General features: G+C 39.1%; 2 protein-coding genes across 5 annotated transcripts; one reads left to right on the top strand and one right to left on the bottom strand.

Moving 5' to 3' along the window:
• Window positions 1–83,639: 83,639 nt before the first annotated feature.
• On the bottom strand, window positions 83,640–196,033 carry gabrb3 (gamma-aminobutyric acid type A receptor subunit beta3). Of its 4 annotated transcripts, XM_052140704.1 has the most exons (11): window positions 195,573–196,033; window positions 155,725–155,772; window positions 152,391–152,482; window positions 152,183–152,250; window positions 125,710–125,930; window positions 121,111–121,193; window positions 120,127–120,264; window positions 112,233–112,385; window positions 95,609–95,853; window positions 93,964–94,044; window positions 83,640–85,806 (listed from the first exon to the last, which is right to left on the bottom strand). In XM_052140704.1, exons 1-11 carry the CDS (start codon window positions 195,665–195,667, stop codon window positions 85,456–85,458), a joined length of 1,575 nt encoding a protein of 524 aa, XP_051996664.1. In that variant the 5' UTR covers window positions 195,668–196,033; the 3' UTR covers window positions 83,640–85,455. The 4 variants fall into 4 exon arrangements, with proteins under 4 accessions (XP_051996664.1, XP_051996667.1, XP_051996666.1 ...); XM_052140707.1 differs by lacking the exon at window positions 93,964–94,044; XM_052140706.1 differs by lacking the exons at window positions 155,725–155,772; window positions 195,573–196,033 and adding an exon at window positions 152,572–153,656.
• Window positions 157,898–208,097, top strand: gabra5 (gamma-aminobutyric acid type A receptor subunit alpha5). The gene is made up of 10 exons (XM_052140709.1): window positions 157,898–158,045; window positions 158,775–158,859; window positions 159,077–159,201; window positions 160,613–160,680; window positions 162,092–162,312; window positions 170,769–170,851; window positions 193,719–193,862; window positions 197,269–197,421; window positions 199,730–199,941; window positions 206,159–208,097. Exons 2-10 carry the CDS (start codon window positions 158,777–158,779, stop codon window positions 206,450–206,452), a joined length of 1,383 nt encoding a protein of 460 aa, XP_051996669.1. The 5' UTR covers window positions 157,898–158,045; window positions 158,775–158,776; the 3' UTR covers window positions 206,453–208,097.
• Window positions 208,098–208,457: the final 360 nt, after the last annotated feature.

Raw genomic sequence — 208,457 nt, 5'->3', positions numbered from 1 at the left:
ATCATTTTTGCAATAAAACATCTTTGTCTTACAATTACTTATTTCATAGCTAATATTTTCTGTATTCTAGGCAGTGGCAAATTCTCAGGGCCAGCAAAGCCTTCTCTTTTTGCCTATGTATTTTTAATCACTTTCCACTCTTAATTAATCTACAAACAAATAGAGAAAAACAAATAGTTTATCCCAAGGCGGCAGCAGCCGATTTTGCCGGGGCTTCAGCCCCGAATGTTTTGAGTGTAGCCCCGAATGTATTTTGAAAAGTTGACTGACAAATATGAAACCGGACAAAAGCCTATGTAAACCTCCGAAATCATAAGTTGCCTTATTTCATTGTGCTTTGGCTTTGCCCATACTGCATACAGCCTGTAAAAATAGACATAGGCATAATCTAGCCTATAGAATAAGTTCCTTTGCTGTCGGTAGCCTATGGGCGACTCTGTTTCTTCCTCTCTGTTGAATATGCAGCAGGTAGGGGAGGAGCTTGCACAGTCGTTGACATCAACTAACGTTACTTAGTGGCGAGTTAACAGCAGTTAGCAGGAAAGACAGCAAAAATTAAGCAAATGAGGCTTTGGGGATTTTTCCGAAAGAAGTCAGTGGGTAAGAATTCACATTTGTTTTTGTCCTTAAAGTCTGAAAATCATCATCTGGCTGGCTTTCACCCACAGTAGGCTAAACCTCAAGAGGTCCACTACCGACTGTCATCACATGTTGTAGCCTCCAGCCTCCTTGACCCGATTGACGCAACTTGTTAGCTCCTTGTTAGCGCATTCGCCTCTCATGCCGGAGACCATGGTTTGAGTTCCGTTCGGAGTGTGCTTTTCTTGTTTATCAGGTGTTGTTTTCGCTAAGGATAACCAATAAGCATTAGCATAAAATGTATGTGTGACTTGTTTTGTGATATTAGTTTGTAGTAAATATACACCTTGATTTGATTAAATGGTTTTGTAGAGTGTAGCAAAGATGAGCTACAGACTGAGGAGCCAGCAGCAGCAGCTGCACCAGAATCAGGCATGAAACTGGTAACAATTAATCAGTCACTTTACTTTAGAGAAAGTTAAAAGTGAAACATTGTTTATCCCAATGATCCTAATGAAAGGATTTTGACAGATGAATTATTCTCATAGAGATGATGAGAATTATATATAGTTCGATGCCATAGTGTGTCAATGAACTTAGACTAAAGTCATTTATGTATTGCTTTAACTTAGGATCTTATACATCATTTTGACTATTTATGTCAAAAAATATAAATTATTTATATTCAGTATTTTTTTTACCTCACTTTACTCACTATAATATAACTCTTTTGTGATGACTTTATGGTAATGTACATGAAAATTGAAGAATCATGATAGATCTTAGGGCAATCCCACTGATCTGCTCTTCCTAATACATTTTCTTCAATGGTATTGGTCTACAATTTGACATATGTAGCACTTGATGAATTAGTTGTTTGAAGCTGATTTGCAATAAGTTATGTGCTGTATCTGTTCTTCTGCATCACAGATGATTCAGGGAGGAGAGAGGATGTTGAGGATAGTACTAGAGTGGAAGATTTAGGAACTGTAGAAACAGGCCCAGCCAGAGCAAAACTCAAAGAATACCCTCTCACCAGCTTTGGACTACAGAGAAGTGGTTGCTAGTGTGAAAATAAAATTATCTGGGCTAAGCCCCAGAGGTCCTTCAATACTGGAAACGCCTCTGGTTTATCCAGTCAGAATTTATTCCTTGATGCTTACAAGCAAAGTGTGACAGCTGTTTCACAAATCGCATGCTGAAAGCAGCGGGTGAGTCTGAGCTCCAACCCATCGGGCCTTCAGAATTTCCACAAAATTCCTCAACAGTGCAAATGAATGGGCAACTAAAGTCAGATTGTCAGATTAATCAGCCAATCAGATTTATTTATTTGTTCTTGGTGGGTGTGATCTTTAGGATGTGTCCCGGTCGAGGCCTTCTAGCTGGCCTTGAGTGACGCAATCATGCTATACGTAATTTGAAAGCGAAGATTACGAGATCTTGTTGACCAGTAGGCTGTCACACCCACATCACCCCTGAAAAAGAGGTCTTTGTGGATTTAAAAAAAGGAGATGTGCGGCATGACCGTGTGACTGCTTAATTTATTAAAAAAGGAAAGGAGGACTGATTTACATTTCAAGCAAATTTATAAGTGTATTTTGCATTGTTATTAAGATTAAAATTCAACTGTATTGTCATTGTGCTGAGTACAGAGCCAATGAAATGCAGTTGTTTTCACATATCCTAACTAAGCTGGGGCAGAGCACAGGGTCAGCCATGAAACAATGCCTCTGGAGCAGACAGGGTGAAGGGCCCAAGAGTGGTATCTTGGTGGTGCTGGGGCTTGAACTCCCAACCTTTCGGTCAGTAAACCAGAGCCTTAACTGCAGAGCATTCAGTGTCGGATCAAGTTTTGAAAAGTAGTGCTGCATTCCATTCAACTCAGAAAGTCGGATTTTACAAGTTCCTACTAGGAAAAGTGCAATGAAATGCATCTTGAAGTCAGAATTACAATTTCAGATGAGGATGGAGAGGCCTTGGCAGAATGGGCATCCAACATTGATCTCGCTCTGACCCATGATACATTTGGCAAGATTGAAAAGGGACTATTCACCAGACTTGTGTTGGCTCACATCGAGCGGTGACCACCCCCAGCCAGCAAGCCAGATGGTGTTGGGAGACTTCCCTCATAGCCAGCACAGACCATTGCTCATCCACATTGGACTCCAACTGCCGATTATCCACGGCTCGGCCAAGAAGTGCTGGAACCTCCATAAAGCCAACTGGGATCTGTACAGTAGCAAGCTGGAGAGAAGTGTTGTAATCATTCCTTCTCGCTGTATCCCAATTGAGGAAGCTTACCAATGCATCCAAGGAGCAATTTTCAGTGCTGCTACTGCAGTCATCCCCTGTGGCTGTAGGCCAGTGTACACACCGTGCTTGGATGTTGAATGCCAAGCTCTCCTCGAGGAGTACGAAGGGTCTGGAAACCCTGACATTGCCAACCACCTAATTGAATCCCTGGATGTTGCCAAACAAAGCCGATGGGAAGAATCAGTGGAAAAACTCAACTTCACCCACTCCAGTCGGAAAAGTTGGAGCCTGATTCGTCGACTGGGTGCCTCTCCAAGACAACCAGTACAGTCCAGACCAGCTATCAGTCCAAATGCCATTGCCAGTCACCTTCTCCAGGTGGCAAAAGCTCCACTGTCGAAACCACACCAACAATCTGTGCGCCACAAGTGGTGGCAGTATTGACGCTTGAAGACAGTCAGACTGCAGGGTGACTGCCCGGAGGAATTCACAGAGTCAGAACTGGATGTGGTGCTCCGCACAGTGAAGGACGGCTCGGCCATAGGATACAACAACATCCTGTCAGAATTTCTGAAGCATCTTGGACCCAAGGCGAAATCATGTCTTGCTTCATTCTACACGTGGATAACTCGAGAAAAAGGATGCCACAAGCCTGGCGCCAGGCAAAAGTCATCGCCATCCCGAAACCTGGCAAGCACCCAAACCTCGCAGCCAGCTACCGCCCAATATCCTTGCTATCCGTGTGTTTCAAGCTACTCGAATGTTTGATCCTTCACAGAATCAGCCCAGTCTGAAGAAAACCATCACAGTTGAGCAGGCAGGGTTCAGGCAAGGACGTAGCACCAGTGACCAAGTTCTTGCCCTGATGACATACATCGAAAACAGATTCCAGCTAAACAAGAAAACTGGAACCATCTTCCTTGACTTAACCGCGGCTTATGACACGGTCTGGCATGCTGGCCTCCTGTTGAAACTATCGGTAAATTTTACCGCATTGGGTAGTAGAGGTCATAGAACTCTTCCTCCATGATAGATGTTTCCGAGTACACCAGGCAGACAAAAACAGCTCTTGGAGGAAACAAGGAAACAGACTCCCGCAGGGGTCTGTCCTGTCTCCAAGTCTCTTCAACATCAATATTAATGATCTTCCAGCAACACAGTCCTGCAAATTCATCTACGCAGATGACATTTGCCTTGGGACCCAACATCGGACATTTAATGAGGTCGACTTCCTCAATAGGGGACGGCTCCAGCCCAGTGCATCAAAGTCAATATCCAGTATCTTCCACCTGCACAATGCACAAGCCAAACAGGAGCTAAATATCAACCTCAAGGGCCAGTGGATCAAATATGAACTAAATCCGATGTACCTCGGTGTTACTATGGACCGACCATTAACATATCATACCAAAGTTAGCTCTCGGAATAATCTACTCAAACTGGCCAGCACAAGCTAGGGTGTAAGTGGCCAGACACTCAAGACCACTGCACTTGCTCTGTGTTACTCAACAGCAGAATACTGTCCTCCGGTCTGGTCCAGATCATCCCACACCAAGCTAGTTGACGTTCAGTTAAACACGTCTATGCGCAGAATCCCTGGAACCCTACGTCCTACACCACTACCATGGCTGCCAGTTCTCAGCAACATACCACCACCACATCTCCGATGACAGGAGGCCACTGCCAAGCTGCTGACTAAAGTCACAGTGAATGACAACTTGTCAATGTATTTCTATTATTGCATTTTTGTTTGTTTTGTTTTTCCTCAAAAGCATTCAGGCTCAACCCTTAGAAAAGGTTTGTAGTATTAAAACTTGGATCTGTGTTTAAACTGCTGTCATTGAGTTTAAAGCTTATTTATATTCTGTGACTATTAAACCAAATAAAGAGATTTGATATCTTATTTACTATAGGACATTATTTAATAGGAGTACAGTAGGTTTACTGAGGGTTGCATCCCCACAAATATTTTAAGACTTAGACCACATCAAAAATATGGATATTTCAGTGTAATCTACGCCCTTGTTTGGTTGTGTTTCATGTGCCATAACACTTTTAACCATTTGCTATGTTTATACTCCCTCCACAAATAAGTTGATCAGCTTCACTGCGACTCAGAAGCATGCAATGAGGTGAAAGCAATTGAGCTGCCTGCACAGTTTGTTAAACTCCCTGATATGTTTATTCTTTGTTATCTTTAGGTTGAAAAAGAACATCTGTCTTAAGTATGGATTAAACAAGTTTGTGATAACAGTTTAAATTGCCAAATACACTGCAAAATATAATTTTCTTTGTCTTGTTTTCCATGGAAAATGGTCTAAACATCCTCAAAACAAGATACATTAAGGTAAGATTTAAGATACATTACAAGTAAACTTGTGTAAGACAAAAAAATGTTTTTAGAAAATAATTAAGTAACCGCATCAGCAATTATTTATTTATTTATTTTAAGCATAAACATCAATTAATTTAGTTTGCTTTATGTGTAAAACAAGAAAAAAATCATATATGGCAATGGAGTGTGAAAAATACTCAATTCAAAATATATTCACAAAATCATGTCTTAAAGGGATAGTTCACACCAAAATGAAAAAATACTATCTTTTATTCAGCCTCATGCTGTTCCAATCCAAACTGGTATTACTTTCTTTCCTAAAAGGAGATGATTCACAGAGTCTTAGCCTCACTACTCACTAAAACAGAACAGTGACTAAGGCTAACATTGTTCTTAACATCTCCATTTATGTTCCTCAGATGAAAGAAAGCAATATGGGTTTGGAACAACATGAGGGTTAAGAGTTTAGAGTTAAGAGTTTTACTGGTAAATACATATTAAGTAAAGGACCTTTTGCAATATATGCTGAGCAGTTTGAGGAATTTGCTGAAAATGCATACCAGACAGAGAATTATAGTAACAGTAAGGGTTGCTATAACTGTATCATTTTGGTGAACATATTGTATGGTTGCCATTGCTGTAATTGTGTAAATAGAGATGACGTTGGCACAGCTTTATAACAGTAACAAGTGCATGGGCTAATGGTACAAACTGCACCATGAACAGGAAGAACTGGTTCAAATTTCATTCAGAACATTTCTTCTCTCTCTCTCTGATGCTGTCATGCCCTTGAGCAAGGAACAAAGCAAGTTTTCCTCTGACATACAGTATGTCTGTGGCATATGCCAGCTGTTGGATAAAGAGCTTGTTATCTATAAAATGTAGGGATAAACCAACACAAAAAGGTAAGATTCAATCTTAAAAATAAATAAATAAATAAATAACTATGGATCAGGTGGGGGGAATTATTATATATTTTTTTAAATGACTGTTCCAGATACATTTGTGTACTTTTACTCTCTTTTTTCTTCTTAAAGGTAGCTTTGTTCTTTGAAAATGCTGAGCATGGCTCATTTTTTTCACTCTCTCTTCTCTCTAATACCAGCTGGTGTAAATGAAGAATATATTTATGCGGGAATTGTTCTCCATGGTGATTTATGTGTCTGCAAGACCACAAAGTCATGGATTTTAGACTTCTATTTATCTTAAGGGCATTTCATTGTACCATGGTTTGCCATTTTAAATTCAGCTCAGGGTGTTTTATATACTCTTTTGTATGTGAAAAAAAAATGCATTTGATTTGGAATAACTCCGAAATGTATTTCTTGTTATAAATATAAAGCTGGCTAGCATCAGATTTGTTTTTTTGTTGTTGTTTTTTTTTTTAACATAAGATAAGCCTTTTTCATCCAGCTTCTATCAATGCCAATTAAGTTAAAGCTTGCATTGCTGACCTTGATTAAAACATTTATGAATTTTACTATGTGAATTGCTCGCAAAAGTCTTGTGTTAACTTGTTTTAATAAAGATGCAAGAACTATCATTTAATATGTGGAAATAACTAGATTAAACTCTATTCAAATTGTCATAAATTGGAAGGCCAACTTCATCAACACATGCTTTCTTCAAGTGGTAGTCCACGTGAATCAGCTGATTTCATTGCATAAACACAGTTACTCTGAACCTTGTGCAAGTTCTTGTGAAACTTGTTTAAAAGTCTAATTAAATTAGATACAGATAATCGTTCCCCTGTGTTTTTGGAGAGAGACATCACATGGCTCTCTTTCACTTGAAAAAAACATCACTGCAGAGACTTCTGACAGTCAGCTCTAATGCATGGAAATGCTGTCTTGAAACTGTTTTTCAAGTATCTGGTCAGAAGCAGTATGCTGCAGTGTCTCAGGTCCGGCACTCTTTGACCATCCATCACAGGGAAATTGAATGGTTCCCTAATGCCAAAATGCCACAGAGTCCAATCAGCCATTATTTTTTCCCAAACCCAACAGCTGGATGCTAGTGCTGCAAATCAAGTACGACAGTGGGCTGGATTGGGCCCTGATTGATCTCCTCCTGCCCTGTGAGCTCAGGGCTAAATGACCCGACACTCGCAAATCTGCTGAGATCTGGAGCTTTGGATAGATGCAGCCTCCACTTTCAATAAACCTGGAGAGTGTCTGTGCCTGCCTGCTTTGAAACCTGATTCAGCATTTGCCACGTTTTCGTCGCACTAAATCATTGTGCTTAGCAAGTAGATTAAGTATCCTCACTTTAGCACATATAATGAATCTTGCTTGAATGTGTGAACTAAGGACTATGCTCAAATTAGACCATTTAGCCATTGGTGGTTTTATGGGGTTATGTCCTAAGAAGCTGCCCCCTTGTGGTACAGCTGGTCATGTTGGTCTTTACATAGTAGTTGTAGTGTAGTTGAAGGAGTGTTGGGAGAAGGTTTGCTCCTGCTAATAAGGCTTATGATGTCTTCAATGGAAAATTTTGTTTGTACAATTTACTTTATTTAAATTTATGTATGATACATTATACAGTAATATCATACATCAATGGTATGTGAGCAGGCCAATTAAATTGAGTAGCAAATGATTCATTTGATTCATCTAACTGTGTAATGTAATCATAAATGAATGCATTTCAATTACAATAATCACATGAATTCATGTTGAAAGTAAAAACCTTTAAGATAATTAGCATTAGTTAGGCTTTACATTACGCATAAGGTACGTCATATTTAATACATTTATAAAATGTATAAAATAAAATAGTTAATAAATTAATAGTTTGATAATCACTTGTGTTCTTTTAGGATTATCTGAGTGGAAAAGATTCAGTAGTAAACATTAATCTTGTTTATTCACAACAAATTTACCAAGAATACAATTTTCCTCCAAATTAACCAGCAATATATATTTGCAATTCTCCCGGCAAACATGCTATCATTCACATTTGATGAATTTCCTTCATCATTATTTGCTTTTATAATTGTATTATAGCAGCCATTGCAATGAATCACTAAGCCATAATGTATGTAAGTGCTTAAAACATTTCCAGGTTTCACAGAAGAATGCACTAGATATTCTTCAGGAGAGATGCAAAGGGACTTCCTGGAATTTGTATATACTTGGGAACTGATGAAATAAGTTTTGGAATATTGACATGTTAGTTGACAAATGGCATTATTTCAGCAAAGTCCAATTGATGTAATAAAAAGAGTAGCATTAGTGCTATTGTTGTAAAAATATAAGCGTTTATTGCATGCTTATATTTTTACAAGTGAAAGTACAGATAAATAAATATATAAATGTTATTACACACACACACACACACACACACACACACACACACACACACACACACACACACACACACACACACACACACACACACAGCACACGCACACACACACACCACACATTTATTCCTGCTAGGTGAGGAGCTGATGACTTTCTGATGAGTCCTGAATACAGAACTGCTGGTGAGACAAAGGTCTACCTTATTGCATGTGTAGCAGAACTTCAAAAATTGCGTCGCACATATAATTCAGCTCTATTTTGGCCTTTCATATACAGATCACAATATAAGCACAAGTAATGAATCTGCAGTGGAGACAATGGATTTCATTCCTTCTTTTTGTTTCCTGTTTTATGTCAGAGTTTGCCAATTCAGCTAATAAAAAAGGAGGACAAAGGACAAGAAAAGGAGGACAAAGGACAAGTGCTGCAGAAGTGCCATTTTGATAAACAACCGCACAAACACAATAATTTTTGTGTCTTGAGTGCAGATGTAGTTTTTGTTCATTTGTCTGTGACCATGCAGTAATGAGTATTAGGGCAGGCAGTGTTGATAGCAGGACATTCACAATTTCAATCTCTCCCATTCTTTTACAAGCAGAGCTCAAAAACACTAGAATGTGCTTTGTGAGGCAATCTCAAGAGGATGCGGCAGTATTTGTTAAAGATGAGTTATCGAGGAGCAGTCAGAAGGGTAGAAACAGTGTGTGAGAGAGACTGAAGAGGAGAAAGGAGAGAGACACTGAGGTTTGATCTAGAAAAGAAGAGGGCTGATTACCTCAAAACTGATTACCTTGAATAAATAAATAATATTAATAGTAATCATAATAATAAGCAATACATTCTGCACCAAAATCATTATGAGAAGGGATTAACATTACTGATTAAAATATATACAAATATATTACTTTCAATATGTTACGTAAAAAAAAAAAAAAATCTTAATGTTCAAATGTTTGAATAATTATAAAAAAAAGACTTTCCTAGATACATGTGGTATGTTAATAATTGTATTCTTCTGGTTTATCTTATCATATTTTGTTCGTGTTCTCTTGCTTAGTGAATTCATGTGGAGCTCGTTTGAGTTTTGCTGCAGTCTTGTGAAAATGACAAGTCAATCACACACACAGATATATAACTAACCAGCAGAGGGAGCTAGACTCCATCCAGTACACTAGCCACAATGCGCTGCCTCTGTAGTAGTGTTTGGCTATGTTGAGAATGGAACGCTAGCGTTCTGTTAACTGCATACAGTGAAACAGTAGGCTATGCATTATCCAATGATAACCATTTCAGACAACAGTATGCAACTTTGTTGTCGCCTGACATAATTACATGCAGGGTTAGTTCACTCAAAAATGAAAATCCTCTCATCATTTACTCACCCTTATGCCATCCCAGACGTGTATGACTTTCTTTCTTCAGCAGAACACAAATTAAGATTTTTAGAAGCATATCTCAGCTCTGTAGGTCTATACAATGCAAGTGGATGGTAATCAGCACTTTAAAGCTCCAAAAGCACAGACAGTCATGGTAAAAGTAATCCATACAAATACAGTGGTTAAATTAACATCTATTAAAGTGATACAATCGCTTTGGGTCACAAATAGATCAATTTTTAAGTCCTTTTCACTATAATTGATTACTTCCGGTCCCTCTGTAATACGGGTCCATGAAGGGAATCAGTTCACACTGCCTCTCGCGTTGGCAACCAGAAGTGCAGCTCGATCTGTTTACAATAGAATGCTGTTCAAATGCTTAATTGGTTTTGATTTTGATTTGAACAACCCAGCATGCTTTGTGTCTGTTCTGCTGAAAAAGAAAGTCATACATATCTGGGATGGCACGAGGGTGAGTAAATTATGAGAGAGTTTAACATTTTGGGTGAACTATCCTTTTAATTTAGTAAAAAGTGTCTTATTCTATTCTCTCAAATAAAAATGGTTATTTTACAATTTTAATGCAATTTTAGTGTAATCAAATATCTTCAAGCTCAAATATGTAATTTAGTTTATGTTCAAATACTTTCTCCTATCCGAGCTAAATATGCAGATACAACTTTAAGTAAGACATTTGTCGGTTAATTCCCCCAAGTGTAAACAATGTGTTAAATTATTAATATAGATTTTAACTCTTGGAAGTCCCACAGGGCACGAGTTGAGGGGAGATGTGAGGAGATGTGCGGTGAGCATTCCCCTTGTCAAACCGCCATCCCTCCCTACAAGCCCCTTTAGATCAATTGTTTCATGTATTACTTAAAACTAATCATGCAATAAAATATTTCAGTTCTCTATGTTTGATAAATAAGAATTTAAATAATGGTGATTAGAATTAGAATGGCAATGAGGCAATACCCCAATCAGACCTTTATACTTGCACAGTTGGAAATATTCTGCCAGTGTTATGCATTAGTTGCGCAATCTGGCATGTTAGCACTCGCCACTGCAAAAAAGGCACCTATGTTCCGAAAACAACGGTAAACACTGATAGGTTGATGTGTCCTTCCAAGTGTTCACATTAAAGTCACACAACTGAAGGTAATGCACGTTTTTAACAGTTTCGTGCACCTTCATATATGGCCAAGAAAACTGTTCAAGGAAATCTTTTGAATTTCTGTAAAAAGAAGAGAATAGAATGGAAGGTGCTTTGTGTAGTGCACACTTAAAACCATTTTTAGGTTTTCACCCATAAACCGCTTTTTTTGTGTATACAGTAAGAACTTGATCATACCACTGTTTTAGCATCCTACATAGAAACAGCCCAAACTTCCGTTTGATGCCTGTGTGTGAATGTGACGAACGATCAAGAGAAAATCTTTTTTATGATCTTGACATTGATTTTTTTCACATAATTCAACATAAAATACAATGACAGAAGGTAATAGGTGCATAGTATGGTCACGTATAAGTATTAGCGCAATTCATCTTTGCTATGAATATAGAGTGTAAACATTACAAATTACACTTAATCTACAGTATATAAACTTTCATTTCATTTCATTCTCTTTATCGAACAAAGGCTGTGTGTGTTAAAATTGTAACCTCTTCGTTGTTTTTGTCTCACTCATTCACTGCAGACCATTTTGCTGCAGTGAGGAAAACAAGGTTATTTTGAACCCATCTGCACCATACAGTGTTAAACTGCAAGGCATCACATTTCAAACACCTTGACCACTCATTCCTTTTCCTGCTCTCAGAATCAACAAGGCATTGTAGGAGTACTACTGAGAACAAGCAATGCTAGGTAAAAGCCAATTGTAATAGCCGGAAACAAGACAAGATCTTATGATATTAGTAGGTTAATCTAGTAGGGAGAATTTATGAGGAACACAAAGTTCACATTCCAGCAATAGTCCTGTCAGACACCTTACAACGGCTCTGAACGGTTAGATAACATCCTCCTAAATCTGGTCTTGGTTGCCTGGAGACAGGAGTATGATTTGGATGGTGTTGATATGGGAGACTAAGTGCCACTCTCTGCCTGCATGGAGAAGCTCTAATATCATCCGAGGGTGCTTGAAAATGCCCTTTAAACTAATAAAATTATAAAATGTACTAATGGCATGGGAAAATCACATTTCTATTTCTTATCTTGCAAATATCAAGCATACATCTATTTATAGAGATGTCAAACCCCAAACAACTCAACAGTGCACAGAAAATCAGGTTGCTTGAATCAATGAGTTAATTCACTGGTTCTCAACAGGTGTTGCATGAAGAACCAGATTTTACATTGGGCGACTCAAGTGATGACCACACAAAGTACCAAAATGATTTATCATACAAAGGTAAAAAAAAATTCTTATAATCAAACTTTCAAATGTACAGATATGATATAATTAATATAAAATTAAATAATCGCGGCAGTATATAAGTCAATGTACAAAACACAGTTTTGTTTTGTCCTTGGTATGTCTCGCAACCTGTCCATTTTGGCATTTACCTTATTTTGCTAGGCTCTACCAAGTGGCAGATTACTTTGCAACAAAATAGAAGCAAAGAGTTTGACTGGACACATATTCTTTGATGTCAACCAAAAAAATTGACATCTTTTAAAAGGGATTTTTTTTACTCCCTTTTTAAAGTTGATAAACCTATTTATTTTACCATACTGTGTGGTTAGTAGCATTATATCATTTGCATTTAGCATTGCTTTTTCCGCTGTCCACAATCCTACCAGAACAGAACCGCAACACATTTTTGTGTCCCTACCCACCAGTTGCAAACTACTGATTTCAAAGTAAAAAAAATACAAATAAAAATCTGGTATCTAATCGTACAACATATCTTTTTAGAATTACCAAGGCAGTACTGAGGAGTAATAAAAATACAATTATCAGGACAACACTCTCTACTCATCAGCCCACACAGCCATCTGCAGATATTTGATGGCATCACAAGGCTCACCCAAAGCAATTCAGTACCAAATGCAATTAACATCATCCAAAGCCAGTTGGAAGTAATGTCAAGAAGAGTTTTTGCACTCGGGAAAGCAGTTCATATTTCTCATACATCACTCTGCAGGGTGCTAGCTAATGACTTTCATGTGACCGTCACTCTGTATCTGATCAGTTGTGTTGATTTCCATTTCTAAAAAGCTGCTGAAGAGATTGTGTACTATACATCAGTCACTATTAGACAAATTTATAATATAATTATATTTCACTTTTGATGGTGTCCTCAACTCCCAATAGTTTAACACCAAGTGGAATAAGGAACATTAAAAGGGATAGTTCATCCCCATATAAAAAAGTTGTCATCATTGTCTCACTCTGTTGTTGTTCCAAACCTTCTCTACCATAGAAGAAAGATCAATATGAGGGTGAGTAAATGAAGACAGAATCTTAATGTTTTGGTGAACTATGCCTTTAAGTACGAACAGTTTTCAGTTTGTTTACAACAAGCTGCTGGACTTATGTTGCCTTAACATTCTATCGGAATTAGTGTAAAAATGAGTTTCCAACTTGGAAGTTGAACATGATTCCCCTCAAGTTGTAATTTCGACTGGGAGACTCTGAGCTAAATTTAATACCCAAGTTTCTGAGTTAAGAGAAGACATAAACATTCAAGATGGCAGATGTCTATACATTTATACATCAATAGTGAATAATAGTCTTATTAATTGTTCTAAATTCTGTCATGTATATTTACATAAATCAGGAATTAATTGATGCTTATTGTAAATTTTGTCACAGAGAAAATAGTGTTTGACTAAAATTCCATTATCACAAGCCAGTTGGCTAGAATCAGAGCCATATAGAGAGAGAGTTGCGACAACTCCATTGACTCCAATGGAACGTTTTTTTTACAGCAATGGCGGCTCGTGGAGCCTCTCAATAGTTCCCGGAAGTAGCAGCAAACACATGCCAGCCATAGAACAAACCGTTTGCGACACACTTTTAAAAGGTGAGACGTTTAAAGAATAATATTATCTTATTCTGTATATTATCAGTACATCTAAATAAAAATAACTTGTAAATTAAAACCTTATAGTTGAGTATTACTCATTAAATTAGGAGATAAGGGATGTTATCGGATAACTAACAGATTAGGCAAGGATTGGAGCTGGATAAAGTTAGTAACTGAACACCCTATTAATTGTAAAATCTGTTCTCTTGATTCAGTTTCATCCATCGTTTTAAAAAAAAAGTAATATCAGTAATATATTATTACAATTTAAAATAACTGTTTTCTATTTTAATGTATTTTAAAATGTAATTTACTCCTGTGATGCCAAGCTGAATTTTCAGCCTCATTACTTTTGAGCGGCAGTTTATATATGAGTATGCTTAAGTTGTTTTAAAGCTGAATATATTGTGTATATGAATAAGTATTGTAAGAATTATACATTAGATATATAATATTTATAATACATAAATAATTATATTACTATATATAGAATTGTAAGAATTGTAAACAATAAGCTTCATTTCACTAAATTTAACATTTACGTAACTGCTGCTAATAGTTAATATTTCATTGACCCATTGTGCGGTGCGAGCTGGATATCACCTGTCACCAGCCTGTCTCTGTACTATCTGAAAAGTCCTAAATATGACATTAGTTACCATGAGATTAGTGAAAACAATGAACATGAGGTAACATAAAAAGGCAACAGAAACCCTAGCCTGAAATAAGTTGAGGCAAATAACAGTAAGCGAACACTAATCCTCAAATATTAGCTGATTTGATCTTTAAAAAACAACATCGCTGTAACAACATACTCATGCTACATACATATGTCGGTGTGTTACATAAATATATAAAAATAAATGCATTTATTGACTACTAATTACCAGAAATCGCAGTTCTGTCACTCTACCTAACAGTTTGAAATGCCCGCCAACGCACTTCCTGGAACTATCTGAAGTCTACGTGAATCACGTGACGATCAAGCATTTAGAACTTCCGTTGTCGCAACTCTCTCTCTATATGGCTCTGGTTAGAATGTATTACGGTGTCAAAATAAGAGTCACGGTATTCTCACATCCACATTCTTGGGAGGGCGCATATGTACGCGCATTCAGCGGGATATGCTGATGTAAACAAAGAGAGTGTGCACAACGCCAAACCCGTCCATGTACCGCATGGTCATCGAGTGATAACGTTGCCTTCTTAGATACCTTGTAACGCCTAAATTATAAAGCAGCATCACATGCATCATTTATGGATAAGGTAAACTCAGAATATATTGCAACAAGCTCAGTGCAAAAAAATAAACAAATAAATAAATAACACTTCCAAGATGGCAGAAATGCATATTATAAATATACATATACTGTATATTATGAAATACTGCAGGTTTACAAATGTTACATTTAATATATTCGAATGTGTTGTGAATCGTGCTTATTATCACTTCATTAGCTTTGAAACATGTGCTAATTGGAAACTTTATTAGAATCAATTAAAAGAATTAGTTGAGTTTCTTATGTGCTTCACGCAAGTTACACAGTTTGTGTGGCGTGTTCAAGTGACCATTATCAGGATCAGTTACTTATATTGCCACACCCAGTCATGCTGAAAAATAAGGTGAATAGGATAGCTTTCAGGTTAGCTAATGTTTATTAATTGTTGGTAGCTTAGCATAGTGTTTCCCAACCTTTTTTCTGCCACAGCACACTTTTTACGACTAAAAGATTTGACGGCACACCACTATCCCACATAGGCTAACCATTGTACATTTTTATCCTTTTCTAGAACTTGTCCATGTTTTCTGTCCATCTTAGTTGTGTGTTTACTTAAAATGTTTGAAATTCTGCTATGCAAAAAAAAAAGAAAAAGAAAAAAAAAAAGGTCAAATACAGTGCTTGCGTTAGACTTTTAGACAGACAGGGTCGTAAAAATTCCATCACAATCTATTATTACCAGTCATTTTAATTTTCATATTTGATAAGACAAATGATACGACAAATAAAAGCTTTTATTTTAGATCACATTTTCATTTTAAATCATGAACTTACAGGAAGAGCATATAGCACATTATGCAGTTATTTATTTATAAAGAGAACAGGGGCCGTTGCAGCAGCAGTTCGTAAGTTCAAACTTAGCCTAGTTGTTGCGTAAATGGGCACTATGTCACAATTTATCCACTACTAAATATTTAAGCATTGCACCATTAAACTTATGTAGGACGTAACCTTACGTATAAACTAAATATTTACTGTAGCCTTAGCCCGTGAATAACGAATGCATGGAATGAGATGGCAGCCAGATTAGAGTACGTCATTGAGATTATCATTGATAATGAAGATAATGAACCGCAAATTTGTCGAGAATTTTACGAGACAGACGTCATCATTTGGATATTTATGATGATGTGGACATATATGCTCGTTTGCTGTTTAACAGAGAGGGAATAATGCGGATAACTGATTTTATATTGATATATTACTTTTTAGATTGTACGTCTTTGTGTTGACAGTTCATGCAAGGCAGCAGCTTGAAATGATGCGAGCGGTTCCAGTTTACAAATTTGAAGGCTGTTGATTGGATTACAAAAGAATACGTCATTCTGTGCGACTACACATCACTTTATGGAGAGCTTACTAGTTAAATTCTGCCTTAAGAACAGGTGGTGCAACTGAATAAGCACTGACTTAGTTAAAAACGAACTAGTAGTTACGAAACCCTTAGTGTGAGCTTTACATCCTAACTTACGTGAGAACTTACGCACAGCTGGTGCAACCCTAGCCAAATGAAAAACAGAGACACCGTGGATTAATGTTTTTTCCCCCCGCAGTGACAGCGGAGGCCTTTAAAATATGAACAATACAATATTACAAAAAACAAATAGGCCTACGATTAAAATATTAACAAAACACGTCAGCTGTTTTGTTAATATTACATTGGGTATTCGCCTGTGCTTAATCAAACGCATGCTGAGGCAATTATCATTCGATTTTGTGTCTTTGCCTCGGACAGACAACTTCTCATGGCAGTTTTAATTTGGTTATGGTGGTTGAACCCAGCGTCAAGCATCACATTTCCCTCCACATGACAAGATTTGCAGAAAGTGTCACGTAAAAAAGTGTGGTGTGCACAAAAAACATTGAAAACATGTATAAGAGAAAAAAAAGAAGCATGCAGTTGCTTTGATAGCAGAAAGTAATAAAAGGACTCGTTTATGTTTAGGTCTAAGCGTTTTCTTGGTGAATTTAAATTAGTTCAATAACTGGGGTCTCGGATATTCGTAAAAGATAAGGTAATATTTAATTAAAAGAAATTATGAGACATTCAATGTCTCTTCACAAATATGGACAGTTTTTAAATATATCTTGTTGCTTAATACTCTCAAAGATATTGTTTGTGAAGCAAAAACGTGTGTGTGAAAAACACTTTGGTGTTTTTTTATCTTCTTCTGTTAAACCTACTCTCTGTAATCTAGGTGTCTCTATGAGCCAGGCTTTGAGTCTTGATCAGCATGAAATATTTTTGGTTTGCTCCTGTTTTTACCAGCTGAGGAATACTGCTAAACTCAGGCAAGTTGTGTCCATAGCTGAGATGGAGATGATTATTCATGCATTTATCTCCTCCCGCCATGACTATTTTAATTCCCCCTTCACCTGTCTTAGCAATACATCATTGAACTGCTTACAAGTGGTCCAAAATGCTGCCGCTAATCTTCTGACCAAGTCATCTAGAAGGTCTCATGTAACACCAATCCTGACCTCTTTACACTGGCTTCCAGTTTAAGATTCTTGTGATTACGTTTAGAACATTGCATAGTGCACCTGCCTATATTAAAGAGCTACTGCAGACATACAATAACATTAGGAATCATGATCATGTTTTGCTGCTTGTTCCTCACTCTAGGCTCAAGACAAAAGGAGACTGAGCTTTTGAGGTTGTAGCTCCTAAACGTTGAAACTCTCTCCCATTGGACTTAAGATCAGTGGACACTTTTAAAAGGCAACTAAAGACCCACTTGTTTAGACTTTTATTGTTTGTCTTGTTTCATGTTTTCTCTCGTTGTCTCAAAATGAAAAAGCATCTAAAATATTAATCACATGTACAGTATAGTGTAATGCAGTATACAATTAAACAGTATGGTGCAATGTAAAATGTATGTGCATGTAGAAAAACAACAACATGTAAATTGATATTTAGACATGCTACCTACAAACCCATGTAGTCAAAATGGAAAAAAAAATCACTATTTTTACATTTTATTTTTCATATTTATACTACTACCTCTACAAACCCATGCCCGTTTGAACACAATTTCCTTTGCACACTCCTGTATTAAAACTCCTAGATATGCTATTCATCTTATCCTGTAATTATATGTCTTGCAGTTGTACTTTGCGGTTTGGGAGGTTTACGAGGCCACAAACTGGTAATTACCATATTTATGTACTATTCTATATTTACATGGTGCTTCAAAGTTATTCAAAGAATACCATGGTACTATCAATGTAATTTGATATATGGTTACCATTTTCATATACAGTAAACTTGAATTTAAATAATGATTGAAGTTAATTCAAAGAATACCATGGTACCACTATGGTACATCAATATATGATTTCTGTAATTTATTCATATATAATTGTCTTAACATGGTGCCCCAAGGTAATAGTACATGTCCAAAAAGCAATAATGCAACAGCATTATCTTCATTTTCCATATTTAAAAATATTTTGGCAAGTGAGAGCGCAACACCAAATGATTTAGCAGCATGCACGTGAGCATTCTGAATCATTCAGATTGAATTACGAAACGATTCAGATCTCTTTGCTATCACGTGTGACCAATTCATTGTAAAGAACCTACTCAGATGAGCGATTCATTTTTAAGTCTGACATCTTTAGTTCTGATTCAAAACTGCCGATAGTAAACACCAGTGTGATGTATGATGTAGCGGTGCAGCTTTGGTCAAAACTACCTAATCTAAAATATAGCTTTGCCACTGAAAAGCTACTTGATTTAAAAACTAGCAAAGCTACCACCTCAATAATAATAGCTCTGCTATTTTCAGTGAAGATACTGCCCATCACTACATAAAATGCATGTGAATGGGTGCCAAAATGTTGAGGCTCCAAAAATCACATAAATCAGAAAAAAATAATCCCTAATACTCCAGTGGTTAAATCAATTTCTTCTGAAGCTACACTCACCTAAAGGATTATTAGGAACACCTGTTCAATTTCTCATTAATGCAATTATCTAATCAACCAATCACATGGCAGTTGCTTCAATACATTTAGGGGCGTGGTCCTGGTCAAGACAATCTCCTGAACTCCAAACTGAATGTCAGAATGGGAAAGAAAGGTGATTTAAGCAATTTTGAGCGTGGCATGGTTGTTGGTGCCAGACGGGCCGGTCTGAGTATTTCACAATCTGCTCAGTTACTGGGATTTTCACGCACAACCATTTCTAGGGTTTACAAAGAATGGTGTGAAAAGGGAAAAACATCCAGTATGCGGCAGTCCTGTGGGCGAAAATGCCTTGTTGATGCTAGAGGTCTGAGGAGAATGGGCCCACTGATTCAAGCTGATAGAAGAGCAACTTTGACTGAAATAACCACTCGTTACAACCGAGGTATGCAGCAAAGTATTTGTGAAGCCACAACACGCACAACCTTGAGGCGGATGGGCTACAACAGCAGAAGACCCCACCTGGTACCACTCATCTCCACTACAAATAGGAAAAAGAGACTACAATTTGCAAGAGCTCACCAAAACTGGACAGTTGAAGACTGGAAAAATGTTGCCTGGTCTGATGAGTCTCGATTTCTGTTGAGACATTCAGATGGTAGTGTCAGAATTTGGCATAAACAGAATGAGAACATGGATCCATCATGCCTTGTTACCACTGTGCAGGCTGGTGGTGGTGGTGTAATGGTGTGGGGGATGTTTTATTGGCACACTTTAGGCCCCTTAGTGCCAATTGGGCATCGTTTAAATGCCACGGCCTACCTAAGCATTGTTTCTGACCATGTCCATCCCTTTATGGCCACCATGTACCCATCCTCTGATGGCTACTTCCAGCAGGATAATGCACCATGTCACAAAGCTCAAATCATTTCAAATTGGTTTCTTGAACATGACAATGAGTTCACTGAACTAAAATGGCCCCCACAGTCACCAGATCTCAACCCAATAGAGCATCTTTGGGATGTGGTGGAACGGGAGCTTCGTGCCCTGGATGTGCATCCCACAAATCTCAATCAACTGCAAGATGCTATCCTATCAATATGGGCCAACATTTCTAAAGAATGCTTTCAGCACCTTGTTGAATCAATGCCACGTAGAATTAAGGCAGTTCTGAAGGTGAAAGGGGGGTCAAACACAGTATTAGTATGGTGTTCCTAATAATCCTTTAGGTGAGTGTATATGATGTATATGGTGTGGGTGAGAAACAGATCAACATTTAAGTTCTTTTTTTTACTGAAAATTCTCCTCCCTGCTCAGTCAATGTCCATTTTAACTTTCACATTCTTCTTCTTATGTTTTTGGCGATTCACATTCTTCAAGAATATCACCCCTTACTGGGCAGGGAAAAGAATTCCTAGCAAAAAAAAAGAACTTTTCTCACCCAGACTCATCATATCACTTCTGAAGGTATGGATTAAAACATTGAAGTCGTATGGATTACTTTTATGCTGCCTTCATGTGCTTTTTGGAGCATCAGACTTTTGGCATCCATTTACTTGCATCGTATGGACCTACAGAGCTGAAATATTTTTCTAAATAGCTTAATTTGTGTTCCGCAGAAGAAAGACAGTCAGGCATACACTGGGATGGCATGAGGATGAGTAAATTATGAGAGAATCTTCATATTTGGTTTAACTATCCCTTTAAAAAGTAGACAGTGACGCAGCTCACTAGTTATTGAACAAAGCCGCTAAAACTACAGTAAACATTGCCACGGTACTAACTTATATCTGGTAGAGTAAAGTGTCACATTTGCAATTCATGCTGCTCAAAGTCTGAGAGGCAGCAAGCTAGTTTTTCATAGAAGGAGGGAAATAAATGAAGAGAGAGCGAGAGAGAGAGAGAGAGAGAGAGAGTAAGTTAGAGGAGAACATGAGCTGGAAGGGACTGTGCTTAGGGTTAAGAAAAAAATAAAGTGCGAGAGTGAGAGAAACAGAATCTTAGACCCCAAGAAACAGAGGAGAGTGGGCCGCAGCAGATGATTAGCTGTGTGTGGGAGTCTGAGGCACCACACTGCCACAAATATTAAAACAATATTTCTCTAACCAATCAGAGAGAAGATTTCAGAAACAGGACAACAGCCTCGAGACTGATTAGCACCACTGTTGCACTTGTGCTCATGCTTATTAGCTCTCCTACCAATAAGCTCCATTCAGAGAGGGGTAATCATTCAGGAGGAGTAATGTGGAGTAAGGGGAGGGCCATGAGCTGTGGGGTTCAGATAAACTGGTCTCAAGATGACAAGCATATGTAGGTCATCAGTGTTGTCAGGAACTTGGCTCGGTGGTGAGAAAGTCTTGAAACTTTTCAAAAAATTATATATTTCAGTTTTTAATGTGTGATTTTATACAGTATGTGCAGTCTAAGGCCAGGAACGTACAAGTTTGAAAATGCAATGCAGGGGTGTCATGCACCTGATGTTTTTGAGGGGGCAACAGTTACCTCCCAGGACGTAATTGATGCCCTAGGCAAGATAACATGCAACATAACTACCTATTTTATGCAGGAAAACTTTTATTATATTAAGAATTGTTCTTAGGGGGTCTGGGTAGCTCAGCGAGTATTGAAGCTGACTATCACCCCTGGAATTGCGAGTTCAAATCCAGGGTGTGCTAAGTGACTCCAGCCAGGTCTCCTAAGCAAACAAATTGGCCCGGTTGCTAGGGAGAGTCACATGGGGTAATGGTAAGTTGTGAGTGGATCGCAGAGAGTAGCATGAGCCTCCACATGTGGAGTCTCTGCAGTGTCACGCACAACGAGCCACGTGATAAGATGTGCGGATTGACGTCTCAGAAGCGGAGGTAACTGAGACTTGTCCTCCGCCATCCGGATTGAGGTGAGTAACCGTGCCTCCAAAAGGACCTACTAATTAGAGGGAATTGGGCATTCCAAATTGGGAGAAAAAGTCTTAATAGTCAAACTTTGTGAAACTTTGACTGTATGATTTCAGTTGGACTAAAGTGATTACATGATATTTTGAAAAGACACATTTTATTTTTAAAGTTCACGTTAATATACGGAGTATGACTTTTAAACAAAATATCCACAGAATGTTTATCACGATATGACCAAAATTGGACTTTATTGACCAAAATTAAGACAAGCAAAGGCGTAATTTCTGTTTACAGCATTTTAGATAAAACACTATCCCCTACAATACATAATTATCAATTAAAGTTACAAATATTTAACAAACGACTTTTGTTGGCTGGCAAATCTGAGGGATTATCTTCAAATGTCTGTGCTGTTGTAAATATGTTGACTGTTCCTGTACCATAAGAGATTTTCTGAAAGAGAAAACCAACAAGACAGCTTACACTAATACATGCTATAGTGTCCCTTATGGCAAATGTAATCACAGCGCATACTTGACCACTGACATGTTTTAGAGTGGAATGAATTGTGGAATTGAGATTGCATTGCTAGCATATGTGTTTACGTACGCTACTTGCATTGAGTATGCTTTGGGCATAAGACAGCAATAAAGTATTAATTTAAAACTGAAAGTTAAATAAATAAATGATTGAAGTGAATAAAATATTAGAGGCACAATTGGGCTATAGTTTAATTGTAGTTTCCTTTATGTAATATTGTTTTCTTGCAATTTTGCTTAAAGTAGATCCTAATTAGGGACTGTACATAACAAACACATAAATTAAAAACAACAGTAACAACAAACACATAATGAACAGATCACTACAAGTAATTGAAAACATTAAGCAAGGGTATGAATTCTTTGAGATCACAAGGACTCCACTTCAAGTTTGATTGTAATATGGGACAAGACAGCCTTACTGATGGAATTTCAGAGTCCATTAAAGCAGAACTGATGGGAGGAACAGATCAGACATTAACTGATCCAAATCCACAATGGAGAGACCGTATCAGCCACATCTGTTAAGAGCATTATTAGATTAGAACAATATGGTGGTAGAGGCATACCGGCAAAGTGGAGATCAATCAATACAGGTGGATTTTTTTCCAAGCAAGTGCTTGGACATGCAGTGGTCTGCTTTCTGTTCTATTACACTGTGTCCATCCCTCCACCCACTCTCTCTTGCAGACACATCCATCTGTGAGACCGCTCCACCCATCTTTACACTTTCTTTTTACCAGCTCTCTTGGAGAGTGGCTGCCTCTAATATGGAGAGAAACAGGAGACACTTTCCATGTTATCATTGCTACTGTGTATTCCAGCCACTGTCGGCGTAATCTAGATTGATTCATCCCTGATTTATGGCCAGTGTTTATCAAATGCAGCTTGACAAAAAAATGCATCACCACATGGATTCTTGCCTCCTAGAAGCCACGTTGAAGATTTGACTTTAACATAACCTTGATTCTCAGAAGCTGCATAGCATCTACAATGTTGCTTTTAATCTTTTAAATGTTCCATAGTTTGTCATTAGGGCATTTTACACTTGTTGGAAATTGTTAACCCCTGGTCATACTTAACTCAGGCAAACAAAATCCATGGTTATCTTGTTCCATGATTCACACTGATAGTTACTTTGTCCTGGTTAAACACTGATGCATTATATATTGGTTGTCTGTTGCTAAACATCTTTCTCTAATTTTGTAGCACCCAATCATTTCACAATGTATACCTTATAACCCACAATGCAGGTTTATAACCCAATGTTGAATGCAGAGCTAACCTCTTTCATAAAGTTCTTTTCATGCCATATCACTTAGAACATTCCTTAAAACCAGGAGATTACTAACAATCATATAGTATCCAGTATGTCTGGCTGTCAAAAGGAGGTTGATGAAAACAGCATGATTGGGACATTGAAACAATAGACAAGGAATAGATGGTTTGGATTTATTTATGGGAAATGCAAAACTGAAAGGTTAGGAAAGGTTTATGGAAAGGTCTGGCAAATCATAAAATAAATAATTAAATAACAGTCGAAATGGGAGCTTCTTTCATTTGAATGTCCAGTACATTGCTACCCCGGCAGAGTCCCTGGATAAGCATGAAACTCCAAACAGCATTTGAATAGAGTGGCAAGTGATTTATGAGAATGATGGCCAAGTGATTAATGATTTATGAGAGAGAGAGAGAGAGAGAGAGAGAGAGAGAGAGAGAGAGGCAAAAAGGATTTGTGGGGGTAAAGACAAAAAGGAGGTGATAGTAAATGAGGGAGGGGAGTCATTTTATTGAAAGTGTGAGACTAACTTGATCAAGCCAGAGTCTTTCTGCAGAGGTCAACAGCAGACCTCTAATGCCTTCTGCCTGCCTTTAACCTCTTCCACTCTCCAGGCAGCCTCTACAACGAGAGCAGTGCTGAAGCCTGCAAGTAAAATTGGTATTTAATGAGCGAGTGAATTGGCTGATCAATTCAGCCACCCAAGAGTTTATGACGTAACCATTGGTCCGCTTAATTAAAGAACTTTCAGCCCATTTAGATTTAGAAGGAAATTATCATCTTGGCTTTGGCTCCAAACTGCATTAAACGGAAGTGCATTTTCTAATGCCAGGCCAGAGAGTAGCAGGAGATTATATATCAGCACCAATAGAAAGAGTAAAGAGAGCAAGGACGAGAGAGAAAAAAAAGCAAGGAGGGGATGTGTTTGTGTATTCTGCGGCGTGTTACAGATTGCCGAGTGCTTAGGTGACATTAGGTTGGTGTTGTGTATCACAATCATGATGCTGGCACCTGGAGTGAGGAAGCGCTGTCTAATGCTCTCCCTCTCCTCATCACTCCAGTGTACGCTAGTGTGGCTCAACACTGCTGAGATAGAATCTTGTTTCTTTAATCTATTACAGGCTCACATTACCCACACAACACAAATACATCTCAGTTTGCCATGGCCTGCTGCTTGGAAATAAAAGTGCCTCATTTGATCAGCTCATTATTTTCCCCAAAGACCCCTCACACTCTGATTTTTCAGGTTCCTGTGTGTGCCAACTCACACAAAACTCACACAGCACTAGAGGGACTGTTATTCTTTGAAGACAAATGATTTCGGAAGAAGCCCAGAATATCTGTTCTTTACTTTGTAACTTTTATTTGATTCCATTTCCTTGTCTTGTACACAAGTAACACTTCATTTAAAAATCAATATTAAAGGGGATAGTTCCCCCCAAAGAGTGTCTATGTTTATAGACACAATTGTCTGGTGGAACCACAGAAATATACGACAAACTAACCAATAGATGTCACTGCAGTGGTGTATGGTGTAAAGACGGTGTGTGAATGTGTACTATTGTCCTAGTGATTGTGGTTCGAATCCACGATTTGTCCTGCTCTTTCCCCTCCAATTTGCTGTTTTCACTCTTAATATTTCCTTAAATACTACTTAAAATAATGGATAAAAATGAATATAAAGGTTTATTTTATCGCAGTGATTTGATCATGGTGAATATTGAGCTTGAGGAGTGCAGAGAAGGGTTTGATCTGGAGTTGGGTTCTGTCGATCGCACTCGTTCCAGTGACTCGGCATCGCTTGTCTGTACATTGCTTCACTGTTAGTATCTAGCATTATTTGCACCAGGGTTGTGGTGCAAATAATATCTACAACTATTTGCATTGTGGTGTAAATAGAATATACCATTATTTGCACCAGGGCTCAAATAGCATCTGCCAAATAAAAATTATCTTATAATTTACTCACCCTCATGCCATCCCAGATGTGCATGACTTTCTTCTGTAGAACACAAATGTGGCAGACAAGACTCTTGATCGGTGGGGAAAGGAGGAAGCAGGAACCGGATTAACAATCACAAGACTTTTAATAAAACACTGACAAAGACATAAACAATGATGCACACACACACACGGCTATCTGGGGCAAGATGGCTTTGCCGCTGAGTTTTTTTAGATGTTATGCTACAGAATTGGCTCCACTTTTGCTATAATTTATGCAGAATCATTAAAGAATGGAAAGCTTCCGCCAACCACGATGCAAGCCCGGATCAGTCTGATTCTTAAAAAAGACAAAAATACAAGCAAGTGTAAGAGTTGCCGTCCAATTTCCCTGATCCAGCTAGACGTTAAAATATTGTAAAAAATTTTGGCTAACCGGTTGAGTAAAGTTATTACATCTCTTATACATATAGTCCAGGTGGGGTTTATTCGGGCCGTAACTCTTCTGATAACATTAGGTGTTTCATTAATGTCATGTGGGCAGTGGCGAACGATCAGTCGATCGATGGTCGGTGCCATCTCATTTGATGCCTAAAAGGCGTTTGATATGGTAGAATGAGATTATCTTTTTAAGATTTTGGAAATGTATGGGTTCGGGAATACTTTTATCGGGTGGGTTAAGTTACTTTATAGACACCCACTAGTGGCGGTTCAAATGGACGTATTAATTTCAGATTATTTTACTCTGGATAGGGGCACCCGGCAAGGTTGCCCTCTTTCCCCCTTATTGTTCTGTCTTGCCCTGGAATCATTAGCAGTCGCGATAAGTATTGAGAATTATTTTCCAGGGCTGGTGGCGAGAGGTGTGGTGCATAAGCTTTTGCTTTATGCAGATGGTATTTTATTATTTGTCTCTGACCCCATTAGATCTATGCCTTGCCTCCACAGAATTATTAATTCCTTTTCAAGATACAGAGTGAATTGGTCTAAATCCAAAGCTTTGGCTCTGACAGCGTACTGCCCAGTAACAGCTTTTCAGCCAGGCGCCTTCCAGTGACCCAAACAGGGCATTAAGTATTAGGGTATTTTATTCCCAGCAAAATTGTGTGTATTAGTTAGTTAATTTTGACCCTTTAATAAAAAGGTTTGTAAAAAGGGTTGTAATAAAAAATGTAAGGGCAGGTGAGCTTCATTACATTTATCTATAACTGGGAAGGTTAATGTAATTAAAATGAATTGTATTCCAAAATTCAACTACCTGCTACAATCTCTCCCTATAGATGTTCCCCTCCCTTATTTCAAGCAATTTGATAGTATAGCGAAGTCCTTGATTTGGAGTGGGAAACGTCCCAGATTACATTTTAGTAAATTACATAGGCAGATTGACAAAGATTTAGTTTTTTTTATTATGCATTGTATCTCAGGCATTTGGTTCATTGGTCACTCCCACCTGAGAGAGCCCCTCCCTGGTTTTGTATTGAACAGGAAGTTCTTGCCCCTATTTTGCCATTACAATGCCTTTCCATCAAACTAACCGGAGAAGTTAAGTTACACCCCGTAATCTCGCATTTGCACTCAGTATGGACAAAGATGTCCAGTGTGTTTAATTCAGACAGTTATTTAAATGTAGCCTCAAGCATATGGCTGAACCCAAAATGATGTATTAATAAGTGTCACGAACCCTGCTCCCTCGCTCCGCCCCCTCGAGCTTCCACGCTCGTTCCGCCCCCTTGAGCTCGCACGCTCGTTTTGCTCCCTCGAGCTTTCACGCTCGTTTTGCTCCTACGAGCTCTCATGCTCGTAGCAGGTCTCCCTCCTCGGGCTCACATGCCCGCTCCCAATGGCCAGAACATTATGACCACCTGCACTCGTCTCAATCACCCCTTTATTCGTTTCACCTGCACTCGTCTCATCACCTTTCATTGTTTACACCTGCACCGTCCCCTATAAATACCACAGCACATCCGTTTCACGGGTGTTGGTTATTGTATTTAGTTTCCCGTGTCTTTGCCCCGCTAGTCTCGTCTAGTTTTGATCCCTCTTGAACTCCTCTTGATTACCCCCTTAGCTTGCCAGCTCCTCGTTCCCCTAGTACCCCTGTCTACTCCCTTTGTTAGTTTACCGCCTCTCGATCCTGTTTACCCGGCTTTGACCCTCGCTCCCTCGACTACTCTCCCGGATTTGCCCCTTTACTCTCTTTGATTCCCGGCTTTTGACCCTACGCTTCCCTCGACAACTCTTCACTGGATTTGCCCGTTTGTACTTTTGCCCGCTTTTATTGTTAACAATAAAAGCAGTTTTTGACTTACATTGTGACTGTCTCATCTTGTGTGTGTGTGTGTCCGGGTTACAATAAGTCCCCTTTCTCCTGGACAGAGTGGATTGTGATTAAAGTTAATACTCTCTGGGTTATAATTTTATATAATTTGATTTCACATTTTCTGTTATGTTTATTTAAGTTGTTGTATGGTATCAATATAAATTGTTAATAAAAAAGGGCAAGTGAGACAAATTAATTAATAATGGGCAAATAAGGAGGCGTGGTATATCGCCAGACTGAGAGACATGCGGCAATACAGAAACAAAACAATGAAATGTGCTCTCACAGAACACAATCTCCTAAATGGCATGAGTGCACATCACCAAGACAACAGCTTGTTTGCACATGATGTCACGCCACTGCAATGGTGAAACTATTCCAATTCCATTCAGTCAATGGAAAACAAAGTCCAGATGCCAGTGAATTTTTTTTACATTAATTTTCTAGCTGATAACTAGACAATAATCAGGGCTCCAGATTGTGACTAAAATAGTTTCAAATGCGACAAATAAATAAATAATTTCAGCAATAATTAAAAAACTTGTTGCCATTGGCGACAATGTTGACTTAATTTGCGGTTTCATTAGATATTATCTTGTGAGTTATTGCATTACATCTTTTGGGCATTAATGAGCTCACTACACACATCAACATACACAGTGTAAACCATGATGTCCGAAAAGATTAATGAAACGGGTTTGAACCATACCTGTCAACATTTGTGTACCAAAATCTGGGAGAGTTCTGAGCTTGGGTGCTGGATGGCAGAGGAAGGCTAAAAACATACAAATTGTGCCGTTGTGATTTAACGTGCTGAGTAACGTAATTTTTCCCACTGTGTCCGATATTAAAATCAGTACGAAACACTTTGCAAAAGGCGTGGGCATTGTCGATATGGCTTCGAGATATGTAATTAAATTCTTCCGTCCAGCTGTTGTTAAATTTACATAAATATTTTGTTTTTTTCGCCAGAGCACCACCTGAGTCTTCTTCTCCCATCTACCAGCGATGCTCGATTTAACATCCTGCGTCTACTGCCTGCGTAGATATCAACAGAGCAACTGGGTTGTTGTAGGTTGCCAGGTTGAGGTCACAAATAGGTTGAAATGTGTATGATGTGTCCATTGTGTGAGTAGGATTCGTTTCATACAAGATCTGGCAAATGGACAACCTTGGAATAAAATATTGATGTGATTATTCTTATGATGAGGTTTGGGCCATACAAATTACAGGAGTATCCTGGGAGAAATAACAAAACGGGAGATGTGAAATACGGGAGACTTTCAGGAAAAACGGGAGTGTTGACATGTATGGTTTGAACATAGGAGCTCAGGTTATCAGTTTGAATCAGAGATTCACTTTCTCAGAGAATCATACATTGAATCATCTCATTTGTTCACAAAAGATTACCAGAATACTGCACATTTGCACTTTTATTACATGCGATTGTTGATGATCTTCTGTTGATGAATTGCAGATTGTTTTGTTAGAATCATAGAGTTATATTATAATACATTGTAAACAAGTGTAAGAGTGCACATTTTGTTTCCCTTATTTGTCATGGAAGGGCACACATTTCAAAATAAGCGTCCCCAGTATTTCAAGCATGTTTATAATTAAAAACCCCACTTCATGTTAGGGATGCACCGATCCGATACCTGGATCATTATCAGCTCTGATACTGAGCTTTTAGATGGATCAGGTATCGGTCTGACGAGCCCAATCGAAATGCGATACTGTGTGTTAGTCATGTTCGTTACTGTCAAGCTCCAAAAATGACATAAAAGAACCATAAAAACATAATTAAAGTATTTCATTTGACTTGTGCATTTTATTTAAATACGCTTGAAAACGTGTGAAAGCTCTGTGAATCACAAAACGCTGTGTTTTATAAGTAAATATATAAAATGCATGTGCAGCTCCAGCACGTCAGTGAATGGTGCTGCTCTGTTTACGCACACACACTCGCGGCTATTTTTAGCCTTCACAGTGCACAATATTTGAGCACTACTCACGAACATCTCAGATGTAGATGCACAATAGTGCGGTTCACTTATAATATGCATTTAGAACGGCACCGGAGGTGCATTTTACCAGAATTTGAAAAGAAGCAAATTCACTACTGTGCACTTGCCTAAAAACAGACACATACAGGACCTCCCTGGAGAGTTCAGAATGTCAAAATAAAAGCGTGACGGTTTAAAAGTTAAAGGTGCACGATTGAGAATTACTATTATAATATATTATTATTTGTTTACAAATTATAATAATATTGAAGTTGAATAAGTTCCAAAAAAATATCTGTGTGAATGAAAAGTGGACTAATGTCTTGAACAAAAAAGAGATCTGAAGTCCAGATAATTTTAATTTTGCTGCTACATTATACATTATACTAGTTAATGACAAAGTGTTTCATAATAAGCTATACATTTATATTGAAAAAACGGTATCTACCGATAATGATATCGGAATCGGAAGAGAAAAAGCGGTATCGGTGCATCCCTAATTCATGTACAAAATCTTGTTATTTTATTCTGTTTAATATTGGTATTTTAGTAGTACAATAAAGTACATCTGGGATTTGATTCAATTTAGACTCTTGTAGCCTTTGTGTTTAGGTGGCTCTGCCACAGTGAGGAAAGACTAAGAATATTTTTTATCACAATAAAATCAGTATTCGGTTTGAAGCTGTCTTTCTTTTCTTCTGCTTTTTAAAATGCTTCTGAACTACCAAACAAATCGGCAATTTGTAATTGCAACCAAAATCAGTGTTTTAGAATTGAAGCTAATAGCTCAGAAATATATTTTTTATATAACCTGGAGCCCTGATGATGATAATTACCACGACTTTTCGATGGCTTTCCATTATTGGATACATTTCCATGACTTTTTCCAGCCTGGAAATAAAATATTTTTAAATCCCTGAAAATAAGCAAAGGGGTGGAGAAAGACAAGATGGGTGTAAAGAGGTTAAAGACAAACTTGAAAGCAACTTCTGTCTCTCACTTGCTCTCTGTGCTCCTTCCTTGTTTACCTTCCTGCTGTTAAATATTTCCCGCTGTTTCTGGTATAGACGAAAAATGATAACATCAAGAGGAGACATGACTGTGAACTGAAAGCCAGCACTCTGATATGCTTCGCTTGATGGATGGCTAAATGAAAAAGCTGTATTATCCCAAAAGGGGGAAACAGGGAGCAACGGCAGTGATACAATATTGCTGTAGATTCTCCATTGGATGGATTAGCTCATTATGCCCCTCTCTTACACTTATAATATTATAATATTATATTGTAAGTGGCTAATTGTATCGTGGTGCTCTCCCTAGCAATAATCTTTTCGTAATTAAATTTATTCTTTCATTTATCTCACTCTAAGGTCATATACATGTTTTCTCTCATTACAATTAAAGCATCCCCTTAATGCCAAAGAGGGTTTTGTTTTTGTTTAATTTACCAAACCATTTTTGTTCTTGCTTGGGGGAAAGAGAAATGCACATCAGACAATAAATCACGATACAACAAATGCATGTAACAGGAGCGAATGTGGGTTGTCGGTGTGCGCCCCTCATTAAAAAGTCTGTACTTTTAAATTATTCATACTCCTGTTTTGTTTTAACTGTTGATCCATAGCAATTGAAAAGCACCAAACAGTCTGTGGGTTTGTGCATGATCTGTTTATTAAAAAGAAGTTAGCTCTGAAGAAATAATACAATTCCGTAGCTCCCGAAGCAGGAAACCCAAATAAATCATATTCTTTAACGCTGTAATTGATTGAATTACTTTTCATGCACAAAATAGAAAGCATTTTTTTATATTTCCCAGAGGTTGGAGGAAAGGATGGAGGCAGAGCTTGGGTGCATATGGCAAAGATTCAGTGCATAAACAGTTTGGCCAGAGGGTAAGTCGGTAAGTCGCTCTTTAATTACACCACAGAAGCTGCAAGCCATAAAGCAATCCCTTAATCAGGCCAGCGGAAATGGTAGCACACCGTACAAGCTACAATGTCTCAGTATGGAAACAAAACTCACAGACACCCTTACAGCTTAAATAGTAAATGAAAAGAGTAACCTAAGGAGCCAAAAACAATTCAACCCCCAAAGAGAGAGAGAGAGAGAGAGGAAACAGGACAATTTAGACTGTGAAAGAATGCAGAATAATAAAGACTTGAAAATACAGTGGTAGGCAAACTGTATTGAAAATGACAATGATGGGTGATACCACTTTTTTTTTAAATGATACTAGTTAATATCAAGGTCAATGTTTGATATTGATATCAACAATGCTAGTAAAGTGTTTGTGATTTTTGATGGTATAATGGGCAAGAAAGCCATTTTCATTCTTCTTATTATTATATTAAATAGGCTTCTTTAGGATTTAACAATTGTTGAACACGATCAACCTTTTAACAACTTCTATATTTTAAAGATATAGCCAACACTACAAAAAACTATTGCAATTTAATAAAAGTTACACCTGGCTTGACCATTATTTAATAAAGTGAAATACTTCAACACTATACCCTGCTAGCTGCAACCCATTCTCATAGAATCATGTTACTATACCTACATTTTTGCAAAATGAGTTGTACATGGCTCATTGTACTTATTGCAGCAGTTATCTGGTCAAATGAAGAGTAGATTAAACAACAATTACATTTATTCACTTTCCCATAAATCAGGAGTAAAACTACATTACCATTTACTTTTTGCCCAGTTCCTTACACTATTTTGTCGTATGACATCAAAACACTTTAACTATAGTGCATGACTTGTTGGGTGATACATTTTAACATTTACATTACACAAACAATTACTTTGCAAGCTTGCTCAAATGTAATTAAGTTGCATGGTAGAATTGATAAAGCATTGCACTTGATGCAAATATGTGTGACAAAGTATGACATTTAAGAGCACACAGGTTGACATGTCGAGACTTTGAGTTGAGACATGGTTGCTTTAGCAATTGCATTTTTCATGTCACTTTTGTTTTTTATGACACTCGGTTAGGTTTAAGATTAATGGTAGGGAGATAGGTTTTGTTGATTTAAACGTCTTTGACCATTGTGCCATGTCTTGCATATTTTTCACCATCTCATGCAGGAGTGCTGCATTTTTCGATGCTGTGTCAAGGAAGAAAAACTTATTTTAAAAATGCATCATGGGACACAGTGCATTATGATAAAGTGATAGTTAACCCCAAAATGTAAATTCTCTCATCATTTACTCACCCTCATGCCATACCAGATGTGTATGACTTTCTTTCTTCTGTAGAACACAAATTAAGATTTTTAGAAGAATATTTTAGCTCTGTAGGTCCATACAATGCAAATGAATGGGTGCCAACTTTTTTAAGCTCCAAAAACACATAAAGTTATCATAAAAATAATCCATATTATGCCAGTGGTATAATCCATATATTCAGAAGTGATATGATAGGTGTGGGTGAGAAACGTTTTTTTGCTAGAAACTTTTTTCAATTGCTATTGAATTTATTCATTCAATAATTGAATGAATAAATGAAAGAATGTGAATCAACAAAAACAGGAGAAGAAGAATGTGAAAGTGTTCTGTTTCTCACCCACACTTATCATATATCTTCTGAAGACATTGATTTAACCACTTGAGTCTTATGGATTACTTCTATGCTGACTTATGTGATTTCTTTTAGCTTCAATTCTTTTGCACCCATTCACTTGCATTGTTGGAACCAAAAGAGCTGAGAAATTCTTCAAAAAACATCTGACAATGTTGCTCGGGGTTCCGACCAACCCGCTGTAGGATGGCCTGCTTCAGATCCACGTACTCCAGTAGGTTAGCCACGGGCAATTGTTGGGCTGTGAGCTGAGTCTCCCAGACAAAGCGGCAAAAGGTGGACTGCCCACTGTGTCTGTGGTCAGCCAGACCCTGCAGCGTCCTACTCAAACAGCTGAATGAAGGCTTCGTGGTCATCATGGGGACCTATCTTGGACAGAGTGATCTGAGGTGGGTATCCCACGGCCGGTGTCACTGCTGGAGTACCACACGGCAGCAAACTCTGGAACACCCTCCGGTCCTCTGCCTGGGCTTGCAGGAGCGCCTCAAAACATTGCTCCTGTTCCACTCAAATCTCCAAGAGGGTCTGGTGTTAAGTTTGGTGAATGAGAGTGACAGTCTTGATGGTGTCCGCCAACAGCTAGGACTCCATGACGAAGTATCTCCCTCAATTCTAGGTTTCAGCACCAGCTTAATGAAGATCCTGAGGTTCAGGGAATGAGGAAGCGGGAGACGGCAATTCCATCACAATAATGTCCTTTTATTTGACACAAAATACATGTTCGCTTCAAGCACAATGGTATAGCTTCAACATAAAAATAAACAGCAGTGGCCAAAACACACATAGCTACTCAGCTGGGATCTATCTCTCCACTGCCACTGTCTCCTGTCCTTAAAAGCTCCAATCTCTCCTCACTGAAACACAAGACAGGTGTTAAACACAGGTGGAAATCATTCACCAGTCATCTCCCCTGCTTCACTCTCCACAACACAGCGCTAGGCCACGCCTCCGCCTCCAAAATATTTTTCTTCAATGCATTTTATGTTGATCCATTTAACACATTCTGTCTCTATTTAGTGTGCTTGTTCAAAAATATTTCAAGTTTATTATGCTTCACCCTAGTCTGTTGCGTACGCTGATAGAGGCTGCATATTCGAGAGTGGGGGGTTGTAGGTCGGTTGTGTAGAAGATGTTTGTTTCCCCCATTAAGAAATACGTGCATTTATTTTTCCACACTAACACAATTAGATTTAGGTCAAAGTTTAGCATCTTTAAAGATGACCTGCAGTCCAGGGTATGAAGAAGGTAACTTGTCCCAGTTGTCATTCGATTTTTATAAAATGTATAAAATATATTTGATATAATCTTTAATCTTAAATTCTTAAATTTTCTTTTGTCATCTAATGTAAAACGCGAAACCAAATATTCCATGTTATTATGTATTTTTTCACAATTAAGTTGATAAAATACATACATAACTAATGACAGACAAATCATTATCAGTAAAATTGATTCATCTGAAAGAAAAATATTATTCTATGAATTACATACAGGCATATTAATAATCCATATTTAGACACCCATGTATTTTTTTTTTTTAAATGTATAAAATACATGGCCGTGTGGCATGATTGCGACATTCCACTGCATGTGAGTTCTTTTTTCCAGGTTTAATGTCCAAAGAGGGGGCGCCAAAAGCGAGTTGTGAGCAGAGGCGGAGCCAGAGGGGTGTCCGGGGTGGCACTGGAGACCTGATTGGCCACCCCGGATGCCACCCCAACTTTTTATTAGCTACTGACAGTTGCTGATGCTGATTGACATCTCATTTAACCTCTTGTCAAAAGAAGATTTTTTTTAATTTTTTTTTACGTTCGCCGGCAGCTCACGCAGTTTTTAAACGGACAACGAGCCGAGGAGGAGAGAATATAGTTTCAAGATACAGAAGAATAAGAAAACGTCATATTTGAAGTAAGTTAAGGTTTAGCATCATGTTTGTTTGCTGAATACATTTTATGAGACTCTGTGTGAGTTAATAAGGCTCCAATAGGCTACCAGTTAATCAGATTAGAGAGATAATTTCGCAATTTAGCATAACAATCCTTAATCTTACATCTGCGCTATAATACATGCATATATCGCGCAGTATGAAAGTTACAGTATACAAATGTTTAGCTAATGTGGGGAAGTAGGATACAGCTTCAGTGAGTGAACATTTAGCAGTTTGAAATCGATTAGCTAGTTCAGTTACTTCAGTTCAGAGTAGGGCTAGCAACGATCAAACTGTTAATTTAGACTGGAAGTTGATTTTAATGTACAGTTATGAAAATGATGATTTGTAATTAAGATTAAAATGTTGGTAACTGGACGATTAGATGTAACCATAGGCTGTCATATTTTGATCAATTAAACATGAAAAGAAAGGGAGAGATATCAGAGTTCTTTTTAAAGAAGCACACACAGGCAGATCAGGTACAAACAGACCCCAGCCCTTGCATCACAACTGGACCCCAGAGCAGCTCCCTAGCTGAGGCTAGTCAGAGTCAGAGTGGTCAGACTTCAGGACCACCAGCAGGTCAGAGCATCTACCAGCCACAGACAGTCAGTCACATGCCAAGTTCAGGAATTTACATTGTGATGATTTTGTCTGATTAAAAGGATAGTTCACCCAAAATTGAAATTTCAGTCATCATTTACTCACCCTCATGCCATTCCAAACCTGTATGACCTTCTTCTGCAGAACACAAAAGAAGATATTTTGAAGCATGTTGGTAAACAAATAGTTTTGGGTTCCCGTCGACTTCAATTGTATTTTCTTTTTCTATACTATGGAAGTTGATGGGAACCAAAACTGTTTGGTTACCAGCATTCTTCAAAATATAATATTTTGTGTTCAGCAGAAGAAAGTCAGTCATACAGTTTTGGAAGTTTAAAATGTTGGTTCATTTGTGTTCTTGTTGTTGATGGCGGTGGCATTTATATTGTGATATATGCACTAATGGTTCTTGTGTTGTAAATAGATGTAGGGCTGGGCTATAAAACGATATCGATCTATATCACGATAAAGTAAATCCGCGATAAGCTTTTGAGGAATTTTCGATATTTACTGTGTGTCGCTAAAACACAAGCAGTTCAGCTTTCTCAGGCTGCGTTTCCACTGGGGCGGACGACATACGCTCAAAGGCGCTCACAGCGCTAGGAGAGAGCTACGATCCTACGATCCACCTTACGAGCATGAAGCTCGTCTTTCATAGGAATTAACTGAAAACCCTCTCAGCTTCGCTCACAACGTGCCAGTGGTAACGTAGGGTCAGACTAGATGAACTTGCTAATGCTAGGTGCCTTGCTAACAATTAGGTTACGTCGGACACTGGATTGATTCCATCCGCACCGCAAGACTTCATGACCTCTCATCGTTTCTAGTGAAGAGCGTGACAGAACAACAGTGATGTGGACAACAGCTCTGATCTTTCTGCGCTGTAATCTTGAATATTGTTCTCTAGCAACAAACATGCATCATTTCTGCCCTGTCCCGCTCCACACGCATTGCCTCTTTTCCCTACATGTGTGTAGACATGAAGCACCGCATGAGTTAACGTGGTTTCAAAGCACCTTTTAGACCATAACGTTTTTCCCTTCTAAATGTATCTTTATTAATCAGCATGTTACGAGCCTTTAATAATAAACAAATCGATTTCTGTTCTAATTTTGTGAAAATGAATTAGATGTCTGGAATGGATAAGGAAAGACTAAAATGACTAGTTGGTAGACTAGTCTCTCACTTTAATGAAAATATACAAATGTTTTTAAAAACGTTTTAAAAATTTTCTCTCGGGACACCCCTGAACCCACATTCAGCATCATTCCACAGTCACAAGTGCTTCTACCCCATACTTGGGTATCTGAATCTAAAGAAATATAAAAAATATTTAATTTTAATGTAAAAATATTCCAACCAATACTGGACTGCTGTCACTTTGCTTCAGAACAAACAGATGATTTTTTAACATTCATTTTCAATTGATAAACGGTAAAATTGGTAAAAGATCCCGCAGACCCCACTGCTTTGGTCTCTAAACCCCCTGTGCAGTTTTGTAGAGACTATTTTGACTGTTTAGAATTAATTTTAATTTTTTCTTCTTTTCTTCGTCAACTTTGAAATAAAAAAAGAAAGTGCAATGTGTAAATGTATATCGTGATAAATATCGATATCGAACAATATGAAAAAGATTATTGCGATAACAATTTTGGCCATATCGCCCAGCCCTAGATAGATGTATCAAGGGATGACACAGAGACCTCTTGTTCTGAGAAATACAGTGAGCCAGAGCTGCCAGGAGATGTTCAACACTTATAAACACTTATAAATTCGTTCCTCTCTGTAAGTAGTGTGTGAAATTCTTTTAGGTATTTTTTTGTAAATGTGAGGTTTTTGTAAATAAACTCAGCGTTTAATGTAAAAGACACATGCTACTGTATCTTGTCTCCTTGGTACTTAAGCTTTATTTTCTGAAAATATTTAGGATGTTCAACACTTGTAGAAACAAACCGAGTGACCCAATACTTTCCTCTATGTGAGTACTGTGTGAGTGTGTGTGTGTGTGTGTGTGTGTGTGTGTGTGTGTGTGTTATTACTATCAATACCAGAAAAACAGCTTATAAATCATAGATACCACATTGTTTTTACATTTAAATATTTAGGTGAAGGATTGGTTTAGGGGATAGAAAATACAGTTTGTACAGTATAAATATCATTATGGAAATTCCCATAAAACATGGAAAACCAACATTGTGTGTGTGTGTGTGTGTGTGTGTGTGTGTGTGTGTGTGTGTGTGTGTGTGTGTGTGTGTGTGTGCAAGTAGCAGTGGCCACCCCCTGGCCACCCCAAATATACAAGAGTCTGAGCTCTTGGGGAAGTCCCCTTACACCTGGAACTTGATTCTGTTCTAGCTTTTTTAGTTTAAGGACTCATTCTTTCTTTACAACCCATGTGACTGCATGTGCTTTTCAGCATTTCTACTTATGTAGCGGAAGAAGAAATAGTTTCTATCCTAAACAACTATTTGCAAACAAAGTTTCCCTTAGAATCTGGTTTGTGTTCATGCTAAATAAATAAAATAATTAGTATTAAAAAAATACTTAGGATCAATATTTTTAGGTGAGGGTCGATCCTTTTGATACAACATTTCAGTATTGGAAGTATTGATATTTCAAGATCGATCCGCCAATCCCAGAAATGTGAAGAGAGACTGTCTATACTGGCCTTTATCTGAACATGTGTAGCGGTGTGTGCTGGTGTATGAGTATGGTAGTGTATGTTTGTTTTTGTTTCTGTCAGTTCAGATTATGATCAGTAGCGGAAGTGTGACCACAGATTCACTGACCTCAGGCTCAATCCCAGGAGTACATGCTACAGATTACTATCCACTTTTCAGATGACTCCGCTGTTCAGACATCCCACTCTCCTGAGACACACACATAAAAATAATGTTCTCTCAGGGCTTGACTCACAATAGCAGCCAGTGTGTTTACTCAACTGCTGTTTCTTTTGTCCAGTGTCCTTGAGAAGAAATATAACAGCGTGTTGACATTTTGAAAAGCAGAACATGTTCATCCTGTCTTATGTACTTACATTTTTTAAATGGAAAACAAGTTTTTCTGTGTTTATGTGTGTGTGTGTGTGTGTGTGTGTGTGTGTGTAGAGAGAGAGAGAGAGAGAGAGAGAGAGAGAGAATGCGAGAGTCTTCAGAGAGAAAGCTTTAAGATGACCCCAATAAGAACATGGTATGGAAATAATTGGTGGAGAGCACAGCAGAAATGAATGTACATATATCATGAAATGTAATATGTAATTTCAAATGAACTGCTTTTCTATTGATTGATCATAGATCAAAGCCATCCAGAGATATTGCAGTGCATTTGTTGAAACTGATTTTCCCCAGGGTAAATCCCATTGTTTTTGGGACTTTGCAGGAATATTTGTGTGAAGTGAGAGTAATTCTCCCATCTGCTGAGGGACATTTTGTGGGTAAATATTTTTAAACAACTTTCACTTTTTCACTTCTCCCCCTCTCTTTCTTTTTACCCCCTTATCACTCCTCTCCAACATTGATAAATGGTCATTCCCAGGGGTTATTCTACCACCTGGCATTCAATCATCCTCTCATTAATCACTTAAATAATTAGTCAAATGTTCCATTGCTCTATTGATTGGTTGACTGAACCTTAAATAAAGATTTCCATTTTCCTTTAAGTTTGGTGGAACTCACACAGTTAAATTTACCTCTTGCTTACTGTATCTGAAGCCTAGTGAGCTGCCTCCGTAGATAGCAGTTTGATGCGCTCCAGATGCAACATGATTTTGGGACGTCTACCAGGTTACAGACAAGTGCCATCATCCATCAGATATTTTACATCCATTCATATATGCTTACCTTTTCCTGTGGTGCAACTGATGTACATTCAATGAACAGCCTCAGAAATATGGATTCTGGTCCCATGGAAACTAGGAAGTAACCATGTTCACAAAATTAATAAGCATGATAGCTTGCAATTTCCCTCCAAGATTACATGTTTACTCCACTGATGATTAAGTTTAGGTTTGGGGTTAGTGCATATGGTAAATAAAATATGCATTCCTGTTGACCATATTACATAATTTACAACTCGATTTTCTACTCTTTTGGTGCCGCTCTGTGAATTTCTTTTCCTGAAAACTGGAGCTCACACTTTCAGCTTTGGCCACCAGGGCCAGTGGTTTGAATTTCGGTAAGCACAGACCAATTTCAGTTGATGAACTTTTGACCTACTGCTGCCAAATTCATATTGAGATCAGTCTGTCAGACGTGAAGGCTGTTCCAAAAGGCATGCAACTTATTAGGCTACCTCCTAAGGTACATCGTTTTGCCAATTTCTACAGCAGCATCACATGTATCCTCTGCACACTTCAAATTAATTCAATACTGGATATTATTAGTAAAAATAGTTTTAAATTTAGTTGTTGTTTAAATTTGTGTGTGATATGAATATTTATGTCTATTATAGAATTGCTCCTCATATTCTGTATGCTTTGTATGTGGAGCGCTAATTGTATGACACCTGGAAGTCCTGCCTAGATGGTTGCAAATGAGTCACTTATGAGGTTCTATTTCATGATACTACCCTGTGATGTTGTCTATATATGCTATAGTAGCAAGGCAATTCACTATAGGTCTTGAAATAGAGCTCATAGCTTGTGTGTGTTACTCAAAAAAGGTAGTACAGAACGACAATTCTCGAGGTTACATCCATTGTGCTTATTCAGAAAGTTTCTATACCAGACTGTGAAATAGATAACAGGAGAATAAGACTTTGTCATTAACATCATCTTAGGGTGTCAAGTTCACAACATTGTGTTTTGCCATTGGCATTTTAGTTAGATTATTTTCTAATGTATAAGGGTTAAGAGGTAGGCACAAAAGCACTACAGGTATACAAACAACCTTCATAAGAAAAAAAAAAGATGTAAGAACACTGTACATCGATTACTCACTATAATGCCAATGTAGCGATATGTTACTTGAAGGATTCACTCAAGAGATTCTATAGAATCACATAATTCCCTTAATGTGGGAATTGATCGTGTATAAAATCTGCACATACACTTCACCTGAGGCTTGACCGTTATGCTTTTCACAAAAGTCAGGTATTTTCATTGAGGACTTTAGTAGGGGTTCCCCCATGACCCAGTTCAGTACGTCGAGGGAAATGTACACATATTCACATATCCTGACCTACTTTTTAGGAAGAGAGTTCATCTTTCACAGCAACATTGCACTTGCAAACACTGTTTAAATATATGAGTTTATGTTCTGGCTCCATCAATCACAATGCAATTTGGTTTTAGTGTTTGAAACTCAAAAACTGTTGAAAATAACCCCCAAAATACTTGTGAAAGAAGATGCTAAGTCTGAAGTTGGGCTATTCTAGTCTAAAATATTTCCAGCCCATCACGCAACATCTTGTGGAGGCTGATTGAAGGCAGAATCGGCCTCCGACCAAACACAGTGTTTTTTTTTTTCTTTGAAAAGAGAGGCTGCATCAAAAATCAAGTTGGAGTAAAAATCTATTCAGTGTCACAAAGAGAGACTTTAATGAGCTAGCCGCCCGCTTGCTCTCTTTCACAACAACTCTTGAACTGAGATAAACTGTGTCAATCTGGCAGAAATAAATCACAGGGAATTTTATTCTGTGCAAATTTTCGAAGTAGCACATCTTTATTTCACATGCACACCATGGATCCCATTCTGAATCCTGCTGTCAGCTCTCTCAACACTCTGAACACTATAACTCTAGGATTGTGATAATTGCCCAGCATAAGAAAGCAGCATTAACGGATACCATTGCCCATCAATCCTCATGTTATGTGCTTTACAAAAGTATATAATAAGTCATTGTAAACATATATATTACATGTTGAGGGAACATAGAAGAAAGCTAAGAATGTTTAACACAGTTTCCTTTTTGATGGTAACGCTCAAATGAGCGTTTATGAGCTAGTGCTCAGTGATAATGAGGATGGATGGCAGTGCTGAGAGAAGTAGTTTGTTTACACTCACTGGCTGTAACTAATGACTGAAAAATACCTGCCCTGATCTTAGGTCAGTGGATGAATACTAAAGGGTGACAAAGGCAATCAATCAGACTCTATCATGTACTTATCAGATTACTGGTCCATTTGATTCCCCCATCTGTAAAAGCAGAGAGTTTTTTTTTCATGACTTGTAGTTCCTAAACAAATCTCAAAGTAGCAATTAATTCCCTGGTGGACAATAAAATGGGCGAAAAACCACCCAAAAAACACATAACACCCTAGCATTGAGCCAGCAATCTTTGCATAGCTGAATCTGATCAATTAATCATTTTTCGTGAACTGTCTGAATCAAAATGTAGTTCTCTTTCATCATCTCGTGTTCGAGATCCACCTATGGGAAGGGCATCCGTAACAGACAGCAGGGCCTGTCCCTCATTTTGATAGCACCCTGGTGGCCCAAAGCACCGTGGCTGGCAGAGATAATTCCTCTTCTGCATGCCCAACCATGGCCCCTCTCTCTACGCACAGACCTCAGGTGAACGGGGAGATATATCACCCACACCGCCTCTTTGGGGCGACCGTTCCCTTAACTGGCTTGCAAGACCTCACTGTGAGTGTATTGTGCAATCGGGGAGCTGTTAATGTCTCCAATAGGTGGATCTCGAACACGAGATGATGAAAGAGAACAATAGGTTACACACATAACCCCGGTTCTCTGAAACATCGAGTGGAGAGATCCATCAAGCTTGCCCTGCTTGCTGCACGAGAAGCGAATATACTTACTGAGCAGCAGCAGCGTATGCAGGTCGTTATATGCTCTTAGGTAAGGGGGTGGGTCCTTACAGAGCATAGGTCACGCACTTCTGTCTGTCTAGCCAGACTTGGTGCAGTTGGATGCTTCTGCAGAGGTCAAGTATGGATGCCCTTCCCATAGGTGGATCTCTCCACTCTATGTTTCAGAGAACCGGGGTTACGTGAGTAACCTATTGATTTTTTTTTCCTGGCTGCCCCAATGGTGCTACCGATGTCTGTTGTCTGTTGTGTGTGCAATCTCAGAGACATGGATTCTACAACTATGGAAACCATAAAGTCATCAAGTTCACTCTGAGATATGAGTTCTGGACCCATAAAAAAACCCAGGACATTATCACATTAAAAAAAAGAAAATGGTGAGCATGATTCAGAGGTTGCATTTTTGCTCTAAAATTAAATTTTTACTCCACTGATGGAAAGGTTTATGGTTGGGGTTAGAGAGTGGCTTCAGTAAAATATTAATTCCTGTTTACTGTATTGTGTCATTTATAACTAAAGATACAACTCACTTTTGGTGCCACCCTGTGGACATTTAACCTCAGTGTGTGGTTTCCACACAGTGGTTTAGAATTTTGGTAAGCACAGACAATTTAAGTAACTGAACCTTCAAAGTGTGGTCAGTCTGTCCAAAAAAGTTACACTGTAACTCTGTTCCAAAACCTAGTGAGCTATCTTGCTATCTACTTCCCAGATAGGCAGCATGCTAACCAAAACAGAACCTCATATGTAGTGGATTTAAAAACCCTGAGATGCTATTCATAGGCAGCAAGCTCATTAACAGCCACTTTAATGTCATGCAAACAATGTTGTATATGTGACACATGCAAGAGACTGTCACATTTGATTCTGATTTTAGTACGTAGCTGGTCACACTAATGAGTCAGTTCTTGCTGTAAAGTAATACAATCTTTAAAGAGCTGGAACCGATTCTGATCATCACTTTTCAGTACTGAATAAATATGTAGGCTACTCCCTCCAACAAATTGGATGAAAAATCTTCTCTTTTGCAAAGCATTGTGGGATTGCCTTATCCAAAAAAGTTACATGCAGTGCTGCTTCAAATTTGCAGAAATTAGGTATCATCAGGACCTAGCAATTTGAGACAGCCTTCACCATGGGAGCATGCCTATGATACCTAAAAATGATGTCTATATATGTATGCAGCATTCTTGGTTTTGAGACAGATTCTTTAAAAAAATGCTGACTATGACTGTGTTAATGCTCTCCGTTGTTGCATCTCCCTGGTGTGAGTTCCTTATGATGTAACTAGCAAGCTTATGGAACAGCTGAATGGGTGTGAATATGAATGACAAGGATACAGACAGACAAGTATTTCTGCCTTGAGGCTCTGTGGTCAGGATTGCTCTGATACATCAGTAAGACTAGCTGAGCTCGCAAGCAGAAAACAAGCTACTAATGCACCAAATTCCATCGCCAAGGCAACAGAGCAGCTGACAAGGTATAGCTCCTGTGTAATATGCAATGTTGAAATATCTCTAAATATATCTTTTTACTTGGGAATAAAGTGGGAATAAAAAGGCAGTGGAAGATAATGTTGTTGTGTGTGTGTGTGTGTGTGTGTGTGTGTGTGTGTGTGTGTGTGTGTGTGTGTGTGTGTGTGTGTGTGTGTGTGTGTGTGGAGCTGGGTCTGGGTGGTTAATGAGAAAACATTTGTAAGTTACAAACTTTTAATTACAAGAATATTATACTATAAATGTGGTTTATGAGGACATTTCTAGTGTTCCCATAATTCAAACATAAAAAACATATTAAACAATGTTTTTTTTTAAATGTAAAAATGCATAAAGTTTTTTTAGAGTTAGATTAAGGGGTAGGACTGGACTGGTAATCTGGCATACCAGGAATTTTCCCGGTGGGCCGACTCACTTTTGGGCCGTTCAGGGGCGTAATGGCCATCGGGAGAACTGAGCGGGCCAGTGGTCTGGCCGCGAAACATGCCGAATGCGCCGCGTTATGCAGAACGGACCACAAAACGACACCGCGATATGCAGAAAAGGACCGCGAAAACCCATGTAAAATCCCGGGCTGATTTCTCTTCCCAGTCCAGCACTTGGTAGGGTTAGGGGATAGAATCTACAGTATAGTTAGTACAGTATAAAAATCATTATGTCTGTGGACAGGGTTGGGAGGGTTACTTTTGAAATGTATTCCACTACAGATTACTGAATATATGCTGTAAATGTAATTTGTAACGTATTCCGTTAGATTACTCAAGGTCAGTTACGTATTCTAAATACTTTGGATTACTTCTTCAGCACTGGTATATTTTTTTACTTGTTTTGACTATAAAACCTCTGCCAGTACAGGAGACAAAATACACATGTTAAAAATACATTCTCTAAAAAACCTTAATATCTTATGCAGTGTTGTTTCTAAAGCAAAATACATAAAATTTTATCTTGTTTTATGAATTTTGTGATATTTTTACAGGAAAATAATAAAAAAAAAATATTATCAAGAATATGATTTTTGCCCTAATATCCAAGGTCTTACTAGAAATTATGATTCAACGTGAATTTTCTTGATAAAAATTATGATCGTGTCTGGTAACATGTGCATGTAAAATGGCTAGAAATTGCATTTTAGCTTAGCGTAATGTTGACAATATACATAAGGTATATTTCTACTTCCTCTGCTCCAAACTTACTTCAAACTTACTTCTCTGTCTGCTTGCATTAACGTGGCACATCATAAGAAAGTGTTTCACCGCTGTTCAAATGCACTTTGGATCACATCTTTTATATGTATAAATGTTTTCCATCTGAAAGGACTAAATATTAAATGAAACAAATGACAATAAAATGCAAAGTAATCTCTTCAGTAATCAAAATACTTTTTGAATGTAACTGTATTCTACTTACCAATGATTTAAATTGTAACTGTAGTGGAATACAGTTACTTGTATTTTGTATTTTAAATATGTAATCCTGTTACATGAATTCCGTTACTCCCCAACCCTGTCTATGGAGAGTCCTCATAAGGATAGCCACACCAATGTTGTGTGTGTGTGTGTGTGTGTGTGTGTGTGTAGTGTGGTGAGGAGGACACCAGTGAACATTATAACCCAGCTGAGATTCCCAAGCTGTAAGGGTCGAGAAAGTTGTGAGGTGAGAAAGCCTCAGGGGATGTAGCTTTATTCATCTGAAAATTATGAGTCACAGAGGCATGAACCACTACTCACACACTCTCATACACACACTTGTACAGTCAGGGAGAGATATATGGGGCCCAAAATATGGCCTTACATCATAGACTTTCTGAAAAAGATTGATGTGATAGTTTCACAGGAGAGTTTTCACTAGTGCTGGCCTTTCATGCAGGATGCCTTTATCTGGCCTTCTGGATCAGAACAAATCTTTCACACAAGTTTAAAATTCTGTGTGGCATGGGGACGTGGTCATGTGTCAGTTTGTGGGAGAGAGAGAGTGATAAGGCTTGTCACCTGGTTCATAATTACCCTTAACCAGGTGTTATATCTCTCATTATAGTGATGCAGAGGTCAATATGGTGGCATTCCCTGGAGGCGGCGAAGCAGTATCTTCTCTCTCTTCTCTCTCTCCACCCCCTGTGTCTTATGTTCCCTCCCCTCCCCCGTTCCCCTCACTCCTGCCCAGTTCCGGCTCCTAAGAGTTGGGGAGGTCCGCCCATACTCAGGCCCTAGTCCAGAGGACCCTTTCCCTTGTCTGTCTCTCCCACCCCCTGTCTCTCTCCGCTATCCCACCCAGGTTGGCGAGACCGCCCCCACGAGTGCGAAAGGAAGACCTGGGCCAGTCTGCTGGAGCTGAGGGGAAACTGGACACAGCCAGAAGCGGTGTCCAGTGATGGAGGTGGGGACACTGGTTCAGATCCCCGACGCTCCACAGGCTGCCCCCGATCGGGCAGGGATGTATTGTATACTGGTAAGGGTAAAGGGGATACATATCAAGTTTTGGTGAATACAGGTTGTTCTCAAACCTTGATCCACCAACGTTTGGTGCAAGGTGGGGCATTGGATAAAAATAAACTGGTGTGTGCATGGTGACATTCACAAGTATCCAGTGGTTACGTTGAGATACGATTCAGGGGAAAAAGGCATAGAGTCGAGGCCACGGTTAATTCCCGCCTCACCCATCCACTAATTCTGGGAACCGATTGGTCCGGGTTATAAAAATCTAAGGGTAACGTGTGGATGCCTGGCAAAGTAGTGGCGTGGTGTGTGACGTGCGATACTATGGCTGAGGAGGCGATGCCAGGGCCGTCAACGTTGGCATTGATGAGAGAATTCCCATTCTCAGAGACTTCCCTGAGGGGGACTTCCCTCTGGAGCAGTCATGGGCACAACATTTATGTCACTTACAGTTCGCGAACTTTATGAATTATTAGGCATTAAGATGATGCGCACCAGCGTTTATGACCCAGAAACGAACTGGTCGAACGATTTAATAAGACCTTAAAAAACATTATTCGTAAGGTCGTACATGAAGATGCTAAGCACTGGGATAAGTGGCTCGAACCCCTGATGTTTGCAGTACGAGAGGTCCCACAAGCCACCACCGGCTTTTTCCCGTTTGAGCTACTGTATGGGCGCCAGCCACGCGCCGTCATATGGGAAGCTTGGGAGGAAGGACCTTCGAATAGTAAAAATCAAATTCAATACGTTCTTGACCTTAGAGCAAAACTCCACACTTTGGGTCAGGTAACACAGGAGAATTTGCTCCAAGCACAAGAACGTCAATGCTGACTGTACGACAGGGGCACTTGACCATGGGAATTCGCACATGGAGATAAAGTGCTTGTATTTCTGCTCACCTCGACCTCCAAATTACTCGCCAAGTGTTTAGGACCCTTTGAGGACACACGACGAGTTGGAGATCTCGATTATGAGGTTAAGCGAACAGATAGCAGAGTGGCACGTCAAACCTACCATCTTAACCTCCTCAAACCATGGAGGGAGGTGGTACCTGTAGCCTTGAGCTCGGGCCGGAGGTATCTACCAAAATAATTTAATTCACCCCGGTCCCTTGCGGAGACCACCTCTCACTGTCGCAGATGACAGATGTTGCCAGGTTGCAAGCAGAATTTGCAGATGTGTTTTCTCACCTGCCCGGTCGCACTAACCTCATAGAGCAACATATCGAGACACACCCTTGGTGTGGTAATTCGTAGCCACCCCTATCATGTTCCTGAACACAAGAAAAAGATTGTTAAGGAAGAATTAGAGACAATGCTCGAAATGGGCGTAATACAATAGTCGCACAGCGAAAGGCAGTTTTTTGGGCTGGCTACTACTGAAGGTTTGTGCCAAGTTATTTTGATGTCACCAGCCCGCTGATTGACCTTACTAAAAAGGGGGCTCCCGATCCGGTCCAGTGGACAGAGTCATGCCAACAGGCCTTCCTTAGGTATAAGGTAAAGTGCGCACTGTGTGGGGGGCCCCTTTTACATGCACCTGATTTCTCTCTCCCCTTTATTTTGCAGACTGATGCATCTGACAGTGGGCTGGGTGCGGTGCTCTCGCTGGAGGTTGGAGGGGAGGAATGGCCAGTGCTATTTATTAGTCACAAGCTCTCCTTCAGGGAGACAAAATATAGTTCCATCGAGAAGGAGTGTCTTGAGATGAAGTGGGCTGTTCTGACACTCCGCTACTACCTGCTGGGGCGGGCCTTCACCCTCTGTTCTGATCACGGTCCTCTGCAGTGGCTCCACCGCATGGAGGATACTAATGCGTGGATCACCCATTGGTATCTGGCTCTCCAGCCCTTTAAATTCAAGGTGGTCCACAGACCGGTGGCGCAGATGATTGTGGCTGACTTTCTCTCCAGAAATGGCGGGGGGGAGTAGGCAGGCCGGATGTTGCCCCGGCCTGAGTCAGCAGTGGGGGCATGTTGCATGGGGACGTGATCATATGTCGGTCTGCGGGAGAAAGTGTTAAGGCTTGTAACCTGGTTCATAATTACCCCTAACACCTGTCTCTCATTATAGTAATGCAGAGGGAGATATAAAAGGCACGCCAGAGTGTCCAAAGAATGGGGGGAGGGAGTATCCAGAGAGCTACAAACAGACAGAACGTCTGACAGTATTATTTTATGTTCACAACGCCGGTTGTGTGTGTGTGTGTGTGTGTTTGTGTTTGTGTGTGTGTGTAACAAATCATTCAAATTAAAGAACTGACCTTGACCCTCCATTACCCGAACAGAGCTTTTCTACATTCTGATTTAAATAAAATATAAATTTGAAATCACCAGAACCAACCTCTGAGGAATAAAAGAATAAGAAATGATGCTCTTTGTTTTGTCTATATCTATTAAGTTTTTCAGAAATACATAAAAATTAAATGTACGCAAAACAATTACTTGAATACACCTCTACTATGATGAACAAATGAAATAAGTGGTGTAACCGTCCGGAGATAGATAAAATAAATACATAAAAAGCATCATTAAAAGCTGAAATAAAGGAACTGTTGGCATAAGAAGTCTGGAATGGTCTTTTATTATTATTTCTTAAGAAATAAATAATTAAACATTTAAAAACATATATTATTATATTTGAAAAACTTTTTTTTCCAACAAATCGATTTCAGGTGATGAAACCATCATGCAGGCAGCCATTCTGCATTCATGTCACAAATATAATATTAAATATTAGTCCCTTGTGACTGTGAAGTTTATTATCAGATATTTTGCTAGTTTTATGGAAAGGCACATTTTGTAGCTCAGTGCTTATTTTAATACCTCTCCAAAATTCCTTTCTGCAAACTCCTGTCCTGAAATGCCCACTGACATTTGAGTGTCCATGCTAAAATATACAGAATGCTGCTAAATGCACACCCTACACAACATTTGGCTCTCTCCAGTTTGAAAGTGCTCTGAGCATTCATGTGTCTCCGTACACTGCTCATGTCATGGTTTAGCGTGATTTGAATTGGAAGTGCAAGGTCTGTGCATTATGTAGAGGCGTAGAGAGACGCAATGACTCGTCATGAATAAGTGTTCTCTATTATGCTGAGGGGTTTCTGGGAATCACGCCAGGCTTGACAGGACAATGATACTATGATACTGCACAACATTTAGAGATACCGGAGTCCACCCACCATTACAAGGGAGGTCAGACGAATGTGGTTGTAAGGGAACAAGAGGTTTCAGAATAATTTTGTCCTTAATGCTGTGCTTGCGGTTGCATATTGTACTCTATTTGTCTTTTTCCAAAATAGATTGTATTTTTTTACAAACTGTATTGCCTTTAGGAATATAGCTACACCAAATACTTAGGGGAGACATGCTATGTATGCCAAGACAGAGAAAATATACATTTTAGAATTTTAGCAAATTAAACAAACATAATATTGAATCTTATTAAACATAAGAATTGCATTTTGAATATCCACATGGTGTTTGATTGACAGTTCAATATGCATGCTGTTTGGGGTTCAGACTTCTTGTTTTACTTCATTACCTGCAAAACTTTCATCCAGACCACAGAGATGAGAACAGTCTGTATTCAAGGTGACTGAGACTTTCAATGATGGTGCAGGCCTTGCTGTAATAAATGTTTCCTATGCCATCTTCTCTTAAAATGTTGTACAATGGTAAAAGTTTAAGGATTTACTCTTGAATTTACCCCTGAATTTGTAACGTCTGCAGGAACGAGGCTCTATGTGCAGGATTTTAATAAAAACTAAAATAAATAAATAAAGAACTCAAAACAAGACTACAAACAAACCGTTACATCCATGGAAGGTTAACAACTGACAAAGACAGAGAGCAGGAGGGCAATATATACACACAAGAACTAACAAGAGTAACAAGACATAGCTGGGATGACAATCAGGGAAGGAATCAGGAACAGAGACACAAGAAGGAAAACACAGAACTTCAAAGTAAAATTATTAGTTCTCCTAACAACCTCTAGTGGCCGCTAGGGCAAATGTCCCAAGTGTTACAGAGTACAGTACCCCCCCCCCCACAAGGAGCGGCTCATGTCACTCCAGAAAACAAAACACAAAAATATATACTTCATGGTGGAGCCGGTGGAGGGCCCAGAGAAAGGCGTAGACCAGGGGACTGAGGGAGCGAGGTCTGGCAGCCAGAGTAGGAGGAGACTGAGGGGGTGGAGCCGCAGGTAAGAGACTGGACAGCGGTTACTGGACAGGGGTCATACTGGAAGTAGGTGGCCACTGGACACTGAACAGACTGGTAGCTTGTAGCTGACATGTGCTGACCACTGGATTGAGAAACAAACTGATCACCGGCTAGAGACTGGACAGGCTCGTCGACAGCCTCGGGGAACTGGACAGGCTTGTCGAGAACTTGGCCGTTAGTGCAGGCTGCGACTGGAGAGCAGAGGGCCTTCTCCTCTTCCGGAGAGCCGGGAGCACTGCTTTGGGAACAGGCTCCGTGGCTCTGGATGGTGGCTCTGGGACAGAAAAAGCTTCAGGCGCTGGCTCTGGGATGGACAAGGCTTCAGGCGCTGGCTCTGGGATGGCAAGGCTTCAGGTGCTGGCTCTGGGACGGACAAGGCTTCAGGCTCTGGCTCTGGGATGTACAAGGCTTCAGGCTCTGGCTCTGGGACGTACAAGACTTCAGGCGCTGGCTCTGGGACGTACAAGGCTTCAGGCGCTGGCTCTGGGATGGACAAGGCTTCAGGCGCTGGCTCTGGGACGGACAAGGCTTCAGGTGCTGGCTCTGGGATGGACAAGGCTTCAGGCGCTGGCTCTGGGATGGCAAGGCTTCAGGTGCTGGCTCTGGGACGGACAAGGCTTCAGGCTCTGGCTCTGGGACGTACAAGGCTTCAGGCTCTGGCTCTGGGACGTACAAGGCTTCAGGCGCTGGCTCTGGGACGTACAAGGCTTCAGGCGCTGGCTCTGGGATGGACAAGGCTTCAGGTACTGGCTCTGGGACGGACGAGGCTTCAGGCGCTGGCTCTGGGACGGACAAGGCTTCAGGTGCTGGCTCTGGGATGGACAAGGCTTCAGGCTACAAGGCTACCCCCCCCCCCCCCATTTCTGGAGAGAAAGTCAGCCACAACCATCTGTGACATCGGTCTATGGACCACCTTGAATTTAAAGGGCTGGAGAGCCAGATACCAACGGGTGATCCATGCATTAGTATCCTCCAAGCGGTGGAGCCACAGCAGAGTGAAGGCCCGCCCCAGCAGGTAGTAGCGGAGTGTCAGAACAGCCCACTTAATCTCAAGGCTAACAGTAGCACGGGATTACTGCAATGCCCCCCACTGTAAGGGGAGAATTTGAGCCTCATGGTCAATGAACTCAACCAAGGAAAGTTCACATCTGCCTCCTGGCAGACAGGATTTCACAGGCTTATTAAGTCCTTGAGACAAATATCTCCCCAATTGAAATCCTGGGCGAGACTGTAGAATTGCTCTGTATACTGCTTGATGCTATAATTTCCTTGTCTGAGAGAAAACAATTGCTCAGCTGCTTCATCAATAGTTTGGTCAGTTGTGCTGTAATGTCTGCAGGAACGAGGTGAGAGAAGAAGGATCTATGTGCATGCTTTTAATAAAAAAATCAGAGAAATATAAATAAAGAACTCAAAACAAAGACAGAGAGAACATGAGGGCAATATATACACAATAACTAACAAGAGTAACACAGCTGGGATAACAATCAGGTAAGGAATCAAGAACAGAGACACAAGAAGGAAAACACAGAACTTCAAACTAAAAGTCTCAGTTCTCCTAGCGGCCTCTAGTGGCCACTAGGGCAAATGTTCCTAGTGTTACAGAAGTGCTAAGTCAACATTTCCCCTTTTCCTTAGATGGAGTAAAGAGCTGTTGTTTTCTAATTCATAATGAATTTGTCTTGATCTCGAAAATTTACACGGAAAAGGATATACGTTTCTGACTACCAAGAAATTCATGAGTGCAGCTATATACTGTAGTAAGCTCCCATATGAGTGGTGGTGGCGTAGGAATGGTGGTGGCGTAGTGGCTAAAGCACAGGGCTGTTAATCAGAAGGTCACAGGTTCTAACCTCACGGCCACCACCATTGTGTCCTTGAGCAAGGCACTTAACTCCAGGTTGTTCTGGGGGGATTGTCCCTGTAATAATTGCGCTGTAAGTTGCTTTGGATAAAAGCGTCTGCCAAATGCATAAATGTAAATGTAAATATACCATATCAGTATGTACTACAGTTAAAAGGTATGTAAAAGAATATACCAGGTTAAATACAACTTAAGTGTGATGTGTTATTTGTGCAGCAAATGCAGGCATTACCAAGTTCATGACCTGGTCCCTGAAAGGGGTCATGGGAACCTTGGGCACATAGCCCAGTCGGGGTCTCAGGATAACGTGAGAAAGTGCTGGACCGAACTCCAGACATGGGTCACTGACAGAGAACGCTTGCAGGTCTCCAACTCTCTTGGATCAGGAGGGCCGTCTTTAGGGAGAAGGCCTTGAGCTCAACTGAATCAAGTGGCTCAAATGGGGGTCTCTGAAGGCCTGTGAGGACCACTGAGAGATCCCAAGAGGGAAACAGGCTAGGCCGGGGAGGATTGAGTCTCTGGGTGCCTTTCAGGAACCTGATAACCAAGTCGTGCTTACCAAGGGACTTGTCATCTACTGCGTCGTGGTGGGCTGCGATGGCAGCTACATACACCTTCAAGGTGGATGTAGCTCCAGCCTCTCCTGCAGGAATAGAAGCACTGATCGGAACTGCACATCTCTGCGGGTCTTCATCTCAGGAAGAACACCAGTTCACGAACAAGCGCCACTTTAGGGCAAAAAGTTGTCTGGTTGAGGGAGCTCTGGCTTGATTGAACGTGTCTACAACAGCAGGTGGTAGATCTACTAGATCTTCCACATCCCGTCCAGGGGCCAGACATGGAGGTTCCAGAGGTAGAAAGAAGGTCCTTCCTCAGGGGATTTTCCAGGGAGGAGCTGTCATGAGGAGCGTGAGATCGGAAAACAAGGTGCGGGTGGGCCAGTAGGGGGCCACCAAGATAACCTGTTCCTCGTCCTCCCTGATCTTGCATAGCACCGATGCAAGAAGGCTCACTGGGGGAAAAGCGTACTTGCGCAGCCCCTGGGTCCAGCTGTGTGCCTCTCGAGAGGAGCATCCGTTAGGGAATACCAGAGCGGTCAATGGGAGTTGTCTTGGGAAGCAAAGAGGTCTACCTGTGCCTTGCCGAATAGGTCCCAAATGAGCTGGACTACCCGGGGGTGGAGCCTCCACTCTCCGCTGGGCGAAACCTGTCGCGACAGCGCGTCCGCTGTCATGTTGCGGTTGCCAGGGATGTGAGTGGCGAGCAGCGACTTGAGTCACGGCTGACTCCAAAGGAGGAGATGGCGGGCGAGTTGAGACATATGACGAGAGCACACGCCGCCTTGGCGATTTATGTACGCTACCGTCGCGGTGCTGTCTGAACGGATCAGAAAGTGCTTGCCTCGGATTAGTGAAACAAACCTCCATAGGGCAAGAAGTACGGCCATCAACTCAAGAGAACATGAGGGCAATATATACACAAGAACTGACAAGAGTAACACAGCTGGGATGACAATCAGGTAAGGAATCAGGAACAGAGACACAAGAAGGAAAACACAGAACTTCAAACTAAAAGTCTCAGTTCTCCTAGCGGCCTCTAGTGGCTTGATGTGCCAGTGCTGCTGGGGTCCTCTCCAGGTGCCCGCGACAGCATGCCCGTTGCAAACAGCGCCCCAACCCTTTTGAGAGGCGTCTGTGGTTACCACGACACGTATGGACACCTGCTGCAAGGGGACTCAGGCCCACAGAAAGCATAGGTCTGTCCAAGGGTTGAAAGTCTGACGGCAAGCGAGGGTGATTAACACACGATGCGTGTGTGGGTGCCAGGCTCGAAGTGAGCGAGGCACCTGAGCACTGACCGGGCCTGCTCGTTGGTGAGTCGCGCTGTCATTGAGACTGAGTCTAACTCCATGCCGAGAAAAGAGATGCTCTGAACCGGGGCAAGCTTGCTCTTTTCCCAGTTGACCTGAAGCCCTAGACGGCAGAGGTGCCTGAACACCTGTAGAAACTGGCTGGAGGGACATGATATATTGCGTCCTTGAGGAGCAGAGTGGAAATCTCTGCTCGTAAGGCACTGGCTTGTTGGCTGCGCACTATAGTGGTTGAAACGAGGCGGGAGCCGGGCGAACTGAATCGCTTAGCCGAGTCGGATGGTCCTGGTCAACCAGCGTGACGGATTGAGGAGTGATAACCACACATCCAAACTCCGTACAAGGGGGACTAATGGGACGATCATGTCTGACATACCAGGAGGGGCTTCATGGCGGGGGGAGCAGGTAACAATGCGTCGGGAGGTAAAAGAGCCTCCCGAGGCTGGGGTGCTGAGAAAAGACTCAAAGCACTTACCTTGTTCCGTGCACCCAGCAGGGGGCAGGTTAGAGACTGAGGAAGAGGTCCTGAGAAGGTGTCTTCAGAACTCGTCAGCGCTGGTCTGCCGGGGCTGGACAGTCGCGGGGCCGGAGGCGAGAAAGCTGCGTCCGGGAACCCGGGACTGGAGAGTTGTAGGGCCGGGGTGCCGTGAGAACGGCGCGCCTCAGCTGGATGACCCAGGGAGTGGGGAAATCGCTCTTTTATTGAGTATTTCGGTACTCCCAAATGAATGAAAAAAAGGAAAATTAACATTCTCCTCCCGGCCCTCCACCGGGGGACAGAGTTGTCTTGAAACCATCTCCAGAGCGAACATCCAACTGCCTGGGCTGTCCGTCTCTGGAGCGTTTCGGAGCCACCTGCGAGGTGCTCGACGCTGGGGCTGAGAGCTGGGCCCAGGTTGCGTTCATTATCTGGTCGCAGGGGGACGCCCTCGGTGAGCAGGTGGGGCGCGCTGGATGGATGGCGCCGCGGCATGATGTGCGAAATTGTCTCCGTCTGCTTCCTCATCGCTGAGAACTGCTGGGCAAAGTCGTCAACGGTGTCGCCGAAGAGGCCGAGCTGGTAGACCGGGGCGTTGAGAAACGTAGTTTTGTCAATGTCGCGCATCTCAGCCATGTTCAGTCATAGGTGGCGCTCCTGGACCACGAGGGTGGCCATCGCCCGCCCGAGTCCAAAGATAAAGATAATCATTAATTATTTAAATTAATGGAACATTTATTAGAATTAACACTAGCTTATTGATCCTTCAAATTCAACAATCAAAGATAATTGTTAATTTTCAAAATCAATAAAATATTAATAAGGATTAATATCGACGGGGCACCACCCTGGAATCATTATAACAGTCTCAATATTAGATTGTTCTCTTAGGAAAATCGATGTCTGTAGATCATCAAAATTCAAAAGGAAACAACAAAGGTTTGAATTCGAGCACTGGCATCCCCTGCCAGCCTTTGACCCATATGTATGCAAAACAAACCAAAACACTTCTCTTTGAAATATAACAAAGTTTATTGATGCAGTAATATCAATTAATAATCAATACAATGCAGTCAATAAACTTCCGACTTACAACTACAAACTAAACAGTGACGTGATTAGATATGTAACCAAAATAAGCCTATAACACATGAGGATGGTATGTGTGTGTGTGTGTGTGTGTGTGTGTGTAAGGAGTGATGTGCACAAAATGGCGGACATGACTCTCATGGAGAGTACGTCACGTGAGATTTCCAGCCAGAGAGTATGGCCGCGAATGTGGGCGGAGAGAAGCCAGTTAATGGTGTCTGCCCGTTTACCGCGTGTCTCAGCTTGTACGATAACTTGGGGACAAAGCTGAGCTTTATCACAAAGTTATCTACTAGCCAAATGTTTGTGAGGGGTCGCATGCATGTGTGTGTGTGGTTAGTACAGAGAGAGAGACAGAGAGAGAATAAAGTGGCGGCGCTGAAGCCGGTTTCACGATCGTGGGAGAGAAGGCAACTATTAGTATATCACTCAGAGACGCGGTGAACGACTGGTAAACCGTTCTGCGGTCTTTGGTCCTTTAATGATAAACACACTGTGTCGGTCTCATCTGCGATGGTGTAAATACACAACAGTCCAACGTGGTTGGATTACAACACAGCAAACTCTCATTTGTGATAACAGTATGTTACTGTGGAGCGGAGGGGGGCGGGGCCGTGTCGGAATATCGCGCACCCGGTCCCCAATCGGCCTGATGAGGCGCGCGAGGGATAAAGACGGCCGGTGACGATGGTTCGAGAGAGGGAGAATTACGGGCATGTCCGTCATGTGTGTTTATGTCTGTGCTTTTGTTTTAAGTTTCTCATTAAAATATCATTTATGTTGACAAGCCGGTTCTTGCCTCCTCTTTGCCCATCCTTTAACTGTTTTACATTGGTGCTGAAACCCGGGAAGGAGGAGGGATGCCCGTCGTAGAGTTCTCGACACTGCCGTCCACCCAGGTGAGCGCCGCTGCCATCTGCCGGGTGACGGAGTAGCCCGACCGCCCGGATGCGGGGTACGGCCGTCGTCCGCGGGGCAAGTGGGGACTGGATACCCGACCGCCTGGAGAGAGGGAGCCGCTGCCGGGGCGGAGGAGTGCCCTGCCGTCCCCAGAGACGCGGAGGGGTCGAGGGAAGACCGCCGTCCGCGAAGGGAGGAGGGAAGAAACTCTCCGACCGCCCGGAGCGGTAGAGCCGCTGCCAGGGGCGGAGGAGTGTCCCCATTTGCCGCCAGAAAAGCTGAGGCGCGTTCTACCCGCTGGGGGTCGACGGTTTCCCTCCGGTTCGCCCGGGGTTGGAGCGGCTGTTGTCCGCCTGAGTGTGGAGGTGTGTTCGAGGACTACGCAACAGTACATCAGAGAACCGGTGAGTGAGCTTTTCTCTCTCTCCTCTCTCTCTCCCTTTCGCACCGTGTTGGCTTTTCCCTTGCCTATTTTTATTTTATTTTTTCCCTCCTGTCTCCTCCCAGGGCGAGGAAGGCGGGGATGACCACGCGGGATGCAAGATACACCCCGCCCCAGGGATAGGGGGGGTGTACGTCATGCCGGTGGCACCCCGGCCTGAGATAACACTCCATAGGAGTGTGGAGCGGAGGGGGGCAGGGCCGGGTCGGAATATCGCGCGCCTGGTCCCCAATCGGCCTGATGAGGCGTGCGAGGGATAAAGGCGGCCGGTGACGATGGTTCGAGAGAGAGAGAATTACGGGCATGTCCGTCATGTGTGTTTATGTTTGTGCTTTTGGTTTAAGTTCTCATTAAAATATCATTTATGTTGACAAGCCGGTTCTCACCTCCTCCTTGCCCATCCTTTAACTGTTTTACAGTTACATTAATACCTTGAGTATTATTAGCAACAATGAGCGGACTTGGTGGTCCGTAAACTGTACAAACAATAAACTTTATCCACAAGAATAACACACCTAAATATTCTATCTCTGCCCAGACGTTAACCTCTTACTTGGATCGAGTGAGGACGCATGTAGAACGTGTTCATCCGTCGCTTGTCTCCGACTCGGTTTCTTGAGGCTCGGGTGATGACAGGAGGACGTTTCCTGTCGGCGAGCGGTATGGCTGCTGATTCTCGGTGGGCTGGCAGAGAAATCAGCGACGTCAACTTGATTGAAGAGGGAAGGGGATTCTTCTTTCTTCACTTCTGCAGGCAAACGGATGAAGATGCGGATTGCTCGGCGGTCTCCTTCGGATCCGTTAAAGTGTTCGGTGGAACACAGAGTAATCTCAACTTGTCCAGCAAGATGGAAATTGTATGGCCGCAGTTTCAAGTCGTACGTTACTTCCTTGTGCAACGAGGCAACACCTGAGAGCAGCGATGACTGCGTCTATGCACAGCAAGCAAAGTCACTGGAAGCAAGGTACAGAATGATTTCCAAGGTATTTCTACTCCAGATGACATCATAGTAGAGGTGTGTTCTGATGAGTGCCTTATCCAATAGGAGTTGAGAGTTCGATCCTTTGGAATTCGCACAGTTGTAAAGTGAGCAAGGCTTCTTGGGATTTGTAGTCGGCTTTGTACTCAATTTGTTTGGTTTTGGCGCGGTTTTTATCAGTAAGATTTATGACTTTGTTTTTGTGGGCCTCAGTCAGGCTTTACGACTGTGTTAGGCCTGCCTTTGTCTTGTATCTGAATACATAAGGCCCAACAGTGGTAATCAACAGCATGCCATAGATGCTGCTGACAGAGCTTAAGTTGTATTTAACCCAGAATATTCCTTCCAATAAACCGTTCTCATCCCTGTGAGTATAACAGGCTGTTTTTCATGTGCCTGCCTGCAGAGAAGCATGCTGACTTATTAGAGGGTTAGCGCTGTGGCACATCTGTTAATAAAAGCTTGTTAGGAGCGTTTGATTGCTGCATATCAGCTGTGTGGTCATTGATGAGCCCTAGCACTGACATAACTGATTTCCTGCCTTGCTTGGCTTAGATTAATTGTGCTGTCTTTTGCTTTTGGGTGTGGAGGTCAGTCGTGGGAGATGGCAAATGAGAATTTACTCCACATACTCCTATTTCTTATTGGAGAAAACTAATCACAGGCACTTCACCTCCTGCTACCACTTCTGAACACAGCCCACACACACAGAGCCAATAAAGAGATCTTGGTTCTCCCAGTTTTGAATGTTCTCTGTTTCCATCTGTGTATCTTTCTGTTTAATACATAATAATGAGCACAAGCTTTAGTAGGTGTAAGAATAGGTGATATCTTCATGGTTAAGACAGGAAATACAAGAAATCCAGGTCTGGAAATAGAGTTATCACCCATCCAGGATTTTCCTGGATCATCTCAGTTTTTGGCCATCCGTCCTGGACAAATTCAATTCAATTCTGGAATGCAAAATGTCCCTAAATTTAAATATTGTTATGCAGTGTGAGAAAGGTGCCCAGAGTTAAGTAGCCTGACAGGAACAATTGAAGGTACCTTTTTTACAATGGGCATATTTTTACGACATGTTCATACATATGAACCCTTGTTTATAAGCACATTATGCAAGCAGAATTAAACACATTCATAAGAAATTCTGAATTAAATTGTAGTAACCGGTTTGTTCACTAAACTATTTTAAAGATTTAAGCATTCCAGTTTCATGACAAATCTTAACTTGAATTGTGTAATCTTTTAACTAAATTAAATTAAGAAAACTTATATCTAAGATTATTATTATAATTTTTTTACTTAAAGGGTTAGTTCAACCAAAAATAAAAATCCCAGGTGGGTATGACTGTTTTATTTCAGCAGAACACATCTGAAGAAAAATAGAAACATTTCTTAGCTCACTAAAATGCAGGTGGATGGTGATCAGACTTTTGAAGCACCAAATAGAAAAGACAGTCAGCATAAACTTCATCCATCGACTCCAGCAGTTAAATTAACGTCTTCTAAAGCGACACGATTGTTTTTGGTACGAAAAAGATCAATATCTGAGAACTTTTTAACTATAAAGCATAGCTTTCTGTCAGCAGCTGTATGCAGTGACATAATCACATCGGCATGTGACACACGGGAGAACTGACACATGTGTGACACATGTGGAAGAGCAGCGCTGTTTACAACTGAGTAGAAAAACCCTGAACAGAAGCTACGTTGATTTTGGTTTAGATTTGTATTTGTACCTGTATGTTTACTTACAATGGTGTGTTTGTGTGGTTATCCTGGATGTCTCAACTGAGAGAGTTGAGATTAGGTCATATTTATTCATATTTTTCACACCACAAATGATCGTATCGCTTTAGAAGACATTAATTTTGCCACTGGAGTGGTAGATGATGTTTATGCTGGCTGTCTGTGATTTTTGGAGCTTCAAAAGTCTGATCACCATCCACATGCATTTTAAAGACCTACTGAGCTAAGATGTTTTTCTTCAAAAGTGTTCTGCTGAAGAAAGAAATCATACACATCTGGGATAGCATAAGGGTGAGTAAATCATGAGAGAATTTTCTTTTTTGGGTGAACTATCCCTTACATTTTTGTTAAAGATTACTCAATTCAATTTCAATTTTTTGTAAATGTATTTAATTTTCCTGGTTTAAATGTTTAAAAAAAGTTTTTTCTGTTTTTAAAATTTTATACAGACCTTCATTCTTCATTCATACTGGATGTGAATTTTCAACAGGCTCCCATCCACCAGAGGGAGCCCTCAACTGAATATTTAACTCAGTCACTTCCTGTTCCTCACACATCAGTTCTTGTTTGGTCATTCACAATGTATATAAGCCATGTGCTCACAGTATCATGATGCAAAGTATTGCCAGTTCCACTGCCTTACCAAGCATTTTTCTCCATGTGTAGACCTCCTGTTATGTACTTTGCTTACATTTTCTGAACTTATATTTTTGGATTACTTTTTTGGATTTGGTTGCCCGTGGACCTATTTCTATGTGTTTTGTCTAAAGCCTGTGACCCGACGACGATTGATGTTTATGACTTGGAGTATTTGAATAAAGACCTGCAAATTGAATCCTCTCAGCCTAACTCATCCTTACAGAATACTTTGCCTGGCTCGGATCCAGTGGATGTCTCTCAACTCTGTCTTTCAACCATTGGGTATCAGAAAGAGGTGCTCAAAGGTTTTCAACACCAGCTGCTAATACTACAAGCCACCATTGACCATTTAACACAATATATTCGGTCTCTTCTGCACCACGCCATGATCCTAAAAGATTTGCTCTACTGTTAATTGTACGGGTTTCCTACGACAGTGATACTACTTCTCAAACCAACCTGAAGTTTTTAACCAGGATTTGTTGAAATGTTCAAACAATCTTAGTCATTTTATTGATTTGGGATGTTTTTCAATATCCTGTGGAAGGCATGGACGCAGCTTCTCCGCTCACTCAACTCCATCAAGGCAATAAATCTGCTTCCGATCATGCCATACAGTTTCATACTCTTGCTGCATAGAGCAAATTTAATGACATTGCTTAAAAAACATTTTTTGTTCTAGTCTGTCAGCTAAACTCCAGGATGAATTATTATGCAGAGATGACTCCCTCAACTTCTCTCAGTACATTACCCTCACTATCAGACTAGACAATCTCTTATTGAAACCATGTTTCAATACCTCCCTACCAAGTCATGTACCTACAACCTCTGTTCAAGTAACAAGTCAGCAGCAACCTACAGAGGCTATGCAAATAGGACAAACTTGTGTGTGTCTCAAGAAGAACGTAGAGGACGATTACTCCATAACCTACTGTGGTGAACCAGGTCATCACTGTTCCAACTGCCCCATCAATCATGCTACCACCTCTTCACAATGTTATCGAGTGAGTCAAATCTTTAATACTTTAACAATCAGTCAAGGCTTGTCACTACACATTGTTTTGTCTATCGCTAAACAAGAATATAATTTCTCAGCATTAACTGACTCAGGAGCTGCTGCTAATGTGATACATCAGGACTTAGTGAAGCAATTGAATATCCCCATGAACAAGCGTGAACCACCTATTCCTAGAACTGCTTTTAATGATGGTCCCATGGTTAAAGGTCATTTCACTAATCAAACTCTTCCTATAAAACTCCAAGTCGGTCTGCTTCACATTGAAGAAATCACTCTGTACATCATTTCATCACCCAATCATCACAAAACCAAGTGATTCTTGGATGACTTTGGTTATCTGCTCACAATCCCTATTTTTCATGGAAGAACAAGTACTTAATCCGTTGGACTCCTCACTGTCATCTTCACTGTCTGGAACTGCCACCCAAGTTTACAGTCTGCACAACTCATCTCACCGAGAACCTCCCTTTATTGCCGAACAATGTCCCCAATATGAATACTGACTTGGCAGAGGTTTTTATTAAAGAGAAGGCCACCCTGTTACATCCTCAATGATATTGAGACTGTGCTATCGACATTCCTCCTATCACTTCTCCACCCAAGAGCCGTGTTTACCCACTGTCCATCCCAGAGCCTTGGTGTCCATGGAAGAGTACATTAACGAGGCCCTGTCTTATGGATTTATTAGACCCTCTACTTCTCCAGCTGCATCCAGATTCTTCTTTGCTGACAAGAAAGATGGTGGCTTAAGACCTTGTATTGACACTCAATGCAATTACTGTTTAAGAACCACCATCCACTACCACTTATTCCTTCTTCCCTGGAACAATTACGAGATACTTCACTAAATTGTACCTCAGATCTGCTTACAACCTCAACACCCGAGAGGGTGATGAATGGAAAACAGCATTTCTCACCACCATGGGGCACTACAAATACTTGGTAATGCCATACAGGCTCTTCAACTCACCTTCCATTTTCCAATCTTTCATCATTGAAGTCTTCAAGGATCTCCTGAATCAATATGTGATAGTCTACATAGCCGACATCTTGATCTATTCACGGTCGATGGAAGGAACATATCTACCATGTAAGAAAGGTCTTGTCATGCTTACTCCAGAATAATCTTTTCGTCAAAGCCGAGAAGTGTGAATTTCATGTAATTTCCACCATGTTCTTGGGTATAATATTAGTCACTTCGGAGTAGAGATGGATCTCACCAAAGTAAAAGCCGTCATTGACTGTCCCACACCCACCACAGTAAATTAATTACAATGATTTCAAGGCTTCACTAATTTCTACCACAGATTAATCCGTAACTACACTAACATTGCTGCACCCATCACCACCCTTCTTAAAGGAAAACCCAAGAAGTTGGCATGGACAGAGGCAGCAACATCCACCCTCAATAGACTCAATGCCAGTTTTACCTCAGCCCCTATTCTCAAGCATTCCGACCCTCAACTTCCCTTCATCGTAGAGGTCGACACCTCTGATACTGGAATTGGTGCTGTTCTTTCCCAACATCATGGAAACCGAGACAAACTACACCCCTGTACATTTTTCTCCTGGAAATTAACCTCAGCAGAGCGCAATTACGACATCGGTAACAAAGAATTACTGTCTATCAAAGCTGCTCTAGAAGAGAGGCGACACTGGCTAGAAGGCGTACTTCATCCATTTCAAGTCATCACAGATCATAAAAATTAAATATATCAAGGAAGCCAAGAGATTGAATCCTCGCCTGGCCAGATGTGCACTCTTCTTCACTCGGTTCAATTTCACAGTCACAACTCATCCAGGAAGTATGAATAGTAAAGCAGATGCTTTGACACCTATCTATGAATCTGTTGAGACACATATCAGTCCAGAGAAAGCCACCTCTGGCTATCATCCACAAGCTAATGGCCATGTAAAATGGCTTAATCAAGAGATCGGTAGATACCTACAATCATACTGCAGCAAGGAACAGTGGAAGTGGAGCATCTTCCTCCCATGGGCAGAATATGCTCAAAATTCCCTCACACACTCCTCTACAGGGCATCCGTAACATTTAAACAGGTATTTGAATGTAGACCCGCAAATGGAATCCTCTCAGCCTACCTCATCCTCACACTGTACATATTTATACATTTTAAAACATTTAAATGTTCAGTGTGAACCATAAACTCAAGAGAACTGCTTAGGGCCAGAATAAGTAAATAAAATGTTAAACCTGTACACACACACACACACACACAGACATGCACACGCGCACACACACACACACACATTTTGATTAGTTGTGCAGTGTAAATGGAATAACAGAGCACATGCTCAAATAAGCATATGAGCAGTCGTATGTCAGTAAGACAGGTGTCGTTACATATTTTTTATTTTAGTACCAACTTGGAACCGAAGTACCGGTACTTTTGACATCACTAGTAGTTAGCTACACTGCTTGGCCAAAAAAAAGTCACAGTTTGCATTTAAGGCAGTGTTATGATCTGGGGTTGATTCAATTGTTCAGATCAACTTTATGCAGCAATACAATATCAGCTGACTACCTGAATGTACTGAAAAACCAGATTATCCCATCAATTGTTTTTTTTCCTGATGGCATGGGCATATTCCAGGATGATTTTTTGGCTCAAATTGTGAAAGAGGGGTTTAGGGAGCATGAGGAATCATTTTGACACATGAATTGGACACCACAGAGTCCTGACCTTAAACCCATTGAAAGACTTTGGGATGTGCTGGAGAAGATGTTACGGAATGGTTTGAGTCTCCTGTCATCAATACAAGATTTCGGCCAAAACTTAATGCAGTTCAGGATGGAAATAAATGTTGTGACGTTACATAAGGTTGTCAAAACAATGCCATGATTAATACGCACTGTAATCAAAGCTAAAGGCAGACAAACTAAATATTACATTTACATTTATGCATTTTGCAGACGCTTTTATCCAAAGCGACAGTGCACTTATTACAGGGACAATCCCCCTGGAGCAACCTGGAGTTAAGTGTCTTGCACAAGGACACAATGGTGGTGGCCGTGAGGTTCGATCAGCGACCTTCTGATTAACAGTTTAGTGCTTTTAGCCCACTACGCCACCACCACGCCATATTAGAGTATGCAACTTTTTTTTGGGGCCAGGCAATGAACATTAGTAGCTTAGTGTAGCTAATTATTTTTTAAAAGGGCAGCTTGACAGTAGACAGCGTGTAGCTGAACAAGCCACAGTTTCAAAGTAGCTTCCAAGTACAAGTTCATGCTTATATATCTTAAACACACACATGCGCGCAAACACACAGCAACAAGAACTCGTAGTGCATGCAATCAAGAAATGCAACCTGCATGTGTGTTAATGATTCTATCATTAACACTGATTGACGGTGTGCAGTAAGATAATGGATGCAGAGGAATTTTGCAGTCTGTGGTTGCCAAATATAGCACATGGATGCATAATGATGTCCCTAAAGGAATGTTAGAGGAAAAACACCCACCAGTTAAACTGAGGAAACGAATAATAAAGAAAATCAAGATATATATCCATGTTTACAAAAATGTTCATTTTTATATATAAAAAAAGAGAAAATTGGTGACAAAAAACAAACAGTATAGTATGAGGATGGCAATTCAGTGTCCCATACTGAAACAAATACTAAAAATTAAATCATCAATGTTTTGATAGTGCCTGGGAGGCTCAGTGTTTATACTTTTGGGGGAGGTAAACCCACGAATGGCTTACTTATTGTTGTCAATGAACAATATACTGGTAGTGTATTTTGACATAAAAAATGTTAGACACTTCACCTTTAAGGATTAGTTTATCCAAAACTTTAAATAATTTTATTGTTTATTGACTCTCATGCCGTTCTCAATCCACATGACTTTCTTCCTTCCGTGGAATAAGAAAGAAGTCATTTTGAATACTGTAATGTGTTGATTGATTTAAGTTGTTCATATGGCAATTTCTTCAATGATACAGTTCACAAAACATTTCTGAATTATTTGTTCTTTAATCGGACTGATCCATTCTTATTATTTCTCTAAGATTACCAGTGAATAATGACAAATATTGAAGAGTTGAGATGAATATAGTCCAGCAGTCATATGGTGCAATTTTATAACACTTTTTACCAGAATATTCCACAAAACCTGCCTAAATGTTTATAGTACAGATTAGTCATGTGGCCAGTGCATTTATAACCTGAATCAATATACAGAACATTTAATATATTGTATATAATATGCTCTCTAGTTTCAGCTGTAGTTTTTAGTCAAATCTAGCATTGACCTTAATCACAAGATCACTGCATGTGCAATGCACACTTTCCTTGTTTCGTCACATCCACTTGCAAGCTTCTATATGCACTATCAGCAAGTTCCAAGATGCTTGTCATTGGTTAGTTTTGGAGGCAAGTTTTTTTTAAGTGCACTTAGTTGCTTACAATGCTTTTTCTCAGTCTGAGAGCAATGTGAGTTGATAGGAATTTTAAAGAGCATGCAAACTAACATTTCTCTGCATTTAAAGTGCTTATAAGCTCAAGAGTTTACGAGAACTGTTTGGACCCACTTACTTTAATTTTCCCCATGAGAAGTTTTTATTTCCCATAAAAGAGATATTTTGTTCACAGTGTTCACGCTGCTCTTGTCCAGGTAACAAAAGCATATAGTGACCAGGGGCTGTCAAGCTCTAAAAAAGAGAAAAAGTACAATAATAGTTGTCTATACTGTGCCATACAAAGTCTTCTAAAGTTGTTAATCAATAAAGATGAATAAAGAGGTGAGGCATAACTCTAAAAAATGGATGAGGTACTGGGGGTATGCATTAAAGGGTTTTGTTTACTTCTTTATACAATGCATTTTTTTTAACCGGCAAAATAAGGACCTTTCAAAGGTATGAATACCACAGCCAAATGGTATTCCAGAATCCTTTACTGGTTTTGGCAATATAGTTTCAGCAACACCAGTGCACTGGATTGAGCTGCAGCACCGCCATAGGAAGCGTGACCAAAAGCTCATACTGTATCTTTTTGGTCTGTCAGTTATCTTCTTCTTTTTTTCCTTCAGAAAGAAATAATCTGTAAAAAACTTTGGGCTGTCAACGGGTATATGTTTGTGCCTGGTGCAAATAGGTCCATAGAAATCCATTGTTTCTGTTCAAAATCTATTTTAGTATTGGTGTGAATTGGCCTTTAGACAAGGAAATGGCAGTCCATCAAATCAGTCTTGCATATGCAGCATAGGCACATGAGTTTGGCTTTGTCTCAAGAGGAAAACCATCTTAAATTCATTCAGAGACTCTGACCTCAGAGTGTAAAGTAAGGAATAGCATATTTGCCACTTCCTGAAATAAAGATGAAACATTTATGACTACAAGGCAGGAGGTGAGATTGAGTGTGTGAGAGAAAAACAAGAAGGGCAATTATTTGTGAGCACTTTGTCTTCAACATATTACGGCCATGTGTGGAATTACACACCTCAGCCATATAAATGAAGTAATCTAGTTAAATAGTTTATGATTTATCCATGCCAACAGTGAGGAAACACAGTGTTCTAATTGTAAGGAGTCTGTGGCAGCGAGGGCGTTGTCGAGCATTCGTCCGGAGAGAAAGCGGTAAGTGCACACACCTGAGCACTATAATATCTAACACCTGTTTCTGATTGCAGTAAGCACTGGGGAGAGTGATAAAAAGAGGGATCATGCCAGAGACGAGGAGAGAGAGTCGAGTGTGTTTAAAGAACTGTTCTGCTGAAAAGCAATTTGTTTGTTTGAGTGTATAAATAAACCTACCATTTGAGTTTGAAGTTCCCCGTCCTCCGGTTCCTCCTTCTAAGGGTGAAAAAGACCCATTACTGGGTCGTTCAAAAGAAGAAAAAATGCAGCACAATGAATAGAACAGGTTTATCAATGTGCCTTTTTAAATGTTGAAGTTCTTTTTAATTTGACATGACATCTAAAATTGTGGCACTCCTGCACCAGATGCTAAAAAATATGAGAAGAAGGGATGTCCGGGGATGTCCGATACCATGATATTGTGTCCTATACCTTGCTCATGTACTGGTACTTGTACTCGTAAAAATGCTCTGATACCAAAAACCGATACCAACTGACATATGTCATTATTTAAATATTCAGCTCACAAATTAAAATCAAGTTTTGTCTCAGTGAGATTATTGAACTGCAAATGCAGTGATTCAATGAGATAAATACTGTGTATAGTTTGCATGTAATTTCAATGTGAATGCTTGTGAATGTGTGGAGACGGTGTTGTGCTGATGCCGGCTTCTCCTACCTTTTAAATCTCCTCCTGACTCATACAGGGAAAACATCATCATGAGCATTGCACGCTCTGTTTGTAGCAGATAACAGTAAACACAGTGCAAATTTAAATTGTAGAACAAGGCACATACTGAGTACACACTTATTTAAAAGGTAAATGGTCTGCACTTATATGGGGGGGGGTGTAGAATTTCTCAGGATTCCATCACAAGTGTGGAGACCAGATGATATTTTTAAGAGTTATTGCTTGTTCCAGAATGTTCTGCTTGATGGATTCGAGTTGAGGCTGTCATTAACATCACTGTTTAGCCCCCAAACTGCATTTGGAGCTGACTGGTTAAGAAGGTCTCCTTTATTCCCTATATGTCACTGATTCATTGCGGTTCAGTGAAGGCTGTTTTGTAGTCTGCCTCCTCCATGGCTTCATATCTAAGGGGTGGCTTCTCTTGAAAGATACCTATTTATCATTCTGGCAGTTGGACTGATCAATTGGGCAGTGATTCAGTCTGTTTGTTCAGGAGATGAATGGAGGAGGTGACTGAATGCTTGACTCCAGGCCACCTTCAAAACACAGGATTACTGGTTGACATCTAAGATGATATATAATAATTAAAATCCTGCAAGATTACTTTACTGATAAGAAATCAGAATTCACCTTAAAGGGAAAATTTAAGTGAAAATTACATCAATATTTTCTCTTATAATATTCTCACCCTCATGTCGTTCCAAACCTTCCATTGAGCACAAAAGGAGATGTTTGTTTTGTTTTTCAATAATAATAAAAAAATAATCTTGGTTTCTGTTAAAGGTGCAGTAAGTTTGATTTGTATTTTTTTTTTTTTGTTAAACCACACATAAAACGTCCCTATTTCCCAACAGATGTTCCTGAAATAGATGTTTTGAACCTTACATTCTGTGTACTGCACCTAGGCAGTGATCAGAGTCTTCTGTAAATATTTAGTTTAGATGTGGGGTTATTTATTGGGTGCAACTCACACACACTAGCAATGCATAAGTTACCTTAAGTAACATCTAGGTTAGGGATGTAACCTCCGTTCCCTTATGGAGGGGACGAGACGTTGTGTCGAAGAAGCAACACTAGGAGTCTCTCTTGAGCGCCGAATATACCTCTGATCAGTAAGAGGCAGCTTCATACACACTCAAGGTGGACGGGGACAGCCTCCCCTCCAACCTCTCCTGCAGAAATGAGAGCACTGACCTGACTGCGCAGCTTTGTGGGTCTTCGGCCTGAGAAGAACACCAATTCGCGAACAAGCGCCACTTTAGGGTGTAAAGTTGTCTGGTAGAAGGGGCTCTGGCTTGGTTGATCATGTCTACGACAGCAGGTGGTAGATCAGCTAGATCTTATGCATCCCGTTCCGGGGCCAGACGTGGAGGTTCCAGAGGTCTGGTTGCGAATGCCAGAGCGTGCCCCGTCCCTGAAAAAGAAGGGAATTTGCCAGGGAGGGGCTGTCGCGAGGAGTACGAGGTCCGAGAACCAAGCCCGGGTGGGCCAATAGGGAGCCACTAGAGTGACTTGTTCCTTGTTCCTTTCCAACGGCCAGCGGCTGCGTGCCCGTTGCACACAGTGCCCCAACCCAATTTGGAGGCGTCGGGCGTGACCAGGACGCGTCGGTACACCTGCTGCAAGAGGTCTGAAAGCAGAGGTCTGTCCAGGGTTTGAATGTTTGGCGGCAGGTGGGGGTGACCATCACTGGGTGCATGCCACGGTGCCTTGCTCATCTCGGGACTCGAGTCTGGAGCCAGTGCTGAAGCGGTCTCATATGCATCATGAAACGTGAAACGTAGAAAGGGTCGATGTCAAGGCAATATTGAGACGTGGAAGTACACGTCCTTCAGGTCTACCGCTGCGAGCCACTCTAGCTGCTGGATGCAATTAAGATGTGTTTTTGCGTGAGTATTTTGAACAGGACTTTGTGCAAAGCCTGGTTGAAAACTTGCAAGTCCAAGATTGGTCGTAAACCGCCGCCTTTCTTGGGTACGATGAATTAAGGGCTGTAGAAACCTTCTTCATCTCGGTTGGAGGGACAGGCTCTATTGCGTCTTTGAGTAAGAGGGTCACAATTTCTGCACGCAGGGAACTGGCATGTTCGCCGTGTACTGCGGTAAAGTGGAAGGGGGGGCCTGGCAAATTGAATTGCATAACCGAGTCGAATGGTCCTGGCCAGTCAGAAGTGAGAGCCACGCACCCAAATTCCAAGCTAGGGGCACTAAGGGGATGGTTATTTTTGACATACCCTGGGCGGAGCAGGTAGTATGGCGTCGGGAGGCAAAGGTGCGTCCCGAGGCTATGGTGCTGAGAAAAGACTCAAAGCACTTACCTTGCTCCGCACACCCGGCATGGGGTGGGTTAGTGACTGAGAAGGAGGTCCGGTGGTGGCGTCCTCTAGCTCGTCAGAACTGGCCGGCCGGGGAACAGTCGTGGCAGGCTGGTTGTGAGACGAGCCGCTGTTGCCTCGAGCCCGGACGGAAGTCAACAAGTATGCCGGGGGGCGGGTGGTTTTCGGGGGTGTACCCGGTGAAAATGAGCCCGCTGCCATCCCCAGATCGCCTCCATCACCAGCCGCATCATGCTCAATCCCGTGGAAAGAAGGAGCGACGCGGGGGGGTGGCTGGAGTGAGAGAAAGCCGCGACCGCAGCGTTGCCATGGTCATGTTCTCGCAGTGAGAACATGAACCATCCACAAATGCTGCCTCTGTGATTGCAACCCAGACACACGAGACAGCACCTGTGGCCATCTGAAGCGGAGAGCACTCTACCGCGGAAAAGCATCTTTATAAAGACGCGTCCTGAAAAGGACGTTCAACGCTGCTGTTTATGGCTCTTTTAGAGATAAAAAATACTCTTTTAGAGAAAATCACTCTTTTAACAAGCAACTCTTTTAGTTTGTGCTGTCGAAGCACTCAGGGGCAAACTGCACTGCCGTGCAGAGAAGGAGAAAGCCGTGTTGTGTGATTCGCAGCTCGCTGCATACACGACCATCTGCTCCGAAGAAAATTTCTGAATGAAACAGACGTATTTCCCCGCCTTTATACCAGTATGTCCGGGGGCGAATTCATGCAATTTCTCATTGACCTTTTTTCATAGATCAGAGTTATTTTCGGCGCTCAAGAGAGACCCCTAGTGTCGCTTCTTCGACACAATGTCGAAGTGAGCGACGGGGGGGGGGGACTTAGTCCCAATTGATGCTACACCTAGGCTAGGCTGTTATGCAAAACTGGTGCAATTGCTTTTATATTCTCTCAAATGTCCTGTTTACTCATTCAATATTTATGTTTGTTCTGTACTATCAGTGTGTATTTTACATCCAATTCCTTGGTGAGAAATAGCTTGAGCAGTGTTGAATAAACCTAATTGAGCACATAATACTTTGATTTACATTTTAATGAATTAAACATACAGTGACCTAGCTGTCAGACTCCTCAAATAATTCAGATTGCACACTACCTGCCAAGTTTTGCATAAACATCCATAATTCACATCTCATCACAATGGTTTTTGTTATTATTATTTTGATTTATGCAGGCATTTTATGAAATACCCCACCACACACACACACAAACACACACGCACACTTAGATTCACGCCTAAATATGGTTTATTGAAAAGACAGTCACTATTCATGGCTACTTATTGGAATTTGACCCTGTTTTGAAATGAATTTCCTGAAATTAGCTCTACCTATAAAGGTGATTCTCCAAATGTTTTTTGTGTGGGTTGCATTCATGTTAGCCACTCTGCGTTTGTCTCGAGAACTCAAATTTGAAGGAGTGCCTGGTTGATGCGCTCGCACGGATCCTGTCAATGGAGCTCACATTTCGTGGGAAGCCCACGCCGCACAGATAGCAGAGCACAGTTTGGTTTCAAAGACCCCCCGCACATCCCACATGAAAAGCATATTTAGTGCTCATAAAGTCAAATGAATGTAATTTGGTTGCTTCATAACCTAGCGGAAATGCGTATGGATGTGGCTGACATGAGAGTATTAAAATAAAGGCACATCTTAAAAATTAATTATATCGGATTTACATGTAGTATCGATAACATTGTTCGTCATTGGATAATTGCATCGATCCAGATAGATGGTTCATTACACCTCTAATGGATAACTCTTAGCTTCTTGACTTTTTTGGAGGGAAGCTGTATCTGATTTAGAGAGAAACCCACCCCCTTCTGACATAGTGGTCAACCATATTATTTTTGTTTATTATAAAATATCCTGTTTCTGTTAAAGGTGCAGTAAGTTTTCTTTGTTTTGTTTGGTTTGGTTTTATTTTGTTTTGTTTGGTCCAGATCACAACACTAAAAAATGCTGCAATTTTGCAAACATGTCATTTCAGTTTATAGTGACCAGTGACATTGTGTTTCAGTGTGTGTGTGTGTGTGTGTGTGTGTGTGTGTGTGTGTCTGTGTGAATGTTGGCTTTTCCCAAAATGTTTTTGTTAATGATGTGTTACAAACTTATGTGTGCTTCACTAAAGCAAATATTTTGTATTGTTGATTTTTGTTTTACTTTGTTTTCTTTTAAGTTCCATAAAAATCATCCTGTTTATGTTAAAGGTGCAATAAGTTTGTTTTGTTTGTCTGTCATAAAAAATATTCTTGTTTCTGTTAAAGGTGTAGTGAGTTTGTGTTGTGTTGTTTACCATAAAAGTTCATCCTGTTCCTGTTAAAAATGCATTAAGTTTTTTTTTTTTTGTTTACAATAAAATATAATCCTGTTTCTGTTAAAGGTGCAGTAAGTTTGTTTTGTTTTGTTTGCAATAAAATACCACCCTGTTCCCCATCTGTCGCTCACTTTTGAGGGGTCTCTCTTGAGAGCCTCGCGTATCTCTGAACTTGAGAAAAGGCCAATGAGAAATTGGCAGACAGAATTTGCATGTCCCACCCCCGGACATATGGGTATAAAGGGAGGGAAATTAGTCTGTCCATTCAGATTTTTCCTTTGGAGCCAAGCGGTTGTGTGATCACAGCGGCATTGAACGTCCTTTTCAGGATGCGTCTTTATAAAGATGCCCTTCTGCCCCTCTGTAGTTACTGGATGCGGTCGAGTTCTCTCCACACCAAATGGTCACAGATGCTGCCTCGTGTGTCTGAATTCTGCCCGGTCTCGGGGTGACAGCGGCTCAGAGTGTTCCGGCGTCTGACACGGAAGACTCGATTGGGCTGCCACCTATGGGTCAGCAGTCTGAGGCTGATGCCCAGATGGCCAAAATGCTTGCCCGGGCCGCCGTCAGCGTGGGGTTGGACTGTGCACGCCCCCTGTCTCTCGAACATCCTCGAGGACCCGGAAGGCTCCCAAGCGTTCCTGAGATGGACGACCCAGGGAACGAGATGTTTGCTCCGGAGCTGGTAAGCAGACCACTCTGTCCCCCGGTGGAGGGCCGGGAGGACAATCCTCAGTTCAGTTTGTTTTCTTTGCCGCACCCCCTTTGGGCTGCGGTACCTACAATCAAAATAAAAGACCAATTTCCTCTTTCTCTGGGTCACCTGGCCCGCAAATGCCATTCTCACGACAACCCGGTGCCACACCTCAACAGTACTGACCCCCGCCTCCGGACTCACGACTGCTGCCCCCTGGCCGGCCGGATCTGACGAGTCCAGAGGATGCCTACACAGGACCTACTCCTCAGTCACTAACCCGCCCCCTGCCGGGTGTGAGGAGCAAGGTAAGAGCTTTGAGTCTTCTTTCAGCACCAGAGCCTCAGGACACGCTTCTGCCTCCTGACGCCACATTGCCGGCTCCGCCCCGCTGTGAAGCCTCGCCAGGTACATCAATAATGCTTGTCCCCTTAATGCCCCTCGCACAGAGCTTGGACGCGCAGCTTTCACTTACCAACCCGTCGAGCTAGTTGGCCAGGACCAACCGACTTGGCTACACGATTCAGTTCGTCAGGCCCCCACCCCCTTTCGCCGGCATCCGCTTTTACTCTGTGCACGGCGAAGATGCCAACACCCCGCATGTGGAGATCGCGACACTTCTACTCAAAGCCGATCTTGGACTTGTGAGTTTTCAACCGGGCCCTGCACAAACTCCTGTTCAAAATGCTCACACAAAGACACATTCTAACGCGTCCGGCAACAACATTGGTTCACAGCGGAAGACCTGAAGGACGCATACTTCCACGTCTCTATCTTGCCTCGACACCAACCCTTTCTACGGTTTGCGTTCGACGGCCAGGCGTATCAGTACAAGGTACTCCCCTTTCGGCATGTCCCTGTCCCCTCGCGTCTTCACGAAGGTCGCAGAGGCAGCTCTTGCCCCACTAAGGGAAGTGGGCATCCCATACTCAACTAAGTCGATGACTGGCTCATCCTGGTCCACTAGAGTTACTATTCGCCCACAGGGACCAGGTGATTCAGGTCAACAGGGAAAGAGCAAGCTTGACCCCTTTCAGAGCATCTCTGCATGGAGTTAGACTCAGTTTCAATGACAACGTGCCTCACCAATGAGTGCGTGCAGTCAGTGCTGAAATGCCTCACCTTATTCAAGCCAGGCATGGCGGTTCCTCTAAAACATTTTCCACACTCGACGAGAAGTGTGGCATCCTCGTGGGGACCTCCCTAGCAGACATCTGCAGAGCAGCGGGCTGGGGAACACCCAACACCTTTGCGAGATTCTACAATCTCAGGGTTGAGTCGGTCTCGTCCCGTGTTTTGTCAGGTCCGAGTCGGTAGAACTCGGTAATACAGAACAGCCAACGGGTGTTCCGCTTGCACCTAGCGCCCTTCACCAAGTTGATCCAGTGTGCTATCTCTCCCAGTTTAGCCACTAAGCTCTCGCTTCCTGGACGTTCTTCCTCCCTAGCCTTCTTGCCTGCAAATTCACCGGAGGAATTTGCGACCAGACCCACTACAAGTCGCAAGTACCCTGTATTGGTCTAGGGCTCCACAGGCTTAATTCTCTCTTCAGGCAACTTCCTGTGATGTATTTTCCATGGTACGGTCCCCGTTGTCAGCGGACCCGCGTCTCCCTTGGGCATGCCCTCTGTCCCCGTCGCCATGTTTGTAGAGCTCCTCCCTCATCAGGTAGGACCTGCCACTCCCACTTATGGCTTGACAACCCATGTGGTATATTGGCCACATACCACCTTCCACTAGTCTGGGCAGGATGTGGTCTCCACAGAAATTGTATTTCCCCCTGAAATAATAGGATTGGGAAAAATCGCCATCCCCGACACTCGCATAGCCGCTTTATGCGAGAAACATAGAGGGAGAAAAAGCTGCGGCTGGCTGGCTTGCTCCCATTATGGTTATGTATGTGTCCCCTTTGCCACGACACTAGACCTACCACTGTAAATGGCCGTACCTTATTCTCAGCTCCTCAGTGCAAAAACCTGACTGACAGATGCACTCCCGCTTCCCTTTATACCCGTATGTCCAGGGGCAGGACATGCAAATTCTGTCTGCCAATGTCTCATTGGCCTTTTCTCAAGTTCAGAGGTACGTGATGCTCTCAAGAAAGACCCCTTGTGTCACTACATTCGACACAATGACTCATTCCCTTCATCAGGGAACGGAGGTTACAACAGTAACCATGACGTTTCTGTTAAAGGTGCAGTAAGTTTGTTTTGTATCTTGTTTTGTTAAACCACACATAAAACGTCCCTATTTCCTGACAGATTTTCCTGAAATAGATGTTTTGAACTTTATGTTCTGTAAACAGTAAAAACAAAAGTCAGGAGAAACCTTTTTTAGCTAATCAGGAAACAGCCATTCAAAAATGCTCTCTGCTTGTCAATTATTTTACACATTAATGTTTGCTTTGGAGGGCAGGGTTTTGAAGATTGGGCTTGTGGACGAAGGGATGCGATTTGTTTATACAGGTTTATTATCAGGTGATGTATTATGATATTTAATAAGACTTTATTTCTTGGTGTAAGTGCGTCAACAAAACATGTCAGCATTTCCAGGGGGCTGTGTCTTGGTGGCATTTAAAATGCTTTAAAAGAGCAAGCGGGCAAAGCTTTCTACTTGAACCCTGTTTGTGATTAATGACCTTATTTAATTAATGACCTGCCTCTGTTGTGGTGCATCCATGTTCCCTCAGGCCTCATTTTAAATTCCCCTCCACCAGTTTCTCTATTTCCACTCTCTAACATTGCTAATTTAGATTAATTACACATCCCTCATTGCAAATATTCATGCAGTGCCTGTTATTAAGTCCAAAATATACATTATTGGTATCCCTACAGATATCCTCGCATTGCCTATTACCTACAGGCGCAGCACAAGCCAATCAAACTTAATATGGTCTTCTTTTTCTTCCTTCGATTACCCAGAGGTGTGATCTTTGTGTGTGTGTCTGTGTGTGTGTATGACGGAGAGAGAGAGAAGAGAGAGAGAGAGAGAGAGAAAGAGAGCAAGTGAGTGAAAACAGAAATACACATATTTTCATGCAGTACTCTGTTATATAATCAACAATCCACTCCTTGCAGATAGCCCTCTAGTATATTAGTTTGTCATCAGAGCATACTCTAAGTTATGGGAATGGCAAATAACAGTGTTTAACATCCAGACATTTTTAAATAGCGTGTCAGAGCTCTGTGTCCTTTCATGTGGGCACTCTACTTCCACAGGGGTTCTGCTTTTCCAGGAGGAAACTGCTTTGCATGGCATGATTCCCTGTGTAGAGCACACCAATTGCTGCCTCATATCAGAACCCTTGTTTATATGTCAATTACTGAACAAATTAATACAGCGCAGTGAAAAATAATTCTGGTGAAGACATCAGTAGTGCCTGTTTGCTTACTCATTTATGTTTTACTCCAAATAAACTAATAATAGATTTAGACCTTTTAGAGCATTCTTTGCAGCTGAAGGGCCAACAATTGAAAATTCTTTTTAATTAATCATGGATGGTAATTATGCTTCCTATGGCATTTGCCACTACATCCATTGCAGCTAAGAGAGACATATGGAGCATATGTTTTCGGAGGAATCCACTGTGCTTAGGGGTGCATTATGAAATTCACAAATATACACCATGCAGAGATTTTTCTAAAAAGGTTCTGTCACTTTGAATTGAGCCTGTATTGGTTATTTTCAAATGTTTTTCTTCAGTTTTGACATGTCCATGTTGTTTTGATATTATGGTACAATCTGGAAAAACATTTATTTAAGCAATAAGATAAGAAAGTCTGTGCTATATGGTGAATATAATCATAGTTACTGCATTGCAATATTTATAATATCATTCATTAAAAGAATAGTTCACCCAAAAATTCTAACAATGTTTTATTCACCCTGTTGTTGTTTGTTTCAAAATCGTATGACTGTCTTTCTTCCAATTGAACACAAAAGGAGATGCTACATATATGTAGGCAGCATGTCAGTCTCAGTCGCCATTCAGTGAGAGTGAATGCTGACTTAGAATGTTAATATCTTTCAAAAAAATTATTGTAATGGCAAGTAACTGAAACTTTGAGTATTAGACAATAATAAGACTCCTGTTCAAGCATGAAACCTATCAAGCGGTTGGACAGATTTTCTCTTGTTCAGAAAACCTAAGATTTAATGTGAACACTTTACAATATGATTCAATTAGTTAACATTACAAAATGCTTAGGCTTCATGAACAAACAATGAACAATATATATATATATATATATAGATCATTTATATATCTGTCACAAACGCTTTCGAGAGCACCTCACGATCGCCACGAGATCTGATTCACCTGAGTTCTAATCACCCATGCACCCACATACCGGGCTTGATTAAATTTACAGCTGATTCCCATCCCTGGTCCCGCTATTTAAGCTTCACGCAGTTACACACTCAGGGCGAAGTCTTGTTTGTTCCGGATACTCTACTGAGCGTTCTACGACCATTCTTGTTTGATTATTTGCCTACCGACCTTGCTTTGCCTATTGACTACGGTTGAACACTGCCTACCTACCTAAACCTTGCCTGTCTCCTCGTGACTACCCTTTGCTGCCTGCCCTGACATCCTGCTTCACTCACTACGCTCCTGCTCTGCCTACGTTTGCCCTGATACCCCCATTGCCTGACCATTGCCTGCCTATATCTGTGAGTTTCAATAAAACACTGCTTATGGATCCCAACCTACCTGAGTCTTTGTTACAATATCATAAGGGAACCTAGGTTACATACGTAACTGAGACGTTCCCTTAAGATTCAGTTCACTTGACATTGCATCACTAAGCTAACACTATAGGGTCCCATCATGCTGCATTACATGACAAAACCCTCCTAGAGAGGAAGCATGACCATCATGAGTATCCCACAATTGAATGACTCTCATAGTGAGCCAAGAGGGGAACACTTAGAATGGATATATGAACTATAGTCATATAATATGAATTAACCCCTTCGTTAATAATAACATTTGTTGTGTAAAATGACGGGTGCCCATAAGAGGGGCATAAGTATATTTTTGTCCAACGAACTAGCGAGCGCTCTAGACATCGAGGATGTTCTTAGGTTTCCCATCGGCGCTGGGCTTGCACTGAGGTGGCTGCCTTTGTTTGGGCCACAGTTTGCATGGCTTTATTGGTGACAACTTTTACAGGCTTGGGGTTTGGCCCGAAACAGAGCAGGAGTGAGCCAGTTGTGATGAAGGATTGCTCCGTTTTGGCATAAAATGTCTCATAGCCTGCGAGTGTTGATGAGTCGTAATGTAGTGCTCAGCAAACCTATCTAAAGGGCTGCCGAATAGGCCGGCTGGAGACACCGTAGCATCAAAGAGAGCGTCTTTTTCCACGTAACTCATTTCTGTGAGATCCAGCCAGAAGTGATTATCCAAAACCATCAGGTTGCCCACTGACTTGCCAATGGCCTGTGCAGTAACTTAGTGGCTCAAAGCGCCAAGTCAGTAGCTGTGGGGAGCTCTTTGAACATCTTTGGATCGGTTGTGCATTACTGCAGGGGAGCAACAAATTGTTTAACGCAACAAATTTATTTTAACGGTGTAATCGTGTAATATGACCCTTTGTATAAACCGTAGAAGCAGGTAAATTTGCGCAAATGGCACTAATGTCACATGCATTGACCGTCGGGAAAACAGATGGTGGAAGACTTTATGCTAATACCTACAGTACGCCAAGCATTTCATCAATGTAGCAAAGCAGAAGAACATGCCCACAAAGCACAGATAGTGCTCGGAACATTGTAACATGATTGCAGCGGCAAGACAACTGCCATTTGAACACCTGCCTTGCATTGTGAGGTGCGGTATGAGCGCGAGGCTAAAGTTGCGAGGCGAGCATGAAGCAAATGTTGCAGGGTGCAGTGCTAACGCAACTTGAAAGTGTGAGCGCAAGGCTGGTGTGTCTGGTATCTGGTGCCCCCCTAGGTAGTTGGTGTCCTACACAGACTGCGTAATATGCGTATAGAGAGTGGCGGTACTGATTACCGGCTAACGGAAACCCTACTGCTCTCTCCAAAGTTCTGTCACAGTGTCTCTGTTTAGTGCACTAGCCAATGCAGAAGTTTGAGACATTGCTGGAACCCTGTAGGTAATCTACACCCCACCAGTTACAATTGTGACCGGGCTTTAAAATGAGTTCTATTATATATTTTGCACAAAGTTGTCAATTGTAAATGACTGTGCAGACTTTTTTGTATGTCTGTCAAAACTCCACAAAATAGCAATAAAGGATACTCAGGCCGAAGCTCTGTGTGGAGCAGGTGTGTCGCTAAAGCGAGGACCCGTTCACCAACGAGTCCTCGTGAGGTGTAGAATGTCTGCCGGAACACTGCAGGGGAGCGGAGAGTCTTCTAAGCTTGCAAAGATTCCATCCAGTAGCTCGTGTATTTTGATGGTGACAAATGTAGAGGGCTTCTAAAATGAGAGATGATTCGCTGTGTTGAAGGAAGAAAATTCTGTTAGTGTTAGTGCGCCCGCATTTATACCAGACAGCTTTGCACATAAAAGTGCGGGGCTTAAATACCATAGCCAATTTTAGAAATGCCATTATTGTAGAAGGTTTTCAACTAGAACATGTAGAAGAACGCTCCCCAAAGCATCAGTTTAGTGACGCATGTCAAGTGAACTGAATCGTAAGGCAAATCCCCAGAGGTTTCACACCTGTACTTCATAGTTCATTACCTTTAATTAGAATTAAAGCAGTCCTAGGGACACCAGTCTTAAATGCACTCTTTAGTAAAGTAAATGCCACAAAGCTTTAGTTCTTTTTAAGGAATGACGAGTATGTCATATTTGGGGGATATGTCATGTTTTTTTTTCACCTCATTTTGATTTATCACTTACCATAGTTGCCATTTAACAAATGTTTTTCATTAAGCAATGTACATTATTCTAACTACATGAGCAGGCCCCTTGGAGCACCTTGGCATAAGTGTCTTGCTCGAGAGAAACTAACCAACCAGTTTCTGGGTCACATCATGGAGACCTGTATTACTGGCTCCTTAAATATTAAGCTCCAATTAGCCTATTGTGTAATTTTGACTAATAAAACAATTGTATTGATTATTTCACAGCTGGACTTCATTGATCCAGGTACAGGGTATACATTTTTTTGTGTGGCTACCACATGTTTCAGTGCCTCAAAGCTGATTTGCGCCAGTCTAAATGGAGAGCAGGGTTGGCCATTTGTCACAATTAATAATCTCAAAAAGATTATCATTAGGCAAGAAAAGAATCAATGGCCCAGTGTCTACTGCCCAATGCTGATCGTGTCATTTTTGATCAAGATAAAATGATACTCCTCAAACATCCTGTTTTATATTCCCGTTAGTTAGGTGGCAGGGGGAAGATCAGATTAAGAATCTATTAGAATCCAACTCGTGGGACTCATTAGGGGAGAAATTGTTCCGCTTACAAGTGCATTTTCTGCTTTAATTAGTAATACCTGCCAAAATTAAGTTATCACCCCCTTTTCAAAGTAGACATGGGAATAAACCAAGGTCTATGTGCATGTGTCTGGGTCTCTCTGTGTGTGCATACATGTTAACATGCTCATATTCTCATTTAATGCAATACATTTTACTGGTGTCAGAGTGTGTATGTGGGAGTTGTGTATGCAGCAATTTGAGCATAATTATGTATTTATGTATTTTTTATTTTATTTTCTCATGTCAGCTTTGTTGACATAGCATCAGCACTATCATAAAAGATATCTGCAAAAAGAAAGAATATTTTCAAAGAGAAGAAGATACGTTTTTTAATCAAATTCAAATGCTAACAAAGAACTACATTTCAATTACAAAGGCAGTTGCACAGATGAGTCATATGATGTGGATTTATAATTAGCAGAGTGTGTCTGTTATACAAGAGGTATAGCAATTAGCACTTTGATATGTGAGATTTTATCAGTGAGGTCTAATATTCATTGAGAAAGAGCAATCCGTTATCATTCCTATTAGTCTAAATGACAGTTTCTAGGCTGGTGCATGCAACCTTGGAAGTATGCAATTTGAATTCTTCCTTTTTTTTCTTTTTTTAAATATGCTGTAGCAGCAGGAAAATATCATCATGACAGTGCTGATTTACTGATGACACCAAAAGTGCATAAAAATTGTAAATCAGTTCCACACTTTTAAGAGCCCTCCAAACAAATCGGTCACTGGCAAAGAAACATTTACAATGTTGCTTGAAAAGCATTTTATTTTTTCAGAATATACAGCACAATTGAATTGATGGCACTGATTGATGGCTGTCAGAAGCTAACTATTCAAATCCTGACCCTTTGGATATGGAATATTGTCACAGGAAATGACATGTTTCTACCAAATATTCTGGTACCCTGACATTGTTCCCATCTCCCATCAGATATTTTTTAATCAATAAATTTTTACCTTTTCTGTGTTGCTCCTGATGGCGCATTGCACGAGCAACCTCAGAAACAAGTTTTCTGGTCCCATGTGGAACCAGAAGTCATTTTGTTCACATAATCATAAAGTGTGATTCAGAGGTTGCATTTTCCTACTTAGATTACATTTTATTCCACTGACAGTAAGGTTTATGGTTGGGTTAGGGTGTAAAGTTAATAAAATAGTAAGTCCTGTTGACTCTAGTACATAAATTAAAAATAATAATTATAAAATAATTCAATTAAAAACAACTTTTTGGCCATTCTGTAAACATTTCACCCAGAAACTGGCGCTCAAACAAGTCTATACATTCAACAAAACTTCCAGCTTCACCCACTGGGGGCAGAGGTTTGAATTTCGGTAAGTTCAGACCAATTTCAGCAACAGAACTTTCGAACTGCTGTCGCCGAATTCACAGTGAGGTCCGTCTGGGATTTTATGGCAACATGAGAAAACCATAAGAGGTCTATAGAGGTCAGATAGAAGGTTCTTAGAAGGTATTAATAAGAAAAACAGGATTATTGTATCTTGGCTTATAAAATAAAATAAACCACATTTAGATCTTATTTTATGAGGCCAGTGTTACAGAGGACCTTTGGATCTTGCAGAAAATAAAAAAAAAATCAACCATTAAGGACACTCTCTGGTTAAATATTTAGGAACAGTGGAGCTGTGGAGGTATATTGCAGGCGTGGCATTCACGTAAATGGATATATACGTATATGTGTGTGTGTGTGTGTGTGTGCTTTGCTGCACACATACAAACCACATACACATAGGTACAACATCCTTCAAATGACTGATGGGGAATTAATGAATCACGGCTGTTAATGAAGTGTTCATATGCATTCGCAGTGTATGATTTTAACAGCATCACCCCTACTACAACGCAGCCACTGATTAAGACACCATCTATTAAATCACCATCTATGTTTATGATGCCTAACCCATTATGGTAAATGTGGCCTGCATTAGACAGAAACATTACAGGTGGGGGAGGGTTTCTGGTATTTACAGCATGACATCTGAAATTAGATGTTTTTATTTGCAATGTTTGAGAAATGCAATGTTTATTTTGTTCCTCTAAACATATTCAATTTCTTACTGTTCTAGTCACAAACATTGGATCTATTCCTAACACTGCTCGAACACAAGAAAGTGGGTCAAAGTGTGTATTTAAAGGCGTAGTTCACCCCAAAATGAAAATTCAATGATTATTTACTTACTTGCATGTTGGTCGAAACCAGTATGGTCATAGGGATTAACTGCCTTAGTAATTATTCACTTTCATTGCATCTTCTTTCCATACAATGAAAGTGATAGCAATGTTATGATAGCAATCACAAGATGTTTAAGACACGAACACCTGAGTTTTAAAAAAGAAGGCATAACCACTTAATTGAAAGAGTAAAGTTTATTAAATTTCCTCATATTGTCCTCTGGACATTCACCCCTCATTTATCGAATTATTGAAACATATTCCATAAATAGCGATCTGGTGATTTGTGGGGTGGACTGTATAGCACAAAATCTCAAAACAGAAAATTAGAAAAAGAAAAAGAAGCGAAAGAAATGAGTCACACATCTGGATTGTGGGTTATATATGTACAACATACAATAGAAGATGCAAGAGAAGCGAGTAAAGTATTAATGAGCATCTACTGACACAATGTAACTGCAAAGCAACCTGTTAAAATGACATGTTAACAGCACACACAGAATATTATAAAGAGATATATAAATATATTTAGATGGTATGCAAGCATGAGTTGAATATACAACATTACTCTCTAATCAGACAGCAAGGTTTTCGGCCCTGAAAATTGGAAAGTGCTTATAAAGACTGCATGGTGGTAAAGAAGTCTTCAAAACAAAATTTAATACAATCAGTGTAGATCCTTTAAATGCAAACAATATCATGCTCTCTCAATATCAAGAAAAATCTGCTATTCAATCATTGTTGCTGTACACAAGGATATACTACAAATTATTTCAACAAATATGATGTGAATGCTGACAATCAGAAAAATACGAAATGCGGATCTATTTTTATGTTGTAAAGGGAGAACCTGAGACAAGTTGTTTATTGATGTCAACGTACAATTATATTTCATTCATCTTCATCTAAAATAACCCTCCCAAAAATGCATTCAGCCAAACAAGCATTGCAAATGGGCCATACGATGTTTGCATAAGGCCAACAATAATATCTTAATAAAATAATGACTGAAGCATTCTTAAAAAAAACAACAACAAACAAAAAAAAAAAAAAACAGGGAGAAACACATCTAAACCTTGCAATGAGTAATAATGAAAATCTACTATCTACATCCACAAAAAAAAAGAAAAAAAAGAAAAACAAAGCAACAAATCTGAAACAAAATATCAGAAATATTTGTCAATTTATGTTTTTATGTTTGATGATAGTATCTCATAATACTTATGCCAACATCATGGAAATCCTTTGCAGGGCCTGATTGAAATATTCCACATTTCTAATGTTTATTTATTTATTTTCTTGTTTTAATATAATTAAAATATGATGAGTGTACAATTATTTTCTTACCTTTATAAATGTACTGAAGCACTTTACATGATGATTGCAAAAGGTGGCATATAATCATATCAACCCAAGGCAGATGGAAATCAAGTTCCAAAAGCATATCATTACATGATTACATGATACAAACTTTGTCTAAATAAGATCATAACAGCAGAGTGTAAAGTTTAGTACAGCTTGTGTATAAGAAGCAAGCTCTGAAACAAAAGATGTAATTTGTACTACAGCCCTCATTATGTTGCATTTCCACAATATAATGCCCAATCAATAATAATCTCCCGTGCTCCGACAATAAAGATTTATTGGCATGAAACATTTGCAAATAGCATCTCTCAATATGAATAAGCAATACATAACTTTATATCCAGATTGTACAAATTAAAAACAGGTCTGAGTGCATCATGCGGAAGTCCTGTGGCTTCAAAAATTCAACAAATGTCTTGTTTGAGTACAATGTTTGAGTACACATGTGTGGGCATGGTCATTTGAGACAGCTAGTTTTAGTGCAGGTAGCATTCCATTGGATCCCTTGAGAACACTGCAAGGGATAACATTTATAAAATCCTTAATACTGTACATATGATGCACAAGTGTGTCCCTTAGAGCAAAAAGAAGTCTTATTTTTCCACTTGGCAACATGAAAAATGATTGTGAAGTGGGAAAAACCCATTGACATCTGAGGTCTAATTGATATAATACAGCCAGTAGATCAAGTTGAAAAGAGAAAAAGCAGCGGGAAATATTATCCGTGACCATCGATCAATGGAATTCACATCTGTGAGGTCGGGGATTTTGATTTTGAGCTGAGAGGAACGCCTGCGTAGCCGCGGTTTCTTGGACTGCGTGTTCCTGTCCAGACTGTGGCGGCCCATCTCAGGCCGTGCTGTGCTCTGCTTCCGATACTGGATCCCTGAGTTATCGAACACCATCGAAGTGGAATTTCGGGCCTCACTGATGCTAGTGGTGATCTCGTTCCCAGCCACCTCATTGTGAATCTCCAGGGTGGTCAGAAGGATATTTCCCTGGGAGTCCACCTGGAAGAAGAGGAAATCCTGGTTACCATATATGTCTTTTACAGATTACAAGATTTTTTTTTTAAGTCAAGTCAAGTCAATTTTATTTGTATAGCGCCTTTCACAACACACATCATTTCAAAGCAGCTTTACAGAAGATCAGCATTAACAGACAATAAAACTGTAATGTCTATAAAGTCGATGAATCATCATTGTGTAATTAGATAAAATACGATTCTTAACCGTATTCTTTTGGTCAGGGTGATACCATTGCATATTTTTAAGTACATTACCATGTAAATACCATGGTATATGAATATGGTAATCATTATATACCATGGTATATATTAAGTACTATCAGATACCATCATTTTACCACTGTATGGCCACAGTACTGTTTTTTTTATCATAAAAGAGAAGACATAGTGGTTATGAATATAAATTGGGATTCAAAATACACTTGTAAAAGTGTTTTTATCTGATTTAGTACAAATACAAATGAATACAAATTACATTATCAGCTTAACAACGTGAGAGAATTTTTTAATTGAAAAACCTACAAATATTTTTACAGGTTTAAATTACATTTTGAATCCCATATTTTCAATGTGGACTTTTGAACTGCACTATTTATAGAAAGTCTCCCACAGTGGGACTGGTGGTTAGATGAGCTATAATGGATGGGCTCACATGAAATACAGAAGTAATGTGGCTGAATGTGGCAACATGTAACCACTGCATTACAATCTTTACTGTAAGTCTTACAACAGAAATTAAAAATGAAATTTACAGTTTATAATAGACAGGGTTGTGTAGTAATGGAATACATGTAACATGATAACGTATTTAAAATACAAAATACAAGTAACTGTATTCCACTACAGTTACAAATTAAATCATTGGTAATTAGAATACAGTTACATTAAAAAAGTATTTTGATTACTAAAGAAATTACTTTGCATTTTATTGTCATTTGTTTAATTTAATATTTAGTGCTTTCAGATGGAAAACATTTAAACATATAAATGATGCGATCGAAAATGCATTTGAACAGCGGTGAAACACTTTCTTATGATGATACATTCATACGAGCAGACAGAGAAGTAAGTTTGAAGTTTGGAGCAGAAGAAATAGAAATAAGCCTTGTGTAAATTGTCAGCTTTACGCTAAGCTACAATGCTATTTCTAACCATTTACATGCACATGATACCAGTCACGATCCAATTTTTTTATCAAGAAAATTCTAATTGATCATAATTTCTTTTTTTCTATTAAGACCTTTGATATTTGGGCAAAAATCATATTTTTGATAATACTTTTTGTATTGTTTTCCTGTAAAAATATAAAAAAAAATCCTTAAAACAAGATCAATTAAATTGAAATCAACACTGCATAAGATATGTAGGTTTTTCAGGGAATGTATTTTTAACATGTGTAACATCAGTCTATTTAATAGAGCATATAGAAGTGAACAGTGCTAATTTTAAATTTCTAGTAAAAAAACAACTGATAAAATATATTTCCATCAATTCTAATCAGGGGTGTAAAGCAACAAATTCCAAAGACTCAAGTTCCTGTAATTGAGTAATTTTTCACAGGAAGTGTACTTTAAGTAGATAAAACAGTGGTAAAACACCCGAACATCCACTGCCACACCTAAAAGGCTTTTCGCACTGAAGAATACTAATTGCTTGACCGTTTCATATGAGTTTAGCCTGCTCAAGCCAGTCAAGAAATCAACATTAATTCTACCTCTAATTTGAAGAAACGAGGTAAAATTAATGTACCTGAATTTGGCCTGAATGTACCTAATTGGGCTGCTGTGAGAGATTTATGCAATATTAGCAATAGGGCTGGTCAATGAAATCTTGATATTGATAGAAAAAAGAAACTCTCAAAATCGAAAATACAATTTTGAGTAATTTTCTTTCCCCGTCTGTCGCTTACTCAACGTTGTGTCGAATGAAGCGACACTAGGGGGCTTTCTTGAAGGCCTCGGTTACCTCAGAACTTGAGAAAAGGCCAATGAGAAATTTGCAGATAGAATTTGCATGTCCCTCCCCCGGACATACGGGTAAAAAAGGAGGGAATCGTGTGTCTGTCCATTCAGAATTTTTCTTCGGAGCCGAGCAGTTGGTTGTTTGTTCAGCAAGCTAGTGTACCACTACTGTTCCACTTGCCTCTAAGAGCATTGTTGTTGGATCCATTACCAGTGGCTTTCTCCCTTCTCTGCATGCCAGTGCAGTCCACGCCCCTGAGCACTTTGACAGTGTAACCTTAAAGAGCAAATAGACCTGTAAAAGAGTATATTTCCTCTAAAAGAGTATACTCATTGGCGTTGAACGTCTTTTATAAAGTCAGGATGCTCTCTACAGTGCTGGTGTAGAACCGTATAAGGATGTGGTTGTTTATTCCAAACTTCCTCAGCCGTCTCAGGAAGAAGAGGCACTGGTGAGCCTTCTTCACAATGGCCTCAGTGTGGACGGACCATGTGAGTTCCACAGTGATGTGAACATGAAGCTGCTGACTCTCTCCACCGGTGCTCCACTAATGGTGATGGGGCTGTGTTCACAGTCTTTCTTCCTGAAGTCCACTACAAGCTCCTTGATCTTACTGACATTGAGGGAGAGGTTGTTCTCCTGACACCAGCATGTCAAAGTGTGCACCTCCTCTCTGTAGGCCGTTTCATCATTGTCAGTGATCAGACCTACCACCGTCGTATTGTCAGCAAACTTAATGCTGGCATTGGAGCTATGTGTTGCCACACAGTCATGTGTGTACAGGGAATACAGGAGTGGGCTGAGAACACAGCCATGCGGGGCTCCAGTGTTGTGGGTCAGTGATGAGGAGCTGTTGCTGCCCATTCTAACCACCTGACGTCTGCCTGACAGGAAGTCCATGATCCAGCGGAATAGTGAGCTGTTTAAGCCCAGTGCCCAGAGTTTCACGTTACGCTTGGAGGGCACTATGGTGTTGAATGCAGAGCTGTAGTCTACAAACAGCATTCTCACATATGTGTTCCTTTTTTCCAGGTGGGAGAGAGCAGTTTTTATTGTAGATGCAATGGCATCATCAGTGGAGCGGTTGTTGCGGTAAGCAAACTGCAGTGGGTGGGCAGCACAGTGAGGTGGGCAGCACAGAGCAGATGTAATCTCTGATTAGCCTCTTAAAGCATTTGCTGATGATGGGGGTCAGAGCAATAGGACGCCAGACATTTAAACAAGTGATTTTTGATTGCTTTGGTACAGGAACAGCGGTAGACTTATGAGACCGCTTCAGCACTGGCTTCAGACTCGAGTTCCGAGAGGGGCATGATGCTGCGGCACATACCATCTGTTCATCACCTCTTTCTGCCACCAGACATTCAACCCTTAGACAGACCTCTGTTTTTTGCGGACAGTCCGCCTACAGCAGGTGTCCAGACGCGTCGTGGTCACCACAGTGCATGTGCAACGGGCACGCAGCTGCTGGCTCCTGGACAGGACCGTGCCTACGTTGGAATGTCAACTGCCTAGAGTTGTTGGCTGTACTTCCGCTGATCCAGCCCGCTCTGGTACTCCCTAATGGAGGCTTCCCTTGGGACAAATGCGCTGGCACACAGCTGGCCCCGGGGGGCTGCGCAAAAGTGCATTTCCCCCAGTGAGCCTTCTTGCACAGGTGCTGTGCAAGGCCAGGGAGGATGAGGAACAAGTTACCCTAGTGGCCCCCTACTGGCCCACTCGGACTTGGTTCTCGGATCTTACGCTCCTCGAGACAGCACCGCCCTGGCAAATTCCCCTGAGAAGGGACCTTCTTTCTCAGGGACGGTGCACCACCTGACATCCACGTCCAGACCTCTGGAACCTCCATGTCTGGCCGCTGTCGTAGACATGATCAACCAAGCCAGAGCTCCCTCTACCAGGCAGTTTTACGCCCGAAGTGCTGCTTGTTCGTGAATTGGTGTTCTTCCTGATCTGAAGACCCGCAGAGATGTGCAGTCAGGTCAGTGCTCTCATGTCTGCAAAAGAGGCTGGAGGGGAGACTGTCCCTCTCCACCTTGAAAGTTTATGTAGCCGCTATGTCGGCTCACCACAATGCAGTGGACTGCAAGTTCTTAGGGAAGGTTCCTCAGAGGCGCCCAGAGGCTGAACCTTCCCAGGCCATGCCTGTTCCCCTCATGGGATCTCTCCATGGTCCTTTCGGTCCTTCAGAGAACTCCCTTCGAGCTGCTAGAGTCAGTCGAGCTTAGAGCCCTCTCCTTGAAAACGGCCCTCCTGATTGCGCTAGCATCCATCAAGAGGGTTGGGGACCTGCGAGCATTCTCTGCCAGCGACCCTTGCCTGGAGTCCGGTCCGGCAGATGCTCACATCATCCTAAGACCTCGACCAGGCTACACGCCCAAGGTTCCTATGACTCCCTCAGAGGTAGTGACCCTGCAAGCGAAGCTGCCCCAAGAGGAGGCAGACCCAGCCTTATTGTTGCTGTGTCCAGTACGTGCTTTGCGTACCTATGTGGACCGCACACAGTGCTTTAGATGTTCTGAGCAGCTCTTGGTTTGCTGTGGCAGGCCGTGTCTGCCCCCTTGCGAGTTCAAGCACACTCTACGAGCAGTGTAGCATTCTTGTGGGCACTGGCCAATGGCACCTCCCTAGCAGACATCTGCGGAGCGGTGGGCAGGGCAACACCCAATACCTTTATGAGATTCTACAATCTCAGGGTTGAGTTAGTCTCGTCCCGTATTTTCTCAGGTCTGAGCACGTAGAACTCAGTAATGCGAATGGCTGACCGGGTGTTCCGCTTGCACATAGCGCCCTCCCCCCCCCCCACTGAGGCGATCACGTGGGCTCTTTCTCCCAGGAGAGTCCACTAGGCTCGCGCTCCATGGATGTCTTTCCTCCCTAGCCCTCTGGTCCACAAAATCAGCGGAGGAATTCCCGACCATACCCACTACGGGTACTAACTACTCTGTACTGGAATAGGTACTCAACAGGGTTTGGCCATCACGGATTAATCCCCCTTTTCCGTGGTTCTGTCCACATGCCGGCGGACCCGCGTCTCCCTTGGGCAGTCCCCTCTGCCCCCCGGTCGCTGTGTTTTTAGCAACTCCTCCCTTGGTAGGTAGGATCTACCACTGCGCCACTTCCACATGTGGCCTGAAAACCAACCTGCCTGAGCAGGATGTGGTCTCCACGGGGTCTTTTCCCCCTGAAAGAATAGGAGTTGGAAAAGAATGCCTTCCCCAATGCGTGTTATAGTGTTAAATGGCCCCAGCCACTTTAACTCTATGCGAGATACATAGAGATAGAAAAGGTGTGGCTGGCATGGCCTGCTCCCATGCTTTACATGTCGTTTGTCCCCCCTCCTTTGGGGATGCCGGGAACCTAAAAAGTTTACGACGTTTTTATGGGGCGCTAGGGAAGGGTACTTGCAGTCTGACGCAGCCTGCTGCTTTGGCACGCAACTGCCTGCCTGCACCTGCATCAGCAGTTCACGTACACGGTTCAACGCATGGCGTGATGGAATAGGGACCCCTAGTGTCACTTCATTCGACACAACGTCGAGTGAGCAACAGACGGGGAACGTCTAGGTTACTATTGTAACCCCCGTTCCCTGATGGAGGGAAGGAGACGTTGTGTCCCCACTGTAATGGCCGAACCTCATTCTCGGCTCCTCAGTGCAAAACCTCAATGGACAGACGCACAATTCCCTCCTTTTATACCCGTATGTCCGGGGGAGGGACATTCAAATTCTGTCTGCCAATTTCTCATTGGCCTTTTCTCAAGTTCAGAGGTAACCGAGGCCTTCAAAAAAGACCCCTAGTGTGGCTTCATTCGACACAATATCTTGTTCCTCCATCAGGGAACGGAGGTTACAATAATAACCTAGACTATATTTAGCCTATGTTCTACATCTAGACTAAGATTGCTCATTACATTGGTCGCAATGGCAAGATGGTTACTGGTTTGACTGGCAGGCAGCCTATGTATGTGCACTGCGCTTTATGCGTGTGTGCTCCGCTAATGTGCATATGTGACTAAACATAAAATATACTTAAAAAACGTCACCAGTCAGATATGTCTGTCTAAAGTGAACATAAACAGTGGGACAAAATTAAGTGGATTTGTATCAAAATATCGAACTTGAAGTGTAACTGCAACCCAACAGACCTGCCATTGTTTAGAATGCCATTACTAGGCTATTAATCAAACAAAAATAAAAAATAAAATACTCAATGATCTTGGCTGAATAACATTAGTAGCTTTAAAATGTACACATGTATTACAATAAAACTGTATATTTTATTAATAATATTCTAACATTTTTATTTGTATTGGAGGAGGTTACCCCATGTGACTCTACCCTCCCTAGCAATCGGGCCAATTGGTTGCTTAAGAGACCTGGCTGGAGTCACTAAATGCGGAACAATGTATCCCCCCCATGTGTTACTTAAAGCCCAATGTGGCCCCTGTATCAAAAAACGTTGCCTTTCCCTGCTCTAGTACCTCCTCTATTGTGAGGGACTCAACATGCCATGTCTTTTCTGCTTTTTAAGCATTTTTTGCATTAAGGGCAATTAGACCCTACACATAAACTGATTTTAATGTAATTGCGTCATACATTATGATTTAAAATGGTGATCATTGTTTTCAAAATAAAATGTTCATCTTTTCATCTCTTTTATTATGTCTCCCTGTTACTTTTTGGAACCAGACACATGTAGTTTTCTTCATTACAGAAAAGGCTAGGCTATATTTTTCATTCTTTTTGACAAACCTTAAAATGGGATATTAAATATTTTGAACATTTTGAAATTGCAGCATACAGTGTTTATTATAACGAAACATAGATTTTGCATCTCAATCGTCAACACTAATTATAACTACTTTAAATGAGCTACTCTTTTATTCTTACTTGAGTGGTTTTTAGGACAGGTACTCAACTCACACAAAAAGTTTTGGGAAGTAACAGTACTTTTACTTGAGTACGATTTTTCAGTACTCTTTACACCCCGATGCTAAAGCATGAACGTAGTAACAGTTTTATGGTCGAAACAATACATTAAAGTTGTCCAATTGTTATTGTCTCAAATTGTTGGGCTGTAAACTTTTAGATTGCTGAGGATGCAAATTATATTTAGGTTATACTGTAAATGTCTTTGTTTCGTTAATGAGCTTACTTATGGCCACTGTAAATAAGAATAGGCAAGTTGGTAACTACATAAGGATCATTTTATGCATGCTTGTAAAAAGATAATTCTACATGGTGGTACTGGAGATGCAAAACTGTAATTGTGAGTGACATGTGAACATAAACTAAGCAATACATTTCTTATGTTCTTATTTTTATCAATCCAAAGAAAGATCTAAACACAGTGTGTGAATGATAAGGCACAAACACAAAACACATTTTTTTGTGGCAACAGAAAAAATAACTGTCATTTTAAACTGTTTATTTAAATAAAACGAAACTGTTTATTTACTATTGTACTAAAAATTAATCAAATTAGAATATGTACCATGACACAAGGGGGCTACTAGGGGCTACTTTTTTTTTTTTTTTACAGATTCCTTAAAACAAACATATTGAAATAATCAGTTTGGAAAAAGTAAAAGTAAAAAAAAATAAAAAATAAGAATGCTAATTGACAGAATAACCGTTATTGGTATTCCTCTGAACAATATCAACAAGATTATTTCTCAAGAGGAGGCCCCTCCATAAGATTAATTGTTTATTTAATATCACCTCTGAGTCTCTGCAGTAATAAACAATTCAGAAATGCATTCTATCAGAAATATCATTAAAGCTCAAGCGTATTATAATCTTGATCAGTGTTTGTGATGTCAGATGAGAGAACAACAATAGAACACGAGCATGGTATAGTATGGTATGAGATAATTGGCTAGTGTATTGAACCAGTATGTCTGACAGGCATGTAAGTATATGGAATTATGATAATATTGCTGATCTTTTAACTGGATCAGAAATCACATATCGCATACTGAGAAAATAGTAGGAAGGTACAAATGCATTATGGGACAAGGCAACTCCATCACCAATACACAAAATGTATGGCAAGACAGGCTTGAGCATGTATTCTATACTAAATAAGAGGGAAAGTATTTATCGGAAAAGTGGCTGGAGAAGATCTGGAGGAAGCTTGAAAATGTTGACACAACAGTCAGCAATAAATACACTCACCCCTCGTGAGTGACGGTGGCCTTGTACCTGATTGGACTGTTTAACGGATGATGGCTTGCAATTGCCTCCTTCCTGAACAGACTGGTCAGAAAAACACAAACAAAAGTTTCTCTTCATCTGAGCTTCAACTCAAAGATTTTACCTCAGAATAAATCTCAACTTTAGCCTAAAAGTGTACCGAATATGCATTCAACAAAACATCTAATTACAGAACATTATTTTTATTGATTAATTATTCACATACAAATGTGGCCATATTTCTAACACAATATTCCTGGGTTAAGCACATGAGGGAAAACAGTGTGACCCCAGAGACTTCAAATCTTTTATAGTATGTCTATCGACATTCATTAGGACAGGGAGAGCAATAGCGAGAAATAATGGTATCTTTGCTGCATTTTATTTGTTTAAGAAACATCCTTATTATTATCTGACTGTAAATTCTAAGTATCACCTACATAACTTAATAGCTCTTGTCTTAATATTTAAGAGCTTTGTTCTCCCACAATTAGGTAGTGTCTGCAAGAAATACATTTTATCTTAAGTTAATTTTATAATTTAATCTATGATGATCCAAGGCAGCTACAGTGGCTCTGGGCGGTTAACCGCAATATTTGCATTAGCGAAAGACATAACACATCATTAACAAAAACCTTTCGGGAAAAGCCACAATTCTGAAAACAGTTACACACTTAGCACACCAAAACACAATGTGATTGGTCAACAAAAAAGCACCATAAACTGAAATTACATACAGTACACACAGAACCACACGGAAATGGCAACATTCAAAAGAATGAAAACAAAAACAAAACAAACCACCCCCACCCCCCACCCACCAAAAAAATAAATAAAAACAAATAAACAAAAACACAGAAATCTTTATATTTAGACTTTTAAAAATAGTACTTATAGATATATTTTTCATTAAAACTAGTCTGTTGCGTGTAAATAAAATTAATCATTTTATTTTTTGTTTCATATATTTATGCCAAACATTCTTGCAGTTGCTTTTTAATTTTAATTGTACTGTTTGCTAAAAGACAAGAATAAAGTGTTTTCTAAAAGATATGAATCTTTAGAATCTTGCATTATAGCTGCCGATTTCTGCCAAATGGACAAACATTATTATAGAGAGCTTTAAAATTCTTAACATTAAGAATGTTATTAATATATGATCCCAAAAAAAACTTGTTTTTATTTTTTCATTTTTTCAAGTTAGGGATAATTTGTAATGGTGTGGTGCAGTGTCAGCAGGTTTCTAATTCTTGGCTTATGTTTAATTTTGCCAGTTGTAAACCAAACCAATTCCACACTGTATCTCCCCTAATTGCCTAGATCACTTCTCTTACTAAATTCTGTATTTCAGCACATTTCTTTAATGCTATTGTGTTTTCAGCAAATGCTGTTACTTATTTTTGAGGAATGTATGCATTTCATTTTGTATTCAACATTTTCATAAATGTTTAACTTTAGTTAATATTCCTATAGTTGTCTAACAGTGTCAAGCCTCCAAAGGACCACTGTAACAATATTTTCTGTGCAACTGTAAATACGAACATAAAAAAACACACATACTAATTTTTTAGATCACAATAGAGCTATTTACTGCAGTGACACTATAATAGATAAAAAAATCCTTTACCTTGTTGCCGTCGTATTTGTTGCGGTCGTTGTTTACTTTCTCAGCTTTCTCAGCCAATTTCTTCTGCATCTGAGGGCCTCGTCCAAAGAAAATGTAGTTGACAAAAGCATATTCCAGCAAAGCCAAGAAGACAAAGACGAAGCAGCCCATCAGATACATGTCTATGGCTTTGACATATGGGATCTTCGGAAGTGTTTCTCTCAAATGGGTGTTGATGGTGGTCATGGTCAGCACAGTTGTGATACCTGTGGAATTTAAGCAATTGTTTTTCATTTAAATTTCATGCAGATCAACTGTGGCACTTGAATCATGGCTATGCAAATTGAATTTAAGCTGTCCAATGCCAACATCTATCTGTACAATGAAAGTCTTTGCCTTCCCAAGAATGAACATACTGTTAGAATTTACTCACGTCTTTTCTAACCAGAATTACTTTCTTTCTTCCATGGAACACAATAGAAAAGTAAATGAAAACTCCATGCTCTTTTTTTATACAATTAAAATGAATGTGGACTGAAGTTTTAAAGCTTCAAAAAGGACAAAAAAGCATCATAAAGGCATCATAAAAGTGGTCCTTACAACTCCACAACGTGCACAATGTGCTTTATTCCAAGGCTTCTGAATCCATACTGTAATGTATGTTAGCTTTGTGTGAGGAAAGGCCAAAATTTAAGTCATTATTCACCATTAATTGTTATCTCTGTTAACCACTGTGGAAGGATCATTGTGTTCATCTGAACTAAAGAACCGAATCAGTTCTAGTTAAGAATGATTCAATCAGACCAGTTTTGAAAACCAAAGATTTGACTCGTTCACGATTCAGACATTGCTACTTCTCTCATGAACTCTTGTGAACATGCTAAGGAGAGCTAAGGGGGACAAAACTGTCAGTAAATACTAACTTAAAATTTGGTCTGTATGATCATACAGCTTCAGAAGACTTGGAATGAAATGCACAAGATGTATGGACCCCTTTTTATGGTGCTTTTGTATCCTTTTTAAGCTTCATTGATGTTGTATGGAAAACAAATAAGATCATTTGGGGTTTGGAACAACATGTAAATGATTACATAATGTTCATGTTTGCGTGAACTATTCCTTTAAGTTTACACAGAAAGTTGGTCTGAAAGTATAAGCTCTTGGAAGGGAGAACATATAGAGACTGAAATTTCAGACAAGGACTCAGCCAGGAAGAAACTGCTCTCTTCTGACACCTCTGTTCTAACGCCCACCATGAATCTGGACTCTGAGAATGGGTGCTACAGATTGAATGCTGTCACAATGTTTAAAATGCCAGATCAGAGCCCTGCTTAGTAAACGGAATTACACAACCACAGCACCGTCAAATCTAGTCAGGAATAATCCACTTATGATGGCAGAAACACAGTTAACTTCATAATTCAATTAAATATTAAATATAATGCTGTTTTTTCCCCATAGCTGATAGCCCCAAGAACTTTAATTGGAACCTTACTGCACCCTTTTGTATATTACGCATTATGCGAGCACTGACCTAATTAGCTGATTATATTGGATTCATTTGTTCTGAGGCCAGATCTGAGAAAGTGGGAATAACATACAGTATATAAAACAGCATGGCTGATCAACAAACTTGGCTACAGCTGAAGAGAACACCCCAGCACTGTTTTCCCATCTATCCTGCTGCTTCCCCTAATGCTCATTATCTCCCCCAAATGTTATTCATTTTAAATTATTAGAATGTCTTTTCTTTATAGTTTAAATTATATAAACTGTATGCTTGAAAAAAAAAAAATGTATAATAATTTTTATGAATTTAGATATTTGATTCTATGCTCTGATCCTCTATTCTGTTTATACTGTGAGTCAATCCGAGTCAGTGGCACTGAGAGTTCAAAGAGAAGCAATACTCCAACTACTCGAACACCCACTCTGAAATGTACAAACACACACACAAAAACACACACTCACAGAAAATAACACAATCATACTGCTCAAACACCCACTCTATAAGATGTCTCCATTCTTTCTTTGTAGACATTGAAGGAAGACATTGGGCGACATCTTGATGTTTTTTTTTATCACTGCTTTCAAGAGATTTCCTCAAGAATTAAAAAAAATCACTATCAGTATGCGAAAAATATGAAATCCAATGTTAGACATTACATTTAGCATGTTTTGACAGTTTAATTTGAGGTTGCCATAACCATATATGGTTCAACCATTCAGTTCATTGTGAATAATTTTCTTGTTTTGCCCTGCTTGTTTAGTATTTCTTCCTTTCTGCAAAATTTTGAGTGAGGAACAAAGTCACTGTTTTTGACTGACCGGACTGTGGCATCATCGTCCCATGTCTGTCTTGTGTTTCTGTGTCTGTCTTTGTGTGAGCACACAATTTCGGTTGTATTCCCTGCTGTGCACTCTTTGGTCCATCTTATTTCATGTCTGGAGTATGGTGTCTGGGTTCCGACTTCATGTCTGGTTTTGTTTCAGTCTGTGTCGGGATCCGGACATTCGTGCTCCATGTCTGTCTGTTATTGACATGGGTGCATCGCGCTTATGTCATTTTGGCAGCATGTACTTGCGTCAATAGTTTATGTCTGTCTCTCACGAACACGGCTGCGCCTCGTGTCACGCTCACGTCACATGCTGTCTTCTCGTTGTGCTTAGGTTCATTAATTTTGGTCTAATATTTTGGGTTTGTGTGTGGCCGAACTCTCGCACAGGTGTCCTGTCTTGTTTTTGTCGCCTGTTGCATGCATCGCGTGGCGTTTGCCTCTCAATGTACGCACAGGTTTCGTTTAGTGTGAGAATGCGTAGCATCGTTTTGTTTGCCATTGCTACGCATTCTCTTGTCTTGTTTGTCGGTTGACATGGCCGTATATTGCCTTATTGTCTTGGCAATGTGTGCTCATGCCATTCGCTGTTTTGTTGTCTTATGAGAGCACATGGCTTTGTTTTGTTTCCATATCTCCGCATGTCACTCTACGTAATACCCCGCCACCTTGATTGCTCATTATTAGTTTATTAGTCACACCTGTCCTGTCTTGTTAACCTGTTGATTTCTCTCCCTATTTTAGTCTCCTCGTGTTTGCTGTTCAGAGCCAGTTCGTCTTGTTTTCCAGTCGGTCTAGTTGGTTGGTCATGTTTATTGTATGTTTGGTCCTCTTCACGATCACTGCCCTGTTTGGTACGGTCGTTCTGGATGTCCTGTTTCCCCTGCACCAGCCTGGATTACTTTTTTCACGTTTATTGTCTTTCCCCATTGTGGGAGTTTGTGTTTGTATTTGGGTCCTGCCTCTGCTTCCCGTGACAGAATATAGTTTGAGTTATGGGTAAACCATTACTCCAATTGTAGCTTTGCATATAGCATGGTAAATCTATTGGATTTATAAAAATTTTTTGTAGTATGTTGGCTTTTCGTAGAAATAACAATGGTATATGAATATGGCAATCATTCAGTTCCATGGTATATCTACAATTACCATAGTATTACCATCTGATACCATACAGAATCTCTAAGATCAGTCATATTTGTGAACGAATCATTCAGGGGTGCATTTCCCAAAAGCATCGTTAGCCAACTATGGTCACCATTTTTACCATCATAGTTACCATCAACGATTTGGAGTTTCCAAATCAAAAGCTAGTGTGAGGTTGGAACTACAGCTCTTTACCCATGGTTAGAAGAATGGTTCCTTATTAATTTGCTGTGTGGACATCATTTCACATCATTGAGTCTTCTATATCTTTCATTCCAGATATATCTATTTTGTCAGGACATTGACCACGTTTGCATGCATTTAAGAAAATACAATTTTCTAGGGTTTTGCAGAGAGTGGCTGTAACAAGGTTTAAAATGGGCGAGTCCTCCGACCACTGGTGGATGGAACGCCCCTCTGTCTTCTGGTGGCCGGTAGCGAGTCCCTCCGCCCCTGGCAGCGGCTCCACTACTCCAGGTGGCCGGCAGCGAGCCCCTCCTCCCATAGTTGTGATTAGCTAGTTAGTTTCTACAATGACGCATCATACTACACTCACCTAAAGGATTATTAGGAACACCTGTTCAATTTCTCATTAATGCAATTATCTAATCAACCAATCACATGGTAGTTGCTTCAATACAATTAGGGGTGTGGTCCTGGTCAAGACAATTTCCTGAACTCCAAACTGAATGTCAGAATGGGAAAGAGAGGTGATTTAAGCAATTTTGAGCGTGGCATGGTTGTTGGTGCCAGACGGGCCGGTCTGAGTATTTCACAATCTGCTCAGTTACTGGGATTTTCACGCACAATCATTTCTAGGGTTTACAAAGAATGGTGTGAAAAGGGAAAAACATCCAGTATGCGGCAGTCCTGTGGGTGAAAATGCCTTGTTGATGCTAGAGGTCAGAGGAGAATGGGCCGACTGATTCAAGCTGATAGAAGAGCGACTTTGCCTGAAATAACCACTCGTTACAACCGAGGTATGCAGCAAAGCATTTGTGAAGCCACAACACACACGACCTTGAGGCGGATGGGCTACAACAGCAGAAGACCCCACCGGGTACCACTCATCTCCACTACAAATAGGAAAAAGAGGCTACAATTTGCAAGAGCTCACCAAAATTGGACAGTTGAAGACTGGAAAAATTTTGCCTGGTCTGATGAGTCTCAATTTCTGTTGAGACATTCAGATGGTAGAGTCAGAATTTGACGTAAACAGAATGAGAACATGGATCCATCATGCCTTGTTACCACTGTGCAGGCTGGTGGTGGTGGTGTAATGGTGTGGGGGATGTTTTCTTGGCACACTTTAGGCCCCTTAGTGCCAATTGGGCATCGTTTAAATGTCACGGCCTACCTGAGCATTGTTTCTGACCATGTCCATCCCTTTATGGCCACCATGTACCCATCCTCTGATGGCTACTTCCAGCAGGATAATGCACCATGTCACAAAGCTCGAATCATTTCAAATTGGTTTCTTGAACATGACAATGAGTTCACTGTACTAAAATGGCCCCCACAGTCACCAGATCTCAACCCAATAGAGCATCTTTGGGATGTGGTGGAACGGGAGCTTCGTGCCCTGGATGTGCATCCCACAAATCTCCATCAACTGCAAGATGCTATCCTATCAATATGGGCCAACATTTCTAAAGAATGCTTTCGGCACCTTGTTGAATGAATGCCACGTAGAATTAAGGCAGTTCTGAAGGCGAAAGGGGGTCAAACACAGTATTAGTATGGTGTTCCTAATAATCCTTTAGGTGAGTGTATGTTGCTTATGCAGTGAGTTACGTCATTGAATGGGAAACGCGCCCCAGATTGGTTTTGTGAATGGATGACTTAAACATTTGACTTATACACATAATAACATATAATAGTCTTTATAATAATTTATTCTATGTCTGACACAATGCCATCGCATGGCTTCAGAGTCTTAGAATTTGTATTGTTGCTTTTGGATCCTTTTGAAGTTTCACCGTAATTGTAGGGAAAAGAGCATGAAAAGCAGTTTTCAGATGTAATAATTTTGTATTTTATTTAATAAAGAAAGTCATATGGGTTAGGATGAAATAATGACAAAATCATCTATTCATCTTCTGCATTACAAGCATCAGCTCTTGATTAACACTTCTTGAAACAGCAGGTTTGTTGCTGACTCTGCTGTAACTGTTGTAGGACATATACGTGCCTATTCCTGACTGGAGCAAGAAAACAAAGCAGTCAACATTGCTTTTGCTCTGCAATGAACTGACCTCTTTTAAACAAACTCAGACCCAAGGGTAAATCAGATATGAGTTAATTTCTCAAATGAACAGCCAACTTCCTCCTCAAATCACATCTCACACCTATAAGAGCTCTCAGAAGATTAAAAGAGGTGATGAGCATACACCCTGACAATGTTATGACAAGCCTGATCTTAGCTCAGATCTTGGGCATTAGAGTTGCAGTCTGTTACTTTGGGCTTTTCCACTAATTAAAGTGTAATAAGTGCAGGGCAGCGTGCTTTACAGGTGACCATGTCTCCATCACATTCACACTCCCTAAGGAAAGTGATTACCTCATTAACGAGAAAGAGGACTTGTCTACTGCCTGCAAAGCAGGCATGTCCTAGTTTCTACCCTGAGCAGCTGCACATTAACATTTAAAGTTACATTTAGCAAAATGATTGGAATTACAATCCATGAACTTTGCAACCATGACTTTGACTCTCCAGAACATGTCAGACAGTGGATTTTTAAAAGAATTTATATGTTTTTCATTTTGTCCCTCCACTCCTGGCTATTTAAATGGCTTTAATAATTCAGAGCGGGTGTTCAACCTAATGCTGCAGTGAGCAGGTTTCAACGCTGAACAAAGTGATTTCAGTGCAAGATTATGATGTGAATTTTCTACTTCCTCGATTTTGGCTGACATACAGTCATGCATATTTCATAATAAGTTTTCAATTATTTTATTTATGGACTTTTTGCTTAGGATGGTTTAGAGTTTGCACATAGTTTTTTTTTCCCATGTGAAAAGATTTAATTGAAATTGTTTCCAATTCTGTCATAATTTGTTCACCCTAATGTTGTTCTAAATTTGTATGACTTTCTTCTTTGATGGAGCACAAATAGAGAAGTTAGGCAGAATGTTAGCGACTGACAACCCCAGTCACCATTCATGTTCATTGTGTGGGAAAAAGAGAAATGTCAACATTGTATCCTCTTGCGGTCCATGAAGAAAGAAAATCATACAGGTTTGGAACAATATGAGGGTGAGTAAATGACAGAATAAAAAGATATTGTGACCTATACCTTTAAATATCAATTTTGTCTCAAATGTTTCTCTTAAAATTATTTCAAATAAATATAAGGACACAAATTAGAAGAATTTTGACACCAAACAAGTAGCAATAAAATGCATGTAGCCAGCATAGACCAAATAACTTGGTTATTGTCAAATTTTGATGTTTGATTGAAGAATCTGGTGTCTTGGCAACCTGAACCTTTGAGTCATTATTAAGATCTCTTATGAAACTCTAGAGTAACATAAGAATACAGTTTTTTTTTCTTACTTTTTTTTCTTGTATTTCTCAAGGTAAAAATAAAAAAAAAGTAATGGAGGCTTGAGACAAAACTCCCCATTTCCTCTCCATTACTGTCTAGGAGAGACAATAGAGATAATAAAGAGATCTCTAAAAAAGGTTAAACTGAAAACTAGTAAATGTATGCAATCTTGGAATTAAGCTTACATAAAGTAGCATCAGCAGCTCTAGAAATGGAATCATAGAAATACACAATATTTTTCAAAGACCTTTTTTTTCTCACAAGCTATTTTTGGAGTATAATATCAGAATGTAGAACAGACTGTAACAACCATAGAGATCAAAGGAAACGGTCTTGTCACTTTACTCCTACAGTGTTTTCACTAGAAAGGTCTGAGTCCCCAGAGTGAGAGAGGACATGTGTGGGCAGATGGATGCCTGTCCTAGCTTACATAAACTCAGAAGCAGTGTTCTGGTGTGAAGAAGAGGGATGCACATGGAGCGCACTGCATCGATTTGAGCATGACCAGGACACAGCAAGGGAGGATCAAACTCTTCAGCACAGCGAGTTCAGCGCAGTGGAGTTACCTAACCAGAACAAACATCTACATTTACACAGACCTGTCGGCAGTGTGTATTGTGGGATGTAAGTTCTTTTGAGTTCGATTTTGAAAATTGGCAAGCACTCAAGTTCTATTTCAGAGTGCTTTCAGGCACCTTGACCAGAAATTATGTGTATAGACCACTTTTAAAGAATTTCTAGTAAGTTGCTGTGTTAGATGGCAAATGTAGCTCATTTTCAATATGCTCTCCAGTCTTTAGATTACAATAATCAAGTGTTGGGGATTAATGAAAGGAGCAATGCTACTAGCTTAAACGTATATTCCAGGTTCAATACAAGTTAAGCTCAGTCGACAGCATTTGTGGCATAATGTTGATTACCACAAAAACATATTTCGACTTGTCCCTCATTTTCTTTAAAAAAAGCAACAATTAAGGTCACAGTGATGCACTTACAATAGAAGTGAATGTGGCCAATTTTTGGAGGATTTAAATACAGAAATGTGAAGTTTATAATTTCCAGCATAATTAATATAATTAATCCTGTAGACATATCACCCTGTAGCTCAAGACCAGTGGCTAAGCTAAGCTTAGGCAGAAGCTAAGCAGGGTTGATCCTGGTCAGTACCTGGATAAGAGACGTCCTGGGGAAAACTACGTTTGCTGCTGGAAGAGGTATTATGGAGGCCATCAGGGGGTGCTCACCCTGTGTGGGTCCTAATGCCCCAGCATAGTGACGAGGACACTGTACTGTAAAAAGGCACCGTCCTTCAGATGAGATTTTAAACCGAGGTCCTGACTCTCTGTGGTCAGTAAAAATCCCAGGGCACTTCTTGTAAAGAGTAGGGGTGTTACCCTACTGGCCTAATTCCCCCCATTGGCCCTTCTCAATTTATGGCCTCCTAATAATCCCCATCCATTCACTGAATCTATAACTCTACTCTCTCCTCTCCACCAATAGCTGGTGTGTGGTGAGTGTACTGATGCACTGTGGCTGCCATCTCATCACACATGCTGCACACTGGTGGGGGTTGAGGAGAGTCCCCAGTTCACTGTGTAAAGTGCTTTGAGTGCAGTGTCAGAACGTTCATTAATTAATTCATTCATTCATTCATAAAAGCACTTCCAATAACTCTTCTGTTAGAACTCAGATTATTTGAGCTGTAAAGTTTAAATAGTCATTTTTACAGTTAAAGTTATTTTAGGGTTTTACAGTCAATTTTACATCTTCATTGCCATGACGATGTAAAATTGGCTATAACTTTACACAGAAAAGGTTAGTAAGTGATTTTATCAAACTAAAATCATGTTTACACATAATATGTATGTCTTGTGACTATACTTTTGGAAAAGGTTTTTATTTTACATTTAAAAAATGCATTCACTTCATAATCTAAATACTGCTGTATTATTTTTATGTATTTATTTATTTGTTTTTAATTATGTAATATGGTGGAAATGCTTTTTTGGGGGGTTGAATGCTGTCAGCTATCTCCCTAATTGAGTTCATCCATTCAAAAACCTCTTTGTTCCAGGAAAATATGGCTCTGATTAAATGACAAAATTATTTTGAGATTTCATTGGTTACAATTAACAACATTTCATCATTGAAGGAGTACATAAAAAGAAAAATCCATGTTCAAACCCCTGCACTTGTCTTATCCCGATTCACTATGGTAAGACTACAATAATGATATTTCTTTTTTGAGCTGTCAGTCAGATTTGTTGCGAAATCACAAGCATACGTCATTCATCATTCGTCCATGTGCGTTTACTTCATGTCCGAACGTTTGGAGAGAAGTTCCAGCTGTGGCGTGACTCCAGTGAGTGTCAGGAAAGAGGTAAGCGAGTGCAACAGCTGTTAAGCTACAGCATGAAATCACTCTTCTAATTTATATTTTACTGTTTTTAAATGTTTGGCAAAGTTGTTTACCTGCTATTATGCTTAGATACGTTTTCTCGTAGGGTTGTTGAAGCTTATATTGGTTGTCATGCTTTAATGAATCAAACGTCTCTCATGTGTTTAATGATCACAATATGTTCACAAGCTTCTTTTTTCAGATGAAGTTAAAGTAACAAATTTTCATGACTTCTGAGTATTTTATAACAGTTACGAGGTTCCCTAAGTATGTGTGTTCCTTAGTGCATGTGTGCCACTGTCACAGAAATGCACAAGTTGTTTTCACTTTCCATTGTCCTTTTATAGTCTGTTTAAAGAGAGCAGATATTTTAAAAATGCATCTAAAATCCACTATAGGCACAAGGTTGTTCCCCATGAATGTATGCTCATCTCAAGTTTGTAGTGTGTAACCATTTCTCTATTATAAGTTTACTGCCAAAGAAACAATTTAATGTTTATTTTTGTAATTGTCATATTGCTTATTGCTGCTTCTTATTTTCATGGTCAATAAAGTTTATTTCATTCTCATAAGTATTGAAGGCATGTTTTACATTTTTTATATTATAGTCTTATTGTTGGAAGTACACAGACCTACTACTGTAGTATTCAGCAGCGTTCACAGTAGCCAGCTACTGGCGACTGCATGTCACCAGTGGCTGGCGGTTAGGTCGCTAGTGGTGTGTTTGGAGAGTCTAAACAGCACTGTTTCTTTACAATTAATATTATTATTAAAATATTAGGATCACGTGATCTCTACCATCTTCTCTCATATTGGCTGTCGCTCCTGAAAGTCGCTCTTCATTTGCATAAAGTTAAACATTTCTCCACTTTGTTGCATCACTGGACAAGCCCACATCCAGTCGCCAACGGTCGCCGTCGCACTTGTTGCCGGAAGTCGCCAGCTCTCATTGAAAATGAATGAGATGAGATTATTTTGTCTCTGCGTGTCGCTGGCAGTGTGAACGCAGCTTTACAGTGCACTTGCATTGTCCACTGAGGCTGTAGATTGTAATATAAATAAAGTGTCTTCAATTGAACTAATATCATCCATTTCACGAGTTTCGCCTTTTAAATTAAAATGTGTAGTACAATATAAACATTAATGTGTAGTGGATTAAACATTTGAATAATCCTATTAAAATATGTAATAAAGAGTGTTGTTCATCTTCCCAAAATTAATATCTTGGTTCTAAATGTTTAAACGAATAACATAATATCATGAAAATCATGAATATCAACATGAAAATAGCATGTCATGACACCTGCTCTGCATTTAAATATCTCAGAGTCCTCAAAATAAGATTTATCCACACAGAAGAACAGCGCAGAATTATCACTCACATAAAATGTTCCTCCACAAGTTTCTTGCAATTTTAGGTTTTAACCACAGTTGTCACTACTGAGTACAAAATTCCGTAGTGCAGCTTTAAAGGATAGTTATGTTATGTGTTTATTTGTTGTTCCATGTGGAATTGAACTGGAGTCTGAGAATTGATTGTTTGATTATTTGATTATGATCACCTGAAGATTTGTAGAGTGTTCTTTCTATATAACTATATATAACAAGTTCATTGTTACACTGACGAAGGCAGACAGCCGAAACTTTTTACTATTTTTTATCTCCTGTTTGAACTTAAAAGTATTTTTAGACTGCAGAACTTTTTGCATTTTCATAGTTATGTGTTTGAAAATATATTGCTGTCTTAAATAGTTTTAATTTTGTTGTTTTTAGTAACTTGTAGTGCAGGTAACTACTTTATAAAAAGTGTATCTTAAATATAGTGTAACTACTATTACAAGTACCTTGTATATTGCCAAGTTATAGTTTAAAGGGGTCATATAATGCCATTTTTGTACAAGTTAATATGAATCTTTAGGGTCTAAATGAAAACTTTGTAATATACTTTTATTAAAAATTCTCATTACTATTTTAAGAAAACACTAATTTTACCTTCTCAAAAACAGCTCTGTTTTCAGCACACTGTTTCAGAGCATATGACTTTAAATGATAATGAGCTTTGGTCACCCCGCCCCTCCGTTCTGGAGTTATTCTCCGTATAACTGTTTTTTTGACATTACTTCTTAATAACATACAAGTAAACCAGGTGTAACTTAGTGTTACCATGTTAACTGTAACACCTGCGTACACAGTTTTTAATAACACAATAACCATAACGCGTTGTTCATTATAAACGTGGGATTATGAATTATATTGAGAACGTCGTAACGTTATGGAAAACATGCCGTAATGTACCCTGAGTGTAAACATTAGCCACATTCATTGTGAAGCGTGCAAGCGATTTGCAAAGATTAATATAAAGGTTAATAAAACGTTACACTTACTTCTTCTGGAGGTGCAGAGGGAATATAAATAGTTGGTACCGAATCTTTTTCAGCAGCAGCTTCTTAGCAAAACCAGCTTTATACTGACCCTCGTTTATAAAGCAGTCTGGTGAAAAATGATTTGCGCAAACATGAACGCATTGACGTTGCTCGTGGGGAATATTCCCATCGTAAACAAAACTCAGCCACTGCGTCTTCAGCGGTTCAGATTTAGGAACATCAAAATGACTGCTGTGTTCGTTATTACACCGAAGAACAGAACACCACAATCGCTTAGGCGCCATTCTGCTCCAGTGTATCAACAATGATGACGGACTATGATTGACAGCTCGCTCACGAGCGAGGGCGGGTCTGTGTTGAAACACTGCTGTCAATCAACAATCCTGGGAGGGGCGTCCGACCGTGTGACATCACACGGTCGAGCGGCTCAATTTGAGGCAGGGGAAAATATATAAGGAGATTAAAACAAAAACACTGGATGGATTTTTATCATAATAGGATGGTTGTGTACAGGCACAGCCAACACACATTTCAGTACAATCAACTTGAAAAAGTGCATGTACCATTATATGACCCCTTTAAAAATAGCTTTCCCAACATGGCAATAACCTCCTGTGAAAAGATCTACACGTTCGACCACGTCAGCAAAACAATACAATCGGAAGAGGCATCAAGGAAACATCATCTACATCATTCAATATGCTTGCTTCTTGCATCATTTAATAACTTCCTTTCTGAAATAACTCAAGTCTTTAAGTGTGCTGCAGTAATGCAGTGCAAGATATAAGGCCTGGGCCGGATGTGGCTGCAGAGAATGATGGAGTCAGCGAGGCAGTGAGAGGCAGCGAGACAGAGGCATTTAAAACAGAGATTCATCTGTGCTGCAGCATGCCCTGGGATTGGAATGGAAGTTAAATGTAATTGTTTTCTAGCTGCATTGATCCCTTTTTTCAGTTGGCTGCCTAGCTGTGGGAGGACAGCGGAAAAATACAAATAAAGTAAAAAGGAATAAAAAAGTGAGAGGGGGGAGGGGGGTGCACAGAGGCAGGTGAGATGGGTGGTGTGTGTGTGTGGGGGGGTCTCCCTCCCTTTGAAAAGTATTCTCATTTCTCTGCTTAACATGGTTAATGAGGACAGTTTCCCTAATGCAGGCCCACGTCCAACATATTATATCCATCTCAGAGAGTTCTCTCTGCACCTGGGTGCATACACAATCTCACAAACATTAAACATGTGATTAAAAAAATATTGCACTCTGGTCTGTGATCAATGACTAACAAAAATGCCCAGATGCTAATACTGTACATGCACATCAGACACTCTCCTGTACAAGCTTTTGTAAAGATGAGCTCATGCACACTCACGGGTGTCCACAAAGACAATGAGTGGGTTTGAGGCAGTGATGCTGAAATTATCTTTAAAAGTGTCCGCTCTCAATAGCTTGGTTCCAAAACCTAGTAGGCTGCCTTTCTGTCAACTGTCTAAATAGACAGAATCCTAACTGAAATAAGCATGCTCACACAGAATCTGCACTAAGAAAAGCCACTAAAAGATCTGCATAATATGGAATGCTTGTCAGTCGTAAAGTTCTGCCCCTTGTTTGTTTATTAACCCTCATGCTGTTAATTTCTGACATGTTCAAGAGTTAAAAATTGTGAAAACTATGTGTTTGTTCAAATGCCTTTGAATGTTCTACAACAATGAATAAATTAATAAGTACAAAATATATTAAACTTTTCTTTATCCAATTGAAGGGTATTTGGGGTGGTTACAGGGTGCTGCTAGGGTTTGCTAGGTGGTTGCTATGACATTATTAAACATTTGCTAGGTGTTTTTGGTAATCTGGCATACCGGGCATTTTCCCGGTGGGCCGACGCACTTTAGGGCCAATTAGGGGTCGGACTGGCCATCGGGAGAACCGAGCAGGGGTCGGCCGTGAAACGGTCCGAATGGGCCACGATAAGCTAAAATCAGTTGCCGCATTATGCAGCATGGACCACACAATACGGCGCCAAGATATGCAGAAACGGACAGTGAACACCATGCATTTAAACTATGTTATTAGGTGAGAATCTCTGATAAACCTGTTGGAGTTAATTTGGTTAAATTGAGTGTCTGATTGCTCATTATCCCACTTATTGCATGACTACTTGCCAAATAAATAACTGAACAAAGAAATTGTGTTTTTTACATTGTAGTTGAAATTATTTTATTAGCTTTCTTGAAGAGATTGCAGAGTAATACAAAAAGTAGGAAAGATGATTCGCAATATCTGGATGACTGGTGAAATATCACTTTATCATCAAATATGGAGTGGTGGTGGCGTAGTGGGCTAAGCGCATAACTTGTAATCAGAAGGTTGCTGGTTCGATCCCCACAGCCACCACCATTGTGTCCTTGAGCAAGGCACTTAACTCCAGGTTGCTTCAGGGGGATTGTCCCTGTAATAAGGGCTCTGTAAGTCGCTTTGGATAAAAGCGTCTGTCAAATGCATAAATGTAAATGTAAATGTGTGGTCATTTTTCAGAAATATCAGACTTGATGGCACAACTGAACAATCAGATTTGAGTATTTCAGAGAGCTCTGTAATACAAGTATACTGTATATTACACATTTCTAGTCTAACTTCTTGGATGATTCTTTTCCCCACAGAGCTCTTTTTGCAATGCATTTAGGGATTTTCTTCTCAGAGAAGGATACATGAGATGTTGTATTTATATTTGGACAAAACAAGGAATCTTAGAAGGAACTGCCTCTGGAACATAATTCACATCAGGATGCAACTACTTTGCTTTTTAAAAAACTGTCTAGGTAGGCAGCTCACTACTGTACTGAAGGTTTTAGAACAGAGTTTGTGTCCTGCTACTCACTGCAGCTGGAGATACTGTGGTACTCATTCTACCCACATTAGAAAAACACACATAGCGAACAGTCTCTCTCTGTGAGAAGTCTGTCTGTATGGGGTTTGTGGCTACCTCAGAGCAATGGGCCTACCCTGTTCCTTGTTAAATGATGCATGTGCCCCAACAATATCTGTCTGTGTATGTGTGTGCATGCATGTGTGTTTGTGTTTGTCTAGAGGCAAGATCCAAGAAAATGTAAACCAAAGGGAGGGAGAGGACTCGGCGGAGGCCTGCTGTGCATACAGAAAAGTTACAATTCAAACAGAATATTGAATGTTGGCATTCAAGTTACTGGAACATCCAACAATGTACTGTTCAATAAGGCATGCACTTCCACGGTGGAAGTGAAAGAGGACATACATGAGAAGAAAGTGAGATCTCTCCATGGAAATCTGTCAGATGTACACTACAGGTCAAAAGTTTTGAAACACTTGACTGAAATGTTTCTCATGATCTTAAAATACTTTGATCTGAAGGTGAATTCTTAAATGTTTGAAATTATTTTTAAAATAACGAAAAATGTAATGGTGCCAACATATTCATTTATTTAATTATAAAACATCTAGGTTACTGTTGTAACCTCCGTTCCCTGATGGAGGGAACGAGACATTGTGTCGAATGAAGCAACACTAGGGGACTTCTTTGAAGGCCTCGGTTACCTATGAACTTGAGAATAGGCCAATGAGAAATTGGCAGACAGAATTTGCATGTCCCTCTCCAGGACATATGGGTATAAAAGGAGGGAATCATGCATCTGTCGATTCAGGTTTTGCACCGAGGAACCGAGAGTAAGTTCCGGCCATAGCAGTGGCTTGGTTCAGCATCGTGGCCAGGGGGACACAACATCTCGTTCCCTCCATCAGGTAACAGAGGTTACAACAGTAACCTAGACGTTCCCCTTCTGTCACTCACTTTGGCGTTGTGTCGAATGAAGTGACACTAGGGGTCCCTATCCAATCATGCCATGCGCTGAACCATGTGTGTGTGTGTGTGTGCTGCTGACGCAGATGCAGGCAGGCAGTTGCATGCCAAAGCAACAGTCTGAGTCAGACTGCACGTACCCTTCCCCAACGCTCCATAAAAATCATCATAAACTTTTTAGGTTCCTGGCACCCTGAAGGGGGGAACAAAGCAATGTGCCAAGCATGGGAGCAGGCAACACCAGCCATGCCTTTTCTCTTCTCTATGTTTCTTGCATAGAGTTCAAGCGGCTAGGGCCATCTTAACGCTATCACATGCATCGGGGAAGGCGTTCTTTTCCAACTCATATTCTTTCAGGGAAAAGACCCCGCTGAATTCGCAGACCAGAAGGCTAGGGAGGAAGGACATCCAGGGAGCGTGAATCTAGTGGACTCTCCTGCGGGAGAGAGCACTCATGATCACCTCAGTGGAGGGGAAAGGTGCTATGTGCAAGCGGAACACTCAAGTTTTCTCAAGTTCAGAGGTAACCAAGGCCTTCAAAGGAGTCCCCTAGTGTTGCTTCATTCAACTCAACGTCGAAGTGAGCGACAGACTGGGAACGAACATTTTATTTAAAAAAATGTTTTTGAAATGGATGACTTGGTCCAAATAATAAAGACAAGCAGCCAATAAGTGCCCAGCAAATAGATGGTAACACCATCAATACTGTTTAAAAAGCATCCCAGGGTGATACCTCAAGAAGTTGTTTGAGAGAATGTCAAGAGTACATCTGGGACAAAATCTAGGCAAAGGGTGAATATAAGGGTTTTGATTTATTTTGGATTTTGTTTAGTCACAACATAATTCCCATAGTTACATTTATGTTATTCCATAGTTTTGATGACTTTACTATTATTCTAAAGTGTGAAAAAAATTTAATAAATTTGAATAAAGAATGAGTAAGTGTTTCAAACATTTTGACAGGTAGTGTACACAGGATAGCCCATGCAGAGTGTTCTATAGAGCGTACCTAATGCCACTCTGGCTGCTGAAGCATCATAGTTGATCCAGAATGATACCCAAGACAGGATGGTGATCAGGATTGAGGGCATGTAGGTCTGCAGGATGAAATATCCGATGTTTCTCTTTAGCTTGAAGCTCAAAGACAGTCGAGGATAGGCACCTATTCAATAAACAACAGAGAAAGAGAGAGCATGTAAGACAATCATACCAGTAAAGATTTGTTGTTGACTTTGATTGAAAGAGAAGCATAGATTGCAAGAAAAAGTACAGAGTGAGAGAAAATGAGAGAGAGAGAGAGAGAGAGAGAGAGAGAGAGAGAGAGAGAGAGAGAGAGAGAGAAGTAACACTGGTAACACAGCTTTAGTTTCTATGGCAACAGGCAAACATGGACTAAAAAAAAAACTGTGATTTATTGTAGCTTAGCCTTGAGCAACAAACACCAAGAGGAGAAAAGAAAAGGCAATGAGATAATGAGTAAACAATAAATGTTAAAATGGCATGAATATATGTGACACATATGCAATATGCACTCACAGATTTTTTGTTTCTGTAGAAAATGTAAGTGGTGCTCAAAGGCACATGCTAGAGTGTTGTGGGTGGTTGCCAAGATGTTGCTATGTGGTTGCTAAGGTGTTCTGGGTGGGTTTTAGGCATTTTTCATTGGGGTTGTTATGGTGTTCTGGATTGTTACTTGGTGCCAAAAGAGCCCACAACCAAGTCTCTATGACAGGATGATCACTGGGTATGGCTCTACCTCTTCTTCAAACTAAGTCTATGATATATGTTCACCTGTGTAATGCTAACTGACTACTAATTACCAATTTTAAAATGGCTTGTCAATTTAGACAACTTTGTCATCAGTCCAATGAACAGAAGGAGTTTGTCTTTAAGTCACAACCAAACGATACTGACATGATGCAAAAATACATGATTTGACACTGAAATATGCATCTTATGTGAAGAGAAATCTGTTCTTAGTTATTTATGGTGGTGAAAAAATATGACTAACAAGCATTCAGCCTAGATACACACACAACCTATGAATAAATCACACATCCTACACACATATAACACAACCTACAGATGCACATTATGCAACCTGTACACACACACACCACACAATCTATAAAAACGTGCTACGTAACATACATGATGAACTTACGCTACCTACACATACTTCATACTAATTACTTATACACCTCACACAACATTCCTACACACATCACACAAGCCAAACTAACATAATATACACATTATATGCACATTCCACACCACCAGTACTGCATGCAATAGTAAACATGTCACACAGCCACAAATACACACATCTATGTCTGATACATACACATTAATTCACAGTATCTTAAAGGTTCACCCAATATTTTTTTTCCTAATTTAAAAAGTTTTACTTCTAAATAAATTAATAGTAATTTTGAAACATATGTATAAAATCATGATCACTCATGTGAGAAGAAGAGTTCAGTTATATCAGAAACCTTATAAAAGCTCTATTATTCTACATGGGACAGGGATGCCTCATGGGGCACCCATTTTAGGAACACATTGATCAGCTGAATATTGCTTGCTTAATATCAGTAACTGCCATTTTATCCATCTTTTTCCTGACTTCTCCATGGGCTTCTCTTGGATGCTCTGCTTAGTTGTTGTTATTGGACAGTACGCTAGAGCTAGAGAAACGTTACTGGTGATGCCGACCATCGGAGGCTCTTGAGGAATATGTGCTGTTAAGAGGATGTTATAACAACTACAGCTTAAAAAATTACTGGAAAATGAATGTTACAACAATAAACCCACCCAATAAGCAGAGGTTGCATTAACATAATTCTCCATCATTTGCCTATTATTTTAAAACACTGATGGATAATTCCAAATGATATGTCCCTCAAATCTGCTGATTTTTAAATAAAACCTAGGGAGACCATACATCCTCTTTTCATGTTCATGTCCTATATTTTTGGACCTTAAAAAGCATTCGTTCGGATTCAGATTCCCAGATTTGCCTGTTTTCATTTCAGATTACTTTCTATCATCATCAACAAGAACCCAGTGAAATCTAGCACATCACAAATGTGAATTCTCTCTCTTTTACACACACACACACACACACACACACACACACACACACACACACACACACACACACACACACTGCACACACACAATGAATAGTGAATTTCTACAATGGCATTGGTAACTGAAAACTACTGTGCTTTAATGATGCAGCATGTCAGTGAAGCCAGTGTAAGCCACTTCAACATAGTTCAAAAAATTACTGAGTGCACCTTTAATCAAACAATAAGCCATAAGATGCTGTACTTCACAGTAATTCTACCACAGGTATGACATGAAGCAAGATTTTATTTATTTATTTAATTTTTATATACAGTGCATCCAGAAAGTATTCACAGCGCTTCATTTTTTCCAAATTTTGTTATGTTACAGCCTTATTCCAAAATTTATTAAATTCATTATTTTCCTCAAAATTCTACAAACAATACCCCATAATGACAACGTGAAAGAAGTTTGTTTGAATTCTTTGTAAATTTACAAAAAATTAAAAACGAAAAAAAAAAAAAAAAAAAATCACATGTACATAAGTATTCACAGCCTTTGCCAAGACACTCAAAATTGAGCTCAGGTGCATCCTGTTTCCACTGATCATCCTTGAGATGTTTCTACAACATGATTGGAGTCCACCTGTGGTAAATTCAGTTGATTGGACATGATTTAGAAAGGCACACACCTGTCTATATAAGATCCCACAGTTAACAGTGCATGTCAGAGCACAAACCAAGCCATGAAGTCCAAGGAATTGTCTGTAGACCTCCGAGATAGGAATGTATCGAGGCACAGATCTGGGGAAGGGTACAGAAAAATTTATGCAGCATTGAAGGTCCCAGCGAACACTCCATCATTCGTAAATGGAAGAAGTTTGGAACCACAAGGACTCTTCTTAGAGCTGGCCGCCCGGCCAAACTGAGCGATCGGGGGAGAAGGGCCTTAGTCAGGGAGGTGACCAAGAACCCGATGGTCACTCTGACAGAGCTCCAGCATTTCTCTGTGGAGAGAGGAGAACCTTCCAGAAGAACAACCATCTCTGCAGCACTCCACCAATCAGGCCTGTATGGTAGAGTGGCAAGACGGAAGCCACTCCTCAGTAAAAGGCACATGACAGCCCGCCTGGAGTTTTCCAAAAGGCACCTGAAGGACTCTCAGACCATGAGAAACAAAGATTGAACTCTTTGGCAGAATGGCAAGCGTTATGTCTGGTGGAAACCAGGCACCGCTAATCACCTGGCCAATACCATCCCAGCAGTGAAGCATGGTGGTGGCAGCATCACCCTATGGGGATATTTTTCAGTGACAGAAACTGGGAGACTGGTCAGGATCGAGGGAAAGATGAATGCAGCAATGTACAAACACATCCTTGATGAAAACCTGCTCCAGAGCGCTCTGGACCTCAGACTGCGGTGAAGGTTCATCTTCCAACAGGACAATGACCCTAAGTACACAGCCAAGATAACAAAGTAGTGGCTATGGGACAACTCTGTGAATGTCCTTGAGTGGCCCAGCCAGAGCCCAGACTTGAACCCGATTGAACATCTCTAGAGAGATCTGAAAATGGCTGTGCACCAACACTCCCCATCCAACCTGATGGAACTTGAGAGGGACTGCAAAGAAGAATGGGAGAAACTGCCCCAAAATAGGTGTGCCAAGCTTGTAGCATCATACTAAAAAAGACTTGAGGCTGTAATTAGTGCCAAAGGGAGCGGCGCCCTGACCCGAGGTACCAATCGTCAAGCCGTGAAGGCTGTGGAGAGGACGGAGTGTTCCAGTCCAAGCCCACGCTTACGGCAGCCCGGGCAAGCATGTCAGCCATCTGCGCGTCGGCCTCAGACTGGGCGGCAGCCCAGTCGAGTCCTCTGAGTCAGATGCTTGAATGCTCTCCGATGCAGTGGCGACGTCATCATCATTCAATTCGGGGGGCTCGAGGGAGAACTTTAAAAAGACGCGTCCTGAAAATGACGTTCAACGCCTGCTTATGTATTGCTCTTTGTTTAAACTCTTTTAGAGAAAACAAAACTCTTTAAGGAGGAAACACTCTTTTAGAGAGAAGCGCTGTCGAAGCGCCCAGGGGCATGTAATGCAAAGCCGCTGGTGATGCGCCGTAGATCCAACAGCAGTTCTTCGCCAACAGAGGTGAGTGGAACAGTAGTGGGATTCAGCTTGCTGCTGCACAACCGCTCGGCTCCGAAGGAAAAATCTGACTGACAGATGCACACCCGCTTCCCTTTATACCTGTATGTCCGGTTGCAGGACATACAAATTCTGTCTGCCAATTTCTCATTGGCCTTTTCTCAAGTTCAGAGGTATGCGAGGCTCTCAAGAAAGACCCCTTGTGTCACTACATTCAACACAATGTAGAGTGAGTGACAGAAGGGGAATGGTTCTTTTCTTCTGTGCCAAAAGAACACTGAAGTGCCAGAGCTGAGTGTTTGTTTGTAAACAGTAACTTTATATATACGTAGATGTGTGATCACAGGTGTGTATTTAAAGTAATTTTAAAATGGATTAGAACATGGCTCATGCAATCAGAATTTAGAGTCTGAACTATAAATGTAATAATGTGATTTAATTTTGAACTATGCAGGTAAATTCATTAGTTCTTTCAGAAAAAGCTCATCATGGCATCAGCAGCCACATCCTCCTCATCTCTAAGTCTATGATTCCAATCATCATTTTCACTATGTCTAGAAGATAGTCTTTCTATATGTCAATAATTCAGGATGGGATCTATGAATGCCTCAGTTTTAGAAGAGAATAATTTATGCAATGGGTCTTCTAGCTCATGAATATGTGATGGTTTGCATCAAGTGCCTTTTTTTTCCTCTCTGACTGCATCTCTCACTTTCTCGCCTCTACCATCTCTTCTTTTCTCTTTGGCAGCTTGAAGAAATAGAGTGGTAATTGCTCTTCCATTATTTCTGGTCAGTTCTGTCATGAGTAGGAAAAGCATCTCATGCACAAACCCCAATTAGGAAGCTTTTCAAATATGTGGTAAACAGGAATATCAGTCTTGTGAGAGAATGAGCTGAATACAGGACAACCTGAAAAAACTTCACTAAAGAGCCATCATCTGTATTGCTTTTCTGTGCTGTGAAGTCACTGGTCGAAAACAAGACTTTCAGATGTTTAAAATGTAATTTGTTACAATACGTAATTGTATTAAAGGCTTGATCAGATCTTTAACAACAACTATTGTTCTAGACTAATGGCAGGTTTTGTGTGGGTAGATTATTTTTTATTTAAGACCAACAATGTGTGAGAATTGCTTTTATTGTAAACAACACAATATGTTGCTCCCTGATTCAAGTTCTCATCATTCTCTTCATACTCCATACTGCATGTGATAGTCTATTTAAATAAAAAAGTGAAAAAGAAAATTGTGCCAATCAATCATATATATGTCTCTTTTATTTGGAACAAAGAAGGCATGAAATTTTAAAACTTTGATTTAGGAAGGTCTACAATTTGCAGAAAAGTGTTGACTAACACACTGTCTACACCGGGGGCGCCTGTTGATGCGTCACAACGCAACGGCTTGAAGCCATCAAGCCATTACATCGTGTCACATCACGTCAGCATGAACCTTCTAAACCGTTTATTTGTGACGTTGTCAGTAGTAGCGCCAGGGCATGAAGCGCAAAATGGAATGGGACACCAGTTTACTGTCGGACACTTCCAGTGTTGACAGTAGTGTCGAATCCGAGTCAAGTCCGAGTCTTTAAACAATCGAGTCCGAGTGGAGTACAAATTAATCTGTTCATGAAGCTGAATTAACATTGTAACCGTAAACTCAACATCAATATTTTAAACTTGTTTTAACCCTCACAACTCAGAAAAACAGTTTGTCAATATAATGTAACAAAAACACCATAATATCTTATGATTAGTTTCCTGCTGAACAAACTTCAATGTGGTTTCAGAATGAAAGCATATGCTTCAGGTGCAAGAAGACAAAACTGTTCTTCAACACACTTTTTCTTGCGTACTGTTAACATTTCAATAATTTGTTGCTTTTCCCCCTCCACACAAGCATAGACTAAAGAAAGTCAAAGCTATGTTAGTCATTACAAAAGGTTATTATGTTTCAAATTTGAATTTACTGAGTATTGTCTATACTGAGATTTCTTTCTAAATCTTTTTCTCTATCTGCCAACTGATTTGGGAAAATACAGTACATACAAATGAGTCAACACAGTAGTAATTAGCACTCGCTGAGAAGTTACGTCTCATGATTTGACTGCAAATGCTACATCCAAAAACACTGGAAAAGCCCACTGATAATATTAGGCCGATGTCGTCACTGACGTGATTTTCTAGTTAATTTGATTTGGTCTGCAATTAGTCTGAAATCTTTAAATACCAACCAAAGAACATTTCATTGAGCTCTTCTTTAACTGCAAAAACATGGCGAATAATAATTTTGAGTTATACATTTAACAGAATTGTCCTTCAAAAGTGTCAGAGGTGTAGGCTAAAAAAAGACGGGCATAAGTTATCTGGTGGTTTACAATAAAAATAAATACAAATATGTTTCTTTTTTATATAAAAACATCATCAGCAACTAAATTCATCTAGTAACATGAAGTTTAGCTTCATACACAAACGCTGTCATTGTATAATACATTTATTTTATGGTCCATAATTAAATTATAAACTAAATATTTTACTGCCCAAAATATCATAATATTGTATTGTGAATGGTTGAATGTCATGAATGGTAGACAAATGCTGTAAAAGAATGTATTTTAAGCAGCTCGTCAATGCTTTGAAAATAGTCAATCAATAATAAATAGGTGATGTTTATCTGTTAAGAGTTGCTGTCTGCTTTAGCATTAATGCTTTTTTCCCCAGAATATTTAAGAGTTACACAGTTAATTCATCAAGCTATTATGGGCCATTTCAAACTGACTACACTGCGTGGACCACAAGAGACTACAGAAGCCTACATGTGTAGATACATTACACCTAAAAAGACTTAATATCCAATATTAATACTATTCTTATGTATTTACATTTCAATATGCTGTTTTTAGTAAACCGTGAGAGACATGACGTGGGTGACTTAACTCAATGAAGTTCTTGACTTTACGTTTTTAACCACGATGAAACAGTGTTGGCTGCACAAATGACACATGCAATTTTACCAGTTGTCAGGTCCCGTGTCCTATGAAACTGCCTTGTTTAGTTTCTATTACATTGGATACCTGACTTTATGTTTTCGTCATGCCAGCCACCTTGGCAGTTGATGTTATACAGTAATCTCTGTAGTAACATTCAAGCATATTGGTTGACTGATGAGTGTGCCTGTGCACGTGCGTATGTGTGCTTGTGTTTGCTTAAACACAGTGAAACAACTCTGGCTACGTCTACTGATTTAGGGGCTAATACAGCTGCATGCAGACAGAGATGTGTTCATTACTTTCTGTTTTGTTATTTATTTAATATTTTTTTTCATTGCATCACTAATGTCATGGACTCGGATGGAAAAAAATTGAAGTCCAAAAGGCTCGAATCCGAGTCAAGTCAGAGTGAAAATGCATCCGAGTCCGTGGCAAGTCCATTAAAATTTAACTTGAGTCTGAGTCCAAACTCAAGTACCCCAAATCTAGTCGACAGCATCATTGATTAGAATGTTGTGTCATAGAATGTCGTGTCAAAAGCAATACAACCCACACCTCTTGCATCCGGCGTAGACTGGGTGTAAAAGTGAACTCTACTACAAAAATTATTTAAATGACATATAAACACAAAATGAAGCTTCATATTACATTCTTTAGTCTAATTTGTTGTAATTTCAACCTGTCTTTCTAATTTACCTGTGGAAAAGACAACATTTCTGGAGACAAGTTTGTAGTCCACAATGGAGAACTGTGGGAGCTCTATTCGGGCCACACCCGTCACTGCACTTTCTCCTCCCTTCCAGTAAAACTCGATATCATCTGTTGTGTATCCATCTAAAGAGAACAAATAAATCAAATTCATCATTGAGTAAATAATACATTACTGTTATGAAGCAAATATCAGATGACTTTGGATTTATGTTTTAGTGAGAGATTTACTGAGAGCTCAGACAGTGCTCCACATTCAAACAAAGAAATTAAAAAACATAATCTGTTTATTTCAAGGAATGGCAATGGCTAAATGTTTCAAGATTGATGTCGCGGACCTTCAGCTGAATCTCCATCCCTTCATCTCAATAACCACAGCAACCCAGTTCAATTTATGTTGAATAAATAATATTTGATTAAAAAAACTGCAGTTTCTCCTTAATTCTCAATTCTGAGGATGACGTTTCTGGAAATAGTATTTATTTCCATAATTAGTAGTATGTATAGCACATGATGAAAAGTGAAAAAAGTCAGCACAAGTGCGTTGTTAACATAATCATGCAAATGAGCATCTGTTCTGCTCAAGTGTGGGGAGCTGTTTGGGGTCAGATATCCCAATGTGACACAGACCACTCCATTTTATACCAGCACTGTAGTTCATAATCCATGATAAGCAATGTGGTTTTGCTAGCATGCATTTGAAGTAAACGTATGCATATACAGTACTATGTATATGCATATATGAAGCAAATGAAGCTATTCAAAATGTATTAGTAATGCCAATTTAGTGGGGGACCAGCCATACTAAATTAAAACACAACATATAGTCTTAATGTCTTAATGAAAATCTAAAATATTATTAGCTCATTGTAAAAAGAGGAGAAGTGAATGGCAAGTGCCCAGCATGATAAAAATAAAATTTGTGTGTACTGTATGTGCGTGTGTACATTTATGAGTATCAAGAACACTTACAACTCTCTATCTCCAGAGTGCAATTCTGTTCATCTAATGGATACCTTCTCAGGTCCATCATGCAAGCAGCAGTGGTGGTGATTCTAGAAACGCAGAAACACACACACACACACACACACACACACACACACACACACACACACACACACACACACACACACACACACACACAAACACACAAACACACATGCCAGAAGAGTCAAACACTGAAAACACACAAATCTATAAATTGAGGTAGCGAGAGCTCTGCTACTGTAGCATGTACCAGGCTGGCTGCCACACTTGCTTAAAGGGATTATTCAACCAAACATGGAAATTCATTAATCATTTAGTCACCCACATATTCCTCGAAACATGTAAGAAAGTTATATGGGTTTGTTAAATGATTTTTGGCTGATTTGTCCCTTTAACAACACTGTAAAACATTGTTCAACATCTGAATGTAAACATGAAACTTTTGTTGTTTGGCTCTTTGTAAAGTGTAATCAGGTCCTAGACATGCTCAGAGTGGACTAAAACTTGTAAGTGGATCCCTATGGCGCCCACTGGAGCTCTTCAATTCTTTACTACATCTCAGTATGTTTTACTCACTCTGCATAAGTGGTGAGATGAGATGACAACTACTCAAAATATCAGCAGCCATTTGTGGGGCAAAAAAGCATCAACAGCCATCAAGTGACCACACTTAAAGCAATATGCAAAAAAGACCTGGTATTAAGATTAAGGTCAAAATGGGTTCTAAAACTTATTGTGTTCAGATCACAAAAACCACATTCAAATGTGTTTAAAAACACATGTGAACACATCACATTTGAAGTGTAAATGCAAATCTGTCTTGAATGTGTCTCGGAGCAGCAAAGCGCCTCCCCTCACCTGTCAATCAACAGCTGCACCAAAACAAGGGTTTAAACTTTACCGGTTACAAGAGGCTTTAAAAAGGAAATAACCGTCCGATCGGAAATTTTTAAAGCAGAAGCTGATCTTCTTCAGTGTGTCTGATTTCAACACGCAGGTGTAACGGGAGCAAGCTGTACATGATAGCTCTGCAGTGTGTTTAAACCTCACTTCACTGGGCTCAAGAGGTGCACTAGCGACTGATGCTAGAGGCTGTAGCCTTTAGGCTCCTCGTTAGCGTGCTCGCCTCCCATGCCGGCTGACGTCAGTTCGAATCCTACTTGGAGCAGGTGGAGCAGGACCAGTTACAGTGGTGCTGTGAACCGGATGGGAGTGAGGTTTAGTGGGCTTAGTTAGTTAACGAGAGCCAGCTGGTACGTGATAGCTGTGCAGTGTGTAAACCTCACTCCCCTGGCCTCAAGAAGAGCACTAGCAACTGACGCTAGGGGCTGTCTTCAGCCTCCCATGCCGGAGACGCCGGTTTGAATCCCGCTCGGAACAGGTCGAGCAGAACCAGTTACACAGGGACACTTATGAGAAGCACGAACATCTGCAGCTCAGGTATATACAGGTAATCCACTAAAATAATGGATAATTCTGCTCGAAAAGTTGCGTTTAGATTAAATATATTTTGTGCTTAGATTAAATATCAGATGCATCTGGGAGAAATAGTGCCATTTTTTTCATGCGTTCTTTGTCTTTCTGACTTTGATGCACTTTAATGTCATGCAATAACACACTGACAGAGTGATTGATGTATGTCATCATGAATCCCTCCCCTCCAAATCCGATCACAAGTGGTCATAGAAGATACATTTAAGGGGAGTGAGGTAAACATCGATGTGTCTCACCTGACCACATTTGATCAGATCACCAGGGGAACCAGCACTATTTTCAATAGGGATGTGAGACTATAGGTCGATATGGCAGTCAAAGCAAGCAAACAGATTGAAGATCTGCTTTCCACTTAAATTCTTAGAAATATAATTTTTGGTTGTGTGAGAACAGCTTGAAAACACATAAATGTGTATCCAGCTGAGCAGGAAGGAACATATTAAAATCTGGCTCCTCCTGCCCTTCAAAAGGCTTTTGAACTAAATATAGCACAGAACATGCATATGCAAGATCTTGCATGAGTGGACATGAACAAATAGTGCAGATTTAAATAGGATATGAAAATGCTTTTTTTGCCCCATAAATGGCTGCTGATCTTTCGAGTATGGTGGCAAGTATTGTCTCATCTCATCACTAATTCATAATTTCATCTCCACACAAGTGCAAAGTGGACTAAACCCTGATGACAAAGTGATATGTCTTTTATATGAGTCAATGGACCTCAGTCAGGATGGACGCCATATTTAATTTGAAGCATGGTCTGTTCAATAGGCTGTGCTATCTTAAAGGGATAGTTCACCCCAAATGAAAATTCTGTCATCATTTACTTACCATATCATTCCAAAATTGTTTGACTTTTATTCTTGCACAGAACGCAAAAGGAGATATTTAGCTAAATGTCTAAGTTGCTCTTTTCAGTATGAAAGTGAATAGTGAACACGTTTGGAATGATATATAATGATATATGGTAAATAAATCATGACAGAATTTATATTTTGGGGTGAACTATCCCTAAGATCCTAGATCACATCAAATTCAGAATTTCCAGAATTGTTGTCCAGTTTAGTTAGCTAAATAATCTACACAAAGGTGCACAAAAGTATGACCTATTGAACAATCTGTACTTTTATCTGTTACATCTTAATTTTCATTCATATAAAAGTAAGTATTACATCTACCCAGACTAAAGTCCATCTTAATAAAAGATCTGGGTTGAGGTTCCCAAAAGCGTCACAGACGTAAATGGATTGTAGACACTATTGGCACCAATGGCTTCTATAATCTGGCTAAGTTTGCGATGCTTTTGGGAAACCCATCACTGGTCTCTCACCCAGGTGGAGATACCTGACTGAAATAAGAAAATCTGTCATAGAATGATCTTGTCCAATTTTTAACACTTCTAATCCTAACTGCAAAAACGTCACAACTGAATAAGAGGACAAATCTTTTGAGAGTTCGTTCAAAAATGTGTAGGCAATTATTATGCTTTTAATCATTCTTTTTTTTAATTAGTTTTTTAATCCCTTAAAAAACAGATACAAGTAAAAGAATACTATAGCAGTTAATCAACTTGTTTATTTTCTCTTTATTAGTTGCACCCTCTCTGAATGTGTAATTTCTACACAATCTATTTTAATAAATGATTAAATGACCATAAATTAGCATTTTGACATATGAGAAAATAACATTGCTTTGAAATGTGTGTTATGTTACAATGTTTCTAAGGTTTTTGCTTCCTGGAGTGGATTAATTAAAGAGGAAACCCAGCGCCTTCATTCCATCTTCAGAGCCATTTTAATGAGAGCACACTCAAGTGCCTTAACATATTTATATATATGCAAGCTCTTCTTTCTTTAATGGCACCCAGCTCCGGCAAACAAATAAAAGCCCTAGCGCCATACACATTATCACTATGTTGAACTATGGGCATTACATGATCAGGGACCTCCCTAGTTAAACTATTAAATGTTGTTCAGTGGATTGCTGATGTTACATTCAAGTGCAATGAGATAAATCACAAAAGGGGTGGAAAAGGTGCAGTACACTTTCCTAGCATGCACCATGTATTAGCATATGGCTGCATTAGTCCAAGCGATCTCATTTGGAACAAAACGCAAAAGCTAAATTAGGCTACGTTAACTGGCTCATAGTGCACTCCAGCTGGAGCAGAGGATGAAGGCATAGCCATGCTCTTCCATGTGGGAATGAGCAGAAGAGCTCATTTAGTATCAGACTCTGATAACACGAAAGGGTTTTAACAAGATAAAGGCACACATTAGCACTTATGCAATTTAGCAGCCGAGTGCACTGACCAGAATAGGGCACGCTCTCACGGTACTGTACATCACTGCACCCGCTGAAGCTACCCACTTTCAGTCTCTTCTCTGAACAGTTTTAAGGTCAAATAAAAAAAAATTATCTGACAGGCAGCTTTTCATTGAGAATCAAAGGGTTTGGTTGAGACCTTTGGCACGCCATAAACCTGAGTCCTTCTGATAAGATCAGAAGCAATTTCCTTGTCGTTTAAGATCAGTTTGCATGTTTGATATAAAGGGGTCATATCATAAATGTTTTATTATTTAATTATTTTTCACTTTTGGTTGTAACGATTCTTGCGCCAAAACACTCATAATACATACATAATTTAGCTTTGCAGTTGGGTCGAATATAGCTTGTTTCAGCCTTCCACAACAGACTCTGTGCAAAGCCTGCATTACATTGTGACAGATTAAAAAATTATCAGGGACTGTGTTGAAAACTAATTTCAGCCACTCTTCATAACATAACACAGACCAGTGAGGAGGTTTTGAGCTCTAAAACTTACAGTATGTTTACAAAGTATATTAATATTTGTGTCTCTTTATATCTTTAAGGTAGATTATTATTTCACATGACACAACCTGTTAAATATTCCAATACACATCAAGCCTTGAAAATAAATTTCAAAGGTCAATGAACATCAAAGCAATTTAACTATAACATTTTACAAATTTTCAGTAAAAAAAAATTTTTATTTTTTTTTTGTCAGTAAAAGCTGGCAGTGTAAATGTGAGAGTCAGAGGCTATGAGACTTCAGCAGTCAGTTCTCACCTTAATCCATAAAGAACTGTGCCATCTGGGTGCAGACGGATCATGCGGTTCTTCACTGTGACACCATGTACAAAAGACTTCTTGTCATTAAGGAAATATGTGTCAGGAACCCAGAGCTGGTCAGCTACCCTGTTGTCTAGGGTGAGATTGAGAGGAATGCCAGAATATGCTAGCCGCTTGTCCCTCCAGTACTGTTGGAAATACATGGTCAACGTGTAATCCTGTTGGATAGCGAAAGAGATACAGTACATCATTAGACAATTTAATCTCACAAGATTGATTTAAAACAAACAAACAGACAAATCTCAAAATGTTCAACTGGTTTTACTTTTAAGACCCAGATTTTACACCAAGTGGTGACACAACACAGTAGAAAAATTGAAATTCATCAATATGGCAGTTTTCGAAGCATGTCTTCTAACTAAACTGGCTAGCTTCTACAAGTGACAGAACAATTTGTGCCAAGATACAATAGAACTTAATCATACACATACTGTAGTAGCCTCTGACTTCAATAACAAAAGATACAGTATGACAAGTGTTTACAACTCATTCTAAAAAGCTGAGAAGTCTATTTATTTTAAATCCTAACTACTGTATGTAGGATTACTGTAAATAGTTTTTTTTATTTTATTCTTGACATTTAGAATAATTTTTCGAACAGACCTGCATGCAATTTATGGGTTGTGAACCACAAGTTGAGGATGACTTGTTAAAAATCCAGTGTATGATTATGTTAAGAGGTTTCTGGGCTGTTAAGAGGCCATCCATTAAGAGGCATTGATTCAAAACATCTATGAAAAAGATCACATACAACATTACCATTCATTACAAAACCATATACCCCTGTTTTTTGTGGGCTTTGATATGATGGGCACACACATACTCTCATATACTCAAGGGTCAAAAGTGCCAAGGTCAGAGCTTTGGCCTTCAGCAAATAGATTTTCTGTTGTCTGAGCGATATTTATAGAAGCATCAAACAACTTGGATTGGAAACAAGCTGCCGTTGGCCTCCATTTTTCAAGCCTGTCTGCCATGAAGATGCTGCATGGCTGTCTCCGTAAGTCAGTCTGCTTTGCACCGCACCAACTATAGATTTCCATTACCACTGCCATATAGTCTCTACAACAGCTTGTTGAGCAGTACTATATGACCTTAGCTATACACAATATAGAAATTCAATCAAAATAAAGCATTGGCTTGATAGGCCTTATATTTTGTCTGTCTGTGAAACTCAATGAATTTTAAAAAGGCTGAAATCATGGAATTCTCCCCTATTTGTCCCCTGGGCCAATACAAAACTCGGTTGGAATCCAGCAGAAAGCACATGTTGTTTTTATTGTGAGAATGTGTGAGTGTATACTTGTTCCTGTGTTGGGTTAACTGTTATAAAATGTACTGTACGCATGGGTAAATTAAAGACCTGACATGCTGTCCTCCACAATGTGCACAACCTGTTGATGTAACAAGAGGTAATTCACTTAGAAACATATGTTAGAGCGGGCTTAGACCCCTGGGGCTGACTTCAGAGTCTGCCAGGAGATCTGCGAAAACAAGGCTGTGCAAGAGAGCATGCAGCTGAGTTGATTAGCTAACGAGACGAGGGGGGACGACATGACAGGGACACCTTCTTTGTGATTACTAATGTCTGTGATTCCCTCTCTCGCTTCATCTTCTTTTCTTTTCTCTCCTATCCAGCCTCTTAAAGCCCCTGCATACTTCCTGCAATATCGAAGAACAAATGGGTGTGACATCATTTAGAACTAAACCTGACCAAATAAAAGGTGTTTTTGAGTTTGTTTCAGTGGTTTGTAACAGCTCGCCAGGGCAAACTTTTAGGAAAACTTTTTCTCGGCTGCTCTACACTGTCTTACTACCATTGGTCCATGTCATTGGTAGGTGTGACCTGGATCTCCTCCTACTTTCAGGCCAACAGCTAATTCTCATTCAGTCAGTTTAAGATCAGTCAACATGAACACACCGGCATGCAGTTATAAGTTGGTGCAAATTTACCTACATTTGAAGATCGTTTGCGTAGACACACTTTCCAAAACCATATCATGAGATTCTTTTTTTTAATAGTCTACAAAAGGAATGAAATCTACTCAAATGCCCATTTAATGTTTTGTTTTAAATGCTGCTTCAAGCCATTCACACATCTGCACATAGTAAGGTATACCTATCATCATTCTTTTGTCTGTATTCTGCCCATTAACACTTTCATACACCCATATTTGAAGTAGTTTTAGCGTTATCATAAACTACAATAACAGTGTGTAATCAGCGCAAATTATGGCCGCAAAACGTGTTAGCGGATGAGCTCCATGAATTCAGAATGTAAACAAGACAAATTACACATTATCTACTGGATATATATTACTTTAAATCATCATAGAGTAATTAAAACATCTTATTTTACTGACCTCTTGTGATTACTAATAGAATGAGGCATGAGGTCATTGATAACACATTTCAATGTCACATGGTTCCACGTCTGTCGGTCACTTCGACGTAGTGTCGAGTGAAGCGACATTAGGGGACTTTCTTGAAGGACCTCGGTTACCGGAGGAACCAATCATCTTGCCATGAGGGGTGAGGGGGGAGGAGGGTTCCAGTCTAGCCCCGCGCTCACCGCGGCCCGGGCAAGCATATCGGACATCTGCGAGTCAGGCTCAGACTGGACGAGCAGACCCGAAGGTGGCAGCTCATTCGAGTCATCAGTATCAGCCGCCGCTGTGACGCTTTCCGATGCAGCGGTGTAAACATCATCCAGCTCGCGATGTCCGAGGGAGTATACAGACTGGCCGTGAGGCCGTGAGGCTAGACACTCTCACCTCAAGCCCGGATTGAAGCAAATGAGCATGCTGGGGGGGCGAGTGGTTTGTGGGTATTTACCCGGTGAAACTGAGCCTGCTGCACTCCCCAAATCACCTTCATCACCAGCCGCGGCGGCCCCAATCCCATAGGAAGGAGGCGCGGGGGGTCAACGGCAATATGTATACTTTTTTAGAGAAAATATACTCTTTTACATTTCTATTTGCTCCTTAAGGAAACACTGTCGAAGTGCCCAGGGACAAAGATGCACTGCCATGCAGAGAAGGAGTAATCCACCGATATGCGTCGTGGATCCAACAGCAATGCTCTACAGAGGTGAGTGGAACAGTAGTGATCTCAGCTCGCTGATCGCACAACCGCTTGGCTCCGAAGAATAAATCTGAATGAACAGAGGCATGATTTTTGGGACATGCAAATTCTGTCTGCCAAATTCTCATTGGCCTTTTATCAAGTTCAGAGGTAACCGAGGCCTTCAAGAAAGTCCCCTAGTGTCGCTTCACTCGACACAATGTCTCGTTCCCTCTATCAGAGAATGGAGGTTACAACAGTAACCTAAAAGTTTTGCATGTAGTTTTGCACGTCCTCATATGTAAAAGCTCATCTAAATGCCTCCCCCTGCAGCATGGCTGGTGTCTGAATGTTCACAACAGTATGTCATTGCTCAGCTGTTTACATTTACATTTTACATTTATGCATTTTGCAGATGCAGCAACCTGGAGTTAAGTGCCTTGCTCAAAGACACAATGGTGTGTGGCTGTGGGGATCAAACCTACAACCTTCTGCTTAGCAGTTCAGTGCTTTAGCCCACTACACCACCACCACTGTTTAGAAATTATTTTTACCTCGAAAGAAGAAGAACTTCCTGGGGCCTTAATCCTCTTCCATTTTTCTCACTTCATGTTCTTTAAGCATTGCTTTTGTTTTAATTAATCCCCTAAATGACACCGATAGATACAAATCTATCTCACGATACATTGTGCCCTACACCATCAAATGAGTAGATGCTTTTTAGATGACAAATGCAGTGCATTCTACAAGTTGCAAAGCTATACTTTTGGGTCGTGTAATTTCTAGGTCACTAAAGACTCCAATCAGCATTTTAAAAATACATTTTTAAACAGGTTTCCTAAGGCTTCCATTGTTCGGATAACAGGCAGTATCATATGGCTTACTTTATAGTTGTCTCTTCACATTAAGAAGATATATTTTAATGCTGAAACAATGGCACATAACACCTTTAACTACATTTCTCAATTGTGATAGCATTGTTTTTTAAATCATAATTGTTATTTTGCAGCAGTTATACAGTTTTATTAATTAAGTAGTGGTATGGCATTGTTAAATGCTACAATGTTAAATTTTCCCTAACAAAATTTTAAGAGTCAAATATCCCGTATTATGATATTTTTTGTTTATTTGCTGAGTAAATATAATATTATAATTTATACGTTTAAATTACATTAAATTTGAATAATGGATTGCATGCTATTTTGGAAAGTACTTTGATTTTGAAAAAAGAATCATGTGCCAACACAGTCCATTAGTAAAACATTTGCTAAAGCACACAGTTTGCAATATATTCTAATGCAACATGGTTTCATAAGACACATTTTCCAAAAAACAAAAAAACAAAACAAGCAGTAAACTGTTGCCCTTTACTAAGTGCATATCTGCTCTTTAATCTTTGCTTATAATGTTCTAATGTTTCATATTTGAATGCTTGTCTGATCCTCAGGCTTAAATTGTGTTACAAACTGGTGGCTTCCCTCTTACAGTAAGTGTGTGCTGACCTAAACCATATGGATTCATCCTGACTGCATTGCAATAGACTGGAAAAATGTACTGTATGTATAGGACACCATTGTATGTATGTATAAGAGTTAACACTGCATCATCACATGGGTTGAGGCTATCGTATCAGTGTTTCAGGGTGTACGGGTGAGTGAAGTGAGTAATGCTGCTTTCATGTGCTATCAGAATTATCCTACATTCCACTTATGAAGTGGTAATTACGAGTACGTTGTGTTCAAGTGCTTTGCTTTCGGAAAGAACAGGAAACATGGATGAAGCCATGCTCATTCATACATATTTCTTGAGGAACATGCATTTTGACACATAATACACATTACACAGTACTTGCTGATGATAATGGAATTTTGGTCAAATTAAAGCTATTTTTACAGTGTAAAATGTAAAACATGCATAGAATGGCTGCTGATATACATAAATTAATCTGACCAAAACAGCAAGTGGTAACAATTAGTTGTATTTAGAAAAATTAACAAGACCTTTCATGCAAAACAGAAACTGTACTCTCCTCCACCATGTTGGAAATTTAGAACTCCTCCCATCTCGGAAACTCATGTATCAAAATTATCTCAGAGTTTCCCAATCGTAATTATGACTTGAGAGGGTCATTCATGGGCAACTTCTGAGTGGGAAACTCATATTTACGATAATTCCGATAGCGTGTGAAGGAGTTTTAGTCATGCATGTCAATCACATGTCTCTCCATCTGTCACTTTCTCTCCATCATGTTTCTAAATATGTGTGAGAATATTTTCATGTTCTATAGTGAGGTGTCTTATATTGTTTTCCCTGTGTCTTCACTGTGTGGGCTTGGTGATTCAGTACTATTACACAACCTAATCCAGACAAACCAGCAACAATTGTTTTAAAAACTGTAAAACTAATTTCACTTTCATGTCTGTTTAATAATAGAGTAAACAGATTTAGGTATTGTGCCTACTGAGAGATTTGATACTGATCTGGGTAACTGTTTTGCAGTGGTCATATTAAACAGAGGTTTAGGCTTCAATCATTTATCACTAGGTAAAATGTTATAGTAGTATATTCCAAGTGCAAGGGGACAATAGCTAGAAAATAGAGGAACATTTCAGGGTATGACTTCTTGGTAAATCGTTGTTTTCCACTGAGAGCTTCAAGAGAGGGTTTCCTTTATAATAAAAAGTAACAGATGAAATGCAACTGAAACAAACAGAGAAAGTTTCTTTCCAATCTGAAACTGACAATCTAATAGTGTAGGGCACTGGCATTATTAGACACTTTTTAGGATGGCTTCAGCCCCCCTAAATTTCCTCTCAGCCTCCCTAAACATCTGTGAATTTGCAGTGAGCACGTACAAGTTTTAAACAGCTGCAGACACAATGCTGCAGTTGTTTAAAATGCGAGATGCTTTGGTGGTTTTTCCATCTGTAAAGAAAGACTGACTGTAGTGCGAGCCAATAGCATTGGAGTGAGGGCTGTGAAAGAGCATATTCAATTAATGAATGAACCAGGGTTGGGGAATAACGGAATACAAGTAACGGGATTACGTATTTAAAATACAATATACAAGTAACTGTATTCCACTACAGTTCCAATTTAAATCATTGGTTATAAAAATACTGTACATTCAAAAATTATTTTGATTTCTGAAGAGATTACTTTGCATTTTATTGTGATTTGTTTAATTTAATATTTAGTCCTTTCTGATGGAAAACATTTATACATATAAATGATTCGATCCAAAGTGCATTTGAACAGCGGTGAAACACTTTCTTATTATGTGTTATATTCATACAAGCAGTACAAACCCTAATTTGTTAATAAATGTAAAAACAAAACAAAATATTTAAATGAGTATTTGAATGGTTCTTTAAACGGGTTCAGTTTTTTAAATATCTTTATAAGTGTGTTTATTATAGAAAATTACACAATTCTTAATGAATATTAGCCAGCTTTCCTGAATGATGTAAACACTATCTATGCTAAAGAGTTGAATACATTAACTGTGCACATCTAAAGGCGGCCCCTCACTGGAAGCATTTTAGCACATGCCATGTTGTCCGCCAGACAACTATATGTAACTGTGTCTCTTTCAAAACACTGGTCCAACCAAGGGTGTGAGTTTTGGGGTGGAAATACATTTATCTGACCAATGGCAGATGTGGGAGTGTTTGTAAAACCCATTGCTTTTACAGTTCCACTTGGAGCTGCTTGTTGTGCAAAAATGACACACTATACCTTTAAGAACATATTTCCATCCTAAATAATACAGGAAAGTTTGTGAGGAGGAGGATCAATAATAGAAAAGTAAAAGAAAAACACAGTCAATAAAATATAGCTGCAAGCAGCAATACGATTCCTCCTCAAAATGGCAAATAATTTAAAATTGATCAGTAGAGGGTTGGGGTTAACCCCACCCAATGGAGGAATCCAAAAAACATGTCTTTCTGTCTGAATCCTAAACAAAACATTTTCAGTGTACAGAAAAATCCATCATGCCGGACCTTATGGACGCTTGAGGCTTTTTTGTTCCCAATGAGAAATGAGGTATGTACGTTTAATTAAATAAATGGGGTGGAAATGCCATCACTTTGAAAATAGGACATTTGGGCATGGCTTGTAGCGCCCCCTAAGGGCGAATGTAGGCCATTCTTGGTGTGGGGTTTACCATTGGCCTGTAGTATCAATGTACACAATTAGAACATTTTTGGCAAATGTGGGCCATTCTTTGCATAGTACTTCAGAGTGATGTCATCTTGAAGAATTTTAGGTTTGAAAAACCATCAGTCAAAATGACATTTGATTTATTGACAATTGAGGCAATGTGGACATTTACATAAATACGCCCCTTTCAGCCATTTTGTGTTTTATTCATTTTTGCTAAGTAATATATTGAAAAACTTCAGTTATACACATGGGTAACAAAATTTCAAGTCAATCGGAGCTACGGTTTAGAAGATTTTTCTAGGTTTTTCCAAATTTTCACTGTGCAGGAAAATCTATCATGGTGGAAACTATTTGTCCTTGAGGCTTTTTTGTTCCCCATGAGAAATGAGGCATGAACACACAGTTTCAGAAGAATTGGACAAATGGGGTGGAAATGACATCACTTTGAAAATATTTTCTTTTTTGGGTGTGGCCTGTAGTGCCACCTATGGGTGAATGTGGGCCATTCTTGGTGTGGGGGTACCCGTTGGCATGGAGTATTAATGTGACAATTTACAAAATTTTTGACTAGTGACTTTTTGAGATATTGGGGCTCAAGGAGAATAATAATAATAATAATATTAATAATAATAATAATAATAAAACCGTCAATAACAATAGATTTCCTCCTACCCTCTGGGAGGGTGAGGTGATAGTGTCATCAGCCTGGTAAGGAGTGTGTGCTTGCACAAAAAGACAAGCTTTCAGCATGCCAGTCAGAGGGCATTTACATCAACTTACCACCACCATGTCTACTGGGAATACCAGAATAACAGCAGGGGGACAAGTGTAGTGTTGTCCGACCTGCGGGGTTAGTGTGAGTGTTATATCGTCCAACCTGGGGGGAAGCATCTGTGAGTGTGGGGGCATGGGGGCCAGGCTTCTGTCAGAACCGCCTCTGTACGCAGTGTGTATGTGTGAGTGTATATGTGTACGAGCATGATCCCATGTATTGATATTTAAATAGCTATAATTAATAAAAATAAAACAGCTTAATATCTTTTTAAAGATATAATTAAACAAACAAGCAACAATAAAATATATATATATATATATATATATATATATATATATATATATATATATATTACAGAAATTACTGGTACAGTCTAAGGCCAAAGTGTGCAATTTTTCAGATGTTAAATTCTTTCTCCAATCCCAGTTTAATATGCAGAAACAACTTAAGTAACCTGACTTCCAAAGAGTGTTAACACTGTGACTCATTTTCCTGTTTATTTGAGTAGTTTGATATTTTGACCAGTATGAGTATGGGGAGTGTATGACTCAGACCCAGATGTGTATGACTTTTATTCTTCTGCAGAACACACTTCATACTTCGCATGAAGAATGTGAATCACCCAAAACACGTGAAGAATGTGAAAGTTAAAGTGGTGATTGACTGAGCAGGGAGGAGAATTTATAAACTCATAAACTTTTTCAGGACACTGTATTTTAAATGGGGCGGCTGTGGCTCAGTTGGTCGAGCGGGTCGGCCACTAATCGCAGGATTGGTGGTTTGAATCCCGGCCCAAAAAACTCCACATGCTGAAGTGTCCTTGGGCAAGACACTGAACCCCAAGTTGCTCCCAATGGCAGGCTAGCGCCTTGCATGGCAGCTCTACTGCCATTTGGTGTATGAATGTGTGTATGAATGGGTGAATGTGTCACAGTGTAAAGCGCTTTGAATACCATTAAGGTTAAAAAGGCGCTATATAAGTGAAGTTCATTTACCATAAATATAATATTGTAAAAATCCAAATAACTTTAAAGATCTTTATAGTAAAGTGGTTAAACAATGTTTTCCATGTTTGTTCAATGAATCATAAACAATTAATGAACATGCACCTGTGGAATGGTTGTTAAGACACTAACAGCTTACAGACGATAGGCAATTAAGGTTACAGTTATAAAAAACTTAGGACACTAAAGAGACCTTTCTACGGACACTGAAAAACACCAAAAGAAAGATGCTCAGGGTCCCTGCTCATCTAAGTGAATGTGCCTTAGGAATGCTGCATATAGGCATGAGGACTGCAGATGTGGCCAGGGCAATAAATTGCAATGTCCATACTGTGAGACACCTTAGACAGCACTACAGGGAGACAGGAAGGACAGCTGATCGTCCTCGCAGTGGCAAACCACGTGAAAAAAACACCTGCACAAACCCACTTTCACTGGACCAGACAGGACGGGCAAAAAGTACTCTTCATCAATTTGGAGGTGGAGGGTCCGTCATGGTCTGGGGTGGTGTATCATAGCATCATCGGACTGAGCTTGTTGTCATTGCAGGCAATATCAATGCTGTTCATTACATATTGAAGACATCATTGTACATGTGGTAACCTTCCTTCAGGCTCATCCTGACATGACCCTCCAGCATGACAATGCCACCAGCCATACTGCTTGTTCTCTGTGTGATTTCCTGCAAGACAGGAATATCAGTGTTCTGCCATGGCCAGCGAAGAGCCCGGATCTCAATCCCATTGAGCAGATCTGGGACCTGTTGGAGGATTGGGCTAGGGCCATTCCCCCCAGAAATGTCTGGGAACTTGCAATTGCATTGGTGGAAGAGTGGGGTAACATCTCACAGCAAGAACTTGCAAATCTGGTGCAGTCCATGAGGAGATGCACTACTGTACTTAATGCACCTGTTGGCCACACCAGATACTGATTATTGCTTTTGATTTTGACCCCCCACATGTCACATGTCACACGCTGTGCAGCTGGATCCTGGATTTCCTGACAGGCAGACGTCAGGTGGTTAGAATGGGCAGCAACACCTCCTCGTCACTGACCCTCAACACTGGAGCCCCGCAGGGCTGTGTTCTCAGCCCACTCCTGTATTCACTATACACATGACTGTACATAGCTCCAATACCATCATTAAGTTTGCTGACGATACGACGGTGGTAGGTCTGATCACTGACAATGATGAAAGAGCCTACAGAGAGGAGGTGCACACTCTGACACGCTGGTGTCAGGAGCACAACCTCTCCCTCAACGTCAGTAAAACCAATGAGCTTGTAGTGGACTTCAGGAAGAAAGACGGAGAACACAGCCCCATCACCATTAACGGAGCACCGGTAGAGAGAGTCAGCAGTTTCAATTTCCTCGGTATCCACATTACTGAGGAACTCACATGGTCCGTCCACACTGAGGCCGTTGTGAAGAAGGCTCACCAGCGCCTCTTCTTCCTGAGACGGCTGAGGAAGTTTGGAATGAACCAACACATCCTCACACGGTTCTACACTAGTACTGTAGAGAGCATCCTGACTGGCTGCATCACCGCCTGGTACGGCAATAGCACCGCCCACAACGCAAAGCCCTGCAAAGGGTGGTGCGAACTGCCAGAAACATCATCGGAGGTGAGCTTCCCTCCAGGACATATATACAAGGCGGTGTGTGAAAAAAGCTCGGAGGATCATCAGAGACTCCAGCCACCCGAGTCATGGTCTGTTCTCACTGCTACCATCAGGCAGGCGGTATCGCAGCATCAGGACCCGCACCAGCTGACTACATGATAGCTTCTTCCCCCAAGCAATCAGATTGTTGAACACTTGATCTATCAGGATCAATAATTAGCACTGCACTTTATTCATCTATAATCTCACACTGGACTGTCAACATATTCTCCTCAATACAACTACTTATATATATATATATATCATATACTCTTACTTATTGTATATTGTGTATTCTATATTGTGTGTATTGTCTACTGTACATTGTATATAATTATTGTGTTGTGTAAGTATGTGTACATTTGATATGTAAATTGTGTTGTGTAAGTATGTTGTTTACTGTAATTGGTATATGTCTCGTCACTGTCATGACTGCTATGTTGCTCGGAACTGCACACAAGAATTTCACCTACTGTTGCACTTGTGTACATGGTAGTGTGACAATAAAGTGATTTTGATTTGATTTGATGTCTGTGAAACTTGTTCAGTTTATATCTTAGTTGCTGAATCTATTTAAATATTACTCTATTTAATCTGACTTGGCAGCGTCGCCTTGCTCCCCTATCAAGGGTAAAGAACCAGAAGGCTTTCATGATGTGGCATGGGGGCATGGTCGTGTGTCGGTCTGCGGGAGAGAGAGAGAGAGCGGTAAGGCTTGTCACCTGGTTTATAATTACCTTTAACACCTGTGTCTTGTTATAGTGATACGGAGAGAGACATGGGGGGTTTGAAGGGGCAGAGAAGGGGAAGGGTCCTCTGGACCGGGGTCGGGGTCTGGGCGGGCCTCCCCACCTACGAGGAGCCGGAATTGGGCGGGAGTGAGGGGAACGGGGAGAAGGGGATGGAACAGCAGGCACAGGGGGTGGAGAGAGAGAGAGAGAGAGAGGGAGAGAGAGGATACTGCCTCGCCATCTCTTGGGAACGCCGCCATGTAGTCCAGTGCCAGCTGGACGGCTCCATCCAACGACGCCGGGCGGTGGCACTGGACCCACTCCGACATGCCTCGGGGAAGCTGAGAGACGGACTGCTCCAGTACCACCATGTCGACCACTTCCACGACGTCGCGGGTTCCCCCCACCAGCAGCCATTTCCAGCAGGTGTCACGGAGCTGTTGCGCAAACGCGAATGGGCGGCCGTCCTTCCCGAAACTCAACGAGCGGAATAACTGTCGACTCTGCTCCGGGGTCCGACCGACCCGTTGCTGGATGGCTTTCTTCAGGTGGCTATAGTCCAGAAGGCTGGCGGCGGGAAGTTGTTGTGCTGCCAGCTGCGCCTCCCCGGAAAGTAGGGGCAATAAGCGGGCTGCCCACTGATCGGGAGGCCACCTCCATACCTCCACCGTTTTCTCGAACATGTCGAAGAAGGCCTCCGGATTATCGCTTGGCCCCATTTTTGCGAGGGCAAGCGGTGGGGTGGGATCCGAGGAGGACGCAGCACCAGCCCCCTCCCTGGCAATCAGGCTCCGCAGCGTTTGCCGGTCTTCAGCTTGTGCCTGGAGCAAGGCTTGGAAGCGTTGTTCTTGCTCCCGGCGAACCTCCAAGAGGGCATGGTGTTGTGTCTGCTGGATGCTGGTGAGGGCGTTGATGACTTCGGCCAGCGGTGAAGGCTCCATAGCGGCGCTCTCCTCCAAACCCGGGTTCTCGGCACCACTGTGAACTGGTTTGGTTGGGGTGATGGAGGAGTCAGGAGACAATGAGGCAGGTTCAAGGTCAGTACTTTAATTTGTACTTCGGTTTGTATACACACAACGGTAACCGTCGCTATAATGTAAACTATACACGTTGCACACTTCTGGCTGTCGTGTTTTCTGGACACTCTCTCTCCCTCTCTCGACACTTGACGTTCCTTAAATGTCTCTCTCCATATCACTATAACAAGACACAGGTGTTAGAGGTAATTATAAACCAGGTGACAAGCCTTACCGCTGTCTCTCTCTCCCGCAGACCGACACACAACCACGCCCCCCCCATGCCACACATGACTTTATGGAGCATTGGGGAAGGTTACTTGCATCCTGATACAGCTGGTTGCTTTGGCATGTTAAATACCTGTCTGCTCCTGTGTCAGCAGTACACGTACACGGCTCAGCGCATGGCGTGATTTAAATTGTCACTTAGTGTCGCTTCTTCGACACAATGTCGAAGTGAGCGACAGATGGGGAACGTCTAGGTTATGGATGTAACCTCCATTCCATTCCCCGGCCACGTCGCTGAGCCAAGCCACTGTTGCAGCCGGACCATTATCGGCTCCTCAGAAAAATCCTGAATGAAACAGACGTATTTCCCCGCCTTTATACCCGTATGTTCGGGGGCGGGACATGCAAATTCTGTCTGCCAATTTCTCATTGGTCTTTTTTCATAGATCAGAGGTATATTCAGCGCTCAAGAGAGACCCCTAGTGTCGCTTCTTCGACACAATGTCTCGTTCCCTCCATCAGGGAATGGAGGTTACATCCGTAACCTAGACGTTTTCTTTTATTTTACATAGATTTTTCTCCCCTGCAAATAACAGCACAGAAGAACGCACAAAGGGAGGAAAATGTTGTAAAGCACAAAGGGAATCTTCCTAATAACACCGGATTAATTCCTGAGAGTGGAGAGAGGGACTCATCCCCAGAGCTCAAAAACTCAACAGGCTGTGGTTAACATGGTGTTCAAAGAGGCTGATGTCACAGCGTGATCTTGCTGCTTGCCATCTCCACAGCCTGCAAGTGCTCTGCAAGGATAAGCCCAGGGGCTTTGCAGTGTATTGTGTGTGTGAACATACCGGTATCTATTGCACTTACCAAAGACTTTCAACAGAAGCTTGGAAGTAACCCACAGGGCATTTAAGTATCATTTAAAAAGTGGGATGTCCTCTTAAAGGGATAGTCCACCCAAAAATGTAAATACTGAAATAATTTACTCACTCTCTTGTTGTTTCAATCTAGGGATGTGAATTGAAAGGATTGTAATTATTCTGATTTAAATTCCTCTGAACAGATATGGTGTTTTAATGGTTCCACTAATGATTCTTTCAGTAATTTTTAGATAAATAAAAAAATTGCAATTCTTATTGAATTTTCTAAACTCAGCAGCCTTTACCAAATTATTAGATGATTTCATATTTTAACAGAAGATATTCTTGCAAAAGGTGTTTACACTTATTTATTAATTAATATATTGTATTAATTATTTTATTTTTTATGAGATACCACTATTTACAATGAACACACATAATTTGGATCTTTAACCATACATTGTCAGATCAACAACCATCCAGATTTTACTCCGATTCAAGTCTTAAAAGCCTCAAATAAAAATAACACTATAACAATTCTTGGTTCATTTGGAGTCAGGCATGACAAAATACTTGCAGTTCAGTAAGAATTGAATTCACTAAAAAGAGCCAGCTGATAAGATTAAATTGTTTGTTAGGAAGTGCTGTATCTTTTGCAGCACAGATGCAAAACAAAAACGACTGATAAGAGAAATTAATTTGGGAGGCAGCACTATATTTTGCAGTGTAGATTCAAAAGAACTAGTCCACAACGTCATTCATTCAGGGATTGGACTACACTAGTTGGGCTATATGCTTTGTGCTGCAAATGTAATAGCGTGTTGCACCACTGAACAGTAGTGCAGGAAACACTGTCAGAGTAGTTTCTAACAGTGTTCCGTCCATATTGGTGGAAATAAAGACAATTTCAAAACGTTAAAGGAATTGACGTCTTAATGTTCCATGAACAATTCCTGCTAGTTGTCGAACTCAGACTGCGTTCAAAACCAGATTTATCACCCTCAGAAGGGCACTCTGAAGGGAGAACAATCACAACAGTGATTCTGTAAGATCACTTCAAACTGAATTTCCAACATAAATGACCCTTATTTCTGAGCCCCACACCTTTTAGCCTTACAAAGCTCTCAGAGTGGATGGTAAAGTCTTCGAAGGGAATAAGGCATAGGGACGATCACTTTTGAATTGAACACACCCTCATTCAAAACAACAGCGAGAGGTGCTTCATTCATATTGACTTTAAAATGATTACTAACGATAACATGATTGTCATAAAATGTCATTATTAAAATGTGGGCCATGTTGTTCGGTGGCTGGATGCTTCCTGGATGCTTCCTGGATGCCTTGAACTAATGGAAATTAAAGTGTTTTGATCTCCCAAAAAGCAACTGAAATGAACACATACACCACTTCAGTGAAGCGAGATGGCTGGATCCGTGCAGGTAACAACTGTAACACACGTCTTATCTCTGGTAAATTTATGTAAATAATTATAAGTTTGATAGGTAGAGCTCTAAAAGTGACTATAGATCTGTCCCATTATAATGAATGAAGCTGCACAAGTTATTTACTATTACATTTAGTCATTTAGCAGGCACTTTTATCCTAAACAACTTAAAAATTAGGACAATTGAAATGGGCTATACAAGTCTGAGAACCATTAACAGAACTGAATGTCATGAAAATCCTGCGAAAACAAGAAAATGAGCCTTAATCATCAATCACTTCCCTTGCATACAATTTCCATAAAATGAAAGTGAATGGTGAGTCTAACATTCTGCCTCCTTTTTTGTTCCATGGAGGAAAGTCATACGAATTTGGAACAACATGAGGGTAAATGATGACAGAATGTTTTTAGATGAACTATCCCTTCAACACAAAGGTCCATCTATAACTAAATGTCACCTCACGGTCCACCCAAACAGTTTTTAGAGGGCACTTAAGACTGCAATATTGTCCATTTGCCTCTAGGTCATTATGACACATACCAGTCACTGAAAGTAAATACATACTGAAGCACACCTATTTATCCTAAAGGTGGAGTTAACACTTCTATACACTGATATTATGCCTGATTGAACAATTACAGACCACAAAGCCGACTATCAGGCTAAAAATAAAGGGGGCGAGAGCAAACAAAAGACTAAATATATTAATAATTCCAGTCTCCTTGACGACGCTCTCTTTCTGCAGAACGCCCACACAAGCATGCTGAGCTTTGGGCCAGTACCTTGTGCAATTCTAAGACTTTCCAGGCATTCTTTGTTTCATTTTTTTCTCTATTTCTTTCACCTCAAAAGCTCTTTGACCAGATGTACATGTGACTCAACAATCAGGTTATGGATGTATTAAGTTAAAGGAAATCACCAGCATTCATCATAACCAGGTCATCATAATGTTTCTGAAAGCTTCTTTGTGTTATGTGCCACACAGATCGATAGATTATTCTGACAGTTTTCAACATAAAGCTTGACTGAAGAGCAGCAGGTACGACAGGAGCTTTTTGTAGATATAATTATATTTTCAGAGCTACATGCTTTAAAAACAGTAATTTCATAAAGCCACCCCCACCTCCCTCTTCACCTGGGTAAGTACCACAAACATCTTCAAATCTTGACTAAAGATGATATTGGTTTCCAGGGCAACCACTTATACTTGCCACACATATTGTGCCAGAGTCATCATCTGCTGTGTATCAATGCAGTACTATCAAACTGAACATGTTTAATGCTTGTGTTTCTGCACAGATGAGAATTTCAATCCTCAGTAAAAATCAGTAGCACTTATGGAATATTCACTGACTTCGCTGTCAAGAAATGATCTAAGGCCAAGACAGCGAAGAGAGAAAGAGAGAGAGAGAGAGAGAGAGAGAGATCAGTATATCAGTACAAACACTCTCTGGCACAATTCATTATTATTACATGACACTTAAAATCTTTCTGTAAAAGATGTGCTTTAAAATGTATCATGAGTATTCCTCAGAGATGTCTTTTCTGGGTGAATCTCAAAAAATATATCCAACTAGCATTTCACAAAAAAAAATAAAAAATACTATGTATAAAGAAAATAAATAATTAAAGAATAAAGAAAGTATACTTTTAGAAACATCAGAATTGTTTTTATAGTACCATTAATCATTAAACTTAATCAGTGTTTTTCTTCTTTATTTTATTATATATAATAATTTAATTGATCGGTTTGCTGAGATTCTCCTGCATGAACACAGTCACAGTCACAGCCTCAGTATATTGATTATGTTTATATGCTCTTGATTTCTGAGAAATATTCTGCTTGCTAACAGCACATTTTGACAGGGTAATTTAATATTGCCTGTGCTTGGTCCTCCTCAGGAGAGGCTGTGTAAGCAGCATGGTCCGTTAAATGCAGATTGTATTTAATTCATTTTTATGGGAGAGTGTTATATTTTCAACACTTTTTCTCTTTTTCAAAATAATCTTGCTGACAGATGGCTTTGAATGAGATTTCATGCCATAAACTTGCGTTACTGCTCAACTCCAAAAGTCATTATGAGTGTGTCCATGTGTGTGTGTGTAATGATGTTCCAACAACTGTGATTTCTTCTCAAACCTTGTAACCGACAAATATGAATAGAAGATAAGAAGTAAACAAATACATTCATGTATGATCTTTGAACCATATAAAAAATCTGCCTGGTTCCTTATGTTGGCCTTTATACCATGGTCTAAAAACCAGAAAAGGACTGTAGAGAGATACAAATTCTGTAACTGTAATGCGTAATGTTAGGCAGATCCTTTTTACTCAAGGCACTGGCCTTTCCCCACTGACAGCACGAGAGCTCTTAGCCTTTAACAACCCTGTCACTACCAGTCTGAAGGCAGAATACTGCTGCAAGCACTGACATCAAGGGTGCAGCATATCTTAAAGTAGACCTTATAAGTCAGAACATGGATCACATTTTAAGCTGAAGTTTTTTGGATATTTCATGATATTATATATTTTATTTTAAGGAATCCTTCGTCTGCGATGGACTGGCGACCTGTCCAGGGTGTCCCCCGCCTTTCGCCCAATGTTAGCTGGGATAGGCTCCAGCCCCCCGCGACCCTGTACACAGGATAAGCGGTTGACGATGGATGGATGGATGGAATCCTTCGTCTTCGATCTTTTCTTTTTTTACTTTAGAATGTAAAGGCATTTGTACCAAAATAGCAAAGGAGCATAAATCTTATAGGAATGTTCCATGTTCAATACAAGTTCATCTCTATCGACAATATCTGTGGTATGCTGTCGATTACTACAGAAATAATTTCAACTCGTCGCTCTATTTGTAAAAACAAAAAGCACGTTTATGTTAATGCACTTCTAATGGCCCAAGGAAGTGCACTTGAATAAACATTGCAGCCAGAGAACTTAAACATCATACCTGTTAATGTGAGACTACATAATAGACTCACTTACTAGTCTTATCTGTGGGGAGTTCAATCCAATCTCTCAACTCTTGTCATGACAATGTCAAGCCAATTAAGCTGGTAACTTACAAAGGATGTGTGCTAGGATACCAGTAAGGAAAGGGACATGATGTTGATATGAGTAAAGAAACCTTTACATTGAGCAAACTCAACCCACAAGATTTATGTTTAAAATGCACAAACTGAAATTCATTAGAACAGTAGTCCCATCACTAAAAGGACAATTTATATAAATATGCTCACATAACAAACATGGTTAAAGAGCTTAAACAACAATATGAGCTTTACATTTCTGCTTCAAAGAAATATTGTTGTTTAATTCTTTCTATTTTTAATCTCATATATATATATATATATATATATATATATATATATATATTGTAAATATTATATATTACTGTAAATGCCATGTTTGTTTGTTTTCACAAGCTGAAGTGTAAGTAGAAATTATTTTCTGTGGCAATCAAAAGCTTAAAGGGTTAGTTCACCCAAAAATGTATACATTTACCCCATAATTTACTCACCCTCAAAACATCCTAGGTGTTTATGACTTTCTTCTTTCAGCCAAACACAATCGGAGTTATATTAAAAAATATCCTGGCTCTTCCAAGCTTTATAATGGGATTGAATGGTACATTAGTGTTAGGGTTAGGTTAGGTTAATTAAGGCCTTCTGAAGCAAAGTGATGCATTTTTGTAAGAAAAATATCCATATTCATAACTTTATAAACTATAATCACTGGCTTCCGGTAACGGCTGTCCGCGCGTTTCTCAAGAGAGTCGAGTTCCGGTGTATGACGTAGGTGTAGCGTAAGCTCCGGTGAGAAGTGATGAATGCCAAATGCAGAGGATAGAGCAAAACAAAATGGCGGTCATGAATGAGAAGACAACAACAAGGATTTTTGATGAAAAATCTCAGAGGATTTCGATATAATTGAAGAGGAGATTGAGTTTTGAGTTTTTTGCTCAACCCTATTTGCTTGAACTGGAGTACACCGACCAGGAACTCTGGGAGATGGAGGAGGCTGCAGCAGTGGCACAAACAAAAGAATCAGGTAGATGGAGAGTACGGGAGACACGGTGGTACTCATGCAGGAAATGAAAGGTAATGCCAACAGAGGCTTTTACGACACACATTTTAAGACTAATACAATATACAGAATAGCTAAAACAACTCGCTTCTTTTCGCCATTTTCCTTTGCTGTAAACAACGCATGCTTCTACATTTCTCACTTCTCACCGGAGCTTACACTATGCCTACAAACACCGGAACTCGACTCTCTTGTGAACTTGGGGACGGCGGTTACCAGACGCCAGAGATTATGGTTTATAAAGTTATAAATATGGATGTTTACAAAAATGCATCATTTCACTTCAGAAGGCCTTTATTAATCCCCTGGAGCCGTATGGATTACTTTTAGGTAATATTAATAAAGGTACTATTTAATGCCATTATAAAGCTAGGACGAGCCAGAATATTTTTAATATACCTCTAACTGTGTTTGGCAGAAAGAAGAAAGTCAGATACACTTAGGAAGTCTTGATGGTGAGTAAATTATGGGATAGTTTTCATTTTTGGGTGAACTAACCCTTTAAGAGTAATTATTCTGGTGCAACTTCACTATACCTTTATTTCACTTTGGTAATCGACTGCCCCAAACATTCCTTTACTGTAACTTTCATGAATAAATAAACTGAAGCTGAAGTATACATTTTTATGCCATTGTGGGTTGATTTTTCAAAAGGTGTGAGAGCCACAGAGCCAGAGTGTTATCAAAATATTGTTAACATAGTTTGAGAATTACGACCAGCCCTACACAGCAACAGCAACATTGGCTCAATAGTGTGATTTTGGGGCAGGACTATTCATTTGAGCGACCATTGGAAGACAAGTTAAGTGTCTAAAGGAAACCTGTTTGAAAACAATCTTTTTTCTCTAATTAGATTTGGTGATGCAAGTGTGGCAGAAATTACACACTTTAACATAAAGGTTCTTATACGGTAAGACCACGGGTGCTTCTCATTTCTGAAATTGTGCATCCTCATTTCCTTTCCTTGCTTCCTTTCCTTGTGTCCTAGCTCCATCCACTTAGTAAAAAAGGAAAGGATGCAAGGAATTGAAACAAGCTAAATGTATTTGAAAAATTAAATCATTCATACATCACTTCAGAGTGCCGTCTTTGCGCAACAGCAAGACAGTTGTTGAAACTTGATTTATTGATAGTTTTACAATAAAACCTAATAATTCAAGATGCACTTTTAAAGTATGTGACAATTATGGTTTATTTAAACCACAGAGGTGAAACCGTTGTACCAGATGTGAAGGGGGATCAGGTGCATCAGGTGCTTTGACAAAAAAAGTATTCTGCACAGGATGCTCCTGTGCTTCCAAGCTCAAGCATCTTGGGGAAGCTTCATATTTCCTCCATCCTCGCCTCCTCGCGATGCATGTAGAGGATTGATAAGTCCTTAATGTTGGTGGACTTTGATCAGTTTCCAGGTCATGGGCTTAAGGATGGATGAACGAGGAAACGAGGAAGCACAATTTAAGAAATGAGAAACGCCCTAACTTGCCACAGCTCAATATAAGAACACAAGTGAAAAATAATGAAGAGATTCACATAACCCTAGGAACCCAGCAAAAAGAAGCTTCTGCGGTAAAAATCTGGCATGTGTCTCCATGTAGCATTCTTGTCTGTGCGCTTGATTGTTGTTGGAAACTATTGGATTCTCCTCTAATTTCTACCCATTTCACCACTGAACCTCTGGGACAGTTATATTTGCCCAACAATATGATGGCAAGATATTTAAAAAACGTATGCTCCACTGATTTTGTTGTCCTTGGTTTCATAAACATACATACTAACTAAAATCTGGATTCATGATGTGTTTCATGTCTGTCTCTGACACATCAGTCTAGCTAATGAGGTACCACAGTTTAACGTTCAACACACACATACATGCACACACACTGCCTGTCTACCTGACACTTTGCTTGAGCGAGCCTCATTGCCATGGCAGCCAGCTATTTCTGCACTATGCTTCACAATCAGGCCTTGTCACAGTCAACAGGGGTGTAAGAAAAGCTAAGGATATGTCAGTCAATCAGGAAATTTATTTCTGTAACTAACTGGCTTATGGCAAAAGTTAACAGGTTAGAGTAATAAGGGGTGGACGTTGATTGTTCAGTGCTGTCATTATATGACCTCTATCAATCTATCACACACATCACATACAGTTATATCTGAGAAATGAACAGGCTAAATATAAACTTTTGAGCATTACTTCTTCAATCTCTTTTGTTAAACAGACCTGAGTAGACCTTACACCTGTCTCAATGCATATAATTAAATAAGAAGTTTTTAAACAGCTTATAAGTAGTGGTTGAACAATATGGGGTATTCAATAGCTAATTCCAATTTATGAACAGCTGACAAATGGATGATAAAATGCAACACAACCGATACTGATTACTTGCATGTTCATATGTCCGATAACCAGAACCAATTTTAAGTATTTTCTTAATTTAGTTTTTGATCCAATGATAAAACATCATTAAACTTAACAAACTAGCTCAATCAAAACAACTATTTCTAAAAGTAGTCAACAACCTTTAATGTAATCGTCTGTAGTGCGGAGGAGGGCGGGGTCGGGCTCGAAAAATGCACACCCGGTCCCCAATCAGCCTGATTGGGGCACGAGGGATAAAGGACGACAGTTTGAGAGAGAGAGAGAGAATTACAGGAAGCTGTTTATGTTTGTATTTTTCATTCAGTTTATTATTAAAACTATTATTTATATTATCAAGCCGGTTCTCGCCTCCTCCTTGCCCATTAACCGCTTTACATCGTCCAATTTTAACTATAGCTTAAAAGGTTTTGATGTTGTTTATTAGTCTAAAAGCTAGTAGCTGGACTAAGTATACATTCTCAGTAAGGAGAAAATCAGCAAATGCCTTATGATTACAGAGCCTATCTCAAAATTGCATGTAATTAAAATGATTAAAATACTGCAGTTTTTATAGTTTAGATTATAGCAGTTGCCTAACTAAATACCTGCTGACAGTTTTACAAAACTATTTAAAAATTTTACTTTGACAGTATCTTTACAGTGAGAGCTTGTCGGCAGCCTATATGGCAGCAAATTACATGCGCATCTTTTCAACACTCTCATTGTCCTGAAACAAAGCAATTTTTAAACACATTTATTGTGTTTATTACGACATGTGTATTTTGACCCATACATTTCTATGTGTTTTTGCAAAACTTGGTGTCGAAGAGATATTATACAAATTTTCACAGAGCTGCAATTACATAGATGATGATTAATAGCAAAATAAAGGTTATTTAGACCTTTTTCACGCTAGCGCCATTTTTAATGGCAATGTTAACGAGGTTGTGAGGGATGGACTTACAGACCCTTCAATGGGCTCTACTGCAGTTTAAAGTGTTTTTGGATTGTTCCACTGACAAAATATTGATAAGATATCTGTCCAAGAATATTCAGTATACAAAGAACTCCAGACAACATGAGTTGTGGAAAATCAGATGTGATCTAGGAGCTTTATACAGCTTAACACCATTTGTACCATTGGAGAGACTGTAAGTCTATCCATCACAGACTTGTTGTCATTCCCATTAAAAAGCAAAGATGGCCCTAGCGTGAATAATTATGTTTATATAAATTTAGGGAATTTTATACAAGTGGATCTTGATCAAAACTAAACTGGCTACATACAATGGCCATTTTGTTGGAACATGCCTGAGCATCAGTCTTGTGAACAGCAACTTTACAAGACTAATGAGCATAGGTAACAGAGAACAGAGTTTTTTTTCTAACATGCACCCATCCACGGCTCTTGAATTTAATTACTGTAATGTAATGTTATGTCTTTGGAACTTTGCAGGAGAACAACTGTGTGAATTAAAAAAAAAAAAAAACAACACAACAAAAAGCAATGCAGCTTTTACATATTCAAACTCCTTTAAACATTTGAAGAAGCTCTTACTTCATACACAAAGGGCCATTCACTCAAGGATGTTAAAAAACAAATACCTTTTAAAAGGCAACCTAAGGTCAAGGAAATTCAAATAATTGAAATTCCACACTTACAGGAGAATCTGTATTTTACACTCCAGGGGACTTTTACTGGAATTAGCCAAACACAAACCGAAAGCTGCTTTATGTGACATATTGACATTGTAAGGTCCTTTTGTTGAATATGTATGTGTGCACGTGTGTCCCCATCTATAAATGTCAGAGTAAAATTGCAATGACGTTGACTCTTCCTAACCCATCTGGGAAATAATGTGCAATGGACATGTACTGCTCACAGCTGAGAGTGACTTTCTGTAGAAATGTGAAGGTTAGAACCTTTATCTAAGCATCTTTTTTTCTGCTGTATGAGCAATGACCATGAAAGTCATGAATACAAAGTAATGTCTACTGTCAACTACTTTTATAGAGACAGTTTAATGTGATTTAAATTGTTTATTTTGTGGTTATATTAATGAAAATGTATTTACATGAGATAAATGTCCCTAGCAAATGGCCAAATGTAAAGTTTTAAGGGGTATCTTTTGTTGAAAATGTTAATACATTTAGTTATATAAACACAAATAAAGGTGAGACGTGGTCTGGGATGTGCTCCTACGTGTTGCGTGGTGACACTAATGGGCAGGTGACACAAGTTAGAATCTTCTGGCTCAGGTAATTTCCCACTATTCCCTACACTCTTTCCCTTTTTCCCTATAACTCTTCTACACTGTCCTATCATGTTAAAAAGATGAAAGGCCATACAATAATTGGGAAAGAAAACACAGACTAAGTCAATGCCTCAATATATCCCCAAGTCAGTATTTCAGCACCACGGACAGCAACATTCACTAGTTGTTTTACATCGGCCTGCTAATCAGTTTATCTATAATCTATAATCCATGTAATTTTCCACAAACAATGAGCAAGTTTTGATACTTCATTCACATAGGAAGGAATACACAGATATGATAGTCTTTTTTTTCTCTCACACAATTTTTTTCACAATCACACGTTCAAACACAAGCTATATTATATCACTGTCTTTAAAGATAATTTCAGGAGGGTTGAGCCATTCCATATTGTCTGCATAAGCAGTTATGTATACACTGGTTGTGCACCGATATCCCTGTGCTGGCAATGTTTCATTTTACTCTCTATTTCTGTCACTCCCTGGATGCTTAACTGTCTCACAGAATAATAATCACTAAACACACACACACACACACACACACACACACACACACACACACACACACACACACACACACACACTCTCACTCTCTCCCTCTCTCTCTCACTCTCTCTTCCTCTCTCTGCCTGGATGGCTGCCATTAACAATATGGGCCAAGTAATCCTAATTTGTACCTCTAAAGAAAGCTAATCCATTATACAGAAATAACAAATCTGTAAAGAGCAAACACCATTCTTAAGCTGGAAAATCCTGTTAGCACCAGCTTGATTACTTTACCATTAGGCTTCCTGTACAAGCACTCTAAGTTCAGTCACATGGCTAACCTCATCAGATGGGCTAATGTCTGCAGCAGTCTTGATTTCTTGTATAAATTGACTTAATATTTCATGCTGACAGGGCCAGTTTTACTCCATGGGAGAAATAACACTAAATGTGGCTTTAGTGAATAATTCAAATATCTGATAACACTAAGTGTGGCTGTGCTTAATTATTAATTATCTTAATATTAAAAATAAAAGCACTGATCAATGTATCACTACAGTGAATGGGAGAAGTGAGTGGAAGGAAATATGTGGGCAGAACAGTTGGGCTGAATGGCATTGCATTACAAACTGCTCCAATCAGAGCAGCGCACATCACATATGATGATAAGGTGACAAGCACTAAATGATGCAACAATGATTATTGAGTTTTTTTTTTCTTTCCCTGCCAATAAACTTAAAAACAAATATATAAATAATACAAATGTATAAAATTATAATAACTATAATCAAGACCTGGGCTAAAATTCCTTATTTTTTTAAATCAACATGGATTCTTTAAGACTTGAGTAATTTATGAGATTTTTGTAATTGTGTGGGTTATGTGACTTTCACTACTCTGAGCACTGACAGACGTGTTTGGGGTTAATCTAGGATTAGTGCACCTTGGCCAAACTTTCACCTTTAATGGTAAGCCCACAAGTGACAGACCAATCTTTAGCATACATATCCTCTGATTTAACATGATGGCACAGAAAAGTCATTGTATTAAAGATGACACACCATCCATAATATAATTAAGGTATTCAATACAGAATACAGATATGTTAAAAACTGAAAAATCTAAACAAAAATAAAAAAAACATTGGAAATATGTCAAAAAACTGTATCCATTCTGTAACATTTTCTGCCATATCATGCAACATATATCAGGATAGATACTACACATTTAATCTTGTAATATGTTTAAATAGCTTGCCACCTGAATAAACATGTGTCCAGATAAATGATGATCATTTCATGTGTCACGGTTAATAAGCATCAGCATATGTCCTTAGCATATGTGTCCATCCCCTCACTTGCCATGTGGGACTCTACGCTGACAGCATCCTCTTTTTAGTGCCAAGGTGAGAGGGCTAACCCATCTGCATATTCATGACTGAAATGGACACAGTCACCATGGAGACAGTCCAGTCTCATGTGCTGATGTGGACACTGTCCATTTGGATATTTTGATGTTACATTTCTGACAGGTATAATCGAATTCTACAGCCCAGAAAACAAAGCCAATAATAGATCAACAAATGAGACACAATAGGCAAAGACTTCATAGACTATGATGCATAAACGTGAACAACAAGGAAAGGTGGTTGCACACCCGTACACTCAACAGTCAAGTAAAAAAACAAGTTTGTGTACACTATCCATTTGTGAACTATAAACTCTTATAACAGCATGTCTTTTTAAAAGCATTTCAGTCACTAGTCGAAAACTTTTACTGACCCAAAATGCACCCTTACAGATTCCAGTCTTAAAATAAGTGGGATACACTTCCAAATTTTAATGGTAACAAATTATGATGATATAACATTGTTATTTATTTGCACTGCAAGCACACTAAAACATAATTTAGTACTGAAAGAAGTTTATAAAAATTCTAAATTCCTCACTAAATTCTGACATTAAAACAGGTCGAGCATAGACAGTAGAAGACACTAATCTGTGAGATTTCAGCACCAAGGACAGTGTCGTTAAAAGCTCTTTTACAGAGCATATTTCAAGCAAATATTAACAAACGATTGCAGTTATACTAATCATTCAACCAATCACCATTGCAATGTGGAATATGCTAAAATTTCTCATCAGAGTATTAAAATGAAGGTCGCAATTGCAGATTCAAGTGTATGAATACATGCAGAACTGGTTCATTTTCTAATCAAGGATGTAAACAGTGGAAAGGAACACATACCATGTTGACCTCAGACACCATATCTATGCTAGCCACGTCGATGCTCATCCCAACCGCCACCGGTGCACCTTAAAAGAGAGGAGAAACTTAACCATCAAGTTCTCCGAAAACATTTTTTTGCTTTTTAATAAATTACTTTTCCTCTGGTAATCTTTAAATAATTACGTAATAGTCAAAGTAAGGAATAATAAAGTGAGCAACGTCGTACCTCCAAAGTCTGGTCGAAGACGAATGTCATAGCCTTTCAACAGCTTGTCTACTGTCTCTTTGACAAAAGACATGTTTCCTGGTTCTTTGGCGCTGAAAAGAAATAATAAAGAAGGTTATTCCATCATATAAGAGAGCCTAGGAGTTCCATGCTCTCGCGCGTCTCCACCAGCTCGTCTTACCTTTGAGCACAACACATCACAGCCACAATTACCGGTAATGAAAGAACTCCAAACAGCCTTCGTTTCTGTATACCAAACATTCCTTATACTTAGACAAGGAGTCGAGTGACAAAACGGACGTTGTAAGGTTTCCTTACGTAGGTAACAGGTAATGTTATTCCATCAGAAGGTCTTTGCTAAAGAAGTCATTGATGCCTCCAATTACTGTCAAGTACGCACAAACAATTCGTTGCGTTCCGGGTTTTCGCTCTCTTGTGGAGACTGTAATATTTGGATAGGTGCTCGGTAAATACAAAGCATTTTGCCCAAGACACTACAGGAGCTCGCGGAAGGGGAGTCGGTGGTTGGGGCTCAGCCAGATCTCCATCCTTCGGTTTTAACGACAGTTGCTGTGCTGTCCCGAATATACACCCTCTGTTGAAGTCACCGTCTTAACGCCTCTTATTTGGCTAGAGCTAAAAGCAAAGGAAGGTCTGACTTGTCTAATGTGGAAACTGAAGTATTGCTCAACCACATAGCCTACAACAATATACACTTAATATCAAATGTTCTCAAAACCCACTGCCTTCCTTCGGGAAAACGTGAGAGTTGGAAACTGAAAGTTCGGCTATTGATTTCGGCAACAGTGACTGGAACTTAATGACCACGTCTACCGGAGTGTGTTGGCATGTGAGCACGAGGACTTTACTATAAGTAAATTGCTCACGTGACATGCTATTCCACGCGCTGTGGCGCAGGCACGAATTTGTTGTTTGGTGTCGCTGCCAGAGCTTATCGCAAGAACTCTTTTTACAAGATAATAAAACAGTTTTCTCCGCCAAAACACTTGTTTGATTTCAGTGGGTCAGCAAAAAGTTAAGTTAAGGCGCGTTGTCTAGTAGAGAGAGAAATAAAAGCTATATGCGAGCGTAACATTTGATGAGAAAGATTGAGAGGATTTGTCTCACGTACTCATCGCTCGTCGAGAGCAATAAAGCGGTGAGTATTGTCGGCGTTTAATTGAGAAAGAGCTCGTGAATTTTTCCAGTTGTTGCAGAACAATAATTCATCTTGTAGGTGTACATCAATTGAAGCCGCGGTGAGGAGAAAACAACCTACAACACCTCCTCAAGGGAGCTGATTGAGTCACGACTTCTTATGTTGTAAATTCTTCCCTCGACGTTCAAGGGCGGGGAACGTAGAAATTTTCAGAGCTGTTCTTTCCTGTTCATACACCCTATAACATTATATATGTGGCAGTTTACATGAAACATGTCATAACTGTTAAGTACTTAGCTCTTTCATTTCTTCCATTTGGGTGTTATGGACACAAGTTCTCTCTCTCTCTCTCTCTCTCTCTCTCTCTGTTTCTGAGATGATCATTTTAGCTGCACATATCTGCTCCAACAAGGTATGGCGGTATCAAATAGCAGTGCTTAAAACATGTATTAGAGCATTACATCTCTTGTACTGTACCTCTACGCAGACATTAATAATGATAAACAGATCATCACACCATGGAGGGGAGGAAGAATAATGCTGCTTTATTGACACCTTCTGTGATGGAATCAATCTGAAGTATTACTTGTCCTTACCACCACTTCCCATCAATGGATACTAAGGCTCCTCCAGTGAGCCTCTAGACAATTTTATTATGCATAATCAGATTTTCAGTGAGGCCTGACAGTCAGCTGAAGATTACACACAATTGAAAAGGCTGCTACTAAGCCTTAAAAACTTGTCGTTAGACTAATCCTTTTAATTTGCCCTTTGCTCTGACTGAATGTAGAGGTTGTTTATGGGAGCTGCTGGAGCATTTGACGCAGTGAGTGGTTGAAGTAAGTGGCCTTCTTAAATCCCTCAAGGCTGTAGTGTGTGGACCAATGCGCCCTATTAGAAGCCGATACCAGATGCAGAGGTTTCGCAAGCATTACTCCAGAGAGGCTGAGAAGTTTTCGGACACTCTTTCTTCTCATGTACATGCTATTCTGTTCGTGAATGGCAACATTAGCTATTGGTCCACTGTCTGAAAAAGTGTTAGGACTATATTGCAATAATAAATGCATCTAGATAGCCTTATATATTTTGAATTGTAAACAAATCTTCTTTAACTCTATTTTTTGGACGATAGTCCTGTGTGCATCAAACATTTTTTATTTTTTTTTCATTTTTAGAATCAGTTCAAGTGCATTGCTTTCGCCCACTTTTTTCACATTTTAACATTAAAGTTGCCATTTATAGAAAATTATTCAATTATGTTGCTAAAAATGATTTTTGGGGACTTTTAGTTATACTGCATTTTGGGAATGATTTCTATGCTCCTTGCAATAAACATTTATCAAGAACAGCTACTAGAAGGAAAGAGATGTAAGAAAGGGTTGCTCTGAACAGCACTTACCCACACACACCCACATCACATCATTCAAACAAAGCACTCCACTCACACATCATCTGCAAATGTAAAGGCTCCTCAGTGTGTGGGCAGAGCAAATGGCACCAAGTCACGGTCACACACCAAGCCAAATGCCTTTAAAGTGATGGTAGTCGAACAGGGAGTGGGAGGACTGGAACCTTGTACTATGATCTCTGTATCTATGACCAAAAATTGTCTGTAAATTGACAAGTCTCCCTTGACCGCTTTGATCGTAGGGTACAAGGCGAAATTCACTTTACTGTACTTTGCTTCATTTCGCACACTAGACATTCAAAGGAATGCTATTCATGATTTTATAATCCACTTTATGGGTGAGGTGGTACAACATCACTGGGGGGAATGAAAACATGGTTGCACTGGCTTCCTTTGTAAGGGCTTTTCCTCCCATTTGTGTCAAGTCTCAGATGCAACAGACCTCTTTCCTCCACATGCCCCTACCACCCCCTCCAGATTAAATTGACACAGATAAATAGATCCTCGGGATGGAGTGAATATTGCACTGTTCCAAATGAATAATGTATGTATGTGGCTGGCATTGGGGGGCCTGATTTGTTTTAGATTAAGCCAGAACTTTGCAAAATCCCTAATACCTATTGTAGGATTCAAACCCATGTGATACTACAGAAAAGATAAACAGACATACTTTGATAAATTAAAAGTGTGCAGTTAATGGTAGTAATGCAATTTACTGTTAGATGCTATGAAAGTACTAATTTTACCATCTGTGGTGAGTAACGTACCTTGTGTCATAGATTGAAAACAGCTTTTTATTCCCATCTACTGCATTCCTGAAAAACAGAAAGGGAAGTGACATTACTATTACATCCTGGAATAGAACATTCCTAATTTTAAAATGGATTATTCCAAATTCTGTAAAGGTAAGTGACATTTCAGATTATGTAAAGTACAAAAATATATCACCTCTTAAAATAATTACCAAATATCATCATTCCTTTGCAATTTCACTCATAATACGTTATGCAATGTTTGTCTTCAAACAGGCATGAATGAGGGTTGTCATTATCTTAATCTTAGTTATTTAAGCTCTGTTTAACACAAACACACCCTAACTAGATCAGGTTTATTAGACGCTCACAGGACACAGGTGGACTGTAGAAGTAACAGATGTTCACAAGTGTAAAGTCTATGGAGTCTGCATCAAATCAATTCAATCAGCATTCAAACAAATGTGCTTCAAATGTGAAGCAATCCCCAAAACACATTACTAAAACTTCACAATATGTATAAACAATGAAAAACTGTTGTTATAATAAAGTGATGTTGTTTATGATATCAGAATGATACAGTGCAGCTCCATGAACCAAGAAATAATATCGCTCAAACAGATACATGTTTCGGATAGTTTTTTTCTTTCACAAGTACTGTGACAATTAAAGCCAACCCATGGGAGATGTTTATTTTACTCAGATGAATCAAAGGCTTTTCTTGGTGCTCTTTTTGCAATCGTATATCACTCCTCATCATACATTGTATTTTTCTAGATAGCCATAGTGAGTATATAAGTATAGGGCCAGACCGAAAATATGTTTTAATTGCTCAGGCAAAGAGACCACTTCTTTATATTTAAAGGTTATAATCTCTGTAATATGTATGTTTTGCCAATACCACATTTCATGTGTACACTTGCATAATTGTATATGATCACTAGTATGAATATTGGACTTTTTCATGGAACATTAGCAGAACAAATTTGTAAATCGTTGGTAAAACCATTCTTATGCAAACTGTAACATTATGGGGACAGTTAACTTAAGAATGGATTCATGAATGACTTGCACTCCAATTCGTTCTGAACTTTGATAAGTATGTCAAATTTGTATATTGTCTGCGTAGCACAGTGCTCCATTTTGCAGACACTTCCTAGTTGTTATGTCAGCCGATTGTGTCCCCAAATCAGTTTAGAGGATGTCATGATAAGAGAAACTATTTCAAAACTTGTTATTTTTACTCAAGCACGGGATACTGTATGGTGATGTTAGGTTTATATTGCAGGCACTGCAGTCAGTGAGATTCAGCATCAGAAGGAAAAAAATGGGATTAGAGTTCCCTCTGATGGCTGGCCTCATTACTACCCTTGCCTTGGCCAATCTATTTATCAGAAAACGCAAACCACAACATCGCTCCACGGACTCTCAAACCACTTTTCCATGTCTAGTCCAACCAACAATCACAAGGATCCATCTGACTAATACCATGGCAGTCTTTTTCAGGACGACGCTCTAATTTACAACCCGTTGTTCAAAGCCGATACGTTAAAACAATACATTATCTCGCCAAAATGGGAAATGCTCAGGCGGAAAATGCAAAGTAAACAGAACTGTTGGGGAATTCACACATTTTTAATAATCCACCACGCTTTTATCGCACGCGAGCGCTTGGGTCGCGCTCTTCTTTGAATACGCTTAACCGTTAAGTTTCAAACCCCAGCGGTTCTTAGATTTCCCTCAGGGGGTAATTATGCAGCGCGAGGGGAGGTGACGTCCTATTACTTTGGTCCCAAATATGAGTAAATGCCACTAGAGTGACAGACAGTAGGGTTGGAGTGGAGAGAGCAACGGACGCGATCCGGTAAGCGAAGAATCCTGTTAAACTCTGTAACGCTTGAACGGTTGAACAGATAAGCAATGAGATGTTGTACAATAGACTACCACAGAGTGGAATGTAGAGGGAAGAAGGGGGAAGTAATGGTCTGTTAAGAGTGGACGTGCTGTCTGAGGGAGAATAAAGGGAAGACTGTTTTAAATGTGTCTTGTACTGCTTGCTAACTGTCGTTCAATTGGATTTAGGAGTGATGAAGAAGAGGTCTTGGGGATGCGGAGGAAAGGAAAGGTTCCTCTTCAGCGGTTGCTCGGTAACTGAGTCGTAAAAGAGGACAGAACAATGAGCCGAGATGGATAAGACTGGATATATGTGAAGATCAACGCTTTACCTTGCTGCTGCTGCTGCTGCTGAACATTGCGGGAACATTTTGGTCACTGCTTCAAAAAGAATTCATTGCAGATCTTCAACGTGGATCCACTGCACCAATCAGGTTTTTATGGTAAGATACGAGGTTTTTACAGTACTGGTATCGAGATTGTATCTCTACTCAACTCTTTGCAGGACTCGCTATAAATGCCTGCCCTGAGTTGGACAAGTTTATACGCCAGAGGCTGTTAAAACTAGAATGACAGCTGCTGCAAACTCGGCTCTCTAACGGCTTCACCAATGACCACTATGAGCATTTCGCAAGAAATGCATCAAATTGGTATTCAGTGGATCAGATGTGTTGCTTTGATATGATCGGGATTTCCCGATCTGGATTCTGTTTTTTCTCTCTTTCTCCCCTACCCCCCACCCCCTACCCCCTTATTCATAAAGGAAAATTAAGGTAGGCTATAATAAAATTATATAGAAAATACACGTTGCAATAATGTCACAAAGTGGCTCGATTTGATATTTTTGTTGATTGAGTTCTATTTAATACGATTTATCGATTACGCATGTCGATTAATACGAGCCATGTTTCGATAGATACAACTTAGTTAATTATGATGTTGTTTGTGGTTGTTTTTGAGTTCTCTGATTATCGGATCTTACCAGATATTTTGCATGCCCCACTAACTGTCTTTGCTTCTTAATTTTACACTAAATTAGCTCACGTTCTGAGCCTGCATAATTCAATTTCATGGAAAATGATCAGATTATCAGAGACACAGCATGCTCTGGACTTCACTCTGTTCATAATGCTAGTGTGCCTGAATGACTCCGTATGCTGGACTCTTTGCAGGTATGGGATATGGACCAGACTGCAGCTCCAAAATGAGAAGTCTGTTGGTCGGTGTTGTTTTCATGACTTTAACCTGCCATTTGAGGTAGGCTATATCTTTAAAATATATTTATCTTTCTGCATAATTTATTTGTTTTTAGTTTCATGCAGCATTCAGTTAATGCCAAAAATAAAACATCTATGATGAGATTTTTTTATATCAGTGGTACCTGAACCTCACATTTTATAGGCCATTGTATTATTGTGCCAAACACCTAATGCTTGTAGTTATTAATTCTCTGTGTGATCTCTGTGTGCATTAGCCTCTCACAGTCCGCTACAGGGACTCCTAAAGAGTCAGAGCTCAATGATAACATCACAGTGTTCACACGGATCCTGGATGGATTGCTGGATGGCTATGATAACAGACTGCGACCTGGGCTGGGAGGTATACTCTGCCTAGATACCATCTTCATCTCAACCTCATTAGTAACAAGATCGTGCTTTAGTGAAGAGCTGATTTTTCTCTGCATGTTAGAGACATTTATATATGGCGTTGACCTTCAGTAGTTAGTCTGATTAGACATAATCGGAGATAAAGGCAGATGTTTTTTGAAAAATTGTGTGAAAGCATGCACATTCATATTTAAAAAAAAAACAAACAAAGTTGCTGCTTCTAATCAGTCCACTAAGTGTGAAGAAAGGTGCACAGAAAAGAAATTATTTGTTTTTATACAGGCAGAGATTTTTTCACAGCAGAAGTGATCACTGAAATTGGCCTCTGTGAAAATCAAATGGCCACAATTTCCAGGCACTCTCAATTAGTGTTCTTGCAAGACACAGAGGTAAAGAGAAAGAAAGAGAGGGTGGGAGAGAGAGTATATGAATGTGGTTACTGACCTTGAGAAAGCTATCGTTCTTTTCAAAGGGTCCAGGCTTATTGTTCTCATGGTGCCAAAGTGTGGTGCAAAAGCATGGCAAACACTGGGCTGCTTTATTTACACGTGAGAGAATAAAAGAAAGCATATCTCAAAACTGTAGTGGCAGCACAGTGGTGACTGTAGACAAATGATGGCTTTAGTGCTTTGCGAAGGAAAGTGTAGTGAGATGAGAGAAACTGATTGTTTCCAGAGATAGTCATTCATTTAAAAAGACCAACCTGGTCTCATAGTGAAAATGTGACTATATACATTTTTGCAAAACTTGTTTGACGTGACATTACAGAGTCATAGAGGCGGCACGAAATGATGTGTTTGGTTCAGATAATGCGATTTTTCATTTTGTTTCTGCATTTTAAATCACTAATGGTTTGGTTTAGGCATTGATTAATGTCTCATTTATATTTTAAAACACTATTGGTTAGGTTCGGGCAAAAGTTTTAGGTTAAGGAGGTATGTTTTAAATACATCCATCTAAAATTCACCTTTAAACTTCGTCTGAAAACGACACCATTTTACATGCTTTTGTGCCCCCAGCTGGACATTTCACACCAGATGTGATATACAGCACGCACATTTTGAATTGTTAAAATGTTGTCATGTTCATATAAATTTCATGAGACCAGGCTGGAAGAGATTGCAAAGAAATGTACAATTTGTCAGAATCAAAACATATTTTAATGGAACTTCTGCACTTTTTCATCATATTCAGACTCATGCATGAAGTGTTCTTATTAATAATTAACTATGCAGCATATTTTGTAATATTCTTTACCAATTCCTTATTTTGTTAAAGGAAATGTTTCACATTTATTTTCAAACACATCTGTATACAGTATACACAGTGCCACTGAATGTGAAGTTTCAATGACCAAAATTAAAATTCATCTAACGAATCACAATTTGCATTTGGTTTTACAGAGAAAGTGACAGAAATTAAGACCAACATCTTTGTCACCAGCTTTGGTCCAGTGTCAGATACTGAGATGGTAAGTACGTGAACCATATTCTTCACCATTAAATGGAAACACCATTCATTCACCATTTAAAATTCCTAACTGATATCCTCCTTCATTAAAGTCAACATGAAACTGCATTCAAACCCCATTTTACTTCGAAATCTGATGCATATTTTAGTAAAACAGGATATTCTATACCAAAATGTAGGACAGGAGTTAATTTTATCCATCAGGAATTTATTGGATAGAGAAAAAAAGAATGTGTTCATTGCACACCAGAATGGATCCAAGGTGGTTGGCAGGGAGGGGTTGATACTATAAATAAGAGGTACATGGTAATTGCTGCCAACAAAGAAAGTGTTTTCAGATGTGGAGCAAGTTATTTCATTTTCAACCTGGTCTCACAGAATAACGTTACTTACATTTTTGCTAAATTATTTTACATGGCTCTTTGTACATATCACAGCATTTTCCTAGAGAAAAAAAATAGAGGAGCTATAACAACTATGATTTATATTGACTTTCACACAAATCACGTGTAAAACATAAGATTATCAGTTCATAAAAACGTACTTTTCTCCCTGTTCCTTGTACAATGTTATCTTATGACTTTTTCTTTAGCTCATGACTAAGGCGGTACATTTTATAATTTACATTACTAAACCAACTACATTTATACGATTGTTTAAGTGCGATCAAAGTGTGCATTAGCTAAACTAATAGAGGTACGAGAGGGGTACGAGAGTATGCGAGTAGACACCTGAGTCATAGAGTCATAGAAGCACAACAAAATGATGGCGTTGATTTAGCAATTGCGTTTTTTACCTTAAATTTTCTTTTATGACACAATCGGTTATGTTTAGGTTTAAGGTCTTGAGTACTTTTTAGCACATTAACCTTAAAAACTAATCTTTGCTTTTTATAACACTATTGATTAGGTTTAGGGTAGGGAGGTAGATGGACCATAAATGTTAAAAATCTCATCTGTTTGGGAGAACTCTCTTGGTGCCACACAATTGTTACCTCAGAAACTATTGCAATACTTGTCATGAACAACGTAATTTCATTTGTAAAAATGTCGCCGAAGTCTCGTATTTTTTATGAGAGCAGGGTGTACATTTTTATTGAAGATAATGAAGACAAACCTTTTTTTTTCCCCCTGGGAATAATGTGCTCTGATGAATCATGCACAATAAGAACAGAAAAAGGTCATTTTAGAATTCGTGTTGACTTTAAACTTTGCTTCCATCTGTAACGCTCCTTCACCTTTCCAACATTTACCGCTGGAGGAAGAAAATTCTGCATGCATTATTTAATAAAGGCCATAGTATGAATCAATGAATGATACTTCTACGGTTCATTTTAAAATGAAGTTGTGATACACTTGGCTATCCTTTCAAATACACACTAAATTACTCTTGACATTTTCCTTTCAACACAGGAGTATACCATTGATGTGTTTTTCCGTCAAAGCTGGAAAGATGAGCGTTTGCGTTTTAAGGGGCCAATGGAGATGCTACCTTTGAATAACCTGCTGGCCAGCAACATCTGGACCCCTGATACTTTTTTCCTTAATGGCAAAAAATCCATCGCTCACAACATGACCACACCAAACAAGCTACTGAGACTGAAGGATGATGGGACATTGCTGTACACCATGAGGTATTTGCATCATAATTTCACATCCCTGTCATTTACAGTATGTGAACTAATGTCTGCAGGAAGGAATTCGTGTAGTTATGGGTAGTGGAGTCATAAATTTCTTCTTCATCTCATTTATGCCCTCCTCATCCGTTTTGCATGGCTGAACCCTCTGTCATGTGACAGACACATGCTCTTGCCTCCTGCTGAACTCAGCATCTCATGTTCCACTTCATACACAATCTCAGTGGGAATGTTCAGCATGCCCCTGCTAAAGCTAGGATTTCTCTACACCAGCGTCAGAAATAACTTCTTTATTAAGGGGCAATATACATTTTTTAACTTCATGAGGACTTATTTTTTCTAACATTACTTCTACAGTAAAATAGCTTTTCATCCATTTATACTTGAATCATGTAATTGAAATGGCCACCACTGTATCTAAAACCATAACTAGACAGACCTAGAATATAACTTTATGGAATATGTCAATTATTAGATAACAGAAAAAAAGAGGAATTCTCTTATAGTACATTTGTTGCCCTATATTTTAAATATTTGGGGCATTTTGTTTCTGACCCTGCTCTACACACAGTTTGTCCTGTCACTTTTCAAAAGAGGTCACATGAGTTTAACTCTCTGGTCTATTTATGTTTTTAATTTAATCTTTATTGGACCTGTCATATTAGGTCAACACCCTAATGGTGTACCAAATAATAGAGAACAAGCGGGTTGATAGAAAATAAGGAAAATTAGAAAGAGAGCATGTATATTTTTATGCCCCTGTTGTTGAGCTGTTCTCAACAGACTCTCTGCTCCATTACTCGCACTACCAGGGAGGAGGCAGAACACACACACAAACACATGCTCACATTCACATGCACACAGTTTCTGCTCTCCGCGCTATCATCAGCAACAATCTACAGCCAAGTGCTGTACACTACTGTGTTAGGGCCATATACAGTGGTGGCGTAGTGGCTAAAGCACAGGGCTGTTAATCAGAAGGTCGCTGGTTCGAACCCCACGGCCACCACCATTGTGCCCTTGAGCAAGGCACTTAACTCCAGGTTGTTCCGGGGGGATAAGTCGCTTTGGATAAAAGCGTCTGCCAAATGCATACATGTAAATGTACAGTAAAAGCTGTTAGAATAGCATAAATTCTAAATAGTGGAAATTGCTTCACTTATTGCTGGATGCAGAGGAGCACATTCATTATAGTGTTTGGATTATGGTGGTTATTAGTTGTTTTTATTCACTGAGGTTACAGTTAATGATAATCCATTATATAATGAGTTATTAGCTTTTATTAACTCAAACTTAAATGCAAAGGGGGATTTGGTGAGTTCTCCACAGAGGTAACAGGCACAATTGGATTTCCTGTAGAAGGGCTAAGGCAATATAAAACAAAATGAAAAAGGCAAAGAACAAGGATTATTTCATTTACACAAAACACATTCCTTTCTCATTTACATAGCTTCATTTTCTTTTTGTTGTTTTCACAGTCTGTGCTGCATATCTTGTAACCAAACACATATTACGAAATCATTCAACTGCTATAGTTCAGATAGAGCTGTTCTTTTTCCCTCTGATCAAATTGTCATTAGATTGAAAGAGAGCCCATCAATCAAATATTAATGACTCCGAGATAGGAAATGACTTGGAGTATGTCATTTAGAAATCGATGGTGGAGCTATTTTGGCTTGCTTACTATAAACTCTGCCCAGTGTTGCATTTCCTAACAGTGCAAACCATTGAAAGGGCTTTTTACCACTCACTAATGTGCACATTGTTTCCGGAAAAGCGATCAGCAGTAGTGTTTTTTTTTTTCTCCTGCTGAGATGGAGAGCAGCACCTTAGCTGCCATGAAAAAACAGGGCAAAACTGTTTCACCACCCACATTCTAAAAATGGAATGCAGTCTACAAGCTTTTATTAGAGTTAAAAGGAGGTTATGAGACCGAACAAAAGGGAGATGTTCTAGAAACTGTCAAATCTTCTGAAGGATCTGCCATATTTTAAAAATAACCTCTAAGCTGGAACATACATATATCAAGGCAAATGCTGCAGAAGGCAAACACAAATTGTAGAAGTTAGCTAATATATAATAAAATATGTTCTTGGGATGTTTTACAATATACCAGCCAACAAAAATTATAGCAACTCTAGTAATGATGTGATATTTGTAATTTCTATATGCTGCATCACAGGGCCATAAACACTATAGATGTTGAGGGTGACATGTCCCACATGGACATCGGCACATACTGTATAACTTTTAAGGTTGATATCAAATTGTAACACTAAAAGCAAAATATCAAAACAGTTCTTTTAACATTTAAATAAATAGCATTCGTATTTAATTATATAATTAATTATACATAGTATTTGTATGTTACTATTGTGTTAGCACAGAATCAGCCACTATTAATCAAAGATACAGTTTTGGAAGACCTCCAGTGGAAGGACAGAAAAGAGCTTTAATGGCCCAGACTAAACAAAGCTCGCCGTCAGGATGAAGCTTTAAGCACTCACGATTTCTCAAGGCCCTAGTTCAACATCATTTAGTCTCCACATCCAGCAATGCTGACCTCAGCACTAATTGTGTTTAGGAAGTACACAGCGATCCCTTCGCCTCCCATATGGCTGCTTTTGATAAAGTTGTGCGAGCCGGTTGAAATAAGGTTGAGTTTAGAGGACAGTCCTTCATTTTTCCAATACAGCAACTCATCACGGAGCTGTCAGAGATGAAGGCTCTGCGCTGATTAAGGGAACAGCGTCTCACGTGTCCTGCCCCATTAATTACAATCTCACAGGATTTCCAGTCAACCACAGGCCCTTCAACCCTGCTCCCATCCTCAGTTGCTGATGAAGGAGGTTTTAAGCTGTTCCAGCACCATAGCAATATCAAGCCCTTCATTATGCTAGTTGCTGAGGGTCAATCCTGACAACTTATTGCAGTGCTTACACCAAAGCACAGAGTGAATTGTCTTCAGCAGAGACATTGAGGGAAGGGCATAATTGCAACTGGGTGGCATAATAAGGCAGCCATGATTGTAATGCTAGCAATGATCAGCCTTGTCCTCCCACAATTGCTTTGCTAAATGGCTTTGCTAATGACTTTTGCTTTAGCACCAGACATTGATCACAAATGAATGTCGATTTAAAGAGACTTTATGTAATCAGACATTGGAAATTTCTGTGGTGTAGTCCGCACAACTCAATCTCATAAATAATTTAGTTGAAGGGGAGAATATTTCTTTATTGCAATGAAAAATGCCAGTTAGCTTTTCCACAGAGAACAGGGGCAGATCTACTTACTACTAGATACTATTGGTATTTATAATGTATAAAATATAAATGTAAGTATATTATAGTTGACAGTTTATGTATGTCTAACTGGCTCAGATCTAACCGCATGAAACGCATAAATGACTACAGCAGACCGATCTCGTGATTGATCGCAGCAGTGGCCAATCGTGTACTTGCTGCTACAGTGCGGGCAAAGTGTTTAGGCACTTGCAGGTTGCAGTTTTTTTTAAGCTTATTTCCTCATCCACAACAATAACAACAACATAGACAGATATATTGAAAAATAGAGGAAAGGAGGAAATACTTAGTTGTTTCCAGGTCTTCAATGAATGATTGTTAAATACATAGGCTTCAGCTATGGGTAGAGATGGGTGGGAAATATATGTCCTCACCACTTTTTAGAATAGCTTTCGTCAGGTGCATGTTCTTGAGTTTCACATTTCATCCATGTGTGTTTTAAGTGGCAGTTTTTTGCTGGAATATGTTATTTTAAATGATTATTTTCTGAAGAACAAGACTTCAGGCAGAATATTCCACCAGTCACAAACTTCAGAAAATTGTGCATCATACATTAGATTAGAATAAGAACACAACTATTTCTGGGCTTAAAAGATACAAGAACTAAATAAATGTTGAACATTGGCCCCCCCATGTGCTACTTAAATTGTTCTCTCAAAATTTAAAATTCTCTTATCATGTACTCACCTTCATGCATCCCAGATGTGTATGACATTCTTTCTTCTGCAGAACACAAATTAGGATTTTTAGAAGAATATTTCAGCTCTGTTGGTCCATACAATACAAGTGAATGGATGCCAAAATTTTGACGCTCCAAAATCACAAAGGCAGCACAAAAGTAATCTATATGACTCCAGTGGTTAATTCCATGTCTTCAGAAGACATATGATAGGTGTGGGTGAGAAACAGATTCATATTTAAGTCTAGAAATTCTTCTCCCTGCCCAGTAGATGGCGATATGATTGAAGAATGTGAATCACCAAAAACAAAAGTAGAAAGTGCAAGATAAAGTGGAGATTGACTGAGCGGGGAGGAGAATTTATAGTAAATTTACTTAAATATTGATCTGTTTCTCACCCAACCTACAGTATCATATCTCTTCTGAAGACATGGATTTAACCACTGGAGTCACATGGATTAGGCTACTTTTATGCTGACTTGTGTGATTTTTGGGAGCTTATAATTTTTGGCACCCATTCAGTTGCATTGTATGGACTAAAAGAGCTGAGATATTATTCTAAAAAGCTTGATTTGTGTTCTGTTGAAGAAAGTCTGCATTAAGGGAAATTTAGACATTACACACAAACTGATTTTAATGTAATTGTTTCATACATTACAATAAAATGAGGATCATTGTATTGAAAATAACTTTTTCATCTTTTAATTTCTGTAATCATGTCACCCTTTTATTTTATTTTTTTAAAATCAGATTCATGAAGTGTTTACATTATCATAGATAAGTGATGTATTTTAAAAGTTGTCAGATACAAACACCTATAAAATACCTATACTTTTTATTCTTTCTGGCAAACGAAAGGGAATGTAAACTATGGTATGTGTGCTACATTTTTAAATTGCAGCATAGAGTTTTTATTATAAAGGGGCATAGATTTCCCAACTCAGTATTCAATACTCACAACTTATGAGTACTTTTAAGTGAGCTACTCTTTTACTCTTACTAGAGTAGTTTTTAGGACAGGTAGTATTACTCTACTCAAACAATTTTTTTAAGAAGTAACAGTACTTTTACTTGAGTATTATTTTTCAGTGCTCTTTCCACCCCTGGTCAGTGTCTGAATTAGAGTGGTGATCTACAGTATGTATATATTTAATGAATAACAAAATTCCATATCTGACTGATAGTGAAAGTAGTGAGTTATTATTTTTTGTGAAATGTTTATTTGAGTGCTTGAATTGGTGTTCAAGAATGACTATTTATCAAAACAGATAATGTCAAATAATGTGCATAACATAACTAATTTTTATTTTGTTTCGCTACTTTGCACTGCCTTCTTAAAATAATATTTTTATTTTAGATTCACAGCCTTGCTTTCATTCACGTCAAAATATGGTGTTAATGTGAATAAGATCTATTATGATGCGACACTATTTTGCATATTTTTAATGTCATGTTAAAGGACTTGAAAATTCTGTCATTTACTCACTCTTGTTTGTTTTTCCATTGAACACAAAATGAGATATTAGGCAGAATGTTAGGTTTTGGAACAACTCGAAGGTGAGTTAATGATGACAGGGTTTTTATTTTGGGTGAACTATCTCTTTAAATGTACTATATCGTCCAACAGTCAGATTCAAGGACTTTCTGGAGTAGATTTTCTGGAGGAGGGCTGAGATAGGATTGGTCTACGATTACATTTTTTCCAGTTGCAAAATCCGTCTCAATCACATTTAATGTGTTTAGCCTCAGATTTTACTGTTCAGGAAATCAATTATAGTACAATAAAAACTGCATTTACTGTTTATTCCACTAGATGAAGCTGCAGGATAGCTGATTCTGTCACTGTAGAGCTATTGCAGTGTTCTCTACATTACAGAACTCTTCTCTAAATTCTGACTTTATAAATGGGTTAGATCTGAAATTAATACATTGTGAAATACATTATCATATACCTGAATAACAGATTATTTTCTAGGTGTTGGTCAATAATCTGAATCTTTGAAATTCACTAATGCGTGTTTAAAGAATTATTGAAGTGATCATAGAGTAGTAGTTATATTGTATTAATTTTGACTCAAAGTGCTTTACAATCATTAAGACAAAAATTATAAAATTAAGAAAGCTGTACATGAAGAACACACACACATATATATATATATATATATATATATATATATATATATATATATATATATATATATGTGTGTATGTGTGTGTGTGTGTGTGTATGTATATATATAACTTTTTTAATCCAAGTACCTGACATCTACTCTAAGTAGTCAAGTTTTATTTTATTTAGTTTTTAACTCTGTAAAGGTTTGAACGGAATTGCTCTTAGTTGCACAAAGAATGGCACTGAGTTCAAAGGTTTGACATTAAAACAGCAAGGTGTCAGTGTATTCTGTGAACTGCAAGAATGTATGCTATCCCATAAAATGAAAAATGAAAGGAAGAAAGGCAACAAAAACTATTTTAGAAGTAGTTTTATCTGTTGGAATTCCAACAGATAAAAGTCCTCACTGGTTTAAGGGAGTTGTGTTATCATTAATGGAAACTAAATGAAAACATGTTCGGAAACTGAAATAAAAATAAAAACTTAAATGACTGGAAGAAATGTAACTAAAACACTTTTTCATAACTCCAAAACTAACAAAATTAAAATTAAAAAGACCTTGGATTAATTTTAGTATTTTATAGAAAATTGGGACACTTTTGAATATGTGACTTTTTTTAGCACTTTTAACTATTATCAAAATTCCACATAATCTGATGTTATCCATAATAGACATCTTAGAATGTATCCTACCCTAGTCAAAAGCAGTAATTAAGAAACACTCAATACAGGGAAGAAGAACCTTTGACTCTCTTTTGACCAAATCCCAGAATTTTTTTCAGGCAGTGTTGGTAAAGTGGGACAGAGGGGAAATGATTCTATAGAAAATATCTACAAATTATTTTAAATCAATGTTATATTTTCTTACACACTTTCACATCATAAATCATCATATGCAACATTTACAAACACTAAGTCAACTTTAAATATTTTGTAACTTTTTTATCACCTCTATAGTTTTCTTTCCCATTGCTTTTCCCACTGGTGGTCATGAAATTGGCTCTGCCACACATCCTCAAAATCATCAATTTAAAATTATACTTCTAAAACATATTTACAGTACTGTTCAAAAGTCTTCGACACATAAGATGTTTAACAAAAACCTTTGGCTTAAGATGGTTATTTATATCTTTAGCTGTAGTGTCAATTGATAATATATATTTTAGACTCCCAAACATTCCTTCTGCAAATAGAATAGAATAAAAGAACATGTAGCCCTGCAACAGATGGCATTGCCCCCACAAAGCCCCCCAATGAACATCGAGTCAGTGGGATTACATGAAGAGACAGAAGTAATTGAGACTGCCTAAATAGATAGAAGAACTTAGGCGAATTCTCCAAGAAGCTTGCAACATCCTATCTGCCAACAACCAAGACAAACTGTGTCCAGGTGTACCTAGGAGAATTGGTGCTGTTCTGAATGCAAATTTGGGCACACCAAATATTGATTTAGCTTTTTATGTTTACTAGATTTTGGATGATGTAAATTGAACAATGAAAACTAATTATGGCACTGCTTTTGAAGAAATCCTCACTAAGCAACATTTTTCACAAGTGCCTAATACTTTTTCACCATACTGTACTTCTCATAAAACATTTAAGGAGATACATTTGGATATAAAAGGGGTCAAGCTTTCACTTTCCCATTTTCACTCTGTATTATAAAATCTGAAACATTTTCAATCTGCCTGAATTTTAAATAGCAAATTTAATATAAAATAGAAATAAAAAGGAAATTAAAAATCCAAAATCTGATAACGATGAGTTGAGTTATAACTATGTGATAGAACCAAATGTAGTGTGACATGTAGCAGCAGAAGGCTGTATATTTGCTTGTAGTCCTCAATTGTTCCAATAGGTGGCACTGTGAGCCTGAAATAGATTATTCAATCCTACACGTTTTGTGTTTTAAATAAAACATGAATGACAACTGAGAAAATTAATTGGAGATGCCATTTGTATGTGTGAGTGTGTATGGTGGGTTGGTGTGTGCGGTTATAAGCAAAGGCAGAATTAGCAGAATCAAATCAACATGCAATACAAAAGTAGCTGTAAATAATGCTTGATACCTAGTTCTAGAACAGAACAATGTGAGATATCAATTGTATATGTAAAAAAAAAAAAAAAACACGCACTTGAATGTACTACAGGGACATATTTTGACCCCCTATATATCGATCATTTCTGATGCTTGAATGATTGATTGAGTTACTCACTGTTTTTTAATTGTGATATACCATGTTATAAAGATTACTAAAATATGTTTGTGCTAACAAATTAATCTTAAAAAACATGCTCAGAAAAAGTATATCTAAATTTGTTTAGAGATCTAATAATTTCTTTATGTTTCTCTCTTCAGATTGACTATATCAGCAGAGTGTCCCATGCAGTTGGAAGATTTTCCTATGGATGCTCACGCATGCCCCCTCAAATTTGGCAGCTGTAAGTTAGTCTATAGTATTTTATTTTTCATTGGAAAAGATCCCTGTGGAGATTTATGTTATTCATTTTTTATTGTTATGTTTTTTTGTAATGTATGCAAATAAGTAGCACAATGGTAACAAGGGGGTTCTCTATGGGACCCACCATGCTTGATAAATAGAAACAGTAATAGGAGATACAATCTTGCATCTTTCATTGGAGATTTCCATTGAAGTGCATTATGGCAGATTTATTACTCTGCTACTGTGTTCCAAAGTCTCTCTTAGTCTTAGTCTTTCTCTCTTTTTCTTTTCTCTGTGTATTTTTCATCATCATATTTTATTTATCTCACCTTTTGACTAAAATGAATGAAGATATTGAAATAGGGTAAACATTATAAGGATTAGTTGACCTTAAATGAAAATGCTGTTATCATATGCTCACCCTCATGTTGTTCCAAATATATATGAATTCTTATTTGGAACACATGGTTTTTTTTTCCAAACAGTGAAAGCGAGTGGTAACTAAGGCTTACATTTTGCCTAAATTCTTTTGTGTTCTACTGAAGAAAGAATGCCATACAGATTTGGAACAACATGAGGTTGAGTAAATGAACAGAATTTTCTTTTTGATTGTACCTCTAATGGAACAACTTGACACCCTTTAGGCAGCTTGGTGTACTAGTGCAGGGGTATTCAATTAAAGTTTCGAGATGTCCGGTCTCTACATGCACTTCCCAGCAAAGGTCTGGAAAATAATAACTTGCATGGTTTCAGTAGTCAATATGACTTTGAAATTGATTTATTTTTATTTTTATTTTTTATGTATTTACTTTTTGTTTTTAATAGTTATTATGACTTCTCACATTGGCAGTAATAGTCTTTGTAAAGAAGAAAAAATTTAAATAGTCAAATAATCTCTTCAAAGCATAAACCAATATGTATTAATCATAACTAATAATTAGAGATTATTTTCACAAAATTAAAATTTGTCATGGAAGGCACATAAGCTGATTAATAAAGATACATTTAGTTGGAAAAAGACGCTAGTCTATAAAGGTGGCACGGGAACTTGTCCTGTCACAAACCTGCTTTAGCTGAACCGTCCAAGTCATCAGACAGATGAAGATAGTTTCATTCTGCTTTATTCTCATTTTCTGCAATGTGTTTTAGCAAAAGATGCCAGTCTCCATCTACATTGCTGCTCACTGTTTCTCTGCTGCTGCTGTTAAAATAACCGCTGTTGGAACTCTACATAGCCTAATCAGGCTTTATGTGACGCCTCTTTTATATCACGTGGGAGAGAGGCAACATGCATGAAGTGTGTTCGGTGCTTTAGAAAAAGATGATATAGCGCTAATTGCCCTTGAGTGCTTGTGGTGTGTTTAGATTTGTTGTTTTGATGCACTGCTCACTAAAACTGTAGAAACGTGAAGATAGGACAACCGTTGTCATCTCACGGTACAGATGGAACCAAGCCGGTAGGCTATTTGATGACTGCTGAACTAGTGTTTCAGAAATGTCTGAGCACATACAGCACTGCGTCCAGTTTAGTCTCATTATCACATGGCGTCTTGTCCAAGAGCAGGATTAAGATTATCTCCTGCTGCCTACAGAGAGGAGGGTGACTTGAGGATGAAGTCAAGAATGTCCTGCAATGAGCTCAGCCTTATTTCACGTCTTGGGCATTACAAATTGGGGCAGTACACAGGGTCTTTGTGTTGTTTGTAGATTGAAAGATACTGCAGAAAACCACGACAAACACACACAGAGAAAGAGAGACAGACAGGGCTTAGAGCAGAAGTGTGTCACTGATGCTTCAGGATCAGGCATATCAGTGAGGCTAAATATTTGACTAAATGTATTTTTGTAGCTGCATGATTAAATCCCTAAATGTCTGAAGTTCTAGGATTTTTTTGTTGTGGAGGTCTGCCAGGCTTTTGTGCTTTTAATAGGCTTTAAAAAGCCAATTCTCAGTGGTGGTACTGTTAAATCAGAATATATTTACAATAGTAGAAGAAAAATTTTAAATACAGGAATTGATAAATTATAATAGCATAAAGGTTTTGAACTGAATAAAAACTGATGCATGCACCAACGCTTGGGGTGTTTAGTGCAAATTTTGAACCAACCATACTGCACCAATTATTGACATTTAGCTCTTTCAAAAATCTTTCTTGGTTGAGACTGACTGGTACAGTTAAAAACAGACTGATCTCATTGTGAATTCCGCAACAGTAGGTAAAATGTTCTTGAGCTGAAATAGAGATTTGAACCACTGCCCCCTGCTGGAAGTGTTGTTGAATGTATAGGCTTTTCCGGTTGAAATGTTCCGAGTGGTGCCAAAGGTAAGTTGTAAAGCGAGTTGTTTTTTGTTGCAAATTATGTATCACAGTAAAGAGAAATGCATTTTGTATTAACCATATGCCCTAACCCAAACCCCAACCTTAAACCTAACTGTCAGTGGAGTTAAAATGTAATCTTAGTGGGAAAATTCAACCTCCGAAGCTAGGGCCGGATTAAGACTCCTGGGTGCCCCTGGGCATGAATTTATGAGATTTATGAGAAATCTTAATTAACAGGGATGTCTCACCACATATTCTAACATAACTTACTCACCTTCATTTCAAATGGCATATAACTCATGATAATATATGTTTTATAAATTCATACGCTAGTTTTGTGTGTGGAGCAAATATTGTCATATGAGACACAAAGTTGAATTCCTGCAGGGGGCGCTCGACTGCTCATAAAACCGAATTCTCCATTAACCTACATTTAAATCTAAGAACGTTCCTCAGAAGAATCTCATTGGAGACATTTTTTATGTTATATATGATAGTTATTTTTATTACAATTTGTTTTTTTTTTAAGTTTATTCCCTTTTATCCCTAATTTGGCATGCCCAATTCCCATTACTTACTAGGTCTTCGTGGTGGGACGGTTACTCACCTCAATGCGGGTGGCGGAGGACAAGTCTCAGTTGCCTCCGATTCTGAGACAGTCAGTCCACGCATCTTATCACGTGGCTCGATGTGCATGATGCCGCAGAGACTCACAGCATGTGGAGACTCATGCTATTCTCCGCTATCCATGCACAACTTACCACGTGCCCCACTGAGAGCGAGAACCACTAATCGCGACCACAAGGAGGTTATGTCATGTGACTCTACCCTCCCTAGCAACCGGGCCAATTTGGTTGTTTAGGAGACCTGGCTGGAGTCACTCAGCACACCCTGGACTCAAACTCACGGCTCCAGGGTTGGTAGTCAGCGTCAATACTCGCTGAGCTACCCGGGCCCCCTTGAATACTTATTTTTTATAAAATGTATAATTTAATGAATTCATGCCTGTGAATGTAAATCCACTTCAGCAGTATCTATAAAAGCATTTATAAAATCGTCTTCCATTAATAAACAACTGTGATTGGCTTATCCAATTCTTATCCAACATGTATTACGTGGCAGCACCATCTGTGCCGTTTCACCTATAAAATCTTACAGTATTTTATATCTCATTGGAGACATTTAACACTGGATAGTACTTTTTTAATACAAACTGATTATTAAATTAAAAACCAACCTTAGACAAACCCAAATGGTTAATCCGGCCCTGTCCGAAGTACCCTCATCACTGATAATGTGAACGCAATTGTTCCTGGTTTCCATGGGACTAGAACCCTTGTTTCTGAGACTGCTTGCACTATCAGTAGCCCCACTGGAAATGGTAAACACATTTGAATGGCTGTTTGATGGGAAATGCCGCTGGTCAATAACTTGGCGAAATGGGTTCGTACTGGAAAATTTGGTAACTACACCTGAAGTTCCGGTGTGATCATGTCAGCATTTGCAATCAAGAGTTTCCAGTTTAAGTTCTCTTATGGTCAATCCTGAAATGTGAGTTTACGTGATCAAGGATTTTCCATACCAGTTCTTGCCTTTTCAATTTGCGATTTACTTTATTTCTCTCTAGAAAAATAATAAAAATGTCACTCATCGAATTTGAGCATAATATAACTCTTTCATTATAGAAACAAGAACTACTTAATCCGTCATAAATATTAAATTAAGGTTGAGCACCAGGTACTAATTTTAGGAATGTATAGTACAGAATAAATTAACATAAGTGATCCTGCACAGAAACTCACACCCTACTTGGCTTTCATTTTTTTGTCATTTTTTTAATTAGTGATTTCTCATCATTTGTGGGGGAATTTTGCATTTTATTTGCATACTAATGTTACATTCTACCTAAGATTTAAAAACCCAGCAAGCTACCTCAAATCTCTTTTTGATGTATTAATTATACATTGTCAGGTTGTAATTGAAAATGTAATTGAAATTTAATAGAGTTCAGAGACTTTCTTAAGGCCATTGCCTCCTTGCTGTAGTTTTTAAGAGCTAGCAAAAATGCAAACAGCAGATGAGTCATGAGTTAACTTGCAAATCAGAACACAAATGTGTTTACTTGAAGTATTGTACTCTGTTATGTAAAAGGTTATATAAATTATGTGTGCACTTAACAGCTTTTGTTTGGATGGTTGGATAACAGTGACAGACGCCTGGTTTTAACCATCATCTCAACCAAAATGCTCCAGGAAAAAACACTGCTTGTATAAACAACTGTTTGCAATTGTAAATCTATTGTGTATATTATGATAATGCAGGGCTTTTTTGATACACAATATATATGCTCTCTAAAGAGATACAGACAATATCTCCTATAGTGGATAATCTCTGCAAGCACAATGTTCATCATTGTCCCTGCTATGAACATTAATCCTGAACTCATGCCTTTGTTCCTGATTCACTGAATGTGCTGACACATTATTTTATTGCACAGGCACAATATGCTCAAACAGTGCCATCCATGAAATCATTTGAAGGGCATGAGAGCTGTTAGTGAGGGCTGTTTTAATGAAGGATCACTTATTTCGGTGGAAGGAATTGTACCATTCATAGAAAATGGATAATGATGTGAAATACCACTGCTGTGTCACTTAATGCTCAGTTTAATGATAATGTGCCAAAGAGTATTTAATTGGAATGACCAAGTCTTTTTGGACACATAGGAACATTAACAGCAGTGGACTGATTAGAGACATGTTGCACTAACTGAATCTGTGGACTAGCCCATAAACCTTCATTGGATTTTGAATGTTGTGCACATAATGAATACAGAGGGCCCAAAATGTTTTTCATACATTTAAAATGTATGAATTTCATTGCATTAGATACAAAAATTCAAACATAACTGTAAACTGCAAACAATGCTGCTAGATTTTTCTCAGAACACCTTCACTTTTCTTAGGTATTTTTGTATTTGTATGAGGTCAGTTTCCCTCAAAATCACACAGCTGTCTTAGCAGAGTAACCACAGGTGTAGTTCACCACATTAACCACCACATTATGAATATGTTCCACTAAGATTGACCGACAGAATGTGTTCAAATACTTTTGTCTCAATATTGAATTCTATCTTTATTATTTTATAATCAGAAACCAACTAAATTTTTTTTGTGAAATGTTTTCTTGTGCTAACTTTCAGTTGGTCAGTTGGTTTCATATTTTGTCATGTAATGCAATGACATTGATACGTAATTATGTGTGGCTTATGTACTTTTTGGGACCACTGTATATGAGACAGGTTGTGATTTCTACTTCCTCACTTGGACGTTGATATGGTATCTAATTCAATATGTTTTTCTACAATCATTCTCTAGAGTTTTTCCTCTCTCTTACTCAATTTCCTTCCTTCCTTTCTTTTTTGCCATCTTCTTTCTGCCCTGTCCATTAAGGCTTATATGACTTACTAACAACAAAACTAACAGTTTATATGTTACTAACAATATATTGTACAGCACATGTAATGCTTCCCATAATGCATTGCCTCCTTCAGGCTGACGTTGGCATGCCATCACAGGTTCACCTCAAAAGATTATATAGACCAACGATTACTATGTGATGATTCAACCTTGTAAAGTTCCCAAATGGTGTATCATATTTATCTCCAGAATAATCCAATATATCTCATCCCATAGAATTTTGAGAGAGAAAGGGGGATTAGGGATTTCCTCTTTTTCTAGGGCTGAAAGGATAAGTCAGCAATTAATATAGTATTTAAGACAGGTGTACACAAATGTGTAAAAGTAAACATTAAGTATAAAGAGTAGATGGCTACTGAAGTGTATGCAAAATTATTCAAATGCACAGCAAAACGCAAAGTAATATTTTAACAACAAATCAAAAACATCATCCTTGTAGTTTTAAGAATTACATCCTTTATCTTTTTCTCAATATGCTGAGCTGATGGATAAAGTCGAAACTAAGGTTATCTAGTGTATATAGCTGGAATCAGAGTATTAGAAGCAGCACAAGCCTCATAATCCCAGTGTTAAGAGAGACAGGCTTTAAGGACAGTTTGAAAATGGAACTGTGTGGGTGTTTATGGGCAGGGAGGGAGTATTATTATTTTTATTATTATTTTTTTTTTTTAAAGCAGCACAAATTGAGGTTACACAAGGCTTTTCACTCTTGCTGCCATTTTAAGAGAGAGAGAGAGAGAAAGACTTTATTTGTAACTTTTTAAAAAATCATTTTATTACAATATATGAACACTAATTTCTATGTAAGCTACACAATATGCACATACTTAGATATTAAAAAAACATTACAACTTAATTTCTAGACAATCACCACTTATTTTGCATAATATTTAATTTCAAAAATTCTTTTCAAAGTTATTCAATTCTCCAATGAGCTTAATATAGGCAAATTCAACAGCTAACTGAGCAGAAAGCAGAACTTTCTATGTCAAAACAATATTCGTGGATCTTATACCTGTAACCTCATACTTTTACCTTGTCAACCATATACTTAATTTTGCTTGTCCATACAAATAATTAAAAAATAAATCATACATTTTTTATTTATACCTATATTTAGGACCATAAATAAAATCCATGTGATTCAAATCATGACCCAACATATCACACCATTCTTTCAACAATTTTAAAAAGTAGTTATAATCTGTTGCACTCTAAAATTAAATGAAACATAGTTTCAGTTTTTAAACAAAAAGTACAGGTATCATTAACATTTGGATCCAGGTGTGCCCCGGGTCTATTTGTAGCTAACACTCGGGGTATAATCTGCCACTTAATATCGCCAGTTCGCTTTTCAATGGGGCTCTTATACAGGGTCTTCCAGCTACCTTTAGGGGAGAGATCTGTGCCAAACATTTCCTGCCATTTACATTCACATACTTGTTGCAACTCTTGAATGTGCGTGACTTTTACGCAAACATGATACATGGATTTCTTGCCCACGTCACAAAAAATCTAAGTTCTGGAGTACTGAAGAGGAGCTGCTTGCCCTCCTCTTCCTGCCATGAGGCCACAGCTGCTTCTACTTTCAGTTCTGGATACTCCTCTGTGCCACTGCTATCATTGTGTTCTGAACGCGTTTCCAATCAGGTGGCAAGACAGCTAACATTTTTATTAAGTTTTTCAGAAATCCATAACGATTTTACACCAATCCTCATTGCAACCTCTTCTGGAGTCAACCACCCATCCTTATCCAGAAAACATGATACCTTGATGAGACCTACTTTTACAAGTGCAGTTCTCATTGAAGCTGTGTTTAAACGTTTTACTGGTAGCACAGGGTTATACAGTGCATCCGGAAAGTATTCATAGCGCTTCACTTTTTCCAAATTTTTTTATGTTATAGCCTTATTCCAAAATGGATTAAATTCAATATTTTCCTAAAAATTCTACAAACAATACCCTATAATGACAACGTGAAAGAAGTTTGTCTGAAATCTTTGCAAATTTATTAAAAATAAAAACGCTAAAAATCACACGTACATAAGTATTCACAGCGTTTGATCAATACTTTGTTGAAGCATCTTTGGCACCAATTACAGCCTCAAGTCTTATGGTGTATGATGCTACAAGGTTGGCACACCTATTTTTTGGCAGTTTCTCCCATTCTTCTTTGCAGGACATCAGGTTGGATGGGGAGCGTCTGTGCACAGCCATTTTCAGATCTCTCCAGAGATGCTCGGGTTCAAGTCTGGGCTCTGGCTGGACCACTCAAGGACATTCACATAGTTGTCCCGTAGCCACTCCTTTGTTATCTTGGCTGTGTGCTTAGGTTTGTTGTCCTGTTGGAAGATTAACCTACGATCCAGTCTTAGGTCCAGAGCACTCTGGAGGAGTTTTTCATCAAGGATGTCTCTGTACATTGTTGCATTCATCTATCCCTCAATCCTGACTAGTCTCCCAGTTCCTGCCACTGAAAAACATCCCCACAGCATGATGCTGCCAACACCATGCTTCACTGTATGGATGGTACTGGCCAGTTGATGAGCGGTGCCTGGTTTCCTCTAGACATGACACTTGCTCTAGGAAGAGTCCTGGAGGTTCCAAACTTCCATTTACAGATGATGGAGGCCTACTGTGCTCATTGGGACATTCAATGCTGCAGAAATTTTTCTGTACCCTTCCCCAGATCTGTGCATCGATACAATCTTGTCTCGGAGGTCTACAGACTTCATGGCTTGGTTTGTGCTCTGACATGCACTGTTAACTGTGGGACCTTATATAGACAGGTGTGTGCCTTTCCAAATCATATCCAAATTCAACTGAATTTACCACAGGTGGACTCCAATCAAGCTGTATAAACATCTCAAGGATGATCAGTGGAAACAGGATGCACCTGAGCTCAATTTTGAGTGTCTTGGCAAAAGCTGTGAATACTTATAAACATGTGTTTTTTTGGTTTTTATTTTTGCAAAGATTTTTGCAAAGATTTCAAACAAACTTTTTCACGTTGTCATTATGGGGTATTGTTTGAGGAATTTTGACGAAAATAATGAATTTATTCAATTTTGGAATAAGGCTGTAACATAACAAAATGTGGAAAAAGTGAAGTGCTGTGAATACTTTCCGGATGCACATAAATGATGATTGCCCCAAAAACAACTGACAGAGCCTTGCCAACTAGGGCTAGAGAAAACCGTCCAGATTCTGAACATTGTCATATTAAAAGGTATTAAAACCAGTCAAATCCACTACTTCAAGATCCACTAAAAAAGGTGCTGATCAAGGCCCTACTGTCCTTCTTTTCTCAACAATGCAGAGGCTACTGTATATCTGCCCAGCTCAGGTGTCTTTTATACAAAAGTCTTTGAGCAACCTGCAACATAAAATCAGCAACTCTACATTCAACATCAATAAGTCCTCTTTTGCAGACTGGTAGATACAGCAATGCTGCTCTCAGCCAGTGCTGCCCTGACCAGATAAAATCTACCAAATGTCTTTGAATGTATAAGGCTTACTGTAGGGTCCAAGATCATTTTGTGCCACAATGAAGATGCAATAAGGTTATTGACTATCAGAACTCTTCCCCTGTTGGACAGCTGAGAAAGCAGACATTTCCAGCTAGACAACCGGACAGACACCTTCTCCATTATTTCATTATTTTTATAAATCTCAGATCCTAAAAAAACCACACAAAAAATGTAAAACCATCTCTGCTCCATTCAATATTGCCAGGCAGTTTTGGTATAGAACTTGTGGTTACTCTTCCTGCACCACACCATGACTATGCATACCCATCCCCCAATCGGGCTAATCGAGGGATAAATGCAACAATTCGGAAGAGAAAGAGCCACATGCATCTGCAGTGTGTGTGTTTATGTTTTGTCTTTATTTATTCATTATTATTTTGATGGTTCGTCTGGTTCTTGCCTCCTCATTTCCATTTTAACCCTGTTACATTGGGGCTGAAGCCGATGAAGGAGGAGGGATGCGCTGTTGTGGAGTCCTCGCCACTACCAGCCAACCCAAAGGGCAGCCGCGGCCATCTGCCAGGGGACAGAGGGGTTACTGCCGGCTGCCTGGTCGCGGAGGAATGGCCGCCATCCACGAGGGAAGGAGGTGCTCGCTGCTGGCCGCGTGGAGAGGTGGAATTGCTGCCAGGGGCGGAGGAGTTCCCTACTGGTCGCCAAATGCGGAGGGGCGTTCCATCCACCGGGGTCAGAGGACTTGCTCCGATCTGCCTGGGGAGGAGCGGCTGTTGTCTGCCAGAGTTTGGGGAGTGGCTGAGGGTCAGACGACAGCATATCTGGGTGCCGGCAAATCACATTATTCCTCTCTCTCCTCACTGTCACTCCGCTTTGCCCGTTCCCTCTCCTCATTTTTTTATCCCTCCCCAGCTCTAGAGAGTTGGGGAAAAGCCTACCGATAGGGCAGCCCCCCCCCAGGTTTCCAGGCATGAGGCAAAGGAGGGAGGGAGTGCATGCCCGGCCCCCAGTCGGGCTAATCAGCCGAGGAGAGGGATAAATGCAATGGGATGCCGCAGTTCAGGAGAGAGAGAGCCACATGCGGCTGCAGTGTGTGCGTTTGTGTTTATTTTTTGTCTTTGTTTTCTTTTCTCATGAAACATTATTTTGATGGTTCGTCTGGTGCCCGCCTCCTCCTTTCCATTTTAACCTTCTTACATTCACCTTTTCCCCAATTGATCTTAGCTGATGAAGCCTTTTCATAACATTGAATGCAGCTTAATATATTTTGTATATATTCTCAAAATATGATTATCACAATGAGGTCATCAGCATAAGCAGAAAGTTTCACAGGTTTATTAACTGATCCTTCAATACGTAAAACTTTTAGTGTAATTCTTAATTTGTACAATAATGGTTTTATGACGACTATAGAGTTGACCCAAAAGAGGGCAACCCTGCCTTATTCCCCTTTGGACTTTAACATTTTACATTTACATGTTATGCATTTGGCAGACACTTTTATCCAAAGCGACGTACAGTGCACTTAATACAGGGACAATCACCCTGGAGCAACCTGGAGTTAAGTGCCTTGCTCAAAGACACAATGGTGGTGGTTGTGGGGATTTAACCAGCAACCTTCTGATTACCAGTTATATGCTTTAGCCTACTAAGCCGCCACCACCACTCCTTTAAAGAGGCAAAGCATGCCACCCCATTCCAAAGGGGGTTACACTCTCCAGCAGAAAACACTGCTCCTGATCTTCCTGATCTGGTTAGCAGACCAGCCATTACTTCTGTGACATAGCTACGTCACTATAAAGCAAATTTGCATAATATCCGCCTCAGGAATGCAATGCTCAGGAAGCCTCATGAGCTGAAACTCAGTTATGGTAAGGGGCGTTACATTTCCGACACAAGCTCTAATCGGTTGACAAATCACAACAGACTGGGCCAGCTAATCAATCGGAGAAGACTGGGCTTTTCGTAGAGGGGGGCTTTAAAGAGACAGGAGCTACGACAGAGCGTTTCATACAGAAGGTGAAAAGAGGTACTGCAGCAAGGTACAGTATGAGGAAAAATAATGTGTTTTTGAACATTAAAGCATGTAAACCTACCTTAGTAGACCCCTAAATAAAATAATGAATCTATAAATGAGCATAATATGGGCTCTTTACTAGATGTGCGTAACCCTCATGCCACCTTTACCATGCATTCAGCCTTTTTATTAAGTAGTCTAATCCATGAAATAAAACCATCCCCAAAACCATATGCACTTAAAACATCAAAAATATAAGAATGATCCACTCTGTCAAAGGCCTTTCCTTGATCTATTGAGACTGTTCCCTAATCAATGTAATTTATTATGGATTTATCAATTACATGTCTTATAAGGAATAAATTGTCTCTAATGTTCCTGTTTTTGTACAATAAGACTGATCTTCATAAATGAACACATTCATATATTCATTCAACCTATTTGCAAGGCATTTGGAAAAGATCTTATAATCCATGGTCAATAAAACTATAGGTCTCCATTTTTTAGCAAAATAAGATCACCATTTTTTGGTAGAAGAGAGAGAACTTCTGTTCTAGAGCTGAGGTAGACATCCATTCTGTATTGAGCATAAAATAATTTCATAATAGTCTTTTCCAATAATGTCCAATACAAATTTCAGAGGGAAGCCCATCCAGTCCAAGGGCTTTTCCTGTTGATAGTTCTTGCACAGCTTTATTCACTTCTTGAAAGCTGAGTGCATGATCTAAGTGTTTTTTCCGCTCTGGTGTGAGTTTAAGAATATGATTAAAAAGGTCAATTCTACTATCCAGAACCATTTCATCAGCATTTTACAACTTGGAAAAAAAATCAACAACATATTGCCTCATTTCAAATGGCTTAGAGATTAAATCACCACTATAATGTTTTAAATATAACATTTGCTTCCTCTGACAAACTATTTGTTCTAAATTGAAAAAGAAAAGTTGTTGGTCCATCAATATCTCTAATATGAGAAAAACTAGCTCTACATGCTTAACTGTAACTTTTCAGAAGCAATTACATTTTGTAATTCATATTCATTTATTTCCAACATCATCTTCTCAATTTCATGGCAGGTGCCATGCGGACGCCAAATTAGGCAGTGTGAAATATGACAAAAATCTACGTAATCTCCCCTAAGCAACAGCAAAAGAAAAAATAAATAAAATAAAATAGAATAAATAATAAAATGGAAATACACTCGCATGCATTTCAGAAACAAAGTAAGAAAAACAGAAAAGTTTGTTAATCATATTTTTCATTATTTTTGAGGATTGACAAGTATACTGTTGACAGAAAACGTAAATTTAGGTTTTCCCAACTTCCCAGCACTGTATAATATCTTTAAAATATTTTTTTATGCATTTGCCATGTCTGCCAAAACAAACTAAAATTTGCACACAAAAAGCATCTTGCAGTAGCTTCTTCTTAATATGCCAATTAGTAATGTATAATCAACAGTAATCATCTTATGGTCTGAATTAATATTAGGGATTATATCAGCATTACACATTCTATTCCTAGAGTTATTTGAAATATAAACCCTGTCCAGCCTTGCTGCATGAACCTGTCCTTCTGAAACTTTCACCCATGTATACTGTTTAGTTTATGGGTATGTGGTTCTCCATAAATCATTAAGCTTTGAAATATTGACCATATCTGCCAAGACAGATGAAGACTGATAGTACATTTCTTCATTATTTCTATCCATAGTGAAATCCAAAATTTTTATTTCAGCTTTCACTACTAGTAAACAAACTGGTTATGTCTCATGTTTGAATAACATTTTTGCCTTAAGTGCAGGACAAAAAAATATAGCAACACCTGAACTAACTTTGGATCCATGACTGAGAATATGCTCAACCTCCCACCACAAGCCACATTCCACTTTGTTAATTCTGTCACTGTGGGTCTCTTGAAGTAAAGTTACTCCAATGTTTTTAAGATTTAGGCATTCTAAAATCAATGTTTGTTTGTGTCTATCTCTAAGAATATTTATGTTTAAAAACACTATATGCAAAGGCTCCATGAGACAGAAAAGTGAGAAAAAAACAGAAGAAATGAACAACAAAAAATCGGGTATACAGTCATCATAATTATTCTTTATGATCTCCCCTAATCAGCGTTACCATCCCTACATTTTTCATGTGCCTTATCATGGTTATATGTTTGTTTGTTTTTTCAGGCGGAAACAATTCTGTTGCAATAGCACAGAGAAATTACACATATTTTGCGTGCTCACACCACTGAAGCAACAAATTTATCAGTATCCGGAAAAAAAACCTGAAACATCTACCTTCTTACATTTTGTTTCATCCAAAAAACCCATTAATCTGTTCCACAGTATATAAATCACCACCAACTTTCGGACAATCAGATATATCAGATAAATAATCATCATCCTTAGACCTGTCATCCTGACTAAATGCCATAACATCATCACAACACATATCTCCAGCAGCAGTCACCTTCTTTAAAACCCCTTCACTGCTGCAACTAGCCTGCTTATTTTCAAAACAACAGCAGATTCACCAGCATTAGCACTCACCTCATTTTCTTCACCCACCTCCTTGTCTTGACCTGCCGAATCATTCTCTGATTTGCAATTCTGTTCAATCTGACTCCCTGTTGCAGCTTCATTTTCCCCTTGTTCTTCTCCTGTCTGATTCTCCTCTGGTATTTTTTTATGCAGACACGAGAATATTTTGTGGCCACTATCACCACACTCAAAGCACCGTAAGCTTTCAGTGCTTGCATATCTCATAAAGAAACTATCACCATCACTCACTCTGAAAGACGTGGCCAACGTTTTATCCTGAGAGTTTAAAAACATATAAACTGGTATTCTGAATGAGAGTACATGCTTTAGTGCAGGTTTTTACATACAAAGGGTACCATCTTTACTGTGTTGACTACTTTTCTGAATCTAGACAGTTCTTTAACTATACCTTAATTTCCTAAAAATGGAGGGACATTTGAAATTGTGACTTTAGTAGCTGGAGTATTTAACAAAGCTTTCTTTCACCCAAAGTCCACTTTCAACTATTTGGTTGACAAGTAATTCAGCCTTCAAGAAATCACCACAGCTTTGTTCACTATTGAGGATGAATTTATATTGTCATGACCAACCTAATCACCAACTGCGATTTAACACATCTTCGATTGAAGCATTCACCTCCGGCACGCACCTAATCCCCGTGGGAGCAGGCGCCATGCGGACGCCAAATTAGGCAGTGCGAAATATGACAAAAATCTACTTAAACTAACCTAATCTCCCCTAAGCAACAGCAAAAGAAAAAATAAATAAAATAAAATAGAATAAATGATAAAATAGAAATACACTCACATGCATTTCAGAAACAAAGTAAGAAAAACAGAAAAGCTAAAGAAACACCAGTATACAGCAGGTGGAACGCTCTCACATACACCCACCCCGAGAGAGAGAAAGAGAGAGAGAGAGTGTGAGTGTTTACCGGCACTACATCCCCCAGAATTCACTGCCCTCATCTCTTCCATCTGTTCCTCATCTGTGCTCCATTCCCTCGTCAGCACTTTGTGTATAAATATCCGCCAGTTTTGTTCATTCCTCGGTTCTTCTATTGTAATGTTTAGTTGTAGATTTGTTAGAGTTATCTCCTTATTGTTTCCTTTTATATATTTGTCTACTCCAGCATCTTCGTATTAAATGTAAGCTATTTGATCCTGTGTCTCCACTCTCATCTCTACAGTCAATATTACAATATACATACAGTATAATTGTTTCTTCAAATGCTGTCAAAGTTAATGCTAACATAAACATTATTAAAAAAATTGTCAGGTAGCCTAGGAAATGTGTTTCATGTTTTAAATTATATATTAACTTATTTTATTTGAGTCATAAAATATTATTTAATACAACTTAATCAACCAGACTACATTTACAATATTTAAAGCAATTTCTTTAAAGGTCAGATCAGGTAGAAATAGTTCCTAAGGCAACATTTGCTAATTTTAATTTTTAACAGTTTATTATGTGGGATCTCAGTTAGTGATGGAAAAGGGCCTTCTTATTGGTACATTTATTTACAATATAAAATAATTTCTGGAATGTCAATAACAGTAGTCATTGAAATCTTAACTAGTATTAATTCCTAGTTTAACTAGTATTGAAATGTTATCTACAAGCGAACACTCCAGTAAAAATAATCAGATTTGAAAGAAATGATCCTGTGGATGCCATTGACACAGTTGTTTTGGCGTTTGACAGGTAACCCTTACCCTAATTGCCTTAATGTAGCACAAAAAGTCTTCCTTATGTCAAAGCACCCCCTAGCATCCAAAATGTATGACATGTTGCATGTTGCCTCAGAGTTTGCTTTTTAGCATGTGTACTAAGTTTTGTTAAGTTTGGAAATTGCAATCAGAAGAAACAAGCAAATATGTCATAATAGGCCAGACCCCAAAACATATTGGCTTATATCTTCTGAATGACTTTGAGAATCAAAATTATTTTGATAACTTTTTGTTAGGAGGGTCTGCAGAAAAGATGTATACCAAATTTCATGTGGATCAGCTAAACGGCCTAGGAGGAGTTTGAAAAAGTAGGTTTTTTTAAAAAAAATGAATGGTGGAAATGAGGAAATGACAGGCCATAAGATGGAAATCGAGTGAGCTCACAGGATTCCGGCTTGGTGATCCAATTAGGGAAACAGGCCCTGATTCATCAATTCTGGCAAAATTTCTGAGATCATCCGATAAACATCTCGTGTTATGCGAGGCATGGAAGAAAGGAAGACATTCTTGGAATAACCACAGCATTTTCTTCAGACTTTGCAAATTCAACAAGAGAGAAACGAGATCGATTCAAGGAATGCAATAAACATCAAGAAGTTCGCTATTGCACTGGTGTTCCCGGCCAAGCAGAGAATAGATACTAAGGATGGCCATAAATATTTATGTGTCCACATTAAGCCATGTCCTTCATAAAGTCAATGGACTGAGTAAGTTATTTTGTGGTTCTCATATTGCAGCCAAGTGAACCGACTCACTGAACATCCACTTGATCATCAGAGGAAGCTGGGTGCCTTTATTGTTTCTTTTTGTGCTGGTTCTGCCTAGTGGCTGGAGTTTGTTTTGTGTAGCAGCACTTCTTAGGGACAGTGTTGTGGATGAGTCTGCACATTTTTTGTGCTTATGCCTCCTATTGGTTGGAGTTTGTTTTGTGGAGTATTTCTTGCAAGATATTGAGTGATTGGGTCATTTGTTGCAATCATATAGCAGTTGAATGGGCCAGCTCACTTAACATTTGTTGGACTGTCTGAGGAAACTGAATGGACTTTTTTCCATTCATTTATTCATTTATTTATTTTATTGTGTGTGCTGGTTCCGCAAGAGGCTGGAGTTTGTTTTGTAGAGGAACAGTTATGTGGATGAATCTACACGTTCTTTGTGTTTATTCCACTTATTGGCTGGAGTTTGTTTTATTGATTATTTTATGTTGTGTAATTCTGTTTTTACAAATTTTGTATAGAAACACCAGACTTGAGCAATCCAACAGCAAAGTTATAGTGGGGGCTCTTGTAGGCGTATATGGACTGTTTGAGTTTAGAGGGAAGGACGCCGGTTGTCGCTGTCGGTCACGAGGTTAATGCACACTTTTTTCTTTTTTCTGTTTGTTTGGTTCAGGGGGGAAGGGTTTGATTGTTGCACTAATGTGGAATGTGGTCTTTATAATTTTATTTTTGACACAAAATCTATTATTTATAATATGTCAAAATTTCAACCCCATAAAAAGAGGGAAAGTTATTTCTCTTCTTAAATATAAGAAATATGATATAATGTTTCTTCATGAAATGCATCTTTCCCTTCAGGAAGCTGAAAAATTTGGGAAGATATGGGGTGGACCTGTTTTCTTTAGTGCTGGCTCAAGTAAGAGCTGGGGAGTCATTACACTGATAAGTAAGCATCTATAATTCAAATGCCTTAAACAGAATAAAGATAAATTAGGAAGAGTCATTATTGTTTTAGCAGAAATTCAGGGACAAAGGTTGATTTTGGCTAATATTTAAGCACCTAACGCTGATGATCAGGGCTTTTTTTATAGATGTTGAAGGGATGTTGCAAGCCGCTGGCACCCCTCATGATATAATACCGGGAGGAGACTTTAATCTATTGATGGACTCAGTCCTTGATCATAGTGAAGCAAAAGTGTGTAAGCCCCCTAAAGCAACATTGAAGCCCCACAGGATGTGTAAATATCTTGGTCTTAAAGATATTTGGAGACTTTTGAACCCATCTGGCAGGGACTATAAATTTTTTTCATCACTCCATAAGATTTATTCTAGAATAGATTTTTTTATATCTAAGTCCCTCATTTCATCTGTTGTTGATTGCTCAATTGGAAACATCTTAGTTTCAGTTCACGCACTGGTGAGGGATGTTCATGCACATTTAGGGATGTTTCCACATATTTATTAACATATGTTTAACACATGTTTATATGGAGACCAACTGGTCCCCCGTGTCCTCTGTAGGCATAGCTTGGGAGGCACTTAAGGCGGTTCTTAGGGGTTGGATCATACATTATGCCTCATTCACCAAAAAATCCAAAGTACGGGAACTCCTGGAGTTGGAAGGGAATGTTAAAAGTGCAGAGGCAGAGCTAAAGACAATGAATGTTGTCTAATGGCCTCAGAGATTTGAAATACAGATATAATACTATTTTGTCATGGAAGGTGAAGTTTTGGCTATTCAGGTCAAGACAGTCATACTTTGAGTCGGGGGACAAAGCAGGGAAGCTTTTGACTAGATATATAAAGCAAAGGGCATCTTTTTCTACCATTCCCTCAGTGAAATCCATTGGTGGTAAAATATTTACCTCAGAAATTGATATTATTAATGCTTTTAAAGAATTCTATCTTGATCTCTATAGTTCCACTTCTTCATCTACTGGTGAAGATATTAGAAACTTTGTGGAACCATTAGAACTCCATGAACTGATGGCTGAGCAAAAATGTTCTCTTGATTTTGATATAAACTTGGACTAGCTTGGCGAGGTAATTAAGGCCTTGCCTACAGGCAAGCCTCCAGGGCAAAATGGCTTTGCCACTGAATTTTTTAGATCTTATACTACAGAACTGGCTCCACTTTTTAGAAGATTATATGGAATCATTAAAGAATGGAAAGCTTCCGCCAACCATCAGTCTGATACTTAAAAAGGACAAAGATCAAAGTGAGTGTAAGAGTTACCGTCCAATTTCCCTGAACCAGCTAGACATAAAAATATTTTCAAAAATCCTGGCTAACCTATTAAGTGAAGTTATGACATCTCTTATACATATAGATCAGGTGGGTTTTATTCGGGGGTGCAGCTCTTCTAATAACATTAGGCGTTTCATCATTATCATGTGGTCAGTGGTGAATGATCAGACTCTGGTCGCTGCCGTCTCACTTGACGCCAAAAAGGCGTTTGATATGGTAGAATGGGATTATCTTTTTAAGATTTTGGAAATGTATGGGTTCGGGAAAACTTTAATTGGATGGATTAAGTTACTTTATAGACACCTGTTAGTGGCGGTACAAATACATGGATACATTTTGGATTATTTTACTATGGAAAGGGGCACCCAGCAAGGTTGCCCTCTATCCCCATTATTGATATTTCTTGCCCTGGAACTATTAGCAGCCACGATAAGAAGGGAAGATAATTTTCCAGGGGTGGTGGTGGGAGGAATAGCACACAATCTTTTGCTTTACGCTGATGATATTTTATTATTCGTCTCCGACCCCATTAGATCTATGCCTTGCCTCCACAAAATGATTCATTCCTTTTCAAAATTCTCAGGATAAAGAGTCAATTAGTCTAAATCTGAAGCTTTGGCTCTGACAGCACACTGCCCAGTAACGGCTTTTCAGCCAAGTTTCATCCAGTGGCCCAAACAGGGCATTAAGTATTTGGGCATTTTATTTCCAGCAAATTTTTGTGATTTAGTTAATTTTGACCCCTGAATAAAAAAGTTTTTCGAGCAAATATGGCAGGTTGGCTTCATTACATTTATCTATGATTATGAAGGTTAATGTTTTTAAATGAATTGTACTCCAAATATTTTACAACCAGCTACAATCTCTCCCTGTAGATATCCCCCTTTCTTATTTCAAGCAATTTGATAGCATAGCAAAGTCATTCATTTAGAATGGTAAGCATCCTAGATTACATTTCAATAAGTTGCATATGCCGATTGACAAAGGTGGGCTAGGCCTGCCCTAGGATTTGTTTTTATTATTAGGCATTATTTGATTAATATTGTTAATGCCAAAAACGAAATCATCGTTAATTATTTTAATCTATTCACAGCTCTAGATTCTTCTGATTATTTGCAGATCATTATATCATGTGAATAGCTGTCTGATGGGACCTTATTTATAAATTATTAGGCCTATGTAGAAGCTAGCTTAGAGTGACATAGAAGGTATTTCAATCCTTTCCTGCTGTTATTGTCTACAGGGCCTTGCATATTACTTGAAAGTAAAGTGGAAACTAGCAGCAGATCGTAAATGAGGTGTCAAGTACAGTCAAAAATAGTTTTGACCACAAATGATGATAAGAATGCACTCATCCAAACATACACTCACATTCACACACTTCTGTCAGTTCAAACTATGCTGAACTATTTTAGTGGAAAGAGATTCAGCCATCTTTGAATACAAATTTTCTACAGGCCATTTACTCGGTCACCACATAAAGAACTACATTTGTTTTCCCCAAGCCTTAACCCTTGGCCTATGAGAAATATTTTCTCCTCCATTATCTACAGTAGACCGTTACTTACTTTGGTTTATCAAACGGTAATGTCCATATCAACCAAAAATAAGAATAGCATGTCCTTCACATTCTTAGTACAATATGGATATGCTAATTGTTTTTCTCATCATCTAGACATTGACCATTATCTTTTTCATTCGGTTTTATTTAATTTTTACAATTTTCTTCTTAATTGAAAACTTTGTATGGCTTTATCTACAATTCTCTGAGACAAAATATAGGGTTTTCCATTTTGAACTTGTACGAGGGCAGAGTATTATTAGGATCAGGTGATATCCACTAAATTCAATCCAATTACTTACAATCGCCAGCCATATTTAGCACCAATACTGTCGTCACACTATTCAGCTTCATTAGATTTAGTCACTCACCTCCTTATGTTGAAGTTCCCCAGACACCTACCTTGGGAGAATTTATATAGTTCTGATATCTACCCCTCCAAAACAGTAAAGAATTTCAGCTGAGTTATTATCTAAAAATGAAGAGGTTGTCTTATCTGTTCAGGTTTCCTTCATAGAAAGTCTAAAATGTTATGGACAATTTGCAATAGTTTATAACATAAATGTACAACAGTGAAGACAGTTAACTAGGAAATTATCACCTCAAAGAACACAGCAAAAAAAGTGCTCTTATCTTAAAAAATTGGCCTTTCTGTGTCAGAAAAGGAATCAACATAAAATACAACTTTGATAACAGTTTAGAGATACAGTACTTGATTTGTGTAATGGTTGAGAACTTTGAAATAAATTGATTATGTCAGATCAAGAGTTATTTTCATTAAGCACTAATATATATATATATATATATATATATATATATATATATATATATATATATATATATATATATATATATATATATATATATATATATATTAGTGCTTAATGAAAATAATATATATAAATATATATATATATTAGTGCTTAGTGAAAATAATATATATAAATATATATATATTAGTGCTTAATGAAAATAACTCTTGATTTCCTTAATTGAGTACATAAAATGGCAAGTTGCCATAGCTTAGAATCTGTCCTCATTGTAACAATGTTATTCGAAAAAGATTTCTTGCCAATTAAAATAAAGATCTATCCAAATTGTATTGCCTTTACTGAAAAAATTCATTAATTTAACTCGCCTTAACAATTTAACAAAAATAACACATTAATAATTTAACTCGCCTTATGCTTGATGCCTTAACTTGTAAAACCAGAAGAAACAAAAATATGGTTAAGGATAAACTGCATTGAGCTGTGCTGCTTAAACTGCATGTTTAGTTGCATGCAAAATAAGAATAGTATGTAAAAATCTACAGTAATTATGTACACTTTTGTTATTATTTCAAGCATTAATGTAATTAATTTATGATTAATGATAAACTAACATCCATCTGACCCACAAATGTGTTGTATGTCATGTTAATAGGTCATTAAAGTAGTGTAGTTTATAATAGAGACTTATAGGCTTTGCCAGCATTTTGCAAAAACCACTTAAATGTTCTCTCACTTCAAGAGCTCAGTATTAGTGCTGCAATCTCGTTTGGGTGGTGCCATATTGAATCTTAACAGGTGACCTGTCCTCAAGTGGACTGCTTATTCAGAGAAGGTAGCTCAGAAGCTGGCTGCCTATAATGTACCTTATATAATACATTATGTTATTACAATTATTTTTATAGGGCCAATTAGAGTAACATTATCTTTCAAGGTATACCTTGTAGGTGAAAGCTTTCACCATAACTACTTCTCTGCTGTTTTCTAAAAGGACAATTTACTGATTCAGAGCAACAGCTGGAAATAAGCATGTGTTTGCCATGATTTACTGAGAGGTTGAAGAAAACTGAAAAAGAAGAGTAGTGGAGTGGGCGTGGTGAAACTGAGAATTTGTGATCTGCGAATTAGTTTGCAGGAATTTGGTGTGCGTGTGTGTGTGCGTGTGTTTGTACTGTTGGAAAAATAATCCCACAGTCTAGATGGCCAGAGTCAATCTTAATTGCGCTGGAGACATCCGGCATGAGAGTGCCAGGATTAATGTTTTGCTTCAAGATTAGGTGTCACTATTGAGAGAAGATGGCATTAAAAAAATATATAAATGTCATTGTAAAACTGCTGGTATTTCATGTGATATGATCATCCAGTTAAGATTTAATTTTGTGTTGTATTGAATCTTTTTGTCCGCTATATGTTCCCTATATGACTAAAATTTGTCATAAAAATAAATAAATAAAGGTGCAATTTTGTAAAAATCAAACAATAGGTTACACCCAATTATTTACATATGCAAAAGTTTAGAATCTGTTTAGGACACATCACTTTTGTTGAAATGTCCCATCTTGTTGTCTTCAGGTATGATACAGGTGTCTGTGAAAACCTTTTTTTTCACCCTGATCTTATTAAGCAACACAGTTGCGGATGATTGAATTTATTAACCCCGCAAAAAACCTGGCAGAGTCAGACAAGCATGCACCCTGTTCATAAAGAAAGCAGATATTTCTCCATGATTGACAGGTCTAGACACACTTTACACCCTTAATCTGAGAAATGCAAGTTTGCCTGCATACTAAGCGCAATGCGATTAACTGACAATAACTGTACAATCAAGAGCAAGGAACCCTTGTGCAACCTTAAACAAAGGTTTGGCTAAACAGATTACATTCAATTTATAGAAATCCTCTTGTCACTCATATGTCTGGTTAATAAGTCATTATCACTCCATAATCTAACATAGTGGCTATTATAAAGTGTGATCTTCTGTGTACTCTTACAGATGCCTACCCTATCTCTGAAGTGGTGTATAAGTGGACTCAAGGCCCAGCCAAGTCTGTGGTTGTGGCAGAGGAGGGGTCACGCCTCAACCAGTACCATCTGATTGGCCAGACGGCTGGTACAGAAGACATCAATACAAGTAGAGGTAAACCACTTTGTCTAACCCAATCCCAAATGTCAGTCATTACAATCAATCAGTGTAAGATCTCTCAATCAATTTCACAGTTCACTTGTAATGACACCAAATGATTCCAATGACACCAATGTGGTTGAACTAATCCTCAACATTAGTTTTACATAATATGCTATATTATCTTGTATATTTGCCCCCAAAACGTATTTGGACACCTATGTCCCACCAAAAATGTTTGCATGCACATTTTATTACAAAATATCAGACCAAGCATTTAAAAAAAACAATTCGGTTTCAAATGATAAATCAATTAAAATAGTGTTCAAAATTTAGGCAAGTGTTAGGCCACTTTTTGGTTGTTAAACATGTCCATAGTTAATATGATTAACAAAGCATTTAGGGGAACTGAAATCACCCTTGGACTATTGGATACAAGTAAATGGTTCTAAAAGGTAAACTTAAAGCTGAAATTAACAGCTTGTTTTTGCTGATTTTGATATTTTTTATCTAATGCAATGACATTCAGATATCCTGAAGAGTGTCTTCAGTGTGACTTCTTACTTGTTGAGTCTCATGTATTATCTTCAGGAACAAGATTCTTGTTGTATTACACCATTTTAGTTTCATTCCCCTATATGGTGCTTGTTGTTTTTTGAAATCCTCTCCCTTAAATAATGTGATAGCCCTTCTGTGATTGTAGCTTTTTCAAATCAATCTGGATGGCAAATGAGTGATGAGGATTTGATTATACCTCCCACTCATGGCCAGCTGTCTCTAGGGCTAGAGAGAGGAAGAGATGAAGACGAAAGAATGATACAGAGAGAGGGAGGGTAAAAACAACACTTATCCCTATCCTGAGCCATTGGGTCTGGAGGGTTAATCCTCGTGGCTCCCCATCGGTTGTGCTTTTACCATGTGACGTCTGTTAGCTACCACTGGCTGAAGCCAGCAAGAGACACATGGGAGCTGGGTAGTGGAGATGGGGGCTAGGTGGCATCTGCCTAATTCGGTTATGTAAAGAGGACTGGTAAAACACTCTTATCATTGCTGCCTCTAGCTTTGTAATCATTACAGGATGTATGTGGGGGGTGGGGGTTTCCCTTGTTCGGCCTTGGTGGATGGATGTACAAATATGGATAGCTGTGCTGATGTGGCATCCAGTCATATTCAAATAGACAGCATTTTATTCCGATGATCACAATGATGTTCTGATGTTACATGATCTAGGCAAATACCACCAACGATAGTTGACCACATCACCTTTTAAAACCCTGCTGAGCCATCTTGCTTTCTCACTAATTTACAGGAAACTGATTTTGTCTATAGCCACTGCACATACAAGTTAGCTGGCTCAGGTGCCCCACCCCTTCCTTTTTTACCCAGCCTGACTTGCATTAAGTACAAAGGTCAGCTGGTCATTACAACTGCTAATCTAAGGTGCAAACCTCTTTACAAAGTCAAAAATAGCTCTACCAGGGCTTCATATCATAAGTACAGGGTCATTAGCTCAATTTAGAAAATGTAACAGAGAAGAACAAGGAAGAAAGAAAATGCAGTTTGCCAAACAGGGAAAATGTCAACATTCAATTGCTTGCCCAACACTGTAAAGACATCCAGATAACTTGTCACCTTTTATTAATAAGAAAACCCATCCAGAAAATACAGTAGAAACTGCCCTTGCCAACAGTTTCAAATTGAAATATATAAAAGTAGAACACTTACCAATTGACCAACATGGCTGCGTTGTTCTCTGCTATGAATGGCAGTTCTCCATAAACACTCCAAAAGCTTAGCAGTAAAATCCACCAGAGTCGCATGTTTGCAGCTCTCAAAAGAGTCCAACCCCGTAGGGCATACCCAAGGCAGAATATCTGAAATGGGCCACTGCCAGTTGTGCTCTCCTCCCGGTCATTGGAATAAATGGGAGATTGAGAAAAAGGGGATGTTGTGAGCCCCTCTTGTCGAGGACATCTTTGCCCCCAGTGCCTTCAAGAAGCACAATGCTCAAAGTTTCACTAGAGTTCCAAGGCTCAACAGCTTGTTGTCATCTTCATTTGATCCACTAGACCTGTACACTCGGATCCTGACTAGATTTTGTGGTTTTCCCTCTGTTTTTCCCCCTCTTTTTTGTTCACTCACTCTCTCCCTGTGAGCTCAGAAAGAGTACATCCTGAACAAGGATGGCCTGGCCTGACAGAATGGATGGAACTATTAAAAGAGTGAGAGACAGAAGAGAGAGAGCAAGAGAGAGCGAGAGAGAGAGAGAGAGAGAGAGAGAGAGAGAGAGAGAGAAGCCTGCAGGATGCAGATTGTGACAAGGGATTAGTGGGACACAAAAATCCGATTTTGCCAGGAGAAAGCAGCAGTCATCAGTGGATTTTCTATAGTTTACCAGACTGTGGCTAGAAAGGATTTTTTTTTAAAAAAAAAGCTTCAAATTCAATCTTTGCTTGGTTAATAGGAAATATGATGTTTTTTCACTGTGACAATGATTATCCTCACCATGTTCCAACACACTTTGTTAAGCACTTTTGACAGCTCTTAAACAGACCATAACTGTTAGTCTTAGTTAGTTTATTCAGTCTATTCCATAATGGTGACCTACAATTATATATATTTATATTACATTATATAAAACATTTTAAATACTCAAATTATACAGTATTTCCTCTAGTGTATTATAGTTGGACTGATATAGTGAAATACCATCAAAGTATCTTTTTCTTCTGTAGACATTACAGTTACTTCACTATTTGATGCTATTGAGACCACAACCAGGAAGTCAGTGTGTTGTGGTGTAACATGCTATACTCCTAAGTTTAAAACTATTTTAAACAACAAATTGCAAATATATATATATATATATATATATATATATATATATATATATATATATATATATATATATATAGTATGTATAATGTATGTAGTTTTATGACCTCATATTAATTGAGTCTACATAGAATATTTGTACTTTAAAATTAATTTGTTGCACTGCAGGAACATTTTAAATGAACCAGTTAAGGCAAAAAGTTAAATATGAAATGATGAGTAGTCACAGGAGCCCAGACACTTTTCCTTAAACATTCATATACATTTTAAGATAAAATCTTATTGTTGAAGTCCATAGATATGTTAAGTATCAGCTACGCAACAACATCCCTTATCATTTGTTCTGAACACATATTACTGTTTCACGTTTCTATTTTCTATTTTGATGTTTCTATCCACCTCTCTCTCTCTCCCCCCCCTCTTTCATTTTCTCTATAAACCTCTCAGATGGTTTGCTTATCCACCCTAGATTTTAATTACACTCTATCCCTCTCTTAGTCCCTTTCTTTCTTCAGCATTCCCTCTTACATATTTTTCCAGTTCCTTTCTCTCATCTTTGTTCTTCTGGTTTACTGTTCCCCTGCAGGTCAATACACAGTCATGATGGCCCATTTCTACCTGAAGAGGAAGATTGGTTACTTTGTGATTCAGACATACATGCCCTGCTTTATGACTGTTATCCTGTCCCAAGTCTCTTTCTGGCTGAACCGTGAATCTGTCCCTGCCAGGACGGTCTTCGGTTAGTGTCTTCTTCAACAAATAAAATGCCTTACAAATTCGCTAACACTTTACAATAAGGTTCACATGTACAACACATGTACAGGTACAACATTAGTTAACATGAACAATTAACAATATATTTTTACAGCATTTAATAATTTTTGTTAATGTTAGTTAATAAAAATACAATTGTTCAGTGTTAGTTCATGTTAACTACAGTAATGTTGTCAACCAATTTTAGCCAATTGAACAATATTGTAAAATGTTGCCAAAAATTAATTATACAGTGCTCACCCTTAGAAGGGTTTTCACCAGGGTCAAATGAACACATGGGCTTACCTGGGCTTAAGCCCCCATAAAGGGGAGGGCAGTTGTGGTATTTTCATGTCGACGTTCTCGGGAGGGCGTTTTTGGAGGAGACACTGATGTAAACACAGAGAGTGTGCGCACTTGTCAGTGTGGCACTAGTTCATTGAGTGAAAACATTTATTGTTGCATTTTGTTGCCTGTTGATTTGAAGTGCTAGTGCTGTTGACATCTCTACTCCAGTAGTATCAGATATTTACTCTCGAATTTCTGGTCATTCAGACCAAACATGTTCTTGCACTAAATAAAGCTAGACACAGAGCAATTAATTCAACAAGTTCTGTTTAACTTGACAAAGCATCTAAAAATCGCAGTGCTCCTGCAAAAACAGTGTGACACAGCGCCACAGTCAAAGATGTCCATTTAGCACATTTAGTGCATTTTACTAAGAAAAACAGTTGATGGATGGAGATGGACTCTTACATTTATGTCAATGGACACTTAGGCAGCCTGACTGTTAAGTATGCAGCGCGTCTTTTAAATGGCTGCATTTCCTTTTCACCTAGTATGTACAGATTCTTAGCTGTCATTCCTTTAGCCCATTAATTCATGTTTTGCTGAAAAATCAGAATTGACTGATGCAATGGAAATCAGAATTGACTGATGCAATCAGAGGGAATAAAAAGCTAATCCACTCAAATGGCTGTTTTTGAATTCACACCATCATTCCCATTCAGTTGCAAGGCCTTGCATTTTATCTTGGCAATAATCAGCGAAGCGAACAGACAGTCCACAAGGAGCATCCACGCAAACAAGAACATCTTTGTGACTGGGCTACATCACAAGGATCCAACAAAAATAATACTCTGAAATTTTGCGTGCACAAAAAATATACATATACTGTACATATACTGTACACATACTGTATATAGACATTTACATGAATGGAGACTCACTAAAGACCGGCTTGCTGATATTGCACATGTGAAGATGTTTTATTTGCACAGCCTGAGGCTGGGAAATCCCAGAGCCCTATATGCCTAAGGGACTGAAATATTATACCTCTTTATGTCTGAAAATCTGCAGAGCTCCCTCTGACAGGATCTGCACACTTCCACTCTTTCAGGATATTTCCTAGTAGTCTACTGTCCTTTGACTATGCATACAGTAAATTATTATTAACTATACTGTTTTTCTAAGGGCATGTTGAATATTAAGAAGCAAAATCTTATTTGACATTTATTGATGTCGTGTTTGGTCATTCATTGTTAATTTTTGTGTTTTCTCCTTTGATAGATTAGATAGTATTTCTGGGAATTAAAACAATCATTATGTCTGTAATTCTAGCTGGTTTGCTTTGTTTTGTTGTTTAGAAAATATATGGTTTATAAGCCAATATTTTATTAATGCACAGTATTTAAAATTTTTTGAAAGAATTATGCCATTTTATTTTGTGCAAGGCAAAATTGTACTGCTCCCTGGTAGTTGCACAAAGCCTATTTTACTCCTCCTGAAATAAATTGAATCAAGTACTGTGATTTTGCTTTTTTGAATGATTATATTTTGAAAGAATCTATACTGATTATGTGCCTGTATATTATTTATTATAATCTATTGCCTATAATATTTTGAGAAGTTATTTTGTTAAGAAGGCTAAAAGTATTGTCATAATGTACTCTCCCTCCTGCCATTACAAACCCTCATGACTTTCTTTCTTCAATGGAACATAAAAGAATAATTTTTGAATAATTCTTTAAAGCTAGTCTCCTCCATACAGTGAGAGTAGATGGAGAGCAGGTGCTGTCAAACTCCAAAAAGAATGAAAAAGCACCATAAAAACATCATAAATGTAGTCTATATGACTCATGTTCTTTATTCCAAAGTCTTCTGAAACCATTTAATAGCTTTGGTGTGAAAACACTGATATTTCATTTTGAAAATCCTGCTCACCAGCTGCAGTCTCAACCTCTTTTAATGTTAATATTAATATTAACATCTATGTGTCTGATTTTCTCCCTCAGGTGTGACCACAGTGTTGACCATGACTACGCTCAGCATCAGCGCCCGCAACTCTTTACCCAAAGTGGCATATGCCACTGCCATGGACTGGTTCATCGCAGTTTGCTATGCCTTTGTGTTCTCAGCACTCATTGAGTTTGCTACCGTCAACTACTTTACAAAACGCAGCTGGGCATGGGATGGAAAGAAGGCCTTGGAAGCCCAGCAGCCCAAAGTAAGTGAATGTGTGTGTGTGTGTGTGTGTGTCGAGTATTTGTGCATATGTGATGTACAACTCTAGAAATGGAAATTATAAGGAATTTAACAATTCTGGTTGTAGTTCCTCTGAAAGCTTATATTAATGATTCTTTCTTTTAGTACTCTTGAAAAAGTAATACATAAAACAAATATGGAATGCAAAACAATACAAATAGTTTTTGTAAACATTTCATTCATTCATTCATTTATTCATTTACTTGCCTTTTACCCTTTATTTATTATTGCATTTTTACTCAGAAACTCAGAAAGCCATTTTTGAGCAGTGCAGTTGCACAACTTAACAACAGAGTTCCGTTTGACATGAGGGTGACAATACATTTCTTCTCTTACAATGGTTATATAATACACATTTTCTAAATAATTGTTAAGAGGCACCAAAAGAGCTTAAGAGTGCTCGGTACAACATTTCAGATGGTGACACTTACTCAAATGTCTACAGCTTTATTAGATGTGCCACAATTGTTTTACTGGCTGATAGATGTCACATTTCGAAATTCTGCAGAATGAATAATTAGCCTTTACACAGAATGACCCTTAGACCAGCCACTTCACTGAGATTTCTGAGAGCTGCTTGCTTTATGCACATGTAAATGCCAGGTTTTCACATCTCCATATGCAAGATCCATTTTCACCCAGGTGGTAATTTTTCATTCACTGTGGACAAAAAGATTTCAAAGAGCAGCCAGTGCACATATCACCATATTGAGTGTGTTAGTAAAGGCTCTACAGTTGAACCTCTGAAGGTCAGATTTGACCTCCAGCTCAGCTTCCTTAAAGTTGCCATGAAATCAGAATGAATGTTTTGCTGCTTTTATTCTATATTTATTCCATTTAAAGTTATCAATCTGCGGATGGAAATGACTTCAATAAATCAGATTGTAGAAGAACAACAACTTTAATTTGTAAAAATTACTAAATTAATAAAAAATGAAATAATGAATACTGAGAATAAATGCGATAATACAGAAAATAAATGTTTGATTATAAATATTAAGTAGATATATTTTAAGGATATATCCAAGGAATAAATCCTGGAATAAACCCAACAACACAAAATCTTGTCTTAGTCTAATGAACTAAGTAAGTAAATTAATATATAGAGATGAGGCTTCAAATTTGGAGATCAGATGTGAAGAGCTAGAGAGCTGAGGTGTTCATCTGACACCCAGATATTCGCAAAGGTCCTCTATACCCTCTTGAGACTGTTCCAGCAAGCATTTCCTTTTAAGTTACAGAAAGTTCTGCACAATCATGTAATAACCCTAAGTGTCAGGTCAGGCAGTTATGACTTATAGAAGTGTGAAAATTGCAGTTTGAGTGGAAAGATAGACTATAGCCCCACTCGTATATTTATTTATGCAAACGACTTGTAAATTTACCTATCTCAGCGAGATATGAGGACAAGTGTCTCAAAACATATCCTGTTGTGTACTAGGTCTATATCTGTACTATGTCTGCACAATTCTTAGAACAATAACAGTCATACACTATGCTCTCTCGTTCTAGCTCTGAAGCCACATGAGGTCAAAAGCGTAACGACAGGTCAAAAGAGTAACAAACTCATATATTAGAGGATGCATTTAGTTCTCACAGGAACATTAGATACATAAGGCATCAAGCATGAATATAATGATAGCTATACAGCGATGATATAAATTAATATAAAACTGAGTACATAAATGTGAAAATATGAATATGATTGCATAGCTTCTGATTATAGTTGATTTCAAGCATAATATAAATAAGCAAAAAATATAAAATAAAGAAAAGACCCACACGCATCACTGACAAAATTCATTTTCAGAAGATATAAGCTTTTAAAATCAGCAGTCTCTATCTTCCGGCTTGACAGACCGAGGCACAGTCATGAAGACACAAATGGCATGAGAAACTTTGTCCAATCAAATGCATTCCAGAACAAGAACACTCCTTCCAACTAGCTTATGGCTGTGTTCAAACTTGATAATCCTGCCTTCGCACTTTTGCAAGGTACTTCCAAAGGAGCATAATCAATGCTGTAGGGTCAATTCCAAACAGATTTTATGATATCGCTTAAAATGAGTTTTGACTTACCGTAATCACCTTTCTGCATTCTGAAGTTCTCACAGTTGAGGGCAATTGTCTTTGTACGGAATAAGGCATAGGAATGATGACTTATAAATATGACATGCTGATGCCAAAGCTGGGCGAATGGAAACTCGCTGGAGTTTATTTCTATTTTTATGCTGACGGAGGTTTCTTGGATATACCGCTTGAGTAAGTGTTCTTTATTCTGTATGCTTAGTGTATTGTGATCCAAAACGTGGACAAATTAGCTTCTACTGGCTTGTTTTTACATTCATCTGTATTTGCACAATGGCTCCAGCCTTGTCCTAAAGTAAACCAAGTCCCTGCCTTACTTTTATTCTTGTTCGAAAAGCTGTTTCACTCGGAAATACATCACAATACAGTAATAAAGTCGGTCACAACTTCTGTTTCATGGCGACTTTAAATGCCACCCTCACTTTTTTTTATCAAACACTACCATACTCCCCCTCTTCTTCAGAGGATTCAGTCCACAAGCCAGTTCACCCAATCACCAAATTATAATTTTGTCATCATTTACTCACCCACATGTTTTTCAAAATACATATGACTTTCATCAAACTGCCCCCCCCCCCCATATTTTCATATAAAAATATTAAATATTTCCCTTGGTTTGCATTTTTGGTGAACTATCAATTTAAGTTTATTCTTTGCACAAGCTGCATACTAGTTAAGCAAAGATAAAGTGAAGAATGACTGGGTGGCTAGAATTAGAGCATGATCAATATGTCTTGATGCTCAAAGCTTTTGTCCCCCACTCCTTTGACCAGGCACTGTGCCACACTACATCTCTGCCCATCTGTGACTGACCTCTTAAAGCATTGGCATATACAGTATAAGCACCTTTGCAGGATAGCAGTATTTTTATTTAGAGCTGTAACCACTTCTTATTTTCCCTTCAGTCTAATGTATCAGACTATTTGTGGTATTTTCTTATTGTCTCACTGAAGGTATTTTTCTAGAACAGAAACAGAAGATGCATAATTGCGATTACAAATGTATGAAATTTTACAAAATGTTGCTATGCATCTTGCACCAGGGTTATTATAGTTTTTAATTATAGTATTATAGTTTTTAAGATTTGAATTTTAGGGTTGCCAAAGTTAATAGTATTTTTATAATATATATATATATAATTTTATTAAAAATAACACGTTAAAAAAATTCACGCAATTAATCGCAATGACCCCGGATTGTAATAAGGAAGATTCCTAAGAAATGCAAGCTTGTAGTACCACCTGTTTACTCCAGAGGGCAGAAATTAAAATTTCTGCTGTGTGGCAACGCGCAGTTTATGCAGTGAAGAAAACAACCATCTTTTTTTTTGTAAAAAACAACCATCCAGCAGACACAGAACACAAACATGTGTCACGTTCTTGCGTTCAAAACATTTGATGTAGCGCAAATTTGAACTAAGGGATCTCAAGATGTGTTCTAAGTATTAAACTATATTAAACTTGACACAGTGACCTAAAAATTGTATGTTTATGATGCAACGCACCCGAGACGCTGCACAAGCATGTCTGACGCTTGTTGAAATTGAGGGGTTCTTAAACAAGTCCTCATAATAATTCTCGAACTGATTGAGAAATTCACTTTCGAAATGGATTGCTGTGAACTGTATGACAATGATTTGGGTAATAATATAGTACAAACAATACATTGTATTCTAAAGCCACTTTTTGTATCGTCTTATCAATGATTAACTATTCTGACACAAGAATGTAATGCATTTTATTTATCTGAATATATATATATATATATATTTAAAAATTTTATATTTAAAGATAACTATGTATAATTATTTCATCATTATATACTGAATTATTGTTATATGAGGGGCTTTCTCAGCAAATATTTGTATATGCGATTAAATGCGATTAATTAATCGGGACATAATGTAATTAATTTGATTACAAATTTGATTCGATTGACAGCCCTAATATATACAGTTGTGGCCAAAAATATTGCCACCCTTGGTAAATATGATCAAAGAAGGCTGTGAAATTTTTTTTTTATTGTTTATCCTTTTGATCTTTCATCTAAAAAAAATGACAAAAATCTAACATTTGAAGTAAAACAATTAAAATAGAGGAAATATATAATTATGAAATAAATATTTTCCTCCAAAAAGCATTGGCCATAATTATTGGCACCCTTTTATTCAATACCTTTTGCAACCTCCCTTTGCCAAGATTTCAGATCTGAGTCTTCTACTATAACATCTAATGAGGTTGGAGTACACATGGCAAGGGATCTGAGACCATTCCTCCATACAGAATCTCTCCAAATCCTTCCAATTCAGAGGACCATGTTGATGGATCCTCTTTAGTTCACTCAACAGGTTTTCTATGTGGTTCAGATCAGGGGACTGGGATGGCCATGGCAGAACCTTGATTTTGTGGTCAGTGAACCATTTTTGTGCTGATTTTGATGTTTGTTTTGGATCATTGTCCTGCTGGAAGATCCAACCACGGCCCATTGTAAACATTCTGGCAGAGGCAGCCAGGTTTAGATTTTCTATCTGTTGGTATTTGATACCCAGACTCATACACAGAGTCTGTGATGCCATGTATCCAAACAAGATGCCTAGGACCTCTGGCAGAAAAACAGCCCCACAACATTAAAGATCCAGCACCACATTTAACCGTGGGCATTGGGTACTTCATCATCTCTGTGTGAGCCAACCCCATCTCTGGTGTTTGCTGCCAAAAAGTGTTTTTTGTTTTGTTTTGTTTCATCTGACCATAGAACCCAGTCGCATTTGAAGTTCCAGTAGTGTCTGGCAAACTGAAGATGCTTGAGTTTGTTGTTGGATGAGAGCAGAGGCTTTTTTCTTGAAACCCTCCCAAACAACTTGTAGTGATGTAGGTGATGTCTGATATTTTTTATTAGACTTTCTGACCCCAAGACCCAACAAATTTCTGCAATTCTCCAGCTGTGATCCTTGCAGATTCTTTGGCTACTTGAACCATCCTCCTCACTGTGCTTGGAGACAATATAGATACGTCCTTTTCCAGGCCAATTCTTAACATCTCCAATTGATTGGAACATGTTACTTATTTCCCTGATGGTGGAAATGGGTATTTGTAATGCTTTGGCAATTTTCTTTTAGTCACTACCCATTTTGTGAAGCTCAACAATCAACAAACATCAGAACTATATTATTAAGTCTAAACCACTGTGATTGATGATTAAGGGAATTTGGCCTGTGTGTTACCTCATATTTATACCCCTTTAAAACAGGAAGTCATGGCTGAACAATTTCATGTTCCTAGTCACCCAGTTGCATTAAATAATGTCAAATATGAATGGGAATATACTTCATATATATTTTACTCATAATAATTTCTAGGGGTGCCAGTAATCGTGGCCAACATGTTTTAGAGAAAAATTTTAATTTAATAATGATATATTTCCCCTCTTTCAATTGTTTTTCTTCAATTAAATGTTAGATTTTTGTGAATTTTTTGACTGATAGATCAAAAGGATAAACGATGCAGATTTTTTTTTCACAACCTTCTTTGCTCATATTTACCAAGGGTGCCAATATTTTTTTATTTTTATATTTTATATATATATATATATATATATATATATATATATATATATATATATATATATATAATATAAATATGTATAATATTTGACTAATTGTAATATTTTTATAATGTAAGCCTACTGTGTATCCAAAACATAAATTATTTTGTAGAGTCTTGAAAATGTTTTAATTTAGTTTCCATTAATGATAATAACATTGACTTGAACATTCTCTTGAGTGAATCAAGTTCAATCCACTCTGTTGACAAGCCATTTTGAACTGAACTCTCAACTGCTCCATAATTGTTCTGTCTCTTCATTAATTAATCTTTTCTTCAAGTCCAGCAGAGACATTTGTTTAACATTCAGAGCTAGATCTCTTTTAACATGGACTGTATTTCACCTTTAATTAGAAGGTTCCGACCTTCAAACTGATTCCTTTTCTGGGATTTCTCATAGCAGCTAGTTAACAGCTTCAATCTTACAATGAAAGTCTCATAGAAAAACTCCTAAATATAACAATATCTTCTCACTTTTCTCAAATACAGAAAAAAGACCCATTGGCACTCTCCAAGAAGCCAAACAATGCCTGTTCATCTGGAGTGAACTTCACCCCTAACATCACAAAGGATGCAGGTATCTCCACCATCTCCAACAGCTCTGCTGTTCAGTTAAAGAGTGCTGAGATCAAGCCTGCAATGGATCCCAAAAAGACCTACAACAGTGTCAGCAAAATTGACAAGATGTCCCGGATAGTGTTCCCTGTCCTTTTTGGGACTTTCAACCTGGTTTACTGGGCCACATACCTCAACAGGGAACCAGTGATTAAAGGAGCTGTTTAGCCCAAATTAAATGGTTGTCCCCACAACGCAGATCCCTTTGCATCCTCTTTTTCTTCATCACTTCAATATTAAATGACAAACTGGCCCAGCAAAAACAATGCCAAACACTTATTTACTGCACCTCTCACATCACTACTTTATGAAGGGAGAACATCTGTCGAATTTCCATTCTGAAATCATAAATTGCATGATTGATTCCAAGCTCTTTGGAAATATTGTTGCCAAACATGCCTTGACTTTCTACTTTATATTCCTCTATACAAGGATTTCTTTGGTTACTTATCGCATTCATCTTACAATGACATGAGCTCCACACAGGCTGCCATTTCATTAATGAAAAAGTTTCCAAAGGACCTGTGCAAAAAAGAATGCATTTGGCATCAACATGTATCACCGAATCAAAAAAAGTACAGCAAGGCCAAATGCTATGCAAAAACACAGTTTTTCTACTGTATTATAATCAGTAATTGCTTATAATGAAACCCTTGCTTTATATGAATGAACTAAGTTTTGTAGCTTTCCATCAGTAGGGTTTTTTTAGGTACACAGATAGCTATGCTAAATCTGTTGCCTTCAGAGGAAAACTTCATATTGTGTCCACTGGAATGTCCTGCAATTACTTCTTTATAAGACAAGTTTGATTTTTCTTTCATTTGCAGTTTTTTCTGGGCTTTTTTGAACTAGCTAAATAGCGTTGTGCACCCTATAGGCAGCTTTTCACACTTTATTCTGCAAAGTGAACAAGGTCAGGTTGCAGCTAAGACTTTCAAATAATTTGTATATAGCTTGTGGATGCTTTGCTTTAATGTAGATGCAGCTTAACATTAGCAAGAAAGAGCTGAAAATGGTTCTGCTACGCTATTCTAATGTGCAGTCAAAGCAACATGAATGTGAGCTAGCTCGCTGGTGGTGAAAACGCAGACTGTCTTGTCAAATATAGGCTTTGATAGAATATTGTGTTTCTTTACAGTTAATCATTTTAACACATGGATTTTCATGCTGTTTAGGCAACACACTTTCTTACTTTTCTCTGTGCTGTGTTTTGGTCTGTGGTTTTTGATTACCTGGATCAAAATGAGAAGAGCAAAAGCCTTAAATTTTGACACCTTGCAGAAACATAAGGGAATTTTTCAAAGTAAAAATATCAGGTTTAAAAGGTCTGAAAAACAATATGAAAGAAAAACTTACGCATAGAATAAATGCACATGGTTAAAATAAATGCACCATTATTCGATACTAAAAATGTCAAGAGAGAAAGATATATATATATATATATGTTCATAGTGTTCATAGAAAAGAACAGTGACCTTATAATTGCAAAAGAGCAACTCAAAAATGCTCTGTTGTTATCCTGTAATTATTCTATTCTGAACTTGTTACATGAAAGTGAGATGGCATAAAGAACTATATAACCCCATGGATGCTGTGTAGGTCATTAAGAGGCAAACTACAAGAGCCATAAGCCTTGCTCATTTGTGCTGTACTCAGGCCTGCAAGAGACAGAATTTCAAGCAAACTAACTGAAACTGAGATATTTGAAAGAAGCATGAGAGTGAGTAATGTGCCCTTTTACTACAATGGATTATTCCAGAAATGTACAGCTGTTCCTCAAAGCATACATGTATGTTTTAAGTAATAAATTCATGCCTGATATGTTTCTTGACTAAGTTCTGATTACTCTGCGCTAGGGTCATAACCATTTTAGTGACAGTGGAAACCAGTCTAATTTACACCCTGGGAGGAAATGTTCATGCTCAGTTAAAGGAAAAAGAATCAAGATTTCCATTGTTATCAAATGCTTATACAGCATTAAATTGCCTGGGCAGAACTTTATTTACTTCAGAAATGGTATACCAATCGTTTGCTTTGGTTAACGCTGAACCATGTGGCATGAGAGGTTTTTGTGTTTATTGGGTTCACAGGCCCATGGCAGTAAGACTGTGTGCATGAAGCTTAGCATGATATTTTCCTAATGGAACAGTTGCTGCAGAAGCCACTGTAACTG

This window comes from Xyrauchen texanus, chromosome 13, assembly GCF_025860055.1.
Source record: "Xyrauchen texanus isolate HMW12.3.18 chromosome 13, RBS_HiC_50CHRs, whole genome shotgun sequence".
Classification (NCBI taxonomy): Eukaryota; Metazoa; Chordata; class Actinopteri; order Cypriniformes; family Catostomidae; genus Xyrauchen; species Xyrauchen texanus.
Note: the sequence above shows the minus strand (reverse complement) of the source record. Positions and strands in the feature narration are given on the sequence as shown.

Excerpts from the sequence above, each read along its gene's own strand:
- gabrb3 (XM_052140704.1), bottom strand. The coding sequence starts at position 195,667 with ATGCGACTCTGGTGGATTTTACTGCTAAGCTTTTGGAGTGTTTATGGA. Across the intron at positions 121,194-125,709 it reads ACAGTTCTTTATGGATTAAG|AATCACCACCACTGCTGCTT; the intron begins GTGAGAACTGAC and ends CTGCGTTTCTAG. Across the intron at positions 120,265-121,110 it reads CACTCTGGAGATAGAGAGTT|ATGGATACACAACAGATGAT; the intron begins GTAAGTGTTCTT and ends TGTTCTCTTTAG.
- gabra5 (XM_052140709.1), top strand. The coding sequence starts at position 158,777 with ATGGGATATGGACCAGACTGCAGCTCCAAAATGAGAAGTCTGTTGGTC. Across the intron at positions 170,852-193,718 it reads CCCCCTCAAATTTGGCAGCT|ATGCCTACCCTATCTCTGAA; the intron begins GTAAGTTAGTCT and ends GTACTCTTACAG. Across the intron at positions 199,942-206,158 it reads TGGAAGCCCAGCAGCCCAAA|AAAAAAGACCCATTGGCACT; the intron begins GTAAGTGAATGT and ends TCTCAAATACAG.